Genomic DNA, 285,850 nt, shown 5'->3' with positions numbered 1-285,850 from the left:
CGTATAATAATGCTACGGTTAAAGCAAGTGACTACTATCATATAAGGAAATGAATGAGGGAAAAGTACTGCCAATAGTTGAATATTTGGAAATAAAATATAACAGTCAGTGTCTTGCCACCAAGCACCAATCTATTTAGCGGGTGGATTTCACGTATGTGTCTGAAGACATTAGGAATGTCAAGATGTGATCGAATGAACCTGTCCGTGGCGCTGGTAGCTTGCGTTCTTTTAATGAAATCATCTTTTAAAGAAGCACGACGTAAATATTACGAATCCAACCCCGTGATCTCAGAGTTTGATTTAAGAGGCAGGCGAGCCTGTTTTGAGGGGGGGGGGAAGGGGGCAAACAAATCATTTCACAGGGTGGGAGGGGGGCAAAAAAAAGTTGGTGGGGAAATGTAAAAGAAGAAAGCGAGAGGTAGAATCTAGCGAACGGAGGGAGTTGGTGCCAGTTTATAATTAAAGAGCATTGAAGTTTGACAACTGAACTCTTGGAGATTTTCGACTGGCAGCGGCAATCGGGTAAGTAAAACATTTATTAAGAGTGTGGTGGAGCCGAAGTGAAGGTTGTTTTTGTTTTAAGATCGCCAGGGGAGTCCTTGTGTTAACAGCTTTTTCCTCAGAAGTTGAGCCGCGTGGTGTTGGGGCAAAAGATTCGAGAAATACCCGATTAAACTTGGATGGAGGGAGCCGGCCGTGCCCTGACTGTCTCTTTATCTGACTTTAATCTGCTGCCTGAAAGTACACGGGGGATGCGACTTTCGGCCCCTCCATTCGGGGTTTGGTTGGATGCCAGTTAGTTTGGGACAGAATGGGAGCCTTTCCCTTTTGCGTTCAAGATTAACCCGTCCCAGAGCCGAAATGTTGCAGCGGGGTTCTATTTATTAATTTATTTTTTTACCTGTAGATGCTGTTCGCCGCCTTTCCTGCACTTTACCTGCTGCTAATTCCTGGCTGCGCCCAGCTCCTCCTCCATCACCAGCAGCACCCTCCCGTTTTTGGGCTGGCTTCGTCCTCCCCGATTCCCGAGCTGCTTGCGGCTCTTCCCAAGCCGTCCCCCGCAAGACGTTCGTTACCCAAACGTTCTCGCCTGTGCCTCTTTTCCCAATTTTTTCCAGTCTCTGGAATTGCCACCTCCTCCCGTTCGCCAGCGTCTCCCAAACTCTGCGAAATTGGCACCTGTTGCCCGCGGCTTCTCGAAGGTTCACACCCCCCACCCCCCCCCCCCCCAAAACAAGCTCTCGGTCTTAATATTTATTATTGGAAAATGTCTCGTCGCCGTTATTATACCCCCCATCCCATTGCAAAATTTTCAGGTGTAAGATTGCTACCGGCATCCCCCCCTTCAGCTTCTCCATCCTGCGGGCGGGCTGCAAACCGCCTATTTTCCAGTCGATGCCCTTCTTTCGCCGAGTTTTGTCCGCAGCATCGGTCACTCGACACACTTTCACCGCCTTTCTCTCGAGCGCTCAACTTTTGCCTCCCTATAAATCCCCAGGCCCCCCCCCCCCCCCCCCCCCCCCCCGCGTTGTTTCCTGTCATCCCGAAAGACGCTCGGGCAAATTTCCCTGCACGGATTATTTCCTCAATTCCTTGCCCCCCCCCCCCCCCCCCCCGTTCTCTGAAACGTTTTTCTGGATTTTTGCCCCCCCCCCCCCAATTGCAAACTGCTCTGAGGTGATTCTCGGTTATTCGGTTTTCAACCTTTTTCAAATTCACATTCCCGTATAAAAACGGCGATTACTTTTCCTATTTTCTCAAGTGATTCCCTGGATTATTTCTCCAATCCCTCTATTCCCCAGAGCGAATTTTAGGATCGTATTCCCTTACTCTCAGGTCTTTCCCTAATTCCCACCATTTCCAATTATTGTTCCCCATTGTTTTGTGTGTGACTTGGTGGGGTCCGCTCCTGGGCTGTTTCCCTCCCGTTATTGGCAGCGTTTCTGCCGTCGCCACATGGCCTCGAGCTTCCCCCCTTCGTCCCGCGCTGCCAACCGTCACGCTCGTCCCCGTCCCGCGCTGCCAACCGTCACGCTCGTCCCCGTCCCGCGCTGCCAACCGTCACGCTCGTCCCCGTCCCGCGCGCGTGGGGGGAATGCGGCGGCGCGCGGCCAACCGTTTCCCTCCTCAAACCCAAAATAAACCTTCCGTTTCTTCGCCTTCCACGCCCGCCTCACCCTCCCTCATGTGCACTAATGCCCCTCAAGTTATTACCTCAAAAACAGGCATTTTAAAAGGTGAAGTAATGGGACTAGATCAGGTTAAATTTCTGTTGGGTTTCTGGGTGGAAATGGAGCCTTTCTGATTGAACGGGGAATGTATTAATTTCTTGCAGTTTTTGAGGAGTTACTTGCGTTACTTCATCCAGTTAACAGAATTTTCTGAAAGTTGTGAGTTTAACTTTCCTGAATAAAATGTAATGAAACTTCTACTTGCAACACTTCTAAATTACCATTTGTGCTAAATATCATTTCTTTTACTACAACTGAGAAAATTGATCTCTCATTGATTTGTAAAATCCCCATTGTAAGCATCCAATCCCTACAGTGCAGAAAGAGGCAATTCGGCCCATCCAGGATCCTCTGAAAGAGCACCCTACCTAACCCCCCCCCCCCCCCCCCATCCCTGTAACCCCACCTAACCTGCACATCTTTGGACTGGGGTGAAACGCAAACACTGGGAGAACGTGCAAACCAGGCAGATAGTCATCCAAGACTGGAATTGGACTCCCTTGGTGTTGTGAGGTAGCAGTGCTAACCACTGTGCCACACCAATCCCAAGCTTATCAGTTAACTAAGTGACTATTGACCCCATGCAGTTTAGGGTTCGGGGCTTGCGCTTGTGAAAATGAAAATCGCTTATTGTCACAAGTAGGCTTCAATGAAGTTACTGTGAAAAGCCCCTAGTCGCCACATTCCGCCGCCTGTTCGGGGAGGCTGGTACGGGAATCGAACCGTGCTGCTGGCCTGCTTGGTCTGCTTTAAAAGCCAGTGATTTAGCCCAGTGAGCTAAACCAGCCCCTTGTGGGTGAGTAGTTAGTATTAGAAACCGCTATTGACAACACATTTGCCAGTAAATGTGCCCTTTACTTTGGATTCGGGTTCCTCTGTCTGAATGGGGTTTTTTCCACTTCTTCACCTGCCTTAAGTTTCAGGTTGAATAAATTATTTCAGTATTGTTGATGTAGAATGTGATGCAATTCAAGTTGTTATAGAACAACATGAAAAACATTTTAAACTATTTTAAAATGTGAGCAGTAATTTCACCTTTTTTTTATTGTGCCAAAATAATTTCTGATTTGCTTTTCCTTTTGTCTGCCACTATGTGTTTGACGATCATGAATGTTATGTCTGAGTTTGAGTTTGTTTGGATAGAAGGACTGAATCTTCAGTTACAAAGTAAATGTTTGGTCCAAATATATGTTCAGATGTCACCATAATTTTAAACAAAGCAAAATTTGTTATTTCCTCTTAGTATTATTTATACCAAAAAAAATCAAATTGGCTTAGGCTAATAATACCAGAGATAAAAGTTGTCATGTTTCATAATGACTACTTATTTGATCCTGTGATGAGGATGAAAGTTATCTTGAACCAGCTAGAAAACATTCTTTATCTACAACCTACAGCCAATAGATAAAAGTGCAAATTAAACATTTTTAATTCCACACATGGTGTGAAGATGGTTTTAGCCCTGAAAGTACAAGCTGCAAACGGTATGACCATGGTTTATGGGACCTTAGTTAACAACTGGAGCAATGGTGAATCTTCTTAGCTGATGAGATTTCAGTAGTGAGAAAGAAACAAACAAATAACCAAGAAGGGAGTAAATGTCAAAACAAGTTCAGAATGGAGAATTAAGCAAAACAAAGGTTGGATTAACAGAAAATAGGGAAAGAAAGAGACAGAAAACTTAAAACTGAAATGTCTTTTTTTTTAAATCGTATTCACTGCTTGAAGGAATGCAACACCACACTTATAAATTATTTTCTTCTTGGGTCAGAGATTTTGATTGGCTGCCGTTAACAATTACTGCATTGTTAACAGTCAGTATGATGAATGACTAAAATTAACTTTCAGTAATGAATTTAATGGTCAATTAATGTGTAAGTGTAGCAACATCATGAAATTAAGGGAAAGATGGAAGTTTTGTGGGTGGCAACGGCAGAATGGCACAAAACAGCCAACAACCTGGGCAATTTGTATTTTTTGAGTATCTCTTCCTTGCTACAAGTTGCTGGCAATTCACAAATTAACAATGGCATGCATTGTTCATGTGCTGTTATCTTAGCATTAAAGATTGTGTAGCCTTTAGGTGAAGCAAGTTTGCGAGCTGCAGATAATTGAACTGAGGAGATACACAATTTATATACATTCTGTCCTTATTCTTACATATTTCATTATAAAATCCTATGTCCACATTTATAATGGTAATTCCAAACTATAAATGTTGTGATAACATTGTTCTGTCAATGATGATACTACAGTGCCTATGCTGGGGCAGATTATTACAGCATAACAATTTCACTGTGGGCTGAAGATGTTACAATGGGAAAAGTTGACAGTGTGGACTGTTCATGGTTTTTAGTGGCTCATATTTTGGGATCAGCAGAAAGCCCCATTACATTTAAACTTGCTCATGGACTTTTTCCACTGGAACTTACAATGATTAGAAATCCAAAATAGCATGGTACCCTCTACAGCAGTGTTTTTCAAACATTTTTGCCCAGGACCCATTTCTACCAACCAGCCATCTTTTGCGTCCCATGCTGGCCGAACTTCACGACCCACGCTGGCTGACCTTCGTGACCCACGCCGGTCGACATTAGCGATCTACACCTGCTGACCTTGGTGACCCACGCTGGCCGACCTTTGCGACACACCATTTGCATTTACCTTTAATGTTACCTGCTTGGTCCTCATGATCTCACTTGCTTTGTTATTCAATGTTACATTTCTGATAATGACTTCAGCTGATGATTTAAGATCTCATTGCATCGGTTGAAAAAAATAGAGGTTTGTCCTCAAGCTCACCATGTTTATCCTTCAAATGTCCGAAGATTTTAGGGTTTTAATCTTTCATTTGCCTGTGCTTCCCTGCATATAACACAGATGAACTTTGAATCATGATTTGCAGTAACCCACACCTCAAGTAATCATCTTTATGCTGCATTGTTCCTGTTTTCAGTTTCTTCTTTATGGGTTGCTCACCAGAGGCCCTGGATTTCACACCAGCACTGCTGGCAGTTGCAAAATGGAGGACTCTCTCTTGCGCGCCCAGCACACGCGACCTCAGTGTAAGGAGCACGTGACCTGCTCTCTGCCGCCACTCCAGACATTTTTTTAAAAATCCGCTACTGGGTCAGCGGAGGAGGCCTTCTTCCCCGTTGGGCTCAGATCCTGCGCATTGCTGAGGGGGCACATATATGCAGAATGGCCAGCATTCTGAAAGCCGGTCGTGGCGGGCAATTTTAAAAGCCAGCCGTGCCGTTGGGCACTTCTTCCCATGATCGGGAACGCAGCGACACATGACCCCGTGACCCACCCACCGGTTGCCACCCAGGGTTTGACAATGACTGCTTTACAGGGAATCTGGGTTAGGAAAGGCCATAAGAGGTAAGGGCAAAAGTAAGCCACTTAGTCCATCAAGTCTGCTCCGCCATTCAATGAGACCATGATCTGATATAATCCTCAACTCCACTTTCCAGCTTTATCCTCATAACCCTGATTCCCTTACTGATTAAAAATTTGTCTACCTCAGTCGTAATTACATAATTAACAACCCAGCCTTTACAGCTCTCTCCATGAGTTCACGATCCTCTGAGAGAAGAAAAGCACTCTTCTTTGTCTTAAATGGGTGATCCCTTACTCTTTGATTATCCCCTCTGCTCCTAGACTCTCCTACAAGAAGGTTCTGGGGAAACTGAAAGATCTGAAGGTGGATATGTCACCTGGTTAGAGATGGCCATTGCCTGGCACTGGTGTGGCAACAGTTATTTGCCACTTATCAGCCTAAGCCTGAATTTGTCTACATTCCTGAGGAGTACCTGAGGAGTTGCGAATGGTACTGAACGTAGTGCAATTATCAGTGACCATCCCCACTTCTGACCTTATGATGGAGGGAAGGCCATTGATGAAGCAGCTGAAGATGGTTCAGCCTAGGATGCTACCCTGAGGAATTCCTGCAGCAATGTTCTGAGATCTAGATGATTGGCCTCAACAACCACAATAAACACAACATTCTGTTTGTTCATTCTTTCACATGGAGATCAGTTCAAGAGATGAATGTCCAAATACATTTACTATCCTTGTTTCCGTATCCCTTTATTCTCTTTCCTGTGTTCTAATTAAATAGTAAGATTATGGGTATGGTAGCATAATTATGCTTTATTAGTGACTATCATAGTTTATTCAGTTTACAATTTGTATAAATAATTTTTCACTTAACTAAAATCATATGCTTATTAATCTTTGATCCCCTTGCAGGTGTCTATAATAATTATTTAAGTCATCAGCATTAACACCCACATACCTTCATAAGGTTAATGTAATTTTGAAAAGTAAAAATACACTTGCATCTGTACAATACATTATTGCGTCTCTCACAAATACCACAAAAGTACTTCTCATGCAGTGAACTAGTTTGAAGCGCACTGAATATTATATAGGCAAACTAAGCAGTCATTTTGTGCACATCAAAATCTCAGCAATAGATGAATGATTGATTAATTTACATTTGCTGTTATTGTTTGAAAAATAGATGTTCACCAGAATTCAAAATTGATTTTGTTTTTTGTGTAACTAAGATCTAAGCAAGTGACCACGAGGAAGCGATGTTGGATTGGAGCAAAAAGGTTTAATAAGACTTACTTAACTACACACATTATTCCCTGAATGGTCTCCCGCACCCGGCCCACAGTCAGGCCGGCGTTTTTAAGTCCAGGGCTCCTGTGGTTAAGACAGAGATAGATAGGTTCTTGATTAATAAGGAGATCAGGGGTTATAGAGAGAAGGCAGGAGAATGGGGATGAGAAAAATATCAGCCATGATTGAATGGTGGACCAGACTCGATGGGCCCAGTGTCCTAACTGTTATGGGCCAGTGTTTAGAGAACCCGAAAGTGTATCATGGAGTTCACCTGACCCACAACCTTTCATAAGAACATAAGAACTAGGAACAGAAGTAGACCGTCCGGCCCTTCGAGCCTGCTCCGCCATTCTATAAGATCATGGCTGATCTATTCGTGATCTCAGAACCACTTACCCGCATTCTTGCCATATCCCGTAATTCCTTTATTTTTCAAAAAAACCTCTACCCTATCTTTAAATATATTCAATGAAGTAGCGTCTACTACTCCTTTCGGTAGGAAATTCCATACTTTAACCACCCTCTGAGTGAAGAAGTTCCTCCTTGATTCAGTCCTAAATCTGCTCCCCCTAATCTTGAGGCTATGCCCTCTTGTCCTACTTTCACCTACCCGTGGAAACATCCTTTCTACTTCTATCTTATCCATTCCCTTCAAAATTTTATATGTTTCTATTAGATCCCCCCTCAACCTTCTGAATTCCAGTGAATATAATCCCAATGTACTCAGCCTCTCCTCATACGATAACCCCCTCAACTCCGGAATCAGCCTAGTGAACCTCCTCTGCACCCCCTTTAGTGCTAGCACATCCTTTCTCAAGTGTGGAGACCAAAACTGCACACAGTACTCCAGGTGCGGCCTCACCAGCACCTTGTAAAACTGCAACATTACCTCTCTACTTTTAAACTCAATCCCCTTCGCAATGAAGGACAAAATTCCATTTGCCTTCCTAATTACTTGTTGCACCTGCAGACCAACCTTCTGTGACTCATGCACAAGTACACCCAGGTCCCTCTGCAAAGCAGCATGCTGCAGCTTTTTACCATTTAAGTAATAATCCGTTCTATTGTTACTCCTACCAAAATGCATGACTTCACACTTATTGACATTATACTCCATCTGCCAGACCTTTGCCCACTCACTCAATGTGTCAATGTTCCTCTGTAAGGTTTTACAGTCCTCAGTACACTTTGCTCTGCCACACACCTTCGTGTCATCTGCAAACTTGGATACCTTACACGTAGTTCGCAACTCCAAATCGTCTATATAAATTGTAAATAATTGTGGTCCCAACACCGATCCCTGAGACACACCACTCGTCACTGATTGCCAGCCAGAATAGCACTCATTTATTCCCACTCTTTGTTTCCTGTTAGACAACCAATCCTCTATCCATGCTAGTACTCTGCCCTTAACACCATGCATCCTTATCTTACGCAGCAGATTGTGGTGTGGGGAGCACACAGCCCACTCTACAGGTGTGGTACAGCAGAAATGGAAAAGTATTTTTTAAAGCAAAACAATGTTTATTCTATGAACTCAAGTTAACCTTTTTAAAACATACAGTGAACATCTTAGCAACCATCAATTCAAATACAACCGCCAAAGAATACAATACTAAGTAATCCTTAATAACTTCCCAAACAACATCCAGACAAAAGAAACACCTTTTAACAGAAGCACATTATGTTTATATTCACTACTGAGAACATTTATAATTCTGAATTCACCAAATGATCAAGAGATAGTCTTTTGATGCCAGAGAGAACAGCAGAACACCTGCTTGGTCTGGCTTCAGCTCCAACACTGAAAACGAAACTAAAACACACCCTGCAGCAAACAGCCTAAAACAAAAGTAAAAAGCTAACAGACAGCCCAGTCCCACCCACACTCTGACATCACTAATAAACACCCATTTCTTAAAGGTACATTTCTTAAACACCCATTTCGTAAAGCTACTCTCACATGACATAACTCTGTTCCTATATCTAATGGTTAAGGGTTTTGCCCCCCCCCCCCCTTTTCAGGGAATATTGGATTCAGGTGATGCCATGGGGAACCTAATTATTCAGACCCCATGGCCTCCAGTCAGATTACAACAGAAACAAAATAAAATAAACTGACAGTAACACATTAAGAACTGGGAATTAAACAAATAGTTGAGAACAAAAGGTGCAAGATTGAAAGCATATTCTTCCCCTTACCTCTGCACCAACCTCATTCTGCCTCCCTTCTTCTAGTTTGATTTTCTCTTCATCTGGACATTCACTTATTCTCAGGTTTAATTTTATGGATGCATTCCTGCACATTACAATGTTTTAAAGCAAAGTACTGTGAATGCTGGAAATCTGAACTACAAACAGGAGCTTCTTGGATACAATTAGGTCTGACACTATCTGCGTGGAGAGAAACAGAGTTAATGGATGGAATCTTGTTGAGGCCTCGGGGATCTCGCAAGCCAGCTGGAAAGCTGGTGAGTGGCCCGTGCTGCCTTTTTTTTTGGGAAGGCCTGCTGAACCACAGCAAATCAGGCAGTGATGAAGTCTGCAGCGAATAAGGACCCCAGGGCTGGAAATCTTGCCTACTGTGAGTTGCCGGCCAATCAGAGGCTGGCAGCTCTTGCGCTCAGCTGCGCAGCACACAGGGGGCCATGGCTGCTGCCAGAACAACAGGTATTGGAGTCCTGTGGTGAATCACTGTAGCATAATTCACACTGTATTACTATGTCTCTGTAAGCTCGGCACACGAGCAGATGCGCTGCTCTGCCACTAGGGGGAGATGCACTGGGAGTGTACGGGAGTTTGTACTGGGCTCCACCCACGGCTCCTCCCCCCTAACCAGAAGTATAAAGGTTGATGCTGAGATGGTCTCATCAATTTAATCGTCTTAAGAAACAGTAAGGAATGACCATGGAATCCGCCCTCAAGCCTAACCGACTGGATCTCGACCCGCAGGATGCAGAGGCGAAATAAATCTTTTTGCATTGGCTCCGATGTTTTTAAGGCCTACCTGGCTGAAGGAAGCACCCCAGAAACGACGGAGGAGCAGAAACTCAGTCTTCTGCACGCGAGGGTGAGCCATCGTATATCTACTCAGCTAAACTGTACCGGCTCATATACAGAGGCCCTAGCCCTACTCGATAGAATGTATGTGAGGCCTACCAATGAGGTCTACGTGCGCCACGTTTTTACTACTCGCCGCCAGCGCCCTACAGAATCGCTAGAAGAATTCCTCAGAGACTTAAAAGCCTTATCCCGGGACTGTAATTATCAGGCTGTAACTTCTACAGAGCATAGAGAACTTGCTGTCCGCGATGTCTTTGTTGCAGGCCTTAGATCGAATTACGTGCGCCAGCGACTGCTGGAGAAGGGGGTCCTAAATTTAGAAGATACTGTTGAACTCGCTACAACTATGGTGGTCTCATTTCGTAGCCTCACCTCATTTCCTGCCGACTGCGCGACCCCGTCATGGGCCCCCAACCAGCGACTCCCCCAGGCCTGCGCCATGCGGCCACCCAGCCACCATGCTGCCCCAGCCTGCCACTTTTGTGGCCAGCCCCAGCACCCGCGGCAGCAACTGCCCGGCCCGCAACGCGACCTGCAGCAGCTGCGTGCGAAAAAGCCACTACGCCAGAGTATGCCTGGCAAGGAAGGCCCCAGCCCCTAAAACTCCAGTGGCACAAAGTAATCGCTCTCCGCACTCACAGGCCCGCAGGCCCCGGAACGCAGCGGCCTATGCCCCGACTCCGCCCCCACCCGCCACGTGCGATCCATGGGGGCCACCATCTTGGCGGACTCCCACCACGCGGTCCACCACGGGTGACTCATGAGGGCCGCCATCTTGGACGCCATCTTCCTCGCCGCCCGCCAAGTGCGATCCACGAGGGCAGCCATCTTGGGCCCCATCCTCTCCACACTCAGAAAACTCAATTGAAGACTGCGACCTCAGCGGGCACTCATCACGGGGCCATCCCAGCGCAGCCGACCGAGCCGCCGACTATCCGCAACTCACACTGCACCAATCGCGCCCAAAGCATCTCAACAACTCTATGACGACGGTCCAAATCAACGGTACAGTACATCGTGCCTTTTCGACTCTGGGAGCACTGAGAGCTTCGTACACCCAGATCTGGCAAGACGCTGTTCGCTCCCCGTTTTCCCTGCACGGCAAACTATCTCCCTCGCTTCGGGTTCCCACTCTGTCCGTATCCAAGGGCGCACCGTCGCAACTCTAACAATCCAAGGCGCTAGCTATTCTAAATTCCAACTATACGTCCTGCCCGAACTCTGCGCCCCACTCTTATTGGGACTCGACTTTCAATGCAATCTCAAGAGTCTCACCCTCACCTTCGGCGGACCCCTACCCCCACTCACTATCTGCAGCCTAGTCACGCTGCAAATCTCGCCCCCTCCTCTCTTTGCCAACCTCACTCCGGACTGTAAACCCATAGCCACTCGCAGCAGGCGGTACAGCCTACAGGACAGGGTGTTCATTCGATCCGAGGTTCGGAGGCTTTTACGTGAGGGGATCATAGAGGCCAGTGACAGTCGCTGGAGAGCTCAGGTGGTGGTCGTCAAGACCGGGGAAAAATTCCGCATGGTCATAGACTATAGTCAGACTATTAATCGGTTTACGCTCCTCGACGCGTACCCCCTCCCCAGGATTGCGGACATGGTGAATCAGATCGGCCAGTGTCGGATTTTTTCCACGGTGGATCTGAAGTCTGCATACCACCAACTCCCAATCCGCCCGGAGGATCGCCACTTCACGGCGTTTGAGGCCGATGGCCGCCTCTTCCACTTCCTCCGGGTCCCCTTTGGCGTCACGAATGGGGTTTCGGTGTTCCAACGAGCAATGGACCAAATGGTGGACCAGTACGGGCTGCAGGCCACGTTTCCGTACTTGGATAACGTCACCATCTGCGGCTATGACCAGCAGGACCACGATGCCAACCTCAACCGATTTCTCCAGATGGCCCAGAAGCTTAACCTCACATACAACAAAGAGAAATGCGTTTTCCGCACGACCAGACTAGTCATCCTCGGCTATGTCGTCGAAAACGGAGTCCTGGGTCCCGACCCGGACCGTCTCCCTCATTGTCCCAAGGCCCTCAAACAGTGCTTGGGATTCTTCTCGTATTATGCCCAGTGGGTCCCTCAATATGCGGACAAAGCCCGCACACTCTTTAAGGCCACACTTTTTCCCCTGTCAGCTGAGGCTCGCCAGGCCTTCAACTGCATCAAGGAGGACATCTCCAAGGCTGCCATGCGGGCGGTGGATGAATCCGTCCCTTTCCAGGTTGAGAGCGATGCCTCAGAGGTAGCTCTTGCAGCCACACTAAATCAGGCAGGGAGACCAGTCGCATTTTTCTCCCGAACCCTCTCCGCTTCGGAACTTCGACACTCCTCAGTCGAAGAGGAAGCACAAGCCATTGTGGAAGCTATTCGTCACTGGAGGCACTACCTCGCAGGTAGAAGGTCGGTTGCCTTCATGTTTGACAACTCGCAAAGGGGCAAAATTAAAAATGACAAAATTCTGAGGTGGAGGATCGAACTCTCCACCTACAATTACGACATTATGTATCGACCGGGGAAGCTCAACGAGCCCCCAGATGCCCTGTCCCGCGGGACGTGTGCCAGAGCACAGAGCGACCGCTTAAAAACCATCCACAATGACCTCTGCCACCCGGGGGTCACCCGGCTCGCCCACTACATTAAAGCCCAAAATCTGCCTTTCTCCACCGAGGAGGTAAAAGCCATCACCAGGGATTGCCCGATCTGCGCGGAGTGCAAACCTCACTTCTACAGACCAGACAGGGCCCACCTGGTCAAGGCTTCTAGGCCCTTTGAACGCCTCGCTATCAATTTCAAAGGGCCACTCGCCTCGACTAACAGGAATGTGTACTTCCTGAACGTCATAGACGAGTTCTCCCATTTTCCCTTTGCTATCCCGTGCCAGCCCACACAGTCATTAGGGCCCTGCATAGTATCTTCACCCTGTTTGGTTTCCCCAGCTATGTACACAGCGACCGGGGTTCGTCCTTTATGAGGGACGAGCTGCGTCAGTACCTGCTCGGCAAGGGCATCGCCTCGAGCAGGACTACCAGCTATAACCCCAGGGGGAACGGGCAGGTGGAGAGGGAGAATGCGACCGTCTGGAAGACCGCCCTACTGATCCTCCGGTCCAGGAATCTCCCATTGGCAAGAAGTCCTCCCCGACGCGCTCCACGCTATTAAGTCTTATGTACCGCTACCAACCAGACCCCTCACGAGCGGCTCTTTATTTTTTCCTGGGGCACTACCACGGAGGTTTCGCTCCCAGCATGGTTGAAGACACCGGGCCCAGTACTCCTCCGGAAGCACGTCAGGGCGCACAAAACTGACCCACTCGTAGAGAAAGTGCTCCTACTGCATTCAAATCCCCAGTACGCCTTCGTAGAGTTCCCTGATGGCCATCAGGACACTGTATCCCTCCGGGACCTAGCACCTGCAGGATCCAACCCCCCCACTACCACCGCCGAGGTACCCCTCATACTACATCCCACCCAACCCGCCCCCACGCCCCCGCTCCTACCAGTTTGCTAGATTTCTTTCGCGCACCCGCGCCAGCTAGCTCCCTGCGCCCCCAGTCGAACCAGACGGGTACGAAGTTCGGGCAGAATCGCCCCCGGAATCAACCATCGTACCCCAACCGACGGTGCTCATCCAGCCACCAGAAGGGGCTGCAACCCCGGTGCTCCGCCGATCACAGCGGACAGCTGGGCCACCGGACAGACTCAATCTGTAAGCCACCACCCCCGCCGGACTTGATTTTTTTACAGGGGGTGAATGTGGTGAATCACAGTAGCGTAATTCACACTGTATTACTATGTCTCTGTAAGCTCGGCACACGAGCAGTTGTGCTGCTCTGCCACTAGGGGGAGATGCACTGGGAGTGTACGGGAGTTTGTACTGGGCTCCACCCTTGGCTCCACCCACGGCTCCTCCCCCCTAACCGTTAGTATAAAGGTTGATGCTGAGAGCCTGCCTGCCAGATCATCTGGAGTTCATCATGTCACAGGCAGGCTCTGTTGTAAGACGATTAAAACCACTGTTCTCTTCTAACCACGTGTAGCGTGAATTGATGGTCTCATCAAGTCCCAGTATCACGGATGGCCAAAGCCACAAGCAAATCATGTGGTGGGGGATTGCAACAAGAAGGGTGCAGAGGGGATCCGCAGCGAGATAAGGGGGTGACTATCAGTGGGGACTATCAGTTCTTGATATTTTGGCACTTGATCAGACAGTGAATGCCTTTGCTCGAGACCCCCCCCCCCCCCCCCCCAGGTGGTGACACGCTGGTCGCATGTTTTAGCTGCTGTGCACACTGCATCATGACAGGCCAGCTGCCACTGGGTTAACAGCAGAGGCAGCCGGATGCTGACTTTTAAGTGGTCATTTATTGCGAGAATGTAATTCTGACACAGGCAGGAAGGTGACAGGGTTCCGGGATGTCATCATCACACCTAATAACTTGCCATTTCTCCCTCTAAGCTCACCACCAGCAAGAGCACAAGATTTTGCCCTATGTTTTGGGTCTGTGACCTTGTATCAAACTGAGAAAAATTAGAAATGTAATAGGATTTGTCAAGTGAAAGGGAGATGGTGAGAGGGAAGAAGAACAATAGGGAAGGTCTGTGATAGGTTGGAGGGCAGGACAGATTACATTTAAAATCTTTTCATTGAGAAAACCAAGAGGATTGGTAATAGATCAAGTAAGGAAACAAATGTGTATGGACGAGGTGTAACTGACAGAAGAGCAGCCATCCAACGGGCGCGATTCTCCGCACTCACGATGGGTCGGAGAATAGCGGGCGTCGCAAATTTTTACGGCGACGCTGGTCCGACGCCCTCCCGCTATTCTCCGAACCCCGCACAAACTCCGAGTCGCTATTCCCGCCAAACGCCTCCATTACGTCCCCGACACAACCAGAATCGCTACAAATTGCCCCCCCCCCGCTATTCACCGGCCCGGATGGGCCGAAGTCCCGACTTAATCGCGCACTGTTTACACAGCGTGAAACACGCCTGCTTTTTAAGTTCGTCAATCAGTCGTGCTGGCTGCTTCCAGGAGGTTAGCGCACTGCTCAGCGCACCGCTCGAGTCTGGCCACAACGGGGAAGGCATCCCTGAGAACGGGAGGGGGGGTCCAGAGCGGGGGGGAGTGGGGGAGATGGAGGGGGGAGTGGGGGAGACGGAGAGGGCAGTGGGGGAGACGGAGAGGGCAGTGGGGGAGACGGAGGGGGGTGGAGTGGGGGAGACGGAGGGGGGGAGTGGGGGAGACGGAGTGGGGGAGACGGAGGGGGTGGAGTGGGGGAGACGGAGGGGGGGAGTGGGGAGACGGAGGGGGGAGTGGGGGAGACGGAGGGGGGGAGTGGGGGAGACGGAGGGGGGGAGATGGAGAGGGCAGTGGGGGAGGCGGAGGGGGGGAGTGGGGGAGACGGAGGGGGGGGGAGTGGGGGAGATGGAGAGGGCAGTGGGGAGATGGAGGGGGGGAGTGGGGGAGATGGAGAGGGCAGTGGGGGAGATGGAGGGGGGGAGTGGGGTCGAACCCCGTAACAAAATGTCTGCCGCCATGCCATGACGTGCCGGTCACGAGGACACTGGTTCCCCTGTGGCTTACGGCCACAGGCCACTGACACACCGGTGAGGAGGACATAGTTTACTGGCCGTTGGATGCAGAAAGTGACCAGGGGTTAGGCTGCCCGCGTGTCAGCAGCGCGACCAGGCCACCGGGACACACAGGTATCCCGTGGCTGGCGGCTGCCGAGTTGTCGACTAACCTCCATCTAACATGTCCCGTTTCTCTGCCCCCCACCACCCTTCTGTAGGTTAGCACAATGTATGTGAACAGAACGGCTATGTTCTGCGAAGTGGTTGGGGCCGCTGCACTGCATTTGGCGATGCAGCAGCATCCACACCCACAACCCGCAGTGGATGCAGGGCCAGCTGCAGCAGCAGAGGGAAGGGCCGAGGAGTTGCCAGTCGTCGAGCAGCATGGGGAGGAGGAGGAGGAAGAGGAAGAGGAGAGAGTGAGGGTGCAGCCACGGTGCCAGAGGCGACGACCAAGGCCGAGGGTGTACCGTGTCCGGGTCTCTTTCCTAACAATTACGGACGTCATCTGCAGGGGGAGACTCCGGCTGAGTAGGCAGACGGTGATACATATCTGTCACCTCGTGGCGCACCTCGCCCCACGTGGAACGGGGGGAGGACATGCGATCCCGGTTGCCATCAAGGTGACGGTCGCTCTTAACTTCTATGCTACCGGCTCCTTCCAGTCTCCGAGCGGGGACGTCTCCGGGATCTCCCAGTCATCGGTGCACAGGTGCATCCGGGTTTTGACCGACGCCCTCGATGCCATCGCGGACCGCTACATCACCTTTCCCGAGGACCAAGCAAGTCAAGACTCACGAGCTCGTGGATTTGCCAGCGTGGCCGGGATACCGAGGGTGCAGGGGGCAATCGATTGTGTTCACGTCCCCATGCGCCCGCCTGCAGGGGACAGGGATGTGTTCACAAACAGAAGGGAGACATACTCCATGAATATCCAGGTGGTATGCGACCCCCACATGAGGATCATGAATGTCTGTGCAAGGTTCCCAGGGAGTGTGCATGACTCCTACATACTGGCGCAGTCGTTCATCCCTGCGATGTTTGAGGGACATCCCCCCCGGCTGAGGGGCTGGTTGCTAGGCGACAGGGGTTTTCCGCTGAGGTCTTGGCTGATGACGCCTATACGGAGGCCTCAGACCAATGCGGAAACACGATACAACGAGGCCCATGCAGCAACCAGGGGTGTGGTGGAGCGCTGCCTTGGCCTCCTGAAGATGAGATTCAGGTGCCTGGACCGCTCCGGAGGGGCCCTGCAGTACCAGGCCGACAGGGTCGCTCACATTGTTGTGGTCTGCTGTGCGCTGCACAACATCGCGATGCAGAGGGGAGATGACCTGCTGCAGGAGGCGGAGGGAGAAGCCAGTGGCAGTGGTGCCAGCACAGAGGAGGAGGAGGAGGAGAGGGAGGAGGAGGAGGAGGAGGCTGGCGGAGCGGCAGGCGCAGCACGCAGACACGACCCAGGTGCTGGTGATGTCCAGGAGGCGGCACGACAGACCCGGCGAGGACGGCGGGCACGCGACGCCTTGGTGGCAACACGGTTCACGCATCGCATGTGACGTCCCCGCTGAACACCAAACCACCACCTACATCGCTAGTCGTGCAGAGGGTCAACACACAACTTCCACCACCACAACCCCCCCCCCCCCCCCCCCCCCCCCCCCCAACCCCCTCTCAGTGTACACTGCTCCACTTAGACATCACCCTTACCACTGGGTCCAGACGGTATGGCACAACATTGATGGCTGTGTCAGCGGGTGTGATCAGTGCCATGTGGAATGATGACAGCCCGCTCTGCGAAGAGCTGTGAGCTCAGAATCGTTAGAGAGAGTCTGACCCATGGCAATAGCTGAACCATCCACCTTGGTGGCCGCTGAGATCGTCACGGACACTCTATCACGTGCCCGCGTGGGCTAGCTGTGGGTGAGGGGAGGGGCAGGGACTGCACACCCGGCACCAAAGTTTCACCGCTCGTCAACCCCAGCGACACTCGGTCACCATCACGATTCCTGTGGCTGTGGAACAATCACACGGTATTACAAGTAAGGTGGAACAGTGCGTTTAATGTTAACAATTATTTACAGGTGCCCTAGCCCCTACAACTAAACTGTGCCCTTCACCCGTGCCAACTTACTCAGTGTCTATCTTAGTTGCCTTACGGGCCCTAACACTACGTCTACGTGAGTCCCCAGATGATACAGCAGGAGTGGAGGAGGATTGCTGCGAATCGCCCCCCTCGACTCGTTTCTCCTTGGCCAAGCGTTTCCTGGGGCGACCCGGCCTTGATGGGCCAGGCTGTTCTGCGGGCGTCTCGGGTGACATTGTGCCACCCTGCTCTGCCTGCTGCCCACCCGATGCACCAGGGATGGGACGGGGGGAGGCCGAGAATTCCGGGACGTCCCGTGATGGACTTAATGGGACGGGCCCCGAAACCTCCTCCTCCCTCGGGGAGCCCGGTGGCCCCAAGGCCTCACTTTAGGACAGAGGTGCGAGCGGGGAGGTGCCCCGTCGCACCACCGACACCTGGCGCTGCCAGTCCTGGAGGCCTGCAACGGTATCGACCAGGATCCGAAGGTTTGCAGACACGGAGTCCAGGGAGTTAGACATTCCCGCCAGGGACTGTGCGACCTCAACCTGTGTGTGCACGACGCCATCCAGCACATGTGTCAGGCGGTTGATGCTCTCGGCGACTGACTGCTGCGACTGGGCAATGACCTGGTGAGACTGGGCCAAGGCCTGCAGGGCGCCGGCAATATCGTTTTGCCTCTGGCACATTGCTGCCTGTGAGAGGGCAACCCTGTCCAGCGCCGAGGATGACGCGTGCACAATAACCCCAACGCCTTGCATAACCTGACCCATTGCCTCCACCGCGGATGCCATCCGTGCGGTGTCGGATTGGGTCTCTGCCAAGAGCGGCACCACTCCCTGCTCGTGGACGCGGTTCAACTCCTCTAACAGCGTCTGCAGAGTCTGGAAGACAGCCCTCATCCCGTCATTGTCTCCCTGGGTTTCTTGAGGCATCGGCTGTGCGGGTGGGTTGAGAAACTCCAGGAACTCCGAAAACGTCTGGGAGCCAGCTGCATGCTGGGCCTGGTCTGGCCTCCGCGAGTCCGGGCCCTCGGTTGCTCCGACCTCCACCTGCTGTACCTGCTCAGCTGTGATGTGCGAACCAGACTGTGACCCAGGAGACTCATCACTAAATAGGCCCGCCGGGGTGAGTGTCTCTGGGATGATGGATGTTGTGGGAGATAGCAGTGCCGCAAGCCCGATGTTGTCGCAATTTAGCGCCTCCTCAATGGTGTCGGGCCGCTCAGAGTCTGGAGGGTTATCGCTGGCCATTTCCGTGGCTTGTGGTCTCGCCACCTTCTGGGCGTCCTGATCCGCAGATTGGGTTGAGGAGGATGGGACTCCCCGCTGATCGGGCACCCTCTGTCGTGCGGCCCCGGGTGAGGTGGGGGCAGATGCCTGTGTCCATCTGCAGCCAGACGGCCCTGGTCGTTCGGCATCACGTCCTAGGGAAGAGAATGAGACGGGTTATTTAGATTTGCTCGGCAGGCCGCTGGACGGTCCCAGTGGGCAACGTGTGAAGGGACGGAGGATGGGGGAGGTATCCCAGTGGGCAGCGTGTGACGGGACAGAGGATGGGGGAGGTATCCCAGTGGGCAGGGTGTGTGAAGGGACAGAGGATGGGGGAGGTATTCCAGTGGGCAGGGTGTGTGAAGGGACAGAGGATGGGGGAGGTATCCCAGTGGGCAGGGTGTGTGAAGGGACAGAGGATGGGGGAGGTATCCCAGTGGGCAGGGTGTGTGAAGGGACAGAGGATGGGGGAGGGGTGGGTGTTTGTCAAGGAGGGTTGTCTCACTTGTTGCAGCTCCGCCAACCTCACATAGCGCGACATCCCGGGTGGCAGACCCCCCAACAAGGTCCAGTGCCCTCTGCTCAAAGGTGGTGAGGGGGTGCAGGTTGGGCGAACCCCCTCCAATCTGGTGCCGCTCACGGGTGTTGTGAGCGGACTTGGCCTGTTGGGGGAGGGTACATAGGTAGATCATTACAATACGGCAGGTATCAGCAGTCCGTTCAGACACTGGCACAGTTTGAGGGTCAAGTTGTCATAAGACGATTGCATCTCTCCACGAGGCCAGAGCGCTGGGTCTGTGACAACTTTGTGAACCACCCTCAAATAACTCTGCCCCAATCCCCCTCCACCCCCCCGTGCCAGGGGGGGAGGTGGGTGATTAAGTAAAGGGGGGGAGGGAATGGGTGTGACCAGGGGGCACCTTCTTGGCACTTACCCTGGCAGCCCTGGTGAGGTCGTGAAGCTTTTTTCGGCACTGCTCTGCTGAGCGAGGGGTCTGCCCCACAGCACTGACGGCAGCAGCCACTTCACGCCAGGCCTGGCGTACCGCGCTGGCAGGTTGGCGATGCCCTCTCCGCGGGCGGATGATGCCCCTCTGCTCGACAGCATCGAGCAGCATCTCGACATCGGCCTCCACAAAACGAGGTGCAGCTCTCCTGGGCTCCGACATCATGGCCTACAGATTCTGTGCTCGCCCGTGCCTTTTTACGGCGTCGGGCGGCGTCATGTGGGCGTGATCGTGTCGTCGCCGCGTTCCGTCGTCATCGCGCACGTGATTGACGCGGCCGCGTTCCTAGCCCATTTCCCGGTCGTGAATACGTCGGGAAATGGACCCTTCCCGACCGTCGTAAAACGCGCCCGTTTTTTACGACAATTTCGCGATTTTTCGCGGGTGCGGAGAATCGCACCCAGAGTAAATGGATTAAGAAAGAAACAACAATAGGTCCTAACAAAACAAAATGGGGTCTGAGTTTATGGATCTAAAATTGAACTCAGTGTTTCATTCAGAAGGTTGTAAAAGTGCTCAGTCAGAAGAAGAGATGCTGTTTCTCCAGCTTCCATTGAGCTTCACTGGAACGTAGTAGCGGCGGTCAAAGGCAAAAAGATGAGGGTGGGCGCAAGATAGAAATTGAAATGACAGGTAGCATGAAGCTCAGGGTACTGCTTGCAGACTGAAAGGTTTTGAAGAACATAAGGACATGGGTAGGAGCGGAAGTAGGCCATTCAAGTCTGCTCCATCATTCAATAAGACCACAGCTGATCTGATTGTGGTCTTCACTCTGCTTTCCTGTCTGCCCCTCCCCCCCCTCCCCATAAATGTTGACTCACTTACAGGTAAAAATTCTGTCTAACTCCGCCTTGAATATATTCAATGATCCAGCTTCCACTGCTCTGGGTTGGAGAGTTCCTAAGAATAACAATCCTCTGAAACAAGAAATTCCTTCTCATCTCTGTTTTATATGGGAACTGTGCCCCTTCAAGATTTCCCCCACAAGGGGAATCATCCTCTCAGTACTTAACCTGAAAAGCCCCTTCAGAATCTGCAACATCTGCATCCTATTGAACTTTCTCCAAATTGTCTCCAAAGGAAGTACATCTTTCCTTCAAAGAACAATACTGCACAGGAACATGTCCATTGGCTCTCCAAGCCTGCACCGACTATGGTACCTGCCTAACTAAAACCGTATGCACTTACGGAGAAGTGGGCTGGATTCTCCGATTTGCAGACTAAGTGCTGACGCCAACATGGGAACAGTGGATTTTTATGCCAGGAAAAACGCGCAAAATCTGCACCGATCCTCCGTCCGGGGGGGGGGGGGGGGGGGGGGGGTGGCAGCAGCCGTGCAGTGTAAATTCCTTGGCTTTACATGCGGATACGGCCAGAGAATTATCGTGCCATGCAAAATGGCGTGGGCCGCGCGCGGACCCGGCCTGCCAAAAGCTGCGCCCGTAACCAGTCTCACCACCCCCCAGCAGTGCCCCCAGCCCCTGACGATGTCCTCCCTGCCAGTGGGAACCCTCTCCCCCCAACCGACTGTCGCGGCACTGGACTCAGTCCGCAGCTGCCAAGCGAGGTTCCTGGGGGAAAAAACCATAAGCTTTCCACGCCATCGGGAATTCAGACCATCAGGGGCTGAGCATCGGAGGAGGGCCTCAGGTGACGTCTTGAGGCCGTTCCGACGGCATGCAGACTATGCCGTTTTGGAGGGGGCGGAGCATCGCAAAAGTGTCACCGCCCTCGTTTTTGGCATAAACGGGGTTTCTTTGGCCGATCGCCGAATGCGATTTTGGCGTTGCCGACCGGAGAATCCTGCCCTGTATTCTTCCATCCCCACCCTATTCATATATTTTTCTAGATGCCTCTTAAATGCCACTATCTTACCTGCTCCCACCACCTCCATAGGCAGTGTGTTCCATATATTTACCACCCTCTGTGTAAAAACTTGCCTCGCACATCTGTTCTAAACTTTTCCCCATGCACTTTAAACCTATGTCCCTCGTACCTGACTCTCCGACCCTAGGAAAGAGCATCTGACTATCCACTCTATCCATGCCACTCATAATCTTGTAGACCTCAACCTCAGTCAGGAGGCCAAACCTATCCACAGTACACGAGGTTTGGTCTTGCCATATCCTATACATTCGTCGAAAGACTTCCCTACTTTTTTAAAAATATAAATTTAGAGTACCCAATTATTTTTTTTCCAATTAAGGGGCAATTTAGCGTGGCCAATCCACCTAACCTGCACATCTTTGGTTTGTGAGGGTGAATCCCACGCAGACATGGGGAGAATGTGCAAACTCCACACGGACAGTGACCCAGGGCCGGGATTCGAACCTGGGTCCTCAGCGCTGCAGTCCCAGTGCTAACCACTGCGCCACATGCCGCCATTCCCTACTTTTAAACTCCATCCTAAGGCCAATTTTCCATTTGCCTTCCTAATCATTTGCTGTACTTGCATGATAACGTTTAGTGATTCATCTACGAGGACTGCAGCTACCTTTATACCACTGCTTTCTGCAGTTCCTCACTATTTAAATAAAATTCTGTTTTCCTACTCTTCCCACCAAAGTGAACAATGTCACAGTTTTCCATACATCAGCCAATTTTTTTCACAGATTTGCTTTTTAATGGCAGGTGGAGGTTCCACCACTTACAAAGCAGGTCAACGACTCTTGGAAACAATAAGACTCAGAATATTGTACAATTTTCAACCCAAAACCTTTAACTCCCTGAACCTTTCGAACTGTTTAATTATAAACATCAAACATTCATGTGATTTTTTCTTTTGGCCTCAAACACATTCTTCAAACTGTTAATCAGGACACACTCAACTCCCAATTTAAGAATAGTCGCATTATAATAAAATACAATGCAAGCTATCATTCAATTAAATATTGAATATTCAGTTTTTTTATACATTAACATACAGTTAAGGGACTGAGTGAAGTAGGAAATTAGCCCCAGTATTTGAACTAGAAAATTTTGAGAATAAGACGTTTTCACTGGTTTATTTCCCACAAAAATGTCTTAAATTTTATTTCCTTTGGTGCTAAATTTTGTAGTTTCCAAAATACTGCATGTGTTTTATAATTCCTTTGTTAAAATTGATTTTTGTAAACAAAAAATATATTTTCTGTAAAGCAGAATTGAGGCAATCAATCATCAGGGACCAGAGAGACTTATTTAATTGGGACCAAAACTGCAATGTGGCATGCTTTGGTGAAGTACAAGATGAAGCCATAATTTCTCTCACTTGGTTGCCAGTTTTTATTGCGCTGCTATGGGGACACAATAAGATTTTTCAAAGGAAAAAAAATCAACAGATGATTTTTATTTGCTTCGTGTTGGGAATCCATCCTAATTAATAAGCTCCAAACTAAACAAATGATAAGTAAACACAGAAATATATACCACTTAATGTATCATGACTTAGCATAAGCAAAGCATTAGGAAATCAATATATATATTAAAAATTTTGTATCTGCAAATTTCCTGCAGAATCACATATTTTGTCATTGAAGTTTGTTAATTAGCTCTAAATAAGACAGCAGCAAATTAGCATGGAAGAGGTAGATAATGTGTAAATTCGAAGTGAGAAAAAACGATGAACTTGTGACAGAAATCAATTCTGATTTTAAGATCCTGGACTAGACAAAAAACATTTATAAAAAAAAGATCCTGGACTAGACTCCAACAGTTGCTAGGATACTGGACAGAAACCCCAATATTTTATTTTCATTTTGTAAGACTGTGAGGGAAGGAACCTCGCTCCAGGAGTAATTTCACAAAAAATAAGGAGATAGTAGATTAAAACAAACTTTGTTACTAACACAGTATTGAAATACCCTTAACATCACACAAGAAAAATAACAATCACTCCTTAAACAATGTTAATCAGTGCAGTGGTACAGTAACCTTAACTACTATCTTTATTCCAACACAAACAACAACAAAAAAAATCTCAGCTCTCAATCCACTTTAAATGCCATTAGCACTCAGGAATACCTGTCAGAGATGTCCTCTGAGACTGTTTTGAAGAAAATACCTGAATCCTGTCAGAACCATGCAGAAACTCTGGCTGTAACTAAGAAGAACCAAATTTTGAAATATGAGAAGTATCATTGAGGGCATCTGCTGCAGTCAAAACCTCTAGATTTTAAGAAGTTTCTGTGGAGGTTCGATTGGGAGATGAGAGCAAAAAGTGACTGGGCCCGAAGGACCCTGAGAAACCACCAAAGAGGGTGAGGTAGACCACCTCAACTCACTCATAATTGGCAACACTGCTGAAAGTGATTTAATGATCTGAAATTGGACAGGTGTAGTGACAATACCCATGCACATCTTGAATAAATACTGAAACCATGACTGGATCCATTCCTATTGTAATGTTAGCAAAGAGATGCATGTAACATACTGTTCACAAGGAAACTCAATTTTCCTCTCATTTCCTCCCTCCCCCACACATGGCTGAGTTCAATAATGGACAAAAATAGAATAAACAACTTCAAGGGCAGCACAGTAGCACAAGTGGCTAGCACTGTGACTTCACAGCGCCAGGGTACCAGGTTCAATTCCCCGCTGGGTCACTGTCTGCGTGGGTTTCCTCCGGGTGCTCCGGTTTCCTCCCACAGTCCAAAGACGTGCAGGTTCGGTGGATTGACCATGCAAAAATTGCCCTTAGTGTCCAAAAAGGTTAAGTTCTTTTAAAGAAGTGAATTCTTCAAAAATATCAGCGGGCGAGATTCTCCGTTTGGGAGATTGGGCGGTATTCTCCATCCAGCGATGCGGGAATCACAAAGCACAATCGGGCAGAGAATCGCGCATCAGCTAAAAATCGAGGCCGCGCCAGGCGCCCAACGGAATGCCATGCGTAGTGCCTTGACAGCGACGTGAATGCATTCTACACCGCGCGTACAGCAAACGCCGTTGGCATATCATTACTGGACCCGCCCTGGTATTTTCCGGGCCTCCCACGATGCTCCTCTGCCAGGAGGAATTACGGAGTGAGAGGTTCATTTGTGGTTTTTAAAATTGGGAAACAGGTGCCGTGGCTGCTGAGGGAGAGAGCAGGTAGGACGTGTTCCCAAACCAAAGGTGCACTGGTAGGCATCTGCCGGGGCCACGGGGGAATAGCAGGAGTTGATCAAGGAATGGGCCATGGGGTTGGGGTGTCCCCACCGGGACCCCGTTGTCCAGGCACGGACCACCATTGCCGCGGCCTGCAAGGCAACCATCATGCTGCGCACCCCACTGACGACCCACTGTGGCCCATGGTTAAGCAAAGCAACACACGGCCATATGGTGGCACCCCCCCAACCCACCGCCACCAACAACTGGCACCACCCTGCCATCACACCGCCCATCCAAGGGGACACCCACGGTAGCTCCTAAAGGAGGACGTCCAACGGGGGCCATAGAGGGTACCACTGATATGGGTAGCACCAGCCACCGATACCCTTGCTGGCAGGAACGGATGCAGAGACCCCCACGATGCCGGGAAACGACGGGGCCAGGGGTACAGCGCAGAGTGCTGGGGGAATGGCCAATGCTGGGTGTGGGGACGGGAGAGGGGGGAGGGAGATATGGAGGGGCTGCAGTGCAGGACAGGTCCACCGTGTAGCCCGTTAGACCTGGTTGGGCACAGGGGTATGCACCATGCTAACATGTCTGCCTTTCACCCTCTGCGGGCAATGGATTTCGGAATCTAACCTGGAATGATTGGCATCTGCCTTGCCGTGACAGACCTGTGGCATGCATTGATGCTGTACGAGCAAGGGCTGCTCGGGGAGGGCCACACAGCAGTGGAGCAAGCCTCACAGGAACAGGAACCAGCCAGTGAGGATGGAGAGCTGACTGCTCAACAAGAGGTGGGAAGGAGGCATCGCATTAGGCCTCGTGTATACCGCCAGCACCTGTTATTCCAGGACCTGCCAGACCGAGTGTGTTGTCAAAGACTCCAGCTGTGCAGGGGAGCTCTATGGCATATCTGCCACACCATGGTGCACCTAGAACTGCGGGGGTAAGGGGGAGGATACCCATTCCAGTGGCCGTCAAGGTGATAGTCGTCCTCAACATTTTCGCAATGGGGTCCTTCCGAGCTGTCTGCAATTCCCGCCCTGTGACCTGGTCCTCTTTGGCGACCATCCTTAGGAGTCACTCGGGTGTCCCATTCAGTTTCACATAGCAATACATTTCACTAGCCAGTGATTGAGTTTTATTTGTCCTGCCACAGCTTCTTAGGGAGTTTGTTTATTTAATAATAATAATGAGCAGATTCTACACAGACAGTGACCCAAGCTAGGAATGGAACCTGGGACCCTGGCTAATCACTGTGCTGCATCTTTCCCACACTTGAATGCATCTCAATTACCCTGCTTTGATGCTAACCACAATATTTATAAACACCCTCGCTGTGATTGACAACTCCTTACAACATCAGAAAGAGCAAATTACTTTCCGCTGAGAAAACCAAGAGTGATAACTCTGACCAATTGGTATCTTTGATGTTAAAACAAACTCTAATTTAAACACAGAACTAACCACATTAACATAAAAGAAAATAGCTTTACAGTTCCTATTTAAACAGTTCTTAAACACAAGCAAAAATGTACTATCTGTACCTGCTACTAACTCCAATTAAGCAACCCCAATACAGTTCAAATGCCACTTATACATCAAGTTGATAGAACAGGTTTGCTTGCTTATCTGTGCAGACCTTTGGAGACAGAGACACTTTCAGGAACAACCTGAAAATCCTTCTGTCTTGTCAGACTCTTCTGTTCAATCTGACAATATTTGGCAAAACCACTGTTCAACTTAAAAACTTCTAGCAGGCTGCAAAACTACCAAACGATATGGCTCCTCCCATTAATTACATCATCCATATCCCACTGTGATGTTCCATCTGCTGCTTAGCTAGGACTACATCCAATCCCTCATAAATTATCTACTCTCCAGAAATCATAACAATGTTCCATTAGGTACCACTCAGTAAACAAATAAATGGCCAAAATTAATAATTACCTCACCTTTTATGACCTCTTAATGCAGCTTTAGCAGACACACAGTCTGGATACCTTAAACTAGGTTCTTCAATAATATGACTGCAACAATAATATACCTGAACTCAGGTCTGTGCTTAAACCGCTCAGATACTTTAGAAGCAAGCCATTCATTAATTTCTCTTAGTGGGCTGTGATTGACAGCTTCCAAAAACACAGCTGTTAGCCTTGCATCATTCATCTCCCTTCATGGATGAGTAACTCTGAAGTCCTGTAACCACAATGTTTACAAACACCAACCACTTCAAAGAGAGTGCATTCCAATCACCACCCCACCCCTTCAAGCTTGAGTGACTTTGCAGTGCTGAGCTGGAGACTGATAGCACTTACTCTTGGGGGTCCCATATTCAGGGGGGTTCTGGGGGTGGGTCAGGTCACCTCTGTACTTGGTAGAAGGGGGCCAGAAATTCCAGGGGTAAGGTTCTGAATCAGGATGTGGGGAGGGTCTGGGGGCTGTTCTGAAGTGCGGGAGGTGTGGGGGGCAGATCAGCGATACAGGGGGGTTGGTGGGGGCTGCTTTGCAATGAGTTGGCCAGCCATGGGACCTCGCTAGAGGGCCATCTGTTGGGATCATGGCTGTTGTGTGCCATGGGTGCTCTGTGTGATGCATGGGATGTGCCTACTTGTCCAGGAGAAGGATGGATGGAAGCAGGAGGGCATTAGGTAGGCAGGGCTTGGTGAAGCTAGTGTTCCTGATGCTTGGGCTGGCTGATGGTGCCAGGGTGAGTGGCAAAGGCCACGCTGCCTGTGTTCAATGTTTGGGATGCAATCTGCAATAAAGGCACCGGAGTTTGGCTTTCATAGGATTGAATCCCTACAGTGCAGAAGGAGGCAATTCGGCCCATCGAGTCTGCACCGACCCTATGAAATAGCACCCTTCCAAGGCGTTGCGGTCGTGGCTGATGCCGCCTATACGGAGGCCACAGACCGACACGGAGACCCGGTACATCGACACCTATACAGCAACCAGGGATGTGATCGAGAGGGGCACTGAAGAGGCACTTCAGGTGCCTGGACCGCTCTGGAGGGGCCCTCAAGTACGAGGCCAGGAAGGTCGCCCGCATAAGGGGCTGGTTTAGCTCACTCAGCTAAATCGCTGGCTTTTAAAGCAGGCCAGCAGCACGGTTCGATTCCCATACCAGCCTCCCCGGACAGGCACCGGAATGTGGCGACTAGGGGCTTTTCACAGTAACTTCATTGAAGCCTACTCGTGACAATAAGCGATTTTCATTTCATTTTTCATCGTGGTGGTCTGCTGCATCCTCCACAATATCGCACAGCAGAGGAGCGATGCACTGGAGGAGGATGAGGAGAAAGTGTAGGCCTCGTCAGACAAGGAGGATGAGGGGGAGGGGGGCAATGAGCGTGACATGTGGCCTGGCCAGGCATGGGAGACTGCACAACGATACCGCCACGGCCAGCGCACACGGGACGCACTCGTCGCGACACGGTTCACCGACTAGGGGAGCGGGGGGGTTACTGGCCAGGGACACAGACACCACCATACCACACCCCTTCACCTCCCACACGACCGAACACCCTCACTTCCCACACCACCATACCACCCGCATGCACACTCCGTAATACATACCTGCGGCCCTATGATCTGGGAGCATTAGGTTGCTAGTGACAGCGGGTCTGGTCCATGGGATGGAGGGTGATGACAACCCGCTCAGCGATGAGCTCTGTGCTCCATATTGTATGAGAATGTCTGACTCATGCCCACAGTAGCGCCTTCCACCTGGGTGATCCCTGCATGTGAGCTGGCCAGTCCATCACACGGGCCCGTTGAATCCCTAGGGAGGGGGTGCTGGGGATGGTTGGGGCAGGGTGGGGGGGGGGGGTAACACAGTCCACCCACTGGGCCTTCACTCATCCTCCACTCGCACTGGCTTCAGTCCTGGTCCCGGGTCACTGTCAGTGTGGAGTTGGCACATTCTCCCCGTGTCTGCATGGGTCTCACCCCCACAAGCAAGGATGTACAGGGTAGGTGGATTGGTAACACTAAATTTCCTCTTAATAGGAAAATATTTATAATTAAGCACAAGAAAAAAGTCATTCAACACATCAGCACAGGCCATGTATAATCCAGTCTGTGATAAATCTCAGAAAACACCCACAAAAACGTAATTTTTTGAAGTTGCAACTGTACTTTTCTTTGGATCAGATGGTACTTTAATACTCCCTTCTCTGATAAGAGTATTGCTGCATGATCCCTCGCATTCTTTCTTTTTATTCTTTAAGGGGTATTTGCTGTTGAAACACTTTTTACTTTGGTAATGGTAAGTTTTTTATCCAAGTGGACATAAATGCCAGACAAATGGTAAAGATTCTGCAATTTACCACAGGCCCCTGTAGGTGGAGTTCCGAAAGGTGCAAGTAAATTGTTTACAAACCATCAATCTTCTATTTAACCATTAGGAAAATAGCTGTTGTTCCAGAGTTGCTACTGATCTGAATTACTTCTTTTGTGTTTTTGAAATAGGATAAAATGATGTCTTTGACGAAGCTTGTGCTGCTGTTAACTGTATGTTGCGCCGCAAGAACCACCTTTGGCTACAGAGTGTACAAAATAAACAAAAGCTATTCTTGCAACAACGAGCTGCTTTCTGAAGTAATGAAGGATGATCCTCCAGAAAACTCACTGAAGGAGAGAAGCCTCACCTACCTGCCAACTGACACATCTTCATTTGCTGAAGAAAAAGAGAAAAGGACATTGCCGTTTGCACGATATAAATATCTCAACCGGACACAATTAAAAAGGAAAATGTACCAGAATAATGCAAGGAACAATCGGCGAACCAAGTTCACCCTGTCCCTGGATGTGCCCACGAACATTCTCAGTATTCTCTTAAACATTGCAAAAGCTAAAAGCATGAGAGCAAAAGCAGCAGCAAATGCTCGCCTGATGGCACAAATTGGCAGAAGAAAGTAGATTTGTAATTATTGAAATTTTAAGGCTATTTTCACATCAGCATGAAATTGCAGCTGCATGCTTCTGGCTAAAATCTGTTTGCATTAAAAGAAAATCCATTTGGTAGGTGACATAAAATGTTAGGTTCCAATCAACAGAAAATGAAAATTTAGAGCAGCAGTAATGAATTTGTTTAGTACAGGAGGACTGATATTATTTGCACCAGAAAATCCTTGTTATAGATCATATCATAAAACTTGGATAAAATGCATTATAGGAGAGAAAGGTCAGGAAATCAGGAGCTTTCCACAGTGGTTTTACTTTGTGGAGGCAGTCGATCTTATTTTATGATTTCTTGTATAGCTGATTGTACAGCTGAAAACACATTAATTACACAGTGACGAGTTGGAGAATGCCAAAAATTATAAAATTCCAGAAGTTTTGCACCTTTCAGTCAACAACTGAGCAACTTTGTGATGTACAATGGGCTTACTTGTGAACAGAAATATTTTTCTTCAGAGTTCCATTATTCCTGGGGTTTTTTTCAGGAAATGTAATTTTGTAAGGCCATTTTAATTGATAGATAGGAAATAACCAACATCCACTTAATTCAATTTCTACCACCCTGCCAATTGCATGGTAGACATATAATGGAGTTTTTGACTAATTGTATGTAGCAGCCGATCTCTATCAATTACTCTCCAACAAATACAGTCATGGCCAGTATGCATGAAAGTAAGGTCTACCAGCAACAAACTGTGATTTCCAATTCCTAATTGAGACAGGTAAGGACAGAGAATTGCACCTCTTTTTGCATTCACTCATCCCATTCCCTGCTGCCTGGGCCCGTGAAATGACACAAATGAGAGAAATGCATCCATTGACATATTTCCTTCAATTTGCAGCTTTGAAATACTGAACATAATGGATGCCTGTGAAACCCTGGATCCAGTCTTTTTATGGCAGCAAAACATATCTTTCATTAGCAAAAGGATACATTTTATCAGTGGCAAACAGTGGTAGATAAAACTTTGTTTAATTGACTACAGCTTAAGAGATTTCCAGCAGCACTATGTTCCATCTACTAGTGTGTCAGTCCATTAAATACTTACAAAGAGGTACATGGAACATAAAGCACAGAAGCAGGCTATTCAACCCAAAAAGCCTCTTCCCATTCTTCCTCATCTCACGCTATCAGCAGACTTTCCATTCGTATCTCCCTCATCTACTTATTTAGCTTCGCTTAAATGCATCAATGCTCTAAGGTGGCAGTGACCAGAAAGTTAGTACTGTCACTCCACATCCAACACCAGCAAGAAAACAAACATAAAATATCATGTTTGGTTAGATCTTGTCCAATGTTTAGACTTCCTCTCCCTCCAAATGTCAGCTTTTGCTTAGTTGGTATCAGTCGCACCCAAGCGGCAGATGGTTGTTGGGTTCAAATGGAGTTAAATACTTCAACACATAACATCACCAAGTATTTTTTTCACCTTATTTTCCTTCTCTAACTCATCCCTCCTGGTTCAAGAGCCCTTTTAAATTAGATTAGTAATCACAGATTTCCCATCAAAGTTATATATTTTTTTTCTTTTTATAAATTTAGAGTACCCAATTATCTTTTTCCAACTAAGGGGCAATTTAGCGTGATCAATCCACCTAACCTGCACATCTCTGGGTTGTGGGGAGTAAAACCCATGCAGACACGGGGAGAATGTGCAAACTCCACAAGGACAGTGACCCAGAGCCAGGTTTCGAACGCGGGTCCTGAACGCCGTAGTCCTAGTGCTAACCACTGTGCTACGTGCCGCTCTCAAAGTTATATATTTAATACCCACAATATAAAGTGCTGCATGTAAAGAGCACTTCAATACTGCTTTTAAGAAAACAGGCATTTATTTACAGATATCAGTGAGATATGGCATAAATACTTTTTTAAAAAGTAATTGTTATTAAGATTTTCACAAAATCTAAACAACAAAACAATATTAACCAAACAACCATAATAAAAACCAAAGAACAAAAACCAACCCCTCCCCCCACCCCCACCCCCAGCAACTACAAAAACAAAAACAAAAAAAAAGAAAACAACAAAAAGGAAAGAGATAACACCTGCCCCATCGAACAAACCCATGTACACAATTCTCCCTCCCACCGAACCAGCCCCCCCCCCCCCCCCCCCCCCGGTTGCTGCTGCTGCCGGCCTAAATACTTGACTGACAAATAACTGATAAATTTAATAATCTATCTATACTTTGCTCATTGGCACTTTAAACCAGTTCAGTGAATTCTGTTCCAGTGTTGAACACAAAGTCAGCAGAAATCAGGAGATCACCAGATGGTTATTTACATCCCAAACCTTTGCGCCATACTCAGTGTTCCTCCATGTGTGCTCCCTTCCTCTCCTGACCTGCCAGTAACACTCTACCATCTCGCACCAAGCCTGCATCTGGGATTGCTCTTTCACATATATTCATTGACAATCTATGAATATAAAAAAGTGAGCTGATTCCCTTGCTACACTTAATTTATTTGTTAAGTTATATTCTCTCAAGGTATTTGAATCTTGATCTTCAGATTGTTTTGTGGACTTTCTATAAAATGTCTATGAACCCCGAAGAGGTCCACAGACCCCAGTTTGAGAATCATTGATCAAGCTAACATGCCATTCAGGTAACTCCTTCAAGGCCTCTGCCAGTACTACTTCATCACTTGCTGAAAAGTGGATAAAAAGAGGAAAGGTAGATAGATACACTTTGTTTTCTCTTCCTTCTATGCAAAGTATCCATTCCCCCCTGAGTACCTCCATTAATTAGTCTTGTCACACAGGGAATCTAAGGTGCTAACTTGCACCTAACCACTTAATCATCCGATCATTTGATTACATTTCTATGGATAAGATAGATGCTTCTTAAGTGTTCGTCACTTACAGCATTTACAGCTTCTGTTTGCTCCTATGTTCTTACTATGTTCTTTCATTCATATCCTAAGTTTAATCAGTTTATGGTTAGGTGTAGAAGTCAGGTTCAGAAGATAATTCCTGTGATTCTTTGAAGAAAATCAAATTGTCTACATTAGGTTACTAATTTTTATTTAACCTGCTCTCATTGTATGGCTAACCCTGGTTAAATTATATTTATTCCCTAATGCAATGTAACAATTTACTATGATGTAATTTGAACTCAATGGTTCTGATATATACGTGGAGGGTTTGGGACAAAGCTGTCAAATTGGAGACTCGGAGATTATTGGGCCTTATATCTTTTTCTCATTTTCTGTCAATAAAGCTGTCATCAGGAAGATCAGTGCAAGGAGGCAATGGATCCTTGGGGATTATGCTCAGAAATGATCACAAGGTAGACTGCAGACCAAGGCTTGCAGGCAGGGTCATATTGGAGGTTAGGCTGCAGATCCGTGCTTGGATGCAGGGAATTGGATAGTGAGTTGGCTGCAATGAGATGGGTAGAGATTGGATCATGAGGCAGATTACAGATTTGGGTTTAGGGAAGGTGGAAGCTCACCAATTGTGACAATGGGGAAAGAGTGCAATCAGTATAACGGAGGCTCTAGGATTATATGAGATCAGAAACTGCAGTCCTGCTAAACTTGCCAACAAGAAGTGTTAGAAAGTACTCCAGCCTGGACTTCACTGCCCCTAGGGAACCCAGCCTGCAGCATTTAAATTGAGCTCCAAAATTGCACTAAGTGCCTGATTTATATATGTTTACAAAGTATTCTGCTTTTTTAGAGTTTAACCTCCCCCATTTCTTCTCATCCATCATCAGAGAGTTAATATTGAGACCAATATCTCTAGGTTAGTAGTCCAGTTAAATAATTACTGATCTACCATACATCTTGAAGCAGCATAGCCTTCTAAGCCAGCCTTACTGCTGTCCACCATTCCTAGAGCTAGCTACTCACACAATACCCATTGGGAAAGAACATAAACTTAAATCGATTTGGGTATCTTTTCACTGCAGACACCTGAGATCGAAATCCTTCTAAGACAAATGGAATAAAAATTATTTTCCCTTGGGTCACAATCCAATTTGTAAGGGTCATGAGTCTAACCCACAGAGCTTTGGATTGCAATGAAAATGAATTGCTGGTATTTGAACAAGTGATGAATTAAAATAACTTTGTTGTGAGTGAGAACACCTATATCACTAGCAAGGTAGTTTATTCTTCTTTGAACCTGAGACACTGGGGCAAACATTTGTTAACAGATTCTAGTACATTGCATACTGCTGCTGTTGCTTATTATTAAGTATTATTCCACATGATGAAAGGTAAAGGAGAAAATATTAAGCAAAACGTGTACCTGCTGATTCTAGACTTAACATTCTAGTTCCTAAATTGTTAAAGTGAGATCTGTAACTGATTGTCAATTCATCTGTTACTTCTGAGCTGTAAATTAGCAAGTTTATTGTATGCATCTAATTATAGAAGTTGTCTATGTAAAATGTTAATGAGCTGTTTCCTTGCAGTGCTACAAAGCAATTTCCTTTGACATTTCCAGCTTTCTTTCTAGATGTTATAGAAAAAAGCAATTGTAAATATAAAGTCAAATAAATTTGGAATTAGGCACAGCAATAACTATGTTGCAGACAAAAATGGTCTAATTTCACATTTCTTTTTTGCACATAGGATGCATTTTTATTCCTTAGAATGTAGTAAAATTCAAACAATGTGGGATTTTGTATTCATATCTAAACATAATTCATTGTCAAGTCTTCTCCCTAAATCAAAGAGGAATTTGTTTATGTTGTGTATTCATAGTGTTTCCTCGTAAGCAGCCTTATAGCTGAACAGGGGCACTTTAGGAGAACGATTGTGTGATGTCATTGGAGATGATGCCACCGGCTGTTTGTACAGGCTATTGGACAGTCTAACATCACGACCCGTAGTGTTAACATCTTTCAATTAAGGCTCGACGATTCAGTTGACCTCAAGGCCTGCAGATTCAACCTTGAATCCACCACATAAAAACTGGCGACAAGATAGATGTAAAACATTTGTAGGCACCCAAAAAGAGTTGGACAGCACATATTGGCCCCAAAGAAATAATAACTAATTGAAATTGACACTACATGAAAGCTGGCAATGGAGGAGCCAAACAACGGTTACAGACACTGGAGGAACAAAAAAAATCACCGAAAAATCCGAAGGAAACAACCTTGGAGAGAAGGCTGCCACATGATCCACCTGAAACGAGCTTGATAATCGTGAGTAGCAAGTACTCTGCAACAACAAATTTACAGCTGGGGGTGTCACACAACACAAAGGAAAACAGACTGAGATTGAGTTATGCCTTGCTTTGGGCGGAAAATAAGCAAGGTAGTGCTTGATATTTGTGGCACATTGTGCAAATGCAGGTCCTTCCTTCGAGACAAATGGCAGAAGTTTTTGGTTACATGGGGCCTTTTGATGAGAATACAGAGTGATGGAGCTGGTATACAGAATTCAACTATTTTGTTCAAGCTAACAAGATCTCAGCACATATAAAACTCTCAACATTCCTGAGCATAATTAGGAGGGAGGGAGGGGGGGGGGCACATTTAACCTCCTTAGGAGTCTTACAGCCAAACAAAGTCAGGCACAAAAGCATATGAAGAAATAGTGGAAGTTTTGCAGGGTCACTATTCACCAAAACCTTCAGTCATCGCAGAAAAGTTTAGGTTTCATAAGCGCAACCAAGAAGAAGGTGAATCAATTACACAGTTTGTAGGAATACTGCTAATTCGGGGATATGTTAAACAATATCATCAGAGATAGATTAGGCTGTGGTTTAAGGAGGAAAGCTATTCAAAAGCGGTTGAATAACTGAAAGCAACTTGACCTGAAAGAAAGCTTTGGAATTTGCTGTATCCATGGAATTAGCAGCCAAAGCTCAACAGTTGAGTACAGGCACAGGAATTCACAAAAGGTCGGCTGAAACTTGAATGCAAATACAGACTTGCACTTGGTGTAGGTGTGCAAAAACTGGGCACTTAGCAGATTGTGATGCAAAGATGTGATTATTAATCCTGCACTGTGTGCAGAGCGGTACGGATGACCTATTCGCTGGGTTGACTGGAGGCAAACACTTCAGTAAAGTTGATATCTGTCAAGCATATCTTCAAACGATCATGATTCACAAAAGTTCTTGGTGGTTGTGACACATGAAGGGTTATTTTGACACAAAAGATTACTATTGGGCATCACCTCAGCACAGACATTGGGCGCGACTCTCCGCACCCCACAACGGGTGGGAGAATCGCGGGAGGGCTGGGCGAATCACGCCACGTCGCCCTGGCACCCCCCTCGATTCTCCCAACCCCCCAAAAATGGCGTGTCGCGTTTTTCGACAGGCCGCTCAGAGAATTGCCACTCGCCGTTTCTCACAGCGACCGGCGATTCTCCGGCCCGGATGGGCCGAGCAGCCTGCCGAACCCGACCGGTTCACGCCGGCGCCAACCACACCTGGTCGCTGCCGGCGTGAACAGCGCGCGACAGGCGAGTGTGGGGCCTGTGGGGGGCGGAGGGAGGATCGAGCACCACGGGCGTGCTCAGCAGATGTCTGGCCCGCGATCGGTGCCCACCCTTTTCCCTCTGCCGCCCCGCAAGATCAAGCCGCCATGTCTTGCGGGGCAGCGGAGGGGAAGATGGAAACCGCGCATGCGCGGGTTGGAGCTGGCCAACCTGCGCATGTGCGGCTTATGTCACTTCGGCGCCGCCGGCCACGTCATTCCCGGTGCGCCGCTTTGACGCAAGCGTCAATGCCGGGTGATCGGGATTCACGCGCCGCCGCTCCCAGACCCCCAGGGGAGGGAGAATAGAGGGTGAGGAGCGGCCTCCAACGCCGGAGTGAAACACTCCGGGTTTCACTCTGGCGTCGGCACTCAGTCTCCCGTTGGGAGAATCGCCCCATTGTTCCAACAAATCTTAAATGGGTTAGATTGTTGTGTATTCATTTTGTTCCTAGTTTGAACAAGGTCACTTTAAGAGCCCAATCATGTGATGTATTGATGACATCATAGACGATTTGCAAGCAATTGGGCAGTCTATCCTTACAGGCTGTTGAGTAAATACCTTTCCAAAAAAACTCTTGTTTACTTGTACCTTCGTGGTCTGCAAGCCTAGCCTTCAGAAATATCACAAAGAAAACGGGATGAGGAGGTCGGAACCACGCTGGCAAACTCTCAGTGAAAGAAATTATAGTAAAGTTGTTAACCCGAAAAGGATTAGCAAGCTAAAAACATTGCCACACCAAAGTTGGTGACAGAGGGGTGCAAAATATCGGTTGCAGTCATTAAAAGAGGTGAAATTTAAACATGCATTTCTGAGGAAAAACATTGAAAAGAAGCTCACCACGTGCTCTGTCCAGAAAGATCTGGAACAGTACAGGGTGTATTGTGAGTAGCGAGTACCCAGCAACAATAGTTTAGAGCTGCGGTGTTCCAAAACTTGAAAGGAAACAGGCTAAGCTCAGGAGGACTTTGTTTAGAAAAAAAAGCACGGTCATGTTAAAATATTTTGTGGCACATCATGCTTACACAAGCCCTCTCCACAGTAGAAATGGTGGGAACCTTTGGTGCCAATGGGACCATATGATGAGAACACCGAGCGATGGATCTCATATCCTGAAAGATTTGATTATTTTGTCCAAGCAAACAAAATTTGAGCTGATATTGTTGTCCCAACTTCCCTGAGTGCAGTGGGGAGGAAATCTTCCACCTCCAGTGAAGTCAGTTGCAGCCATAAAAATAAGGCTCAAAAAACCACGATGAGATTGTGGAGATTTTGCAGGGCCATTTCTTACCAAAATCTTTGATCATCGCCAAGAGGTTAAGGTTCTATAAGCACAAACAACAAGAAGGTGACTCAATCACACAGTCTGTAGCTGCTTTGAAGAAATTAACTGAATACTGTGAATTTGGAGATGTCTTGAACGATACCATTAGAGATAGACTAGTGTGTGGGTTAAGAAGCGAAGATATCCAAAAAAAAGGTTGTTAACAGAAAGCAGTTTAAACCTACAGGGGGCTTTCGAAGTCATGATCTCTCTGAAATTGGCAGCTATGGAAGTCCAACAATTAAATTCAAGCACTAGAATTCATAAAATATTGGCTGAGACCTGAACACAGACACAGGTTCGAAATTGTCACCAATGTGCAAAAACTGGTCATCCAGCAGCAGACTGCTGGTGCAAAAATGCAGGAATTGTGGTAAAAAGGGATACATCGAATGTACATGTTGTGGAAAGAAACAAGGTCCAAACAAGAACTATTAAGAACAAGAACGAAGGGCGAGATTCTCCATTGGCTGACGCCAAAATCAGAAAAGGCGATTGGGCAGAGAATCGATCGTGACGCCAAAATCGTGGCTGACACCAGGCACCCGCCAGAATGCCATGCTTTGGCGCCTTGACAGTGGCGTCCAAGTGTTCTACTCCGCATATACAGTAAATGCCATTCGCATATCATTAATGGGTCTGACTCGGTATTCTTTGCCTCTGCCGGAAGGAATTACCGATGGTGTGTTTCACTTGTGGTTTCAAAAATCGGGAAACAAGTCCTGTGGCTGCTGAGGGGGAGAGAGGGGGTATAGAGAGTGTCCAACATCGCCATAGCATGCTGGCAGTTGTGCCGCTGGCCAGGGAGCATCTGCCAGGGCTGGGGGTATTAGTGGGGGGCAGCCAGGAGATCGGCCATGGGATCGGGATGGACGGGTATGCAACACCATTGCTGCAGTCTGCAAGGCAGCCATGCGGCTGTGCATGCCACTGACTGCTCACAGTGAATTTAGTGCCACAAGTCAGATGTGTGTCCCCCCAGGCCATCCCCCTAGGTACCCTCTGGCTCCAGCTGACACATCAACGGGCATGCTCCAGCGAACCAGTGCCGGCTTGTTTGCTGGGATGAGTGCTTGTGTGAAGTGAAGTGCTCACATGCGGCTGCAACTTGTCAGCCTCTCGAATGCCAATCCCGACCACAGTGAATCTGACTCCGTTTTTCAGTGGAATCGATCGTGTTCCACGTAGTGCTGGTGCTAGGCCATTAACGGTTGATGAATTGCTCCAGGTCCGGTGCCAAATTTGCTGTCGCAGAAGTCCACTGATTCTGTCCCAGAGTCAACACATAGGGCTGGATTCACCACTTTTGAGCCTAAGTGCGGAGGATCTGTAGCGTTTTACATCAAAAAAATCGGCGGCGCCTCCTCACTGATCCTGTGACCGGTGAGGGGATGACAGCCGCGCCGCACGGTGCAGTGTAAAACTCCCAGCTCCCACAATAAAACAGCTGGAGAATGGTCGGCCCGTGGCATGCGCACGGGGATGACCTTGAGCAGTGGCGCCGTAAAACATGGCGCTGGCCGTGTGCGGACCCGACCTGCTAGATAGTGCCCCACTGGCCACCCTCTGGTCACCCCTCACCAGTCCCCCTACCCCTCAGAGAAGCCCCCCCCCCCCCCCCCCCCCCCCGGGCCAGCAGCACGGCTCCCACCCAATTGTAGCGGCTCCCACCCAATTGTACACAGTCCACAGCTGCCACGCTGGGTTCCCGACCGCTGAGACCACACTGAGACGTCAACTGCACGGTCAGGTACTCAGCACACCAGGGGCGGAGTGTGGATCGTTGTCAAAACTACTCAGGCAATTCCTGATGGCATACATGGATACAACACTTTCAAAAACCCAAAGTTCTCTATGGTAAAATGTCAGTTACACAGAGCATTTGATCTGCTGAAGCAGTGTTTGTTGAGAGAAATTGTTGAGAGGGAGCAGCAAAGTCAGGTTTTGGAACATGAGAACAGGGCTGAACACCATGTTTTACAGAAAGGTCAGGAGGTATTGGCAAAGAAGCATACCACTAGTGAGAAGTGGATATCTGTCATCGTCTTAGCACAGACAGGCCCGGTTTCCTTCACTGTTCAAACTCAGGTTGCTGTAGTGTGAAGAACTTGTTAATCAACTTTGAGCAACTAGAACTACTTTCCCAGAGCAAAGTCAACCGAGAGTCCGCAACGAACTGTGCCAAGTGAAGACCTATATATTCCTGACAACCTGACAATACCACAAACAACCGTGGAAGACGGTACCCAGTTGAGGACATTTCAACGCCAAGTCAACCTGCAAACACCATGTCAACTCCAGTTGAGACAAATACAGACGACATCCAAACTAAACTAAAAACACCAGAGGTTGCAGTCAACGTGAAAACGCAGATGCCTGAGGTTCTCTTACAACTTCACAGAAATCGACGTCCTCCGAAATGTCTAACTTATTGCCTGTTGTGTTTAGTAATTGTTCATATTGCAAATATTAATTGTAAACATTATACTGAATGCGATTCAGCGGCCGCGTTGTGCCTTACGCGAATCCAGGCACGCTGGGTGAATAGTATGAGAAGGCAAAGTCAAGATTTGCGATACACGCACCATTTTGCGATTCATCTAATGGTGAATTCTGGAACTCAGCCAATCATTAAATCTAATTTGCATTCATTTCAATCTCATTAACAAGATTGAGGTCGAATGCAGCGGCCTCCCAGGAGTACCTGATTCCCCAATGGCAAGTCACGTGGGCATCATTTAGTGCTCCATTTAAAAAACGTGAAGCCAGCGCAATGGCTGCAGAGGAGAAATGAGGAGGTGGGTAGCCCTTTCCATTTACCGCATGCAGCTCAAGGGCTCCTGAGCTGCTACCCCAGTGTTTGGGGTGGGCGGGGTTTGCTGGGGAGCCCTTTAGCGGATTTGGGTTGTTCATCAGGCTGGAGGTGTCCAGGTCGAGGGTTACCCTGGACCAGGAGGTTGAGGAGCCTTGAGTCTGTGAGTCCTTCAAGCCATTTTTAAATATTGTGGAAACCCATAACATGGAGCAACCACAGCTTCAGCCTGTCTGACCTTCCAAACTCTTCCAGGACAGAGCACTGCTGCGGCTTCTCTCTTGAAACTCAATTTCACCCCCTTTGACTGTGAGCAGCCTCTAGCTTCACAGCTGAGGCTATTTCAAATGGGCACCATGGCTCCTGAACTCTCAAGTGTCTCCTCAAAGGCACAGGTGCCGTGTTTCAGAGGGTGATTAGTGCACTGCATGTCCAGAAACCTTTGATTCCTGAACAGTGTGCTCTAGGAACTTAGTGTACTCTAGCAGCATCAGCACCACAGATGCAGCTGCCAACAATCACACACCACAGAGCAGGGCTTCACCACTGAGGATCCTCTCGCGGCCAAAGGGTAAGTGTCTGGATGAGCAGAGGAGAGCTGAGCACGGCTACCCTAATGTTCCCAGCAGAGTCCAGGGGTGAGTGTGCAGAGCAAGGTTTTCCAGCACCACTTGCTTGTTGGATAGCACTGTGACACCTTTCCAATAAAGCTTTTGTTTATTTGTACCTTCACGGTCTGCAAGTCTATCCTTTAAAAATACCACATAGACAGACTCCAGAGTTACCTGGATAATATCTTGGTGACTGGGAAGATTGAGGGAAAACACATCCACGGTCAAGTTGCCACACGCCAGAGATATGGATTAAGAGTCTGAAAAGATAAATGTGAATTTTCCCAATTTTCAATTGAATGTATGGGTCATGTCATCAATGCCAAGGGACTGCAAAGTTGCCTTTGAAAGTTAAAGCCATTACTGAGACAGCCATACCTCAAAATATCGACCAAATTCAATCTTTCTTAGGCTTACTAAATGACTACAGAAGGGTTTTCCCTAATCCGGCAATTATTCTAAAACCCTTGCACAATCTACTGTGTCAAAATAAAAAATTGGAAATGGAGGGATCGGTGTGAGAGATTATTCGTGCAAGCCAAAGAGGCGCTACTCAAGTCAGAGGTCCTGACGCATTTTGAGCCAAATTTACCCCTACAACTGGCATGTGACGCATCACCTTGTGGGGCCAGGGCAGTGGTTTCCCACATACTGCCCACAGGTGAAGAGACGCCGATAGCCATTGTATGGAGGATCTTGATTAAAGCTAAAAGCAAATATGCCTAGATAGAGAAAGAAGCTCTCTTTTTGAAATAAATCAGTTCTACCAATTCTTGTATGGGAGGAAATTCAGCTTATTGATGAACCATTATCCACTAATTACCATTTTTGGACCTCATATCAGGATTCCATCACTGGCAGCGAGCAGAAAGCAGAGGTGGGCATTTCTCTTGTCAGTACACACATACACGATCAAGTATTATCAGTCAAACCTTCATGGGAACGCAGGTGGACTGTACCGACTACCTTTATCAAATAGTTCAATGGATAAGCAGTTTGTGTGTGTAGTACCTTGAAAGATATCGACTACCAGGTAGATCAACAAATAAACGGTTTATTAAGGCAAGTAACTATTTACAGAGAGTGAGATAAAGGCTACCATACTCCATGACTCCAAACTACTGACTAACCGTAAAACCCACGCTCAGCCCCAGGAGTCACGCACTGCGGCCTGATTGGTCCCAGGTCATAAGACCCTCTGTGAACTCACCCTCTTAAAGGGGCATGCTACCACCGTGTGGAAACATTTTCTACTTAGAACAAGTAGATAACACTCCTGCAATTGCTGGGCAGGTGACGAAGAATATCAGAAGGGATCCAGCACGACGTTATGGACATGGTCAAGGCAAGACTTCAGGAGCAGAACCTGAGTTAAAGCCATATTCCACCCGAAGACTTGAGTTACATTACAGGCAGGTTGTCCCCTCTAGGGAATGGAAGTTATCATTCCACCATCATTAAGAATATGCATATTAAACCAATTACACAAAGGCCACTGTGGTGTTGTAAGGTTGAAGGAGATAGCCAGGAGCTATTTTTGGTGGCTGGGGCCCGATGCCAAAATCGAGCAGAAGGCGGGAATCTTGTGGAACCTGCTGCCATTAGCCCTGTTGCAACCATGAGAATGGTCAGAAGAGGCCGAGCGATGGGTACATGTTGATTGCGCCAGACAGTTGGAAGAGTGCATGTTTCTCATTCTAATCAATGCTCACTCGAAGTGGCCTGAAGTTACCATCGTGAAGTCAACGACAATTGAGAGATCAGGTGAAATATTCAGCAGACTCGGTTACCCTGAACAACTGGTGAGATATAATAGACTGCAGTTCATATCTCAAAAGTTCATAAACTACCTCAAGCGGGTTGGATACAGTGGGTGGGATCCTCCGCGCCGAGGGGGTGGAGAATGGGCATCAGACCTGAGATCGGGTCCGATGCTGCTCCCACGATTCTCCGGTCCCCGGAGAATCGCAGCCAATCGGGCGCGAGCGATCGCGCGGTGCCGGTCGGGGTCCATTGAAAGAGGCCCCCGCAGTGATTCTCCAAGTGCAGCCGGCTGAGTTCCCACCGGTGTGGTTCTCTCACGGTTGCACATGGCGGGCATTCAGTGCGGCGGCTGCGGACTCAGTCCACGGCCACCCTGGTGGGGGACGGTGGGGATCATTCATCGGGGGGGGGGGGGCCTCCAGGACGGCCAGGCTATCAATCGGGTGCCACCGATCCGCGGGCACACATGATCTGGGGGGGGCCAACTTCTTGGTGCCGGTCCGCAGTGTGGGTCAACCATGTTGCGTGGGGCGGCCGCCACAGGCCGCCGGCGTGCGCACCCCTGACCGGAAGTGCAGGGTCCCGTATCGGCAGCCAGATCTGCGAGGAGCACTCCAGGGCCCTTCTAGCCCCCTACAAATCTGAGGATCACCGTGGACTTAATCCAGGTAAATCCAGAGTGATTCTCGCCCATTTTTTCGCAGGCGTGGGGACATAGTCCCATTATTGGAGAATCCCGCCCAGTACGTTCAACCCTTCTGCAATGCTCCACCATTCTTAGGTGGAAGTCACGCAAGCGCAAAGTGGTGCAAGTATTTAAAAGCGGGGTCTGGGCGCCATGGCTGCTGAGGGGGAGTGAGAAGGTAAGAAAACTCTTAAAAACTATCCAAAATTGTTAGGCTTGCTCGAGGAAGGCTGCCTGGGCCGGGGTATTAGTGGGGAACGACTTGGTGCCAACTCCATGGATTCGGACTCTCCTCCTCAGGATTGCAGTGGCCTGGTTCAGATTGCCAATGCTGCTGTATGTGCTTTTAATGCACCCCTTTGGTGCTGCCTACAGGCCCCTGGCTGTTCATTGCTCACTGTGTCCTGTAAATGTTCACAGAGCCTCTGGTCATCTGGGAGCCCACCCAGGCTGCCTCTCTGGAGACCCTCAGGCCCCATTGGAATCATCAATGGGATGGGCATGGCTAAGCATAATCAGTAGGACACCAGGTGCTGCCGGCCCTCAGTTCACTCATCAGAAGTGCTGCCCCGCTGCACGGAAAGTGGGGCAAGCTCAGAGCTCACCCTAAACAAAGGACACATGCACCATGGACTTTGGCTCCCTCCCTGGCACACTGCCCCCTCTCAGGGCAGAGGCCTCACGAGTCACACTATCAGCTAGACCACCCCTCAGGACCACCAGCTGTCTCCAAGCCCTGCCTGTGCACCATGCCCCTGCTCCCATCCACCCTGCCCCCAATCAGGGTGTCACAACTTGTGTTTCACACCCTGGATGCACATCACACTGCAGCAACGCTACCAGCAGACACACGCTTTCCTCGCCCACCCCCATCTGTAGGACCTGCCCACACACAAGCCCCTAAGCACGAAGGCGATTATGGCACATGGTGACCCTCTCCACTGCACAGCTAACAGGATAACACACAACCCAACCAGTGAGCAAAACCACAGTAGACCCCACTGGGAAAACAGGACAAGGGCCAAAGAGACTATCGCTGACATGGGTTGCAGCAGCCACTGGTACGCCTGTTGACAGGGACGGCTGGTGAGGATAGAGGATCCCCACATCATAGGCCCGGTGCTACTCACTGATAGGGTCAGGGGTACAGTGCAGACAGGAAGATATTGAGGGGATCATGTGAGGGGTGGGAGGCGGTTGGGTTGCGGGGAACGTGTTGATGGTGGCACAGAAGTACAACTTAGGGTAACTATGTAATCTGTTTGCATTGGATGATCAAGGGAATACTTATCTTGCTAAAATATCTTCACTTTTCCTTCTTGCAGAGAATGAATTTCAGGCTAGCTACCTGGCTGCAGCTTGCTGCTGCAGATGTATGGAGGGTGGAGGCTCAGGCCCAGCTCTGGGAGGACCCTGCATAAGAGGAGCCGGTCCCATAACAGCAGAGACCAGTTGGTGAGGCTCGAGTGCCAGCTGTTCAACAGGCCGAGGAGGAGGAGCAAAGGAGGCACCCCATCAGGGCACGTGTATACCATCGCCGCCTGTCCTTCGAGGAGCTGCCGGACCGCCTGTGCCGTCGAAGACTTTAGCTGACCAGTGAGACCGTGCTCCACCTGTGTCAAGCGGTAGCACATCTGGCACTACGGGGGTTTGGAGGAGGATACCCACTCCCAGTGGCCATCAAGATGACGGTTGCCCCAAACATTTATGCTTCTGGATCTTCCCAGGGGCCTGGCGGGGATATGTGTGGGATTTTGAAAATATCCACATACATGTGCATCCGCAATGTAATGGATGCTCTGCGTACCTGGGCAGCGGACAATATAACCTTCAGTCTGGACCGGGCACAGGATGCCCCTGCAGCAGGATTCACTGCCATCGCTGGCATGATCCAGGTCTAGGGGATGATCGATGTCCCTTTACGAGCACCGGTTCATCAGGGGGTACTCTTCATCAAGAGGAAGGGGTTCCACTACCTGAATGTGCATTAGTGTGTGACCAGCAGCTGCACATCATGCACGTCTGTGCCCGTGTAACTCGCCTCAATGCGGGTTGTCTGTAGCTGGTGGCAAGTATGTGTAAGGCACCTGGCCAAAGAGGACAATACAGATGTTGAGTTTGGTGGGGGGGTGGGATGTGAGGGAAATGCAGGCAAGTGAGCTTTGGTTGGCCTTTAGGGGAGTGGTTGGTGATGTGAGGAGTGAGGGACAGGGGTGATGCCAGGGAACAGAGATGGTGACTCACCCGAGCTAAGGAGGTTATTTGTCTCCTTCCTGCGCTGGGTTCCACTTTTCCTGGTCAGGCTTGTAATGATATGTATATAGACAAGTTAGTGAAGGGTTAATTATTACATCTCAGTGTAAATCAAACATTAGAGGGTGCCACCACTTCTCTATATTTAAGTCAGACCCTGAGGGAATTCTGGGTGTAGCATTGGAGAAAGCATGGTGACAGCATTAGGAGAAGATTAGTGTTAGCACAAGGTTAGATCACAGTGTAGTTAGTGACTATTTCATTTATTGAGTGCTGCTAGACAGATTCAATATTACTTAATTATTAACTGAAGCTCAGTAGAGTGTGCAAATTTCATTTACTTAATAGTTTTTATAATAAATTCGTTTTGTTTCATTAATTGGATTGGTGGATTCTTTGTCAACAACACAATGGACCATTCTGGATCTAAAGACAACGATCACAACATATTACCACGCATGGTAATATTACAAGGCTGGCAGCACTGACCGCCTCTGCCACCTCCTCCCAGGCCTTAGTCTCCACTCCATGCTGGGAAGAGGGTATCCCTCCTCTCCTCCGCAGCTTCCAGCATTCTCTCCAGCTCACTGTCTGCGAGTCTGGGGGCAGATCTCCATGGGTTGGGGGTCGCTTCGGGGGCCTTGGAGATCAGGAAGCCCACTGGGGAGTTCCGGCGAATGGAGCTCCCAATGTATAAAACGGGGCTACGTGCAGCCTCAACTGCGTGTTCCCCGCTGAGGCCCCTTAAATAACGCGCGTCGCGTTATATAGCCATGTATTTCTCGGCATTGCGAACGCAGGGAAACACGTGACTAAACTCACTTGATATGGGATTTTGTTCCCAATTAGTTGAATCGCGCCCTCAATTTTGCATCCATCACAATGTAATCCCAAAACATGCCACATCTAATAATCTGCATACAAATTATATTTAACTGTACCAAATACTCATAACTCTTTCCAATTTGCATTCTTGAAGCAAATAGCTTCACTTGAGTTATTTTTATTGTTCATAAAATATTTAATAAAATGGGAGTGACACACCATGACAGGTACATTGTATCAAAATGTAATTAATCAAATTGGGTGAAAATAGAGAGCAACGAGGGATGTGAAAAGCTGCATCACAGACATTTGAGTTCTTGCTCATTCATTTATGCAGAGTACTGATTCAAGCCATATTTTCTTGGAACAAAACAATAGACACAGTTGGAAAGAGACCTGTATATTTAGAGCAACGTAGAAGGGAAATTAAAAATTTTGAACTCAGTGTGGGTTCAGTATCCATTACATCTGCCTGCACCAGTGGACTTCATACCTGTGCGATTTTGGACTCATACTTTGTTTCCATAATGAGTAGAGTTGTCAGTGCTACTTGCTCTTATAATTGGCAGCTTGTCCACTGAAAGGATAGGCAATTGGTCAGGACTCACATGTTTTAAAGGCAGCTTACACCCCTTAAAAGGAAATGGCTTTAATGAATGGAGAATATCAGAAGGATAGTGTTCCCGCAGACAGGACAGAATGGCCCAACACACCACCAAGCAACAGTGGATTGGACAGAGATAGTAGAGCAGAAGAATACCAGGAGTCTTGACACCACAGGCCAGGCAGTGGCGGAGGAAGAAATTCAGTGACCTGGTCAGAGCTGTTAAGGTAGGACACCCATTTGCAATATGCATAGCTCTGGCCAATTGCACTCTGGGCCCAGCATGAGCAAGCCTAACTATCCCAATTTCCCATCTCCTGTGATCACAGCAAGACATCAATGCACCTGCTTCTGCATCCATATGCACACTCTACACTGGCTAAAGATGTCACAATTACAGGGCCCTTTTCTCCACACCTGCTAATACTTCCTCTTGCCTTGAAAGTTATGCAAAAATGTCAGAAAGATATTTGCATCACATTGATAGGCAACACACTAACATGCTCCTAGGCTTGTTGCTGGAAAGGGTGATACACAACAGGAGGGAGTTTTGCAGATATGGAGCAGGGTCATCATCAATCCAAGAGCTTGCATCAATAGAAAAGTGGAAATCAATGTTGAAAGCAATGTTCAACGTATGGCAAAAGGCAAAGCTGGAAGAAGAATCCTACTGGATGTTAAGCCATCTTTTCCTGAACTCTGAAAATGTGCTGAACGACAACCTGGTGATCCACATAGTATCGGCCGTATGCTGCAGCTTTCTATATTCGTTTATTCATTCAAGGGTTGTGAGTGTCACTGGCTAGGGCAGCATTTCTTCCCATCCCTAATTTCCCTTGAGAAGGTGGTGGTAAGTTGCCTTCTTGAATCACTGCAGTCCATGTAGTGTAGATAAACCCACAGTGCCGTTAGGGAGGCAGTTGCAGGATTTTGAAGGAATGGTGATCTTTTCCAAGTCACAATGGTGTGCATCTTGGAGGAGAAATTCCAGGTGGTGATGTTCCAATGTGCCTGCGGCCTTTGTCCTTCTGGATGGTAGCGGTTGTGTGTTTAGAACGTGCTGTCTCAGAACCCGTGATGAGTTCCTGCAGTGCATCTTGTAGATTGTACACACTGCTGCTACTGTGCGGCACTGGAGGAGGAACTGAATGTTTGTGGTGATTGTAGAGATGTGTAGATGCAATACAACTGAGCAAGCACTAGAGGGAGCACGGGAGAGCTATAAATACAGAGGGACTGGAAGTGAGGGCACACTTCACAGAAGGGGGACTTGGCAGCAGGACAGGCAGGCAGCATTTGAGGTAGCTGTAAGTTAAGCTCTGAAGACAGAACAAATTCACAATAAAGCATCTTCACCAACTTTGAGACTACGAGCTTTATTAAGACACAAGGAACAACATAGTAATGCCAGTGAATATCATGGGGTGGATTAGATTCTCTCTTGTTGGAGATGATCATTGCCTGGCACTCATGTGGTGCAAATATTATTTGCCACTTGTCAACACAAGTCCAGATATTGTCCAAGTCTTTCCGCATTTTGACATGGACTGCTTCAGGACATGGAGCATCGGGAATGGTGCTGAACATTCTGCAATAATCAGCCAACATCCCTGCTTCTTACCTTATAATGGAAGGAAGGTCATTGATGAAGTAGTTGAAGATGATTGGGCCTAGAACACTACCCTGAGGAACTCCTACACTGATGTCCTGGAACTGAGACTTACATAAAACAAAACCATCTTCCTTTATACTAGGCATGGCTCGAACCAGTGGAGAGTTTTCTCTCTGATTCCCATTGATACTTGATGGTCAAGTCTATGGAGCTTGAAGTGTCGGAGCAACTGGTTAGCATAGAATCATAGAATTGTTGCAGGACAGAAGGATGCCATTGTGTCTGTGCTTAGGTTTTGATGGAAGGTCAGACAATTTGCCATTCAAAATCGGCTCTACCATCATCATAGGCTTCAGCAGTTTGTGTGAAAGCATAGATAGGGCTTCAGTGCTGTCGTAACCTTCCTACATCTGCTCTCCCACTGTCCACATATAAATGCAACATCAGAAGGGCAGGGCACAACTTAATTTTCGTAGTTGCAGGATTTTCAGATGAGGTAGAGAGGAGGATAAAATGCTATGAGAAGGATCATCAAATAAGACCATATGGGTTGAACTGAAGAAGAAAAAAAAGGCAATCACATTTTTGAGAGGTTCTGTAGACCTCCAACTGTCATACGGAGATAGAAGGGCAAATATCCTGTCATGTTTCTGAGAAGTTTAAAAACAATAAGGCCGTAATAGTGGAGGATTTCAAGTACCATATTATTAAACGCGATATATTAAAGTAAAAGCTGGAGAGGTCGCAGGTATCTAAAAATTGTGGTGACTTTCCAGAGGCTGTGCTGTGAGGTGCTACAGGCAAGGATGAGTTTGACCTTGTGCTGTGCCACAATGGGTGCTGTACAGATAATATAGTTCTTGATCTGGTATTTGGTAAAGAGACGCTTCGTATTGCTCCTAACTGGATTGCAGTCATGGAGTTCTTGTCCAGTACACAGCAGTGAAAGTAAGGCCTCTTGCAAGGTTTTCCTTCTTCGGCCTCTTCTCTCTGAAGCTGTACGTCCCTGAACTCCTACATGGTGCTTCTCTACATCCAGCCATGATGTCATCCCAATCACCAAACCCATAATGCCAACCTGGATTGCCTAAAAACCATTGTCAAAAGTAAAATGTATTCTCAGCCAGATAGATTTTATAGAATCCCCAGAGTGCAGAAGGAGGCCATTTGGTCCATTGAGTCTTCACCGACCCTCCAAAAGAGCACCCTACCAATGACCACTTCCCGTCCTATCCCTGTAACCCCATAACCGCACCTCACCTACACATCTTTGGACACTAGGGGGCAATTTTAGCATGGTCAATCCACCTCAGCTACACATCTTTGGACACTAGAGGGCAATTTTAGCATGGTCAATCCACCTAACCTGCACGTCTTTGGACTGTGGGGTGGAAACCGGAGCACCCGGGGGAAACCCACGCAGACATTGGGAGAATGTGCAAACTCTACACAGACAGGCACCCAAAGCCGGAATTGAACCTGGATCCCTAACATTGTGAGGCAGTAGTGCTAACCACTATTCCTCAGTGCTACCCCTAGCTTTTATTTTAATGTTAATTCCAAAGGCCAAAATGAACAAATAATGTTTTACCTAAGATCAATTGATGACCCCTTTAAATAATGCTGGATAAAGCAACTTCCTGACTGTTTCCACCCATGAGTTCTGGCTCAACTGATGAACTAATGAATATTGTTGTTGAAAATGGCATTTGGATTCTTAAACAAGCACACAACTCTTTATTTGCTTTATGCCAAAGAGGAGGCCTGATTCAATATGCCATCTGGTGCACTTTTGGTGTGGAACAGGCAGACAATGCTGTCATATAATTCCAAGCGTTCTATTGCAATTAAATCTATTTTAAAGGGGCAGTTACCTATTAAACATCACCCCCATAGAGACAACCATTGGAAAACATTTGAACTTGATGTGGGAGGTCACAAAACAATAAAAGACTGAATCTAGAAGAAACTTCCTGAGAGGGTGGTGGAGGCAGGTTCAATCAAAGTATTCAAAAGGGAATTGAATTGCTATCTCCAAAGAAGGAAGGTGCATGGTTACAGGGATAAGGCAGAGAGTGGGACTAGATAGAATGCTCTTTCAAAGAGTCAGTGCAGACTCGATGGGCCGAATGGCACTGTAAAGATTCTGGGCGCGATTCAACAAAAACATTTCCAAGTGTCATTTTGTGTGTTCTTGCCAGGGTGTTTCCGATTGCCCCGTTGGCGAGACGCGGCCCGTATTCAATGGCCCTTAGTGCCAAAATTGAGCCCAACACCCGGCCCTGATATTGTCAGTTAACGGCTCCCTCACCATATGATTTGCCGGACTCACGCCTCAGCTTCTCACCGCTAACAAGAGGGAGCTGGGTTTAAACGTTCCCTCACCACTCACTCCCAGTCAACACACAAGCATGGCAGCGCACAGATCTGCTCCTCGCATTGGCGATGCCGACCTGGCCAGGCTTCTTAACGCCATTGATGAGAGACGGGCCACCCTGTTTCCCCAAGGGGGTTGGAGGACCACAGCAGCATCAGTAATGCTCTCCGGGAGGAGTGGCAACGGCTGTCAGTGTGGGCAGCAAGACCAGGAGGACTGCCTTCCAATGTTGGAAGAAGATCAACAACCTCCACTGAGTTGCAGGGGTAAGTTACCACCTCTCTCCTGGCATCACTTCTGCCTGCCTCAAATTCCCAAAGCTCCCCCCGCCCAATAAACCATCGGCTGACACCTCACACCCTCCCCACATTCGATTTTTGTGTTTGTTCCTCAGGACCCCCTGACACCCACCGGCACAACCCCTTCATGTCCATGTGCGGCACCAACACATGCCACCTACTATAGACCCCCCCGACTCATCAAATGTACCATGCCCTCTCTTTGTCCCCACAAAATATAGCCCATAATAGGCAGGAAAGCACAAAGACCGTGGGTGGGATGCCAGAGATCTGAGTCCTCACCCCCATGAGGAACAGGCCCTGGAAACCGCAGGGCTGTTTGAGGAGAGCAGTTACTAAGAGTGAGGTGGCCTGTGTCACAGAGGTGAGGATCCACTGCCCCTTCACCCAGATGACCTGTCTCAAGTGAGTTTCATTTCAGACAAAATGATCCCTCCCCCTCACTGGCCACATGTCCATTATCTCACTGGATCTCCATCTGATGAGGCCGAGCCATCCGAAGTCGTTTCTCCCCATTCCTAGCAACGGATAAACGACCTCGGAGAAGGACTCCGAGCAGACCACCATCGAGACATTACAGCTATCATCTCACCTTCCACCACACACACCTCGGTGGGCAATGATGTGTTGGGTATGCTGGGTCTGCGAGGACTGCGTTTACCAGAGCAGTGGAAGAGACAGGCTACCAACACTTGTAGAAGTACAACTCTATTTTATTTAACTATGGGCTGTTAAACATACTTGCACTGTGGGTTGACACTATGTTAGGTTGACTGAAGACCTATGGCTAACCTGACCAGACTATACTGCTAACACATGGTAGATGTTTGTGCTACTAATTACGGGCTCTGGCTGTCTCAGAGGCTGCATCCCGAATGAGCGGGAAAACTAGTGCCCTCTGGCTTTATAGTGGCCGTGCCCTGTCTAGTGATTGGCTGCTGTGTTCTGTGTGTTGATTGGTCTTTCAGTGTGTCAGTCAATGTGTGTCTATGCACCATCGTATACTTGTGTGTATATTATGACAGACAACATCTGTGGACAGGCTTCTGGGGCACATTCTGGTGAGCACCACACAGTTGCTGATGCACATCAGGTGGATGCAGGAACATCCAAGGGGAGTCAGCAGTTGGAGGTCTGCTGGATCCCAGACTCACCTGGATCGCAGTCCGATGCCGAGTCTCTGGACAAAGTTCTCCTTGAGCTAATGCAAATGATAGGCCAGAGCCGTGACATTCAGGAGGGGATGTCAGCGACATTCCAGTGACTGCATAGCCGGTTGGAGGAGTCTCTTAGGCTTCGGATGCAGTAGATGGTGCTGACAATGCGTGGCACTGAGGCCAACACTGCCACGGTGGCAGCCACAGTGGAAAACCTGGAGCACGGGATCAGCGTCATGAGTGGTGATGTCCAATGCATGGCTCAGTCTGCGATGACCATGGCTGAGGCCTTCGGCATCATGTCCCAGTCGAGGAGGCACATGTCGCACACAGAAGTGAACATTGCAGAGGCACTGCAGAGTATGGCCCAGTCACTGAGGACCATCACTCAGGGTGTCGACACCACGGTGGAGACAATGGGGAGCCTCCAGGAGACAGAGCCAGATGACTCAGAGGCCTCTGGAGTTCACTCCAGTTGCCCCTCTGTCAAGTGGAGTCCCCCAGGACCCTATGGGCACCGTCAGGGAGGAGGAAATGCTGGATTGCAACCCAGGGCCTACCACCAAGGAGAGCATGGATGACCTCCCGGATGCACCTGTGGACTGATGACTGCGATATGCCATACAGGTCCCCACTCGAGCCCTGGAATGAACTGGTGGCAGAGAAGGTGAGGGCTGCAGTGACCTTCATATACACTGGGAATGGGTGACCTCTTATTCCAGAAAGTGCCAAGTCCACGAGGACATGATACAGATGTTGCTCTCTCTCTTGAGATGCAGTCTTCAGCTCATCAAACGACGCCTGTACACCTTGGGCCATTGCTGGCCTCCTTCTGGGTCCCTCCTCAGCCTGATGGGTGGCCGGGTCTCCAAGGTGTGCCACAGCCTCCTGCACATGGGGTGCTGCCTCCAACCTGTGTGGTCACTGCTGCCTTCTGCGGCATCTGGCCACCTCGGCTGCCACCAGCAACACGAGGGCAGTCACTGCAGGATCAGCACCAGCAACCATATCGGTAAGGAATTGGAGAAGGAGACAGACCAACAATCAGTTAAGGCTTTCATCCCAAATCCCTCAAATCCCCCAAACCTCCCCACCTTTATATGTCCCACCTTCTCTCAGAGTTCCATCCAATGAGCCAGTTGCTGGAGAACCTTGCTCTGCACACTCACCCCGGCCACATCAGGACCCCCAAAAACCCAGACCTGGTCATGAGAGGGTCCCCAGTGCTGAAGCCCAACTCTTTAGTATTTGATTGTGGGCAGCTGCCTCTACGGTCTGATGGTCCGAGAGTTCAGGCACACTGTTCAGGCATCATAGTTTGCTTGACATGCTCTGCACTAATCATCCTCTGAGACATGCATGTCTACCCTCGAGGTGGCACTTGAGAGTTGAGGAGAGTGAAGTGCTATCACAACTAACAAGGCTAATTCCTCATTTGAAATATCCTTCATCCATAAAGCTAGAGGTATAGAATTTACAGTGCAGAAGGAGGCCATTCGGCCCATTGAGTCTGCACCGGCTCTTGGAAAGAGCACCCTACCCAAGCCCACACCTCCACCCTATCCCCATAACCCAGTAATCCCACCCAACACTAAGGGCAATTTTGGACACTACGAGCAATTTATCATGGCCAATCCACCTAACCTGCACATCTTTGGACTGTGGGAGGAAACCGGAGCACCCGGAGGAAACCCACGCACAGACAGTGACCCAAGCCGGGAATCGAACCTAGGACCCTGGAGCTGTGAAGCAGTTGTGCTAACTACTGTGCTACCATGCTACCCGAATGCAGAGACAATGTTGTCTGGCAAGAAATCAGCACCCACCACGATTTTGGTATTGGAACTGATTCTCCGCCAAATCACATTTCCCGATTCCGGCGTCGGCTGACAGAGAATCCCGCCCATCATCTTTAAGATGAAACATCAAACAGACATCCCATCTTCCCTCTTGGGTGGATACAAGAGGGAGAAACACTGACAATCTTCCCTTGACATTCAGCAGCATTACTATTGATCAGAAAGTTATCTGGGCCAGCCATAAAATTATTATCACTACAAGAAGAGATCAGGCACTGGAAATTGTGCATTGAGTATCCTGATGCCCCAAAGCCTGTCCAGCATGTACACACACAAGTCAAGAGTGTGATGGAATATTCCTCACTTGCCTCGATAACACTTGCTCTGACAACACTCAAAAAGTTCAGCACCATCAAGGACAAAGCAGCTTGATTGATCAAGCCCCCTCTCTATTACCGACATACAGGGGCAACAGTATCAGCTGCAAGGTGCACTGCAGAAACTTGCCAAGGCTCCTTTGATAGTGCCTTCCAAACCCACAACCTCTAGCATCTGGAAAAACAAAGCAACAGACACATGGGAACACCACCATCTGCAAATTACTTCCAAGTCACACACCATCCTGACTTGGGACTGTATCATAATTCTTACACTGTTGCTGCGTCAAGATCCTAGAATTCCCTCTCAAACAGCACTGCGGATGTACTGACACCACGTGGACTGCGGTGGTCCTCAAAGTCAGCTCACCCCACCTTCTCAGGGATAATTAGGGATGGGCGATACGTACTGGCCCTGCCAACAATGCTCACATCCATGGGTGAATTAAAAAAGAGATCCCATCAACGCTAAACTATTGTTTAAAGTGTGTGTTTGATTTGTGTGCCTGAATGCCTGCTGCTTCTCCTTCTGCACTCATTCTCTGCTGCCCTCTTGTGTATTATTGAATTACCGTTGATGTTGATCAAATTCTCAGCCCTACATTTTCGACAAACCAAATGGCTTCACGTCTTTGCAAGTCCCAGTGTCATTTTTGCTTGCATGATAATCAGCTCCATTAGGGTTCTTGTTCTGGTGCTGGTTCTTTCATTTATCATTCTGCTCCAACTCTTCAACAAAAAAAAACCCTTCCAATCTTCTTCTTGCTTCGACGTTCCATTTGTTTTTGATCACTTTAGCCTTCAGAGTAACTATCAGTCAATCATGTAAAACCTTCTAAGAGCAAAGGAATACTGGGAACATTGGTCAGCATTCCCAAAGCGGCTGCATTCTCTGGCCGGGATTCTCTGATCCCGCGGCCAAGTTCTGACACCGGCGTCCAAAGCGGCGCGAGCCACTCCGGCGTCAAGGGGCCTCCAGGCCCAGGTATTCATCCCTTCCTAGGGGGCTGATATGGCGCCAGAGTGGTGTCTGCTGTTCCGGCGCTCAAAAGCCGGCGAGCCACAGCCGGCACGAGTCCACGCATGTGCGTAGGTTCCCGTCTCCGCGCCGGCCCCCGGGTAATATGGCGGAGCCCTACAGGGGCCCGGCAGAGGAACATAGGCCCCCCCACGGAACTAGCCCGCCCACCGATCGGTAGGTCCCGATCGCGAGCCTGGCCACCGTGGATGACCCCCCTGAGTCGGATCCCCCCCCCCCCTCAACCAAGGTGGCCCCCGCAGCCAGAACCCTGAGGTCCGTCCAGGTTGGACCATACGTAACCCACGCCGGCGAGACTCGGCCAAACTCGGCGGGCACTCAACCCATCGAAGCGCAGAGAATCGCTGGGGGGGGAGGGCCTTTTTCAATAGTCCCCTGCCGGCGCTGCGTTGATCCCGCGGGAGCTGAGAATCGGCGGGCCGGTGTTGGATCGGCGTGGCGTAATCCTCGCGCCCCACTCCCCCGCCGATACTCATAGAACATAGAACAGTACAGCACAGAACAGGCCCTTCGGCCCTCGATGTTGTGCCGAGCCATGATCACCCTACTCAAACCCACGTATCCACCCTATACCCGTAACCCAACAACCCCCCCCCCCTTAACCTTACTTTTTTAGGACACTACGGGCAATTTAGCATGGCCAATCCACCTAACCCACACATCTTTGGACTGTGGGAGGAAACCGGAGCACCCGGAGGAAACCCACGCACACACGGGGAGGGTGTGCATACTCCGCACAGACAGTGACCCAGCTCGGGAATCGAACCTGGGACCCTGGAGCTGTGAAGCATTTATGCTAACCACCATGCTACCCTGCTGCCCCGCCGCAGGACAGGAAAATCCCTGCCTATGTTCTCCCGACAGAGCGGAATAGCCTCTGGTTTGTGCTGGCACTGGGAGCATGCCAAGGAATGATTTAGTGCCCCTCGCCATTCAAATTTATGCGTGGTGGCAATCGCAAGGGATTGCATGAACCACTCTATCGGGCCGCTATTTTGAGCGGCCGGTTCTAAAGCGAGATCTGGCAACTGCCCCCACCCCCCCACCCACAATGCAAATCCTCTCCCCTCCTGCTGACTAGTAGGGGGATCCTCCCGCCCAGCTGTGTTAGCCCCCCCCCCCCAGAGTACGCATGCATGAGGGTGACCCACCCCCCCAACACTGGCCCCCCACCAAACAGCCCCACCAGAAATACCCACCAGAAGCCCCCACCAGAGGCCCCCCATATCAGAGAACCCCCATATGATAGAACACCAATAACAGAGAACCCCCATATCAGGGAACCCCATAAAAGAGGAACCCCCATAACAGAAACCAACCTTACAACATAGACCACCCCACATAACGGAGATCCCCCCCCCCCACCCCCGGCAATCAGTCACCCCGCTTGGAAACTAAAGAGCAATCCAGGCAGAAACAGTGAAAAAGAATCACAACTTTTTCACTCACCTGTTCCTTACACCTGTTGCCTCAGGCAGAAAGCATCACCACATTGCAAGGTGTTAAACCACCTGAGGTACTTAAATCCGCAAGACTTTTATTCACTTCAAAAAGAAATAGCTTTTAGTAGGTTGTAATTATAAGATCATAAGACATGAGCAGAATTAGGCCACTCGGCCCATCAAGTCTCCTCTGCCATTCAATCATGGTGATATTTTTCTCATCCCCATTCTCCTGCCTTCCTCCCATAACCCCTGATCCCCATATTAATCAAGAACATATCTATCCCTGTCTTAAGACACTCAGTGAGTTCCACAGACTCACCACCCTCTGGCTGAAGAAAGTCCTCCTCATCTCTGTTTTAAAGGATCGTCCCTTTAGTCTGAGATTGTGTCCTCTGCTTCTAGTTTTTCCTATAAGTAGAAACATCCTCTCCACATCCACTCTACCCAGGCTTTGCAGTATCCTGAAAGTTTCAATAAGGTTCCCCCCTCATCCTTTTAAACTCCGAGTACAGACCCAGAGTCCTCAACCATTCCTCATACAACAAGCTCTTCATTCCAGGGATCATTCTTGCGAACTTCTTCTGGGCCCTTTCAAACTTCCAAACAGCCAGATGTCTGGACTGATTATTTTCATTTCCCTACATGCTTGAATGGATCTCAAGTGACCTCCTGTGAAATTAATCGCTATATCTTGTTAAGATTTACAACTCATGACCATACCAAAAGCAGTTAAGTGCTTTCTGTTGAAAAAAGGAGGACGTGAAAGCACTTAACTCCCAGATGTTTCATTGTAGTTAGTCCCCCCAGTGGGGAAAGGAGCATCACAAACAGATCAGCGCCTGGCGATCTCGTTTTTACCCCACACGGGATTTTCCGCGGCATTAGGAACTCCGCGATCAGTGGCAGGTGACAGAGAGTCCAGTCCATCTTCCCAGGAAGAAAGGGATACTTTGAAATATTGGTAAACTCTCTTCAATCTCTCCCTACTCTGTTCCAAGGTCTCCACCTGTTTCAAGAAGACTACCATCATAACGGTGCCAAAGAAGAACCAGGCAACATATCTCAATGACTATCATCCGGTGGCCTTGACATCGATCATAATGAAGTGCTTCAAGAAGTTGGTCATGAGGCACATAAATTCCATACTCTCAGAATGCCTAGATCCACTGCAATTCGCATACCACCACAACCGGTCCACAGCAGATGCCATCTCCCTGGCCCTACACTCATCCCTGGAGCATCTCGACAACAGGGACTTCTATGTCAGACTCCTATTCATTGACCACAGCTCTGCTTTCAACCCCATAGACCACAATCAGTAAGAATAAATAATAACACCTCCTCCACGATAGTCTTCAATTGAGGACCCCGCAAGGCTGCGTATTTAGCCCCCTACTATACTCCATGCATACACAATTGTGGAAAATTTGGCTCCAACTCCATCTACAAATTTGCTGATGGCACAACCATAGTGGGTCAGATCTCAAACAACAATGAGTCATTATACAAGAGGGAGATAGAGAACGTAGTGGAGTGATGTAATGATAATAATCTCTCCCTCAATGTTAGTAAAACTAAAGAGCCGATCATTGACTTCAGGAAGCAAAGTATCGTACACACCCCTGTCTGCATCAATGGGGCTGAGTTGGAGATGGTTTGCAGCATCAACAGGGCAGAGGTGGAGATGGTTAGCAGTTTCAAATTCCTAGGGGTACACATCTCCAAAAATCTGTCCTAGTCCACCCACATCGACGCTACGGCCGAGAAAGCACAACAGCGCCTATACTTACGCAGGAGATTCGGCATGTCCACACTGACTCTTACCAACTTTTACAGATGCACCATAGAAAGCATCGTATCCGGCTGTATCACAGCCTGGTATGGCAACTGCCCAGCCCAAGACCGCAAGAAACTTCAGGGTCGTGAACACAGCCCAGTCCATCACATGAACCTGTTTCCCATCCATTGACTCCATCTGCACCTCCCGCTGCCTTGGGAAAGCGGGCAGCTTATTCACTCTTCCAACTTCTTCCATCGGGCAGGAGATTCAAGAGTCTGAGAACACGCACTAACAGATTCAAAAACAGCTTCGTCCCCGCTGTTACTAGACTCCTGAATGACCCTCTTATGGACTGACCTGGACTGATCTGATCTCTTCATACTTCTTCTCTACTGAGTAGTACTACACTCTGGTATGCTTCACCCGATGCCTGTGTCCATGTGTTTACATTGTGTATTTCTGTTTGTCCAATGTATTTTTCTCATGTATGGAATGATCTGTCTGAACTGAACACAGAACAATACTTTTCACTGTACCTCAGTACGCGTGACAAGAAATAAATCCAACATTTACATCCCTTTAGACATAATACAGAAAATTGTCACTCACCTTATTCAGATGTAGACAAAGGGGGGATTTTCCAAGTCTGTTCACCACGGGAGCAAATCACATTATGACCGCTAACTCTCCTGAAGGTCATGACGTGATTTGTGCTGGGGAGATCTCAAAATGAGATCTTCCCCGCTCCTGCCATGACGTAATCAGGTTCATGCCTCGCGAGGGCGTGAACCTGATTACTATCCATGTGAATTAATTTAAATATGCCTCAGCAGCTTAACGCCGTTTCTTCCGCGGCCGACATAGGATCCCCAGCCCACTGGTGTGGTCACACCAGGGGAAGTCACTATTGCTCTTCGGCAGTCGAGGTGACGACAACGGGGCAGCCCCCCCCCCCCCCCCCCAGGTGGTCAAGAACATGGCCTGGCACACTGAGTGCCAAGCTGGCACCCTGGCAATGCCAGGTTGGCAGGAGAATGGCAGGGCCTCCGGGGAACTCCATTGGGAGAGAGTCCCACTAAGCTCTGATTCAGGTGATTGGGGAGAGGGCACTGAAGGCCGATGATGGTGAGGGTGGTGGGAGGGGGCACTGGAGGCCGATGATGGTGATGATGTTGGGGGGGGGGGGGTGTGGGTGTCACTAAAGCCCCGATACCGCCTATAGTCAGGGAGGGACGGGGGGTGGAGCCTTTACTTGTCAAGCTGGGTTTGCTCTCTCTATGAGGCCGTGCCCCACCAGAGTAACGGCACAAAACACACCCCGTTGCTTTGTTTTGACAAAGTGACAGAAGATTTGGAGAGAAGACCTGGCTTTTTCTCTGGGGAGGAACACACCTGTTTTCAGTCAGAACCTGACAATTTGCCATTTTGGGGGGAAATTCCAACCAAAGTTAATCTCGTTAGAATCAGAGAGTTCTACAGAACAAAAAGAAGCCCTTTGACCCATCATGTCAGCACTGGCCATCAAGCACTTTCATAGAATGTACAGTGCAGAAGGAGGCCATTCGGCCCATCGAGTCTGCACCAAAAGAATACTTGGAAAGAGCACCCTACCCAAGGTCAACACCTCCACCCCATCCCCATAACCCAGTAACCCCATCCAACACTAAGGGCAATTTTGGACACTAAGGGCAATTTGTCATGGCCGATCCACCTAACCTGCACATCTTTGGACTGTGGGAGGAAACCGGAGCACCCGGAGGAAACCCACGCAGACACGGGGAGGATGTGCAACTCCGCACAGGCAGTGACCCAAGCCGGGAATCGAACCTGGGACCCTGGAGCTGTGAAGCAATTGTGCTATCCACAAAGCTACTATGCTGCCCCCATTCCAACTTATCCATTCCAATCCCATTTTCTGGCACTTGGTCTGTGGTTTTGTAAAAAATGGTGTGTCAAGTGCTCATCTGAATACTTCTTAAAAGTTGTGAGGGTTCTTGCCTCTCTCATCCTTCCAGGCAGTGAGTTCCAGATTCCCACACCCTCTGGGTGAAAAGGTTTTTCCTCGATTCACCTCTAAATCTCCTGCCCCTTGTATTGAATCTATGGCCCTGTACTTGGGAGGGGGAAAGTCCCGTCCTACCTACGTCCCTCATAATTTTGCACACCTTGATCAGGTCCCCTTCAGCCTGTTCTGCTCGAAAGAAACCCCAGCCTCAATTCATAGCTGAAACACTTCAGCCCAAGCAACATCCTGATGAATCTCTTCTGCACCTTCTCTAGTGCAATCACATCCTTTCTACAGTCTGGAAACCAGAATTGCATGCAGTATTCTAGCTGTGGCGTAACCAGCGTTCTGTAGAGCTCCACCATAACCTCGCTGCTCTTATATTCTATGCCTCGGTTAATAAAGGCAAGTATTCCATATGTCTTCTTAACCACCTTATCTACCTGTCCTGCTGCCTTCAGGGATCTACGGATATGCACCCAAGGTCCCTCTGGTCCTCTGTAGTTTCGAACAGCACACCATTCATTGAATATTCCTTTGCCTTGTTAGTCCCCCCAAAATGCATTACCTCACGCTTTTCATGGTTAAATTCCATTTGCCACTGTTCTACCCATCTGACCAGCCCTTCTACAAATCGTCCTCCATCCCCATCCCATCCTCACTTTCAATGCTCAATGTCTACTAACTATCCACTGTCCTGTAGCGGTGGTGGCACGGGCAAGGCCTGCCCGAGGACACTGCCAGAAATGATAAGTTGGTCTGACTGTCGGTTCGCCGGCGGGGGGGGGGGGGGGGGGGGGGGGGGGGGGGGGGGGGGGGGGGGGGGGACGCGCGAGTAGGGTGTGGGGGGGACTTTTTGTTAAGTAGGGGGGTTTGACTTTGTTTTGATATAATTTAAATTTAAATGTAGGGGGGGTTAAAATGTTTGTATTTTGAAAAATTTCTTCAATAAAAATTATTTAAAAAAAAAACTATCCACTGTCCTGTAATGCTGGATGTCTATCAAAATGTAAGCTAGTATTGTTATGTTGTGTTTTGGAGAAATCCAGATGACCAACCAAGGCCTGTACTGGGAGGACACTGCTAAGATTTGGACAAGATGAGGCAAATAAAGAAGTAGTGATTAGATGAGTCTGAGTTTAGGCTTTTGAAGTCTTTGGCTTATCGGAACTAATGGAGTGGCAGAAAATCTTATTACACTTCACGTTACCACATGCTTGTGTATAAATTACTTGTTCATTTTAAATGGGTTAATATCATTACTGAAGTAGTCTACAAAGGAGTGCTGTACAAATATGTTGATATTTTTATCTACCACTGTCCAATCCACTAATAGCAATTTCTGTGCTTTAATTCTTACTGGTGATGGCTTTCAAACAACAACTATTAAAATTCAAAGCACAATTCTACTTAATATTTAACAGTAATAAAAACTCAAAGCTTAGCTGTCACAGCCAAGCTTTGTAAAAGATATGCTTCTGCAGGCAAAACAGAGATCTCTTGCCATCCTGGACATCCCAATTATGAAAATTTAAATATAAAGTCCTATTTTCTGTTACAAACAGCTCATTATGCAGGTTTGATAGGCTCTAATTATGCTGTAATCCCAAAGCCTATTTGAAGTAATGGATCCTGATAATACACTGCTTGACGTAGTCAATCAGACAGTTGGGTAGGAAATGTCTTATAAAACCAATTCAATTTCTAATAATGTGGAGTAGTGCAGGATGCAGAAGTGGAAAAATTTGCGTAAGACTGACATACTGCAGAGGTTTAAATTTCAGGGTTGCTATACAATATAATTTACTAGCTGCGTTCCATTTCTGAATCTTGTGCCTTACCGAGGGAATTTCTTTCATAGAATCATAGAATTTACAGTGCAGAAGGAGGTCATTTGGCCCATCGGGTCCGCACCGGCCCTTGGAAAGATCATCCCACCTAAAGCCCACACCTCCACCCTGTCCCCGTAACCCAGTAACCCCACCTAACCTTTTTGGACACTCAGGGCAATTTAGCATGGCCAATCCACCTAACCTGCACATCTTTGGACTGTGGGAGGAAACCGCAGTACCCGGCGGAAACCCATGCAGACACGGGGAGAACGTACAATCCCCACACAGACAGTGACCCAAATCGGGAATCGAAACTGGGACCCTGGAGCTGTGAAGCAACTGTGCTAACCACTGTGCTACCGTGCCACCCTGAAGATTTACTCATCTACTTTCTCTTCCGAATTGGAGATGTGCGATTTATTAAGAGAGGAAAGACTGGCAAAGAACAAATAGATTTGATGGCCGTTGCAAAATTCAGGGAGAATTTCTCTTCTGGCCTGAGATCATGGCAAACATTTCCAAAGGTTTAAAAGCTGATTTTTCATCCACTGACTGAATAATATAACATATCTGTCGCTGTAGTTGTCCAAAGATCGCAGCATTGCAGCCGTATGTTGAATCGAGAACACAAACTGGCAAAGGGAAAAGGACAGAAATAACATTTGAATCCACGTCCATTGACCCTGTAGCCAGACTGGTGATGTCACCACATTTGGGGTTTTGGGCACAGATGAATTGCGATGGATCATTTCCTCCAACCATCTGGAGTTATTTTTTGCGAGGACTGCTCTTGCCAGGGCATTTTGCTTGATCAGCTCAAATTTCATTAATCACTGTATGATTCCTTTCAAAAGTCAATTGCTAAAAGAACTTTTAGCTGCAGTATTCATGACCATAATATTCATGTCCTCACGCAAGTCTCTGAACTTGTCATTGGCAAATTCCTCTCCATTATCAGCCAGAAACTTGGCTGATGCCCCAAGTTCAGTCCCTATCCATTTCTCCATCATTTGACATCCTGACAATGATTTTTTAATTCTTTCACTGGATGTGAGCGTTGCTGGCAAGGCCAGTATTTGTTGCTCATCCCTAATTGCCCTTGAGGGCAGCAAGGTAGCACAGTGGTTTGCATCGTTGCTTCACAGCACCAGAGGCCCGGGTTCGATTCCCGGCTGGGGTCACTGTTTGTGCGGAGTCTGAACGTTCTCCCCGTATTCTGCGTGGGTTTCCTCCGGGTGCTCCAGTTTCCTCCCACAAGTCCGGAAAGACGTGCTGTTAGGTGAATTGGATATTCTGAATTCTCCTCCTGTGTACCTGAACAGGCGCTGTAGTGTTGCGACTAGGGGATTTTCACAGTACCTTCATTGCAGTGTTAATGTAAGCCTACTTGTGACACTAATAAAAATTATTAGCAAGCTACCTTCTTGAACCACTGTATCTGGTGTAGGTACTCCCACAGTGCTATAGGAAGCAAATTCCAGGATTTTGACTCTGTGACAGTGATAGAATGGCAATATAGTTCAACGTCAAGAAGGTGCATGGCTCAGAAGGAAACTTGCAGGTTGTTGTTTGCATCTATGGCCATTGTCCTTCCCAGTGGTCAAGGTCATGGGCGTGGAAAGTGCTGTCAAAGGAACCACGGTGACTTGCTGTAGTGTGTCTTGTATATGGTACACGATACTGCCACTGTGCTTTGGTGTGTAGGTATCTGGGATGGCCACTTCCAGAACACAAAATGGACACTCACAAAGAATGTAGGGAAATGTGGACAATGCTAGACAGCAAGCAAGCACAGTGCCTGAATGTATATTTGGGAAGCAGTTACCAGACGGAATCAAAACCTTGGGTCTATTAGCATATTGATAGCCCATCTCCGGGAAACAAAGGACTAACACTCAGGTAGTTGATACTGTTGCAGACATCCCGGCGCCAGAAAGACACAAACAAAGACACCTAAGACACGCCCAGCCATCAGGGCACCCACCCCTTTATTGGACAAGATAGATAACAATGATCGAGAAGCAGCCCAATTAATTGGGACCAAGTTTAAGTCGCGCCTAAAAGTGCACAAAGCCCCTCCAAGTATAAGAAGGAACCCCCACGAAAGATTCGCTCTCTTGGACTTGGCTCTCAGGCGGAGAGACCCGTCCACCAGCATCACCAGAAGCAGTAAGTTCAAAATCAACGCTCGCTACCAGACGGACGACCTTAGCTGTTGTCCTGTTACCTTTTCGAACACAACAGCCTCAGATCCGAACAACGGCCATTGTTCCTCTGACTAAGTGGGCACCCGAAGCTAAGTATAGGCGTTAGCGTTAGAGATAGTTTAGTTTGTAATACTGTTGTGCACGAGTAGATCTTACTGTGTGTGTAAATAAATTGTATTGAATTTGAACTAACTAACTGGTGTATTGGCTCTTTGATCAGTATTCGGGTTTGAACCTTGTGACGGTATCGAAAGATACCTGGCGACTCTAATGTAAACATAATTAGGATTAAGGAAGGCGACCATATTGACCACCATATTTATAACCAGATAAATATTGCAAAAGGTGGTGGAGATGATGTATGTTCAAGGTGATGGATGGGGTGCCAATCTGGACGGTGCTGAGCTTCTTGAGTATTGTTGAAGTTGAATTCATCCAGGCATTCCAAACCACTCCTGCCTTGTGCCTTGCAGGCGGTGGACAGGCTTTGGGGAGTCAGGAGGTGAGTTACATGACACAGGATTCTAACTCTCTGACCTGCCGTTGTAGCCACAGTATTTACATGGCTGGTCTTGTTCACCTTCTGTTCAATGGTAACCCCCAGGATTTGACAGTAGGGGAGCAATTGGAATCCCATTGAATGTCAAAGGGAGATGGCTAGATTCTCTCTTTCCTTTGAAATAATTTTTATTGAAAAATTTTGAATTTATACAACAATAACGCACCATAGTAAAATACCAAAAATAACAATAATATTAGCAATCATAAACATTCGCCCCACCTCCATGAACAACACAGCATTTTAACAACACAAATTAACGGGCAGCATGGTGGCCTAGTGGTTAGCACAACCGCCTCACGGCGCTGAGGTCCCAGGTTCGATCCCGGCTCTGGGTCACTGTCTGTGTGGAGTTTGCACATTCTCCCCGTGTCTGTGTGGGTTTCGCCCCCAGAACCCAAAAATGTGCAGAGTAGGTGGATTGGCCACGCTAAATTGCCCCTTAATTGGAAAAAATAATTGGGTAATCTAAATTTAAAAAAAAACACAAATTAACACAATATAAAGTTACAGAATAGAAACTACAATAAGGAACCCCCCCCCCCCCCCCCCCCACCCCCCCCCCCCCCCCCCCCCCCCCCCCCCCCCCCCCCCCCCCCCCCCCCGCCCCCCGGGTTGCTGCTGTTATTGACCAAGATACTTATCTTTGAGCCAGGAAGTCAAGAAAAGGCTGCCATTGTTTATAGAACCCTTGTATTGATCCTCTCAGGGCAAATTTGACCCTTTCCAATTTTATAAATCCCGCCATGTCACTGATCCAGGTCTCCATACTTGGGGGCCTCGCATCCTTCCACTGTAGCAGGATCCTTCGTCGGGCTACTAGGGACGCAAAGGCCAGGACACTGGCCTCTTTCGCCTCCTGCACTCCCGGCTCTATCGCAACTCCAAAAATCGCGAGTCCCCACCCTGGTTTGACCCTGGATCCAACCACCCTCGACACCGTCCTCGCCACCCCCTTCCAGAATTCTTCCAGTGCTGGGCATGCCCAGAACATATGGGCGTGCACCTGTCCTCACCCCCAAAGAACCTACTCATCCTAGTCCCGGACATGTGGGCCCGGTGCAGCACCTTGAATTGGATGAGACTAAGCCTCGCACATGAGGAGGAAGAGTTGACTCTCTCCAGGGCATCTGCCCAAGTCCCGTCCTCTATCTGCTCCCTGAGTTCCTCCTCCCATTTAGCCTTCAGCTCCTCCACTGACGACTCCTCCACCTCCTGCATTACCTTATAGATGTCAGACACCTTCCCCTCTCCGACCCACACCCTCGAAAGCACTCTGTCCATCGTCCCCCGCGAGGGCAGCAGAGGGAATCCCTCTACCTGTCGCCTAGCAAACGTCTTTACCTGCAAGTATCTGAACATGTTCCCTTGGGGAAGGCCAAATTTATCTTCCAGTTCCCCCAGGCCCGCAAACCTCCCGCCAATAAACAGGTCCCTCAATTTACTAATGCCCGCCCTTTGCCACCCCCTAAATCCCCCATCTTTGTTCCCCGGGATGAACCGATGATTGCCACCCAGTGGAGCCTCCATCGAGCCCCCTGTTTCCCCCCGATGCCGTCTCCACTGTCCCCAGATTCTTAGGGTCGCCGCCACCACCGGGCTCGTGGTAAACCTCTTAGGGGAGAGCGGCAACGGCGCCGTTACATTGGCACCCAGGCTCGTACCTCTACATGACGCCATCTCCATTCTTTTCCACGCCGCCCCTCCCCCTTCCATCACCCATTTATGCACCATTGACACATTGGCCGCCCATTAGTACCCCAGAAGGTTGGGCAGCGCCAGCCCGCCTCTATCCCTCCCTCGCTCCAGGAACACCCTCTTCACTCTCGGAGTCCCATGTGCCCACACAAAGCTCAAAATACTGCTAGTCACTCTCCTAAAGAAGGCCCTGGGGATAAAGATGGGCAGGCACTGAAAGAGGAACAAGAACCTCGGAAGCACCGTCATTTTGACGGACTGTACCCTCCCCGCCAATGACAATGGCAGCATGTCCCACCTCTTGAACTCCTCCTCCATCTGATCTACAAGTCTGGTGAAATTATGTTTGTGAAGAGTCCCCCAGTCCCTGGCCACCTGCACCCCCAGGTACCTAAAGCTCTCCCCTGCTCGCCTAAGCGGGAGCCTACCAATTCCTTCCTCCTGGTCTCCAGGGTGCACCACAAACACCTCGCTCTTGCCTAAATTTAATTTATAACCTGAAAAGGTCACAAACTCAGCTAGCAGCTCCATCACCCCCGGCATCCCTCCCACCGGGTCCGCCACATACAGTAACAGGTCATCGGCATACAACGACACCCTATGTTCCTCCCCACCTCGCACCAAGCCTCTCCACCTCTCTGAATCCCTCAACGCCATCGCCAGCGGCTCGATTGCCAGTGCAAACAACAAGGGGGACAGGGGGCCACCCTGCCTGGTCCCTCGGTAAAGCCGGAAGTACTCCGACCTCCTCCCATTCGTGGCCACGCACGCCATCGGGGCATCATATAGCAGCCTTACCCATCTAATGAACCCTTCACCAAATCCAAACCTCCCCATCACCTCCCATAGGTACCCCCACTCCACTTTATCGAAGGCCTTCTCCGCATCCAGCGCCACCACTATCTCTGCCTCCGCCTCAATCGCCGGCATCATGATGACATTCAACAATCTCCGCACATTCGTGTTCAGCTGCCTTCCCTTCACAAAATCTGTCTGGTCCTCGTGTACAACCCCTGGCACACAGTCCTCTATCCTGATGGCCAGGATTTTTGCCAGCACCTTAGCATCCACGTTGAGGAGAGATATGGGCCTGTATGAACCACACTGCTGGGGGTCCTTGTTCCTCTTTAAAATTAACGAGATCAGCGCCCGCGACATCGTCGGGGGCAAAGCCCCCCCTTCCCACGCTTCATTGAGTGTCCGCACCAGCAAGGGGTCCACTAGGTCCACAAACTTTTTATAAAATTCCACCGGGAACCCATCCGGCCCCGGTGCCTTCCCTGACTGCATCTGCCCGATCCCCTTAACTAGCTCCTCCAGCTCAATCGGCGCACCCAACCCCTCCACCTTCTCCTCCTGCACCTTCGGGAAAGGAAGCCCGTCGAGGAACCTCTCCATTGCCCTCCACTCCCCTGTTGGCTCCGACTGGTACAGTTCCCCGTAAAAGTCCTTGAAGACCTCATTCACCTCTATCCCCTTCCGTACCACATTCCCGCTCTTGTCTCTCACTCCAGCAATTTCCGTAGCCGCATCCCGCTTGCGGAGCTGATGAGCCAGCATCCTACTCGCGGCTAGATTCTCTCTTGTCGGAGATGGTCATTGCCTGGTACTTCTGTGACATAAATGTTACTTGCCACTTATCAGCACAAGCCTAAATGTTGGCCTGGAAAAAAATTATTGACCTCCAACAACCATAACCAATTTCTTTGTCCTCAGTATGACTCCAGGCAGTGGAGAGTTTTCCCTCTGAAACCCATTGACTTCAATTAGGCAAGGGCACCTTGATGCCACACTCTCACCTCAACTTTTGAATTCAGCTTTGTCTATGTTTGGACTAAGGCTGTAATGAAGTCAGGAGCTGAATGGTCCTGCCGGAACCCAAAGTGGGCATGCTTATTGCTGAGTAAGTGCTGCTGATAGCACTGTTCAGGACATCTTCCATCACTTTGCTGATGATTGAGAGTAAAGTGATGGAGCAGTAATTTGCTGGGTTGGATTTGTCCTACTTCTTGTGGACAGGATGCATCTGGGCAGTTTTCCACATTACCAGGTAGATTATGAAACCATATACGCATATTATGAAAGTGCTAACTGTGGTGAATGCACATCATGTAATTCACACTGTATAGTATTGCGTCCACACAGTATAGCATTGTGTCCTTGTGGGATCTGTCTGTGAGCTCATTGCGCGGCTCTGCCCACAGGGGGAGATGAGGAGCTTGTACAGGGCTCCACCCTCGGCTCCGCCCATGGCTCTGCCCATGGCCCCTCCCACTACCGGAAGTATAAAGTGCTGCAGCCTTATGAGTCTGCCCTCAGTTCTTCTGGTCACAGGCAGGCTCAGTTGTAAGTCTATTAAAACCACAGTTTACTTCCTATCGTGTCTCGAGTAAATTGACGGTCACATCACTAACATAAAGATTTTTTAATAATCACACATTTGGGAGTCAGATTTAGCAAATCACTCAACTCCTCGGAACCAACCCAGGCTGCGTACAAATGGTGAGTGAGAAAAAAAACAAAGAGTGAAATCACAAGGAAACCATAAGTTCATTGGTTGGTGAGAAACTGGTGTTAGGGGCTGTCTTTGAATTACTGTAAATTAGAAAAGCTTATTATTTTTAAAGAAGTAGCTGTACCTGGATTAAATTGAGAAACACCAGGAATAAGGGAAAATCAGGGCTCGTATAATAAAGTAACATAGTAAACCAAAGTAAAATAAAGTTAACGTAAGGGAAGTAAAATCATGGCAGGACAACTCGGCTGAGTGGAATGCGTGGCCTGTAATATGTGGGAAGTAATGGACATTATCTGTGTCCTAGATGACCGCATGTACAGGAAATTCTGGCAGCTGCAGAAACTTGAACTCTGGGTTTCAAAGTTCGAGCGGAGCCTGGAGTCATGGTGGCACATCTGCGGGACTGAGAGCTACATGGATAGTATGTTCAGAGAGGTGGTCATACTGTAGCTTAGGAGGCTGGAGGCAGAAAGGGAATGGGTGAATGTCAGGTAGTCCAAGAGAACTAGGCAGGTAGTGTGGGAGCCCTTCTGGGGTCCAGCTCACAAATCAGTTTTTCATTTTGGAAGCTGGTGAAGGTGCTGGTTCCTCAGAGGGGTATGGTCAGACTGACGTTTATGGCACCCCGAGCGGCCCGACTCTACAGGAGGGGAAGAAGAAGAATGGAAGAGCAATAGTGATAGAGGGTTTGTTAGTTAGGAGAAATGGACAGGTATTTTTGTGGCTGTAGATTTTACTCCAGGATGGTATGCTTCTTCCCTCGTGCGAAAGTCAAGGATGTCACAGAGTGGCTGCAGAACATTCTTCTGACGGGAGGGTGAATAACCAGAGATTGTGATCTACATTGGTACAATGACTACATAGGAAGGGGGATTTGGTCCTCTGATCAGTATCTAGGAAGCTAGGTAGAAAATTAGCAAACAGGACCTTAAATGCAGTAATTCCCAGTACTCCCAGTAGCCATGTGCAAGTGTGTATGGAAATAGGAGGATAAGGCAGATAAGTGTGTGGTTGGAAAGATGGTGCAGGATAGAGGGTTTTAGATTTCTGGGACACTGGCTCCGGAGAAGATGGCACCTATACAAACCGGATGAGTTGCACCTGAACACAACCTGGTCTGAGTTCCTTGCGGGACATTTTGCTATGCTGTTTGGAGGCCTTTAAACTAACTCAGCAGGGGTGTGGGAACCAGGAGACAACATTAGAGAGGAATACCAGGGGTGGAAATAATGGGAAAGATCAATAGCACTGGTATAGAGAATATTAAGGTAAGAAGGGGAGTTGGAGTAAGGAAGAAAGTAATGAAGTTTAACACTGGGTTACTGTGCATGCATAATCAATAAGAGTTAAAGTCCCAGATTGCCATGTGGAAATATGATGTTGTGGCAATAACAGAGACCTGGCTCAATAAAGGGCAGGATTAGGTGTTAAATATTCCTGGGCATTAGGAGTTCAGAAAAGATAGGAAAGGAAGTAAAAGAGAAAGATGGTGGTGGTATCGGTTAAGCAGAAAATTGCAGTGCTGGACAAAGAATGTATCCCAGAGGGTTCAAGGATAAAATGAATTTGGGTAGAGCTATGGAATAAAAAGGGTGCAATAACATTACAATGGGGGACTTTAATTACGTGAATCCAGACTGAGATATTGGTGGTGTAAAGGGTGGAGAGTGGCAAATGTTCCTAGATTATGTTCCGGAGAATTTTCTATTGCAGTAGGTGTCCATTCCAACAAAAAAGGATGCACTGTTGGACCTGGTTCTTGGAAATGAGGTGGGCCAAGTGTTGTGTTCTGTGTTATGACCGTGCTAATGATGTACACAGAACATCTTGTTCTTTAACTAGAAAGATGATTTATTAACAAACACCTGGAAAGACAACTAACAAACTATGAGACTGATGATGGCTACTAAATGAATTCAGTGAAATCTCCTGGAGCTACTCCAAGTGCGACCCTTCTCTTGTATGACTTACAACCAACTGCCGGGCGCCTCAATCACATCGTGGATCTCTATCGTCACCTGCTGGTCGGAGGTCGTACCAATAACTATATACATTAATAAACAACTATATACATTCATCTGTACGTGCATGTCACCACACCGAGTAGATCAAGTGTCAGCTGGGAACCATTTAGGGGACAGTGATCATTGTATTGTAAGGATTGGGATGGCTGTAGAAAAGGACAATGGACAATCCAAAGTAAAAATAATGAACTGGTGTTATAGGTCAGCCTCAACTTAGCTGGCACACTATGCCGAACCGCACAATGCTATTATACAGTGCTGTCTTCACTCGGCTGAAGGCCGCCCGCCTCCTCGCCAACTCCACAGTAAAGTCCTGGTATATACGTATACCAGCTGCAGGCCACTGCACCTCCCACTTCTGCTTCGCCCAACTCAGGACCTTCTCCTTAACGCGGTACCTAGGGAAACAAATAATCACTGCTCTTGGCAGCTCATTTGCCTTTGGTTTAGGCTTCCACACCCTATCAGCCCAATCCAGTTCATACCGAGAGGGATCACCCCCCTCCCCCAACAGCTCCGCCAACATCTTGGCAAAATACTCAGTCGGCCTCGAGCTCTCCACCCTTCGGCAGGCCCACAATCCTCAGATTTTGCCGCCAAGATCTATGTTTCAGGTCCTCGACTTTGGCTCGTAGACCCTTGTTGGCTTCCACCACCCTCTGCAGGTCTTCACCCATCGATGGTCGGCACAACATCGAGGGCCGAAGGGCCTGTTCTGTGTTGTACTGTTCTATGTTCTATGAACAGTGCGGCCCCGCCCAGCAACCCAGCCTCCACCATCCTTCCTGTTGCCGAGCTGACCCATCGCCCCTTTCTCACGGCAGCTTTCCTTTGGGTTTTGGACATCTTTCTTCCTTATGTCTTCCTGCATTTATTTAACAAAAAATTGCCTCTGGGACCGGGCAATAAGTTCTAAAAAAATTAAGCCTCGAGCAGGAGCCATCCAACATGCGACCTCCTCCTACATGCCACCACTGGAAGTCTGAGCTGCCAGTCATTTGGAGGGAAGGGGAACCATGTGCATTGATCTGCCATTCTAGGGGCGGGCCACCATGTACATTAGGGGCTGGTTTAGCTCAGTGGGCTAAATCGCTGGCTTTTAAAGCAGACCAAGCAGGCCAGCAGCACGGTTCGATTCCCGTACCAGTCTCCCCGAACAGGCGCCGGAATGTGGCGACTGGGGGTTTTTCACAGTAACTTCATTTGAAGCCTACTCGTGACAATAAGCGATTTTCATTTTTCATTTTTTCATTTCATTGAGCTGCCAATCATTCTGAGGGGCAGGGCCACCATGTACATTGAGCTGTCAATCACTCTGAGGGGCGGAGCACCATGCTCATTGAGCTGCCAATCATTCTGAGGGGCGGGCCACCATGTACATTGAGCTGTCAATCACTCTGAGGGGCGGAGCACCATGCTCATTGAGCTGCCAATCATTCTGAGGGGCGGGCCACCATGTACATTGAGCTGCCAATCATTCTGGGGGCGGGCCACATGTACATTGAGCTACCAATCAGTTCGGGGGGGGGGCGTGTGTTGAGCTGTCAATCAGTGAGGGGCGTGGCCAGCTGCTGTGTCCCTGACGACAGGCTGAGGTGCTGCGAAAATGATTAAGAAATTCGATAAAAAAGACGAGGAGTTGGGTCAGTGATGGCGCTTTTGACGCAAGAGTTACCGTCGGGTGTTAAACTTTGTTCTGATTCCCCGGGAAGGGCGGCAGAGGCCTCGCTCTCTCCCGGCGGTTCGACTCCGGGCCTGGGCACAAGCTGCGGCTGGCCGGCCTTTGCTGGGGTGGGGAAAGGCTGGGCCGCAGTCCCGGCTCGCCAGGCTGCTGGGGGGACACATTCCCCCACCTCGGACTATACAGGCCTGTGAGGGGGCGGGGCACTATGTACATTGCTTTGAATGTAAACAGCCTCAGATCAGGTTTAAAATGTCCAGGTCGGTGTGTATAATTTATAATGGATCAGTTCCGCAGCGCCCCGAGCGATGGCAGGTTGGCTGGGAACCGGTTTATTAATAGAACTTGTCAAGGTAGATCTGGAAGACTGGGACCATGACCACTTCATTTTAGATAGTGCAACAAGTCAGCACCGCATGGTCCTGGCTATCAGACACCTTTGGTGTCCTGGAACCCTGGCTCTCCCCCCCCCCCCCCCAATCCCTCGTCAACATGCAGCCCCTCAGTCCTAAACATCAGATTCCACTTGACTCGATCACTCTACTGTCTCTGATTTGTCAGGCTGCTTGTCCAACATCAAGTTTTGGATGGACAGAAATTTCTTCTCCACTCTGTCAGGCGCATAAATACTGTGGCTATAAGAGCAGTTCAAAGGTGTGCAGGTTAGGTGGGGTTACAGTCATAGGGTAAGGGAGTGGGCCTAGGTAGGGTGATGTTTTGGAGGGAGGGTGCAGACTCGATGAGCTGAATAGTTGGAGACTAAGTGTTCTGCAATACCTGGTTATCGAGCAACTCCCCTCCTGATTTTTTTGAAGCCTTTCTACCATCTAATACTCACACTTGCCTGGATGAGTGCAGCTCAAACAACACTCAAGAAACCTGACACCATCCTGGGTAAAGGCTGATTGGTCTACCTTCCATAGGGTACAATGCGGCAATTCACCACTCAAAGGCTTCTTCAACAGCACCTTGCAAACTTATGACCTCTACCATCTGGAAGAACAAGAACAGTAGATGCATGGGACCTTCCAAAGAACATAATTTCCTGACTTGGAATTATAGCACCCTTTATTTATTGTCGCTGGATCAAAATCCTGAAATTCCCTACTGATCAGCATGTGGTACTGCAGCAGTTGAAGAAGGATGTTCATCTCCACCTCAAGGACATTTAAGGATGGACAGCAATTGCTGGCCTTGCCAATGATAACAACCACATCAATTGAACAAATAAAACCTTTGGTTATGCCTTCAGATGTCTTGACCATAAACTAAACCTTATTACCCCTCTCTCTCTCCCTCCTTTAAACTTCTATGACCAAATTTTTGGACACCTGCCCTGATATTTCTTTTGGTGGTTCAATGTCAAGTTTCATCTGATAACACCCTGTAATGTATTTTGAGAGGTTCTTACTAAGTTAAACTGCAATATAATTGTGGTCATGGGTGACTTCAACTTCCCTAATATTGATTGGAACCTCCTTAGTGCAAATGGTTTGGATGGAGCAGATTTTGTCAGGTGTGTACAGTGACTCAATATGTAGATAGGCCGACTAGGTGGGGGGGGGGGGGATATTGGACTTGGTGCTCGCCAACGAACCAGGCCAGGTGTCCGATGTCTCGGTGGGAGAGCATTTCGGTGACAGTGACCACAACTCCTTGATCTTCACCATAGTCAAGGAGAGAGACAGGAACAGACAGTATGGGAAAGTATTTAATTGGGGGAGGGGAAATTATACTGCCATTAGACAGGAGCTGAGGAGCATAAAGTGGGAACAATTGTTCTTGGGGAAATACACAACAATAATGTGGGGGTTGTTTAAGGAGCACTTGCTGAGACGAGGAAGGAATGGTAAGGTGAAGGAGCCTTGGATGACAAGAGAAGTGGAGCATCTAGTCAAGAGGAAGAAGGAAACTTATGAAGAAGGCCCTAGAGCAGGGGTGGGCAAACTACGGCCCGCGGGCCGCATGCGGCCCGCCAAAGGTCTTTATGCGGCCCACCAAGTCATTTAAAAAAAAAAAAAATTTTTTAAATTTTTTTAATTTTTAAAAAATTTTTATTATTTTTTTAAGGTTAATGGGGGGGGCTCTTGGGTTACTTACTGGTATAGGGTGGATACGTTGACTTGAGTAGGGTGATCATTGCTCGGCACAACGTCGAGGGCCGAAGGGCCTGTTCTGTGCTGTTCTATGTCCTATATGAGGCGCCCAGAATCATAACCGGGTGAAGTAATTATTTTACTTAATATACTATGCGGCCCTTTAAAATTGTGAATTTCTGAATGTGGCCCTTGCACGGAAAAGTTTGCCCACCCCTGCTCTAGAGGGTTACAAGGTAGCCAGGAAGGACCTCAAAAATGGATTGAGGAGAGCTAGAAGGGGGCATGAAAAGGCCCTGGCGGGAAGGATTAGGGAAAACCTCAAGACGTTCTACACTTATGTGAGAAATAAGAGGATGATCAGAGTGAGAGTAGGGCCTATCAGGGATAGTGGAGGGAACTTGTGCCTAGAGTCTGAGAAGTAGGGGAGGCTGAGAGAGGGACCTGGTTGCTCATGAGAACAGTGTGAACCAGGTCAATAGACTCGGAACAGGTTGATATTAAGAAGGAGGATGTGCTGGAAATGGTGAAAAGCATCAGGATAGATAAGTCCCCTGGGCCTGACGGGATATACCCAAGGTTACTACGGAAGCGAGGGAGGAGATTGCTGCGCCGTTGGCGACGATCTTTGCGTCCTCACTCCCCTGGAGTGGTACCGGATGATTGGAGGGAGGCGAATGCTGTTCCCCTGTTCAAGAAAGGGAATAGAAAAATCCCTGTGAATTACAGACCCATCAGTCTTGCGTCTGTGGTGAGCAAAATATTGGAAAGGATTCTGAGGGAGAGGATTTATGATTATTTGGAAAAACATAGTTTGATTAAAGATAGTCAGCATGGCTTTGTGAGGGGCAGGTCATGCCTCACAAGCCTCATTGAATTCTTTGAGGATGTGACGAGACACATTACTGAAGGTCGGGCAGTGGATGTGGTGTATATGGATTTCAGTAAGGCATTTGATAAGATTCCTCATGGTAGTCTCATTCAGAAAGTTAGGGGCCATGAGTTACAGGGAAATTTGGCTGTCTGGATACAGAATTGGCTGGCCAAAAGAAGAGAGCGAATGGTAGTGGATGGAAAGTATTCCGCCTGGAGGTCGGTGACCAGTGGTGTCCCGCAAGGATCTGTTCTGGGACCTCTGCTCTTTGTGGTTTTTATAAATGACTTGGATGAGGAAGTGGAAGGGTTGGTTAGTAAGTTTGCCGATAACACGAAGTTTGTGGGCGTTCTAGATAGTGTTGAGGGTTGTTGCAGGTTACAACAGGACATTGACAGGATGCAGAGCTGGGCTGAGAAGTGGCAGATGGAGTTCAACCTAGATAAATGTGAAGTGATTCATTTTGGAAGGTCGAATTTGAATGCTGAATACAGGGCTAAAGGCAGGATTCTTGGAAGTGTGGAGGAACAGAGGGATCTTAGGATCCACGTGCATAGATCCCTCAAAGTTGCCACCCAGGTTGATAGGGTTGTTTAGAAGGCATATGGTGTGTTGGCTTTCATTAACGGGGGGATTGAGTTTAAGAGCCGTGAGGTTTTGCTACAGCTTTATAAAACCCTAGTTAGACCACATTTGGAATATTGTGTCCAGTTCTGGTCGCCTCATTATAGGAAGGATGTGGATGCTTTGGAGAGGGTACAGAGGAGATTTACCAGGATGCTGCCTGGACTGGAGAGCATGTCTTATGAAGAAAGGGTGAGGGAGCTAGGGCTTTTCTCACTAGAGCGAAGAAGGCAGAGAGGTGACTTGATAGAGGTGTATAAGGTGATGAGAGGCATGGATAGAGTGGATAGCCAGAGACTTTTCCCCAGAGTGGAAATGGCTGTCACGAGGAGACATAATTTTAAGGTGATTGGAGGAAGGTATAGGTATAGTCAGAGGTAGGTTCTTTACACAGAGAGTGATGGGTGTGTGGAATGCACTGCCAGCAGAGGCGGTGGAGTCAGAATCATTAGGGACATTTAAGCGACTCTCAGACAAGCACATGGGCAGCAGTAAATTGAAGGGGTGTAGGTTAGGTGATCTTAGATTAGGATAAGTGGTCGGCACAACATCGTGGGCTGAAGGGCCTGTTCTATGTTCTATAATTGCATGTTGCTTTTATTGATGTTTAGCTGTACAGTCAGTGAGAAACCTACTAGTCCTCTGCCCTTAGACTGCACTGATATGCCAGCAGTGGCTCTGCGGGCACTTGGGAGTTTCTGAGCCTTTTTTTATTACTTTAAATTGTATTTCTCAATCCACCGAGAAGGACAAACAGTATAATCGTGAGTATACCATCATTTTTGCACTCCACTCCAAACAATACATGATTGTGACTTAGGCATATATTACTATTCCTTCACTGTTGCTGGACCAATATCCTGGAGCACTGGCCAGCATCATTATGAGAGCTACTTTAGCACAAGGACTGCAGTAGTTAAAAGGGTAGGTCCATCACCAGCATCTTAGGGCAACTAATGATGGGGTTGGCTGCAGATGAATAGTAATGCACTACTCCAATATCCATATTAAAGGAAACAATTTGATTAGGGTGGCAGCATGCTCCCCACTCACCATCAAACAAAACTCTCATGCTCTATTTTGCTGAATAGGATTCCACAGGATCCATCAGCCCTCTGGTATCTGATCAAGTTTCTAAATTTACATAAGAAACTTAGAACATAGTTGTAATATAGACCTCTTTACACAGAGTTGTGAAGGTACAGAATTTACTTCCAGGGTTAGTGGTTGAGTCTAGAATTCTGTCAATGTTCAAGATTAATTTAGATAGGTGGATGAGGACTAGGTGGTGAACAGATACAGGAATAGTGTGGGTATATGCCGTCTAATCTCGACAAAAGTATTGGAAGAGTGCAGGTCTGATGAAATAATACTTTTGTTGGTATTTTAATCAGCCTGAGGGGATTGATGCAAATTCAATGGTATGGCTCAGGCAAATAACACAGGTGGAGCAATGCAAATCACATTCGAGAACACTGCAGTCATCAACGCCAGACATCTTTTGGTCACATTCCCTGTCATAAAGACAAATTGGACATTGAAGTTTGCGATTGAAATCAGGAAGGAACACTGAAATGCTCTTGATTGGTGTCATTGATGGGGCTGTCCTTGATTAATCTGATGATCGCATCAATAGAATCCTTTGCAAATCTTTGGGTTGTGGGGGTGAAACTCACGCAGGCACTGGGAGAATGTGCAACATCCACACGGACAGTGACCCGGGGCTGGGATCTCAGTATTTCCATCTTTATTAGGAAACATTACACTGTGATCAGAAATCTTGCTTGATCTTATCTTGTTATTTTTCCCCTCCAAATTGCAGCTAAACTTCTAATCTGTCTGAGATAATTAAGAGCACAGATCAGCACTGATTCTGAGACTTTTTTGGGACTGGAGGGGGTGGTGGGAAGTGAAGGTTGATGCTGCGGGAAAGTCTCTGTGATTCTATAGTACATGAAGCGATACCTTTACCTTGTCAGCCAGGCAATAGTGTTAAAATAAACCCTAATAAATTCTCAACGACAGTACTTGTAATTTACTTTTGCATTGCTAATTTGTTGAATTAGTTTGCCAGTCTGTCTGTTTGAAGTAAATTTTGAAAGGTTTTTGCTATCTGGGTTGTTTTGTGAATTGGTAAATCTTTGAAAAATGGTACTTTCCTTACATCAAATATTATTCATCGAGTTATGAGCTAAAGTCAATATGTAATTCAGCCATCAAATTGTTTTGATGACTTTGAAGTTTTGGACTTGTCCTATAATAATTATGTTCCACTGAACTTAGTCAGCATCATTGCTTATAGCTATCAAAATGTTTTACTTAGCTCCTGAAGCTATCCATCTGGTATTGCTTATCAGCTGATTTGAAAGGTATTTAATTACCATACAGTACAAAAATGCTCCTCATCTTGATCCTTATTGACTTATGTTCTAAACATCATAAACAAGAATTTGTATATTTATTGGTACCTCTCTCAATTACTTGAAGAAAGGTAATCTAGTTCTTGCTCAAGCTGCATCTCTGTGTATGTGTGTGTTAATATATAGTGGAATGAGTGCATTATTACTCTTTGATTGATTTGTTTTCAATGGGGGAAAAATAATTTTGCCCACAGAGGCAGGAACAGAAATGTCAAGATCTGCAAAATAAATTTGTAATTGATAATGATCTGAAGTTGCAACCACTGGCCTGTGAGGCTGGAAGAGGAAGCAATTCTGTTTTTTGAGGTAAATTGTTTGCATATCCTGGAGGAAATTGTATCTTTATTTTGGTGTAACTTTAAATAGAGTTGTTTTGCAGTACTTGCAGGAGACATAATGATTATCTTGGGAAAGTTTGTAGATCAATTTGCTTTTCAATGCCTTAATGTATTAGAACTAAAGTTAGTTGATTAAATTATGCCATTAGTTTGATCATGAGCTTTGGTGCTGGTGTTGTGACTGTTGTGTTCAATCTATAATTGCATTTCGTATATGGCCATAGTGCATACTTAACAGCCATTGTACTTATTCTTATTCTGAATGATAAAGGTATGATATACCAGCAACTGCACACTTATAATTCTTATTAGGTAGTGTAATGCTGTCTTTAAGATCAATATGGTACATTTGGCCCCTTGTTTGCCATATCACGAGAATAAAATAATTTTATGAACAGGTGGCTGTTAATAAAATTTGATGGACATGTTGGATGCTACCACCAAATCTTGTCAGTGTGAGAAAGCGAAGCTCCGATCTTCGCTATGGAGCCAAGTTAGTGCAATAATTCTCCAATGCAATCCAAAAGATAAACAAAGATGCAATATACTGGCTTCATCTGAGGCATCAACCCATTGTGCCATTGTATTGAAGTATTAAGTGTGGTTGAACTATAGCCCAAGGATGTTTGTTCTTTTTCTTTCCTCGTGAACAGTCTTTTGCTGTAGTATGATTGAACAGATGCTGGTAACCCTCTGGTACCTAATCCAAGTGACCATTCTTGTGTGAATTAGGCATGACTGCGAAGCTTGACGCTGGCCTTGACCAGAATTCATGCTTGTTAGCAGAGGTCACTGGACAGTAATTAGCAATAGATGCCTTGGCTGATTTTCTTTTCTCTCCTTACGTTAGACCATGATCGCTAAGGCCAGTTGTAACAGCCCAAATGACATTCTGGCTGCAATCAGCTAGCATAGCACAGACTAGGAAATTAAACGTAGAATCAGCTGCTTGTTCAGGATTTCATTGTGCTTTCACATAGTGATTAGAATATCCTTTACCTCTTTGGGATTAAATAATGGTCTGTAACTTCCAAACTCTGGGGTGTTGTAACTGGAGGATATTCCAAGGATGCATTGGCACCCACCCACCCAAATGCCCCCATGTGGGAATTGCAAGGCAAATGCCCGCAGTGTTCAGACCTCCGTTGGGTAACCATCTGCAAGTATGATAAAAATTGCGAACTTTGGATTTCGACACTCTTCCAGTAACTGTTCTCCAGAAAAAGTTGGAAGACTTAAAACCACTTCTAAGTAACTATAGTACTTAATCCACCCTGATTGCCCTACCCACACACCACCCTCCTGACTATCTGAGCCCCTCCACACTGACCAGCCCCCACTGACTATCTGACCCCTAGTGCCGTAAAAATGTGGCAAGGGTTCCTTACCTCCGCTGCCCTGGACAGAAGGCCTTGGGAAAGTGCTGTTCTACTCTTTTCTCGTCCAGCCTGAGTCAAAAGGTCGGGTGAGAAAGGAGCAGCTTAATTTCCAGATCAGTAAGTAGAAGCAGAGTGGCAATCCGACTGGGCGGCATGGTGGTTAGCACTGTTGCTTCACAGCACCAGGTTCCCAGGTTTGATTCCCGGCTTGGGTCACTGTCTGTGCAGAATCTGCACCTTCTCCCAGTGTCTGTGTGGGTTTCCTCGAAGTGCTCTGGTTTCTTCCCACAAGTCCCGAAAGACGTGCTTGTTAGATGAATTTGACATTCTGAATTCTCCCTCTGTGTACCCGAACAGGTGCTGGACTGGGGCTTTTCACAGTAACTTAATTGCAGTGTTAATGTAAGCCTACTTGTGACAATAAGAAAGATTATTATTATTATTATTATTATCAAATTGCCACTGCACAGAACTTACGGGCCAAGAACTTATGTTAGTAACTGAATTTGTAGAGTTTTCCAGTTACAAGCAAAATGTTGGTGGAAATGTGTTTCAAAATAGATAAGCTGTAAGTTAATTGTCATTTTATAAATTATAATTAAGTAATTTGTTATATGTTTTCCAGCAATAAGATAAAATGTAGGGAATGTTCGTCCAACCCATGGGAACATGCAGAGAGGTTCAGTAAATTTTTCAGGGACAGTTTCCCCACCACTTTCTCTGCAATAAAACTTATTTATCTTGACTAATAGAAAGCACAATGAAAGTACTGAAGTAAAGATTGAACCAATTTCATAAAGTTAGGGAGCCCATGAACATTGCATTTATGTTAATTTCAACAGCTATGCCTTTTTATTTGCACAATGAAAGTATTTCAATGTAGATGGAATGTAATTTTTCTACAGTGTATAATGAAACGGTCATCCTGTCCGTATCAGTTACGTGAATGCATGTGGAAGCGAGTTGAAATCTACCAATCATATAATCTTCCTGCTGGTTGTACAAATCAGTAGTATGGTACTTTTGATACCTATGAAACTGGTTAGACTGACAAGGATACACCAATGAGGGTGTGTATGGGGCAAAAGAATGATGTTTTTAAAAAAGTCCTGGAGTGAAATATGAGTACAAATATTTGTCAAGATAGCGTTAGGACCAGTTAATTTATAGTACAATATTGATCATCAATTACTATTGGTGCATCATATTCACCCTTGTTTTTTTGTATTCCTTTTAGGAAGTGGATCCAATCCTTACCAACAACTAGAGAAGAGTGCAGTACTGCAAGAGGCAAGTGTTCAATATCATCTCTGTTTCTTTAATTCCCAAGATAGAAGAATGTGGTTGCTGACATTGAGATTGTTTATGACTTCATTTAAAAACCACAACTTTAAAATGCACCGTTTCCCATTCTTTGATAAAGTGACACTGAGAAATTTGTGAAAACAACAATGCAGATATAGAAGGAGCAGTTGTGCTTAATCGTATATCCCTGTTTTTTGTCTGTAGCCTTGTACCTTTACAACTCCTTTTTAAATTATTTATGGAATGTGCTTCCAACACCGTTTGAGAAAGATTGTGACAGATCCTGACAACTCTGAGTGAAAATGTTTCTCACCAGCTCCTCTCTAGACCTTTTACCAATAATTTTATATCTATGACCTCATTGATGACCCCCTCGTCCAATAGAATAATTTGTCTGAATTTACTATCAAAACCTGTCAACTTTAAAACCTTCAAAAGCAGAACAGCAGTAACCATTAAAAAGACAAAGAGTGTCTCGCTTTTTTTAATGGGTGCACTGACTACAAAATCAAGGTCATGATGAAATTGGGCAGGATATTGGCAAAGCTACATTTAAAATACTCTGCAGTTTTGAAATGTGAAGGCATGGAAAAGAGACAGAGGATTATCTGGAATTTAATAGGGACGGGAAAATACAGTTCCGAAGTAAGAATTGTAAAAACTAGAAGCAGCAGAAAGGTAATAGAAACATTCAAACTTTTGAATGGAAAATTGTGAAAAGTAGCAAAATTTAGGATTAGTACTAGATACTGAAATGAAGAGTGGAGAGAAAGGCAAAATTTCAATAGAGAGCATGGAGAAAGGGAAGCAAAGCTTTAATAATGAGCACAGAGAAAGAGAGGCGAGACTTAAAGAAAGAACGTGGAGAGAAGCAAAATTTTAATAAAGAGCACAGAGAGGTGAGATTTCATAAAGAGCACGGTGAAAGAGAGGCAAGATTTCAATAAAGAGCGCAGAGCGAGAGAGAGGCGAGACATTTTTTTAAAAAAGTGACAGCGCTGGGAAACGCAGGAGCGTACAAGAAGAACAGTGGGCCATTAACTGCAAGAGAGTGAGAGAGGAGTAGCAGGGGCATTAACAGCGAGAGATTACATGAGGCGCAGTGGAGACCCACAGGCCAGTGTCACCCTCACGAGCTCATGAGGCCACCACTGCACTTTTTGAATCTCCGGGAGAAAGGTCCTGTGTGAAGGAGAATGGGGGACAGTAGGAGTACGTGCGTTTGTCTGTCCTCGGCCCATTACAGTGAAGCTGAATCTCCAGTCGTCTTGGACCCCCTTGCCACTGGATTAAGGCCTTTCTCCGTCAAGCCTGTGTGGTAGCTGGTGTGCGATGACCACTCCACATTAAAAGAACTCACACACAGGCATCTTCCGCTGCTTCTTTCCGGGATCTGGAACATCTGTACCCTCATGGACAGCCCCAACTAGAATGGCCTACTGCTATCATTGCCTTGGATTGTGTGTGTTTCAACATTGACATCGCTGCTTGATGTAGCACAGTAGCACAGTGGGTAGTACTGTTGCTTCACAGCTCCAGGATCCCAGGTTCGATTCCCGACTTGGGTCACTGTCTGTGTGAAATTTACACGTTCTCACTTCCTTTGTCTGCGTGGGTGCGTCTGGGTGCTCCGGTTTCCTTCCACAAGTCCAGAACGACGTGCTGTCAGGTGAATTGGATATTCTGAATTCTCCCTCTGTGTACCCGAACAGGCGACGGAATGTGGTGACTAGGGGCTTTTCACAGTAACTTCATTGTGACAATAAAGATTATTATTATAAGTGTGACCTGGCAGGGAAGGCAAGGCCCGCTCAGTGAACCTTGTGGAAAGGGGATTGCTGCCCCCATGGAATTTGTTTCGCCCCAACGCTAGAGGTGAGACGAAAATCCCCAAGGCCTCCAAAATCAGCAGCTTTGAAGGCACGCTTAGTCACTCGACCAAGAAATACCAAGACTGGTTCGCTGAGAACAACCTGGAGATCCAGGAGCTGATACGCCTCAACAACCTGAAACAGCAACCCAACACAAGAGCAAGAAAACAATAATAATAATCTTTATTAGTGTCACAAGTAGGCTCACATTAACATTGCAATGAAGTTACTGTGAAAATCCCCTAGTCGTCACAATCCTCGCCTGTTCGAGGGAGAATTCAGAATGTCCAATTCATCTAACGTACATGTCTTTCGGGACTTGTGGGAGGAAACCGGAGCACTCGGAGGAAACCCATGCAGACACGGGGAGAACGTGCAGACTCCACACAGACAGTGACCCAAACCGGGAATCGAACCAAGGTCCCTGGCACTGTGAAACAACAATGCTACCCACTGTGCTACCGTGCCACACATACAGCTCTACAGATGGCTGAAGTCCAGCAAAAATCGTGTGACCTAAAGAACAGATGGTGGGTGCAGAGAGCGCAGGAGATCCAGCAGTTGGCTGATAACCATGACATGAAGTTTCTTTAGTGTAGTCAAGACCACCGAGAGTCCAAGCACCCAATGCCCTATCCCACTGTTGGCCAAGAACAGAGGGGTGCTCATCAAGAACAGACAGGCAGTCCTCGAACACTTCCTTAACAGAGACTCTGGCTTCAACATGAATGTCCTCGACTCCATCTTGCAGCATGCTACCTGCCACCATCTCAGCACAGCAGAAGGTAGAAAAGGCCACCTGATAGCTAAATGACAACAAGGCATTAGGAGCAAATGGAATCCCCGCCAAAGCACTAAAACATGGTGGAGAAAGCCTATTGATGCAAATACCAGGAGATCTCCAGTGATGACATAATCGTGACCATCTTCAAGAAAGGTGACCATCATCAAGAAAGGTGACATGTCTAACTACAGATGAAATTCTCTGCTGTCGGCCACAAGGAAAGTCATCCCAAGAGACCTCCTTAACGTCGCAATGCAGAAGCCGCCCATGAAAGAGTACAACGGACATGATCTTCACCACACGGCAACTACAAGGGAAATGCAGGGAACAGCATCAACCCTTGTACATGGCCTTCCTTGACCTCACAAAGGCCTTCAACATTGTCAGCATCAAGGGATTATGGAGCATCTGCCTCCATTTCAGCTGCCCCCAAAGTTTGTCACCATCCTCTGCCAGCTCCATGTTAACATGTAAACCATGATCCTGACCAATGGATCCACCCAATTCATGCTCGAACTGGGATCGAGCAAGACTGTATCACCGCACCAGCGCTCTTCTCGATTTTCCTTGCTGCGATACTGCACCTCACCCTCAGCAAGCTCCCTACTAGAGTGGAGCTAAACAACGGAACAAATGGGAATCTGTTCAATCTCCGGAACCTGCAGGCCGGATCCAAGGTCGTCCCATCCTCTGTCATTGAACTACAATATCCAGATGATGCTTGCCCCTGCGCAGACTTGGAGGCAGAATGTGTCGTTGCACCTTCACTAAGGTGTTAGAGAGCATTGGCCTTACAGCAAACATCCATAAGACAAAGCTACAAAGCTCCCCAACCCCACCCCCTCGGTTATCAAAATCCATGGTGATTCCTTGGACAACGTGGAACACTTTGCATATCTTGGGAGCCTATTGCCAACCAGGACAGTCGTCAATGAGATTCAACACCACCTTCAGTGTGACAGCACAGCACAGCCTTCAGTCTCCTGAAGAAGAGAGTGTTTGAAGATCAGTACCTCAGATGTGGCACCAAACTTTATGGTCTCCAGTGCAGTAGTGATATCTGCCCTCCCGTATGGCTCAGAGACGTGGACTATGCACAGCTGGTACCTCAAAACCCTAAAGAAGCACCACTGGTGCTGCCTCAACAAGACCATATGAATCCATTGGCAGGATAGGTGCACCAATGTTGGTGTTCTTCCTCAGGCCAACACCCCCAGCATCGAAGCGTTGACCAATCAGCTCCACTGGGCAGGCCACACCATCTGAATGCCTGACATGAGACTTGAACAAGTACTCCACTTGGAACTTCAGCATGGCAAGCGAACCCCAGGAGGGCAGAGGCAAGGACACCCTCAAAGCCTTCTTGAAAAAGTGTAACATCCCACCAGTAACTGGGAATCCCTGGCCTAAGACCGACCGAAGTGAAGGAAAAGCATCCGGGAAGTAGCTGATCACCTCGCGCTTCATCACCAAGACCAAGCTGAAGCTAAGCGCCAACATAGAAGGAGTTCATGGCAAGCTGGGCACCCCACCCCACCCGCTCCTCCAACCACTGTCTGCCCCACCTATGGCTGAGGCTGTAGACCGCTCATTGGACTCCTGAATCACCTGAAAACTAATTTTTAGTGTAGTCATCAAGTCATCCTCAACTCTGAGGGACTGCCTGAGAACAATAAGTACTGGAAAGGTAAAATAATAAGCTCATGTAAACTGTTATTAGATTGTGGGGTGCATTACCACAAGTGGGTATTGAACTTGAGGCAATTGTGATGTTGAAGAGGAGTTAATCTTGAGCATCTGAATACAAATATTAAAGAACAAGGAGACAGACAGCTTGAATGTGGCACAGACTAAATAGCCTCCACCGTGTGGAAATTTCAAGCCTTTTATATTCCTGCCGCATGTTTTATTACAGTGACTGAAAGACAAATAGTAGACTTTTCATTGATTGCTGAAGGATCTGTTAAGTAAAGTGACTGTTCAGGTACAGCTGGTATGTAAAGAAATGGTACTATTATCTAGCATTAAATACAATTTTTATTTCATTCTAGAATTAGTTAACAATATCATCAGAGAATCCCTACAGTGCAGAAGGAGGCCATTCAGCCCATCGAATCTGCATCAACCCTTCTATTGAGCACACTACCCATTTACACTCCCCCGTCCACCCCACCCTTTCCCCGTAACCTAACCTGCACATCCCTGGACATTAAGGGGAAATCTAGCATGGCCAGTCCAGCTAACCCTCACATCTTTGGATTGTGGGAGGAAACTAGAGCACCCTGAGGAGAACGTACAAACTCCACACAAACAGTCGCCCAAGGCTGGAATTGAACCCAGGTCCCTGGTGTTGTGTGCCACTGTGTTGCCTTTACTTTAAATGAATTAATTACTTTAAAATGGTGACCGAGGAATATGGTACAAACATCATATAGTAGATTTTTAGTCACCTGGTTAGAAGATCATAAAGGCTGTTGTATACTCATGGGAGACTTAAGCCCAGAGTGTGTCATGGTCTAGAGATGGAAAGCTTGTAGAGCTCAGAAAGAGGTGACCCTGAATTTTTTTTTTTCGTTCATGGGATGTGGGTGTTGCAGGCTGTGCCAACATTTATTGCCCATTCCTAATTGCCCTTGAGCTTGCATTAAGAGTCAACCACATTGATGTGGGTCTGGAGTCACATGTAGGCCAGACCAGGTAAGGATGTCAGCTTTCCTTCCCTAAAGGACATTAGAGAATCAAATGGGTTTTTACAACAATCAGCAATAGTGTTATGGTCTTCATTTTATTGAATTTAATTTAAATTGCACTGTAGGATGGTAGTATAGGAACAACTAATGTACTCAATTGAAATTTGTCCATTATTTTACACGAGCTTTTAACCCATTCATTTAAAATGTTTTAAGTCCTGAGTAATGGAAATCTCACGTGAGTGCAGAGACTGATGGTACTCTTCTGATTAGGTTAAGTACATAGGGGAAGATGCCCTAAGCACATAGGGCAAAATGTCCTATGTGTTGTGCAGTAAAATTGTAAATCCATTTATGAAAAACAGGCCTACAATTTCAATGCATCGAGTTCCGATGAAATCTTTTTCCTATGTTTGTGCAGAGTTCAGGAAACATATTCAATATGGAATGTAGTTGACCTGAACATAGTTGATTATGACATTGGATGCCATGTGTGTGAAATTATTCTGTTCCCCTGCCTTCTTGAATATAAAAACTATCTCCAACAGAATGTTTATCAAAAAACAGCAGCTTATTTTAATAATTTTTGTAGAAGATTTCTATGCAGTATTAACAATCCTTTTTATTATTAACAGGCCCGTTTATTCAATGAAACACCGCTAAATCCCAGAAAATGCTTACAGATCCTGACAAAGATCCTCTACCTGCTCAACCAGGTAAGAATCAGAATGGTTATAGCAGACAAGGAGGTTGTTTGCTAACCTTGTCGTGCCAGCTCTCCGGGAGTAACTCAGCTAGTCCTACTCACCCATCTATTCCCCCATAGCCCTGAAAATCTTTTCTCTTCAGATAATTGTTCAGTTCTCTTTTCAAAGCCTCGATTGAATCTGCTTCCACTACATTCTCAGGCATTGTAATTGTTATGTATTCTGTTATTAATGATCTAATCTGAGATCTTCTTGCACTAAAACAGATGTAACACTCCAATAAAATATTTGCTTCATAAAAGGTTTGCAAGAACTTGCAGCAATAGATATTTTTATAATTCCCCTTGTATTTCTTACGCATTGATGTTTAGTGGAAGATTACCAATTCATATAATGTTAGTCCATTAGCAGAAATGATTAAGTGTCCTGTGTATAATTTGTCTCTGGTTATGTGTTTTCTATGTATGCCTTAAAGACAGAATTGTCGAAAGGATCTGATTATTGCAGTTTTTACATTTTCAAATGTGAGTCTGAGGACTTTGAAGAAAAACATCTTAAATATAACTAATTTTAGTGCCATTTGTATTTGTGCATTTCTACAGGGGAGATTGTGTTTTCCATTTTCTTTATCTTGCTGAGAAACAACTTTAATAAAATGGAGCACCAGAGGAAATGAATCAGCCTGTTGTATCTGTGTTTGCTCTTACCTAATCCCACTGTCCTGTCCATTCCTCTAGGTTTGCATCTTCTCTGCTTCAAATATTTATCTTAAGATGTAATGGTGTCTTACTGATGGTAACTTGATTTGTGAGTTTAGTGTTGAGCAGTAGGATGAGTTACGAATGACTTGAACGTCTCTTCCCTTCATTTGTATTGATTGGCAATCACAGTGTGATGATGGGTATTGCATACCATGGATCACGGATCAGAGGCTGGGAATTCTGCAGTGAGTAACTCACCTGTTGTAGCTCCACCAGTTTGACACCTCATTTTTAGGAATGCCTGGTGTTGCTCCAGGCATGCTCTCCTGCACTCTTCATTGAACCAGAGTTGATCCCTGGTTTGGTGGTAATGGTAGAGTGAGGAATATGCCGGGCCTTCGGGTTGAGTACAATGTTGCTGCTGATGGCCCACATAGCCTCATGGATGCCTACTCTTGAGTTATGAGATCTGTTCGAAGTCTACCCCATTTAACACAGTGGTAGTGCCACACAACATGATGGAGGGTATCTTCAATGTGAAGGTGGGACTTTGTCTCCACAAATACTGTGCAGTGGGCACTCCTACCGATACTGTCATGGCCTAACCTTTTTAAAACCTTGGTTCACACATGAATAAAAGAGCCAAACTCCAGAGGTGAGGCGAGAGTGCCTGACATTGACCTCAAGGCAGTATTGGACTGACTATGGCATCAAGGAACCCGAGCAAAACTGGTGTCAATGAGAATCGGGGTGAAAACCCTCGGCTGGTTGGAGTCATACTTGACACAAAGGAAGATGGCCGTGGTGGTTGGAGGTCAATCATTTCAGTTCCAGAATATCACTGCAGGAGTTCCTCAGAATAGTGTCCTCGGCATGGCCATCTTCAGCTGCTTCATCAATGACCTTCCTTCCATCATAAGGTCAGAAGTGGGGATGTTCACTGATGATTGCACAATGTTCAACACCATTTGCAACTCCTCAGATACTGAAGCAGTCCATATCCAAATGTGGCAAGAACTGGACAATATCCAGGATTAGACAGACACGTAGCAAGAAATATTTGTGCCACACAAGTGCCTGTCCATGACCATTTTCAGCAAGAGGGAATCTAACATCCCCCCCCCACTTTGACATTCAAAAGCATTACCATCGCTGAATCCCTACTGTTGACATCCTGGGGTTATATTGACCAGAAACTTAACGGATTAGCCATGTAAATAATGTGGTTACAAGAGCAGGTCAGAGGCTAGGTATCCTGCAGCAAGTGACTCCAAAGCCTGTCCACCATCTACAATGCACATCGGGGTGTGATGGTGGGCAGGCTCTCTACTTGCTTGGATGAGTGCAACTCCGACAACGCTGAAGAATCTCAACACCATCCAGGACAAAGCAGCCCACTTGACTGGTACCCTTTCCACAAACATTCAATCCCTCCACCACCAGTGAACCATGCAGCAGTCCGTACCATCTACAAGATTCATTGCAGAAACTCACCAAGGTTCCTTCAATAGCACTCCTTCCCTAACAGCATTGTGGGTGTACCTGCACCTCCAAAACTGCAGCAGTTCAAGAAGGCAGGTCATCCCACCTTTTCAAGGGCAGCTGGGATGGGCAATAAATGCTGGTCTAGCCAGTGTTGCTCACATCCCGTAAATTAATTTTTTATAAAAGATCTGACAATTGGAATGAGCACACAATATATCTTTGAGCTATCCTGTATTGTCAAGTCATACCATACGAGCATATTGTCAATTTTTTCATTGAAAAGTTGAGCTGGCGAGCTATTATTCTAGCCCTAAAAGAAATTTTGATGCGAACTTGCAGACTGCAGTTGCAAAGAGTCTGAAATTCATAAAATAGGGCCTTAAATTTACTAATGGCATGTGCTACTTGAAAATTGAGGGAGGTGGTAGCAAAAATTTCAGCGACTTCATTATTTGCAGAGAAATTGCGATTGTTTGGGTATATATTAGTACACTTACCAAACCTAATCTCTGTTCTGTTTAGCAATTCCATTACTTTACTAGTTCACAGACCTGTTCATTTTTCTCCTTTCTCCTAAATCACAGTAACACTGTGGGCCGGGATCTCTAATTTTTTTTAATTCTCAACCACAGCATTCACAATTATCAGGTTCTAAGAAAGAACAAATAATAAATAACATATATTCGTGCTCACAACCTCGAGAGACATCCGAAAGTACTTTATAGTCAATTAAATACTTTACAGTGTAGTAATTCTTGTAAATGCAGCAAAACCAGCCAATTTTAGCACTGCATGCTCCACAGCCAGCAATGAGATAGTGACCACATGATCTGTTCTGATGTTGGTTGAGGGATAAATAATGGCCAGGACATCAAGGTAAGTGAAGAAGAGCAAGCTAGGGAACACAGCAGGATGATTTTCATGGGATGGCAAAATGTGATTTTCCAACTTGCACAATTTAAAAGAAGCTACAATTTTGAAAAGATCCAACGAATTGCTCATTTGTCAGCGCACTTGCTTTAAATTCCTATACATTAACAAGTCGAGATCCTACTTTTATTTTTCACTTCTCTTTTTAAGGGGGAACATTTTGGAACAACAGAAGCCACTGAAGCCTTCTTTGCAATGACTAAGCTGTTTCAGTGTAATGATGTAAGTATCTGCTGAATATGACTGTGACAATGACAAAAGTTCTTTGACTTTTTTGATTGGTGTTTAAGTAATAATGATGTTTGATAATTAACGTTTTTTGTCTATCGGCAGAATCAAGGGAGATTAATTAAGTTTTTAAAAAGACACAGCCTTCATTCAGTTTGTATATTTACTAATTGGCTTCTGGATTGCAGCTCACTACTAAACATTTTTAACCATTTGTTGCTTTATTTTGGACTGCAGTGTTATGATATCACACCTTTTGAACTCTTACTTGCTGTATTATAGTGTATTTTGGGTAGGTGATGACATGCCATAAATGTACTTGATTTGTTCTGCAGCATTCCAGATTTTGGTTTTAAAACAGTAATTATTATTAATGGATATTGCTTTCAAAACAATTCTAAATGTATAATCAATGTTAATAATGTATTTTTTGATTATTTTCTATTCATGTTATTCCTGATTGTTCCTGATTGCACTGTATCAATTGACTAGGGTTCATGGGATTGGTGTAGCATGTTAGAATGGATTGAGGATTGGTCAACAGACAGAAAACTGAGAGTATAAATAAATGGGCTATTTTTGGTTTGGTAGGGCATGACCAGTGGAGAGCCATAAGGATTAATGCTTGGGCCTGAGCTATTTACAATCTATGGCAATGACTTTGATGAAGGGACCAAATGTAAAGTTTGCTAATGTTGCAAAGCTAGGTGAGTAAATAAACATTGAGGATACCATAAAGGAGCAGCAAATGGCTGTAGACTGGCTAAGTGAGTGGCAGATGGACTATCACCTGAGAAATTGTGAAATTATCAAATTTGGAAGAATGGAAAAGCACAATATTTTAAAAAAGGTGAGAGGCCAGTAACTGTTGGCATTCAGAAGGATTTGGATGTCTTTCTACAAAAATCACAGAAATGAGCATATAGGTACTGCAAGGAGAGTGGAAGATAAATGAAGTCTTGTTGCAAATATATAGGGATTTGGTGGTGTGGTAACAAGCGAGGAGCAAGGCCTTGGACTACAGGATGATATGTATGGGCTAGTTAGATTGCCAGAAGAGTGGCAAATGGAATTTAACCATGAAAAGTATGAGACAATACATTTTGGAAGGACTAGCAAGGCAAAAGAATATTCAATGAATGGTCGGAACCTAGAAAGTACAGAGGATCCAAGGGACCTTGGTGTGCAGGTCTCTGAAAACAACAGGACAGGTAGATAAGTTAAGAAGGCCGATGGGATTCTTGCCTTTATTAGCAAGGCATTGAATATAAGAGCAGGGAGGTTATGCTGGAGCTGTATAAAACACTGATTAAGCCCCAGCTGGAGTACTGTGAACAGTTTTAGTCACCACACTATAGAAAGGAAATGAAATGAAAAAGAAAATGCTGGAAAACCTCAGCAGATCTGGCAGCATCTGTCGGGAGAGAAAAGCTAATGTTTCTAGTCCGATGACTCTTTGTCAAAGCTAACAGACAAAGTGGGAAATATTTGTACTGTGGAGTGAGGATGAAAGATGAGTCATAGCCACAGAAACCCAGTAAAACCGGGTGCTAATGGCCACAGAAACCAAGGGGAATGAGTGCTAAGGTGGGCAGAAGGCAGTAGTACACCTGCATGGGCGGGCGGCTAAAAAAGGTGCTCAGGTTCCAAAGTTTTTGTGTGCTAATCCAATCATGAATCCTGGAGAATGATGCAAAAACAAGGCCATGAGAAAAGATTTGAGTAGCAGTGCACTGGATAGCTCCATGCAGCTGGAGATCTGGAGCTCCGAGAAACTTGGGAACAGTGGTTGTTCAGCACCGCTAAAGAGCTGGGATTGTACCAGTGCAGGGATGCAACCTTGTAAATCCAGTTGGAAGCAGTCTCGGAAGAAAAGATTGAGCAGTTGTTGGAGCAATTTGAGATGGAGCCCTGTTGGCTCACGACTCATTGCAGGCAGGGGAAGGAAGAGGGTCTCCAGGCTGAGAAAATCAAAGGCCAAATCCTTGAAGGAGAGGAGCTAGTTTGAAAGATTTTTATGATTTACAGTGATCATTGACATCTGGTAGGCTACTGGAAAAAAATGTGGGGCTAGATTCCATATTGCTGAGCTAAGTGCCGGCTCGAATGGAGAATCTGCAGGAGGTTTACGTGAAAAAAAATCGGCACAAATCCCTCACCCATTCCGGTACCAGTGAGGGGCTAGCACCGGCACCGGCTGAACCTCCCGCACCGAAAACGGCTGGAGAATGGCCTGGTCCTGGGTCGCACATGGGCATGGCTGACGACCTGCAGTAGTCGTGCCGTACAATATGACGCCGGCCGTGCGCAGACCCAACCTGCCATCTGCGACCCCACAGCTCAACCTCTTGGCCACCCCTCCACCAGTCCCCCCAGCCCTGGGAGAGACTGGTTCTCCCCCCCCCCCCCCCCCCCCCCCCCCCCCCGGCAAGCGTCACGGACCCGGCCGAGTGTGGCAGTGCTGGACACACAGCCGCCACGCCGGGTTCACAATTGGTGTGACCACACGTGTTCTGTGCTGTCGGGACCTCGGCCCATTGGGGGTGGAGCTAGGAGGCGAGATAGAGGCGGGGCTATGGCGGAAGCCCTAAGCAGGGTTAATACCCCCTCATCATGCGCCAGGCTTTGCCTGATACAATTTAAGGTAGTCCACCGGGCACACATGACACAGCGGCTAGGATAAGTAAGTTCTTCGGGTTGAGGATGAAATGAAATGAAAATCGCTTATTGTCACAAGTAGGCTTCAAATGAAGTTACTGTGAAAAGCCCCTAGTCGCCACATTCCGGCGTTTGTTCGGGGAGGCTGGTACGGGAATTGAACCGTGCTGCTGGCCTGCCTTGGTCTGCTTTCAAAGCCAGCGATTTAGCCGTGTACGAGGTGCGCGGAAAGCCCAGCAAATCATGTCCACATGTTTTGGGCATGCCCGAAGCGTAGAAGGTTTTGGCAAGAGTTTGCTAAGGCGATGTCTACGGTACTAAAAACACGGGTGGTGCCGAGTCTGGAGGTAGTGATTTTTGGATCGCTGGAAGATCCGGGAGTTCAAGGGGCCAGAGAGGCCGACGTCCTGGCCTTTGCCTCCCTGGTAGCTCGGAGACGGATATTGTTAATGCGGAGGGACTTGAAGCCCCCGAGTGTAGCGACCTTGGTTAGTGACATGGCTGGGTTTCTCAGTCTCGAGAAAAGAAAGTTCGCCTTAAGAGGGTCAATGTTAGGGTTCTCCTGGAGGTGGCAGCCGTTCGTTGACTTTCTCGGGAAAATTAAAATGTCAGCAGATGCAGTATTCCAAGGGGGGGGTAGGGGATTGTTGTTGTATGGTTGAGGTGCGTGAAGATTGGGCTGGGGGGGGGGATTTTAATTTTACCATGTTGATGTCATTGTTTATGTTACTGTTACAAAAATTTTCAAATACCTTAATACAATATTATATTTTTAAAAACACTTGATACGAGTACAGGATATATAGAATTGGCTGTTGACTTTGTATAGTAAAACTTCAGTTGTTTAAAACTGCAATCTGTTGGCTTTATTCACTTATTAAATACCTGGGATTTCAAATTTTGTCTATTTTCACGAAAAAGTCACTGATTGGCATACCTCTCGGGTCCTGTTAGAGGATGTTTCCCTTGGCTAAAGAGCTTAGAGCTACAGTTTGTAGTCAGGATTATGGATTGGGCAGTTCGAAGTGAGTTGTGGCTAAATGTGTTCACTCAGGCTTGTGAATCTTTTGAATTCTCTAGCCAGAATATTGTGGATGCTTAGTTGCTGAGTATTTTCAAGACAGCCCAATAGATTTTGGGGGCAGCAAGGAAATTAAGGGATATGGGGTTGAGGTGAAAAAGTAGAAATACAGCCATGATCTTATTAAATAGAGGAGCAGGCTCAAGGGGTTATATTGCCTATTCCTATTTCCTGTTCTTAATTACTATTTCTTTTTTAATGTAATTCACTCTCTCATCTTCAACACATTATCTTGTGTTCCACTGCATAGTATTGTTTCTCTTTGTTACAATTTCAGTTGATTGGAGGTTGTGTTATATTTTGAGCGACTACACACTTTTTAAAAAAAAAATGATTTTATCCATTTATAGCAAACTCTCCGAAGAATGTGTTACTTGACAATTAAAGAGATGGCTAACATTTCAGAAGATGTGATAATAGTTACAAGCAGGTAAGAGTGAAAAAGGGCAATTAGCCGTTGCAATTTAATTTTATCTGCCTGGATTAAAGTATTAAAAGAATTGCATAATTAGGAGTAACAATAGTTTTCTGAATTATATTTTAGGACTCTATGGAGATCCTGGTGGTGTTTTACCCTGGGCTGGTTAATCATCTTCTGTAGGACTTAGATATATTCAAGCTGTGTGGAAACGGGTGCCAGAGTCATTATGCATTCATTGTTCACGATCTACTGTTTGGGAATGAAGCCAGGTCTTTAGTGTAATTTCTGAACCAAACAAGATTAATCTGAATTAACTTGCCAAACAAGTTGCAAGCAATTGTTTTACCTCCAAGTCCAGTGGTTTTAAAAAGCCTTTTGGATCTCCTTTTGAAAGTATGTCTTACAGCTTCAGAGGAACTATAATGTTACTCTCTTTTTTGAAGGGTGATGATCTTCAGTGTCTGGCTGCTACTTTAATTGAAGTGTCAGTTTAATCTCCAGCAGTAAGAACGCTGGTAATGATTGTGACATTAGTATTATCACATTTATGTCTATACATATTTTAATTTTTGTCATCTTTTTCACTGTGTAATGCCTTGTAAAGTTTCAAAATACTGTGATTTAAAATTTGCTTCAGTTGGCGAAAAATGAAGAGGGAGTCAGTAGTATGTAACCTTTCTATTTCTCATAGCTCTTAGTTTAGAAGCTTTATAAAATTAGCTCAGAATTGTAGTGCAATTAGTGCAGTCTTGGGGGGCGGGGGGATAAAGATGATTGTGATTTAGGACTGACAAAAGCAGGTTATGGTTCAACCTAGTGCAGTGCTTTCCTGAAACTTAAGTCCCCAGCATTAAGAAAAACAAGAAATATTCATCAAGATACTATATTAGCACCTCATACAACTTTAAAAATCTGTTTGTCCACCAGCCAGATGTCAATAACGAAGATTCTCCAGTTAATTAATGTTTTTTTGTTTTCTAATATGTTCCAGTTTGACCAAGGACATGACTGGGAAGGATGATGTGTACAGAGGTCCAGCTGTGAGGGCACTCTGCCGTATTACAGATGTAAGCATGCTCTATTGGGAAAGGACAGGTTATGCAGCTGCTGCAGAGGAATATAATGAAGCCAGTTCCATTATTGTAAATTTGGGAAATGTTTGGCAATAATTTTCCCTCAAAATGCAGGCATAGAACTTGAGGCCAGAGCTAGTGAAACGTAATCTTATCTATTTCTCATCATATCAAAATACATGTTACTATGTGGTGTACGAGTAGAGTTAAAGCAATGTCACCAACTCCCAATTTGAATCTAGTACAAGAGGGAGCTAAATGAATACATGCAGGTAGAAGATATCAAGTTATATTTGGTGATTTACTGAGACTGGTATCAGTATTACAATCCCCAACTGTTTGCTTGATTGCCTTTAGAGTGTCCTCTAATTTATAAATCATAAATAGGCTTGTGTTTTTGGTAAGAGAATGCCTGGCTGGAGTCTCGAGTACAAAATTCTTGTTCTTATTTGCAAATCTCTCCGTGGCTCACTCCTCTCTATCTCTATAAGCTTATCCAATCCTACAACCCTCCGAGATATCTGTGCTCCTCCACTTCTGGCCTTTTGCTCATTCCTTATTTTAAATTCTTTACCATTGCCTTCAGCTCACTTGGCGCTGAGCTCTGGAATTCTGACCCTAAACCTCTCCACCCTTCTATCTCTCTTTCCTTCTCTAAGGCATTGACCAAGCCTTTGGTTATTTGTCCCTATCATCCCTTTACGTGACTCAATATCAAATTTTATTTGATAATGTGTCTGTGAAGTGCCATGAGACGATTTACTCTAACATAAAGTTGCAATATAGATGCAAGTCAGTGGAAGAGTTGGGGAATACAAGTTGCACACTGTTTTGATGCAACAGCTTTGATGGGCCAGCCAGTCTTTTCTAATCTTATGTTATGAAATAGTTTTATATTTCAAATCAATCCCACTCCCCCTGTTGGAAAAGAAGGTCTTATGTTCCTTCTCTGGCACGTATTTAATCGAGCTCTAGTCTGGAGCAGAGTGTCAATCCACAGCCAACTGGATCAGAAGTGAGAATGCTACCAATTGAGCCAAACCACAACGCTGCAGCTTACTTCATTTAATCATTTACAGAGATTTAATGCAGCATTGGTGGCTTCTATAGTCCAGGGAATTGTAGAAGCAGTAGAGAATATGGTTTTAAAGTTGAAGTGTCTTACTGTCATTTCATTGGTAGACGACAATGCTGCAGGGGATAGAACGCTACATGAAGCAAGCTATTGTGGATAAAGTGGCCAGTGTATCCAGCTCTGCCTTGGTCTCCTCTCTGGTAAGGGTGTCTGAAACAATTATTTTTTATTCCTGTTTAAAGAAAATCAGAAATTTTGATCTTTTGTGAGATATAAATGATTATTAATTCAGTATTAACATTAAAATTCATTACCTGAAAGCAAAACCATTTACTATGATACTATTATTACCAGGTTTATTTTAAAACTAATCTTTCTTTTCGAAAAAAAGACTTATTTTAAAAAACTATTAAAGAAATATGCTTCCACTTATTCATAGAATTTACAGTGCAGTAGGAGGCCATTCGGCCCATCGAGTCTGCACCGGCTCCTGGAAAGAGCACCCCACCCAAGGTTAACACCTCCACCCTATCCCCATAACCCAGTAACCCCACCCAACACTAAGGGCAATTTGGACACTAAGGGCAATTTATCATGGCCAATCAATCCACCTTATATATTCATCGCTATAAACAAATATTAAAGACAATTTTACTTTGATAATCCAGGACTTCCTTGGTGCAGAAGCTAAGGGTTTGCAAGCAGGTATTAATTTTCAGTAACTCCAGCTGGCAATTGACACCTAATTGACCAAATTTCAATTTTCAAAAAGTCTTAGTGATGGTATGATGGAACCATCTCAGTTTAAAAACAGCCCTTCTAGCTGCAAATCAAAAGCGTACTTCAGAATCTTCAGACCCATAAACCATACCACAGGAGTTCAGCTTGATTTTGTAGATTAAAGTGAAATTTGCCATTTACTGACTCAGGAACCTATTGTGTTGTCGAGTATACCCAGGTCTGTAACAACTTAGTAAAACTCCCTCTTACTATGCCACATCCAATACCTCAGAAGAGCACAACAACAACACTACAACAATGTAATAATTTCCATTCCCACATCAGCTCTTCTATCACCACTCTGAATTCTATTTACTATTAGTGTGCGAACAGGGACAGTTTTAAACGTTAAGCCCACTCACACTAGGATCTTAATGAAGATTTTTTGGATCCTTTTTATATGAGAACCATCACAGAAGGGAACCTTTGTTCCAGTGTCTCAATGGAACTTGAGATTAGACTATAAGAGTTTGTTTAACCATTGTGTTTTCCCTCTCCTCTTTCTATTTCCTTATAACGCCTCAAGTCTTTCCCACTATTCGCCAAATAATAAGGTGAATAGTTGCCTTCCTACCAGGCCTCTGCCACTGTTGCTGTTGTATCTACAAGTTGCACAAGAGCATCCTGCTTTGAATCTTCTTTTTCCTAAGGACAAGCATGGGATCTTGGTTCCCTGTTTCCCCAATGGCAAGTTTGAGATCAGAATAACCCATGTCTTCCATTTTTGTTTGGTGCAATGAGGTACCACTGTACCATTATACTGTACCGTCCACACTCACTAAGGGGCAGCACGGTAGCATGGTGGTTAGCATAAATGCTTCACAGCTCCAGGGTCCCAGGTTCGGTTCCCGGCTGGGTCACTGTGTGGAGTCTGCACGTCCTCCCTGTGTGTGCGTGGGTTTCCTCCGGGTGCTCCGGTTTCCTCCCACAGTCCAAAGATGTGCGGGTTAGGTGGATTGGCCATGCTAAATTGCCCGTAGTGTCCTTAAAAGTAAGGTTAAGGGGGTGGGGGGGGTTGTTTGGTTACGGGTGTAGGGTGGATACGTGGGGTTGAGTAGGGTGATCATTGCTCGGCACAACATCGAGGGCCGAAGGGCCTGTTCTGTGCTGTACTGTTCTATGTTCTATTATATTGAGTTTCATGGAGCTGGTTTAGCACAGTGGGCTAAACAGCTGGCTTGTAATGCAGAACAAGGCAGCAGTACGGGTTCAATTCCCGTACCGGCCTCCCCGAACAGGTGCCGGAATGTGGCGACTAGGGGCTTTTCACAGTAACTTCATTGAAGCCTACTTGTGACAATAAGCTATTATTATTATTATTATTATTATTATTATTAATAATAAAAGATTCAAGTCTAAGAGCTAGGCCATCTGTTAGTTTGCCCGCATGTAAAAATTAAGCACAACATTTGAGGAATTATTATGTTGAAAACTATAGGTTTATTTTTAGTGAACCTAACATACGTTTTTTTGATTGAGAAACTTGGGTCAGCAATGTTTTGGAAATGCACTGCAACTAGGCCAACATTGGAATTAGAAGATAGGTTAATTGCTCATTTGTAACTTTTAATCTGGCACCATAATGTCTTGGTGATCAGAGAGCTTCCACTTTCTCATCAAGTGCAAGTAATCTTTCTGTTTGGTGCACAGATCAATGTTCATAGGTGACAGTTACATTGCAGTATTTTCCATTTTTATTTACAGTGTTCCCAATCTGCCTCTTCATCTCCATGAAAATTACTTTTGCTGTTTCCTAAGTAATATGGTTTTCTTAGCTAGAGACCAACATCATATTTAAAATTATTGTTTGGTATGCAAGGACATTTATTTATTTTTTCTTGTGGATCTTCAAAAAAAATCCTCAGCATCTTATGTCTACAAGCTACGATGTGGTGAAACGCTGGGTAAATGAGGCTCAAGAAGCTGCCTCCAGTGATAATATCATGGTGCAGGTAAGCTGATCGAAATTAAAATCTTACAGTTTAACAAAATGGATTGAGTTCAAGATCAGAACGAGCTATATTATTTTAAAATTAGACACTTGTCTGGATTCCGAGCTTTAAATACTTGTTTGTCGGAAGGCTGAGGAAGGTACAAAGTTCTCAGATTTGAGGTCCTGGGAAAGAATAAGCTACAATTGGAAAGCATGAACTTGGTCTTGAATTCAACTCGAGTTTGGCTGCAGGGAGGAAAAAGAGCAGCAAGACTTCATTTTTAGCCTGAGAGCTGGATGTAATGGTATGATAAATGGGTGTTTCAAGATGGATGAGCTTCTCATCTCTGTTTACCTTGGTATTTGTAGTTTAGGAATAAGAAGCGGAAAGTTCAAAGTTGCATAGCCCCTTATTCTCAGGATATCCCAAGGTATTTCACATCAATTAATTACTTTCTGAAGTGCAATCACTCTTGGTCGAATATGTTCCATATTTTATATATTTTACAATATAACTTTTAGCTTCAGGAAAATAATCTTTAAATTGGAAATTAAAATGTTAAATGTAAAATGCATGTAAACATCTGGTTAGAGAAACTTGTATACATCTTAAGTGAATGCAAATCAAGCAAGTGTTGGAAATATTAGTTAGAAGCTAACCTGTGTTTATATTACCAGGTCAGAGGTAGAGGTGTGAAAGCAACAAACAATCTGTTTCAGCTTTGTAATGGAGCCAGAAGGTCTACCCTTACTTCAATAAAAGATTTAAATTATTTATGTGGTGCCTAGATTTTAAAAAGTTGAAAGCCGGTGAGAACCAACAAGTCTAGAGAGATGGCAGTCATTTCCATTAGAGAGAAATTATTCATATTGATTTAAGAAAATTAAAGTGTTGTGTTGAAGGTAAATAATTAATTTATATTTCTGTTTGAGCCATCCCAAAACATACCATGTTGTCATGGTGATGGGTTGTGGGGATTAGAATGTTCCTTTGTTTAATGTATCCGTGTTTTTCTGACAGAAGGCAGTTGCAGTAAAAGGTGGAATTGAGTTTCTAGGATGAGTCTTTATAAACGATAGAGTTGAGTTAGTAGTGCTTGTTTTGTTTGATTTCTCTTTATATATAGTAACATTTCTTTTTGTTTAAAAATGTGAAGTTCTGTGGTATGGTTTTTTCAGTTAGTCACTGGTGTTTGGATTTCTCCTCAAGCGTTAACGTTTCCTAAAAGGATTGTAACAAATGTAACAATCAGTTTGCAGATAGCAAAGTCCACAATCCATAAATTAAATGACCAACAAATTAATATGGTTTTGGTCAAGTTGGCTTAATGGCACAATATTGATAAAGATGTTGGAAGCACTCCCTGGTCTTCAAATAGTTCCCCTGGAACTTTAACATCCACCTGGATTTAACATTGCAAAAGTGAAGGCTTCTAACACTGTGGGACTCCCTTGGTATTAAGGTGTTGTGTGGGTTCAACTTCAGAGAAATACAAAGGGCCATTTTACTGAATTATTACATTATCTTGGGTCTTAAACAACATGACCCTTGACTGCTGTCCCCAGCCTGGAACTGCCACTCATCGTATCACTGAAGTGGATTGTAATGGTGTCACATTTGGGTCACTTAAAACAAAATATTTTCTGTAGATAATTTAGGTAATACCGATAGATGATAAAGGTATCAGTACCTCACCACGTAATATTTAGGACTAAGTGACAATTCAATAGAAACTCTTTAGTAGAGCGAATAATAGATCTGACCACCATCAAATATTATTGGATCTTGTATTAATAATAGTATTGCTATTGCTCTTTCAAGTTTTTTTTATATCAATTTAGAGTACCCAATTCTTTTTTTTCCAATTAAGGGGCAATTTAGCGTGGCCAATCCACCTAACCTGCACATCTTTGGGTTGTGGCGGTGAAACCCACGCAAAGATGGGGAGGATATGCAAATTCCACACAGACAGTGACTCAGAGCAGGGATCGAACCCGGGTCCTCAACGCTGTGAGACAGCAGTGCTAACCACTACGCTACCGCGCCGCCCTCATTGCTCTTCCAAGTTTATCTTATTTCTCGCATACCCTAATATGTTTAACATATGTTCCCCGTCTTGAAATTACGGTTCATTGAGCTAATTAATCATCTTGTTCAGGGTTGTAAAACTCAAATGTTCCAAAGGGCCAACTTTATTTGTATGAAGGTAGTGGTGGGTCAGACCAATATTGTTTTATAAAAGAGATATCCTTAAAGATGAATGTGATTAGATCCAGATATTCCAGTTATAAGGGGCTGGATTCGCTGTTTTGGGGACTACGTCCACACGTCGTCGTAAAAACTGTGGATTTTCATAGCAGAAAAACTGGCGTGAAAGGGCCACATATTCTTAGCCCTTCAGGGGGCGAGCAGGGACCCGCCGTAAAACCAGCAGCTTTTGCTGCAGATTTGGGCCACTGCACTTCCGGGTCGGAGGCCACACATGCGCACAGCAGCGGACTCAGACCTCGGAGCTGGACATTAAAAATAGACCCCCAATCGGACGCATGCCCGACCCTGACCGCCCGCCCAAACATTGCCCGGCCGCATATATGCCCCCCCCCCCCCGCCCTCCAATTGGCCCGCCCCCGACCAAGGCGGCCGCAGACTGAGTTCGCAGCCGCCACGCTAGTTTCCTGACCGGCAGGACCATGAGTGGTCCACACCGTCGGGACTTCGGCCAGTCGGGAGCGGAGAATTGCGGAGCGGGCCTCCAGAGATGGCCACAGGTAGGTGATGTGTGGCGCAGCGTACTCTCCGAGAAGCTGCTTTTCGGGGCCCGTAGAATCGGGGAACCGGCGCTGGTCCGGTTTCTGTGCAGGGAATGGATTCTCCCCCCGGCGCCGGCCGCGATTTCGTCGTCGGGTGTGGAGAATCCAGCCTAAGAACTTTAAAACGCTGAGTATGTGCATTAGAATAGCAAATAAAATTAACAAAATATTTAATTATCGAAGAAAGAATGGATGATAAATGTAACATATTAACTGTTAAGTTGAGCTTCTCTTTTGCCTGTGTACTTTCCACATATATACCCACGTGGCATATGTCATACGTGTCTATTAATTTTGTATTCTTTGGCAATGCATACTGTTTGCAAACTTATTAAGCATAAAGCTTTCTACTTGCTTCGGTAGAACCTAGTTCATATTTTTGATGGAGCACAAACCATGAAAGTCCTTCTCCACTAAGTCTTGCCTAGTTCCTACAATTTATAGGCTTTTAAAGCCTGTGAACTGTACCCTAGCAAGAAATCGGGGCTTTCTCAGGAAGTTTAAAAAGAAATGGAAGAGTCATCGGGGAGAATATCAGTGCTGATGCTGAGGCTGTTGATGTTCCCATTATTGTTGCCTTGCTTGCTAATGTTTTCTTGTCATCCTTACTACCATGTTTTACTACAGTACCATGCTTTAGGCCTCTTGTATCACATTCGGAAGACTGACCGCTTAGCTGTTACTAAGATGGTAAATAAATTCACAAAGTCTGGTCTGAAATCCCCTTTTGCCTATTGCATGCTGATCCGGATTGCAAGTAAACTCCTGGAGGAAGCAGAGGGAGGGTAAGCTACTCCCTTTTTTTGTATTCCTCCTTCACATCCCCAACCATGTTGTGTAATGAGTTAAATTGACCATCTGGGAGTAGGAATTCAACAATCTCACGTATTATTCAAAATACTAAGTTGCACAATTAGATTTGTATCTGACTATCAGATCTAACCATGCAATCAGGCTGTCATCTGTTTTCATGTCTAACCAAGATAACGGGGATCTGGCAAAACTTTGGGAGCAAGATTCTTGCTATCAAAGATTTTCGTAAAAGAGTACAACTGAACATGAAGTGATTTTTTTATTTGGGACTACTTCCTCACTAAAGTAGTGAATTTATTAGAATTGTAGAATAGTTTAAAGCACAGAAGGAGGCCATTCGGTCCATCATCTGTGCAGGCTCACAGCAAGAACAATTCACCGAGTGCCCTTCCCCAACTTTCCCCAAAGACCTGCAAATCTTTCCTCGGATAATGGTCCAGTTATGTTTTGAAAGCCATGATCGCACCTGCCTCCACCACATTGTTAGGCAGTGCATTCCAGATCCTAACTACTCACTGCATTAAAAAATAATTTCCTCATGGTGCCATTTTTTTCAACACGTTTTTCTCTTTGACTTAAATTCTAATAGAAACATTGTTTTGTTCCTTTTCACCCTTCCCTCTGCTTTTGGAATGCTGTCCAGTGTCTGGCAAGAAGCTATTGCATTTCTAGGGTGTAGTACGTCTCAGCCTGGCAAGGTTGAGATTAGAAAACTGCAAACAATCCATTATCCCATAGTGCATCCGGAGAAATTACCCATTAGTGGTATCTCACGAGAAATGAAAGAAGATGAGGAGCCATGAGAGACTGCGATTTAAGCAGAGTTCTATGTGATCATTTGTCAGCTTTTCTGTTGTGAGCCTTTCCTACCAGGATTGCTTATCAGAAATTCAGATATATGCTGAGCATGGCTTTCCAACCATAATGATTGGAAGCTATGATGCATTTTCCCTAGATTTTTGACACAAGCTCAGTGGTTAAGATACCCATAGGAAATTAAAGTCAGAAAATTACCCTTAACAATAGTGTTTGAAGACTGTCAGTATGCTACAGAGCCAACATTTTGTAAGATGTCTCGGTGTAATTTGATTAGTAAACCTGCAAAATATTGTCACAATAAAAAGATGTAAATTGTCAATTTGGGGTAATGCGTTTTTGACTAATGATGCTTGCTGTGACTCTCCAAAAGCAATTTAATCTTGAGTAAAGCTCTGCCCACAAGTCAATATATATGTAGAGTGAAAACGATTACAGAGTACTAATCTCATCTCTGGACTTAGATGATGATTATAACCTGCCCAAGCCTTGTCCTCGTTGGTTAAAGTTATCTTATCTTTTCTGTTAGTTTATAACAGTCAAGTCACTTCCAGGGATCCAAATTTCCTGGCATCTGTTCGTACTGACCCTGCAATTCTCTAACCTAACAGGCAGGACAGCCCCTTGTTTGATTTCATTGAAGGCTGCTTACGCAATAAACATGAAATGGTTGTCTATGAAGCAGCATCAGCCATTGTCCATCTACCTAACTGCACAGCTAGAGAGCTGGCTCCAGCTGTCTCGGGTAAGTACTTTTTAAACTGATAGCACAGGCAGGTATATGTAACTTCCAATATTAAATGCAAGGTTAATATAATAAAGGTATTACACAAAATAGCCCCTTACAGAAGCCTGATTCATTGCCATAACTCCTGAAGAGCTGTAAAGAAAATCTATGAGAGACATGTTTGAAAATTGTGGTGGGTTCATTGTGTAAATGCATGGCATAGTATTCAAACACATACAACATATACAAAATTAATCAATGTTAACTGGGGCAGCAGTGGGGATTCTGCGATGGTTTCATTTTATTCCGTGGGCTAAGGACAGGGGAAAATGTCATCAGGAACGTCAGCTGAACGTTACCCCGTCAGGATATGTGTAGCAATGACCTCAGCGACAGAAAAGGAAGGAATTGGCCATCTTTGCCATTCTTCATGATCCTTGTGCAAAGCTGCAACTTTAGAGAAAGAACTGGATCTGACTTAGTTTTGATATCTTTCAATGATTGAGCGTTATGCCAGTGTTAACTTTTGAAGTTCACGCGAAGAATGGCCTAGGTTCTGGAGGGCTGTTGGCACACACACAACTGGACCCCAGACGTCACTCGAGGTGGGGATTAAAGCTTTGGTATTGCTTGAACTCAGTCTTTGGATTATTGGCATGTCACCTGTGGACCACTGGATAATAGTTGAATAACATTAGATAATGATACAGCATGCTTGCTCAGTTGCATTTGGAGTGGGAGGAATCTACGTTTTCTGGCGTTGGAAAATTTTCCAGTGATGAATTGCCTGCTTCAAGAAAGTAAATTACTACTGTATATGACAATATATTATTCTTTAGAGGGCAGGGTAGTTAGCTCAAATGTTATTTTCTTGTATGCATGTTCAGTTTTAAATTGATCATCTGAATTTTGACATATTATTTCTTACAATATGGCAAAGTTGAGTGAACTTTTTTATTCTACTTTTGAATAGTGCTCCAACTTTTCTGCAGTTCCTCCAAACCAGCCCTGAGATTTGCTGCTGTTAGAACCCTCAACAAAGTAAGTTTTATAATTTGTTGTTTTTCCAATATATAAATATTGTTTCTGAATTTTAAAAGTGCAATAGATTATTGAACTAATCTTTGTATAAATTCTTTGGGTTTTTTGATATAATTGCCGTTCTTTGAATATTTTATCCTCTTTTTTTTTTGATCTGCTTAGAAGACCCAGTGCCATATTTAAGTCGCCGAGCCAAGCCACTGAGAAACCCACATAGGTAGAGTTTTGCTTTGCCTGAAAGGATTGCACAGTCTCTCCTCAAAAGGATGCACCCTACTTAAGTACCGAAATCACAAGTCTTAAGTTGGAAGAGCGAACGGGAAACAATGCGGACTCTGTTGCTATATCTTAATTAGTTATAATGGACAATTTGCCAATAGAGTAATCATGAACTACCGCCTATTTGACCAGCTAGGACTTTGCCTACCCATTGTGGCATTAGCCTATAGGGTTGTTTAGAGTTCTCCAGAAAGCACATCAGCCTCCTGTGAAAGGTCTACCACACAAGGTTTCATGAGTGAGCTGGACACAATGATTTTATCCACAATGCTGTGCAATACTGAAGACCTATGGATGGAGATGTGGGCATTGCTGGCTAGGCATTCATAGCCCATCCCTAATTGCCCTTGAGACAGTGGTGGTGAGCTGCCTTCTTGAACTGCTGTGGTCCATGTGGCATAGGTTACTGAATTACTGAGGATTTTGCAAGTGGTTGACTTGGTTCTGAACTTCATTACCAAATGTGTTATCTTGAAGCCACCTTGACTCCATTAGAACCCCTATTAGGGCAGCACGGCAGCATAATGGTTAGCACTGTTGCTTCACAGCTCCAGGGTCCCAGGTTTTTTTTTAGAACAGTACAGCACAGAACAGGCCCTTCGGCCCTCGATGTTGTGCCGAGCAATGATCACCCTACTCAAACCCACGTATCCACCCTATACCCGTAACCCAACAACCCCCCCCCCCACCTTAACCTTACTTTTTTTTAGGACACTACGGGCAATTTAGCATGGCCAATCCACCTAACCCGCACATCTTTGGACTGTGGGAGGAAACCGGAGCACCCGGAGGAAACCCACGCACACACGGGGAGGACGTGCAGACTCCACACAGACAGTGACCCAGCCGGGAATCGAACCTGGGACCCTGGAGCTGTGAAGCATTTATGCTAACCACCATGCTACCATGCTGCCCTATTTTGATTCCCGGCTTGGGTCACTGTTTGGAGTCTGCGCGTTCTCCCCGTGTCTACATGGGTTTCCTGCGGGTGATCCGGTTTCCTCCCACAAGTCCCGAAAGAATTGCTGATGGTAATTTGGACATTCTGAATTCTCCCTCTGTGTACCTGAACAGGCGCCAGAGTCTGGCGACGAGGAGCTTTTCACAGTAACTTCATTGCAGTGTTAATGTAAACCTACTTGTGACAATAAAGATTATTATTATTATTACTACTTATTCTTGTGACATACTGGGTTTAGTAGAGTCGAACAGCCAGTAAATAAATTGATTGAAACATGACCCTCTATGTTCTGAGTTTCTGATCTGAGCCTTTGTAGCATCGCATTAAAGCTATGAATGTCCCCGCAAGAAAAGATGGATAATTGTCCTAACGCTTCCATACCTACAAGTAATCCATTGCAGAGCAGAATTGAAAAGGCCAAGGAGCCATGAAGTGCACCCATGGGAGCAAGAGAGAAAGAGTTTTTTAAAGTTTTTTTTCCAATTAAGGAGCAATTTAGTGTGGCCAATCCACAAACCCTGTACATCTTTGGGTTGTGGGGTGAGACCCATGCAGACACTGGGAGGGTGCAAACTCCACACAGACAGTGATCCGGGGCCGGGATCAAACCCGGGTCCTCGGCGCTGTGAGGCAGCAGCACTAACGACTATGCCACTGTGCCGCCCAGGGAGAAAGAATTTCGCTTAAAAAATACACCACTATATTGCAATGTTAGATTCTTGTTTCTTAAAGTATTATTGTTGAATAATGGCTTTGTGCTTCTTTATGGAAACTTATGTTAAGTCTTGGAATCTTTGTTTTTGTTGCCCGGAAGGTTGCAATGAAGCACCCGTCTGCTGTGACTGCCTGTAACCTGGACCTAGAAAACCTGATCACAGACTCGAACCGCAGCATCGCCACACTAGCCATCACTACACTGCTGAAAACCGGCAGCGAGAGTAGCGTGGATCGACTCATGAAACAGATCTCAACTTTCGTGTCTGAAATATCTGATGAATTTAAGGTGAAACTCTTTAGGAAATCCCATCCTCAGAGAACAGTTTCAAAATAATGAACAAATTTTATTTGTTTTATTTTTATTTTCCAGAAACTCTTCAACTTTCATTTTAAAGAATATAGTATTTTCCAATGAAAACTTTGGAGGAAATCGTTGTCCTTGAATTGTACTGTGGGATATTGATATATATGACTATTAAGCACATTTGTCTGAGGTTCCTGTCTTTGTTACTGTAGGCAGAGGTGCTCATCTGTTTGTTTAAATAGGTTAACAACACCACTGATTTGGAGAAACCAATTTCAGTGTGGGATATGAGTATTTCAACCAATTCAGTGTCAGATCAGGGACACTGTAGGAGCACGCTTAGAGTTCTTATGGCAATATAGCAGCCTAACTACTTCATTTAATCTGTGATATTTTGAAACATAAATGTTTAACGGTGGTCTGCTAATGGTCAGAAACAAAGAAAGAAAAGTATTCTCTTGTCAGAGTTCTGACCCACATCATGATTTGCATTTGTTCTTAAGAGGTTAGGTGAACATCAAGATCAAGGTAATGAATAGAGAAATATTTGTGAAATAGAGTACTGATCACAATTGTGTTTATATAATTGCTGTTTAGGTGGTTGTGGTGGAAGCAATCAGTGCACTTTGCCATAAATATCCTCGCAAACACAGTGTTATGATGAATTTCCTTTCCAACATGCTGAGGGATGAGGTGAGCTTTAATCCTGGTATTGTATATTATTCCCCCCTTTCTCTGTGTCTCTCGCTCTCTCTCTCTTCAGACACCATGCCCTAACAGGGTGTTGGCAACCTTGGCCTCCATGAAATTATTGCTGGTGTACATATTTGGGCATAATTTGGCAAATACCTGTAATGTATTGGACTGGAAATTATAAAATTTGATACTACTAAAAGATCAAATGCACTGCTAACAGAATTTTCTGTGTGTTATTGGTAAATGAAACTAAGTTTTGCCCATTGTATTGTATATTTGTCTGCCTAGGGTGGGTTTGAGTACAAACGAGCCATCGTTGATTGCATAATTAATATAATCGAGGAGAATCCAGAAAGTAAAGAAACCGGTCTGGCCCACTTGTGTGAGTTTATTGAAGACTGTGAGCACACTGTTCTGGCCACCCGTATACTCCACCTGTTGGGCAGAGAAGCACCCAAGACCCCAGTTCCTTCCAAGTACATTCGGTTTATATTCAACAGAGTGGTGTTGGAAAATGAAGCAGTGAGAGCTGGTATGTGTGATCTAATGCAAAGTAATATTTCAAACTGCCTGTTCAATTTTTTGCTGCTTCGATTTGTGTCGTCAAGAGATGAGAACATTCATATCTTCTTCTTTTTCTTGTGTTTTTTATGATAACTAGGCCATATTTTGTGCTTTGTCGTCTTCTCCCCACTATAATTTCCACGTTCTATGAATTTCCACATTTAATAACTGTGTAACCTAAAGGTTAGTGGCACTTCAGAGAGATAGGAATTAGAGAGCACACTTCTCTGTCCATCCCTTGCTCAAGAGGATCGAGTGCAGAAAATAAAATCCAAAAGAATGGAGAGGATGAGTAAAAACTTTTTGACCCTTTTATCCTGCACTCACTGTGCAGCTGGATGCACCATAAATGCTGCTCAACTGATTTAGCTTTCTGAAGCAGATGGTCGATACCACACAAAGTTTTCTGAAGCCTGAAGCTTGCTATGAATCCTGAATATAACCCAAGGTACAGGCGTCCTTGATGAACTATTGATTGGGGAGCGTTATGTTTCAGTCATAGAAGGTTATGGCACGGGCAAGGTCATTTGACCCATCGTGTCCATATCATCTCTCTGTGAGAGTAACTTGCCCAACCTCACTTGCCTGTCTTTCCCTATAGCCCTGCAAATCTTTTCTCCTGAGATAATTATTGAATTCCCATTTGAAAGCCACGATTGAATCTGTCTCCAGCACACTGACAAAGGTAGTGCGTGATCCTAACCCCTTGTTGGGTATAAAGGATTTTCCTGGTTATAAGAAGGAAAAGTTACCACTGCCAACAAATTGGCAAATGTTACATCCAAAAGGATGTGCAGAAGAAAGTAAAGATATTAAGTTTACAGCATATCACAGCTGTGATAATACCTACTATTTAAATTGCACCTCAGTATTTAGAAGATGTAATCATACAAAAACTTACACTTACGTAGTGTTTTTCATGACCACCGAGCATCTCAAAGGTCTTTACAGCCAATGAAGTACTTTCGAAGTGTAGTGAATGTAATGTGGGAAATCATGGAGAAGATGCAATGGACAGCGCTTTACAAAAGCCATAGAAAATCATCCTTGGGTATATTTCAATATGACAGGGATGGGCTTTTCACAATAACTTCATTGCAGTGTTAAATGGAAGCCTGCCTGTGACAAAGATTATTATTATTATAGTGTTTTATTATTTGATGTGCATGATCTTTTAACCAGCTTGTTATTGCATTTTCTGTCTGCAGCTGCTGTCAGCGCATTAGCTAAATTTGGAGCCCAAAATGAGGAGCTGCTTCCAAGTGTCTTGGTTCTTTTACAGAGGTGAGAATCACATTATCCACCCGTTGTTAGCTTCACCTTGTTTAAAAACTTAGCTGATCTGCAGAGTATAGAGATGAAATAAAAGCAGAAAATGCTAGAAATACTCAGCAGCTGTAGCAGCTTCTGTGGAGAGAGACACAGTTAACGTTTCAGGTCTGTAACCTTACACAGAAGCTGGCAATTCTGATGAGAGATCAGACCTAAAAGCATTAACTCTGCTTCTGTACAGATACTGGCAGACCTGTTGAGTATTTTCCACATTTTATGTTTTTATTTCAGATTTCCAGCATCCTCAGTATATTGCATTTGTATTAGAAAGAGCTCATTTTTGACATTTAAAGTCCTAGAGCATCATGATACTCTGGGATGAGCTATGGAATTTTTTTTATTTTTTTTTTAAATAATTTTTATTGGAATTTTTTACAGAAAATATAAAAATATAACAACAAGTATAGCAACAAGAAGTAATATGCAACTAACAGCCCCATAACACCCACAATCCCCCCCATACCGTAACATCACATGTATCACACTCCCCCCACCCCCCCCCCCCAACAAGAGAACTTAACCATAAATTAAAATTAAATAAATCAAATTTAAATAAAATAAGCAAACATAATCAACGTCCCCCCCCCACCCCCCCAGGTTGCTGCTGCTACTGTGGATGAGCTATGGAATTAGGTGAAGTGTGGAGATTTATTTATTTCCTCTTTATCACTCAACATGTTGGTTTCATGATGCACCAAGCAAGGGTCAGGTGCAAAAATGGGACGGCAGGGCACTAGAGAGGGACTTCGGTGACCTAAATTATTTTCTTCCATTGTTATTCTTAGAAGCCTACCCATTCTGGAGAATCGGGGGGAAAGATTTGTTTCAGGATAGTCTGCCAAATATACCCTCAAAAGATGTTGGGTCAGAGAAACCAGAGGAAATAATTGGGTTATAAGTGTCTACTAAGAACCTCATTTCTTCAGGAAGGTTGGGACTCAGAATTGAACTTTCCAGATGTTGGAAATGAGAATTTTCTGAGTAATTCCACATGTATATTTTCCTAAGGAGTCCAACGGTTGAAGTATTTTTGAAGTTACTCCGAACGACTGACAGATTCAGATCTGCCACAATTGTTTGCTGTGTTAATCCGCAGTTGCATATTGCGAAGTAGCTACATAGCACTTTGTCCATTCACGTTCAGGACCTTGGTTTGGATCCAGCCTAGTTAATTTCAATTATTGTAAGCTACTTATTTAATCTCCCATCTTTATGGGCTATTGACTGACAAAAGTGTAATGTGAATCTGAAACCTTCCACCTCACAGGTGTATGATGGACTGTGATGATGAAGTCCGAGATCGTGCGACTTTCTACGTGAATGTATTACAGCAACGGCAGAAAGTTCTCAACGCGAACTATATTTTTAATGGTGAGTAGGTTTTCTGGAAGTTTTGTGTATTGCCTTAACTCTGGATGTTTGGATGGGGACTGTGATGGACCATTCTGTATCTCTTCAGTATCAGCTAACTTTCAACCATTGACTGAAGTCTTACTTCAGTGACTGCTAAACATAAATTCAGACCCACTGCTGAGATAGATGTTTAGAGCCTCTGGCATTGCCTTCCTCCCCCCACATTGCTAAGAGAGACTTTCAGGGCTTCAGGACTGCCAACTAATGGGAGAGTGTAATTATTGTGAAAATTTTTACATTGGTAGTTTCTGTTATAAATTGAGGAAATTATAATAAAAAGAATTGCAGGGCAGCATGGTGGCCCAATGGTTAGCATTGCTGCCTCACGGTGCCGAGGTCCCAGGTTCGATCCCGGCTCTGGGTCACTGCCCGTATGGAGTTTGCACATTCTCCCCATTTTTGCGTGGGTTTCGCCCCACAACCCAAAGATATGCAGGGTAGGTGGATTGGCCATGCTAAATTGCCCCTTAACTGGAAAAAATGAATTGGGTACTCTAAATTTATAAAAGAAAAAAAACAATTGCATATTGAAGACCACCTCAAAGAGCTTTACAGCCAGTGAAATGTTTTTGAAGTGTAGCCACTGTTGATAATGGAATCAGGTGGATTCCATTCACCTGAAGAAGGAGCCGTGCTCCGAAAGCTCGTGTTTGAAACAAACCTGTTGGACTTTAACCTGGTGTTGTAAGACTTCTTACGATAATATAGGAAACACAGCAACTAATTTGTACACAATAAACTCCCACAGTGTGTTAACAACTAGATAATCTGTTTTGGGAATGTTGATTAATGGATAAATGTCAGCCTGCGGATAACCCCCTGCTCTTCCTCAAAATAATGCCACTGGATCTTTTACATCTCTCCAAGCAGACAGGTGGGACCTCAGTGTAATGTTGCATCAGAAAAACGGCACCTCTGACAATGAAATGAAAATCGCTTATTGTCACGAGTAGGCTTCAATTAAGTTCCTGTGAAAAGCCCCTAGTCGCCACATTCCGGCACCTGTCCGGGGAGGCTGGTACGGGAATCGAACCGTGCTGCTGGCCTGCTTGGTCTGCTTTAAAAGCCAGCGATTTAGCTGAGTGAGCTAAACCAGCCCCTCCAATGCAGCACTCCCTCAATATTGCACTGGAATACCAGCCTTGATTTTTGTGCTTTAGTCCTAGAATGGGACTTGAACCCAGATCTTTGTTACTCGGAGGCAAGAGTGCTACCAACTAAGCCACGGCTGACACTTAAAAGTGAAAATATTAACCTGAAAACAGAATATAAGACTAAAATAAGCTTGGAATTTTCCTGCACTGCAGAGTTGCCAACTCTCCAGCATTGTCCTGGGGTTTTCAAGAATTTTAACTATTATGAGCACCGCAGGAGAGAATCTGTTCACTTTCCACTGCGCTGCGAGGATGGACATGCTAGGTGACCAGTAGCAGGAGCGTGTAATCAACGTACTAGGAAGAGGCTCAAATAGTGATACCTCCAGGAATTTATCCAACCAGAGTTGGCAACCCTACTGCGTACTCTGGTCCAATTTATCCCCAAGATTCTCACATTTTCACCTAATGATTGCACTTGGCCTTTACTCCCAAAGGTTTGAGAAAAACCTCTTTCTCTGCTTGGGGACAGCTGAAAGATTTAATGAGAGATACCGCAGTGCTATCACATAAATATTTATTATGGTTCCAATGAAGATGGTTGTGCTCAACTGAATATGGACTAAAATTAATAAATTATTATATTTTAAGGTTTAATTTTAATATCCAGTATCTTGATGATTATATACTAAAGGGAAGTGATTACATTTTTGATTTTGTTTTCCCCCCTAGGTTTGTCGGTGTCTATTCCAGGACTGGAGCGCGCTTTACATCAGTACACCCTGGAGCCTTCAGATAAACCATTTGACATGAAGTCTGTGCCCCTGGCCACTGCTGTTAATGTTGAGCAGAAAAGTGGTAGGATGCTGAGCAGAGTAGCCTGCTATTTACTGTTATGGTAAAAGTGTGCATTTTACTTAGGGCAAATCACAAACCAACGGAAAGTTACCGTCAGCAGTTACCGAAGAGCCGACTGGCAGGAATTACCTGAAAATCCCACCCAGTGTGTTTATTGTAGACTCATTTGCAAATCTCAAATAAGTAGGGTTAATGTGAGATAATGGGGTGGCCTGGTAATACCTGTGGATGCACGTTTGCATTTTTAAATTGGTTTTGAAATTCTGAGAATAGGATAAACCTGCCTCTGCCTGTGTTCTCCCTGTAGAGCTTACACCTGTTGCCAGTAAACAGCTAGAGAAGATTGCACCATTGCGCCAAGACATATTCCAAGGTAAAAAAGTTTAATTCTTGACAAAAAGAAGTTCTAAAGTTTTATGCCATTCTGTTTTTTTTCATGTATTTACATTCACCCCATTTGAAAGATCTGAATCTGTACTTGCGAAGTCTCTAGCTTCTCGTTAAAACTTTCCTACCATAAAGTGCTGCTGGGTGAGATCTATGGCCATGAATCACTATCCTAACTGTTTGCTGTAATGTCTTTTATTAAACTATTGGGATGAGATGGGAGCTGTCTATAATGTACCTGGTTAGACCACACTTCGGAGTTCTGTGAACAGTTCCGATCCATGTTATAAAGATGACAAAGCCCCTGGAAAAGGTGTAAAAACTATTTACTAGAATGATACCAGAACTGAGAGGCTGGTGGCACAGTGGTTAGCACTGCTGCATCACCATGCCAGAGACCTGGGTTCAATTCCAGCCCTTGGGCAACTGTTGAGTTTGCACTTTCTCACCATGTCTGCGTGAATTTCCTTCGGGTGCTCCAGTTTCCTCCCACAGTCCAAAGAAGTGCAAGTTAGGTGGATGGGCCATGTTAAATTGCCCCTTCGTGTCCAGGGATGTGCAGGTTAGGTGGGGTTAGGGGAATAGGTTGGGGGAGTGGGCCTCGGTAGGATGCCCTTTCAGTGGGTTGGTGCAGACTCGGTGGACCGAATGGCCACCTCCTGCACTGTAGGAATTCCAGGTATAGAGTAAGACCTATGAGGAAAGATTGACAAACGTAGGACTCTTTTCTCTAGAAAAGATTGATAGTGGCCTGATAGAGAGCTTTAGGATTATGAAAGAATTTGATATGGTAGACGTAGTGATGTTTCAATTTGCAGAACCAGGGGCCGTAACTGTAAGATAGTAACTAAAAATTTAATGTAGAATTCCGGAGAAACTTTTTTAGCCAGAGAATGGCTAAAAAGTGGAACTCACGACCACAGGGAGTGGTTGTAGAAAATTGCATAGGTGCATTTCAGCAAAGATTTGGAAAGGAACAGAAGAATATATTGCTAGGATTAGATGAAGGGGGTTGGGAGGCTTGTGTGCCGTATAAAGATATTGGGCGGATTTCGCCGCAGGGGGCCGAATTCGTGAAGGCCGAGGTTCACGACGGCCTCGGAGCCTGCTCCCAACACCTAATTCACCCCCACCCGGGGTGCTAGGAGCGGGCCTCCGTCTGTCTCGGCAGCGGCCTCGTCACACCGAGAATGTGAAGTCATGCGCGGGTTGCCGGTTCCAACCCGCGCATGCGCGGATGACTTCATCGAGCAGACGGCACGAATCCACGCATGCGCGGTGGCCGTCTTTTTCCTCAGCCGCCCGGCAAGACGTGGCGGCTTGATCTTGCCGGGGTGCGGAGGGGAAAGAGTGCGTCCGTTTTGGACGCTGGCCCGACGATCGGTGGGCACCGATCGCGGGCCTGTTCCCCCCCCCCCCCCCCCCCGAGCACAGTTGTGGTGCTCCCGTCCCAATCGGGCCCCTAGATGCCCCAAACGGGCATCTGGCGCCCGTTTCACGAATGCAGCGACCAGGTGTGGTTGCTGCCTTGGTGAAACGGGCGTGAAGGGCCGGCCGCTCGGCCCATCGGGCGCGGAGAATCGCCGTTTGCCGTGGAAAAAAAAGCGAGCAGCGATTTCTCCGAGCCGGGGGGGGGGTGGGGTGGGGAGAGGAGAGAATCGCTGGGGGCGCCAGGGGGGCGTAAAAAATGTCGGGAGGCCCTCCCACGGTTCTCCCACGCCACGTGGGGAGCGGAGAATTCCGCCCGGCGTAGATTTGTTCGGCTAAACAGCCTGAAAATACTTTATCGTTGTTGACAGATATTTTGTAGTGTCAGGATGGAATATACCGAATGTTCTTTTAGTACTCTTGTTTTTTTCTATTGTAAATATGTACACAGAGCAACTGGCAGCCATTCCAGAATTCAAGCACCTTGGCTCACTCTTCAAGTCCTCAGCGCCTGTACAGCTGACAGAAGCAGAGACTGAATATGTGGTCCGTTGCATCAAGCACACATTTAAAAAATATATGGTCTTTCAGGTAATTATTGTCATTCGTTTTTGAATTCTGTATTGAAAATATCCACATAAACAATACCATTTGTGATAGATGACATGGAGCGATTGTATATGAAGGCGATGTAAAAGGTGAAGTATTGCTTGCTCAGACATCTGTAGCACCAGGTTGCTTTGCTCTGTGCAAAAGATAAAGTAAAAATGCCATTCCTAAAAATTAGATTCGGCACTTGTGACATTGCATCCAGTGAAACCGTACTAAAAATGTTAAATATTGCATTACTTGAAGTGCATTGGGATATTTTCTCTACAGTAAAGGCACTATGTAAATGCAACATGGTGTTGTGAAAATGGAGTGTTGGAGCATTGGCTCATGTTTGTGTTTCCCCACATGAAGATTGCCAGTTCAACCAGAAGCCAAAAGAGGCTCCAGTTGAAGCGAGACTCAAGAAAAATCAGCCATGTCCAAACTAATTGCTCTGATACTCCTTGTGGTTAATTCTTACCTACTTTGAATTCAGTGGTTTTACAAATAAATACCTACTCAGCCTTTAAGGATGATATTCTCAAACATGGTTTTGTCTTTTCAGTGACTTCCATTTGGAATCACTCTTAAATTTAAAGTATAGCATAAAGTTTCACTATGACCTCCTTTAAATTCCAATGCATTTGAATTATGGCAACCCGAGATTATTTGGTCAGTAATATTGTATTAGTTCAGAGTTTAAAAATTAATGTCCAGTGAAAGTGCAGATTAAACTGAAAGAAGGCTTATTTGAGTCTTGGATTAAAACAGTAAAGTTGTAATTTAGGACTGTGATTATGAAGACTGTGTTGGGTCTGTAAAATTTCAAGATGCTTCGACCAGTTTATTACTCAAAAGTTTTACCCAAGTGGCCTTATTTGCAAGATGAACAAAAGACAAAACAGGTTCACAGTTTAATGCAATTTTATTCACAATTCTCTCTCACACAATATGACTCGGACTCACGGCTGAGCTCTAGGTGTTACTCGGACTTAGTGAAGGAGACTGGCCAGGTTATGATCACTCAATGTGGATACCTTCTCTGGACTTTGAAACCCAGGTCCCTTCTTCTTATGATGGGTGCGCCTGGGGGACTCCCAACTCATGGGTATATGTCTCTCTTTCCCCCCCCCCCCCCCCCCCCCAACCAACTGACCTGAGTTCTATTGTCCCATCCAGAACCAAACTTGTTAGTGGGAATAAACAGGATACTCCTGTTCACTCTGGGTGATTGTCAAGATCCATTGTCCTCTGAAACACACTCATCTAACCAGCTAATAGCCCATTATGGAGTCTGATGGCTTCTATTGTCTGTCCTTCATCCTGCTGCAAAGTTGATTACCTGTGTCTGGAAATTGGTTATATATTCATAGCATGGTCTTGTTCTTTTGTGATGTGGAGATGCTGGTATTGGACTGGGGTATTCTTTTGTGTAAACATGAGTGGGCAGTCACAAAGCCCATATAGCAATAGCGAGTTTATCTGTTGACTTGAATGCTCTTGCAGACATCCAGGGCCTCATGTAGCAGTTTCCGTTCCTGGCCTGTGTGCCTTGTCAGCCTGGTTCCAGTACCACAACTGGATAATCTTTTATTTTCAGTTTTTAAAAATATATATATATATAATATATATATAGATGTGTGTTTATACCCATTTTCCTGAAGATAACTTTGTATGTTAATGTTAAAAAGTAAGTCCAGAAAGTACCCAGACGATAAGAGTCTGTCTGAAAGGTCCAATGGCTCTGTTATCTCCCAGGCCAATTTGAATGTGTAGGTCTCTTTTGAAGTAATTCTGGGTCCCTCTACACATTATTGCACCAGAGAAGTAGGAAAGGAGCCTGAAAAGTATCTCTAAGGTCACTATTTAATGGTTTGTTGACTGGTATATATTTTTGTCAATTTTTTTCAACAAAGGTAGGTGGATGCATATTGAGAAGAAAATATTCTTCCTGGGCTTCCCTTCCCCTTTAGGGATAACATGGTTATTTTGGTTTGTGCCCAATGGTTTGTTGTTGCTGATGCAGCTGGGATGAGGTTATGTCAGTGGATGAAAATCTTTATAATGCAATGTTCCACGTATGACTAATAAGAACAGAAGAACTAGGAGCAGGAGTAGGCCATCTGGCCCTTCGAGCCTACTCAGCCATTCAATGAGATCATGGCTGATCTTTTGTGAACTCAGCTCCACTTGCCCACCCGAACACAATAACCCTTTATTCCTCAAAAACGATCTATCTTTATCTTGAAAACATTTAATGAAGAAGCCTCAACTGCTTCACCGGGCAGGAAATTCCATAGATTCACAACCCTTTGGATGAAGAAGTTCCTCCTAAACTCAGTCCTAAATCTACTTCCCCTTATTTTGAGGCTATGCCCCCTAGTTCTGCTTTCACCCGCCGGTGGAAACAAGCTGCCCGCATCTATCCTATCTATTCCCTTCATAATTTTATATGTTTCTATATGATCCCCCTGCATCCTTCGAAATTCCAACGAGTACAGTCCCAGTCTACTCAACCTCTCCTCGTAATCCAACCCCCTCAACTCTGGGATTAACCTAGTGAATCTCCTCTGCACACCCTCCAGCGCCAGTACGTCCTTTCTCAGGTAAGGAGACCAAAACCGAACACAATACTCCAGGCGTGGCCTCACCTTATACAGTTTCAGCATAACCTCCCTAGTCTTAAACTCCATTCCTCTAGCAATGAAGGACAAAACTCCATTTGCCTTCTTAATCACATGTTGCACCTGTAAACCAACTTTTTGCGACTCATGCACTAGCACACCCAGATCCCTCTGCACAGCAGCATGTTTTAATATATCATTTAAATACTAATCCCTTTTGTTGTTATTACAACCAAAATGGATAACCTCACATTTGCCAACATTGTATTCCATCTGCCAGACCCTAGCCCATTCACTTAATCTATCCAAATCCCTCTGCAGACTTCCAGTATCCTCTGCACTTTTTGCTTTACCACTCATCTTCGTGTCATCTGCAAACCTGGACACATTGCACTAATGATTGCTCACAACCATTAATTTTACAATGTAGCCTATTACTGTATGAATGATGGAACTAGTGGCGACTAGATGAGGGTTTAGGGGCTGTTGCTTTTTATTTTATGTGTATTAACCAACTAGCAATGAAGCCTATTGCTTGATTGTCTTCACTCTTTCTGTGTCACACTTTTCTTTCATTCAGTTTGACTGTACCAACACTCTGAATGACCAGTTACTTGAGAAAGTCACTGTACAGATGGAGCCTTCGGACGCATACGAGATGGTTTGTTGCGTGGCAGCACCAGCCCTTCATTTTAACCAGCCCAGCTCGTGTTACACTCTGGTGATGCTGCCTGAGGATGATCCCATAGCAGGTAAATATTACCTGGAACAAAATATGGTATCAAGAAAATATAAATTTAGGGTTGGACAAATTAAGATAAATGTTACGGGCGCGATTCTCCCGACTTACGAAAAATCGGAGAATAGCGGGCGGTGTAAATTTTTACGGACACGCTGGTCCGGCGCCCTCCCTGCTATTTGCCCCCCACGCCCGCCTCCCGACACGAATCGCTGCCCGCCGTTTTTTTACGGCGAGCAGCGATTCACTCCTGGCCGATGGGCCGATTTCCAAGGCCTTTACGGCCGTTTTTACAAGCGTAAAACACACCTGCTCTGACCGTTCGTAAAAACGGCCGTAAAGTCCCGTTCTCGGGAATCATGGCACCGATTGGCACGGCCGTGGTGCCATGGGCCCGCGATCGGTGGGCACCGATCGCGGGCAGCGGGTACTTACCCCGCGCACTCTTTCTCCCTCCGCCGCCCCGCTGGATCCATTCGCGGGGCGGCTGAGGGGCATACCGGCCCGTGCATGCGCGTGTTTCACGCATATGCGTGATGACGTCATCCGCGCATACGCGGGTTGGAGTCGTCCAATCCGCGCATGCGCGGCTGACGTCATCTGACGCGTCAGCCGTCGCTAACTTTGGCTAGCGGGCTTAACGAAATTCGTTAAGCCCGCGATGCCGGAGTTCACGGCCGCGCGATGCTAGCCCCGACCAGGGAAATGAATCGGTTCCCGGTCGTGGGGGGGGGGGGGGGGGGGGGCGGAGGCTGGCGTCAAACGCGCCCGTTTTTGACGCCAGCTTCTCGATTTTTCGTAACTCGGGAGAATCGCGCCCTACATACCTGGGTTGCTTTACGGTGGTGGAGAAAGAGAAAAGATTGGGGGCTGGATTTCCCGCCGTGCCGTGCCACATTTCTGTTTCACCCCGCCGGCGGGATGCTCCATTACGCCAGCGGATCAATGGGGTTTTCCATTGTAGGGCAGCACCACGCCGTCGGGAAACCCCGGGCTGCCAGCAAAATGGAGCATCACGCCAGCGGAGAATCCAGCCCTGGGTTTTTGATAATGAAAGTAAAGGAATTTCTTTACTGAGCACTAACAGACTAACTGGTATATGATTGAATAAATGCAGGGGTATGGCTCCCTCTATACACTTCAATGCATCTTAATCCTACACCTTTGAAGGCCAGTCAAATTGAACAAAAGCAAGTGGGACACAGAGTGAAGACAACTAATCAATAGGCCTCGGCTCCAGTTGTTCAATGCACATCAAATAAAAACGCCAACTTGTAAATCGTCATCCAGTCGTATTTGTAGCCACTTAATGAGATTGTTAATTAGTGCCAGATCACTGACGGTTTTATGCTGTGCACTTGCTCCTGTTTGAGTTGAAGCTGTCTCAAATTATTTTTCCTTAGAACTCTTAATTAACCAGCATAGGCAAGACTTTCATCTCTTCACTCTGTTGGATTCAAATGCAGGTCCCATCATTGAAAGCAAACTCAGTTTGATACGTGTTAATTAATCTTAAACAGTCGTCCTCTTCTGAAGTCTTATTTGTTTGTTGTTTTTATTCCTTAGTTTCCTGCACATTTAGCTGTACAATGAAATTTGTAGTGAAAGACTGTGATCCCAACACTGGACTGCCAGAAGCTGAGGGCTATGATGATGAGTATGTGGTAAGTAGGTATGGTTCTGGGGATTTTTAAATCCAGAGATATAATCTCCATTAGGGAGCCTGACAAACCATGAGAAAAAATGAAGGTGATTTCAGATGAACACAACAGATTGGGCCTATTAAAAGCAAATTCAATTTAATGCAGAGGAATGGGAGTTAAAGTAAGTTGATAATTTGAAGACATTTTTGAGATAAATTAATCAATTGATTTGATCGAAACAATAGCTGATTTTAAGATTGAAATTATTAATCTATTAGACAGTTAAATTAAGTAGGGTAGACTCTAGTACACTTGGAGAGCAAAGAAAAGAAATATGCTCTTAAATATCAGGTTTTTTGAGCAGTGGGTGAGGTATATCTAGAGGTGTTGCCTGCCTTGGAGAAGCTGGTTCCAGGAGTCGGGGCTCTGCTTCAAAGTTCTTTAGCAGTTGCCACCAAGCAGATGAATTTACATTTTAAATGTACCTTTAAAAGCATTTCTGTGGAGCCAGGAGGGGCTGAAGTGCTCCCTGCACCACAACCTTGAAAATTTCTTGCATGTAAATTTAAGGGCTTAACGTTAAAGGGTAAATATTTCCAAGAAATCCAACTTCAGCATCTCACAAGAACACACTTGACTACCTCTTTAGTATAATGTTTGCTTTCGATACCAGATATTTTCTTTCATGGCCACTATTTTCTCCACCTCATCCTTCACTTTTCAAAACAGCTGTCATCATCATTCCCCATCTTAAAACTTATTTTCAACCACTTTATTCTTTCCAACTATCTTTCATCTCTAAGCACACCTTCCAATCAAAAATTCTTGAATGCATTATCTTCATCCACTTGTTTCATCATTCTTTTGGACTCTTAAATCTGCTTTCTATCCCACCAAAGACACTAAGATCACTGGCAAGAATCGCTAACACTATCCTAAATGTTGAATGCTAATGTATCCTCTCCACAACTTCCAACATGGTCATCCATTCTTCTTCCACCACCTCTCCTCTGTGACAATATTCTCTTTCATAGTTTCATTGTTGTCTCCAGCATGTTTATGATCCTGCCTTTGGACCTCTTTTCATAATCTAGTATCGTTCAACAGCATTATTTCAAGAGTGGGGTCAGCTAATATGCTTATATACTGGTTATACCTGGCTCTATACCTCTGATACTAGCCACAGTTATTGATCTGTTTTTGACATTAAATGGTGGATAAGCCAGATCTTCCTCCAGCTCAAGACCACTGCCATCTTTTTTGGTTCCGCCAGAAACACTTTGTACTTTAAGATGTAATTCACCTCTTTTCCCACCTGTTTGCTCAAGCCTCACTTAAATTGAGTCCTGTTTTGTCATAAAATCGGAGTTCAGCTGAAAATGCCACATCTAATTCATCAGAACTACACTACATCTGTGCCTGTAACATCTGTTGCCTCTATTGACTTCCTCACAGATCTCCCTACTCACGAGGAATCCAGACTTTGCCACATCTGTTTCCATCTTCGAAGGACAAATTAAGAAAAATATTAACTTCTCTACCATAATTTAATTCACCTCCTCTAATTATTCTTCTTTCCCTGCCCCCCCACTCCCCAAGCCAAGCTGATACCTAATGCTTCACTGGCCCCCACTCCGGTTTTGTGAAGTGCATCAGAACCTGTTAAGGTGCTATACAAAAGCAAATTATTATGCACTAGATTGTGAAGTGAATTGTGCATTTAATAGTTCCAATTAATTTAAGATGGAAACAATTATTGAGATGTGTTTAGCATTCAGATGGACTAACATGAGGCCACCTTCCTTCTCTGCCCGATAGTTAGAAGACTTGGAAGTGACTGTGTCTGATCATATACAGAAGGTCCTGAAGCCTAACTTTACGGCTGCTTGGGATAAAGTAGGCGATGAATTTCAAAAGGAAGAAACATTTGCGCTGTCTTCTGTGAAGACATTGGATGGTAAGGGAAACCTTCGGCCAACGTTATGACAGATCGGTAGCACCCCATGGAAAATCTTCCCCAGAATGTCTGAGGTGGACATGGAACCGAAGGGTAATTCATTGCCAGTCCTAAGATAGTGACATTAGTGTATCAAATGAGGGAAAAGAGGAAAAAATGATTCCATTAATAATGTGCTAATGTGCTCCCTTCATGGGTAAGTGTATAAAGTTTAAATCTACCATATATAACTTTTTTAAATCTTAACACATTACTTGAGGTTCGGATACCAATCGGTCATTTAATATGAAGGATAGAAGGAAAGAAAATGCAAATGAACTACTTTTGAAGTGTGGCATCCACCTTTATCCAACAAATTCCAATCGAACATTTAATCAGAGTAGAAGTCATTCCTATAACCATTGGGTTTGATTTATTTCCTAGTGCCTCAGTTTAGAATGTTGCTCCAAATAACTACATATTTACTTGTTTTTTTTCTGCAGAGGCTGTGAATAATATAATTAGTTTTCTCGGCATGCAGCCATGCGAGAGATCGGACAAGGTCCCGGAGAATAAAAATGCTCACACGCTCTACCTGGCAGGTAAGTTCCTTTAAGGGAGAGGAGAGCCCTTATTATACAGTCGCTGCTGTTGTAAACTGATGCATTACAAAAGTGTGTTGACTGGCGTCAGATTTTGCTAGTGTTCTTTGCAGCTACAAACTGCCTTTCCATCTGGCCAAGTAACTAAATTCATTTATTTTTCATTCTTGTGGTGTGTTTAATGTGGAGGACATGCCAAAGCACTTCATAAGAACAGTCAAAACTAAACACTAACCCAAAGAATAAATATTAAGAGGGCTGACTAAAAGCTTGAGCAAAGAGGTGGCTTTATGGTGGACCTTAAAGGAGGGGGTGGAGGAGAGGTTTGGTGAAGAAATTACAGAATTATGGTTGAGGGCCTGTACAGCTGAAGACCCAGTTGCCAATGTAGGGTGATGAGAGAGGTCAAAGTTAAATAAACAGAGAGTATTCAAAGGTTTGTGATGCTGGAGCAACTTGTAGAGATAGTATGTGGTGAGTGCAAGAAAGGATTTAAACACAACCATGGGAATTCTAAATTTGAAGCGAAGCATGAGAAAACCAGGAGTCAATGTCAGTCAGAAAGTTCAGGGATGATGGGTGACTGGGACTTCAGTGCAGTGCAGACTAGATTATAGGCAGCAGAGTTTGGATGTGGATATAATACAGATTAAGGCATGTGAAGGATGAGTCTGCCAGGAGGGCATTGGAATGATCAAGTGGAGGTGACAAGACAGGTGAGGAGTTTAGCAGCAGAAGGGCTGGAACAACTAAAAATTAAAGATACAAACTGTGATTCCTACTTTCTGAATCTTCCTTTCCTCCTATAATACTTTAAAATTCAGCTTTGTTTTCATATGCCTTGCTCTTCCCAGTCTGGATGATGTTCTGTCTCAATTAAAAAATTCATAACGGCTAGCTACATTTCTAAAGCTGCACTTATTTAATTTTTTTTTTAAATAAACATTTTATTGAGGTATTTCTGGTATAGTAACAACAAAATAAACAATATACATGAAACCATAAACATAGTGCAAAAGCCATTTATCTATTGTACAGGTCCCATCCTTATTGACCCCCTACTCTAATCGAAACAACTCCTCTCTTCACACACCCCCCCCCCCCCCCCCCCCCAATCTGCTGACGATTAATTTCCCGCAAAGAAGTCGACGAACGGTTGCCACCTCTGGGTGAACCCTAACAGTGACCCTCTTAAGGTGAACTTGATTTTCTCCAAACAGAGAAAGCTAGCCATGTCCGATAGCCAGATCTCCGACTTCGAGCTGCACTTATTTCATGACTCTCAGACTGCACCTGATAGAGCTATTTTCCTAAAGCGATAGGACATACATTATCCACTGTGGTAATTCTCCTTTTAATGACTGATCAATTTATCACATATGCCCAGAACTTCCAATCTCTGGGGGTCATACCCCAGGAAGTGCCCTTACAAGAACTGCACAGCAATTGCCTGGGAAGTTTACATTTCTGATGGGCAATTACCCTGCATTCAGGACCATCTAAAACACCAAATGAAACGACACTACAGGTGGTTCCAACTCTCTTAGCAGAATATTTACCCTGGGAAAATTGAAGGATTAAAACTGCTGACCACCACAAAATCTGCCCCCCCCCCCCCCCCCCCCCCCCCCCCCCGGGTCACACAACCACCCAAACCCCTTGCCAACTTATCGTGCATATATATATATATATATTTATGGTTTCTCAAAGAGCTGGGACTTATGACAGCTAATACCGTAAAATACCGTTTCTGGGACACTGCTGCCCTGCACATTTCTCATCAGGCCCAGGTTGGAAGTCTGGATGAGGAATGTGTAGCTCCAGACTATGGTAAGCCAAACAGGAGCCAAACTATGATTGCCACTCCATGGAGGTTCTGGCCCATAGTCACCTCATGCTGATCTGACATAATCAATTTGGTTGGGAAAGATTAAATTGAATGTATTTGTATTGTTTGTCCTTTTTCCTATGCATGGATTTATTTTTTGCTATATTGTACACCAAGATCAAGATTTGAGAATTGATTACCCGTGGAGGCTGAGTACTTACTATCAAGGCAGATAAAGACATTCCAATTGTTCTTTAGAACTTGTGTAACCTTGTATGTTTGCAATTATTTGATGTATACCCCAAAGTGAAACCACAGAAACTTTCTTTATTCGTTCATGGGATGTGGGCATCACTGGCTGGGTCAGCATTTATTGTCCATCCCTGAGGCATTTAAGAGTCAACCACATTGGGCGGCACAGTGTCGCAGTGGCTAGCACTGCTGCCTATGGTGCTGAGAGGACCCAGGTTCCATACCGGCCCTGGGTCACTGTCTGTGTAGAGCTTGCACATTCTCCCCGTGTCTGCGTGGGTTTCACCCCCACAACCCAAAGGTGTGAAGGTGAGGTGGATTGGCCCTTAATTGGAAAAAAAATATTTGGGTACTCTAAATTTTAAAAAAAGTCAACCACATTGCTGTGGGACTGGAGTCACATGTAGGCCAGGCCAGGTGAGGATGGCAGATTTCCTTCCCTAAAGGACATTAGTGAATCGGATGGGTTTTTCTGACAATTGAAAATGGTTTCATGATCGTCATTAGACTTTTTTTAATTCCAGATTTTTGTTGAATTCAAATTCCACCAACTATCCTGGTGGGATTCTAACCCAGATACCCACAGCATTATCCTGGGTCTCTGTATCACTAGTCCAGTGACAGTAGCACTACACCACTGCCTCCCCTTTGTCTATCTTATCTTACTTCCACTGATCTAACTTCCAACGAGAATGATCCTGCAGTGGGAAATACAAATTCTTCAATATCTCTATAATAACAGTTAGACAATTACATGGGCAAGGTGGGTATGGGTGTAGAGGGATATGGGCCAAATGCGGGTAAGTGGGACTAGCTTAGTGATAGAAACTGGGCCTCTTGGACAAGCTGGGCCGAAGGGCCTGTTTCCAAGCTGTAAACATCTATGACTCTATAACTTTTTGCTTATAAAAGCATGGCCCCCAGAATCTGCAGGAGGAAGAGACTCTGGCTTACCTCACTGATGCATGCGCTCATATTCATAGAATTTACTGTGCAGAATAGGCTATTCGGCCCATCAAGTCTGCACTGGCCCTTGGAAAGAGCACCCTACCCAAGCCCACACCTCCACCCTGTCCCAGTAACCCCACCCCACCTTTTTGGACATTAAGGGCAATGTAGAATGGCCAATCCACCTAACCTGCACATCTTTGGACTGTGGGAGGAAACCGGAGCATCCGGAAGAAACCCATACAGACACGGGGATAACATGCAGACTCCGCACAGACAGTGACGTGGGAATCGAACCTGGGACCCTGGAGCTGTGAAGCAACTATGCAAACCACTGTGCTACCGTGCTGCCCAATATGTAGGTTAACTATGCACATAATAGTCAGTTTGAGCAGGAAACAGAGTTTGACATAGGTACAGGAAAAGATTGAATTTTCTCTATTTTATTTTCAGAATGTAACAAAATCTTTTTTGTTCTTTAGTGTTTTATAATATGGAATAGGTCACCTTAAGCTCCACCTTGCATTCTCTCTTTTTATAGTGACGGGTTTTCTCGTGTTTACATTTTAAACTATCTTCTTTTCAACCATTGTATCCATCTTATTGCAGGGGTTTTCAGAGGTGGCTATGATATCCTTGTACGGGCCAGATTAGCTATGGCAGATGGAGTCACCATGCAGGTGACGGTCCGAAGTGAGGCAGAGATGGCCGTCGATGTCATCCTGGCTTCCGTTGGTTAAACTCGCATTATTTCAACTTATTTGTTTTCAACGTCAAGATGTTATGTACATTTTAAACTATTTGACTCTAATAGGGACCAATATAGGTAAGAAATTAAAAAAGAAAAGTCAATAATATAAAACATTTGTTTTTCTTGGTCAGTCTGGGTTTTCACCAGGTGTGACACTCCTCCATTGAAAGTTCATACTAACAGATGTTTACAGTTTGGGTGTCAAGTGGTAAGCCATGAAATGGAGGACAAAACTGTCCATATAAATTAAAAATACATTTTTTTTTGTGAAACTACCTTTATTTACTAAAATAAAGATAAACAATGATCTTTGCATTTATATCTGTGTGAAGTGTACCAAAATTTCTGCAAAATCAGTGAAATATTCATTGGAAACATTTCATTTGTTCAACTTAAATATTCTTGCAATGTAACTGTGCATAGCAGGAGCTTCATTCAGACAGCATAACAAACACCACATTGGTACTTTTGCAATGCCCAGTAAATATCTGCATACCTTTAACAGACTGGGAAGTGAAGTGCAACTGTAGTACAGACTGGGAAGATTAACTGGCACTGAACAGCAGTGCAAAATCTTCAATCGTTGCAGGGTGAGAACCGAATTGTCCAAATTCTTATACAAGTTAGCAGAAAGACTTAAAAGATCTTAAATACCAGAACCTTTTGACCAAATGAATGCTTTATTTCCCCTCCGTGAAGGGCCAAGGTCCATAGTGCAGAACACTATCCAAGGGTGAAAATGGTAGAGAAGAGGACAATGTAATTTAGTATAGGTGACAAATAAGAGACTCCCAAGAGAAAAGGAGGGGAGAGATTATGGGATGTAAGGAGTTCCAGTTTCTGGAAGAGTTTGAGTAGGGAAATGTGTATAGATAAATCAGAGATGCAACCATCAAGCTTGGAGCTTAAAGGGGAATTAGCATACAAAGTGCGTTCTGGCTATGGATGCTGTGTGCAAGTCTTAGATGTTCTAGTTTCTATGGATTTAACTAATCATATGCAGCAACTCTTTTTGAAATGGTACTCATTCTAAATACTTCTGTAGCGTGCATCCTGCAACATGTTTTCAAAATGTGCAAAATTACATCTGAAAATGAATGCTTATTTTAAAAGGCTCCCACCTAAAAACACTAACCTACGTTTTCAGTTCAGAGGCTGACTAATCGGCATTGCATTTTGAGAATTCACAATCTCTTTAATCCCAATTATTATTTGGATATTTGACGTTCAATTATTAAGAAAATAAGTAGGAAAAGTAATATCAGCCAGTGTGCACCACATATATACAAGTAAGACTTTGACCTGAGTTATTATAATTTGTCAATAAGGAAGGGCTTTTTTGAGCATGAAAAAGTGTATTGTTGTGGGCCCCAGGAGTTGTGAAAGCATTTATAACTAACAAAAATCATCTTTCCACCACCCAACAAAATGATAATACAAATCAGCGATTTTACTGCTGAACAAGCAGAAGCCTGAATTTTGGTGAATTATATATAGAAAAGGGAATTTTCCAATCTAGCCTATTACATCTTTCAATTAGATCATGGCCTGCATCTTAGTTCCACAACACTTGCCAAACAGAAATCAATCAATTGCAGCTTTAGCCTGAACAGATGACTACTACCGTTTGTGTGAAGTGTTTTCTGGTATTATGTCCAAATAGTCCTGCTGTAACTTTAAGGTTATATACTTGGAATATTGCGCACCATTCTGGTCGCCACACTACCAGGAGGATGTGCACAACTGATGGGCGTTACACGCAGTAATCATCACATTGAATTATCACACATACAGAAAGACAAAACATCAAAGCAGAAAATAACACATTCATAGTCGGTTGTTCAGTATCTGAAAGGTTAACATTTTGGGTGTGGTGATCTCTTGATGAAAGTGCCACCCAAAGCATTATCCATCTTTCTCTTAAGGTGCAGATGCATCTGATGTGCGTTTCTGGGGTTTTATTTCAGGTTTCCAGTGTGTATCGTTTTTGTTTGGCCTATACCGAATCTAGTTTGTTACCAAAATTCTCATTATGCAGAAGCAGCTGATGAACATTTACTAGTCCAGAATGGTCAAGATCCAGTGCTGTAACTGTCAATTCAGAAGGAGTTGATGAAGTTAATGTAGGCTTGTTCAAAACCCAAAGGATCCTCGAGTTGCGGGTAATGACTGATATGGTCATCAAGAACTGACACTGTTGACTTCGGTACCAACTTCCTGAAAGAAAACAATTGTCTAAAGTGGAGTTTTTCTACTTCGACCTGCCCAAATGAACAAACTAAATGTCTGCTTGTATGGTCAGCTGAGGCTTTCACCGTGTGTGGGAACATAAAGGAAAGACTGCATTTATCGGATGAATAGATGAAGTACAGTGGTTCAAGAAAGCAACTCACTACCTTCTCATCCCCTTAGAGAGAGGGGCAATAAAGGCTGTCACTGATGCTCACATCCCATGAAAGAATATTTTAAAATAATTTTGGCACCTTTCTCGACCACCAGATGTCCCAAAGCACGTCACAGCCAATAAAGTACTTTTGAAGTGTAGTTCACTGTTGTAATGTAGGAAATTAGGCTGCAAATTTCACACCAGCTCCCACAAACAGCAATGTGGTAATGACCAGAGGCTTTTCAGATGTTAATTGAGGAATAAATATTTGGCCAGAACACTGGGGATAATTCCCCTGCTCTTCGTTGAACTCATGCTAGTGGATCTTTTATGCTCTACTTGGGGGGGGGGGGGGGGGGGGGGGGGAAGCCTTGGTTCAACATCTCAATCGAAAGATGGTGCCCCTCACTACTGCACTCAAATGTCAGCCGTAATTTATTCTCAGGTTCTGAAGTGAGATTTGAATGCATCACTTGACTCAAAGGTAAGAGTGCTACCAATAGACGCTTTGTTAACATAGTGTGCTCCATATTCTCAAAGGATGATAATTGCTCAGGAAGTACTTTCACTGCAATATACTGAGGAGTACTAGGGACTGACTCATCATGGGAACAGGAATATAACTTTTCCAGTCAGGTTAATATTCTATGCACACTCATTTGGCATCCCCTTGAAGACAACAAACATCAATGAAGTGTGATTGTTATTCCTGACCCTATACTCTATTCTAAGATAACTACCCAACAAAGAATGAACAATTTGCATTTTATAATGGTTTTCATGATGTCCCAAATCTCTCTACATACTTTATAGGGAATAGAAAGGTTGGGAACAGCCAGATCCCACAGCAGCAATGAATTATCAACCAAATTAATTTAGTGATGTTGGGTAATGCCTGTGCTGCAACATCCTTCATTTCTAGCTATTCCAGAGCATCAAGTTTTTCTTTGTGGTTCATCTCTTTTATACACTGGATAAGACCCATTGTTCTATTCAATCAACATATTGCAAGTTATCTTTTTGGTCGCATGCTAACTAAAAAACGATCACAAAGTGTGATTGGATTAGACCAATACAGTTATAGCTTTAATGAAACTTCTTTAAACTTTTTATTCCATTCTTCAGGGTCCACTAAAAGCATGTTTGGACATTGAAAAAAGGGTACGGATGAGATAGACCTTCCAGCCCATCTTCCATATTCCCATAATTGAGTTATCCTCATTTTTCTAAGTCCCCTGAGTCAATCATATTGACTCTATTTTCCATCCATTGTCCACATTTCCTTGACCTTCCTGCAATAGTTAAGATAATGTTTAGTTTTTTTGCTAATTTCATTACAGATCTAAATCCACATTACAAAGCAAAGATCCAAAACCAGGGGTTGAAGACAATTCTTGCATGCTTCAATTGTTTAATAAGGGTTGAAGATGAAAACTACCGCCACTTACTGATAAAGGTCCAGAAACTCAGGATGAGGGTTCACACAATCCAGCGGCCCATAGATTAAATGCACTGCAACAAAAGTTGGATATTAGGCACTCTTTCATTTATTCAGTCTCTGCAGCTATCTGTATTAGTTACTAACAATCAGGTCTTATAAGGAACCACAAGACCATTCATATTAAATTAAAACAAGCCTGAAGCCTCTGGTTATGTTCAGGAAAGACTTAACATTTGTTTGGTACAAATTCCAATTAATTAGAGGTAACAAACTGCTACAATTGGAACTGTTGGAATAAAATTAACTCAACAGTATGCACTAATACTCAGAGCACCAATATCCAATTAACAATTTCTACAGTTGTACAAAGACACATTCTTCAAATATTACTCCAGCCAAAAGGAGTCACTAAAGAGTAATTTGGAGCAGGAACTCTGGATGAATCATTTATTGGTCTTTAACCGAGGGTGCAGAAGCCAATACTATATTGACCACTTCTGAAACTGAGATTAGCTGAATCAGCACAGACTGCAATTTAACCCACAATATCCTTGGTCTGCATGCTTCAGTAGTACACATTGCACTAACCCCACAAGTTGATAATCTCATAATGCAAGGACTATGCTGCCAGCAGAAAGACATGGCTTTACCCACTACAAGATTATTTGTAAACCGCTCTCGTGTATTTGAATAGTTTCTTACTTTCTGTTAATATAAAGCACAGTTTGTTCAACATACATGGAACAGAAGTCGAAGTCAAGGCGTTTACCCAACGATCTCTGTACTTCCATCTTTGATTAATAAACTGCAAAAGACTGAAAAATAATTACATCATAGGATGTTATACTGACAGTTTTAAGAGTTAGATTAATATGACCATGAAATATACTTTAATTAATTAAATGAACTGTTAGTCTACACAGGCACAATATGACTGCACACACCGTCGAGAATGTTTCACAGGAGGGGAAGTTTCTTTGTGACCACCTGCATGTTATTCTTCCTCGGAGCCTTCAATCTTTCCTTACCAACCCTCCAGAATCAAGTGCTGCCTTAGTGTTTCTTCATTTAAAATCAGGCTCTATCAGCATTACGTAATTGATCCAAGATGTAATTTATAATAATAATCTTTATTGTCACAAGTAGGTTGTTGAAGTTACTGTGAAAAGCCCCTAGTCGCCACATTCCGGCGCCTGTTCGGGTACACAGAGGAAGCATTCAGAATGTCCAAATTACCTAACCACTTCATTACCTAATTTATTTCCCATCTTGACCAAGCAATATCTGCACTTCAATTACATTTTCCAGAATTGGATGCACTGAATGAAGGTAGAGCAAAGGGTTCCTTGATGATGCATCTATTCAGCTCCACCATGTAGGATGAGAAAGGCCATTTGGCCATCAAGCCTACTCCATTCAAACTTCATTATTATTCCAGCAGAATTCTTGCTCGAACTCCTTGTTTATCTCCTACTTTAAGGAACATTAACCCTCTTATCTTACCCCTTGGTAAGAGCCCGATTAATCTTTGTCTAGGTCTCAGTCTCCATTCCGGGCAGGTACTGATCCAGCTCCCTTTTAAGTTTTCACCCTGAATCTCTTATTACTTCAGTCAGAAATATTAATAGCCCTCTCACAATTACAAGTAATGAGGCACTGTGGGTAGAGCTCAGAAACAGGAAGGGGGCAGTCACTATGATGGGGGTGTACTTACAGGCCTCCCAACAGCCCACGTGAAGTTGAAGAACAGATATGTAAGCAGATTCTCGATAGATGTAGAAATAATAGGGTTGCTGTAGTGGGAGACTTTAATTTTCCTCATATTGACTGGAAATCCCTTCGGGGTCTGGATGGTGAGGAATTTGTTAAGTGTGTCCAAGAAGGTTTTTTGGAACAATATGTGAATAGTCTGGCTAGAGAGGGGGCTATATTGGACCTAGTACTAAGGAACGAGCACAGCCAGGTCATCAAAGTTGCAGTGGGTGAACATGTGGCGAACAGTGACCACAATTCCTTAAGTTTTCGATACTCATGGAAAAGGACGAGTGTTGTTCTAGGATTAAGGTGCTAAATTGGGGGAAGGCTAACTACAAGCAGATTAGGCAGGATTTGGAATCTGTTTGAGGGTAAATCCACATTTGGCATGTGGGAGTCTTTTAAGGAGCAGTTGATTGGAGTGCAGGGCAGGCGTGTGCCAGTAAAAAGGAAAGGCAGGATTTGGGAACCATGGATGACCAGGGAAATTGAGAATCTTGTCAAAAAGACAAAAGATGCGTATGTGAGGTACAGGCAACTAAAAACAGATAAAGCACTTGAGGAATACAAGGAAAGTAGAAAAGAGCTCAAGCAGGGAGTTGGGAGGGCAAAAAGGGGTCATGAAATGTCCTTGGCAAACAGGATTAAGGAGAATTCCAAAGCATTTTATAAGTATATTGGGAACAAGAGGGTAGCTAGAGAAAGTGTTAGGTGTGTTAATAAGCATTCTGGTAGACAAATCTCCAGGGTCAGATGGCATCCCAGATTACTGAGGGAGACAAGAGATGAAATCGCTGGGCCTCTGACAGAAATTTTTGTGTCCTCATTGGCTACAGGTGAGATCCCAGATGATTGGAGGATCGCCAATGTTGTACCGTTATTTAAGAAGGGTTGCTGGGATAACCCGGGTAATTATAGGCCAGTGAGCTTGATGTCAGTGATAGTGATATTGTTGGAAAATATTCTCAGAGATAGGATCTATGCACATTTGGAAGTGAATGAGCTTATTAGTGACAGACAGCATGGTTTTGTACAAGGGAGGTCATGTCTCACTAATTTCATTGAGTTTTTTGAGGAGGTGGCAAAAATGATTAACGAGGAAAGGGCTGTGGATGTTGTCTATATGGACTTTAGTAAAACATTCGATAAGGTTCCTCATGGCAGGCTGGTGCAAAAGATTAGATCACATGGGGTCGGGGGTGAACCAGAACTGCTTGGCCATAGAAGATAGAGGGTAGCAATGGAAGGGTGTTTTTCCGAATGGAGGTCTGTAACTAGTGGTGTTCCGCAGGTATCAGTACTGGGACCTCTGCTCTTTGTAATATGTATAAATGACTTGAAAGAAAACGTAGTGGGTCAGATTAGCAAGTTTGCGGATGATACTAAGATTGCAGGAGTTGCAGATAGTGATGAAGATTGTCAGAGAATACAACAGGATATAGATAGGCTGCAAAATTGGGCAGATAAATGGCAGATGGAATTTAACCCAGATAAATGCGAGGCGATGCATTTTGGTAGATCCAATTCAGGCAAATAAATGGTAGAACTATCAGGAGCATAGAGATAGAGATCTGAGCGTGCAGGTCCACAGATCCTTTAAAGTGGCAGCACAGGTGGAAATGGTGGGAAAGAAAGCATACGGCATGCTTGCTTTCATAGGACAGGGTATCGAGTATAAAAGCTCGAAAATTATGTTAGTTATATAGAACGTTGGTTAGGCCATGTTTGGAATACTGTGTCCAATTCTGATCACCGCACTACCAGAAGGATGTGGAGGCTTTGCAGAGTACAGAAAGGGTTTACCAGGATGTTGCCTGGTATGGAAGGTATTAGCTACGAGGAGAGAATGAATAAACTGGGATTGTTCTCCCGAGAGCGATGGAGGCCGAGGGGCTACCTGATAGAAGTTTATAAAATTATTAGGGGTATAGATAAAGTGAACAGTTGGAGGTTTTTTCCCCCAGGGCGGAAATGACAATCACAAGGGGGCACAGATTCAAGGTGATTATTTGTCGATGTACTGTGTACTTTTTCACATTCACTGTTAAAAAAAAATTTGGTCTACTGTGTACGTACTGTGTACATTTTCTTGGCCACAGAAAAATACTTTTCACTGTACTTCAGTACATGTGACAATAAATAAATCAAACAAAAAGAAACCAAAAAGAAAAAGCATTTTGGCCCAACCTTCCACAGGCAGCGGACGATCTGCTCTATCATGAATTCTACCAACAACACTTCCAGTGGCGGCCATGAGGAATAGGCTCACGCTCTGGTTGGACCTTTGGACCTTTCCATATTTTTTCTTGGACTTTACTCAGAAAATTGATGGTGGGCGTAATTGTGAGAAGGAATCCTACATCAGTGCATGGAGAGGTGGACCAGAAGTGCTCGCAAAGGAAGAAATAGGCGAACAGAGAAGGCCTGGGTTAAAGCTGCAGCGGGAGAAAGCAGTCCTGGCTTGACGACCCATTGGTCGACAGAGCAGTTGATGCAGTTCATACGAGAGGGCTTCGCCAAGCAGAATCAGAAATGCTTGGACCCGATTAAGGAATCGATCGCTCGGCTGGAACATAGACTGGATGCTCAAGATCGGGCGATCCAGAAAGTGGAGAAGGCACTGACTGAGCAGGAGGAACACCAAACAGCAATGGACATGGAGGTGGGGATGCTGAGGGACCAACAGAAAAGGCACCAGGAAAGGTGGAAGATCTAGAGAATAGGTCCTACTGGCAGAATTTGAGAATCGTTGGTCTCCCAGAGGGGTCTGAAGGAGTGGACGTAGGGGCATATATAGCGGGCATGTTCGAGAAGCTAATGGGGGGAGGGGACGTTCACTTGACCCTTGGAGGTGGACAGGGGATCACAGAGCGTTCATGAGAAGCCGCGTGTAGGGGACCCCCCCCCCTGAAGGCGATGGTGGTGAGATTCCACAGGTACCTGGACAAGGAGTGTATTCTACGGTGGGCCAGGCAGACACTGGGAGAACAGCATCCTGCATATATACCAAGATTTGAGCGCGGACGTAGCCAGGAGAAGAGCAGGGTTCAACCAAATAAAGTCGACCCTTTTCAAGAAGAAGGTGAAGTTTGGACTGCTGTATCCCGCCCGTCTTTGGGTCACTTATCAGGAGCAACATTTCTACTTTGAGTCGCCTGAGGAGGCGATGGGCTTCGCCAGAAGAAAAGGGCTGGCAGTGGACTGAGGTGTTTGAACTTTGCTACAGCGTTCATGTTAAAAAAGTTTTTGTTTTTGGACTATGTCTCTATGTCTGTAATGCCTTCTGTATTGACCCTGAGGTTGCCGCATATTTGTGTGAGTTAAAGTTTGCATCTGTACTGATGGGGATTGAGGTGTGAATTTTCAAGGTGGGGTTTTTGCTTTTCTTTGTGTTTCTTTCAGTCAACTGAGTTGGGATTGTTTTCTTTTACATATGTATGGCCGAGCCCCGGGGGGGGGGGGCCATAGGCGGGGGATACCAAGCTAGCTGGGCAGGCGAGCAGATGTTATGCTTGGTGAAGGGGGCGGTTTGCATAATGCTGTTATTGGGGGGGGAAACTTCTGCTGAAGGGGGGGGGAACCTGTTCTGCTGAAGGGGGGGGGACTTCTGCTGGGGGACAAAAGGGAGGCCGTGGACGGAGGCTGCCTGGGGGCAGACCTGCGGATGTGCGGGGTGCAAGCTGAAGACTGGCTCAAGAAAGGAGATGGCTGATTGGTGGAGGAGGGGGGCGAGAAGCCCCCAACTAGGCTGATCACATGGAACATTAGAGGGCTAAATGGGCCTGTTAACAGGGCATGCGTGTTCACACATTTGAGGGGATTGAAGGCGGACGTGGCAATGTTACAGGAGACGCACCTTAGGGTAACCGATCAGATTAGATTAAGGAAGGGATGGGTCGGACAGGTATTCCACTCGGCAGGGCAGCACGGTGGCATAGTGGTTAGCATTGCTGCCTACGCCACCGAGGACCTGGGTTCGAATCCTGGCCCTGGGTCACTGTGTGGAATTTGCACATGCCTGCGTGAGTTTCACCCCCACAACCCAAAAGATGTGCAGGTTGGGTGGATTGGCAATGCGAAATTGCCCCTTAATTGGAAAAAAATAATTGGGTACGCGAAATTTATTTTTTTTAAAAAGGTATTCCACTCGGGGCTGGACTCGAAGACTAAAGGGGTCGCGATCTTGATTGATAAGCAAGCGTCATTCGAGGCGGGAAGAATAGCTGCGGATGTGGGAGGCTGTTACATTATGGTTAGTGGGAAGCTGGAAGGACTGCTGGTGGTACTCGTGAATGTGTACACGCCAAATTGGGAGTTCATAATGAAAATCGCCAACGATTTAGCCCTGTGCTAAACGAGCCCCAGACCTGGATTTGCATAAGTTGGTCACGGGGGGCCGTGGGGAGGACTTCAACACAGTCATTGACCCAAGGCCAGACCAGTCGAGCTCAAGGACAGGCAGGGTGCCAGCAATGGCAAAGGAGCTAAAGGGGTTTATGGAGCAGATGGGGGGGTGGACCCATGGAGGTTTGGGCGGCCAAGAGTGAAGGAGTTCTCCTTTTATTCACACGTGCGTAAAGTGTACTCCCGGATCGACTTTTTCATCTTGAATAGGGCTTTACTGACGGGGGTAGTGGACACTGAGTACTCAGCGATCACGGTCTTGGATCATGCCCCGCACTGGGTGGACCTAAAGGTGAGCAAGGAGAGTAGCCAGTGCCCACACTGGAGGAAATGTATCCAAAACTATCTGGAAGTTAATGATATGGGGAAAGTCTCGGCTGCAATGGTCTGGGAGGCACTGAAGGCAGTGGTAAGGGGAGGAGCTGATCTCGATACGGGCCCACAGTGAGAAAGTAGACAAGAGCAGAGACGGACCGACTGATAAGGGAAATACTTCAGGTCAACAGGATATCAGCAATCATATGCGGAGACCCCAGAGACAGGGCTTTTAAGGGAACGACGGAGGCTACAGGCGGAGTTTGGCCTATTAACTACAGGGAAGGCGGTGTAGCAGCTGAGGAAGGCGAGGGGTGCGATCTATGAATTATGGAGAGAAGGCCAGCAGAATGCTTGCGCAGCAGCTCAGAAAGAGGGAGGCAGCCAGGGAGATTGGGAAAGTAAGGGACAGGGATGGCAGAGATTTGGCAGGGGTCAATAGGGCGTTTGAGGAGTTTTATAGTAGGCTGTATGAGTCGGAACCCCCAGCTGGGTCGGAAGGGATGAGGCAATTCTTAGGCTGAGGTTCCCGAAGGTAGACAAAGGGTTGGTAGAAGGGCTGGGGGCCCCGATCGGGATGGAAGAAATAGCAGAAGGGCTGAAGGCCATGCAGTCAGGTAAAGCCCCGGGGCCGTACGGGTACCGAGTGGAGTTTTATAAAAAGTTCTCTGGGATGCTGGGGTTGCTGCTGATGAGGACATTTAATGAGGCAAGGGAGCGTGGGGTGCTTCCCCCGACGATGTCACAGGCCACAATGTCACTGATCTTGAAGCAGGATAAGGACCCGGAGCTATGTGGGTCCTACAGATCGATCTCCTTATTAAATGTGGATGCCAAACTGTTGGCCAAAGTCTTGTCCTCTAGGATCAAAGACTGTGTTCCGGACAGGATTCATTACGGGCAGGCAGTTGGCGGCCAACGTAAGAAGACTGCTGAATGTGATTATGATGCCCCCAGAGGGTAGGGACGTAGAGGTAGTGGTCACAATGGACGCAGAGAAGGCATTTGATCGGGTGGAATTTACCTATCTGTGGGAGGTGCTGGGGCGGTTTGCGTTTGGACGGGGCTTCATCGACTGGGTTACGCTGCTGTATCAGGCACCCATGGCGAGTGTACAGACGAACAGGTTGACATCGGGCTATTTTAGGCTGCACCAGGGGATGAGGCAGGGATGCCCCTCTCCCCACGGCTGTTTGTGTTGGCCATAGAACGCTGAGGGGGTTACAGGACAGGGTAGTTTCCAGAATGTGGGTGGGAGAATGGAGGGTTTTGGACATTTATAAAGAACTCATGGGGTCAGAGGAGACGCAGACCGAGGCGTTGAAACGCAAGTGGGAAGAGCAGTTAGGAGGAGAGATAGAGGATGGTCTCTGGGCGGACGTGTTGAGTAGAGTCAACGCGTCCACAACATGTGCCAGGCTCAGCCTGATACAGTTTAAGGTCGTTCACCGGGCTCACATGACAGTGGCCCGGATGAGCAGATTCTTTGGGGTAGAAGACGGGTGCGCAAGGTGTGTGGGAGGGTCAGCGAACCATGTCCATATGTTCTGGGCATGCCCGAAGCTTAGGGGATTTTGGCAGGGGTTTACGGATGTCATGTCCAAGGTGTTAAAAACAAGGATGGCACAGAGTCCAGAGGTGGCGATTTTCAGAGTGTCGGAAGATCCAGTAATCCAGGAAGAGAAAGAGGCAGACGTTCTGGCCTTTGCCTCTCTGGTAGCCCAGAGACAGATACTATTAGCATGGAGGGACTCTAAGCCCCTGAAGTCAGAGACCTGACTTACGGACATGGCTAGCTTTCTCTGTCTGGAGAAAATCAAGTTCACCCTGAGAGGGTCAATGTTAGGGTTCGTCCGGAGGTGGCAGCCGTTCGTCGACTTCTTTGGGGAAAACTAACTGTCAGCAGAGAGTGTGTGTGTGTGGGGGGGGTCGGGGTTTAGTTTATCTTAAATTAGTGTGTAGGAAAGGTGGGCCTGTGAGGGAGTAGACGGCTTTTGCACTATGTTTATATTTGTATGTACACTGTTTCTTCTGTTATTGTTATGAAACCATAAATACCTCAATAAAAAGTTTATTAAAAAAAAAATTCTACCAACTCAACTCCTCAGCTGATAGAAGGTTTAGTAATAACCTGCATTTCCCCTCTGAGTTAGTCAGCATTGTACAGCCTTGACCCAACAGCTTCCTTGACACATTTGCAAGGCCCTAGCAGCAGCTCAGGGAGAAAGCAGGTTTGCCTATATCCCTACATCATTGGATTATCTATATTTAACCTAGTAATCCTCAGTCCAGTTCCTAACCAGATACTCAGCGATACGTGTTTAGACATATTTACCTACATGGCACTACCCATTGCATGTTGGGCTCTTTTTCACACAGGTACAATTCTGCAAGAAACAAATCCTTACCTCTGTGACGCAATGCATAGTCTAAGATTAATACTGCATGCGAAGTAAAAACAATGCAAAAGCATTGCAGTAACATGCTTAAACTGCCAATAACATTAAAACCAATTGGCGGGGTGTAAACTGATCATTAGGATCCAGTACATATTTAGTTAGAGTACTAACAGAGCACAGAACATGCCAAACTGAAAGTTTTGATTTAGCCAATTATCAGGAGATGTATTGCACTTTAATTACTCTGACATTTTAAACCCATTAGGCGTTCAGCTCAATTAACGAGCTTATGCTACTACTGGACCATGTCCTATTCTGCCAGCCATTTACAAGATTTCTTTCCTTGCTGTAGCAGCAGCCAATAATCTGCTTCTCCTCTCTTTGAATGCCTATTCTAACCCATCCTTCCCCGTAACCTTGACAGTCCTTAAATTTATTCATTCATCCATCCAATTTTTACCATCTTCAGACTTTTAAAGCATTGCTGCAGCATAACTGTAATTCGGCCTACAAGTCCCCCTCAAGCTACACAATATCCTGACTTGGAACTGCATCATCGTTCTTTCACTGTCGTGGGATTACAATGCTAGAACTTCCTTCCTTCCTAGAAGCTGAGGGTGTACCTGCACCAGATGGATTTCAGCAGCTCACCACCACCTTCTCAAGGACAATTGAGAGTAGCCAACAAACACTGGCCATGTCAGCAACGCCCACATCCCATAAACAAATAGAAAGAAACTTTGGAGCGTGTCGAAACATGAAGAATGCTGGAGAAAGGACCACGACTCAGTCCAGATTCTCCATGCAGATTGAAAATGCTTCAAGTGACAGGATAGTGAGAGAAATACTTTTTCAGATGGTATTTTTCCAACTTAGTAATAATGAGTGGAAAGTTCTGACGACCTTTATCAATAGTAGTGTTGATGATGGAAGGAGACAAGTGGGAGGCTTCAAGTTAAGAGACAGATAACACATATAAAACAGCAATTAACAGCCGAGGTGTGCTTGGCACAGGCTATTCTCACACAAATTCTGGAACGTTTGCGCAATTAACACCAAATGATGCAGCCTACATCCTACAACATCCCACAAGCTTTTACATTTACCACCTGTAGTGCAATTACTTGCTTGGTTGCTACAATTTTAAGGAATTGGTGAAAGTGCCAAATTCTGAGCAACAGTAAATGCAACAAAGCAACACTTAGGTTGCCTGCAGTCAAAGACTAACTGGAACCTGAAGCATGCCTTGCTGTGAGCTGTGAACGGAACATGGAAGCTGAAAGGCTTTCGGTGCTTCACCCACCTGTCCATCACCAGATTCCCATCATTGACCCGGACCATGGTCCACATGTCCCAGTACTCTGCATTTGTGGGTTGTGTGTGGGGTCCAAACACTGCGCTGATTCTGGAAAAGCCCAAAGTAAATATTCCTTCACAGACCAAAGTTCCATTTTTGACAAAAAGAGCTAATAAATGTGACCATGAAAGTTTTTGGATTATCGTTAAAAACTACAACTAGATCGTTAATGTCCTTTCAGGAACGTAACTCCAATCTCACACCAATGTGGCTGACTCTTTCTGCCCTTTGAAGTGGCTGAGCAAGGCATATAACTCGGGATAGGCAATAAAATCCAGCTAATTTATGTTTTGGTGGTACTATCAAGAGTCTTTGAGAAGCGATGTGGACCTGGCCTCATATTAACATCAGGCAATGGCCAGGATATTTGGCAATACTGAACTGATAGCAGTTCATATTATGCTCTTAGAGCTTGCTACAAGCGAGTCCAATGAGCTAGACAATATGCATGCAGTATATCAAAATACACCATATTGACCTTCACTGAGATTAGTAAATCCAAAACAGTGCCCCACAAACTTGTGGGTTGTAAAGTTTGCAGCAATTTATCTCTCATTTGTAAAGCAATTCAGAAAGTTCAAATCAATACTGCTTTGTTTGTGCAAAGATATTAAACTGGGTGGGTTAAGAGAATGGAACTAACACCTTGCTCAAACCTTGTTCAGAGAGGTTCCCCACTGGCTTTAAGCCAGGTTATGCCAAATGCACACAGCTGCCGAGCTCACCCTTTTGTAAAGAAGTAGTAGTTCATGAGTCTGGTAAAGATTGGTGAAAAGCACCCGCTGTCTTTGAGCAGCTGTTGTAAAGAAAAGGAAAGAATTATGAATTTTATTTAGAAACCTAGTGCCCATATCTTAATTTTTAAAAAAAGCATGTACAGATTTTTGTATGCGTTCAGGTACAACTGCCCCATATGTTACTGGATGTTAAGAACTAAGAACTTCTATATATACTAAGAGAAATGTTGTGTTGAGTGTGCAGTCCATAACACCTCACTCCCTGTGGTATTAATTCTTGTTACACTTTTGTATATGTGCAAAAAAATAGCCATTTACCAAACAGCAATGCCACTGTACATTAACTAATAATAATTGAAGAGAACTGCAATAACTTCACTCCCAGTTTCAAATCTTACTAAACATGTTAGAGAAACAGGATTTTTTACTGTCCATATCAACTCTCAACTATTCATTTCAGACAATGAGGGTGTATTATATGTCAAAAATAATGTAAAGCCCAGATGAATAAAATAAGGATATACAGTATTAACATTTCTCCATAATACTAGTGACATAACATGTTAGAGAAAACAAACCCAGGAGGAAACCTTTAAGTCTTGAACTAGGTACAATCCTCCAGTTAGGTCATTTCTGATTGTGTCAGCAGCAAGATTCCAGATAGAATCTGTGCAGAGTTAGCTGATCTCAGTTGCTGTCAACATTAAGTTGCTACAACTCTCCTCTATTGAGCACAAGGGAAATAAATAGCCATGTCTCCTCTTTATAATAAGCAGCCAGCGATAGGACAGGTACAACCAAAATCTGGATCAAGCTTGAGTTTACCTGTTGACGCCCTCCCCCAATCATGGCATAAAAAGCGGTTGCAGATGGATATCGACAGGCTAAGGGATGGACAACAGATGGGAGTATAATGTGGGAAAATGTGAAGTTGTTCACTTTGACAGGAAGAATAAAAAAGCAGAGAATTAAATGGAGAATGATTGCAGAATTCCGAGGCGCAGAAGGATCTAAGTTTTTCAATGCAAGAGTCACAAAACGTTAGCATGCAGGTACAGCAAGTAATTAAGAAGATTAATGGCACACTATCCTTTTTTATGGGAAGAGTTGAACAAAAGTACGAATGATATGCTTCAGTTACACAGGGCGTTGGTAAGCTCACATCTGGAATCCAGTTTCGGTCTCCTTATTTAAGGAAGGGTGCAAATGCCAAATTGATACCTGGAATGAGTGGGTTGTCTGATGAGGGATGGTTGGACAGACTAGGTCTGTTTCCATTAGAGTTTAGAAGAGTGGGGAGTGACTTGATTAAAGTATAGAAGATCCTGAAAGGTCAGAGTGATGGGTGACCTGATTGAAGTATAAAAGATTCTGAATGATCCTGACAAGGTGGATATGGAAAGGATATTTCCTCTTGAGGTCGAGTACCTCAGGGCACTGTTTTACAATTCGGGATCGCCCTTTTAGACAGAGATAAAGGAAGTTTTTTTTCTCTGAGAGGGCTTTACGACTTTGGAGCTCCCTGTCTCAGAAGGCGGTGGAAGTTGGGTCACTGAATATTTTTAAGTCAGAGGTAGATGAATTCTTATTAGACAAAGGAATCAAAAGCTATTGGGGTAAATGGGAATATTAAACTTGCACCAACAGACCAGCCATGATCTTATTGAATGGCTGAGCAGGCTTGAGGGCCTCAAAGGCCTACTTCTGCTTCCATTTTGTGTTTGTATGGTTAAATAGTCTGCCAAGATCAATGTCAGGACTAACACAAAGAATAGACACTGGGGCTCCCAAGCCAAAAGAACCATACCCCAGCAATTGTGGCGCCTCAGGGAGAGGAAGGGATGTAGGGAAGGAGATCTGGAAGAACAAAGTGGATCAAATGTTAACATATTGCTGTGGTTTTATTACTTGCCGTTTATAGCACTGCTGACAGGAAACTGGTGCTTTACAGTTTAAAGACATCAGCACATTACAATGGCCTGTTTCTATGATGTCAATTCATTCTGCCCAACTGGTCAATGTCCCTGTGTTCATGCCCAATTTGAGCTTCTCCTGCTCTATTTACTGTGTCTCACCCTATCAACATATTTTTCTATTTCTTTCAGTTTCATGTATTTATATAGTTTCCACATAAAATGTATCTATGACATATTCAGCTCTTACTTGCAGCCAACACAATACAATGAATTAATTCAGATTTGTTTTAAATGGATAATATACAGACCTTCTGGATAAATCTTGGGTGGTTTGTCTCTGGAAAAATTCCTAAAATTATTACAAAGAATATAAAATAAGCTCTCATCCAGAGGAATTGAAAATTATATAAATGAGTTAACCAAATAGCTGAATACCTCCATTTGATAAACACAGGCTATTTATCGTCAGATGTCCAGGTTTACTCTGTTCAGACCTAACACACAGGAGAGATAATGCTCAATCATTTGAACTGTGAAATTTCCAATAGTGCAATTCCATTGCAGTCACGCTAGGCATTGGTTCTACTATAGATGCTGGCCTCACGCCAGGACTAGTACCAGTGGGGTCTGACAAACAGGATCACCTGGGCAGCTCAGCCAGATTCTCCATGCAGATTGGAACAGCGGTGCCCCATCCATCAGCAGGGGCAGTGATGTTGAGCTACAATCAGTGGCCCACTCAATCTTTGCCTGTCAGCTACACAATCTCATTCAGGTTTGATCCATGGTCCATGCCAAGATAGCTGATCTCAATAAGGCAGCGACATAGGTGCATCAATGCCTTACAACTGCCCCAGAAAAAAATGTGGAAAACAGACAGGTTTTCTGGTCACAATTCAAATGACTTGCTGAAAACCAGCTGAAGACTGGCTGGTTTAGCACACTGGGCTAAATAGCTGTATTTTAAAGCAGACCAAGGCAGGCCAGCAGCACGGTTTAATTCCCGTACCAGCCTCCCCAAACAGGTGACGGAATGTGGCGACTAGGGGCATTTCACAGTAACTTCATTTGAAGCCTACTAGTGACAATAAGCGATTTTCATTCATTTCATTTCACAGATTGTACTCAGCTTGGTTCCCTCAAAAGTGGATACCATGCCTGAAGAGAACAGCCAATAAAGCACAGAATGGGGACTGCTGACGCCAGTGAATCGTAACCTCACCAGGATCTCTGCATGTGCAAATTTTGAAAAAATACACTTAGCATTGTTGCTCAGTTCATGACTTCGCCATCCCCAAATATTTAAAGTGATAACCTGTACAACAATTCCAGTGCGACGGTGTCTCCGTAATCATGGGCCAGGATGTTGATCTTCTGCTGAGCAAGGCCCAGTTCCACCATTAGCCGCTGGACAATATCTGCCTGCTCAAAGATGGAGTATCTGTGCAGCCTCTAGTGAAGAGCAAATGCATTCCCAATAACGAACACCCTCAATCACTTGCCAAAATAGGTACAATTCAGGACAATACTTGCAACTATGTCAAGACATCATTAACTACATAAAGACATAATTAGGTTCAGCCATTTTGAAGAGTTTCGCCCATTGAATTACTTTTTTGAAGTGAAGTATATGTAGCATCGTTTAGTGCCAGTGAACAACAATGAAATGTATGATCCATGAATGAAAGAAAGATAGAGAGAAATCAAACTTGCATTTATGTTTCACCTTTCACAGCATTGGGATGTCCCAAAGTGTTTCAGTGTCAACAAGGCCATGTTGAAGGGTCTGAGAGCTGCAATGTTGGAAATGTGGCAGCCAATTTGTGCAAGAGCAGCAATAAAATAATGACCAGATATTCTGTTTTAGTAATGTTAAGGGATAAATATTAGCATGGGCATTTGCATAACCACAGAAGTAACATTTTCCATGAAGTAGCGCAAACTAGCACCACAGTAAAATGTAGTGTTTTCTTTTGTTATTTCCATTAAAAAGTGAGGCGGCACAGCGGTGCAGTGGTTAGCACTGCTGCCTCATGGCGTCGAGGACCCAGGTTTGATCCCGGACCCAGGTCACTGTCTGTGTAGAGTTTGCACATTCTCCCAGTGTCTGCGTGGGTCTCCCCCAGAACCCAAATATGTGCAGGGTAGGTGGATTGGACATGCTAAATTGCTCCTTAATTGGATAAAAATAACTGGGTACTCTAAATTTAAAATAATGTACTTAGAGTGGTAACCTGATGCAAATTGATAGCTGAAAATAGGTTTATCACCAAAAATAAGCATTTTTATTAAGGGTATCCTGTCCTCTATTGAGTTAACTGATTCAAAGTAACCGAAAATGCATTTAAATAACTATACTGAATTATTGACTACTTTGATTGCTGTACGCCAGCCAATGTTTTAGTAAATTTAAATAATTTTGTCTGAAAAACCTTTTAAAAACACACCAAATTTGAGGAGTTTCCCAAACCAATGGAATTTCATCAGCTTGAAAAATGTTGTGGCTTGAAGGGCCTGATTCTGGGAAATGGAATCCTGAACCAGCATAAACAAAAATCTAAAAAACACAAGTCTCATTTATGTTTTAAGTTCTCGGGTTTCTTGCTCGGATCCAGCTGATTTCACTTGAATTGCGCTGATCTAAGTAGAGGAAATGAGCAGGAACTCACTCCTTTAAGTTTAATGCAGATTTTAAAATCCTTACAGTTGCTAACCACTCAGCCATTTGCAGACTATGAATTGTGTCTGCTGCTTAAAGGATTGAACCTTCAGCAAACAAACTGAACATTCCCCAGTGACCAGGTACTCACAGGTTTATCGCTGAATCCAAAGCCAAGAAAATCTAGTGCGATAACTCGATTAAACCTCAACGTCAAGCCTTCCCAGATCTAAAACAAAATGCACATTACAATCCATTTTAACATTCAATATCGTGTGAGATGGTCTAGTGACACATTTTAGTTGTGATAGGGGAATCTGCTCAAATAAAAAGATCGCTTTGATTACTCCTGTTTATTTCAAAATTAAAACATTATTTTCAATAGTACTCCTGGACTGAGGATGCATTAAGTAAATTGGTTTCTTGAGCAATTAGAAGTAAAAATTCTGGTCAATTTCACCCTTCCTAGTTAAGCTCTGCAATAGCCAGCTAAGTGCCTGCTGCCATTCTACCAACTGGAATATCAAAGCTCGGAGTTCAATGCTCGAACATTTCAGATATTTTGACAATTAACATTGTGATCTTAAACCTCCACAGCATTCAATCTTGTTCTGTTCCTATGTCATTACAATATTTTATCCACAACACAGGGGCTCACTTTTCAAAATCACAACACCCCTGTCATGCCCCGCATTCAAATCAAATGAGGCAAAACAATTCTGACTAAGTCTTGGCATTCTTCTACCACCCCTGCCTTTACCTTGTGCCAGTCATAGCTCGATGTTGGGAAGCCATGCAACAGGATCACTATGTCGGAACTGCCAACAGCACCCATGGAATCTGAAATTCACACGCAGATCGCATTAAGACAGCTCAAGAGGAAATCCATCAATTCCAGTGGTTAAGGTATAGACTAGCGATCCCGTGGCAATAATTGAAGAAAAGCAGAGGTCTGGGCCAACATTCTTCTCTGAACTATCAAAAACAACAGATTCATTTAACTTATTGCTGTTTGTGAGATCCTGCTGTGCACACATCTTTGCCCCATTTATCAACATAAGTCATTAAACCCAATTGTGTTATAATTCAGTCATAAATTGTAATTGTAAATTGTAAATGCAAGCATTCTCTAAAACAAAAGCCAAAAAGTACTGAAAAGCTAATTAAAAACCCTTAATTAAAAGCTTTTTAAAAATTCTTTCATGGGATGTGGGTATCACAGGCAAGGCCAGCATTTGTTGCCCATCCCTAATTTCCCTTGAACTTGTTGCTATATTCACTCGCTATAAATGTGGCAGTCAATAAGGTTGCCCTTTTTTGTCGAGGTATTGATATTATATTTCAGAGTCGCCAGGTATCAAATGATACCACCACAAGGATATCGATCAAAGACCCAACAACCAGTTAGTTAGTTCAAGTTCAATAATACTTTATTTACACACAAGATTAACTTATACAGGCAACATGAACACTACGAGCTAACAACTATGACAACCTGTACTTAACTTCAGGCACCCGGCTTAGGTCAGAGGAACAGTGGCCTTTGTTCGAATCTGGATCTGCTGGGTCTGGAGAAGTAACTGATGTTCAGCTGGGCTCATCCGTCTGGTAGCGAGCACTGAACTTGGACTTGCTTCTGGTGGTGGTGCTGCAGTTGGAGATGGACGTTGCCGGAGTGCCAGGTCCAAAAGAGATCGAACACATGGCAGTGTCTCTCTTCATCCTCGGGGGGATTTCGCGCTCTTTTGGGTGGTCCTTAGGTTTGGACCCAATTAATTGGGCAGTTCTCGATCACTGCCTTCAATCTGAGCCAATAAAGGGGCGGGTGCCTTGATGGCGGACATTGACCTTGCTGTCTATGCTTCCTGAGTAAAGGGAGTGGCGCCGATGTGCCTGGAATTTTGGCGGTTACCTGAGTATCAGTCCTTTGTCTTACGGAGATGGGTCATTAAAATGCTAATCGGTTGGGGGTTTCGGTGCTGTCCGGATTTTCTGCTCACGAATATACATGCAGGCTCTGTGCCTGCCTGAATCTTACATTGTCCATATTTCCCTTTAGGCTTTGCGAACATCCATGTTTCTTGTTGTAAGTGGCAATCCCAGATGGCTACAAACTGAACATATCAGAGGGCAGTCACCCACATTGCTCGAGTTATATGTAGGACAGGCTGGGGGCCCCAATTTGGCTGGTTGAAGTGGTGGAGGAGCTGGAGGCGATGCAGTCAGGCAAAGCCCTGGGGCCAGACGGGGATCCAGTGGAGTTCTATAAAAGGTTCTTGGGAGTGCGGGGCTCTTGTTGGTAAGGGCGTTTAATGAGGCTAGGGAGCGAGGGGTGTTTCCCATGACGATGTCACAGGCCTCGATTTCTCTCATCCTGAAGCGGGAAAAGGACCAGGAACAATGGGGGTCGAACAGGCCAATCTCCCTGCTAAATGTACATGCCAAGCTATTGGCCAAGATATTGGCCTCGAGAATAGAGGATTGTGTGCCAGGGATGATAGGGGAGGACCAGACCGGGTTTGTGAAGGGAAGATATTTGGCGGCAAACATTAGAAGGCTGTTGAATGTGATAGATGCCATCCAAAGGAAGAGAGGTAGAGGTCGCCATGGATGCAGAGAAGGCCTTTGATCGGGTGGAGTGAGAATACTTATGGGAGGTCCTGGGGCGGTATGGGTTTGAACAGGGTTTTGTGGACTGGGTCCAGTTGCTCGGAGGTGGCAGCCGTTTATCGACTTTGGGGAAAATTAAGCTTTCAGCAATGGGGGTAAAAAGAAAGAGGGAGGCATGTGGGGTTGGATGTGGCGGGTAATAGTAGGAAAGGGGCAATGGGGAATTGTGTATGTAAGCCATGTTAGCTGGGTTGGTGGGTGTTATTTCCTTTGTTGATTTTTTTCTCTTGAAACTTGTTAGAATTATATATGCCTTAATAAAGATATTTTAAAAAATACAAGCTACCCCAGGACAAACATTCTTACTTATGACACATACAGAGCAATTGGCATGAACATTCACATATAGCACAACAGCAGATTCATTAAAGCCACATAATCAGAACATTGAGAACAGAACTACACCATTTTGTACCACAGGAGTGGTCTGTCATTTAATTAGATAATTGCAATACCATGCTAAGCCCTCACCTCTGTAAAATATGCGATGGTCTTTGAAGGTAAAGAAGGTTCCAACCATTCGCCATGAATAGAGTGATGGTGAAAGACTTGGAGGGGGAAGGTGAAGGTAGACAGCAATGAGCGGTGCAGCAAGAAGTGCAACCTGGATCCACCACTCTTTCATCCTTAAAACAAAAACAACCAGGTCAGGATTCTTCAACCAAAATCATATTTCAAACCTGAATCTTGCTTGCACGTAAAACTCGCCAATCTTTATTATTGTCACAAGTAGGTTTACATTAACACTGCAATGAAGTTACTATGAAAAGCCCTGGTCACCACATTCGGCACCTGTTCGGGTTCACTGAGGGAGAATTCAATATGTTCAATTCACCTAACAAGCACGTCTTTCGGGACTTGTGGGAGGAAACCAGAGCACCCGGAGGAATCCCACGCAGACACGGGAGAATGTGCAGACTCCGCACAGACAGTGACCCAAGCAGGGAATCGAACCTGGGACCCTGGTGGTGTGAAGCAACAGTGCTAATCACTGTGCTACCGTGCAACACTTAAGGCACCAGTGAGAGAAAAAAGTTATCATCAATTACGACAAAATTATACTCTAAACATATTGTGATCTTCACAAGCTCTATAGCCTCCTCCCCGCTAGAGGGACATAGTTTTCCAATGTTTTTGTAATGTTGTGGCTAATCTTTCAAACCACCACCGACAGGGACAAATGTCCATGGAACCATGTTAAACCACTAGCTAAATCTACACTTTCCCCATCTACAAAACAGAAAGAGCTGGCTCAGTCCTGAAGAAGCCCAGAGTTCAGCAGTTTGCCACATAATCTGTCAGAGAGAGAGACAAACAGACAGATAGAGAGAGACAGAGACAGAGAAATTATCTCGAGTTTCTGCTGCTGTAAGTAAGCCAGTGATGCCCACCCACCATGCACAAGAAGGTATGTGTTTTAAAAATGCTATATCCACTCTGGTTTTCAATTAGTCCAACAGTAACAACTTATACAATGCCTTTAATATTGCAGAATGTCCCAAGGCATAGAGTTTAAGAGCAAGAAGATTATACTGAAACGGTGTAAAACATTGGTTAGGCCACAGCTAGAGTATTGTGTGCTGTCTGGAATCCACATTAAAGAAGTGATGTGATTGCACTGAAAAGGGTACAGAGGAGATTTACCAGGATGTTGCCTGGAATGGAGAGTTTAGGGTTTGAGGAGAGATTTTTTTATAATCTTTATTGTCATAAGTAGGCTTACATTAACTCGGAATTAAGTTACTGTGGAAAGCCCTTTGTTGCCACATTCCGGCGCCTGTTTGGGTACACAGAGGGAGAATTCAGAATGCCAAATTACCTAACAGCATGTCTTTCGGGGCTTGTGGGTGGAAACTGGAGCATCGGAGGAAACCCATACAGACACAAGGAGAACGTGCAAACTCCGCACAGACAGTGACCCAAGCCGGGAATCAAATCTAGGACACTGGCGGAGATTCAACAGACGAGGGTCATTTTCCTTGGAGCAGAGAAGACTGAGGGGGTACATGATTGAGATATATAAAATTATGAGGGGCATAGATAGAGTAGACAGGAAGAAAGTTTTCCCCTGGTGGAGGGCATAGATTTAAGGTACAGGCAGGCGGTTTAGAGGGGATGTGAGGAAAACCTTTTGCACTCAGGGCAGCACGGTAGCATAGTGGTTAGCACAGTTGCTTCACAGTTCCAGGGTTCCAGGTTCGATTCCCATCTGTGCGGAGTCTGTATGTTCTCCCCGTGTGTGCACGGGTTTCCTCCCACAGTCCAAAGATGTGCAGGTTAGGTGGATTGGCCATGCTAAATTGCCCTTTAGTGTTCAAAAATGGTTGGGTGGGGTTACTGGGTTATGAGGATAGGGTGGAGGTATGTGCTTGGGTAGGGTGCTCTTTCCAAGGGCCAGTGCAGACTCGATGGACTGAATGGCCTCCTTCTGCACCTTAAATTCTATGATTTGGATGATGGGGTCTGGAACTCGCTGCCTGAAAGGGTGGTGGAGGCAGAGACCCTCACAGCATTTAGGAAGTATTTAGATGTGCAATTGCGATTCCATGCCATGCAACGGTATAAGCCATTTCTGGAAAATGAAATTTCAATACTGAGATGGCTGTTCTTGACCGGCACAGATGCAAAGGGCCCAAGGGACTTGTGCGTTGTCGACCTCTATGACTTCACAGAAGCGGTTCTAAACAAAATTTGACAGTGCAACACACTGCACACACCTCCAGCATGGGAGGTCAGGACAACTTCAGAAACACCCTGGACTCTTTAGGACTTAAGCATTAATCTCCTAAATATAAGCAAAGCAGCCCTGAAAAAATATCGTAGGACCTTTAAAAATCTGTGTTACTATTAATTATATTTGACTGTACTTCTTTATTACTTATAACAATATTGGAAATGAGGGGGGGGGGGGGGGGGGGGGAGCTGTTTGGGCAGGGCAATAAATGCAAGGAAAGTTACTTAGATCATAAGCTATTTAGATCATTATGGTCTGCTATTAACCACAAGTTCTTTCTTTTTTTTAAAACATTCTGAACACAAAATACACTTGACTTACAAACACAGATTTAATTTCTGGGTTGCTGAACAGATGCGGACTTTAATATTGTTCTTAAAAACTCGGGAATACATTGTAACATAATCTGCAATAACTTCGCTCTTCCTAAAAAAAAGACTGTCAACGCTTTGTTCTCGAGATTCTGTGCAAAACTTGTTCAAACAAGTTTTAACAACATTTGAACTAATTACTTATTTTCCAAATCTGAATTTGGATTTAAGTGTTAATATTTAAGACTAAAATATATGTTAATTGGGGTTATTTTTATTTAAGAAGGTGGAAAAATGTAGTAACATTTAGTTCCTGAGCGGCGGGCAGCACAGCGATCGCACTGCCAGCCAGGTGAGTGAGAGCCAGACGCCACTTACCTGCGCTCAGGTGAACTCTCATCTTCAAGACAGCTCGTCTCACCTGAGGCAACAATTGTTTCCGGTTCGATTCCGCTGACCTCTTCGCCCCGCCCCCTTTACTATCCCTAGGGCACTCAGCCAGCAGCATGTCTCCCACTGCTGGCCGGGAAGGTTCACTGCAGCACCAGATGCATATCACCTTCGTAGACCGGCTGCAGCCTATGTAGGACTCGATAGTAAAATAACACATAGGAAGGAGGTACTGGGTTGGCCCGGAATCGCCAACTCAAAAACTAATCAAAAATTTCTCGCTCTTTTTAAAAAAAAGAGGCATCGCCAATAAATGACGTAACCACAAGAACTTATAAAACGTAAAGAATAACGTAATCACTCGGATTTCCACTGTGTAAGCACCCTCTACATACATACTCACAGGTAGCAGAATACCTCAAGACATCAATAATTTGGTGGATATCTCTAGGGCTTCAATTTATATAGTGGTGATTGCAGTTATGTATCAGTGAGTTGACAATCCTATGGCTTGTTTTTTTGTTTTCAGCTGGGTGCAGAAACCTGCAAACGAAGGTACCAGATAATTTAAGATTCTAGAGTTTCTCCATGCACATCTCTCTGGGAAACACATCCAACTTCCACAAAAATGTCAACTGCACTCATCACTTGATTTGTGGCACTGTATGTCACGTGAACCAAACTCAACAAGGACCTGATGCAACCTTCTGCCAAGTATTGCTCCTGTCCTGAGTTGGTAACTGCTCACATTCCTGTTGTATTGGGCAGTACTACAAACTGGGTTATAATTCTGACAAGGTCTCACATATGTATATTTTTGTTAATTCTTAGCATGATGGCAATCAAGGTGATCATTTCTAGTTACTCTTTTAGAAGGTCCTGATGGGCTTTCCTCTTGAAAGCTATGTGATGAAGACACCACCACATTCAGTTAGAGAGGGAGTTCCAGGGTTTTGACAATTAAGCACCACTGATATATTTCCAAGTCAGGATGGTATGTAACTTGGAGGGGAACTTGGGATGATGGTGAGGAGGGCAATCTGGGCATTTTTAGATATTAGATATTACACTGCAACCAGTTTAAAAACTCTAGTTCCATTATTTGCTGGAGACGTTGAAATCTTCAGTTCTGACTGCCAATTGTAACATATACTACAAGGACACAATCTGTCAGTGAGCCTGAGAACAGTATGCAGTGAAAAATTAATTGGGGCTACAGTTAGGGAAGCTCAATCTAATGAGAAAAAGTAGAATGGAGGTGAATTGTTAAGTATGATAGCCTTCAAATTCAATAGAATAGATATTTGTAGTGTAAAAATTTGAAATTACATATGCTTGGACTCTTCTAAAAATGTACTAACGGGGGCGCATGGTGACGCAGTGGTTAGCACTGCTGCTTCACGGCGGCGAGAACCCAGTTTCAATCCCAGCCCGGGTCATTGTCTATGTGGAGTTTTCAGATTCTCCCTGTGTCTGCATGGGTTTCACCCCCACAACCCAACATTGTGCAGAGTAGGTGCATTGGCCACGCTAAATTGCCCCTTAATTGGGAAAAAGTGAATTGAGTACTTTAAATTTATAAAAAAATAAAAAATAAAACTGTACCGACAGTTGGGGCGGGGGGGGGGGGGGGGGGGGGGGGGGGCGGTGCGGTGGTGGTTGCTGTTGGTATTTACAAAATTGATTGCAAGTCTGAATTTGTCTTTCTAGTACTGAGAATGATTATGTGGTCAGTAAAACTAGATATAAATCATCTATTTGTTATTAGCAACTTCTTTAACGGAAATTATGCTTCAAACTTATCAGTGTTATCTTGTTATATTACTTGTAAAGAAATACTAACTAATTATTATGACAATGTACATCAGACAGCCACATTATACTGCTGCACAAGACCAAAAGACATAGGGGCAGAAGTAGGCCATTCAGTCCATCGGGTCTGCTCTCCCATTCAATGAGATCCTGCTGGTCTGATATAATCCTCAACTCCACTTTCCAGCCTTATCCCATAATCCTTGCTTCTCTTACTGATTAAAAATCTGTCGATCTCAGCCTTGAACATAAGAACATAAGAACTAGGAGCAGGAGTAGGCCATCTGGCCCCTCGAGCCTGCTCCGCCATTCAATGAGATCATGGCTGATCTTTTGTGGACTCAGCTCCACTTTCCGGCCAGAACACCATAACCCTTAATCCCTTTATTCTTCAAAAAACGATCTATCTTTACCTTAAAAACATGTAATGAAGGAGCCTCAACTGCTTCACTGGGCAAGGAATTCCATAGGTTCACAACCCTTTGGGTGAAGAAGTTCCTCCTAAACTCATTCCTAAATCTACTTCCCCTTATTTTGAGGCTATGTCCCCTAGTTCTGCTTTCACCCGCCAGTGGAAACAACCTGCCCGCATCTATCCTATCTATTCCCTTCATAATTTTAAATGTTTCTATAAGATCCCCCCTCATCCTTCTAAATTCCAACGAGTACAGTCCCAGTCTACTCAACCTCTCCTCATAATCCAACCCCTTCAGCTCTGGGATTAACCTAGTGAATCTCCTCTGTACACCCTCCAGTGCCAGTACGTCCTTTCTCAAGTAAGGAGACCAAAACTGAACACGATATTCCAGGTGTGGCCTCACTAACACCTTATACAATTGCAACATAACTTCCCTAGTCTTAAACTCCATCCCTCTAGCAATGAAGGACAAAATTCCATTTGCCTTCTTAATCACCTGTTGCACCTGTAAACCAACCTTCTGTGACTCATGCACTAGCACACCCAAGTCTCTCCGCACAGCGGCAAGCTTTAATATTTTATCGTTTAAATAATAATCCCGTTTGCTGTTATTCCTACCAAAATGGATAACCTCACATTTGTCAACATTGTATTCCATCTGCCAGACCCTAGCCCATTCACTTAACCTATCCAAATCCCTCTGCAGACTTCCAGTATCCTCTGCACTTTTCGCTTTACCACTCATTTTAGTGTCATCTGCAAACTTGGACACATTGCCCTTGGTCCCCAACTCCAAATCATCTATGTAAATTGTGAACAATTGTGGGCCCAACACGGATCCCTGAGGGACACCACAAGCAACTGATTGCCAACCAGAGAAACACCCATTAATCCCCACTCTTTGCTTTCTATTAATTAACTAATCCTCTATCCATGCTACTACTTTACCCTTAATGCCAAGCATCTCTATCTTATGCAGCAACCTTTTGTGTGGCACCTTGTCAAAGGCTTTCTGGAAATCCAGATATACCACATCCATCGGCTCCCCGTTTTCTACTGCACTGGTAATGTCCTCAAAAAATTCCACTAAATTAGTTAGGCATGACCTGCCCTTTATGAACCCATGCTGCATCTGCCCAATGGGACAATATCTATCCAGATGCCTCGCTATTTCTTCCTTGATGATAGATTCCAGCATCTTCCCTACTACCGAAGTTAAGCTCACTGGCCTATAATTTCCTGCTTTCTGCCTACCTCCTTTTTTAAACAGTGGTGTAACGTTTGCTCATTTCCAATCCACCGGGACCACCCCAGAGTCTAGTGAATTTCGGTAAATTATCACTAGTGCATCTGCAATTTCCCTAGCCATCTCTTTTAGCACTCTGGGATGCATTCCATCAGGGCCAGGAGACTTGTCTACCTTTAGCCCCATTAGCTTGCCCATCACTCCCTCCTTAGTGATAACAATCCTCTCAAGGTCCTCACCTGTCATAGCCTCATTTCTATCAGTCGCTGGCATGTTATTTGTGTCTTCCACTGTGAAGACCGACCCAAAAAACCTGTTCAGTTCCTCAGCCATTTCCTCATTTCCCATTATTAAAACTCCCTTCTCATCCTCTAAAGAACCAATATTTACCTCAGCCACTCTTTTTTGTTTTATATATTTGTTAAAATTTTTACTGTCTGTTTTTATATTCTGAGCAAGTTTACTCTCATACTCTATCTTACTCTTCTTTATTGCTTTTTTAGTAGCTTTCTGTTGCCCCCTAAAGATTTCCCAGTCCTCTAATCTCCCAGCAATCTTTGCCACTTTATATGCTTTTTCCTTCAATTTCATACTCTCCCTTATTTCCTTAGATATCCACGGTCGATTTTCCCTCTTTCTACCGTCCTTCCTTTTTGTTGGTATAAACCTTTGCTGAGCACTGTGAAAAATCGCTTGGAAGGTTCTCCACTGTTCCTCAACTGTTCCACCATAAAGTCTTAGCTCCCAGTCTACCTTAGCTAGTTCTTCTCTCATCCCCTTTAATCTCCTTTGTTTAAACACAAAACACTAGTATTTGATTTTACTTTCTCACCCTCCATCTGTATTTTAAATTCCACCATATTGTGATCGCTCCTTCCGAGAGGATCCCTAACTATGAGATCATGAATCAATCCTGTCTCATTACACAGGACAAGATCTAGGACCGCTTGTTCCCTCGTAGATTCCATTACATACTGTTCTAGGAAACTATCGTGGATACATTCTATAAACTCCTCCTCAAGGTTGCCTTGACCGACCTGGTTAAACCAATCGACATGTAGATTAAAATCCCCCATGATAACTGCTGTACCATTTCTACACGCATCAGTTATTTCTTTGTTTATTGCCTGCCCCACCATAACGTTACTATTTGGTGGCCGATAGACTACCCCTATCAGTGACTTTTTCGCCTTACTATTCCTGATTTCCACCCAAATGAATTCAACCTTATCCTCCATAGCACCGATGTCATCCCTTACTATTGCCCGGATGTCATCCTTAAATAACAGAGCAACACCCCCTCCCTTACCATCCACTCTGTCCTTCCGAATAGTTTGATACCCTCAGATATTTAACTCCCAGTCGTGACCATCCTTTAACCATGTTTCAGTAATGGCCACTAAATCATAGTCATTTACGATGATTTGTGCCATCAACTCATTTACTTTATTCTGAATACTACGAGCATTCAGGTAAAGTACACTTATGTTGGTTTTTTTTTACCTCTATTTTGAATCTTAACATCTCCAGTTTTATTCCTTTTGTTATTACTGGGCCTATTCACTGAGCTCCCCTCAGTCACTGTACCTTGTACTGTCGCCCTTTTAGATTTTTGACTATGTCTTCTCTGCCTTGCACTTTTCCCCTTACTTCCTTTTGCTTCTGTCCCTGTTTTACTACCTTCCAACTTCCTGCATCGGTTCCCATCCCCCTGCCACATTAGTTTAAACCCTCCCCAACAGCTCTAGAAAACACCCCCCCCTAGGACATCGGTTCCAGTCCTGCCCAGGTGCAGACCGTCCGGTTTGTACTGGTCCCACCTCCCCCAGAACCGGTCCCAATGCCCCAGGAATTTGAATCCCTCCCTCTTGCACCATCTCTCGAGCCACGCATTCATCCTATCTATCCTGACATTCCTACTCTGACTAGCTCGTGGCACTGGTAGCAATCCTGAGATTACTACCTTTGAGGTCCTACTTTTTAGTTTAATTCCTAACTCCCTGAATTCCGCTTGTAGGACCTCATCCCGTTTTTTACCTATATCGTTGGTGCCTATGTGCACCACGACAGCTGGCTGTTCACCCTCCCCCCCCCCCCCCCCCCCCCCCAGAATGTCCTGCAGCCGCTCCGAGACATCCTTGACCCTTGCACCAGGGAGGCGACATACCATCCTGGAGTCTCGATTGCGTCCACAGAACCGCCTATCTATTCCCCTTACGATTGAGTCCCCTGTCACTATAGCCCTGCCATTTTTCTTCCTGCCCTGCTGCGCAGCAGAGCCAGCCACGGTGCCATGAACCAGGCTTCTGCTGCCTTCCCCTGGTGAGCCATCTCCCTCAACAGTATCCAAAGCGGTATATCTGTTTTGCAGGGAGATGACCGCAGGGGACACCTGCACTGCCTTCCTACTCTTGCTCTTTCTTTTGGTCACCCATTTTCTATCTCCCTCATTAATTTTCACCTGCGGTGTGACCAACTCGCTAAACGTGCTATCCACGACCTTCTCAGCATCGCGGATGCTCCAAAGTGAGTCCATCCGCAGTTCCAGAGCCGTCAAGCGGTCTAACAAGAGCTGCAACTGAACACACTTCTTGCACGTGAAAGAGCCAAGGACAGTGAACGTGTCCCTGAGCTCCCACATCGCACACGAGGAGCATGACACGGGTCTGGGATCTCCTGCCATGTCTTAAACCTTAGGTAAACCTATACAACTACAATTTCAAAATAAAAAATAAATACATTAGACAATGAAAAGAAAAACTACTTACCAGTCACTTACCAGGGTTAAAAAGCACCTCTGAAAAAGCACCTCCTCACACTTTGCACCGATTTACCTCACTGCACCAAATTACCAAGTTGCAATCCCCACTCTGGATGTGTCTCACTCCGGATGTGTCTTCTGGAAAAGCGCTAGCTTACTGAGTGCGCTCTCTGTCTGCCTTTTATACAGACCTCAGCTAATCGATGACTCAAAAAATACCTTAACTTCAAAGAGAAGAATACAATGTGCCCCTAAACAGGCCTCAGTTGATTGACAGATAACTGCCTCTCAGCAATTAGGGTGGGGGCAGCTTCAACCAATCAGCCACTGAGCTACACACTGCACTTTTAACTGAAAAACAGCAGAATTAGATTTTCCTCACTGCACCAAATCACCAAGTTGCAATCCCCACTCTGGATACTTAGCATACTTAGCATCCCAGCCTCTTCAGCTCTATGCGGTAAAGAATTCACAGATTCCATAGCTCTGAGAGAAGAAATCCCTCCTCATCTCTGTCTTAAATGGGTGACCCTTTAGTCTGAGATTATGTCCTCTAATCATTTGCACTGCAGTCATATATGGAGTAACAAGGGGTGGCACTGTGGCACAGTGGCTGGTTCAATTCCGGCCTTGGGTGACTGCCTGTGTGGAGTTTGCACTTTCTCCCCGTGTCTGTGTGGGTTTCCTCCGGGTGCTCCAGTTTCTTCCCACCGTCCTAAAATGTGCAGGTTAGGTGGATTGGCCATGCTAAATTGCCCTGAGTGTCCAAAGATGTGCAAGTTAGGTGGGGTTATGAGGTTACAGTAATAGGGTGGGGGGAATGGGCCTAGGTAGGGTGCTCGTTCAGGGTGGCGGTGCCAACTCGATGGGCATTGTAGGGATTCTATGTACTAAGTATCAGTGCTGTAGGAATTACTCCCAATGAGTATTTTGAGACTAAAGGTGTGTTTATTTCGATGTTTCAGGAACAACAAAAAAAAACAATTTTCCAATTTTGAGAGTGAACCACAAAGTGGTAAAACATCAGGCAAACTGACCGCTAACGAGAAGAATTCGCAGAAAAGTAGCAGGTGATGTTAGACTATCTTTTACATGTGTAGGGAATGATAACAACGGAGAGGAGGACCATTCGGCCCATTGTGTCTGTGCAGGCTGGAGAAATTGTTGCCACCCTTCCCCCAACAGTCCTGCAATTTGTTTTTCCGAATATTGTTGCCTTTTGAAAGTTGTTGAATCTTCTTCCATTGATCTTCTCGGCAGTAGATTTCAAATCAAAGCAACTCGTTTCATTTAAAAAAATCTAATCTGTTCTGGGATTCTTTCGCCAATTGTCATAAATCGGTTTCCATCACCTCAACCTGTATTGACAACCATGCTTTATTTCGAATGGATAAATAAAGCGAACATCCAGTCGCCAGCTTCTTTTCACTCGTAGCTGCAGCAGAAAGTAAGTTTGCACTCAGTTCAATGGGTGACGGGATTGTTGTCCCCGGTCTGCCGGCCCCCCCGGAGCCGGCCGCGTCCCAGGCGTTGCCCCGGCAACCGCCGTCCGCTCGCCCTCCCCGGCAACGGCGACCTGCGCCACCCCGCAATAACCCGCGCTCCCATTGGCCGCTTTCAAAGTCACCAACCAATCGGGATAGCGTTTGAATGTGAGCGGCGGTTAATCGCGGTGGATCGTCCAGGGCTTTAAATTATTGATTGTTTGATTGAAGGAGCCGGAGCCGCGGGACAGATTGGTGAAGATGTCAGTGAAGAGCACCATCGGCAATCCTCAGGTAGAGTTAGAGTTAGTGTGGGACAGTCCAGCAGAGCCTGGGTCTGCCGGCCTCGGGCAGGGTTGCGCGGGGGGCCCCGGAGTCCCAGAGCTGCCATCCCGCTGGGGAGGCCGTGCTGCCCACTGCACTCACCCTCTGCCCCCAGCAGTGCCCTCAACCCCCGTGCCCTCAACCCCCGTGCCCTCTGCCATCTACCTGTGCTGTCCCTGCCCTCTGCCACATTGCCTGTAGTGCCCTTGCTCACTGCCACCCCCCGTGATGCCTTCGCCCTTTGCTGCCCCCCCCCCCCCGTGCTACCTTTGCCACCCACTGTGGTGCCTTTGCCCTCTGCCACCTACCCCATGGTGCCTTTGCCCTCTGCCACCTACCCCATGGTGCCTTTGCCCACTGCCACCCTCTGGTGCACTTGCCCTCTACCAACTCTACAGTGCCCTCACCCTCTGCCACCCCATGGTGCCTTCCCCTCTGATGCAGCTGCGATTCCATCACTCTCTACCACCCCTGTGGTTCCCTTACCTGCTGTGCGCACCCCTCCTCCCCCAGAGTGCCTTCCTTCCTCCCTCACAATGCTGCCCAATGGTGCCTCCACCACCTGGAGTGCGTACCTACCCCTACATTCTTCCTCCCTCCCTGCAGTACCCGCCCCCCCCCCCCCAACCCATGGTGTCTCCCTGTTCATAATGTGCCTTCCACCCCATGCAGTGCCCTCTGACCTGCAGCAGTGGGCTCCTCCTCACACACCCTGTGCTCACGCCTATGCCGTCAAATCTTCTTAACATCTTTTTTCCTCTCTCTCTCTCTCTCTCTCTCTCGCTCTCAACTCCTCCCTCTCACTGTAACTTGGTCTTTATATTATAATCATGTTTGTTATTTGATTTATTTCTCCATAGTTTCTGAAGAAAAGAGTCGTACCAAATCCGAAGTATCGATATGTTCGTGCACGAATTGATACCGGTTAGTGGGCTGAATTGTTGCGATTATTTACAATTTTAGGACTGATCGTGAAAATATTAAGGGGAAGATGAAAAACAGTTTCTCCACACAAAGCTTTATCAGGATATAGAATGTATTCTGAAAAATAGCTCATGAAACAGAGTTAATCCCAACATTTAAGAGGAAATTCGGGAAACCCTTCAAGAAAATTACTAAATGGCACTAAAGCAGAGAAATTGAATTGGAATACACAGCTCCTGTGATGATCCAGCACTGGCAGAGGGACAATGGACCAAATAGTCTCCTTTTATGTAGCAATTTCTATGCCAACAAAATGGAATGAAAAACCATGCTAAAAGCTGGTAATGCAATCTTCAAAGGACATTATAAATTTGTGAGATTAGATAGTGTATCAATGCCAGCCAGACTCTGAGAGCCACTGCATTCTTGGCATAACATACCTGCTTCCTGTCAATGTAAAGTTTGGTGGTGGTGGGGGGGGGGGGGGGGGGGGGGGGGAATGGTGGAGGGCTGATTTATTCTATTTCCATAAAGGTTTTCTCTCTTCCAACCATCATGATAGATTATTGATTGTAATCCTAAACTAAATATATAACATGAAAGTGGTGCGCCATCTGGTTTAAACTACATTACTACTGAATTTTAATTTAATGGCAATTACAAGGGAATAGCATATTCTATATCAGCTATAATGGAAAACATTGGTGTACCATCAGTTGGATTCATAACCATACAAGTCACCATTAATTTGACTCAATTGCAGCATTCTTGTTTTTGGGTCAGCCACATGCCGATAGGTGGGGAAAATATACTTTTATAAAGGTCTCAGCTAGAGGATTGTTTGAGCCTAGGGCACGGGAGGCCTAAACATTCCTTCTGAGACCCATAGAGCACCCCTGCTCCTACTGGCCCTACAAAGAAATTAAAATCTCGAGCCTTTCTTCCCTAGTTCAGCCAGCTAAGAAAGTCGCAGTGGCTTCCCCATTAAGGTCAGAGCTGAAATTGTGGACGGAGATCAATTGGACTCCAATCTCCATATTTAAGGAAGGGCTTCACTAAATTTGGGCAGGTAACCTTGTCACCCAGGTTTCTATTGGGTAAGTAGGATTTAAAGTTATATGTTGGATTTCATCACATACAATATATGCTTGAACTTTCAGCCAGGATGTAAAATGGTCACAATCCCATCAGTTGCTCATTAAATTCAGTGGAAAGGAGAATGGGGGGAGGTGTATAATGGGCATCCAATCTGATATTTCCCATTTTTCACCCTTAAGAGTATCACTGTAATGGGGCACTACTGTAATTGTAAAACTCCTGGTCAGGCCTTATTGTGTCCAGCTTTGGCAACTTCAGCTTACCTTGATACACTACTACCCTTGGAGGAATTTCAGTGATGGTTTATCGGGATGATACTGATAAAGAGATTCATTTATGAGATGCATTAAATTTAACTTGTGTTCCCAAAATATGAAAACGTTTATGGATGATCAGATTTAAATGTTTAAAGAAGAAAATTGATAGGGTGGTTAGCGAACAAGGCTTCCCTGCAGCATGGGAATCTAGCTACAAGGAGGCATAAAAGCTAATCTGATTGAAAATAATTTCGGGGAAAATTGTCGTCATACAAAGGATTGTAAGAATATGGAACACACTGTTCCTGAAGATGTTTTATGCAAAATCATTTGAGGCATTTAAAAGCCAGATAGAAACTTACCTGAAAATTGGGTATGAAAGGATATGTAATGGTGGCAGGAAATTCAATTAAATACATAGAGATATCAAAGTCTGTTGCCACATCTGCAACATCTTCTTTTCTGGTGAAGATAAATGCAAAGTACTAATTTCACACCTCAACCATGCTCTTTGCCTTCATAAGAAGGTTTTTTTGGCCCACAAATAGCCCCACCCTTTCTTTGGCTTCATCTTCTTCAGTTCTCTGCCCGAAGGCAAGGCAAACCAACAGCTCCAGGGCCAACCCAATGGGTAGGACAAGTAGGCAGATCCAAAATCCACCCCAGCTGGAACGGGCATCGAATCTCATGCTGTTGGCACCAATCTAATCCACATTGGCCGTCCAGCCAACTAAACCAACTGACCTCCAAGTAGTCCGCGTTGTGGTATCAGTATGTATTTTTACATGCATGTTGTAGTCCCGGAACTATGAATAATGATGGTAGGGGCTTCATCTTCTTTCCATTGCGTGGATGACCAGAAATCTCCCCCGTGTCTATGTTGGAAGTATTTACAGGTTGGTACTCAACCTGTTTGGCAACATTATGAACAGACCTTGGCCATCAGATACTGGAGTGGGATTGAATCCAGAGCTTCTAGTTGAGAGGCAGGGACAGTAACACTGTACCACAAGACCTTCTTCCTGTGACTACTGTTTTATTATTCATATGTTTATAAAATATTCTTGTGATGGTTAGTAGTCTTTGTGTACTTTCTGTACTTGTCTTGGTTCTCTACTGTATTGCAAACCTTACATTTGATGTGAGCCACATCTTACAATTTCATTTCACTTTCTTGCTATCTTTTGTCATCTTGGGAGATCAACCTTTGATGCTCTTTTTGTTCACCTCCCCACAATTCTGGGAATGTCTGTTCTGTACCTGAACACCTGAATCATCTCTTCTTTGAAAACTTCCCATTGTTCACTTGCTGTCTTGCTGACCAATTTTTGATTCTAAGCCTCCTGGACCAAATCCCCTTTCAACTCATTGATGTTATACACCTCCTCTAATTAAATAATTTATGCTCCATTGTTCCTTGTCCTTTTCTACAACTATTCCAAACGTGATACTTGACATTATAATCACTGTACCCCAAATGCTTCCCCACTAAAACATGCTCCATTTATTCCACTTAACTCCTTATACAGTTCTGCTTCCTTCCTCATTGAGTTATTAATAAAACTTTCCATATACACATTTCAGAAATGCCTTCCCCAATACTTTCTACACCATTATGACCCTAGTTACATTAGGATAATTGAAATACCCCATCATGAATGAGCAGCAGGAAAAATAACTTTCTCTGAAAAATAATAAAGTAAGTTCAGTTAACCCTATTTTTAATAAAGCACTTTAGTCTTGCAAAACAAGTGAGATTTCAAATATAACCTCACTATGAAATCAGTTCTTGTGCTACTTTTGCTTTCATCCAATGCAGCAAGAAATAATTTTTCCCTTTTAAAATAAACTTGAAAGTTGAATTCTCAAGCATTGTGATTTGGTATGGTATTAGTGCTGAAGAGGAGCAGGAGCTTGACAATTGCAGTACTCACTGATGCGAAAGGTCACTCAGCTGTTCCATGTGTGGGGAACGCTGAGGGAGCAGCGAGAGCACCCAGGACCTGACCTGGGCAAGGCTAAACTGTGGCGCCTACAAACAGCCTAGAAGGAGCAACGAGAGGAGAAGGAGGACCGAGAAAGTGGCGAGAACACAGAGGACCCAACCTGGGCGAGGCCAAGCAGCGCGGGGCCTACAATAGGCCCAGGAGGAACAGCGAGATGAGGGAAATAGCAGCAGGAGCATCGGGGACCCAACTTGGGCAAAGGCCAGATAACAAAGTGTACCCAAAAAAAGGAACCAGAAGGAGCACTTGAGAAGAGCGCTGAGGGAGTGGCGAGAGCATAGGAGAACACCACGCTGGCTGTGCCCAGAGAGTAACATCACACTTCAAAAATGACATCACTGAGAGGCAGGCTGATGACTGGTGGATGATGACTGTTTGTTAGACCCCGTTCTGGTCTCCAGTCGTCTCCGATTTCCCTGTCATTGGGTCCAGACCTTGCTCCGTTGGGACCATGTGGTGGTTGATGTGCAATGACCACCTCATGTTCCATGTACAGACATCTTCCACCCACCCAAATGAATTTTCGGACTTGGAATGTCAGGACCCTTATGGACAACCCCAATAGCAACAGACCCTAATGTTGAACCACCATCATAGCCTGGGAACTCCGGCGCTATAACATTGACATTGCCGTCCTGAGCGAGATACAACTGATAGGAGAAAGCCAGCTTAAAGAACAAGATGGTGGATACACCTTCTTCCAAAAAGCCAAACCAGAAGATGAACACCGTTTCTACGGGTTGGCTTTGCCATAAAAATCAAATTGGTCAGAAGTCTCAACAATTCCCTTGCAGGCTGCAAGCGCCTCATGACCCTACGGCTCACCCTGGCCCAGAAGCAGCACATCAAAGCCGTCAGTGCCTAGGCTCCAACCATAAATGCAAACGACGAGACAAAGAGGCCTTCTGCTCCAGCCTCAACCAAACGCTATCCCGCATCCCGTAGGGAGACAAGCTGATTCTCCTCAGTGGTGACTTCAGTGCCAGAGTCAGAAGGGACGCAAACCTTTGGAAAGGCGTGTTAAGCAGGAAAGACGAACCCTAACGGAAACCTCCTTCTGACAAAATGCCTAGAACATAACCTGAGAGCCATAGAAAAATTACAGCACAGAAGGAGGCCATTCAGTCCATCTTGCCCATGCAGCCCAAGGACACCCAGGTGCACCTTCCTGCACCCAGTCGATAGCCCTGTAGCTTACAGAACCTAAGGTGCAGGTCCAGATACTTTTTAAAAGAGTATGGGGTCTCTCCCAACTTGGGCAGCGATTTCCAGACTTCCACTACCCTCTGCGAAAAAGATTCTTCCTCATGTCCCCTCTGCACCTTCTGTCACTTACCTTGAATCTATGTCCCCGGTTCTAAAATTCTCTAATAAGGGAAACAATTTTATCCTGTCCACTCTATCTCTTCCCCACATAATTTTGTACACCTCAATTAAGTCACCCCTCAGCTTTCTTTGTTTCATGGAAAATAACCCCAACGTAGCCAATTACTCCTCGTATCTACACTTTTCTAACTCTGTCAACATTCTTGTAAACTTCTTATGCACTCTCTCTGAAGCAATTACGTCTTTCCTGTAATGTGATGACCAGAATTGCACACAATACTCCAGTTGTGGCCTCACCAGTGTGATAACGAACACCCTTTTCCACCTGCGAGACAAGCACAAGACCTCATGGCGATACCACCGCTCCAAGCACTGGCACCTAATCATCGTTTGAGCGGGAGATCACAAAGTTGTCTGCATCACCCATGCCATGACCGGAGCCAACAGTAATCATAGAATTTACATTGCTGAAGGAGGCCCTTCAGCCCATCGAGTTTTCAGCAGCCCTTGGAAAGAGCATCCTACCGAAGCCCACACCTCTACCCTATCCCAGTAACCCCACCTAACCTTTTTGGACACTAAGGGCAATATAGCATAGCCAATCCACCTAACCCGCACACCTTTGGACTGTGGGAGGAAACCGGAGCACCCGGAGAAAACCCACGCAGACACTGGGAGAACGTAGACTCCGCACAGACAGTTACCCAAGCCGGGAATCGAACCTGGGGCCCTGGAGCTGTGAAGCAATCTTGTCTACAATCTCCATCAACCTGACCCCAAACTGGCAGAGGCAGAACAAATTCTACCGTAGGAGACTCAAGGTCACTGGACTCAAAAGATCCTGAGAAGACCTATTCAGTCGCCGCTTTACAGCCAACCTGGCGGCAACCAATGAGCCAGAGCTGCAAAGTGCCCGATCCACCGTAAAAGCCATCATAGTCAGCACCTGTGAAGAGGCGTCTGGCCTTTTAACAAGCAAACGCCAGTGACTCCTGGTGGCGGCTATGAGGTGAGCAGTCACACACGAGATGGCTCTACCTGGGGGTTTTTTTTTTTTTGGCCCCTTCTGTCTGATTACCGAGTAATTGTAGGGAAGACATTGGTACAGTTCGACAGAAATAGATCCCATCTGGCGAGTGATGTCCGGTGGGTACAACACAAACCATAGATCGGGCTAGAGATGTTTGTCCGATTCAGAAGGGGAAACAATGGCCGTTGTTTCTGTGGCATTGTTGCCCCCTCAGTGGACGAGCCAGAAATTGGTGGTCTTCTTGTCGGGTGAATTTAGGAAACGGCGATTGAGAACGCTGTGACATCTAATTCGTGCACCCTTTGACAGATTGTATCAATGGGTGGAGGTACAGGGGATGATGATTAAGAAGATGGAGGAGGCACTCACTGGTCACAGCGATTGGATTGTCCCTTTGGAGGCAATTGTCACATTGCTGGCAGAGGAGCAAAAGGTGTTAATGGCCAAGGTCGATGACCTGGAGAATCTTTCCAGATTGCAGAATTTAAGAAATATTGAGCTACCTGAGGACCTGGAAGGAAAAAGTGCCACCGATTATGATTACGATTCTAAGATAGTTGGAAAGTTGATGGGGGAGGGAGTCCTCTCGACCCCTCCTGAGTTGGACCAGGCCCATTGGTGGCTGAGACAGAAGACCTATCGGGGGAAGCCACCACGGGCAATCATAGTCCGATTCCATCGGTACCTGGATAAGGACTGGGTGCTGAGATGGGCAAAGGACAATTGAGAAATTGATGGGAGAGCCATCACATCAGAATATACCAGGACATTGGGCAGAGTTGGCAAGGCGGCGTATGGCGTTTAATAAGGCCAAGGCAGCGCTCTACAAGAGCAATGTACATTTTGGGATAGTGTACCCAGCTCATCTCTGGGTTACCTTCAGAGACAGAGACCCTAACGCCAAGGAAACCAATACGCACCTCGATGCCTCATGTGCGAGACTGTGCGAAGGTCAGGATCACTTACCTTCGCGTGGTCTCTGAGGCATCGAGGTGCCTGGATGTTATTGGGATAAAAAAAATCACATTGAGGGAGGGTGATCTACAGTAAGTCGACTAAACACTACCTCTATCACTGATCTTTGTAGAGCACTACTATGTATTTAAAGAAAAGAAAGTGCTGGAAATACTCCGGTCAGGCAGCATCAATGGGGAAAGAAGTAGAGTTAACATTCCAGAATTGTTGAAAGGTAATTGATCTGAAATTTTAACTCTACTTCCCTCTTTCTATACTGATGGAGTGCAGCTGACAATACATTGCACATTATTAAGTTTCAGCAGGATTCAGTTCATAAATCCTTGTTTTTATGTGGAAACTGCGCTTTTTGCTGTGAGTTCGAAACAAAAATGCTGTAAAAGTAAACGTGAATCATCATGCATCTATTTAACCATACCTTCTGCTTTCTACTTCTTGTGCCATTCTTTTCTTTTACCTTTACTTTCATAAACCCTAATTTGAACATGAAATCTGTTAGTGCTACTTCATGAAAATATTTTTTGAAAGAAATAAATGCACTGGATTTCTTTTGCATCTGTACAGTTTCTTGTTATAATTCAATTCAGTTAATCAAGTGTTTCAGACAATTTTGAACTTCATGTAAAAAGGTGAATGTTTTGTTCACATTTTTCATTCTTGGATTTACTGAATGCTTGAAACGTAATTTGAAAACACCCACTCATGATGGTGTACATGTATGAAGCATTGGATTTGCATTTTTCATTTGTGTTTTAGATTTGTGCAGTAAAGATGTAAAGCTATACTTCAGATTGGTGGGCATTTATCCTTTGAAATGAAAATCCGGATTTTACTGCCAAAATACTGATTTTGGTACCTGGAGTACTGATTTCTGTTGGGAAAGGTTGGCAGCTCTATATTATAGTTAGTGGGATGTTGGCAAGCACGCTGGTGGTTTTGGTTAACATGTATGCAGCAAATTGGGATGACTCTGAATTCATTAAGAAGGTACTGGCTTCTATTCCGGATCTTGACTCGCATTTGTTAATCATTGTTGTTGGAGCCGGGCTGCTCTCAGCGACCCCCATGGAGGTTGGACACCATACTGCTTGCTAATAAGGGATTTTGCAAGGGAGTATGTGGAGTTCAATAAGAATAAGGCGGTCTCGCCCTCCACACCCTGGGAAGGATTGAAGGCAGTCATTAGGGGGCGATAATGCCTTGTAAGGCACGTAGGGATAAATCTGGGAGGGTGGAGAGACCGAGGCTGGTGAATTCCATTCTTGATTGCCCCAACGCCGGAGCTTTTGGCAGAGAGAAAGAAATTACAGATGGATTTCGAGCTGTTGTAAACAGGGAAGTGGTGGGCCAACTTTGTCACCCGAGGGGGACGTTTTATGAGTATGGGGAAAAGGCTAGAGGTCTGTTGGTTCACCAGCTGAGGCAGCAGGCTGCCTCCCGGGAGATAGTTCAGGTCACTGACTCGGGTGGCGGATTAGTTTCTGCTGCAAAGGTCACTGAGATGTTTGAAACCTTTTATCATGGGCTATGTAAGTCTGAGCCTCCAAAGGAGGATTCAACAATGTTTCAATTTTTGGATGGGTTGACCTTTCCGGAGGTGGAATGGAAAAGAAGGCAGGGGCTGGGGGCACCGATTGGACTGGAGGAGATCATGAACTGTTTTTGGTTAATGCAGACAGACAAAGTACCAGGTCTTGATGGATTCTCTATCAAATTTTATAAACAGTTTGCTGGTCTGCTGGTTCCACTTCTGCTGGATATGTTCAATGATTCTCTGTCCTGGAGCTGTTGCTGGCCATGCTGGTGCAGGCATCAATCTCCTTTTATCTTGAAAAAGGGTAAGGATCCCACAGAGAATGGGCCATACAGACCCACTTCTCTGTTAAACGCTGATGCTAAGGTGTTGGCAACTCGTTTGGAGCCCTACCTGCTGGGCGTCATTTTGGAGGAGCAGACAGGATGTGTGAAGTGCCAGCAGCTGTCAGCCAATATTTAGAGACTCTTGAATGTGGTGCTGTCGCTCTCCTCCGTGTCCGAGCCTGAGGTGATTATCTCGATGGATGCAGAAAAAGCATTTGATCAGGTTGAGTGGAGGTACCTTTTTGAGATTGTGGGGTGATTTGGGTTTGGACCAAAATTTTTATTTTGGGATAGGCTTTTGTACAGGGCCCCCACTGCAAGTGCCTGTACAAATGCCCTGAGTTCGGTGTACTTTCAACAGTACAAGGGTACGAGGCAGGGGGTGTCCACTGTCCCCATTGTTTTTTGCCTTAGCAATTGAGCCACTGGTCATTGCGCTGAGATCATCTTTTAAGTGGAGAGGGATAGAGTAGAGAGGGAGGGAGCATAGGGTGTTCCTGTATGGAGACGATTTGTTATTATACGTTACGGACCCTCTCTCCAATGAGGGGAAGATAATGGAGGTTCTCAGGAAGTTTGGTTCCTTTTTAGGGTATAAGTTAAACTTGGGTCAGAGTGAATTTTATGCTGATGTTTTCCCCGGCCAAGACGAGCTTCCCGTATCTGGGTGGTCCATGACTGGGTCACACTCCATAAACGTTTCTAGTCTGGGGGGTGGGGTGAAGGCTGATTTGAAGAGGTGGGATGCCCTTCCTTTGATCTTTGCGGGAAGAGTTTAGATGGTGAAGTTGAATATTCTCCCTTGTCCCAGTGACTCCCAGTCTTTCTTTCTAGGTTTTATTTTTTGATAGGGTCTATAGAAGAAGAATAGAACAGTACAGCACAGAACAGGCCCTTCGGCCCTCGATGTTGTGCCGAGCAATGATCACCCTACTCAAACCCACATATCCACCCTATACCCGTAACCCAACAACCCCCCCCTTAACCTTACTTTTTAAGGACACTACGGGCAATTTAGCATGGCCAATCCACCTAACCCGCACATCTTTGGACTGTGGGAGGAAACCGGAGCACCCGGAGGAAACCCACGCACACACGGGGAGGACGTGCAGACTCCACACAGACAGTGACCCAGCCGGGAATCGAACCTGGGACCCTGGAGCCGCGAAGCACCTATGCCAACCCGAAGCACCTATGCCAATAAGTTAATAAGTCAATAAGTTAATATCTTTTATTTGGGCTGGTCAGACCCTTGGGCTCATGGGGCATTTTTGCAAAGGGGTAGACAGTCAGGGTGGGGGATGGGGGTGTTGGTTGGCACTAACTAACCTGATGTGTTATTACTGGGTGGAAAATATTGATAAGGTGAGGGGGGGTGTTTTAAGGATCCCGACTCTATATGGGGGTGGATAGAGAAGGCTTCTTGTCTAGGATAGAGTCTTGAGGGCTCTCATTACTGATCCTCTTCAGTTCTCTCTGCTAAGATTCTCATCGAGCCCAGTGGTAATAGCTTCTTTGAGAATCAATTCAGGCAGCATTCTAAATTAGGCTCTATGTCGCTGTTGGCGACGATTTGCAGGAACTATAGGTTTGTTCTGTATAGTCTAGATTCACTGTTCAGGGCTTGGAAGAGGGAGGGTTGAAGGAGTTAGAGATATGTTTCTGGAGGGTAGGTTTGCTGAACTAGGAGAGATTTTAGAGAAGTTTCAGCCGGCACCTTCGCTTATGGATAAGGTCCCATCCTTGATCGAGTTAGGGAAGGGAAGGATCTCAGACATTTATGGGCAGATGTTGGCAACGGAGCAGGCTTTATTGGAAGAAGTAAAGGGGAAGTGGGAGGATAAGTGCGGTTTGGCCTTTGGGGGTGGGGTGTGGAGTGATGCTCTTCATAGAGTCAAATTCACCTCCTCATGTGCAAGGTTAAGTTTGATACAGTTCAAGGTGGTGCATTGGGTGCACTTGCCCAGGGTGCGTATGAGTCCAGGGGGAAGGCGGGATCAGGGTTATGAGCTTGATCAGCCATGATAAGAATGAATGGTGAAGCAGGCTCGAAGGGCCGAATGGCCTCCTCCTACTTCTATTTTCTATGCTTCTATGAATCAGTTCTTCTCGGGGATGGAATATGTGTGAGCAGTGTTCTCGGGGGCCAGAGAACCGCATGCACATGTTTTGGTCCTGCCCCAAGCTTGTTGATTTTTGGATCTCCTTTTTTGAAATAATATCAGTGATTCTAGGTGTTGGGTTGGAGCTGTGTCCGATGGTGGCAGTTTTTGGAGGATTGGACTTGCCAGGGCTGCAGGAGGGGAAGAAAGCAGGTGCCTTCTCTAATACCCCAGAAGCAAGTCTTGCTCGGATGGAGGTCCCAGTGCCGCCTAAGGCTTTGGCTTGGTTGGGGACCTCGTGGAATATCTGCACCTGGAGAAGATCGACATTGAGAGTGTCGGTGGATGGGTTTTATTCAAGGTGGCAGCTGTCCATTTAATTTCCTTTTTTATGGAGCTGGATACCGTCAGCTGTTTGGTCCTGCCCCAAGCTTGTTGATTTTTGGATCTCCAATTCCAGCACCAAGCTCATCGTCTACAGAGCAGCCATGTTCTCGCCCCCCTGTATGCATCAAAAACATGGATAATGTACAGCAGATACCTCAAATCCCTGCAGAGATATTACTAATGCTGCCTCTGTAAAACCACAGGCGGGATAGGCGTACCAGCCTGGGTTGGAATCTCAGCCTTGGGTCACTGTCCGTGTGGAGTTTGCCCATTCTCCTCGTGTCTGCAAGGGTTTCACCCCCACAACCCAAATATGTGCAAGTTAGGTGGATTGGCCATGCTAAATTGCCCCTTAATTGGAAAACAAATAATTGGGTACTCTAAATTTATTTTTAAAAACGGATAGGCATACCAATGTGAGCGTACTCTCCCAGGCCAATATTCCCAGTATTATTAGTCACGCTCGACTAGCTGTGATGAGTGGGACACATTGTCCACATGCCTGACACAAGACTCCCTAGACAAGTTCTCTACTCCGGTCTCCGCAATGGCAAACAATCCATAGGGGAACACAGGAAATGCTACAAGGACGCTCTAAAAGTCTCCCTAAATAAATGCCCCTTCCTGGAATGGGAGCAGGTCATCCTCCAGGACTGCCAAAGAAAAAGTGCTGAATTCTATATATTTTTAATTTAAAGTATCCAATTATTTTTTCCAATCAAGGGGCAATTTAGTGTGGCCAATCCACCGAACCTGCACATATTTGGGTTGTGGGGGTGAAACCCATGCAGACATTGGGAGAATGTGCATACTCCGCACGGACAGTGACACACAGCCGGGTCACTCAGCGCAGCAATCCTAGTGCTAACCACTGCATCACCCTAACCCTAACCCTTCTGAATTATATTTTGATGTTGGTGTCTCTAACATGTAGTTATTCTGACTGCTGTGAATTATTCTGATTTAAATACTTTTTTTTTTACACAGGGTACAGCCTTTCAAAGTATATGGAAAAGATTGATGAGTTAAGAAGAAGTAAGTGGTGATTTATTTTCCACTGAGAAATAATTGCATTAAGGTGACAAGTGGTGAATGGTCAAAAATGTTACATGACACAAGTGTTTGCAATGAATAGAGAGCTTAAATGAACCAATGTGGCTCTCCTGATTAGTTGTGACACTGACCCTTGGCAATATATCAGATTAAGTTTAATATAATTCTTGGGCTGCAAAGTGATGGATCTAGCACAGGAGAAACAACTGGGCATCTGAAAGCTCACCCATAAGACTCCAGATTTATAAAAAGACTATAACTCTTACTCTCATTTCTCCCAACATAGAAAATAGAAGCAGGAGGAGGCCATTCGGCCCTTCGAGCCTGCTTCACCATTCATTCTTATCATGGCTGATCAAGCTCAATACCCTGATCCCGCCTTCCCCCCGGACTCATACGCACCCTGGGCAAGTGCACCCACTGCACCACCTTGAACCGTATCAAACTTAACCTTGCGCATGATATGCACACCTGTGCAAAAAAAAGCTAATTAATTTAGGGAATTACCCTTACCATGTAGTCAAAATGTATAGTGGCTTCACAAAATATAAATGTAAATGTAAACATATGGAAATGCAATAAAAGTGGGGGGGGGGGGGGGGGGGAATAAACTTATTTCTGTCCTCCAAGCACCATTTTGCAACCTGGATGGGTTGACAAATTAACTACTTGCCTAGGCTTTTCTAATGTCATGCCATAACTGACTGAGAGGGGACAGACTAGAGCATGCCTGGGTGACAAATCCTGATTTCTCTATGACTTAGAAGAACTGTATATTGTACCTAGGACTGCTATTTTGCAATTGAAAATCATTTGTAAAGCTCTTCGCTAGAAGTATTGCACAGTGAGAAGAATGCCACTCTTTTCTGAGTGATTTGATGTCAGAAATTCACCAAGGTGGCAGCACGGTGGTGCAGTGATAACACTGCAGTCTCATGGCGGCGAGGTCTCGGGTTCGATCCTGGCTCTGGGTCACTGTCCGTGTGGAGTTTGCACATTCTCCCCGTGTTTGCGTGGGTTTCACCCCCACAACCCAAATATGTGCAAGGTAGGTGGATTGAACATGCTAAATTGCCCCTTAATTGGGAAAAATGAATTGGGTACTCTAAATTTAAAAAAAAGAAATTCACCATGGTAGCCAAATATCTGAGCAATAGGAATAGTTTTCCTTTTTTTTGTAAATTTTGTTTTCCAGAGAGAAATTTTAAATAACTTTTCCTGTTGCACTTCTCTGAAAGTTACCAGTGATTTTACAAAAGGCAATTTATCAAGAGTTGTAAACCTGTACAGGTACTTTCCCCTTGGTGAAAGGAATTGAAGACTGACTGAAAAGATGCCAGATTTTCTCATGGATAAGCAATACTGCCTCCTTTGTTAACAGCTAATTGCAATGGTCAGCACAGTAACTTCACTGTGTCCCAGGTAACCAGAGTGCTTAATGGATGGACTTCAATGAATGCCCCTTTAGTTGCAAAAGATAAAGTCATTCCACATAAGATGTGTAAACTTAGCAGAACGTTTTCAGTAAACTCTAGGAAGGCTCAAAACCAATGTCGTAAATAACACCTGTAAGTGTGGTGTTTACCAGCAGTTACTAAAGTACAAAAATACATTTTGGACATTGTTGTTCTGAAAGTAAATTCACATCATGTCAGCCATCAACCATGAGGGATCACCAAACAGTAAGCAAGATCAAGGTAAGAGAGCTCTTCATTATATTTTTGTGTGCTCAATGATACCGAATTTAAAGGGAGTGATCATATAATGAAAGTGAAGTGCAATGGTGAAGGTGGGCTGATTAGATGAAGAAATTCGCTGAAGAGAGGATTCCTAAAGAATAGTGAAATTGCAGGGGCAGAACACTTGTCGATAGGAAAAAGGTTCAAATCTAACATAGAATCAGAGTGAACTAAAAAGGGCAGATTAAGTCCTGTCAGATATTTGTCATATGCCAAATAAGTTACCAAAATATGTATTTTCCACAGCTTTCAGCTGTCATTCGAACCACCATGCAGGTGACCAACACTGTTGGCCTCATCCAAAACCCATTTTGAGCATTATTTACAGATAACACTTTTTTATAAAGCATTTTAAATTTTCTTTATCTTTTTAACAATTTTAAATTAACTTGCCAGTGTGGATAAATTAAATGGTTTCCAGTCTGGAGCATGATATAAAGCAGCCTAAAATGGACAGAAAGATGAGGGGAAACTAAATTCAAAATTGCAGTTTTTTACTTGAAATTTGATCTATTGGACAAAGCCAATTCAAAGAAAAGTAAGCCGCACTTGTCCTGACTGGACAGGGACAAATTCTGAAGAAGCTCTCAATTACAATTAAATAAAATCTATAATGTGTAAAACTATGTAAGAATTGACTGGTATTATAGCTGTCTCTCTCCGATCTGACAATTTAAATAGCTTGACTTTTCAATGCAAGTAAAGCACTGATAGTGCACTGGTATTATAGCTGTCTCTCTCCGAGGGTCTGACAATTTAAATAGTTTGACTTTTTAATTTAAATGAAGAACTGATATTTCAAGACATGTTCAATAACTGTCTAGCCATTGATTGACACAGAGGTAAAACCAACAAACTAGTGTTGAGCCTGACTTCTGTTAAATGCTGGTCTATTTTCATAGAATAATTATACATCTCTTCAAATTATATTGCATATTAAAATGCTGGCAGTTGTCCAACAGGAGTACAACACATCATTTGTTTTTCAAATGGCTCCCAGAGTTATTCCTTCCTTTACTTGTCTAGTGTCTTTACAAATGGAAATATTTGGTCAGACTACGTACTCAACAGGTTAACAAATTTTCAGTAGATGTAATATACTGTTGAAAGGAGTTAACAGGATCAGTGAGGTCACGGGCATTGGATAGTTCCTGAAGGTGACAGAAGCTGAAAACTACAGTGATGGTTTAGAAATCCACATCAATATTTAATTCATGATCACTGATTGATTGGTCCATTGTCAAGATCATCTAATTGTACTAAAACGTAATCAATAAAGCATGTTTTTTCATGTTTGAGTATTTAACGATTGAGTTGGGTGGTCCGCATTTCCATTCTGTCTAGTTACAACCTAATCATGTGACATCCATACAGTAGATGCATTCCTACGCTCTCCAAAGACTGCATTTGGTGCAAATTTAAGCTCTTGTATATTTTGCCCTGTTACGACTGTTGAAATGAGAATTTCAAATAATCATAATTCTGTTTATTTTTTACCTCTTAATAGATTATAGATATAAAAGAGATGAATTATTCAAAAGATTGAAAGTCACCACATTTTCCCAGCTGGTAAGTGCTCCCATTTATGGTTTGTTGCCCTGTGAGATATAGTCCATAATTGAAATATTGAGTCATTAAAAAATTCTCATAACATTAAAGTTTCAATACAGGTACATTTCTTTGTAATTGATATTTATATTATTTCCCTTTAATCAATGACAAGAGTAAATGCACTGTAAACTTGTAGTATTAACATTAGCTGCTCTGGCTCTCAATTTTTCAGTTTGAAAGATGTGGGGATGAGTGACACAACGTTTACAACATCAATTCAGCATTACAATCCCACTTTTATTTCTTTTAGATAAGACTTTGTTTTCAAGGTATATTCTCTTCTTCTGTTTTTTTTTCTGTTTTTTGCATTTTCTCCTGTGAACTAACTGGTGAGGTGTAACATATAAAAACAGAAGATACCTGATCTGCCGAGTATTTCCAGTGACATCTGTGGAGACAGAAATACAGTGAGCATTTCAGGTTGATAGCCTATCATCAGAACTGGAATAGATTCGAGATGGAACAGATTTTAAGCATATACAGAAGCAGAAAAATGGGAAAGGGGAGGGAAGAACAGATGGAAAGATCTGTGATGAGGGGAAGACAATCCAGCTTGGTGGGACTGCTCTCGCATGGTTCCATTCTATCTAACAGTAGCCAGAAAATCACTTGCAATGGCTTCTCTTCCAGCTCCCAGTTTTCTGCACTATACTATTCTATGACTCTGTACTAAATCTACACAAATCCCACTTTCCAGCACTTGACCCATAGCCTTGAATGTTATGACATTTCAAGTGCTCATTCATATACTTTTTAAAGGTTGTGAGGTTTCCCGCCTCTACTACCCTCCCAGTATGTACATTCCAGACTGCTACCACCCTCTGGGTGAAAAAGGTTTTCCTCAAAACCCCTCTAAACCTCCTGCTCCTCACCTTATAATTATGCCCCCTCATTATTGACCCTTCAGCTAAGAGGAACAGCTGCTTCCTGTCCACTCCTTTATAATCTTGTACATCTCAGTCAGGTCCCCCCTCGGCCTTCTCTGCTCGAAAGAAAACAACCTGAGCCTATCCACTTGGGATGGAGCTCAAATGCTCCATCCCAAGCAACATCCTAGTGTCTCTCCTTTGCACCCTCTCCAGTGTAATCACGTTCTACCTATAGTGAGGCGACCAGAACTGCACACACTACTCCAGCTGTAGTCTAACCAAAGTTTTGTACAGCTCCAATATAACCTCCCTGCTCTTATAATCTATGCCACGACTGATAAAGGCAAGTGACCTGTATGCCTCCCAAAGTACCCTATTAACCTGGCCTTCCGCCTTCAGAGATCTGTGGATGAGCAAGCCAAGATCCCTCTGTTCCTCTGAGCTTCCTAGTGCCCTGTCTTGAGTACTCCTTGCCTTGTTACTCCTTCCAAAGTGCATCACCTCGCACTTTTCAGCATTAAGTTCCATCTGCCACAAATCTGCCCATCTGACCAACCTGTCTATATCTTTCTGCAACCTAAGACCTTCTTCCTCACTGTTAACCTTCCTGCTAATCTTTGTGCCATCAGAAAACTTACCTTATCATCCCACCCCACCCATTCTCATATATATTGTTTATGTATATCATGAACAGTAAGACATATCAACCAGATGTCTTCCACATACTGCCAAGACTCCTGGTACTGCCCAATGTCCGGCTTGCATTTTATTGTTGATACATCGGTCGGATTCTTCACTATGTCAAAATAATCTGGAATCCCTAAAAGTGAAGAGTCCATAGCTTTCTGGAATGGCAATGATTCTGGGCCCTGACGGTACAGTGCTCCAGTGTGGGCATGAGAGCTTGCTATAGTTCTCTGGATCGAAAAGTTTTCTACATGACTGAGGTGGTGATGCCAATGACTGAGAAGAAGAATTAGTGCCAGTTTCCTTCTCTTTGGGCTCTTGCTTTGACTCAAGACTCTCATTACACTCTTCCTTCAATTGTGGACATGAAGGCACTTCATCATTTTCAATTACATCATTCTTACACATACTTTCAAACTCCTTTTGAACTTGTACCAACTTGTTTGGATTCCGTTTATATGGATGTTGCTTAATTGAAACAGAACTTCCTGCATCTAAATCATATATACCATATATACTCGCGTATCATGCGACTTTTGAAAACCTAAATTGTAACCTAAATTTGGGGGGTCGCATGATACGCGAGATACAAAATTTGCGGGTGTGAAGTGCTGGCCAAGATTAGGCTGTTAGGCTGTTAAGCAGACCGTATCCATTTACGGTAAGTCAAATAGTACCCAGTAGTTAATGAAACTATTATATTTATTTTTGGACATAATGAAATATAAAACAGGAATACATATGTAGGTTAATTAACATTTAATAAAATAAAAACACTATTAAAACAAACTATTACAGGTAAACTAAAATCTTTCAAATTCGCTTTCATTGTTATCAGTGTCATCATCAAATAAAGCTTCGAATTCTTCTTCATCGAGGCAGTCGTCATACTGATCATCTTCCAGGTCCTCAATATTTTCATCCTCTTCTCCTGCATCTTCGAATAAAGCATCATCTTCACTTCCATCCAAAGCATTTGCTAATCCACATTTTTAAAATGCTTTAACAATCAAATCTCCATCTATCTCAGCCCATGCTTCTTTTACCCACAAACACAGTAGAGGCAAATCTGGAGCCTTCATATTCCCTCCCTTCGTAAATGATTTCTCTCCTTCCATCATCCAGTCATTCCATTTCTTTCTTATATTGTCTTTAAATGGCTTATTAATGGATACGTCAAGCAAAACAGCTGTTTCTCATTCGGTTGTTTACGGCGAAAAGCCTAGCCTAGTGTCATCTGGTATCTCAAAAAAGTGACTCGCATGATACATAAGATATATGATAAAATCATGTTTTGGGGACGAAAATTTAGGGGTCGCATGATACGCGAGATCGCAGGATACGCGAGTATATACGGTAATTGCCCTTGTACTTTGTCCTCACATATAGCTCCATGTGATTGTAGTAGCTCTTTCAGATCATTCTGTCACTCTGATTTTCCTCTAGAAGGTAAATCAGTACTTTATCCTAATTTCTTATTACTTCCTCATTCTCCAAGCTAATTTGAGGAATGTCCAATTTGGAATCCTCTGGATTGATCTCTTTTCCCTGAGTTATAACCATTAACACATCCTCCTGCTTTCCTACCCTATCAAAATACCTTTTGAGCATATTAACATGACACATTCTGTGTCTTTTCCTTCTATTTGGCATTCTTATCACATAATATACCGCACTCAATTTCCGTCAATTTGGTAAGACTCACTAAATCTTGCTTTTAAAGGGTAACTTTCCTGGTAATAACACTAGTACTTTCTCCCACTAACAAAACTATGAGCTTTTGATTTCTTATATGCTTTTTTTCATCTCCTGCTGTGACACTTTTAAATGCTTTCTAGCCAAATCTCCCTAAAAGTTTGACCCATAGTCCAAAACTAGTCTCCGACCGCTGACCCGCCAATTTCTCCTTAATCAATTTAAGTTATCCTCTTACCTCGGGACCAAAAATCAACTCAAACAGACTGAATTTAGTTGATTTGTTAGGTGCATCCCTAATTGAAAATAGTAACAATGGAATTCCTTTATCCCAGTCCTTTGGATAATGTTGACTATAGGCCCTCAACGTGGTCTTTTAATGTTTGTGCCACTTTTCCAACGCTCCTTGCGATTCTGGATGATGCGCGGTTCATTTAAATTGCTTTACCCTGAAGCTATCCATAGCTTTCCTGAATAATATTGACATAAATTTTGATCCTGCTGATTGGATTTCCCCTGGGAGTTTGTATCTGGAAAAAAAAATGATGAACTCTTCTACAACCCTCTTAGATGTAATATTTCATAATGGAATAGCCTCCAGAAATCTAGTAAACACATTCATTATAGCCAATAAATACTGATTACCACTTTTTGTCTAGGAAGGGGTCCCACACAATCAATTAGGACCCTGGTAAAAGGTTCTTCAAATGCCAGAATGGGTACTAAGCATGCTGGTTTGATTACTGCTTGAGGTTTGATTACTGCTTGAGGTTTTCCTATCACTTGATACATGTGGCATGTACGACAAAAGTCAACATCCTCATGCAGTCTAGGTAATAAAAATATTTTTGTATTTTTGCCTGAGTTTTCCTTACCCCTAAATGCCGCCCCACTGGAACCTCAGGCATTGCCCGGAACACCTCCTTTCTATAACCTACTGGTGATATAACTTGATGAACCTCTGCCGATTTCTCAACTTCCTGAATATGTAATGGTCCCCACTTTCTCATTAATACATCATTTCTAATGTAATAACACTCTGGTATACACTCATTCAATTTCTTTATAGGCTTTATGATTCAACTTTTATCTCTGAATCTTTCAGTTGTAATTCTACCAACCTTCCTGAATTAAAGATACCGCTTCATCCTCTACCTGCTCTCTTTCTCAACAATCTGGTCAAATATTGTTTCTGGTAACTGAACTTCGGCCTCCCTATCTTTACTTCGCGATTTCTCCTCCTCTTGTCTCAAAATGTGGCTTTGTGATCTTGTTACCACACAATCTGGAAACACCCCAGGAAATGTTTCTTGTACCACCTTAGTTGTTCGACTTTCCATCGGCTTTTCAACCACAGTAGGCATTACTGCCACGTATGATCCAGCTATATCATTATTCAGGATAAACTGCACCTGAAAAAGGTAATTTTTCCATTACTCGTACCACCACTTAATCACTTTTCACCAACTCCCTTACCTTACATAATGGAATACTACTCACTTCACCATTAATTCCACATATTATCACCTTTTCTAGCAATACTCCATCTGAACTACATATCTACTTATCTTTCATGATTAAAGATTGCCTTGCTCCTGTATCCCTTAAACTTTTACCATCCTTACATACTCCACCTTGTACACATCAGTAAATCTTACCCTCACAAATAAAGTCTTTTAAAATATCTGACACCTGTTGATCAATCAACCTCTGAACAGGCTGCGCACACCTTTGAGAAAAAATTCTGGAAAATCGCAGCAGGTCTGGCAGCATCTGTAGGGAGAGAAAAGAGCTAATGTTTCGAGTCCAGATGACCCTGGAAAATAGCAAACGTGACACCACTGTTTAAAAAAGGAGGTAAGCAGAAAGCGGGTAATTATAGGCCAGTTAGCTTCACTTCGGTAGTAGAGAAGATGCTGGAATCTATCATCAAGGAAGAAATAGCGAGGCATCTGGATGGAAATTGTCCCATTGGACAGACGCAGCATGGGTTCATAAAGGGCAGGTCGTGCCTAACTAATTTAGTGGAATTTTTTGAGGACATTACCAGTGTGGTGGATAACGGGGAGCCAATGGATGTGGTATATCTGGATTTCCGGAAAGCTTTTGAGAAGGTGCCACACAAAAGGTTGCTGCATAAGGTAAGGATGCATGGCATTAAAGGTAAAGTAGTAGCATAGATCGAAGATTGGTTAATTAATAGAAAGCAAAGAGTGGGGATTAATGGGTGTTTCTCTGGTTGGCAATCAGTAGCTAGGAATAACAACAAAAGGGATTATTATCTAAATGATAAAATCTTAAAACATGCTGCTGTGCAGAGAGACCTGGGTGTGCTAGTAGAGAAGATGCTGGAATCTATCATCAAGGAAGAAATAGCAAAAAGTTGGTTTACAGGTGATTAACAAGGCAAATGGAGTTTTGTCCTTCATTGCTAGAGGGATGGAGCTTAAGACTATGGAGGTTATTCTGCAACTGTATAAGGTGTTAGTGAGACCACACCTGGAATATTGTGTTCAGTTTTGGTCTCTTTACCTGAGAGAGGATGTACTGGCGCTGGAGGATGTGGGGAGGAGATTCACTAGGTTAATCCCAGAGTTGAGGGGATTGGATTACGAGGAGGGGTTGAGTAGACTGGGACTGTACTCATTGGAATTTAGAAGGATGCAGGGGGGACCTTATAGAAGCATATAAAATTATGAAGGGAATAGATAGGATAGATGTGGGGAGGTTGTTTCCACTGGCTGGTGAAAACAGAACCAGGAGGCATAGCCTCAAAATAAGGGGAAGTAGATTTAGGACTGATCTCAGGAGAAACTTCAACACCCAAGGGTTGTGAATCTATGGAATTCCCTGCCTAGTGAAGTAGTTGAGGCTCCTTCATTGAATGTTTTCAAGATAAAGATAGACAGTTTTTTGAAGAATAAAGGATTATGGTGATCAGGTGGGAAAGTGGAGCTGAGTCCACAAAAGATCAGCCATGATCTAATTGAATGGCGGAGCAGGCTCGAAGGGCCAGATGGCCTACTCCTGCTCCTAGTTCTTATATTCTTTGACAAAGCTTTGACAAAGGGTCACCTGGAGTCGAAACATTAGCTCGTTTCTCTCCCTACAGATGCTGCCAGACGTGCTGAGATTTTCCAGCATTTTCCCTTTGGTTTCAGATTCCAGCCTCCGCAGTAATTTGCTTTTATCATTGTACACACCTTTGCACCTCTTCAACTACAACCATGGTTTCCTTTTGTCACATTAATAAACCCCCCTGGCTTATCCTGTTTTAAAAAGTCTGTCTTCCCAGTACTTTTCTTAAACCACCAACACTGCGACTTTGTCTGGCCAACTTTATCACAATCAAAACATCTTCTTATCTCTCTTTCTTATCTCTCATAATTTTGTTTTAATCTGAGGCAAAATCTTTTTACTATCCCCAACCGTACCTCCTTTAGCACAGGGCTAAATCGCTGGCTTTGAAGGCAGACCAAGCAGGCCAGCAGCACGGTTCGATTCCCGTAACAGCCTCCCCGAACAGGCGCCGGAATGTGGTGACTCGGGGCTTTTCACAGTAACTTCATTTGAAGCCTACTCGTGACAATAAGCAATTTCATTTCATTTCCTTTGCCTTGTCATCTGTGAATTTTTCATTACCCCAGTTTATGTACTTCACAGACTGAAAATTAAGTCGAAAACCAAACTTTATTTATGAACAAATTCAAAATCATCTCTGCTGCTTGTCTACAAATCTTTAACCCTTTGCTTTTCCACATGAGTTCTCACTATTGCAGTAAGTGAATCTTTAAATTCTCCAGAATAATAATTTCCCTAAGAGCTTCATACATTCGGTCTATTTTTAATGCTCTTATCCACCTATCAAAACTATTTTGTTTGATTATTTCAAATTCTATGTCTGACCTGGTTCTTTCCTTACATTTATAAACTTCTATCTATGGGCTTCTGGCACTAGTTCAAATGCACTTAAAATGGTTTTCCTCTCCTCCTCATAATCCCGAGGTACCTCTCTACACTTCACTCGCTCTACCTATTAAATATGATTGAACCAACAATACCCACATGGTTTTTGGCCAATTCAATGTTAACTACTTTCTCAAAAGAGATTTTTTAAAAAATGCTTCCACGTTAATCCTCAGCAGTGCTTGAACATTTAAATATATCCCCACTAGGATTTAGACTGGAAAGGGTTATTCATTCCTCTGGACTTTCCTCAACTTCTACCATTAACTCCAACTTTTTAAATTGATATTCTCTATGCCTTTCCAACCTCCTCTCTTTCAGCTCTATTTTCTGAATTTCAAATTCTCTCTCTATATTCTTTTCGCTTTTGCTTATAATTCAAGCAGTCTCATTTCTTTATTGTGTTGCAATTTTTCATTTGTAACTGGATCTTAGTTACTTCTAACAATTCTTCCCACAACACAGGCTGTGTTTCTGGCATTCTTTAAATGCTGAGCGATTGTTTCAATTGTCTCTACCTTCTTCGCCCCCTGCAGATAAATTCAACTTCAACTTGCCTGCCAATTCCAAGGTTTTGTTTTAACTACCTTTTGCAAACCACCCCCCAATTTATTTTTTCGACACCCGGGAAACATTGGGGCGCGATTCTCCGCTCCCCACGCGGCCTGGGAGAATAGCGGGAGAGCCTCCCGCCATTTTTCACGCCCCCCCCCGGCCGGGCAGCTGAGGGGAAAGACGGCACCGCGCATGCGCGGGTTCGTACCGTCTGAGTGATGACATCATGCGCGGGTTGGAGCCGTCCAACCTGCGCATGCACGGCTGACGTCATTAGGCACGTCAGCCGCGCGTCATTCCTGGCGCGTGGCCGAGACCCCCGGGGCCCTGATACTAGCCCCGCCCGGGGGGGGGGAGAGAATCGGGTCCCGGGAGGGGGTGCAAAGGCTGCCGTGAGAGACGGCCTCTTTCATTGCGGAGAATCGCGCCCTTCAAGCCTCTGAAAGAGCCATTTTGCAAATCACTCCCTGTTAAACTTGACAGAGCATCAACACCTGTTAGCAACAGTTCCTCACACTCACTGTCTTTAAATTCAGTAATCCCAACGTAAACAAGGAATTGTATTTTTTATTCCCAGATGAGCCCCCAATTGTAATGGGTCCAGACAAGAACCCCAATTTTGGTTACCATCCCAGATTAGAACCCAACTATTTGCATTTGGTAAAACTGTAATGAAATGTTACTGCACCACAGGAGTGATAACACTGACGAAGAGACAGCTTTTATACAAAAAAAAACTAATTTAAGCATAGAATTAAGCACATTAGTAACAAAGAAATAGCTTTATAGTCAACAGTAACAACATCTCAACTTGCTTCCTGAAATCTGCCTCTACATTCCAATTAACAAACCCAAATGGTAGATCTGTACTTGGTTAAGATATCTATGTATCGCCGAACTCGTATATCACTCGACAGAACATAAAACTGAGCTTTATGCGTGGAGTAAATTGTAGCTTTATTCAGTCAGTTTCAAAATGTCTCTTGATCAGGTCAGTTTGCTAGCAAATACAAAGTTTTTAGAAAGTTTGTATTGCCCAAGAAATACAGATAACTGAGTTGAATTCAATACAGATTACAGTTCTTGATAATTTCTTCAAATCAAAATACACAATACAGAGAAGTTGGAAATACACATAATGGCGGCTTTCAAAGCAAAACACAGAAAATAGTTTCAGAAATGAAGGAAGATGATCTTGGGATGAATTGTTCAAAACCGGCACCCAGCTTTAAGGTAATTGCTATCAACAATGTTCTGTCCCCTTTCTGGCTGTGATTGGGCCATGATAATTATAGTTCATTCAATTCGATTGATATGTCTGTCCATCAAATTTTGATATGGTGGGACTGAGATATTTCGTTCCCACCAAACTTTATTCGTTGTCATGAAAACTGGACTAGGAATGTTGCCCAGATTTTCATACTTACAAATGTGTCCTTGCTTCTGTCTGGTCTGTTTTAATCTGATCATTCTCATGCTATTCAGAAGGTCTCACTGTCATGTTTGAAATGTGTGACCTTAATAAACCATTTTAATTCTGAACCATTTCCAACTTCTCTATTGTGTATTTTGATTTGAATAAATTATCAAGAACTGTAATCTGTATTGAATTGAACTCAGTCATCTATATTGAAATGAAATTTGCTTATTGTTACAAGTAGGCTTCAAATGAAGTTACTGTGAAAAGCTCCTAGTCGCCACATTCCGGCGCCTGTTCGGGAAGGCTGGAACGGGAATTGAACCGTGCTGCTGGCCTGCCTTGGTCTGCTTGCAAAGCCAGCGATTTAGCCGTGTGCTGAACCAGCCCCTATTTGCTTGGACTATTTGCATTTGGTAAAACTGTAATGAAATGTTACTGCACCACAGGAGTGATAACACTGACCAAGAGACAGCTATTATACTAAAACAAACTTCAACTTGAACATAGAATTAAGCACATTAGCAATAAAGAAATCACTTTATAGTTAACAGTAACAACATCTCAACTTGCTTCCTAAAACCTGCCTCTACATTCCAATTAAACAAACCCATATATTTCAAATATCTTGTATATAACGTTAACAACCATATCTTTGTGCAGAGTCCATGGTGAACAAAACATTTTTTTAGGACCAAGTGAAAACCTGCTCAGCTTAGAGTCCTGGAAGCAATTCCTTTGTCCAGACAGACCTGTCCCCTCCCGTTTGCCACATCATATGCACTCAGTACACAGCATTCTTTTGTCTCTTTTTACAAGATGGGCCTTGATTTGGTTAGCCAGGTTCGAGCTGGTACAACATTACATTTGATTGCTATCTGTAAATAGGTAAAATGGCTTTTAACGTACTAGCAAAAAACTGCCCCTGCAAAAATCACTGATTACTTCACTTTTAATCACAGCTCCAGCAGACACGCTGTCTGTAAGCATTTTAACCTAGGCTTCAATCACATTACTTCAAAAATATAAACTATAAAATATGACCATTTCTTATATTCATTACATTATACTTTGATATGAAGGAAGGGCTAAGCAAAATAGCTAAGCATTGGACCAATTGCAGTTGCAGAAATGTTAAATTTTAAAACTCATTTATTCCTTCAAGTAATTTTAATTGACTTTGTACTATCCTTAGGTGCTACAGGTGGCCTCTGTGAATGAACAGGGTGATGAGATGTTAGAAGAACTACAGCGGGAGGAAGGTTGGTGTAGAGTATTAGTGGCTTATATTTTCTTAAGAATTATTAAGGATTAGAAGAATTAAGGTTTCAAGGTAAAGGAAATTTCCTAAGATACTTTTTTACAGATATATGATAATGAGCAACAGATCACATCAGTTAACTTTATTTTTCGTTTGCAATTTAATAAAAATGTAGCTAAAAATTTGCACTTTTATTTTGAATTGCTATGTAGAAATCTACTGTGAAATATCCTCTTTTGAATGGAATTTTTAGGTCAAGCTTCAACTTATTTCCCCAGGTTCGAATTCAGTGATTTCTGCACTAGACCCTGAGCTCCGTGCAATAAAGGTGAATGATGAACAAGATCCTGTGGAACTGCCACAGAAATCTCCAATAGAATTAATAAGTAAGGATGAGTCAAACGAGAAAGCACTTTCACCCCGCTCCACCCTCCAAAGGTAAGGATTGTTGCACTGAAAAAAGATAATTGTTTGATCTTTATCAATGTTTTTATTTTTATCATCACAACAGTAAGTTCCACTTGCCTGGAAATTAGGGAAGTACTTTGTGAAATGAATCTCTGTAGTTTTGGTTTCATATTTAGGAATGGATTCTGGGCAATATTTTTTTTTTTTTAAAGCAATAAATTCGGGATATCCACAACTGTTTAGTCAGTATATTTTTTGGGGTATTCTAAAAGACATAAAGGTGGACAAGTCCCCAGGATTGGATGGGATCTATCCCAGGTTACTCAGGGAAGCGAGGGTCGAAATAGCTGGGGCCTTAACAGATATCTTTGCAGCATCCTTGAGCACGGGTGAGGTCCCGGAGGACTGGAGAATTGCTAATGTTGTCCCTTTGTTTATGAAGGGTAGCAGGGAAAATCCAGGGAATTATAGACCTGTGAGCTTGATGTCAGTGGGAGGCAAACTGTTGGAGAAGATACTGAGGGATAGGATCTATTCTCATCTGGAAGAAAATAGACTTATCAGTGATAGGCAGCATGGTTTTGTGCAGAGAAGGTCATGTCTTATAAACCTAATAGAATTCTTTGAGGAAGTGACAAAGTTAATTGATGAGGGAAGGGCTGTAGATGTCATATACATGGACTTTAGTAAGGCGTTTGATAAGGTTTCCCATGGCAGGTTGATGGAAAAAGTGAAGTCTTATGAGGTTCAGGGTGTACTAGCTAGATGGATAAAGAACTGGCTGGGTAACAGGAGACAGAGTGTAGTGGTGGAAGGGAGTGTCTCAAAATGGAGAAGGGTGACTAGTGGTGTTCCACAGGGATCCGTGCTCGGACCACTGTTGTTTGTGATTTACATAAATGACCAGGAGGAAGGTATAGGTGGTCTGATTAGCAAGTTTGCAGATGATACTAAGATTGGTGGAGTTGCAGATAGCGAGGAGGACTGTCCGAGAATACAACAAAATATAGATAGATTGCAGAGTTGGGCAGAGAAATGGCAGATGGAGTTCAATCCAGGCAAATGCGAGGTGATGCATTTTGGAAGATCAAATTCAAGAGCGGACTATATGGTCAATGGAAGGGTCCTGGAGAAAATTTATGTCCAGAGAGATCTGGGAGTTCAGGTCCATTGTACCCTGAAGGTGGCAACGCAGGTTGATAGAGTGGTCAAGAAGTCATACAGCATGCTTGCCTTCATTGGATGGGGTATTGAGTACAAGAGTCGGCAGGTCATGTTACAGTTGTATAGGACTTTGGTTAGGCCACATTTGGAATACTGCGTGCAGTTCTGGTTGCCACATTACCAGAAGGATGTGGATGCTTTGGAGAGGGTGCAGAGGAGGTTCACCAGTATGTTGCCTGGAATGGAGGGTGCTAGCTATGAAGAAAGGTTGAGTAGATTAGGATTGTTTTCGTTGGAAAGACGGAGGTTTAGGGGGGACCTGATTGAGGTCTACAAAATTATGAGAGGTATGGACAGGGTGGATAGCAACAAGCTTTTTCCAAGAGTGGGGGTGTCAGTTACAAGGGGTCACGATTTCAAGGTGAGAGGGGGATAGTTTAAGGGAGATGTGCGTGGAAAGTTTTTTACGCAGAGAGTGGTGGGTGCCTGGAATGCTTTACCAGCGGAGGTGGTAGAGGCGGGCACGATAGCATCATTTAAGAGGCATCTAGACAGGTATATGAATGGGCGGGAACAGAGGGAAGTAGACCTTGGGAAATAGGAGGCAAGTTTTAGATAAAGGATCTGGATTGGCGCAGGCTGGGAGGGCCGAAGGGCCTGTTCCTGTGCTGTGATTTTCTTTGTTCTATATTACAGAATAATAAAGATTTCAACTAGAATTTTTCATTTTGGTCAGCCAAACGGTGACATTTCTTGTAGATAGTTGGCAGTGAGTCAAAACTTTCACTCTTAGTTTGGGGTATTTCCTTATCTTAACAAATGTCTTGACAACCTAAGCATAAAATCATGCTCCTGTATGATCAACATTATTTTCCTTGATTTGAGGTGTTATAAGAAGCATTTCCTGGGTGTTTCCAAATTGTGTGGTAACAAGATCACAAAGCCGCAGGTTGAGACAAGAGGAGGAGAAATCAAGGAGTAAAGGTAGGGAGGCTGAGGTTCAGTTACCAGAAACAATATTTGACCAGATTGTTGAGAAAGAAGAAGAGCAGGTGGAGGATGAAGCTGATATCTTTAGTTCAGGAAAGTTGGTAGAATTACAACCAAAAGATTCCGAGATAAAGCAGTTGTATCAGAAAGCCTATACAGAAATAGAATCAGTGTACACCTGAGTGTTATTACATTAGAAATAATGTATTAATGAGAAAGTGAGGACCGTTACATATTCAGGCAATTGAGAAATCGGCAGAGGTTCATCCAAGTTATATCACCACTGGGTTATGGAAAGGATGTGTTGCTGGCAATGACTGAGGTTCCAGTGGGGCGGCATTCAGGAGTAAAGAAAACTCGGGTAAAAATACTTTTTATTGCCTAGACTGCATGAGGATGTTGATTTTTGTCATACATGTCACATGTATCCAGTGACAGAAAGACTTCAAGCAGTAATCAACGTCAAGCAGTAATCAAACCGGTTACAATTTAGGACCAGACCAACCTATTGCAGAGAGCCCTCTACAATATTCCCAAAGTGGTTAAATAATACTTTGCAAAATGTATTTCTATAAGGTAAAAATGGAAAATTGCAGGCAGATTTTAAAGAAAAGGAAATCTTCTATTTTAAGACTGGGAAAATAAAGACTGGACTGTGTGTCCATAATTTATGACATCCTCACATTTTCCTTTTCAAGCTTGTTACTTTGACTGGGATAGGTTCCTCAGGTGGTGGGTGCTGTTTGTTGTCTCGCCACTCTTCATCTCTGACCCTAAACAGGATAACCAGAACCTCTATGACCATCTGCGGAGCCTGATCCTGTCTTCATCAGGTTCTGCACATGTAGGTTTTTGAAAAGGAGTTGCTGGATAGGTATCAGGAATGTGAACCCTGCTTGATTTTGTTAATTGTTTCTCCTTTCCCAAATTCAAGGCCCCTGATGTCAGTTGTAGTGTCCCTTTTGTTGCCCCTGCAGAGATAAGCTTAGACGTGTTATCAGAGTGGGAATATTCCTGACATTTTTGACTCATTGCCATACTGAACAATAGCCTTACCAAATAAACTACTGTGGAATCGGGTGTAGAATTTCTAAGCACCCCTTGTTCCTTTGCTCAAAATATAACCAGGAAATGTTTTTTAAATTTTGCTTTTCAAGCTAAATATTGGTGTTCTATATTAAGACTGACAGTATGTGATCATCAACAGTTTTTATTTTTCTCTGTAGTGTTATCAGTGGTGTTGGGGAAATAGATCTGGAGAAGGAGACTCAGAAATTGTCCCACCCTGAACTCTGCCCCTGTCCTGAAAAAACAGAAGGACCATATCCAGACTGCCCTTACTTACTGCTCGATGTACGAGACCGTGATGCCTATGATCAATGTCACATTATTGGAGGTAAAGCATAAAGATGTTATTAATTTAATCATAAGTGTAATTTATGAGAATGGGGTTTAAATGGTCATATATTTGATTAAGGGTGTAGTGACTATTGTAGCTAATGACCGATACAGCTTCCTACGGTAAGTTGACAGTATAGGGCAAGTTCTTGTCTTCATTGCATGGGTGATAATCTGGTTCTGTGGATTGCCCAACTGTTATAGAATCTGCCTGATTTTTTTTTTCTTATTCCAATGACCTAATTGGAACAGGTTTTATATTGACAGGCATTCTACTCTGCCCGCTTATTACCCATGTAGTAAAGGTGAAAATCTACTCCAATGTTTTTACGGATTATTCTGTAGAATCAACTCTTACTAAATCATAAATCACTTCCTTTATTTATTTCTTACAATTTTTTCTCCTCATGTTCTGACCAAAATACTAAAGAACAAGGTGTTCACATTATTTAGGGAAAACTGCTTCACCACTATATTGTCCTTTCCTCTGAACTGATATGAAAAACAGCCTGCGGTATGATCTGGATCTAACAAATCTGCGGTCCTAGCACAAGAGCTTTGTGTCTCATCAGTACATAGGGAACTCTGTATGATGGCCTGTACACCACATAGGACTAGTAGATCAAAGTCCAGTGGGGTGTGCTGGCCTTTATGCTCAAATTCCCAATACATGCTCCCAGCTTGTGAACCTCTGCATCAGAGAGCAAATTCATAATCCCTATAAAACCTCTTGCAATAACATCAATGATCTTTAGTTATTAAGCATGTGTATTTCTTAAACAAATAGAAGATATTAAACACCAGTAGTTCTTAGCATTCATTAAACATTATTTAAAAATATATTAATATCATATTTATATAGCACTTTATAATTAAATTGCTGAATAATGTAAGGATATTCTCAGTCAGCAGTGCTCTCTGAATGGAAAGTCACTGTATGAATTGCTGGAGAAACTAGCCTGAGGATGTTTTTTCTCTTTTAAGCACTGCTCAGATTCAGTTCTTTGCTGACTCTGAATTTGTACTGAATACTGTCTCCATTCATGGCAGTGTTCACTGTGAAGTCAATCAATATTGTTCAATGATTAGTTGCAATGAGCTTTGAATGACCTTTGAGTCAATTGAGTAAGTGTAACCGATAGTGATACCGGGGAGGCCTCAGGGGAAGACAATACAGTTCCAAAATCTAGTAGCAGGACGGAGTGTAAAGAAATAGTCAGAACCCAACTTCTGGAACTGCAGCGAATCGCAAAACTACGAGTATACTGGCTAAACCAAAAGGGAAAAATAATAAACAAGCAAATAAAGCATCAGTGCTGAGGGACAGTTTAGGTGGTATAGCCCAATTAAAAGTTATTATATACTAATGCACGGAGCGTAAGGAATAAACTAGGTGAGCTGCAGGCATTAATTCAAATTGAAGATTATGGTGTAGTGGCTATTATGGAGACATGGTGCTGGATGGCGGGGACTAGGAACTAAATATACCTGGTTATAAAGTTACATAAGGGTCATGGATGATGGCAGAGGAGATGGAGTAGCCTTATGATTAGAAAGCCTTTCGCTTCAATGGTGAGGGAGGATATAATGAGGGGAAAGCAACCAGTGGAGACCATATGGATGGAACTGAGGAACAAAAAAGTGTCTACAACTATAATGGATTGTGTATCAATCCACTGACAGCAGTTCTGAGGTATTAGGTTGTGTAGCAACAACAGAGTAGTATTACTGAGGGATTTTAACTTACACATAGATTGGGAGAGGCAGTCAAGCACCTGTCAGAAAGATAGTGAATTTCTGGAATGTGTCCGAGATAGATAGTTTCCTGCAGTAAAATATTCTAGATGCAACGAGGGATTGAGTTATGAGTAGTGAGCCAAATTTAACTAGTAGCCTAACTGTACATGAACATTAATCAAATAGTGATCACAACATGACTGAATTCAGTGTAGCGTTTGAAAGTGAAAAACATGCGGCGCGATTCTCCGCCCCCCACGCAGGTTGGGAGAATAGCGGGAGGGCCTCCCGACATTTTTTGCGCCCTCCCGCAATTCTCCCCCTCACCCGACCCACGACACAAATCTCCGCTCGCTGTTTTTTACGGCGAGCGGCGATTCTCCGCGGCCGATGGGCCGAGCGGCCGGGCCTTTACGCCTGTTTTTTCATGGCAGCAAACACACCTGCTTGCTGCCGTTGTAAAAATGGCCGCTGGATGCCCGTTTGGGGCATCCAGAGGCCCGTTTGGGGCGGGAGCACCACCGTTGTGCTCGGGAGGGGACAGGCCCGCGATCGGTGCCCACCAAAAAGGACGCACTATTTCCCCTCCGCCGCCCGACAAGATCAAGCCGCCACATCATCTTGTCGGGCGGCGGTGGAGAAATGCGGAACCGCGTCAGTGGCGTGATGACGTCATGCGCGGGTTGGAGCCGACGGTCGTTAAGGCCGCGACGCCGTGATTCCCGGGGTCCCGCTCCTAGCCCCGATTGGGGGGGGAGAATCGGGTCCCAGGAACGGGCGTGAAGGCTGCCGTGAAACACGGCCAGTTTCACGGCAGATTTACGACTCTCTGCATTTGCAGAGAATCTCACCCCGATTCAGATACTAGAATTTTAGACTTGGTAAGGCTGACTTTACCGGAATGAGACAGAGACTGGAGATGGTAAACTGGGAAGAACTGTCAATGGGTCAAATGACTGAAGATCAGTGGGGAATATTTCAAGAAACATTTAACGAGATACAGAGCGAATATATACCCCTGAGAGAAAAGGCTCCACTTCACAACACAAACTGCCATGGACAACTAAAGAGGTTAGGGGGCAGCATAAAACTAAAAGAAAGGGCTTACAAAAATGCAAAATATGCAAAACCGGATAAATGGAATAGATACAAAGATCAGCAAAGGGTCACAAAGCAGCGTATCAGAGCTACTAAAAGGAATTATGAAAGAAAACTTGCAAGGGACATCAAAGTGTCGAGAATATTGGACTGAAATCCCAATATTTTTGTTTATTTTGTAAGACTGTGCAGAAAGAAGGATCCGCTCCAGGAGTGATTGCATGAAAAAATAGGGATTTGATATTTTTTATGAGTTTATTATGGATACAATATTAAACTTTTTAACTTCACACCCAAAAAGAACAGCTTACAACTACCCCTTAAAAATTACTACTCAATTCTCCATTATACAACAAGAAACATATACAGCTCTCAATCCATCTTAAAATCAGCATCGCACAGAGCAATATGTGGTTCACAAAACAGATTTTTGGCTTCTATTAAAATCCCTTCAGACTCTGGCTGAATATCTTCAAATAGATTTTTCAACTGGGTTGTTTCAGCCTCTTCCTTCTCTTCAGACAAGGCTGCTCTGCTTTAACTATTATTACTCCTTTTTAACCTAAAACCTACCCTACTGGGAGAGAAAACTGTCTTATGGTCAAAACAAGGGTTTCCAGAACAGACTTCAACTCTTCTCCAAATTTCTCAAAAACCCTCTCTATGAATCTGTTGGTTCCACCCAGCAATTACATCATCATCTCGCCAAGCCGAAAAACAAATTAACTTTCCAGACTGAAAGCATATTATAATAAATAATAATTTATTATAATAATCTTTATTGTCAAACTCCCCAGGGACTCACCCCCCCCCCCCCCCCCCTTCCGTAAAACCACAATTTGTTAGCATAGACCGAAAAACACATTCCTCTGGTGAACTTTACCTCTGGCTCCTAAAACCTCCCAGACTCTGCAAAACAGAATTCTTTAAAAAAAATATGAGCATTGCAGTCTATTGCACTATAACCACAGTTTTTTAACCCTTAAATTGCCCAATTCGTATAATCCAATATTCCTAAAGTCCTCCATTCGTCACAATAATCAGGGGTGGGTAACTGAACATCTCAAAGGTTTGGTCGCTCAGGGAGACCCAGTATGGATTTGTGAAGGGAAGGCCGTGCCTGATTAATCTGCTGTGGACCGGTTGCAGGGATAGGCAAACTTCTAGAGGATTGTAGTACAAAGACACAGGAAATATGCTGCAGCTATACAGAACGATGGTTAGACCCCAGTTGGAGTACTGTGAGCAGTTCTGGGCACCACACCTTAGAAGGATATTTTGGCCTGGGAGGGAGTGCAACATAGGTTTACAAAATGATAACTGGACTACAGGGATCTAGTTATGAGGAGAGATTGCACAAATCAGGCCTGTTTTCGTTAGAATATAGAAGGTTAAGCGGTGATCTGATCGAAGTATTCAAGATATAAACAGGGATAATCAGAGTAGATAAAGATAAACTATTTCCACTGGTTGGAGATTCTAAAACGAGGGGGCACTGTCTAAAGGTTAGGGTTAGACCGTTCAGGACCGTTCAGAAAGCACTTCTTCACTCAATGGATAGTAGAGGTTTGGAACTATCTCAAACAAACAGTAGTTGAAACTAGAACAGTTGTTAATTTTAAATCTGAGCTAGATAAATTTTTGTTAAGCAAATATCTTGAGGGATATAGGTCAAAGGCAGGGATATGGGGCGGATTCTCCGACCCCGCGCCGGGTCGGAGAATCGCTGGGGGCCGCGGGAATCGCGCCATGTCGCCCCGATGCGAAGAATCGTGTCCCGGCAGAGTGGAGAATCGGCACCATTGGGGCCGGCGTGATCGGCACGGTTAGGGCCCCCCCCCCGCGATTCTCTGGCCCAAATGGTCCGAGCGGCTATAAAAAAAAAAAAGCCCAAGTCCCACCGGCGCCGTTCTAACATGCTCTGAGCCGGCGGGACCTCGGCATTGAAGGGTCCGGGGGCAGCCTGGTTTGGGGGGGGAGGGGGGGGCTGGCCCGCGATCGGGACCCACCGATCGGCTCTGTCTCTCAGCCTCCTTTCTTCCGCGCTGGCGCCTGTACTCCTTCGCCTTTTGGGTCGGGGCCGGCGCGGACAAGGGAGACACCGCACATGCGCAGAAATCACGCCGGTGGGACTGCGCATGCGCGCATCCCCCACCGCCCATTCCACTGCCGGACCAGCAGCTGGAGTGGCATGAACTGCTCCAGCGCCCTGCTGGCCCCCTGTAGGGGCCAGAATTGCTGTTCCTGGGGCCATGTTGACGCCGTCAAGAAACGCGACGGCATTCCCGATGGCGTCAACACAGCCTCAGGATCAGAGAATCCTGCCCATGGAGTTCGGCTACAGATTAGCCATGATCTCATTGAATGGCAGGACATGCTCGAGGAGCTGAATGGCCTGCTCCTGTATTACAAAGTGTATTACACTTTGAGATGTAATAGTCGCATGCTAGATATGAGACTTTTAATCATATGGGTAAACTCTTACTGTAGAACTTGTACCGTTATTTAAACCTGCTCAGCCCATTGTGACTGAAATTGTTTTCCTTTGTCTTGCAGCCAACAGTTATCCTATAGCAATGTTGTCTCGGACTATGAACCCTTATACAAAGGAGCTTCTAGACTATGTATCCTTTTAAGTCTTCAGATCTGTGTAATGAGCAGCCAGATTGTGAAATTAGGTTCCCATTCCGTAATTTACTTCTGAAACTGGCACTGATGGATTAGGTTTGATTTCAGCTCTTTTGTCTTTAGAGTCTGGTCTTGGATCCAGCCCAGGTCGATTTTATTGAGAATTTCCTCTTTTTATTTCCCCAGTAGGAAACATGGTGAAGTTACCTCGGTATTTTCTTTCAACCATCTGTTTTTAATGATGATCTATACATGGTTTGGCATAAGGGCAGCTGATATGGTAACTGTACTATTAAATGTTATGGTAACATTAGGTTAATTGTGTGATAATTAAGATTTGGGTTGTCACTTTTAGTCTTTATTCAAGAATGGGTATGTTCTTGAACCCTAACTTCAAACGATGACAATCTACTACACTAATATGAACTTTTGCACATTAGCCACCCCTATGGACACCAAAAACGTTTGCAAAGATGCATTTACATTATTATAATTAGTTTGAAACTGTCGAATCTTATTTCACTTTGAATTCTTGCAGCTAACCAATTTTCATTTAATCAGAATAGGTGTATTTGATGGGTGCTCAGATTAAGGGCATTGTGCTAACCCACTGCACAGCCCTACCTCCAGGAATATAACACTTCAGAACGCCCTTGTGAAGCTGAAGCTGGACTAGAAAGTGTTTTATCCTGTCTAACTTATGCACCTTTCCCTCCTTTCTATCCTGCCATCAGTCACTGTTGGTTTTCAATGTGTGTGTTTTTTTGAATGTTAGAAAACCCTCGTGTAACAAGCTTGGACAAGTTAAAGTGATCCAGGAGTTGGTTTGGAAGTTCGGCTTATCATAGGCAACGTTCTATGGGATTTTCTATTCTGCCGGCAGGATCAGTTAACAATTTAGACATAATTGAATCTTTATGTCATCAGAGTTTGAGCCACCATGATTTCATTCCAATGGAAATCAATGTTGTTGATATTTTTAAAATTTGGTAGTTTTGGGGTGAAAGATTAGATTCAGAATGTTCTTTTGATTTCAACCCTTACCTCACCCCCCACATTCTTCCCTCCCCACTGGCCTGGTTTATTTCACCTTTATGATTCTAATCTGCAATTAACCTATGACTTACCATTTCAAGATGATATTCAGTGCCTTAACAACTCGATGTAGAAAAACGCACCTGGGAAAATCATTCTGCTTTATGATGAAGATGAACGGATAGCTAGTCAGGCTGCCACAACGCTGTGCGAGAGAGGTTTTGAGAATCTTTTCATGCTGTCAGGGGGTGAGTGCTTTATTGCTGAAAACTCTTTTTTTTCTCTCCTGGTTGATACCTTAGAACAGTTGAACTACACAGGGTTGAAGGAGGATAGGATACTTGATGAATGGTAGCAAATAAACCAGGACAGTGTAAAATAGAAATATATTTTTGTACAGGAGCCAGCATTGCATTTTGATTAAAATTTGCCTATCTCTAATTCCCACTCAATTCCAAGATATTTAATAAATCAGTACTTGCCTACTTGCATTGGGTGACCTTGGTTGCATAAGCAGCAATGTCACTGAAATACTTGAAGATTTTGCTCCATGCCAGCCCTGCCTCTAAGTTCTTTAGTTTTAGAGGCATGTGTCCCTACAGGGAGAGAATCTCCATACCAAAGCAGGTAAACTAAACCAACTATGGATTTCTCCCTAGTTTTGTTTGGTACTTCTGAGCATAGTGATGGGTCCAGCTTGTGTCAAACGCACACTAAATCAAGGCATGTGCACTGCTCATTCAACATAAAGGCAGTGAAACTGGAAATATTCCCACATGTAGCAGATGAAACCAAACAACTCACAGATGTGGAGGTTCTTTCTTTTTGACACAATTCCCTTTTCAAGATACAAGTGAAAAATACTTTGTACTACAGTTACTGATCCCATATTTATGTACTTTTAAAGTAAACAGAGTCTGAAATTGTAATTTTATATATAACTTCCGGACCGTGTTCCAAACTCCTATTACATTTTTATGTGTATAATGGTCTTTGGTCTCATTCTGAAGGCTGACAGCTTGAAAATCTTACAACTGGAGATTCAACTTAAAAATTCATGTTTCAAGTACATGCTCAAAACTTACACTACAGCTGTTGTCTCTGTAGAACAATAGATATAGGAAAATGCTCCAGGGTAAAGCATTACATTGGGGTTACTGAAAGCAACTTGAAGGGGTTTTTCTCCTTAAACCGTATTTTAGCTGGTCAATGACCCAACAGAGGTCTGTGCCAAACAAATCTGGAACATGCTAGGCTTAATTCATCTATGCTCAGTTAGCTGATCCCAACTGGTGGTGGTGGGGGGGGGGGGGGGGGGGGGGGGGGGGCGCGATGACTGATTTTGGGGGTGGGGGGGGGATGACTGATTAAGGGTCTGATGGAGGGGATCGTGAGGGGCGGGGATGCTCAAATCACCCTTGTGTGCATGCTGTGTGTGGGATTGACCCGCTATTCCCATGGTGGCAGGGGGAGGATGCTCATTGCTGGCAGGGAGAGGAGGGCAGGTTTAGCTTTGTGGGGGGGGGGAGGGGGGGGGCTGCCACCGGATCTCTGGATTGGGCTACCCACTCAAAATGACCGGGATTCAAAATGGCGGAATCCAGCAAGCTCTCCACCATGCATATGTTTGCATGATTACGGAGAGAGACTCGCAATTGGGGCCCATTCACAGTGCCAGCCAAGATTAGTCCCAATTCGCCGCTGGTGGGAGGACTTAGATACCAGAGTGGAGAATCCTGGCCTGTGACTCTTGGTGTCAAGACTTTCAGATTCCTTTTAAGTGCTGTTTTCAGTAAAAACACTAGGGGGAAGACTTCCACAGGCTTTTAGTCAGGTGAGTGAGATTAATATGTGATGTCTGACTTGTCACAACAGTGGCAAACCACATGCAGGTCAACTTGCCCAAACTAGTCTTTAAATGCAGCACCTACCTGAGATGGGCACTATCCCTGCAGCTTGTCCACCCACAAGAAATTGTGTCCGAGTACAAAGTGGACAGAGTTATACCAGGGGCTCGACTCCCTGGCTGCCTAATCATCATCCCAAATTCAGCATAAAATCTGGGCAATTTACTCCAGGAAAGGGGATGACAAATTGGAAAGAAAAAGGTAAATTATAATTTTAATAATTAAATTTGGGCTATAATAAATGCTATTTTAAAATAAAGTACTTGAATTAATCTGTGCTTTCTCACTTTGAAAATAGTTAAAGACATCACATGAAACCCTGCTTATAAATAATGCTGATGTAAACCTGAACTATAATAATATTAATGTCTTATTAGGTCTGAAAGTAGTTGCCCAGATGTTCCCGGAAGGACTAACCACTGGTTCAATTCCACTGTCATGCCAACCTCCAGTTCTCTTGACATCTCGCCGAAGACATTCAACAGCTAAGGAACCAACACGCTCTGCAGAGGATAAACTCCGGTTCACTAAAGATGATTTGAATAAGATCCAGTGTTACTTGGACGAGATTCTATTACCATCGGACTCCCCCAGTAAGGAAATAATAGAAAATGAGCATAGCGTTAAAGGAACTCCAAAAGCCCACTGTGTACAAACATTATTTAAAAGAAGTTTAAGCTTGTCTCCACTTGTCGTACTATACGTTTAAGGTCAGAAGGTTGTGTTTGAGAGCACACACGCTAAGCTGACACATGAGCGCAGCTGTGAGGGAGTCAGCCCTTTTTTTAAAACTGAATATCCTTTATGTGAGACATCAAAGCAAAGACCATTTGGGAGGATGTTGAAGCTGTAATGGGCTGCTTTCTTGAAAGGATGAGATTAAATAGAGCAAAAAATCATTTGAACCAACCTTGTGTAAAAATAAGCTGATTTTAAAAATAAGAAAGGGGAACAGGTGAGATATCCAGCATAGCCTTGAGAGATGAGAATCTCGCACTTCCCACTCTAAAGACGGCATTTGTACATGAAATGTTAATTAAAAATAGTCCATTTAATCTTCTCAAGGGCTTTTTTTAAACTATCTGATTTTTTTATACTCTTATCTATTTAACCATAACCAGAGAATCACCTGTACAAGCTTATTTTGCTGTTTCTGCACTTTTGTTTGTGGTGTCCTCCCAGGATTTTTCTTCAGCCACTGTCTATGGGCATGATTTTCTGGCCGTTCCCGCTGTTGGGATCTTCCAGTCCCACCGACCACGACCTCCAACGGAGGGTGCGAACAACGGGAGACCCCATTGATGGCGGAAGATCCAGCCAAAGGCACGCTGCCTCTACCTCCACGTGGGGGTCCTACCCTACATCTTATCTACGTGCCGCTGCTTATCAACACCATCCAAAAACACAGCATCGGTTTTCACATGTACCCCAATAACACCAAGCCCAACCTCACCACCACCTCTTTCTACTCCTCCACTATCTCTAAACTGCTTGACTGACACTGGGTGAGCAGAAATTTTCTCCAGTTAAATATTGGGAGTACCAAAGCCATTGCGTTTTGTTTCCACCACCAACTCTGCTCCCTAACCATTATCTCCATCCCTCTCTTCCTGACAATTGTGTGAGGCTGAACATATGTTCGCAGCCTTGGTGTCATTTTTGACCCCAAGATCAGTTTCTGGCTAGATATCCACTGAGATCACCTATTCCACCTCGGTAATCCTTATCAGCTCATCTGCTGTTGAAATCCTCATCCATGTCTTTTTATTATCTTGACTATTCCAACGCACCCCTGTTTGGACTTTCACATTCTACTCTCCGTAAACTTGAGCTCAATAAAAACTCTGCTGTCCTAACTCATGGCAAGTCCAGTTCATCCATCACTATCTTACATTGGTGCCTGGTTAAGCACCGATAAACGTTCTCACACTTGTTTTCAAATTCTTACCTAAATCTGTAATCTCCTTCCTACTCCACAACCCTTGAAAATATCTTTGCTCCTTTAATTCTGCCTTCTTGACCATCATTAGTTTTATGTGCTCCGCCATTGAGGCTGTGCCTTCAGCTGCAAAATCCCTAAGCTCTGGAATTCCCTCCCCTTGTCTGAAGGTGTTGTATCCTCTTTTTAAGCCTCCATTGAAATTTTGGAGTCTGGTCTGTCTATCGAAGGTTTTGACCAGATGCAGTTGAGCTGATTATCTTCAAGCTTCAGTGCAGGGATGCCGTCAATAAAGCCTCCAAACTCGTCCCCTTACAGGATGTCGCCTCTACTCGCTCCCAAACCGACCCCTCCCCCACTACCCACTTCCTGACCATCGATATGTTGTCCGCCCAGTGATAATTAATAAAACTCAGGAGGGCCAAGCTCCCTCCCCACGGCCCCGTTCCAGGAGTTCCTTCTTCACCCTTGTGGTTTTACCAACCCACACAAAACCCAAGATCGCCACATTCATTTTCCTAAAAAAGGCCTTTGGGACAAAAATCGGGAGACATTGAAAAAAAACAGCAGTCTCGGGAGGACTGTCATCTTCACCGCCAGCACCCTCCCCGCCAGTGTCAGTGGGAGCATGTCCCATCTGCGGAAATCCCTTTTCATCTGATCGACCGCTTTACCCAGATTTAACTTGTGGAGCTGTCCCCAGTCCTTAGCCACCTGGATCCCCAAATATCTAAAACTCCTCCCACCACCTTAAAAGATAACTCCCTCGGTCTCCTTTCCTGCCCCCGTGCCTGAATTGCAAACACCACGCTCTTTCCCATGTTTAACTTGTAGCCTGAAAACCACCCAAATTCTTCCAGTGTCTCCATAATTCCAGCCATTCCCCACAACGGGTCTGTGATATAAAGCAGTAAATCATCCGTGTAGAGCGAGACCCTGTGCTCAATGCCTCTCTCACAATCCCCCGCCAAACTTTCAATGACCTGAGGGCCATTGCTAAGGGCTCTATGATCAGGGCAAACAGTAGTAGGGAGAGCAGGCACCCGTGTCTTGTCCCCCTACAGAGACTAAAATATTCTGACTGGACACGGTTGGTTCTTACATTTGCCACTGGAGCCTGGTATAGCAACTGAACCCAATCCACAAATCCCCAAATGCCCAAACCTGAACCTGCCCAAAATATCCCATAGGTACTTCCACTCCACCCGGTCAAAGGCCTTTTCTGTATCCATAGCTACCAGCACCTCAACCTCGCGCCTCTTCGCTGGGATCATTATAACATTCAGGAGCCATCTAATGTTAAACGTCAGGTGCCTGCCCTTCACAAATCCCGATTTCCCGATTACCTCCGGGACACAACCATCTATGCGTGTAGCCAAAGAACTTTGCCAGCAATTTAGCATCTACTAAAAGGGAAATCGGCCTGTACGATCCACAGCTCTCCGGGTCTTTGTCCCGTTTCAAGATGAGAGCGATCGATGCCTGAGACAGCATTGCGGGGAGCACTCCCTGCTCCTTAGACTCATTAAAGACCTTAACCAGGAGCGGCTCCAGTAACCTAGGAAACTTTTTATAGAACTCCACTGAGTGACCATCAGGTCCCAGGGCCTTCCCCGATTGCATCACCCCAACCCGTCTAAATCCCTGTCTTTTAATGTAACCATGCTCTATCTCTATATTCATGCCATCTTTTCCTGCTGTGTAATATTGTATTAGTATGCGTTTATCTGATAAACCATTAGCAATTTTTCCCCAGCTATTTTAACATTAATTCCAATTATTTCTACACTGTTTGACTTTGCCTGTTATATTTGGTCCAGGGCTCTCTATTTCAAGAATGTGTTCAGCGTCATACCATTTTCTGAGCAATTAGATGTATTCTAATATTTCCTAATTTAATGTATTTTAGGCAACTTCAGTCGTCTTTCATCATCCAGAACACAGTTGAAGTCATCCAGCAGCTCTGTTGGTGGCTCCATCAGTGCCCGATCACAGACTGGCTGCTTCCAAAATAAACCGTGGAAATAAGAAACAGAATGTCATTCCTTCACCTTTCTTAAACCTTGTGTCCATTGTTTTTTCTATGTTTCTTATCTTCAGCTGTTATAGTGCTAAAGATTTGTAGGAAACCGTTATCACTGACATTCCGGAAAAAAAGACTTGAACAATATCTACAATCATAAGTTGTGGGGTAAAACATAGTGACACTATCTAAATAAGGGTTTGAAATATCCATTTTAATCTTATTTATAGCTTTGAACTACATCCAAAAGCAGAGGAAAATATTAAAACAGAAGAACAAGGGAAGACTGTTCAGCACCATATTAATTTATTACAGAATCCTGTGTTGCAAAGCACCAAGGCTTTGAATACACAATAGATTTCAGCACAGATTTTGACGTGGAAAGCCTGAAACAATACGTTTTGCACCACTAGCACACACTCCTTCACCTTCTGTTCTGTATTTTTTCCTTTGACTCCAAAAGATAGTATTAAAGAAAAATAACCTACTGTTCCCTGCATTATTACAGATCCCTGGGCTTTTTTGAATCATTGGTTTTTATGGTTTTGCTTTCTTCCTTCCCCAACAACCACTCCAAGAATGAAACTGTTAATAAATATCTTTCTACCTGATGGCATCCTAAAGAAAGCTTAACAATTTGATGATCCAACAGGTGAACAGATTCTTAATGTTCCAACAGCATGTTAATGAGTTAAAAATATAGATCTCGTAGCATGCTAACATATACCAGAATACGCTCAAATGCACAATGGATTTATAAGCCTTGGAGCTGTTTTTCAGATATTTTAATCTCCCTACTCTCCCTAAAATGCTAAATCAACTCTGAATACTTCAAGTAGCACATAATGATTGGTTCTGCCTTGAGATGATATGAAAGGCTTCTTGGTCAATAATTTATAACTTGCTTCAGTTTGCAACTGGGTCTCTGGGAACAAGTGTACAGCCTGAATGATGTCTTAGTAAATACATGATGAATATGTATGTCATGGGCTTTGAAGTGGGATCTTTGCAAGTATTGAACTGGACTCTGATGTGCTAAATGCCACCATTACCATGCATTGTTGCCATTGTGTTGTAGCTATCTGCACTTGCTGCAAATGTGTTTTTTTGTTAAACGCATTTGTTGTTGCTGCCTCTGCTATTCTCAACTTCACAGCAGCTGCTCTGATAGTATTAAAAATGATGGGGTTTTCAAATCATTAGGCTTTCTTCCTGCTCACAAGAACCAGTGGCATTGCTTTTATGGTCAAATTCTGTTCTTTAAAAAGCGATTCTAGGGCTTACAGAAACACTTTAAGAATCCATCTGAATTTTGTGTAAATCCAGAACCAGTGACTTGCCTGTGATCCGATACTGATTTTTTAAACTTGATCAGCTCATTCATATCTATCAGAGCTGAGAGATTATTGTGCCAGTATCTCCAAATATTTTTTTAATTGTGAGACCTGGGTGAATGTTGTTCCCTTCACATTTCTCCAGAGCTGGTTAAAATCAATCCAAATGTGAAAATTGGCTGAATATGCAAATCTTTAAAAGATTATTTTGATGGTCTTTGTTTCCTTGAGAGAATGAAATGAAAGTATATGGCAGATCAGCACACATCCTGTTGATGCACATATTGGTTGTATTTTTTAAATAGAATATTCTAGTTTGGGGGGGAACAATCTTCCTGAACTAATTACTTTTTCTTGTGGTGCTTCCAATTTTGGATGTTTTTTTCACAACTAAATATTTATTCATAAATACGATGCATTAATGCTCACATCAGTGTTTTTCATCCTGGTACCCCAGCCTATCTCTTTCTCTCAAGACACACATTTGAGAAAAACTGAAGTTGTTGCATTTTATATTTCTTTAAGAATTTAGTGCCTGAGTTTGGGGTTGGAACGGCTGGGAGAAATTTAAGTGATTTTTTTTTTCCCTCTACTACAAGCTTGTTTTCAGAACAACAGGCACCTATTCTTTTATTGATTATTGGCTGAATTTGTTGACCATGTAGATGAGCACAGAAATGTGGAAGTGTTCCATTACTGTTGGGTATTAGGTTATGCGTCGATCAGTACTTTTCCAGCTCGAGTCATCTTTCCTAACTATAGTCACAAGATGTGATGCATTGCCATGCCTACCCTGTTAGAAGGTGCTATTGTTCTTTTGTGTTTCAAATACAATCGCACAATTGTTATCCTTCCCAGCAACAATAGTCCGAGTGAGATAAATAGCTAGGAAACAAAGTTAGGAATGTGAGTGCTCATCGATTGCTAAAATCAGAGAAAAGAATTTAAAATTAATAAGTTCTGTAATAGCTGCAGAGCTCTATGACATTATCATTTTGATCTAAATGAGCAACACCAGGAGATATTCTCCTCCCTAGCCCAGGGATGCTGAATACAACCTTAAGTGGCCTTACCACATCACCCTGAGAGTTGCTGACTTTTTGCGCAGATCAGACGTTAAACTTGGAACCATCCTAGCCTGAATTTAAATATATATATATAAAACTTCCTTCAGTTTCTGTTATGGAAATGTGAAGTTGTCCTTTTTTAAAGTGAAGTATTGTCAATGGATAAGATGGTGTGCATGTCAGTGGCGTTTGAGTTATCCTTTGTCAAGGGATTTTCCTGTTTGAATATCAGGCATCCAGTTCAGAGCCTGGAACAGATCAGATGGTTTTCTAATGGGCATACTGCTATTGAAAACTGCATGCCAGACGGACATGGCCTTTTTCACATTTTGTTACTTCTAGTTGGTTTGCATATTTTGTGAATGCCAGCCAGATGATTATGACTTGTGGCAGTTGGTCAAGTGATGCATTTTTTGTGGTTTTAAATAAAACTTCTGTACATTTTCTATTTTTTAAATAAAGTGTATATGTTTTTAATTTTAAACAGTGCATGGCAATTAACAATCTTATATTGTGCTTCATGGTTGGAGGTTTATTTTTAAAGAAACAAGCAACTTAATTCCAGAGGTATTTTTGTGGGATTTTGCAACCCTTCCTGACAACAGATCTTCCAGTCTCACTGAATGCAGCCCCCATGGCGGGTTATCTGACCACCGGACAGGCAAGCCTGTAGGCATCAGTTAGATCATGGAACATAGAATATACAGTGCAGAAGGAGGCCATTCGGCCATCGAGTCTGCACCGACCCACTTAAGCCCTCACTTCCACCCTATCCCCCTAACCCAATGAGCCCTCCTAACATTTTTTGGTCACAAAGGGCAATTTATCATGGTCAATCCACCGAACCTGCACGTCTTTGAACTGGGAGGAAACCGGAGCACCCGGAGGAAACCCACGTAGACACGGGGAGAACATGCAGACTCCACACAGACAGTGACCCTGCAGGGAATCGAACCTGGGACCCTGGAGCTGTAAAGCAGTAGTGCTAATCACTTGTGCTACCGTGCTGCCCTAAAGTTGGACCAGAAGATCCTGCTGATGGCCCATGGCAAGCCACCTCCACATCTGGGAAACACATACCGGGGGGGGGGTCCCCGATTCTCCCAAAATGGAAGTCCCGAGAAAGCGCGTTTAGCTGCGTGTTTCCTGGCGCCCACAATGCCGAGAAATGCATGGCTATTCAATGCGACAAGTGTTGAAAAAAAGGGCCTGAATAGGGAACGCATAGCCCTGGCTTGTACAGTGGGAAGGCCGCTGAAACAATCTCCCGACCTCCACACACACACCCCCCCCCCCCCCACCAAAAACGCAATATGGGAGGGTTCCCGGCCTGATCGTACACACAAAGAAAATGCCAGCTGGCAGTGCCACCTGGGTATCTTGACAGTGCCAGGCTGGCACCCAGGTGGCACCAGCAGTGCCAGGACGTGCCGCTGGGGTCCTCCGATTCCCAAGAGTGCTGTTCTGTCTGGTCCCCATTTGTGGGGACCAGTACTGAACAGCACTCAACTGAGGTCTCGAAGGCAAAGAGGATGAATCCCACAGCCTAAGGTACCTCGGAAATCTGCACATTGGAATCAGACTAGCTGTCTCACTCTAACATGTAGATGTGCCAAAAAGTGCCCCTGCCCATTGTGGGCGGGATTCACATCGCAACCTCTCGCGAGATCGCGTTGGATCTCATGAGGCGTGGCGAGCCAGGTAGATCCCGGGAGCAGGGTCACCTGGCTTTCATCGGCCACGTTGCACAGCAGCAAGCTGCTTTTTGGCGCAGCATTGTCGTTGGATCACATCCATTGGTGAGAACCAAGTTGTCCCTTTTAATCTTGCTCAAACAGCCCAGTGAGGACATGCAAATGCTGAGCCCAGCAGATCAGTTAGCTGATCTCTGCTGTGGTGTGATGTTGATGCAATACTTGACATTCATTTCTCACCTTGGTGCCAATTGAAATTATGGCTCCCTTACAGCTCCCTTAGGATGGAGGCACACCAGCCACCAAACATGGATATTTTAAAAATATTTGAACCAAATCTCCAAACTTGTCAGGCTTGTGGAACAATTTGAATCCTACACCGTCTGATTTGGACAAGAATGCTACCACTAAGCCCATTTTACAAAGAATATTATTTGCTGATGTAAAATATTTGTGAGTTATAACAAATGCATACAAATTGAATCTCCATTACCTCTTCTTACAAACTCTTCAGATTATAACAGGATGGCCAGACAATCCATCTTAGTTGGGTTAGTGTTATTCTAAATGTTATTCGGGTGGCACAGTGGTTAGCACTGCTGCCTCACTGCACCATGAACCCGAGTTTGATTCTAGCCTTGGGTGACTGTGAGCAGTCTGCACATTCTCCCCGTCTTCATGAATTTCCTCCAAGTGCTCTGGTTTCCTCCCACAGTCCAAATATGTGCATTAGCCATGCTAAATTGCCCATGTGTCCAAAAAGGTTTGGTGGGGTTACAGGGATGGGTCAGAAGAGTGGGCCTGGGTGGGGTGCTCTTTCAGAGGGTTGGTGCAGAACTGATAGGCCAAATGGCATCCTGCACCGTAAGTATCCTATGAATGGGTGAACTTATGAATGGCAGTTCCTCAGAGGGAGAAAGACATTCACCATAGAATAGGGCGACACGGCCGCACAGTGGTTAGCACTGCTGCCTCAGCTCCAGGGCCCCGGTTCAATTCCAGCCTCGGGTGATTGTGTAGAGTTTGCACTTACCGTGTCTGCGTGGATTTCCTCCCATAGGTCTCGAAAGACTTGCTTGTAAGGTGAATTGGACATTCTGAATTCTCCCTCAGTGTACCCTAACAGACGCCGGAGTGTGGCAGCTAGGAGATTTTCACAGTAACTTTGTTGCAGTGTTAATGTAAGCCTATTTGTGACACTAATAAAGATTATTATTATTAAATAGGGTACTCTTTCCAAGGGCCGGTGCAAACACGATGGGCAAATGGCCTCCTTCTGCACTGTAGATTCTATGGAAAAGAGGGAGAGAGAAAACAAAAGCTAGAGAGAGGCTATAAGTGATGAGATGAAGTCAGTGCAAAGTAAAGGAGATGGAACCGGATAGCAAAAGACAATGGGGGAAATAGCATTTTTTTTAAAAGTCCTACTCTATAATTTTCTGGTCTGACTCCACATTTTAATACCTGCAAATCTGTCACCCATCTTGGTTTTGAGCTGCGTCATTGATATAATAAGTTAGACATTAGTGTTCCAACATCAATCACTAGGTCGCTCTATTCAATGCTTCTGTCTTCACCCCCACAACGACTTCAGTGAATTATTTTTCTGCCCTTCGATTAATTTCGGATTCATACCCAAGATTTGCCTCGATTCACCACAGTTTTGAGATTAACTAAGAGCCTTTCATGTGCAACTGTACTTACCCATATCCAAGTTGAAGCTTCCTCAAAGGAGCCAATCAATTTTCTGCATGAGATTGCCAGCCTCAAATTAGGCGGTTTTGTTCTGACTACCATGCTCATCAGTTAGATTAAAATCCTCCAAAGTCATTTCACATCATGTGCCTAATGGCAGAGAAAGGCCCATTCCAAGAAGTCTAAACTACATCCAATATAAGATCCTAGAGGCAAGTGGCAACAAAAATACCCAATGTGACATCAAAGTCCCCAATTTGACTTCAATTCATGAAGGAAATATGCACAAGACATCCGCATGGCTGATGATCTAATTTTTAGAAATAAAATGACTTTGAAATTAGAAATCTTTATTTGATTATACAGTATCAGCCATAATTCATGATTAGATGCATTGTGGTGGCCTTAATGGGAAAAACACAAGAATACATTCTGGACCTTTTATTCAAGAGAAACTGTACTTTTAACAAAATAAATGTGAGTTCTGATGAGAGACAGCTTTAGACCAGAATTGCAGCGTGCTTTAAATTGATTTTAATAGGGGTTCAGTCTGACATGGTCTAAAATTTCCATCAAACCCAGGTAGGTCTCCTCAGCTGTTGGAATAATCTGATCAGCTGGTAGAATGAAGCCATAGCGACCAGTGTCACGCAGTTCAAAGCAGAAAGCATACTTGATACCTTGGTCATAAGCCCAGTCAATGGATGAACCACTGCTTTGATCTAATGTGGAAAGAAAGAAATATAGGCAATTCAATATTGCATGATTGTCCTGTTCTAACATACAACTCCTCTTTTACACTGTGATGTGCCAGACCTTGGGATTTGGATTTGTATGGTTGAGTATTCAATGCTGAATTGGTGATCACACATGCTTCTTGGTGTGGAGAAATGCCAAGTACAGGCTCAATGTTTCCCCAAAGGTAAGTGGGGGTGGGTGGGGGAGAACCAGGGTGAGTGGGGGAATGGGGAAGAGCAGGGTGGGGCAAGGGGTGTGGAATCAGAGGGATAGTGCAGCCCTAGCTGGTCTTGTATTTTTCCTTCTTTAACATCACTGGATACAGGTGGCTAACCCCATCGTCTTGGCTGATGACTAAGTTGTAAGGAAGAAAAAACTTTTGAAAGGAGGGGGACAGTCTTGCCCTCACAATCTTTTTCCTCTAGGGTCTAATGTCTGTAATTTGGCCCAACTAGTTGCAAGGAGAGTATTATTGCCTTCGAAAAGGTCTTGAGGTCAGCAAAATAAATGCTCAAGTACTCCGGTATTTTACTTGAGGCAGTTGAATTATTTTAGTAATAAAGGGGTTGTTTCTGATGCTTTCAATTTATTAAAGGAATTTAAAAAAAAAAGATTTTTCCATCAGCATGGTGGCAGTGTTAAGTTTTCTGATGGTCTATTTTTGTTCACCTGCCCAATGTCCATCAGTATCAAAAACTATTTCTTCAGACATGGGCAATTAGACGTTTTCTTCCACCACCCCCAAAGTAGGATTGATCAGTGCCAATCACTTCCATTGATTGAGGGCAGCACAGTGGCACTGTGGTTAGCTGCCTCACAGCACCAGGAACCTAGGTTCAATTTCTGCCTTGGGTAACTGTCCGTGTGGAATTTGCACATTTTCCCCATGTCTGCATGGGTTTCCTCCAGTTTCCTCCCACAATCCAAAACTGTGCAGGTTAGGTGGTTTGGTCATGCTGAATTCCTCCATAGTGTCCAGGGATGTGCAAGTTAGGTTGTGGGTAGAGGGCAGAGTGGATCGGTGATGGGCCAAATGGCCACCTTCTGCACTGTAGGGATTCTATGATTCCTTTGGTGGATTTGTAAAACATTCCAATTACTCAGTTGGGAGGATTATTGCCTCTGCTGAGCCTGGCGATAATCCATTTCAATTATAATACAGCCAAATCTGAGAGTTCTGTCCACCTACCCTTTGGGCTATGTAAGGCTGGTGGTCCTGCTGGAATTTTAAGGGGAAAAGTACAGAGGATTTTGATGGCCTCAAAGAAAAAACACACATACAGCTATCACTTGAATACTGCCTTTAATTCAAGTTCAGGTGATACTTATACCTGCCTGGAATTCTAAAAAGAATCGCAAAGCATATACCATCATCAAGAAGAGTATTTAGTGCTAAATGTTGAATTGGAATTTTTAAGTATAAAAAGCAGAAATGATAAAATGGATTGTGTCATTTTAACAACTTGGGAAACCAAATAAGGGTAATGACTTGATAGTGTCACCTCTTGGGTCTGCTGCCTATTTTTAAACTTTCATTAAGCTATGTTGGAGAATTGACTGTCACGTTTCTGGCAGTGATAGGACCTGGAAATATTTTTTAAAAGTTTGTTTACAAAATACACTGAAAGCATAACTTGTATATCTATAAAGCTGTTTACATTCAAAGCAACACTTCAGAGCATTAGGCTCATTTAACTATGTCTGCGCCGTATTCTCCCGGGGCACGGAAACTAATGCCCTCCCCTGGTTGATCATTCCAAACATTTATCATCCTTCTGAATAATTAATATATTTATTAGGGTCTGTTTATCATCTGTGGCCTGACTTACCCTGAAGGCATTTTCTGAGTTCATATTATCTGCCATTTTTATAAACTTGAGACCACCCTTTAACTCCAGCTTGAAGACCTTAACCTTCTTTGATCTTTCCTCGGTCTTGTTGCTCCCCAATCCTTTGGTGTACCTTTAAACCTTTAAATTGTGCCAACTAGAATCTTACATGAATGAATTAATGTTTATCTTTTCCCACCATAAACAACTTGTGATTTTATTACAGAAACTTAGGATTTGCCAGACAACAAAAACAAATCCAAGGTCCACCTCATTTGCCTTTACCATCCTGGTATCACAATCTCTAATCAATTATTTTACAACAGACCGGCACATGATGAAAGGAAAATCCCAGTGGTGGACAATATTGGGAATCATAGGTTCAAAGTTCAGACAGGATCTTGCAAAATTTACCCAAGCATCAAAAGTCAACCTGGTCAAAGAGGCAACAGGATCAGTGAATCTTTAGGTTTCTAATCACCTTCCTTCAGGGTTGAGTGATTTTAAGCTGGTCAGCCAGAAACTCTCAGCACTTAGCCCTGTTTGAAGTGGTCCAGGAGCTGTCAATCAGAGCTTGATGTTTACAAACATCCCGGTTAGACCACCGTCAGATTTACTCAACTGTGAAGGAAGGTGAATGGAGCAATGCTGACAGCTAGGGTATGTGGAAGTTCCCAATCACAGCCTAGTAAAGTCTTCAATGGCTTGCATATAAAATCTGAGGTGTTTTAAACTCAGCGGACTGGTTTTCTTTTTCCAGGAATTAATGGGGGGGTGCTTCCTATGTCTGAGCCAGCAGGAGTATTGCCCAGGAGAGTGTTAAAGCTGTGATTTTTTTTTGTCTCCAGCTTCCAGACAGAGGTCTCTTCTGGGGCTTGTCGTCTATCTCTTTATTCAGGGGTCTCTGGTGAGGCTTACATATTTAGGGGGTCTCTTTATTTAGGGGGTTCCTGAGGGTTTTCCATATTTAGGGGGTCTCTGTGAGGTGTCTTTATTTTGGAGATCTTTGTTGGGGGTAGTGGAGGCACCAGGTGGGGTGGGCAGGTCTTGCATTGCGAGGGAGGGTGGTTATCGGATGGGCATTGGGGGCAACTCCCCTAAAAAGTTAACCCCTTGGCTCACCAAGAGGTCCACCATGTCAGGGGACACACTTGTCAGGACCAGTAGTAATTCTCGCCCACGTGATTCCCGGCACAGAAGACCATAGAATCTCGCGGGCCCGGAGAATATGGTGACCTGCCTGTTCGCTAAGGACACAGACCTCAATCCCAATGCAAGCCGCAGGCTGGAGCATCGGAAACAGATTGGCATCCGCCACTGATCCTGTTTTCTTCGCACACTGGATTCTCCACCTCATCGGTAACTCCACTACAGCGGCATGAGGCTATACTGTTTCAGTATAGTGTGCAGGGGTAGAAAGGACCAAGATGGCTGACTCCAGCATCAAATAATTAGTATTCTTCATATCTCCTCAACATAGCTATCTAACCTTAAACCAGGTACTTACCCAAGCCTTCAGAATCATAGCAATGTGCAGGATCAGAATCAAACATTAGTAGGAAGTTCAGTACAAGATTTATGTGGGTTCAAAATAATTTTGAATGTAATTGCATTGTTCTTCACTGTGTGCAAAGACTTACAGATGGTGGTGAGGATGGGTCCATATCTGTACTTGGTTCCATGTACTGATGCCAAAGTAGTAATGGATTTCTTGCTGAGATCCATCTGCAGGAAAAGGACATTTTTAAGATCAACTAGATAAAGCCGTAAGAACACAGTGATTTTTAAGAGCGGGGCAAGTCAATAATCATGTTCCTCATTTAGAGGCCAATCACAGTTAGCCACCTTCTCACCATGGTCATGAAACCCATTTTCCATTTGGATTGGAAAGGCTTCATCTAACTTCCTAATTTCTGCCCCCTGATGCCTTTAACATAGTTTATATAACTGAAAACTTAATTTGAAATCTCTTTTCCAAAGAAAATAAGCCAAATATTCCCCAAACTTAATACCTGAAAGGTTTGTTGATTGCCTCTGTACCCTTTCAATGGCAATAATATCCCTGTGGTTAATGTGATTTCTCCTGCTCTCTGTGCATTAAGGGGTAGCCCATTTAAAATGGAGATGTGACAAAAACATTTCTCTCTGAGGGTCGGGTGTCTTTGTAACTCACTTCCTGAAAAGACGGTGGAAGCAGTGTCTTTGAATATATATACCACCATCCACATCTTTGGGTTGTGGGGGTGAAACCCACCCAGACACGGGGAGAATGTGCAAACTCCACTCGGACAGTGACCCGGAGCCGGGATCAAACCTTGGACCTCGGCGCTGTGAGGCACCAGTGCTAGCCACTGCGCCATCATGTCGCCCTATCTTTGAATATTTTTAAGGAAGAGGTGGATAGATTTTTGGTAAGCAAGATGGTGGATAGGTGGTTTCGAAGAAATGCAGATTTGAGGTTACCATCAGATCTGCCATGATCTTATTAAATGGTGAAGCAGGATCAAAGGGCCGAATGGTCTGCTCCTTGTCTGTATGTTCCTATTGTAAAATTATTGGAAGCTATACTTTAATCACCATTTTTAAAAAAATTCTGATTATAAAATTAACAACAACCAATGAATCTCTCTCCTGACCAGAATACAATTACACATCCCTTATTTTGTTAATTCCTCTCGCTTACCCACATTGAAATCTATCTGCCACCTGTTAGCCCCATGATTTAATAGCCTAAGGGCACGATCTTCCTAAACGGGAACAAAAGCAAAAAGTGCAGAGGATACTGGAAGTCTGCAGAGGGATTTGGATAGGTTAAGTGAATGGGCTAGGGTCTGGCAGATGGAATACAATGTTGACAAATGTGCGGTTATCCATTTTGGTAGGAATAACAGCAAAAGGGATTATTATTTAAATGATAAAATATTAAAACATGCTACTGTGCAGAGAGACCTGGGTGTGCTAGTGCATGTGTCGCAAAAAGTTGGTTTACAGGTGCAACAGGTGATTAAGAAGGCAAATGGAATTTTGTCCTTCATTGCTAGAGGGATGGAGTTTAAGACTAGGGAGGTTATGCTGCAATTGCATAAGGTATTAATGAGGCCACACCTGGAGTATTGTGTTCAGTTTTGGTATCCTTACCTGTGCAGAGGAGATTCACGAGGTTAATCCCAGAATTGAAGGGGCTGGATTACGAGGAGAGGTTGAGTAGACTGGGACTGTACTCATTGGAATTTAGAAGGATGAGGGGGGGATCTCATAGAAGGGAATAGATAGGATTGATGCGGGCAGGTTGTTTCCACTGGCGGGTGAAAGCAGAACTAGGGGGCATAGCCTCAAAATAAGAGGAAGCAGATTTAGGACTGAGTTTAGGAGGAACTTCTTCACCCAAAGAGTTGTGAATCTATGGAATTCCTTGCCCAGTGAAGCAGTTGAGGCTCCTTCATTAAATGTTTTTAAGATAGAGATAGATAGTTTTTTGAAGAATAAAGGGATTAAGGGTTATGGTGTTCGGGCCAGAAAGTGCAGCTGAGTCCACAAAAGATGAGCCATGATCTCATTGAATGGCGGTGCAGGCTCAAGGGGCCAGATGGCCTACTCCTGTTCCTAGTTCTTATGTTCTAAAGACCCCTAGCGAGCACATTTAGCCGCTGGTTTCCTGGCACTCACCGTGCCAAGAACCATGTGGCTATTCAACGCTACACATGTTGAATAAAGGGCCTGAATGGGGAACGTGTGGCTGAGGCCACACATAGCCTGTTTTTTACATCGGGGAACTCCACTCGCTGGAACTACCCGTTGTAGTGAGAGGTCGGGATGCCATTTTTAAATAATCTCCGAGGCCCACAAATAAAATCACCAACCTCCCCCCAGCCCGAAAGTAACATGGGAGGGTCCTCTGTCCCTCACCTCCCCCCCCCCCCCCCCCAACTCCCCGCATCCTCTAACACCCATAGTCGGCAACACGGGTCCAAGCGTGCGCGTGCAAAAAATGCTGGCTTGGCAGTGCCAACCTGACACCATGGCAGTGCCCCTGCCAGCATCACCTGGAAACCTCGACAGTGCCAGGATGGCAAACAGGTGACACTGCCAAGGTGCCCGGCTGGCACAGCCAGTGTACCGAGATGGTACCAGCAGTGCCAGGGCATCACCCTGCTCAAAAGTCATGCAGCTGGGGGCATCCAATCCCCTTGGAGACCCAAAGAGTGCCTTTCCATCTGGTTACCATTTGTGGGGAGCAGTGCTGAATGGCGCTCGCCCAAGGTCTCCGAGGAGAAAGGATTGAATCCCAAAGTCTCCGGTACCTTGGAAATCTGCGCATTAGAGTAAGGCTTACTGCCTCGCTGTAATGTGCAGATTTGGCAAAAAGTGACACCATGGCCCATTGTGAGATTGCGTTGAATCTCAAGAGGCGATGCGAACCTGGAGGATCCTGGGAGCGGGGTCTCGCAGCTTTCACCAGTCACACGGCACCACAGCGAGATGCTTTTCCAGCACAGCGTGGCCGGAAGTTTGAACCCTAAATGTTTTTTTGAATCCGATTACTTTAGTTTTCATGATTTGCCCTTTTTATTTTGCAAACTTGGAGAATTTGCTGACAATTATTCTCTAAAGCTTCACTCTAAAGAAAGATTTAAATAAATATGCGACACAATATATAATTGTTTCTCAGCCCATTACTTCCCAGCTTCCATCATTCACATTGTTGAGACATCTTCGGTAGAAACAGGCAGAGAGATCACATGCGATTCCACCACATAGAGCACATGGAGCACACCAGAATGACAGGGAGTGAGATAGCTTGATCTTGGTTTCGGACAATGCTCGGCACAACATCGAGGGCCAAAGGGCCTGTCCTGTGCTGTACTGTTCTATGTTCTATGACTACCCATGCTTCCTTCTTTTAAGCCAATCTTCTATTCAGCACGATGTTTTTTTAAATATAAATTTAGAGTACCCAATTCATTTTTTCCAATTAAGGGGCAATTTAGCGTGGCCAATCCACCTAGCCTGCACATCTTTGGGTTGTGGGGGCGAAACCCAAGCAAACACGGGGAGAACGTGCAAACTCCACACGGACAGTGATCCAGAGCTGGGATCGAACCTGAGACCCCGGCGCCGTGAGGCTGCAGGGCTAACCCACTGCGCCACCGTGCTGCCCTCTTCACGATATTTACTTCCTTATATCCGTTTCTGTACATTAATCATTAATTCATAATGTGCAGCTTTGTCAAAAGCTTTCTGAGTAACAGAGTACCCACGTGCGCTCCTTACTATAGTGTTTTAAAAGACTCCGAGTGTGTCAACCATCACCTCCCTACTCTGAATTTGTGTTCATAGAATCAGATAACCATAAAATCCCTACAGTGCAGAAGGAGGCAATTCATCCCATTGCATCAGCACCGACCCTCTGAAAGAGTACCCCACCCAGGCCCACTTCCTGTAACCCCGCCTAACCTTTGGACACTAAGGGGCAATTTAGCACGGCCAATCCACCTAACCTGCACATCTTTGGCCTCTGAGAGGAAACCAGAGCACCTGGAGGAAACCCACGCAGACATGGGGAGAATGTGCAAACTCTACACAGTCACCCAAGGCTGGAATTGAACCTGGGTCCCCAGCACTGTGAGGCAGCTGTGCTAACCACGGTAAAACATGTAACTCTTGTCTGTCCATCTGATATCAGTAGTTCTGTGAATTACCTGTTGTATGGGAATGATGACAATTCTATCGTCCATCTTGTCTTTCAATGGAAAATTAGAAAGGGACTGAATAGCCCAACCCAGAGGCATATAGAGCAACAAGTTGATGGAGGACTAGAGTTAAATGTGTAGTTGATAACCCAGAAGAAAAACAGCAGTAAAGCGGCACAATATACTGGTCTTGTATATCCTAAAATAGGACACCAGTAACTACATTTCAATTACATTGGGCAGCACAATGGCAAAGTGATTTTTCATCCTGGGAGCAAGTGGCCCTAGAGCCCTGTCACAACTCATGTTGATGTGGAACAAAGTCTGACTTACCAGCTCATTATAGTCCTTTGGCTTAGTTGAGGTGTAACCATAAGGAAACATTAAGAGCTGGGAATAGCTATGAACATCAATGAAGGATTTGAAATTTCCATGATTTGTGACAAAGTCAACTATGGCTTTGACTTCCTTCTCAGAATTGACGTAAGGTCCATAGTATGTTGATGAACAAGCATAGCCACTGGCTCCGGGTCCTGTTAATCAAAAGCAGCAAATAAGATTTGATGGCTTCATGCATTTTTATTTAAAGGGCACACGTGTGGAAATGGAGGTCGTCCTCATCACATTTAGACGCACATTCTACAATTCCAATTTATTTGTAAAGAAAATTAAATAGCAAATTAAATAGCAAAATAAATTAAATAGTCAATAATAATGGAAAGCTTGATGAGGAAAATGTTTCTCGTTCTGTGTGCAGGCGTGCTGGATTGCACGCTGCAGTGAATATCGGGAAATCAGGCAAGTGGGAAGCATATCTTTGAAAGAGCCCACCTGAATTTCATTCATTCATATGGAGGGAACCTGTGCCGGTTCCTCTGCAGAGGTACGTATTCGGACCTGCCTGGCTTCTCTCACCTCCTGCACCCGGGTAGTCCAGTACACTTGAGAGTCAGCTCCAGAAAATCCTCCCTCTGGACTATTGTCTTCAGTTTTGATCCTCAAGACACATTGGCCTTGATGAGGGACGAGAGGGTGCTACACCAGATTTGAGAGAATGACAGAGTTTAAAGGGTTAAATTATCAGGCCAGATTTGGATGAGCCTGCTTTGTATTCGGTTGCATTTAAAAGAATATGGGGTAAATAGAAGTCTTTAATATAATAGAATCATAAAATCCCTACAGTTTAGAAGGAAGCCATTCGGCCCATCAGTCTGCACTGACCCTCTGAAAGAGCACCTTAGGCCCATTCCCCCATCCTATCCCCATACCCCACCTAACATTTTGGACACTAAGGGCAATTTAGCATAGTCAATCCACCTAACCTGCACATCTTTGTACTGTGGGAGGAAACCGGAGCACCCGGAGGAAACCCACGCAGACACGGGGAGAACATGAAAACTCCACATAGACAGTCAGACAAGGCCATAATCGAACCCAGGTCCCTGATATCATGAAGAAATTTAATAAAGTGGATAGAGATGGTGGCGTTGTGGTAATATCATTGGCTTTATGATCCAGAGGCAAAGGCTAATGCTCTCAAAACTGCAGGTTCAAACCCCACCAGAGGAGATGATGTAATTCAAATGTAATTAATAAATCTGGAATACAAATCTAGTCTCAATAATGGTGACCATAAAGTTAACATCGATAGTCATAAAAATCCATCTGGCTCATATCAATATTCTTTAGGAAAGGAAATATGATCAGGGAAGATACCACATGACCCATTGAGCCTATTTTGCCACAGCTAATCTTGGACTTTAACTCCATTTTTCCCAAGAGGCCAAATATCTGCTGACCCAGCCTTAAATGTATTCAACAATGCAACATCCACAACCCTCTGGGATGGAGGCACAACCTAATTGGGGTACAGAAATCTGTCATCCTTCTCCAGTCTGGCCTACATATGACTCCATGACTCTTAGCTGCCCTCTTGCCGTTGTATTTATGGGGTGCTGTTTACTGCCGTTGTATGTTGCATTATGGGTTCTTTTAGATGTTTCTCACTGATGAAGGCCTGAGACTTGTATATTTAAACATGAACCATTTATTGCTAGTCTGCAACTATTCACAGATCAAACGTATGGCTATGCATTGGAGATGTTCTATGCGGATAGGCTGCTTACTTACAGTTCCGTTTTCAGATTCTCTCAGGGTCTCTTACCATGTGACTCATTACATTATGCTACATTAACCCTTGTTCTGCCAAGCACCTTTACATTAAAATGGCATGCAGGCACATATCACAACATCTACAAGCCATTCAATTCAAGGGCATTTGGGAATGGGCAACAGATGTTGGCCTGCCAGCGATGCCCACATGCCATGAAAGAATACACTTAAATAAGTATTTCCTCTGGTGGGGGAGTCCAGGTATAACCTTAAAATTCAAATATAGCCTTTCAGGAGTGAATTCAGGAATAATATTTTCACACAAGGGCTAATGGAAATGTTTTCCTAATTACTTTTCTGAAGAACCTTATGAACAGGACTTCTGCACCAGGCAATGCATGTCTGAGGTTAACTGGACTTGTACTTTGATAATACATATTCACTTCAGCACGTGGCGTATTCCTACCTCCAAAATTGGCATCAAAATTCCTGTTTGGGTCAACACCCATACATGACGTGCCAGCATGATTTGATCTGGTCTTGCGCCACATGCGGTTCTGAAAACAAAATATAACTGAAATCACTGTAGGGGCCAAGGAAAAGTTTTAAAATCCATCAAACTGCCCCAGACACATTAATCAATTCTCACTATGCTCGTTAATCTTTTTACCACCTGGAAATACAGTTAAACAACTTTTAAAACAACTTGCCACTTTCAATCTTTAACTATGTTTCAATCCTCACGCTTTAAGTGCTAAAATGGACTGTTAGATTTAATTTATTTCTCCTTTTCCATTCACTCTTGTTAGTGTCCTACAACATAGGCCAGAGGAGTTTCACCTTCAATCAATAAGTCAAAATTATCATGTGTAACCACACCGTTATCTTTGGGTTGAAAAGGCCCCGCCACTTTTCCCTTTTACTCTTTGTTTTTACTCTTTTTTAAGTTGTTTCCTTGGCTTTTTGTGCCTATTAACCATAGAACCATAAAATCCCTACAGTGCCTCTTATTTGCACTGCAATCATATGTGGAGTAACAAGGGGCGGCAGGGTGGCACAATGGTTAGCAATGCTGCCTCACATCGCCTGGTTCGATTCCAGCCTTGGATGACTGTCTGTGTGGAGTGTGCACTTTCTCCCTGTGTCTGCGTGGGTTTCCTCCGAGTGCTCCGGTTTCCTCCCACAATCCCAAGATGTGCAGGTTAGGTGGATTTGCCATGCCAATTTGAAGGCCGTTTGGCCCTCGGGTCTGCACCGACTCTCCGAAAGAGCTCCCTATCTCAGCCCACTCGCCCCACCCTATCCCCTTAATCCCACCTAATCTTTGGACACTAAGAGGCAATTTAGCATGGCCAATCCACTGAACCTGCACACCATTGGACTGTGAGAGGAAACCGGAGCACCCGGAGCAAACCTACGCAGACATGGGAAGGATATGCAGACTCCACGCCGTCACCCAAGCTCGGAATTGCACCTGGGTCCCTGGTGCTGTGAGGTAGTAGTGCTAAATACTCTGCCACTGTGCCACCCTAATCCGGTGTGAGCACCTACATGGCACGTCTCATGACCTCAGGGTGCCCTGAAGAACTTTCTGTCATGTAGACTATCTGGCAGACGATTTGCTACTAACAAACTCTCTCACACACAGCAATGTGACGATGACCAAAAGAAATAACTTCAAATGACTTGGTTTTCTTGAAATTGTATCTGTTCTCATACTCTTGAAAATGTCCTTTAAGTCATTGCCTCCTCCCTTACAAGAAAAGCAAACCCATCTTTTTCAATCTTCCAACAAATGGAAGTTGTGGGTTGATCCATCCCTGTTGTAACACCTACCTTCATTGCCTTCCTCTCTCCCCTATTCCCTGGCAATAACACCCTTTACATGCACAAGTTTCAACTGATGTGCAAACAATACTTTATATTACAACAGGGCAACCACTTGAGGTTTTTACTCATTTCCTCCTAATACAATTCAGGAACGTATTTGCTGTGCATTATAGTTGAACATTATCCAACAATCTATTAGATGACAATGCAGTGCAGGACTGAGGGAGTTGCTGTCTTTTCGGTATGTTTAAACCGAGGTCTGGTCTGCCATTCTAGATAAACATAAAAGATCCAATGGTGCTATTTCAAGGAAGATCAAGCGTCCTCCATGTCATTGCTAATATTTATTCCTCAACCAACATTAAAACAGATCATCAGGTCATTGCCACAGTGCTATTAGTGGGAGTTTCCTGTGTGAAAATTTGCTGATTTGTTTCCTGCATTATAACACTGACTACACTTCAAGAAGTAAATCACTTTGGGATATTAATGGTAAGCTCTATAGAAATGCAAGTTCTTTCTTTTTATTTAGGTACCATCATAGGATTCTGCTGATTTCTGGGAGTCAGGCTTGATTTCCCCCACCCTGCGTGTGTGCACATGTGGAGTATGCACAGGGAGTCTCCACAAAAGTCTGCACCTTTATTGAAACTTGATGGAGAGTCTTTCTGGCACAGCTAGGGATTGTAGGGGCTGGTTTAGCTCACTGGGCTACAGCAGTCCAAGGCAGGCCAGCAGCACGGTTCGATTCCCGTACCAGCCTCCCCGGACAGGCGCCGGAATGTGGCGACTAGGGGCTTTTCACAGTAACTTCATTGAAGCCTACTCGTGACAATAAGTGATTTTCATAATTACATCCAAAGAGGAGAGAGTGGAAAGTTACAAACAAGTGGTGGCACGGTGGTTAGCACTGCTGCCTCACAGGGACCTGGGCTTGGGTGACTGTCTGTGTGGAGTTTGCACATTCTCCCTGTGTCTGTGTGAGTTTCCTCCGGGTGCTCCGGTGGATTGGCAATCCTTAATTGCCCCTTAGTGTCCAAAGGTTAGGTAGGGTACGAGGTTGGGACGGGGGCGTGAGCCTAGGTAGGGTGCTCTTTTGGAGGGTCGGCGCAGACTCGATGGGCCAAATGTCTCCTTCTGCCCTGCAGGGAGAGAAGACATCCCTCCTCAACTCTGTCTTAAATGGGTGACACCTTAGTCTGAGATTGTGCCCTCTAATTATTTGCACTGCAATCATATGTGGAGTAATAAGGGGCGGCAGGGTGGCACAATGGTCAGCACTGCTGCCTCACATCGCCTGGCTCAATTCCAGCCTTGAGTGACTGTCTGTGTGGAGTGTGCACTTTCTCCCTGTGTCTGCGTGGGTTTCCTGGGTTTCCTCCGGGTGCTCCAGTTTCATCCCACATTCCCAAGATGTGCAGGTTAGGTGGATTGGCCATGCCAAAGGTTAGGTGGGATTACGGGGATTGGGAGGGGGCCTCTTTTGGCGGTCAGCGTAGATTCGATGGGCCAAATGTCCTCCTGCACAGTAGGGATTCTATGATTCTGTGAAGTTGCTGACCCGAGCAACACCATACAAGAACTCGAGCTGAGTTCTGCCTATTGACCTTTTTAACATTCATTTTACGGGATATGGGTACTGCTGGCTTGACCAGCATTTTTAGTGCCCATCCCTAGTTTCCCAGGAGAAGGTGGTGGTGAGCTGCCTTCCTGAACCGCTGCAGTCCCTGAGTGTAGGTGCATCCACAATGCTGTTAGGGAGGATGTTCTGGGATTTTGACCCAGCGACAGAGCCCATTGGGATTCTCCACAAGAAGAGTTCAGGACAACGTCTTTGCAATTCATCATGAGGATGGGGTCCAAAGCCGAAAACTGCCCTGATCTCGTTAGGTGTCTCTCAAAGGAATCTCTCAAAGGAATCCTGGAATAGTTAGTGTGGAAAGTGGAACTACACCTGTTGGTGCCATTCTGCGACCCGAGTAGAGTAAAGGAAACACTACCCTGCAGTTATCCACTTCGTAGCTAGCTTGGAAGCCTTTGTACTGACACAACAAGAACTTTAATTTATTTCATGCCTTTAAAGTAGAAAATCGTCCCATGGTGACTGACTGAGATAGGAAGGGAAAGGTCATGAAGGAATTTAAACAGAAGGATGAGAATCGTAAACTTGAGGTGCTGGGTGTCTGGGAGCGACTGTCGGCCGGGAGAATTTTGAATGAGCCGCGGCATATGGAAGATGAAGGCTGGCCTAGAAGGCTTTGCAGCAGTCAACTCCAAAGGTGACTAAGGACATGGATAAGGGGTCCAATGTCTGAGGGACAGTCAAAGATGGGAGATGTTACAGAGATGGTTGAAGATGGTCTTGGTGTTGGACAGAATATAGGGTTGAAAATAAGGTATGCACCATATAGAACGCCCAGATTGTAAATTCTCTTATGCAGTTTGAGGCAGGAACATTTTTAAAAAAATTTAGATTCCCCAATTATTTTTATCAGTTAAGGGGCAATTTAGAGTGGCCAATCCACCTACCCTGCATATCTTTGAATTGCAGGGGTGATACCGTCGCAGACACGGGGAGAATGTGCAAACTCCACACAGACAGTGACCTCGGAGTGAAGCAGGAACATAGAGGGTAACAGTAGTTGAAGAAGTATTGAACTGTCTAACAGTGACATTGTTGCCGTTGAAGAATGTGAATGACAATCCCAAGCTCTTTCTGTTGAGAAAATAGGATTGTTCCGACCTAAAATGTTAATTCTGTTTTTCTCTCCACAGATGTTTGCTGACTTGATCAGTGTTTCCAGCATTTTGTAATAATAATAATAATCATCATCGCTTATTGTCACAAGTAGGCTTCAATGAAGTTACTGTGAAAAGCCCCTAGTCGCCACATTCGGGCGCCTGTTTGGGGAGGCCGGTATGGAAATTGAACCCGCGCTGCTGGCATTGTTCTGCACTACAAGCCAGCTATTTACCCCACTGTGCTAAACCAGCCCCTTTGTATTTTTATTTCAGGTTTCTAACATCCTCAGTTTTTGATATTGTATTTCTTGCACTTACATTTGTGTGGGTAAAACTGTAACCATCGGGGTTTGTAACAATCTCCAGGTAGAGGTCCATTGTGTTCAGCAGTGAAGTCACAGAAGTATCTTTGCCATATTCACTGACAAGCTGGGGGAAGAGGCAAAATAATCCATTGTGTTATTGAGTATTGGGTGATTTCCACATGCACAATCCTTTCCTCGTTTGACATACCTTACCTTTTCTACTCTTTCCTCCTTAAACCATTCTTCCTGTACCTTTCCCAAATTGCCATTCTTCAAACGTAAATATCAACAAGGAATCCAGCTGTGGGGATATCAAACTCAAGTCCTGCCCTGACCTGAAAACGTACATCAGCATCTCCCAGCAGAGTCCCACTGGCACATAGTCAACAGCAGGAACCTTGACTGATTTGTTTCCCCACAGCCCCCATCCTGAGCCCTTCATTGTTCAGCAACATGACCCTCCTCCCACCCAAAATTGTCACCCCAATCAGAATGGCTAAGGTACACAGTTCAAATTCACACTTTTGTCGTTGGGATGTTCTTCTGATGTTAGGCTAATGGCTTGCCAACTCTGGTTGAATGTATTCCTAGAGCTTGGAATTGCTCCAACCAGTCAAATTTCACCTATGTTTTTATAACTAAGACATAAAAGTATTTCAAAGAAAATGCAAACTTTTTTTTTATTACTCTTAAAAAAGTTTTATTACTTTTATTACCAGCTGCAATCGGGAGATTAATCTTTAATTCCAGGAGAATCCAGGACAAACTGGAAGGCTTTTTAATGTTCGATCATGGCTGGGGTGGCATTTGCTGCCCACCCCTAATTGCCCTTGAGCTGAACTAGGTTAGGGCCACTTCAGAGTCAACCACACTGCTGTGGATATGGAGCTATATGTGAGGCATTTCCTTCCCCAAAGGACATTAGTGAACCTGGTGGCTTTTTACAACAATCGTTTTCATGATCATCGTTAGGGTTAAGGTTTAATTCCAGATTTTTTATTGCATCCAAATTTCACCATCTGCTGTGGTGGGATTCAAACCCGGGTCCCCAATGCATTACTAGTCCACACGACTGCGTTCCCTCGGAATTCCCAATTATGTGGCTGAGTAAAGGAGGTTTGAAAGTGTTTGAAATGTGGCCTCTGTTGGCTGGGTTCTGACATTAGGTGTTACAGTTACCAAAAACCAGCACAGACACCATGGGCCGAAGGGCCTTTTCTGTGCTGTACACCTCTATGACTCTGGGCTGGATCGCTGGCTTTGAAAGCAGACCAAGCAGGCCAGCAGCACGGTTTGATTCCCGTACCAGCCTCCCCGGACAGGCGCCGGAATGTGGCGACTAGGGGCTTTTCACAGTAACTTCATTGAAGCCTACTTGTGACAATAAGTGATTTTCATTTTCATTTCACTTTTCATGACTCTGAGGACACAGCGGATAGTGGAGTTGGGGGGGGGGGGTGGTATGTAAGATTCCATACTGATGCACTGGAACTAGTACAATGGTCACCCTATCAATGTGGGGGGGGAGGGGCAGGGGGATCTTCTAGGAGATACAAATATGTGATGCTCCCATCTCAGGAGTGATGAGGAACTGACACAGGAGTGATGGTGGATGAGTGAGCTCAGAATTCTACTTGCCGCCGAACAGTGGACTGGATTTTGCAGTCACTGGTGAAGCAATGTTGCTATTAGATATGCGAGTACTGAGCCCTTTGCCATGATTCCTGCAAACCCATTCCTTACCTTATTCGCAAACCAGAGGGAAGTAGCAGGACTAATCCATTCACGGGCATGGATGCCAAAATTAATCCAGTTGGCCGGTCGGTTAACCCCACCAGTGCTGAACTGTAGGAGGACAGGTTAGTGAAATGATCAGAAACAGTTTGCTACCTCAGGATAAATTGTATTACTGTAAAAGAGCCAGCATTGCTAAATATTAGCAAAGCATCAGATCATCATGAAATAGCACTGCACGTCTGAAACAATATATCAGAACAAAAATAGTTAATGATCATTAGCAAATGTGTGGAGACTGAAGCTGAATACAGCGTTCCACACAAGGTCTGATCAGGTCTTTGTCCAGGGGTCACGTGATGTGTTTTTGCGAGCTCTGGCTCGGCTCATCTTTTAATCCTTTATTTTATCCTGGTGCACATTTCGATTTTGCTTTCTCTTGGGTTACACGGCTTATGGCATGTCCCTGTAGGTTCCTGAATCGGTGGTTCTGCAAGAAAGGCTGAGATAAATGTTAAAATCCTCGTTTTGTTCATGGCGGTTGGAGTGAGCTGGGGTGGGGCCAGGCTTGTAGTGGCGCAGTTGCTTGTGAACGGACTCTCACTCCGGTGGTGCTGTGTGTGTCTGGATGATGGCCGCCATTGAGAACGTCGTCTTGGATGAAGACCTCAGCTCCGCGATGCAGGTCGCCAGAGCTCACTTGGAGGAATTGCGGAGTACCTTCGGGAGAGTGGTGGAGGTTCATGAGAGTTCTTGCACTCAATAGGCCACTTTCCCTTGTGAGGACTCGCCTTTGTGTCATTCAGATCCCATTGCATGGTTTGTCGTTTATCCCGGCGGGTTCGAGAGTTAGGGGTCGGGCAAGGCGTGTTCGAGAGCCCGGCTCCTGTTGAGAGGTGCAAGGCGAGTCCCCAATTGAGTTTGAAGATTGATTGCCATGTTTTGATAATCTTGATTTGGAGGCTGGGTGTATCAGATTCGATGGAGTACAGCAAATCCATTCTTTGAGGCCAGGGGTCGGGTGAGCACACCAATAGCTGGTCCTGTATCCACCTATTCTTGATTCTAGCCAGGAAGGGTTGGAAGTGGCTGAGCTGGTTGAGCCGTTCCACACCCCCCCCCCCCCCCCCCCCCCCCCCCCCCCGCCCCCCTCCATCCAGGGCCTAGGCTGTGAACCGCCTAGGCATTGGAGTGATGGTATGGTGGAAGTGATAGTGCCTCATGCTTTGATTGTTGCAATCCTTGAGAGATCCTGAATAACCTCTTGCTGATCCTGGCTTATCCTTTATCTTCCCGTACAATGTGGATGGTGTCTTTATTTTGCAATTTACTCTGAAATTCTTCTGTGCTCCCTTTTGGTTATGTTGTTGATTATTGACTATTTAATGTTGCCTTTCCTCCTGCGAGGGAGTGCAGGATGTGAGGGTGAGGACACGAGTTTGTCAACTATCCTGTTCTAGCAAAATCATGTTGAGTCGATTATGTGAAATATGATCTGTGCAGATTTACTCCTTATTTGTTATTCTGTCTTATAATCCTTGTGTCCGTGGTAGGGGAGTGTTCTGTTTTTATCACCATTTTGTTGGTAAGAAGGATGAGTGGAGCTGGGGTTAGTTCAGTCACACTGAGATTGGGGAGAGCTCCCCAGTTAGAGCTAATCCGTGTCAGGTTTTCTTTGGATTCATATATTATTTATTTTCTTAATTTTGGGATATTTGAATTTAAAAATCCGTGTCTTTATCCTTTGATGGCCTGGGCAGATTTTGTAACCTGGAGGGGACTGGGTTCCTTCTGACTCCTGAGATCGGGCTTTCCTTTGTATGGGTCTCTCTCTCTCTGTCCACTTTTGAGCTAATAAAACGGGAAGATTTAATACTGGGGCACGCTGAGGTGATTAATTGTAGTTGCTTTGTTGAGGAGAGTGATCGCTCATCGTATTCTTTTTGTGATGGAAATACGGAGCCTCGGGTGGGCCCTGATCCCTTGTGATCCTGCGGGTTAGTTCTGGTAGTTCTAGCCTTTCCTGCCTTTTTCTTCTTCTTCCTTTCTTGGGAGGCTTTGAAGATTTTATCGTAATCCAAACACGTTGCTGCTGGTCCTCTCTGCATTATAGTAAGGAACAATGTTGGTTCTGCACTGGGCCTATTTTGGGGTTAAGTTGCCAAAAAGGAGTTAATTTAGATGCAAGCCGCTCTGAAACTAAATGGCAGATTACTCAAAATGCTTAACCGGCTGAGAAAATCACTTTCTTTCCAAAATGAACGTTTGCCAAAAAATAGTTCATTTTGATGCAAGACACTCTGAAAAGCAACGACAAACTACTCAAAATGCTAAATTCGCTGAGAAAATCACTTTTTCTCCAAAATCAATGTTGGCAAAAAAAGTAAATTTGGATGCATTGGTGCCTTTGCCATTGCTGGAGATGGGGGCGGGGGGTAGATATATGTTCGTGCGAACCCGAACGTGGTGTGGAAAATGTACCCTGATTTCTCGAAGTAATGGCGGGCTGACGCAGTGTGGGAGGGTCGGCACCATTTTACCATGATTTTCGTGGCCATACCCTCTTTGTCCCTCCGTCTCTGTGGGGCTGTATAGGTATCTAGTTATGTCTAATGATTGTAGCCAGACAGTTATATTATTCTCCTGTCTCTCTCTCTCTGTACTCATGTATGCAAAGCCCTTTTGTTCTCTTGATCCTTGCTTATGGCTATGTATTATTCTGTAACTTTGTTGCATTATTCATTAAAATGTACTTATTCATTAATCAGTACACTTAAAAAAAATACTTTGTCCAACTGAAGTATAACAAATGTATTTGGAGAACACAGTAATTTTTTTTACACAGTAGTTATTGTGATCTGGAATGAACTTCTTGAATGGGTGGTGGAAACAGACTGAATAGTAACTTTCGAAAGGGAATTGGGTCAATATTTGAAAATGAAACATTTGTACGGTAATCGTGAAAAAGTGTGGAACTAAGAACCAACACAGTTAGAATGGGCCAAATGGCCTCCTTCTGTACTGCATCACTCAGTAACATACGCAAGGGAATGATTTTGAGGCTGGAACCTGACAGTTTGTGTGATTCACAGAAAATGAGGCACATGGGAGTGAATCACAGGCTTGAAAATATTTGGGATGCTCACATGGTTTATATTTTAAGAATAATGGATGCTTAAGAGCATGTTACTTCTGGAACCTAATTGATTGATTCACATAATTTATGCACATCATGAGCAATAATCGGGAATAAAACTATTTCATGGAAGTTGTACTATTTTAAACACTGGCCTAATGGTCATTGTGTGCACAATCTCCCTTTATAACATTTTGGGGTCTGTCCTCATTCTAATAGCTGTCCACTTTAAAGTGAAAATGTCAATAGTTTCTCACTGATATCACAGATAAAATTGAACTGCAATATTTCCTCTCTTACAGTCACATCATCACATATCTCAGATTAATAAGAATTTCAGGGGTGGGTATTTCTTTTTCCCCATTTTCAGGCCTGAAATGGCCCCCTATATAGACACAAAGTTCAAGGTGGGCCTTAAATTGGAGCTGGGGCTCCATTACTTTTATTCAAGCGAGATGCCTGTAGAATCTGACGGGCGTGAAACACTTATAGGATGCACGGGTACAAAAGAAAGGAAGAGATTTATTAAGATACACTACTAAACTCTCACACCCCAAAGAGACCCCTTCCCCAAACTGCACTCAGGCTGAGGTTTTTATACTGTGGAACCTTCCCTGTTAAGGGGAAGTTCCGCCCCAATTACCAGGGGAGTTCGTACTCGTTACGAGTTAATGGGAGTTAATGGGAACCAGATAGTGCACAATCCCCTACTTCCCAGTGGGTCATAACACCCCTCCCTTACCCCACCCATCCTCTGGCCGATCTACAGGAACTTTAGAACATAGAACAGTACAGCACAGAACAGGCCCTTCGGCCCTCGATGTTGTGCCGAGCCATGATCACCCTACTCAAACCCACGTATCCACCCTATACCCGTAACCCAACAACCCCCCCCTTAACCTTACTTTTTAGGACACTACGGGCAATTTAGCATGGCCAATCCACCTAACCCGCACATCTTTGGACTGTGGGAGGAAACCGGAGCACCCGGAGGAAACCCACGCACACACAGGGAGGACGTGCAGACTCCGCACAGACAGTGACCCAGCCGGGAATCGAACCTGGGACCCTGGAGCTGTGAAGCATTTATGCTAACCACTATGCTACCGCGCTGCCCCAAGCTTTGTCCATGTTGCCTGGCGTTGGCGTTCTGGTGTTCAAGGGGTTGGCCCAGGAGGCGTATACCTGATTGGAGAGCAGTGCTTCCACACCGAGCGTCGAGGCTGTAGGGGCAGGGCTAGTGTCGGAGGAGGAGTGGGCACGGGTATCGGCGTGGGTGTTGATGGCCGCAGTTCTGCCTCTTCCTGTGGCTCGACTTCCATGTCAGAGTCCGGGAAAACGGCTGTGGGCATTTCGACCTACTGGCCGCCGAGGGTCGGAGGGGGGGCCGGTGGAGGGTCTGGGCTTTGGTGGCGGGCGCTGGCAATTCCTGCAGGTAACCACAGATGTGGTCCACATGGCGGTTAGATTCTTGGCCCATGCCCGTACAGAGTACGATACCAGCCCTATTGGCGTAGCACGATCCCCGGGATCCACATGGCTCCATCGCCAAAGGTCCGGATGTAGATTGTGTCCCCAGGAGTGAAATTCCAGAGCAGCCTCTGACATCCCATGTCGGCTTCGGACCATTCCTGACCCTGCTGGACCTTCTTCCCGATGTCCAGAATGACCAAGCTTAACCGCATCTGGAGGCGTCAACCCATGAGTAGCTCAGCCGGAGCCACTCCCATGGTCGCATGCTGTTTTACTGTGTCAAATGTCTGCTGCTGAGACTGTCCAGTCCCACGGTTGACTTTTTAAAAAAATTGAGAGTACCCAATTTTTTTTTTTTCAATTAAGGGGAAATCCACGCAAACACGAGGAGAATGTGCAATCTCCACACGGATAGTGACCCAGAGCCAGGATCAAACCTGGGACCTTGGCGCTATGAGGCAGCAGTGCTACCCACTGCGCCACCGTGCTGCACCAGGTTGGCTTTTCTTTAGCTTTTCTTTAGGTGGATGGGACTGAGGAGGGTTGCCAGGTTCGGGATGAATTTCCCGTAATAATTCAGAAATCAGAGGAAAGAACGTTGTTCTGTCTGGCTGCCAGGAATGGGAGCCTGTTTTACCGCCCACACCTTGTCCTCTAGGATGAAACCTGTTTTGGTCCATTTGGTACCCTAAATAAGTGACCTCGGGGGCATGTAAAACACATTTTTTCCGCCGGGGGTGGATGCCTGCCTGCTCAAAATGCTGGAGGACCTCAGTCAGGTTCACCAGATGTTCCTGGTTGAACGTCCTGGTGATGAAGACATTGTCCAAGTAGGCGGCCACCCTGGATAATCCCCGCAGGATGTTCTCCATCACACGCTGGAAAATAGCACATGCCAAACGGCAACCGGGTATATTGCTATAAACCCCTGTGGGTGTTCACGGTGACGAACCGGCGGGAGTCCGGGTCCAGTATTAACTGTAGATATGCATGACTCATGTCCAGTTTTGTGAACGTTCATCCTCCATAAAGCTTTGCATAGAGGTCCTCGATGTGGGAGACCAGGTATCGGTCCAAACAGGAAACGTGGTTCACTGCCATCTGATAATCCCCACAGCGATGCACAGAACTATCTGGTTTGAGTACTGGCATGACCAGGGCGACCCAATTGCCGAATTGCCCAGGTAGATGACTGTAAATGATCGAGCCGGTCCAATTCGGCATCGACTTTTGGCTGCAATGCGTAAGGGATCGGGCGGGAACGGAAATAGCGAGGCTGTGCCTGCGCGTCTGTGCTGACTCGAGCCACAGCCCCTTTGATGGTCCCCAGTCCGTCTGCAAAGACCTCAGGGAATCTGGCCAGGACCCCCTGGGGACTATGCGGGTTGTTGCGGCATACCCTCAGCCGGGCAAGTTTCAAATGGCGCAGCCAGTCCTTACCCAGCAAACTGGCTCCCCCACCACGGACTACCACCAATGACATGTCACCAGTACCTGGCGGTAATCTCAATAGCCAACAGCTCTCTGGTGTAGATGGCCAACATGGCCTCGGTGTCACAGAGAGTCAATGTATGGAGGCTGGTGCGGATACCCTCAACTGTACACCGCTGATCACGGATACAGCTGCTCCAGTATCCAGCTCCATGTCGATGGGGTGCCCATTTACCAAAAGGGACACAATAATTGGGGTAACCCGGGGTACCATAACACTGTGGAGTTATTGGTAAGGGTCCTCCTTGAGGTTGTCGACATAGTACACATTGTCACGGAGGGGGGGGGGGGGGGGGGGGGCGGAACCGTCTGGAGGGGCGGCAGGTGACAGGTCGTCATTGTGTCTTGTGCCTGGACGTCTGTCTACAAACCGCTACTCCGCAGATTTGTTCCTGTGCTCCACGGTTACTCTGTGGCGGAGGCTGCCATCTTTTAGGTTTCCCGGTCCTCCAGTTGGGATGGATCTTGGCGAAGTGCCCCAGATTCAATACCGCCATCCCTTGCAGCTCCTGGACTCCCAGCTACACACTCTCGCTGGAGACGACAATCTCAATTGGCCACTGAAAAGTCAGCTGGGTTTCAGTCAGCAGCATTCTCTGCTTGGCAGTGTCACGGATCCCGCAGACAAAACAGTCGCAAAGGGATTCGCTCAGGGTGGACCCGAATTCTTAAGTCTCAGCCAGCTTTCTCAAACGTGCCAAAAAATTGCTGTTCGATTCATCTTGGACTTGAGTGGCCGTATGGAAGCAGAATCGGCAAATGATGAGTGGCTGTTTTCGATTTAAGTGGTATTCTACCAAAGCTGCAAAAACCGGGAGTCAGGTGCGTCTGGGTGTGTCAATCTTTTGATAAGTGCATACGTCAGCCCGGCAACCGTTGTTGGCAGAGTTGAGGTCTGCCGTCATCTCCAATTATGGTGTTGGTCCAAAATCAAATTGCATATGCTCCATATACTGAGCCCAATCATTATTACTCACATCGAAGGCCACTGACTTTCCTATGTAAGGTTTAGGTAAGGCCTCTGCAGCCTTGATTAAGTGGTCTGGGTGTGGAACACACAGTGCCGGCGGCAACTCCACTTCAGCCTCGTCGCCAGTGTAGAATCCGACGTGCGAGAAACACTCATAGGCCGCATGGTAAGATACAAAGAAAGAGAATTATTAAGATACACTACTAACCTCCCACGCCCCCTAAGGGTCATACTCCCTGACCTGCACCTAGGCCGGGGTTTTTATACTGTGGAGCCTTCCGTGTTAAGGGGAGGCTCCGCTCCCAATTCCCGGGGGCGTTCATACTCGTTTTGAGTTCATGGGAACCGGATGGTGCACACGCCCCCTACTTCCCATGGGGTCATAACAGTGCCTGTGGTGGGGCAACGCTTCTCTACCTCGTTGACAGTAGCTCTTCAGTAAGTCCTGGGGCAGAGTTGTGGGGAGTGCAAAGTTAGTGATCGTGAGCACTGTGGAGTTGGATGAGCACTGCTGTTCTTTCTGGCCACACAACAATGATGTTTGATCTAATATTGCTTTCTTTTTGTGGCAGTTGCAGTCTCCGCTGAAGAAACCTGAGCAGAACAGGCCCCACTTCTCCACTCACCACACTCCAGTTTTGATGAGGAGGCCTAAATCAGAAGTGAAGCTCCTCAATTCCACCGTAACCTGGACGTCTAACAAATGGCCCAACTCACTACAGGTTGGGTGTACCTGAGTGCACTTTGGACGAATTTTGTTGATCCCCAGAATAATTCCTTGTGGCACCCACTTTACACAAGAAAAGGGTCTGGATTTTACCCCTCAGTACATCAGTGGATGCAGGTCAGGCTGCCCGGGCATCCTCGCTGCCAACCTCTGTTTTGTCGGATGGTGCGACTCCTTGGGGCAGCCCCTTACAATTTGGCAGTTGACTGACTGAAAAGCATGAAAGATGTGGAGCTGCATCAGCTCCCAGTTTATACCCACCCTGAGGACGTAGATCGGACGGTTCTCAAAGGTGGTACCAATCTGCAACTTGCTGACCAGACCTGAGCTTGAAGCTACAAATGTATCCATCCAAGTGTAGATCTGGAAAAGAGACAGTGAAAATTACCGTTGGTTTGATTTGTGTTTGAACAATGAGATTCCCTTGTGTTGTCCTGGGAGCTGGAGGGGGGTGAAATTATGCAACGTCAACTGAATTGGAAAAAACACCAGGAGCTGCTGATTGAGTCAATTTCATGCTTCTGCTACAAACCAATTTTACCCCCATTGGTAATCAAGCCTGGTACCATGGAAACATGGGAACAGGAGAAGGCCATCCAACCCCTCCTTTCTGTACTACCAAACAATTGAATCATGATTGATCTGAGAATTCCAGAGTTCCACCTTCCTAGGTGAGCTTTCATTTTAAGATTATGTCCCTTTCTTCTTGACTTCTCTACCTGGGGAAATAGTTTCTCCTTTTTTCACCCAAAAAAGTTTTAAATGCCCTGATCGCACCATGCATCAGTCTTCCATTGAATCCCTACAGTGCAGAAGGAGGCCATTCAGCCTATAGTGTCTGACAGACCCGCTGAAAGAGCACTCAACCTAGGCACACTCCCCTGCCTGATCCCTGTAATCCCACCTAACCTGCACATCTTTGGATACTAAGGGGCAATTTAGTATGGCCAATCCACCTAACCTGCACATCTTTGGACTGTAGGAGGAAACTGGAGCACCCGGCGGAAACCCACACAGACATGGGGAGAAAATGCAAACTCCGCACAGACAGTTTCCCCCAAGGCTAGAATTGAACCCGGGTCCCTGGCGCTGTGAGGCTGCAGAGCTGACCCCTGTGCCACCGTGTGCACAAAGGAACATATGCCACGTTTATGAAACCTGTCATCATAACTGCACCTTAGAAACCTCAATGTCATCCTGGTAAATATGTACTTTACCCTGTCCAACGTCACTATAGGTTTCTAAGATGTGGAGGCCAAAACTGAGTGTACTACTCCACACAGGGTCCGATGAAGTCTTTGTACAACTGAAGTATAACAAATGTCATTGGAGCTGAGGAGGATAAAGGGAGGAAATATCAGAGCAGTACTGTTGACAGGCCTATTAATAAAACAGGGAAGCCAGAAATAGGAAAATTTGAGAACACTGGGCTGAGAGAAGGATCACCTGCAACTCAAAATCTTTTGTATCCTGCCCAAGAGTGAGATGTAGGATCTCCAAGACTTTCCCAAAGCCAAAGTTTTCTACCTGCAGCTGTTATATTTGCTTTCAGGATATTTATTCGTTGCTTGATTTTACCTCGTCCAATGTGTGGTAAGAAGCATAGTTGAATGTTTGGCTGTTGCGTTCCATATGTCGAGAAAGCACCATTTCCTTCTCCTCTTCATCCATCAGTGCCTGAAAGGTTAGCATCCAGTCATTAGCAATTTGGCTTTAATATTAACTGGCAGTGATGATTGGGGCAATGCAATACAAAATAAGGGGTCAGTTAAAGGAAAGTACCTGTAGATCTTCAATCAGGATGGAGTAACCAACGCCATTGAACTCAAGTAAGGCTTTCACTGATTGGACATGTTCTCTTGGTACTTGGATGTCAATGGGCAGCAAGGGTTTGCTTGGCTCCAACCAGAAATCAATCTAATGACAAGAAATATACAATTAATTGTTAGGATAGAGGTCAGTGGCAAAAACAGGAAACATCAACAAAAGAGCAATTGAATGTTTCTGTGGTTTTATAACTGGAGAATAGAAAATAAAAGCAAAGTGTAATGTTGAGCTTGCACAAGACATTGCACAATCCAGGCCGATGTACCCAGTACAGAACCGAGGGAGTGCCGCACTGCCGTAAGTGCAACTTTCAGATTAAACCAAAGCTCCAGCTGTACTCTCAGATGGACATAAAAGATTGTTCGCCTGCATTTATCCCTCGGCCCAACATCACTAAAGCGGATATCTGGCCCTTATCGCTGTGTCTTTCATGGGAGCTAGCTGCTGCATTTCTAACTTACCACAAGTGCTTCATTAGCGACAGGCTAAGGTTGTGAAAGGTGCTACATAAATGCTACATAAGAAAACCTATTTCTTGGAATAGGTTGCAGTTCAATATTGTGTGGGTTTAGGGAGACTGCAGGAAGAGCAGACAAGGTAATGGGGGAATTGCGATGGCAGCCACGAACTGAGCAGTCACACGAAAGGTGACTCTCTCTTGGCAACTTTGTACCAGGCCCTTTTAACCCATTAAACGGAGCAAAAACCTCCACATCATCAGCCCCAACTAACAACCAGCCGACTGAAATGCCATCGAATCAGCCACAGAGCCAGCAAAGGAAGACCCCAACATCAAAATGCGGGGTGAAGCAGAGAAGAAGCATGGCAGACCGAGCAGGGTCACCAACACAAACACAGGTCCATTCTTCAATGGAGCAGTTAATGGAGCTTCTTTCGATAGAGCTCCAGAAACACAGGGACTCAATAAAAGAGGACTTTATGTCGGGGATGAAACCGTTTCTTGATAGGCTGGACATACCGGTTGTGAGGGAGGAAAAGAAACAAGGACTGGATGCACCACTAGGACTGGGGGAGATCATGGAGAGCATCAACTCCATGCTGTCGGGGAAGGCACCGGGCCTAGGAGGATTCCTGGTGGACTTCAATTAAAAGTTTGTGGCAGCACTGGCCCCACACTTGTGGGAGATGTTCAGTGACTCTCTGTCGAGTGGAACCCTGCCGTCCACGCTGGTACAGGCTTCGATATTGTTGATCCCGAAAAAAGACAAAGATCCAACAGATCATATAGATCCATCTCACTCCTGAAGACTGACATTAAAGTCCTTGGGGAAGGTCCTGGCAAAGCAACTGGAGAGTTGCATGTCAGAGGTATTTGCAGAAGATCAGACCGGGTTTGTCAAGGGCAGACAGCTAATGGCAAACATCAGACACCTGCTGAACGTGGTTATGACCCCCAATCGGGAAGGAGACCCCAGAAGTGATCATCTCCCTGGACGCAGAGAAGGCCTCTGACAGAGTTGAATGGAGAAACCTCATGGACGTACTGGAACAGTTTGGGTTTGGGCCAGGGTTCACCTCGTGGGTGAAACTACTGTACAGCGGTCCCATGGTGAGCATACAGACAAACACCACCGGCTCTGAATACTTTCAGGTGCACAGAGGCACGAGGCAGGGATAAGCATTGTCCCCGCTGCTATTTGCCCTGGCAATCGAGCCATGGCTATCGCTCTCAGATCAGCAAAGGGGTGGAGAGGCATCCACAGGGGAAAGAGAGAGCACAGAGTCTCACTATGTGCAGATTACCTACTCATCTGTGTCTCAAACCCTCCCTGGGCAGCATGGAAGGAATAATGGAACTCTTAACGGAGCCTTCTCAGGTTACAAACTTAACCTGAGCAGGAGAGAAATCTTCCCTGTGAACTCCCAGGGAGAGGAATCAGAGCTGGGAACGCTGCGTCAAACTGGCTCAAACATAGTTCCGATACCTGGGGATCCCGATGGTCGACGACTGGACTAGGATCCATAAGTGGAACCTGTCCAGCCTTGTGGAGGAGGTAAAGAGAGGCTTGCGGAGGTGGAATTCGCTCCCTCTCTCACTGGTGGGAAGAGTGCAGACAATAAAAATGAACATGCTGCGAGGATTCCTTTTCCTATCCAGATCCCTCCCAATATTCATGTCCAAGGCTGCCTTCACCATGGTAGATAAACAAATTATGGTGACTGTGTGGTCAGGAAAAATACTCCAGGAATGGTAGAAGAGTCTTGCTTCCTCTTGGAGGAATAGGGGGGGGCCTGTCTCTGCAGAATCTCCTATTCTACAACAGGGGAACACAGAAAGGGTGAGAAGGTGGCTAAAAGAGCTGGAGAGGGAATGGGCGAATGGAGGAACCCTCCTGTATGCAGACATCCCTCTGAGTGCTGGCCACGGTCCCACTCCCAGCTTCCCCGGCCAAGTACTCAAGAAACCCAGTGGTGGTAGCCACTCTGAAGACCTGGAACCAGCTCAGGTGCCCTTTAATCTTGGGGCAATGTCCGCTAGGGACAGGGAAGGGAGAAGGGAAGGCAACACTCAGAGGGCAGGGAAAAACAAGTACAGAGGGACCAAAGGGCACTGAGAGGGTAAACTAACCCATTGAACCTGCCACGGCAACTAACAGGCTACACCTTTGTGGCCTCAAACACACCCCTGTATGTTTTAATAACGTGCGGCAACATGTATATAGTTAATAATACGGCTTTTTAACCAACCACTCAAGAGTTCACTTATTATGCCTCATCTTTATGTTTTTGTTTCCTGTGTGTTCTTACCTTTTCTGTTTTGTCATAAATACAAAGGAAAATCAATGAAAGATATTTCGAATGGAAAGGTAATGGGAAAGATGCTGTGTAAATTCACTCTGATGTTACCAGGGCTGAAGGGTCAAAGAGAAACTTGCAAAGTTGAGGCTTTTTCCACTGGAGCTGAGGAGGTGACAGGGGAACAGAAGGACATCTCCGAGATTATTGGGAATTCTGATATGACAAATAGAGATACAGGGCGGGTTTCTCCGTCCCGTCGCACCGGATTTCTGGTTCAGCACGCCGTCAGGATTCTGTTTCGCCGGCTGGTCATTGTGGGTCAGCCCCACGTCATTGGGAACCCCCCCCCCCAGGCTGCCGGCAAAATGGAGAATTCAGCCCATATTGTTTTCAATGGTTGGAGGGGCAGTAAAAGAAGGGGGGAAAGTCTTAAGATAATCAAAGATAATAAGAAATATTAAATCTAGAGTGTCCAATTCATTTTTTCCAATTAAGGGGCAATTCAGCGAGGCCAATCCACCTCCCCTGCACATCTTTGGGTTGTGGGGGCGAAACCCTCGCAAACACGGGGAGAATGTGCAAACTCCACACGGACAGTGACCCAGAGCCGGGATCAAACCCGGGACCTCGGCTCCGTGAGACTGCAGTGCTAACCCACTGCGCCACCGTGCTGCCCTCTTTAAGATAATCATAGAAAACGGTCAATAGGTGTGAGGGAGCCAGTAGGAGAATGAAACGAGACTAGGTGACGCAAGGAGAGACTTGATGGGTGAAATGGCCTCTCGCTGTCAATGTATCAGCAACCACACCCTTTGGCAATGACATTGTAAAGACAATTGCATTGCTAAAGACAAGGTGATAAGCATTGGCTCACCTCTAAGCGGACACAACTGGACCAGTTGGTGTGAAGGAAACAGAAAGAGTCTCTGCTGAGCAGTTAATGAGAATAAACCAGCTTCAGGTAAAAGACAAGATTCAGACTAATTCTTTCACCATATATTACTAATGGATTTAACACATGCTGTCCTGTAACGTTCTATAATTCTACTGGTTTTATGTAACTTGCGGCAGGCCCAGAAAGGTTCTAAATACCAGTCTCTCATCTTTCCAGTTGCACCAACTTTCCAACTTTCCTGAAATTTTCCAGGCCTGAAAAAGTCAACTGTCACCCCCCACCCCTCACTTTCCACAACTGTCCCTGCCTCTCCCCGATTACTCAGGGTATATCAGGAATGTGCGGGTTCTAGTACTGAGAACAGGCTGAGAAGTTACAAATAGGCCAGGAACTCATGAGGCCCTGGCTGGAATTCATACTGACCATCTGCAAGAGCACTCTAGTCAATGCAGAAACTTGTTACCGCCATATGGACTTTGCGATTACCCACTCCAAAAAACAAGACCAAGCAAACTTCCAGACACAGGTGATCAACTTTGCAGCAGGAAAAATAACAAACAAAAGAAACCATCAGATTCCTTAATGAGCTGGTGGCTGGTCAGGCAAAGGGGAGTTTCAGAGGACAATGGGCCTTGATTGAATCACTATCGATAAACAGAAGTATCCTGTATTTCCCATTAACCAGTTGGGGTCTGGATGGGACAATGACCAGTTGTGAGTGTATACCTATGACCCAATGCTAGCATAAGAGTATAAAGAAAGGACCATTGAACACATCTTCAGCGATAATCTGGGCGTCCCCCAGGCACAACTATCACAAGAAGGGTGTCCTCTCTGGGTTTTGAACCCAGAGAGGACACCGACATCGAGTGATCGAAGCCTGCCATCCTCCTTCATTAAGTGTGGGTAAAACCTAAAGCTCAGCTGTGAATCTGAGTCATATTTTATTGAATAACAGAAATGTGAATAAAATTGCGTTAAACTGTGAACCTGTTTTGTCCTTTGTTCATCTCGCAAATCAGGGCACCTGGGTAAAACCTTTGAGTAAGTAAACTGACCGAATGCATCAGAGATTTTACAGGTACAACAGGGCCCACCTACCTACTGGAGGAGGAGGAAGATCGTAAGTGTCCCAGTTACTTAGCAACAGGAATTGACCATCCAGCCTATTCTGCCACTTAATTAAATCATGGCTGATTAATATCTTAACTTCATCTAACTGCCTTGGTTTTATAAAACTTAGCACCCACCAAAACCTCATCAATCTCAGTTTTGACATTTCTAATTGGGTCCCAACTTCTGCAGGTTGTGTGGGAAAGAGTTTCAAAGTTCCCTCTTCCACGGTGGAGCATCTCAATGCTTGGATATGATTGAAGAGATCTGTTAATTTCAATCTTCCTTTTATACTACAGGCCAAATTCAAATTCTACCAAATCTGACAAGAGAAAATTAGGAATTTTCCAGTAGAGAATGTGTTAGATGCTCTGAATTGATAATTTTGCCCTGATTTCTTCAGTCTGTGTATTTCAGGGATTCACTAAGGCATGTTGATCGCGATTCCTGTTCAGTGATTACTTGTATTTTTTTAACTATAATACAAGATTGTCTGATACATAAAGCATTTTTAATTTAGTGAGAAACCTACAGGTAGCATCAGATATCATAATGTAGACCACAACTAAGATTGCAGAAGATAATGTGGTCCGCTGATCGAATAAGAAGGTTGTGTGGGGGGGGGGGGGGGGGGGGGGGGGGGGGGGGGGGTGATAAAGCACAAAGAGATATTCATGAATTTATGTCCCTTGAATTCCATTTATTTACATTCACATGGACAAACTTACATTCAGGTGCTCTTGTTCTTGGAGGGAGTTCACCAAGGCAAGCTGCTCCTCATTGCTGACTGTGATACGTAGAACCTGGTCACTGTGGGAAGTGAAAATGAAAAGGAATTGAAAATCTTCATGCAATAACTAAAATCACAGGACATGAGGCATGTCAGCTCAACCCTTGAGAAAGAAACTGCTCACAACTTTTCCCAAGTGACATATAGTGGTAGCTGTGTGTCAAACATTAGATGATGAAGTTCTCTATCAATGAGGCCATGGAGAGCAACTCCCTGCAATCGGAGGTTGGTCTTGTGTCACACGCAGTGAAGGGGCCACCTTCTTGTTTCAGATCATAGTCCCATATGACCACTGACTGCCTTCCCCCCTTTGAGGGGATGAGCTGACTGGTAATGATTTAACCTGAGGGTCGCCTTTGTAAGACGAAAGGATGAGAAGACGGGGTCTTCATGAATAACCTCAGGAATTGAACCCACGCTGTTGGCCTGGCTCTGCATCACAAAGCAGCAGTCCAGCCAACTGAGCTAAACCAGCCCCAACTGTAACCCGATGGTTAAACAACCTCTGCCATCAGTTCAAACACTTGTTTCTCTTTATGCATTTTTATAGCAAGGGACGGTGAAAAGGAATAAAAGCTTCTCTCTTCTCTTCGCTTCCACTCCTGGATCAGGTTAAGCATGGGCTCAATGCAAAGATCATATCACTTTGCTCCATCAACGTGACTTAATCTTAGAGGATCACCCAACATGACATTTCTCTATTTCCCACATCAATCAATCTCCAGTGTCACTGAGTGAATCTGGGGGATCGTTTTAGGCTCAGAGTTAGGGTTAAGGTTCGTGTTGAATTTCAGGTGTGAGTAGAGTTCCCCCATCCGTCTCACACTGGGAATATATATTATCAAACTACACATTGGCAGCTCACAATTTTATATCTATTGACATTAGTGAATGAACACCATTGCATAGAGTTATGGAGGGTTGTGACCTTGACTTAGGACTGCCTTAAGCTACCCAAAATCATTGTGTCTATGTTTTTTCTGGGTGTCAGAGAAAAGTGCAACCTTAATCCTGTCTATCTGGATTGAAAAGCTGGTATTGTGAGCCCACAGACTGGTACTTTCTGAATTCACAGATCTCAGATATGGATTCTCCGTCAGCGAGACCCTCCGCTTCGCCGGCAGCGCACTCATGCCCGCGGGTTTCCTGATTGGGTGGGATAGTCACAATGGGAAACCCCATTGGCTGGCTGCTGGAACGGAAGATCCCACTGCTGGCGGGGGTGCGCGGGCGCCGGAAAACAGAGCTGGAAGAATCAGAAACTATTCATTGAAGAATTAAACTCAATTAAATTTACTCAAGAAATTGCACAATAGGGCTTCTGGTGTTGGCTATCTGGTGAGGAGTCGCACATGCTGCAAATCCTGCCCGGGTACTTTGTTGTAGCCTCAGCCATTGAAGTTTACATTGAGTTCAACAGGAACAAGGCAGGCGCATCTTCCATGCTCTGGGAATCCCTGAAGGTGGTTATTAGGGGGAGATAATCTCTTATACGGCACATGGGGATAGATGTGGGAAGGTGGAGAGGCAGATGCTGGTGGATTCCATTCTCAAGGTGGACCAGCAGCACTCGATTGCCCCAACACCAGAGTTATTGGCAGAAAGAAACTGCAAATGGATTTTGAGTTGTTGTCAACGGGCAAGGAGGTGAGCCAGCTGTGGTGCTCGAGGGGGTGGTTTTATGAGTATGGGGAGAAGGCCGGTCGTTTGTTGGCTCACCAGCTGAGATGGCAGGCTGCCTCCCGGGAGGTAGTGCAGGTTACAGACTTGGGTGGCAGGTTGGTCTTTTCCCCGGAGAAGGTTTATGAAGTATTTGAGGCATTCTACCGTGGGTTCTATGAGTCAGAGCCCCCAGAGGAGGGTTTATCAATGAAGCCATTTTTGGATGGGTTGACCTTTCTGGAGGTGGAGCAGGAAAGAAGGCAGAGTTGGAGACGCTGATGAGGCCGGAGGAGATCATGAGTTGTATTCGGTTAGTGCAGATGGGCAAAACGCTGGGTCTGGGTGGGTTCCCCATTGAATTTTACAAACAATTTGCTGGTCAGTTGATCCCAATTCTGCTGGACAGGTTTAATGATTCCATGTCCGGGGGGGGGGGGGGGGGGGGGGGGGGGTGTTGCCGGCTACGTTGGCGCATGCGTCGATTTCCTTTATCCTGAAGAAGGACAAGGATCCCACGGAATGTTGGTCGTCTCAGCCTATTTTGGTCTTAACTGTTGACTCTATTTGTTGGCCAAGATGTTGGCATTGCGTTTGGAGCCCTGCCTACCTGGGGTCATCTCGGAGGAGCAGACTGGATTTGTTAAAGGTCGGCGGTCGTCGGCCAATATTAAGAGATTGTTAAATGTTGTGTTGTCGCCTTCCTTAAGGACCGAGCCAGAGGTGATTATCTCACTGGACGTTTGATAGGGATGAGTGGGGGTACCTCTTTAAGAGACTTTGGATTCAGTCCAAAATGTTTTTAATGGATTGTGCTTTTGAATAGGGCTCCCACAGCGAGCTGAGCCCGGGTTATTTCCAACTGAACATGGCAGGAGTGTCCATTGTCTCCACTTTTGTTTGCCTTAGCAATTGAGCCACTGGCCATTGCATTGAGGCCATTTTAACAGCTGGAGGGGGATGGAGCATGATGGGAGGGAGCATAAGGTGTACTTAAATGCGGACAATTTGTTACTATATATCACGGACCCACTCTCCAATGTGTGGGAGATAATTGAGTTGCTCAGGAAGTTTGGCTCCTTTTCGGGGTACAAACTGATTCTGGGCAAGGGTAAGTATTTCCTGGTGAAGCTCTGGGGAGGGGATCTGATCTGGGAAGACTGCCGTTTCTTCCGGCCAGAACTAGCTTCCGGTATCTGGAAATCCAGCTGGCCCTTAACTGGTCCTCGCTCCGTAAACGTAACGTTTCTAGTTCAGTGGATGGGGTGAAGGCCGATTTGAAAAGGTGGGACACCCTCCCTCTGACCTTAGTGGGAGGGGTGCAGACGGCGAGGATGAATATTCTCCCGAGACTTTTATTTTTGTTCCGGTGTCTTCCAATCTTTCTCCCCAAGGCTTTATTTTGCAGGGTTAATGAATTGATATCTGCTTTTGTTTGGACTGGTGAACCCCTCGGATTGGTAGGATGTTTTTGCAAAGAGATAGGCATTACCTAATCTGTTATGTGACTACTGGGCAAATATTGATAAGGTGCAGGGGTGGTTCAAGGATCTGGACTCTATATAGGGGGGGGGGGGGGGGGGGGGGGTGGAGGAGGTTTTGTGCATAGGGTCGGGTCTGAGGGCCCTGGTTACTTCACCCCTCCTGTTTTCCCTGCTAGATTCTCTTCGAGTCTGGTGGTGATAGCCACTTTGAAGGTATGGAATCAGTTGATTTTTTTCCCCAATTATGGGGTAATTTAGTGTGACAACCCACCTACCCTGCACATTGTTGAGTCATGGGGGTGAGACCCACGCTGACATGGGGAGGATTGCAAACTCCACACGGATCCGGGATTCGGGATCAAACCCGGGTGCTCGGCGCTGTAAGGCAGTGGAATCAGTTCAGGCAGCACATTAAACTGGGTTGCATGTCACTGCTGGCTCTGATTTGCAGGAACCATAGGTTTGTGCCATTTGGCTTAGATTCATCGCTTAGGGCATGGAAAGATATATATCTTATAGACATGTTTCTGAAGGATAGGTTCGCAGGCCTAAACGAGTTGCCAGAGAGGTTTCAGTTCCTGAGAGGGAATGTATTGAAGTATTTTCAGGTGTGTGACTTTTTTACGCAAGGAGCTTCTTTCATCTCCCCGGTACCAATGCCTTTGCTTATAGACAGGGCCCTGTCCTTGGCCGAGTTAGGGGAGGGTAAGATTTCAGATGTCTATGGGCAGTTGTTGGAATTGGACAAGGCATTATTGGAGGAAGTAAAGAGGAAGTGGAAGGGTGAGCTGGTTTTAGTTTTTGGTGGGGGAGTGTGGAGTGAGGCACTTCACAGGGTCAACTTCACCTCCTCATGTGCGATGTTAAGCCTAATCGAGTTCAAGGTGGTGCACAGGGTGCACCTGACTAGGGCGCGTATGAGTGGGCTCTAGGGGGCCGGCAAATCACACGGGTAACCTTCTTGCAGGATTCTATGGGCAGGGGAAGGAGGCAAAGTGGAACGGCGGCACAGTGGTTAGCCCTGCTGCCTCACAGTGCTAGGAACCTGGGTTCAATTCCCGCCCCGGTTGACTATCTGTGTGGAGTTTGCACGTTCTCCTCGTGACTGCGTGGGCTTCCTCCGGGTGCTCCGGTTTCCTCCTACGGTCCCGAAAGATGTGCTGTTTAGATGGGGTTACTGGAATAGAGTGGGCCTAAGGGGTTTGCTCTTTAGGAGGGTCGGTGCAGACTTGATGGACCGAATGGCCTCATTCTGCACTGTAGGGATTCTATGATTCTGGTCAATTGACAGTGGTTCTTTCTCTCTGCTTTAGCCTCCAATTATCTTCCTCATTTTATTCTCTGTTGTTAATACAAAAGAAATTTTAGCCATGTGCTTGGTCACCCATTGCGCTCACTACTCAAGCCCTATTTATCAGGAAGGTCACTTATCAGCTCAGATCAGGATCCAAAGAGAGAAGGGGGTTGATTGTAGGTTTGTCAACTCTCCAGGACCACCTTGTGAGTCTGTAGGAATTGAAGGTTAGAGAGCTGCCAACAAAACCAGGCAGAAAAATCTAAAGGGCAATAAAAAAAAAAGTTGTGCTTTTAAAAATCCTTTCAAACACTTTTGTTTACTGGTTAGAAAAATATTGGAGGAGTCTGTTAGCTTTCTGTTTGACCTTGGGAAGGTGTTACACAACACGGGTGAACATGGCAAGCAGCCAGCGGCAGCTTTGTGTGGGTGGGGAGGGTTGGAAGTGGGAGATCATGTGATGAAATCTCCAGGAATGGGTCTAACCAGAGTTGGCAACCCTCAGGACTGGTGTGTGTTGATATCCGTTCACCATGACTTTGCATTTTGATGGCATTGCTTAACATGAGCCTTTGCAATAAACCACAAGGGGACTGGTGAGAGTGACCGAGATGCATTAATAAGAGCCACTAAATTTCAGAGTGCGTTATCGGTGTGGTTCCATAACAGCCTTAGCTGCATTTACAGTGCAGCCATCGGCCTCCGTATGGGGTCCCTGGCTCCAAATCGAGCCCTCAGGCTCACAGGGGGATCACCCACTACAGCCAACAGTGCAAAAGAAAAATAAGCTTAAGTTTGTAGCAAACTGGTTCCTTTTTCCTGGTTTGACTGCAGTGGGGCTACGGGCAATGCAAACTCAAACCAGATGATGTGGGAGGGCTGCCTCCCATCCCCACCCTTACTATTGTCCCTCACTAGACCACACAGCAGTCAGGGTGGCATGTGGTCCCATTCTTATACATTGGGTGCGTGGAGGGGAGGGGTGGGGTGAAATTGGTTGACATCACAAGCATAAAAGGAACGAATTGTCAGCCTATTTTACACTGTACTCAATTCTTGAAAAGAAAATGGTTAAAACCAACTTCTGATGCGCTCTCTGTTGTAGCATTGTACGCTATGCTTCACCCAATGTCTGCGTCCATGTATTTACATTGTGTATCTATCGTATGTCCTATGTTTTTTTTCATGTATGAAACAGCATGAAACAGTAATGAAAGGGCAGCACGGTAGCATTGTGGTTAGCACAATTCCTTCACAGCTCCAGGGTCCTAGGTTCGATTCCCGGCTTGGGTCACTGTCTGTGCGGAGTCTGCACGTTCTCCCTGTGTGTGCGTGGGTTTCCTCCGGGTGCTCCGGTTTCCTCCCACAGTCCAAAGAGGTACGGGTTAGGTGGATTGGCCATGCTAAATTGCCCTTAGTGTCCAAAATTGCCCTTAGTGTTGGCTGGGGTTACTGGGTAATGGGGATAGGGTGGAGGTGTTGACCTTGGGTAGGGTGCTCTTTCCAAGAGCTGGTGCAGACTCGATGGGCCAAAGGGCCTCCTTCTGCACTGTAAATTCTATGAAAGATCTGCCTGGACTGTATGCAGAACAATACTTTTCACTGTACCTCAGTACACATGACAATGAATCCAAATCTAAATCTCTGATCCACTATCTCATTATTGGCATCAACCAAACTCAAACAGCTGTTAATCTGTGAAGCGGGCAATACAGAGAAATCTCACTTGCCACCAACTGAGAATTTACCAGCCCTGTGGAGAAGAGCTGGGAGGTAAGGATGCCAACGCCTTCCTGCCGCCACGGGATATTATGGGATATCACCAGTGTTGAGAACCTCAGCAGGGGAGGCGGGTGTCCAATTAAACCAATTAATTTGGGCAATTATCGCCCACTTCCCCACCTCCCACAGCATGGAGGTGCTCTCTTCTCCTTGCAGCCTCGGAGGTGACCACCTCTATTGGGGGCACTGCTGAGCTGCCGCGCTGCTGACCCTGTGATTGGGCCAGCACCTCTGACAGGCGACAGAGATCCGGCAACAGCAGCTTAATCAGCTGCCACCAGTAACCTGCCACCCAGCATCCCATTGCCCAATGCATGGGGTCGGGTCCCGCATTTAGTCCCAGCTATGGGATTACTTACCTTTTTGAAAAATTCCAGTTCTTGGTTCAATGAGCCTGGCTTCACAGAGGGTGAAACCCCAACCTCCCAAATGGCCCTCATGGTGCGACATTTCCAAGCTGTCATTCTGACTGCACCTTTTGATTGGATTCCCACAATCCACACAAAAAGGGAAAAGGACATTTACTCACCCAATGAATGTCGTCTGGCTGTTAACAGCCACCAGAAAGGCACTGAGGAGCAACAGGACCCTCATTTTCAACAGGAAACGTGTTAGCTGAAAGAGCTGCATTTCACTGACCGTTTATAAAGATTTCTTATCCACAATAATCTTAGTAAAAGTGCCTTTATTAATTATTGCCTAAAGTAAATTAGCCACGTTTTCCTTGTGTCTTTGCCTCCCTGCTGCCTCATTCCCACAGTATAACAAACAGAATCCAACCCACCTCCAGTTCCTGCCAGTCACTGGTGGGAATTGGTAAAGCCTCATCACCTGGTCAGATGGACCATTACTCCATGAGTTCTCTCTGCATCCCTGAGATTCACAGGGCTTCAGGCTGATAACACATTTTTACAAGGACATGTCATTACATCTCATTTTGCTTTGAGGATTTGGAACCTTTTCAGTTAGTTTTGATCTCTCTGGTGGCTGAAGATCACGCACTGACCATAACTGAGGCCAACTTGGTGACATCCGCGCCTCCCCATCAAACCCTGGCCTACTCGCAAACCAGGATGCAAGTTAAAGACCTGTCACCCAATGGTTCTCTCATCTCTACTCTGTCTCTACCTCTATCAAACTTCCACTCGCCTCCAGCCCAGGTTTCAGGCTGTGAAATCGGGCTCCGATTTGCTGCTGGCGATGGTATTTACGGAAGCTCCAAAGAGGGAAAACGGTGGCCTCAACTCTTCCAGCCACCCTGGTGCCGCCCACATGGTATACCCTGACTGACAGACCATTGGTATGGGCATGTGCCGGAACATTTTCAGCTGATTTGATGCATGTTCTGCGAATTTAGATGATGTTCGACTAGTAAACCCAAGTCGTATCCAGTCAGCTGCTGAAGGGACCCACTCCCTGACTGGCATTACCTAAACGGCTAGACATCCAACTTCCAGGTGAGATGGTTTTCACTTCATTTTGTGGAAGGACTGTGGTGTCTTTTTAGAAGAGTTTTGATGACTTACAGATTAGCAGTGTTACAAACGCTTTCATCCTGAGGAAGAACCAGCAGGTTCCTGTTCCATGGAGTCAATGTCATTCCCCAGGGATAGTGCACCAAAAAGCCTAATAATCTGTTGAAAGACTGGTTGCTGTGTTGCAATGAGAGTTTGCAAAACGTTTTGAACACAGTGGCCCATCTTCAGTCATGAGATCAGCAGTCTGAGCTTCCGTGACAACGAGAATGGATTTCCTGATGTCAGTCTGAGCTTCCACCACAGCATTAAGATATTGGGCGGTTTGCCACCTACGCTGCATTGGAAACTAAGATCTCAGCCATTGGATGCTGCATCACAAATGGGTTCGCAAGTGTTGTCATGGAGTTGGCCACCATTGCAGAAAGGATGGGCTCCATGCTCCATGCAAATCCCTTTGGCAAGTTGGGAGTTGGACACATCCATGCTCATTGACAGGGACAACAGGCCCATCTGACAGACCTGCTAATGCCCAAGCATTGGCATCCGTATCCTCCTATATGCCACCCCTTGGAGGGCCTCACCTGAGTTCCCTGAAACTGAGTTTTCCTGTCTGTAACCTGCCCCTCCAGGGAAGGGGCATACAAACCTAAGTTTAAACACAAATGACCACGTAAAAATCATTAACATCCCTACCATCTTGTCCTGCCACCATCCCAAATTGGGGTATGCAAACCTCCCATCCGCATCCCCCAACCCAAGGCAACCCCCCCCCCCCAATCCCTGGGTCTCTCCTTTTAAAAACAGAATTCCATTCGAAGATCTAGAACTTGTTGCCGATGAGGCTTGTGGATGTGGAAATGATGGATCATTTCCCAATTAAACTGGGATGACATTTGAGAGAAATGAACTTGAGGGACTACAGGAATAGAGCAGGGGAATGGGATTGATTGATTACCCTACAGAGAGCCAGCATGGATTTAATGAGCCGAATGGTCTCCTTCTCTCATAACTCCATGATTGTGTGAAGTGTTCTCGCTCTCGGGCCTGGATACAGCCCACCAGTGCCAAGTGACTCCGCATGTACAGATTCCGACTCTATGTTACCCCATGAACAGTACCAATATCTGAGCTGTTGGCTGAGATTTTCAGATCAAATTATGGTGCTTCTACCTTTGAGATCCGTATCAGCTCTCAGTTTTTCTTACAAGGTTACAGTGACTGGCTATAGATGGGAGGCTTGGGTATCTGAAAGCAAGGGGAAGGTTAGAGTGAGGGAAGGGAGTGGGTCTAAAACAAGAGTCCATGTTCACATCATATGCTGCTTTCACTTCATGCCAGAGAACACAATGAGGGTGAATAGGTAGGAATTCTAAAGGGACATTGTGCAGAAACATGCCATTGTCCTGAAAGCTCTCTGTGATATTAGATGCAATGACCTCTGTCACACCCATCTTCATTGTTACGACTGGTCCCTTGGTGAGATTCCCCCAAATTTATTATGCCTCGGGTGAGGGGAAGATGAACTGGCTCCTTTCTTTATTCAATCTCTTTGGCCAGTTGCAACCAGCTTAATTTAAAGAAAATTACCTTCCCTTGCAGATACCTTTTTCCTGCCCAATATATTTATGTTTTAAAAGGAGTCAATGTGACCAGGCTGTCTTGAGTTAAAAATAGAGTGAGTTTATTAGCTACTAATTTTGAGAAAAATGACAAAGCACATGTGCATATACATTCACACAGATTAGAAATGAGAATTGAGTCCAAAAGTAAATATTGTTTTTTAAAATTAATGCCTTTGACTTGTCTTGAGACGTACATGGTTGTGGCCATTGAGATTTGTGATTGCAATCGGGCTGACTAGTCGGTTTCGAGATTCCAGTGTTCTGTGGTTTAGTTGTGAAGCTGCCTTTCTCCTTTTTCAGCTATGACTTTGCTGACTGGCTTGCTTCAGCAATCAGAGAGTTAGCTGCAAATCTTTTGCATGGGGGCTGTTGTGTCTATCCTCCTGTGTCACATACTGACACAGCCAGCACTTGTCAACACTGACCAAGTTTTCTAGCTGGCTTTTATCCCAGTCTTTGTCTTTTCCTGGACTGCAAGCATTCACAAACTGGTCTGGAACATTGCTCACAGGATATTATTTCTGCTGAGTAGATGATCAGCTCCCATTATCTCCACAGGAGATGGTATTTAGATTCTGTATGGCTTTTGTGCTTTTGATGTATCCATGTTTGGAAACAGGTTGTGATTCCATTGTCCCTCTCTTAGCATCACACACCAGCAATTCAGCCAGTGACTGAATTTGCATCCTCAGCCACCTTTGGCTTGTAGTGTTGTATTTTATATTTTCCCCGCGTCTTGACTGTGATAGAGAAATTCAAACAGCATTCATTAGATAAGCAAAACTGAACTTTATTCACTAATTAGAACTGCTAGCAGAAATGGCAGAAACTTGGAAAGTCGGAAGGCAGTCAATTACAAACTGCGGAGTCCGTCCCAAGTCTGCGATAGTACAGGAAAAGAAGGTGATTCTTATACATTATAGGATCAAGATAACATGAATACAACTCGGTTAGGAATTTGATCAAAAGTAAAACATAAGTAATAATCGTTACAATGGCGGCACCTTGCTGACCTCCAGGGGACTTGAGTTTCATATCATTATCTTGTCTTTGTTTTAAGAAAGGGACGAAGTTGTTTAGGAACAGGAAGAAATAGTTGTTCAGCTTGTTATGTATTAAGACTACTTCTAGCTCCAAGCCTTATCTAGACTCTCAGAGTCACCCGGTTCCCATGGACAGGCTGTCTCTGTGTATTCTGTGCCTTAGGTTAAATTCAATTGTACCAAGAAGACTAGACTAGTTTTCCCATCATGCCATTATTTGCTTCACACAATACCGCACTCCCCCCTTTTGTCATATCATGACAACTAGCTAAATAGGTACATCCATGATTCGTTTGAAAATGCATTTACACAAGCAGGAAAGCAATCCTATCCCTAATAGCATTAGTAGAAGTAGAATAAAGGCCTTAAAGATCCAGTCAAATAATCCATGACCCAACCACCCTAGCCAACCCGGCGGGTTATAGTCGTGAAATTCACTGCCAATTTCTTGAATTTGAGCAGCCTGTTTCTTAATATGGTCGGCCAGGTTAGTGATATTTTCAGAGCCATCTGGAATGTAAGTACAGCACTCTTGGCCTATGATAGCGCACGTTCCTCCCTGCGAGGCTAACAGATAATCCAAAGCCAGTCGATTTTGTAATGCCACGGTCCGGACAGCCACTAGCTCAGCTGAGACCTCGGCCAGTGCCTGTCTAGTGTCCCTGGCTTCTGTTGCCGTTACGTTTGCCAGATGTTCCAATGCTGAGGCCATGTAGATCAGTTCGTTCATGCCTTGCCAGTTCCGTTTTAGAAATTGTTCTTTTTGCTCGCGAGGGGGAGTGCTTAAGGGTGGGTCGATGATGCATTTGGGGTATGACATATCCCAAAAAGCAGGACCCTGTCCAATTAATGGGGAGCCACGGATATGCTTTAGTGCCGCATATGAAATAGGTTCCATTGTAGGCTGTAAAATCATCAGCTGATGTCATCCAGGGGATTATATTGGTAGGTTGCACCTACTTTGCCCCATTAACTTTCCTTTCCCTGATTTATTAAAACATACGGAACCTTGAACATTATACGAGTGGACAGTGAGGGAGGGTGGAGTTAAGGCATGATTATAGGTAGGTTGATACGAAACTGAAAATTTAGTCATGTCATAGCCAGCAGATCTCCATATTTTCATATTCCCCCTATCTCCCCTGATTCCTGTTTGATTTTGTCGTAAAATCCATTCAACTGTTTCTGTGGTGTGAAAGGGGAGAGATTGGAGAGGTATTCCTTCCCTTGAATGGACAGGGATGTGGGTACAAACCCAACACTTGCTAATATTCAATTTTTCGGCGTAAAGATATGACATATGTGAATAGGTATTGGAAGGCAGGTCTCGTTTAGTTCGTTTTTTTACTACTGGGTGGCCATTAAGGCTAAGTAGTCCAGAAAGTCCAAAAATTATACTGAAGATCTTGATCCTGTGTTCTCGTCTGGGTTGGAGACTATCTTCTTGCAATCGGATAGATGTATCCAACTTGAACGTCCTTCAAGTTTGACCGAAGTTGGCGTCGTCAGTAGTACGAGGAATGGTCCGCTCCAGCGTTGTCCTAGTTTCTTTCTGTCCCAGTTTTTCTACCAACACGAGGTCTCCGGGTTTGACCACTGGATATCGAGGGACGGCTGTCCCTGTCATTACTGGTAGATGTACCTGTTTTACCTGTGAGTGAAGAAACTTCAAAGAAAGTGTTAATTGATTCAAATAGTTCTGCATTTGTTCCCCCATCACATGGAGGTCTACTCCCTCTAGGGGTTTTTCATGGGCATCCCAGGGAGTCCTCATTGGCCGACCATAGACTATCTCTGCAGCTGACAGTCCGGTCCGCGAATGGGGAGTCACTCGCATGTGAAACAGTGCCAAGGGTTATACTTTTAGCCAATTTAACCCAGTTTCTTCAGTTAATTTAGATAATTTTTCTTTTAAAGTCCCGTTGGCTCTTTCCAGAATTCCTGCTACCTGTGGGTGATACGCGCAGTGCAGTTGCTGTTTAATTACAAGGGCTTTGCACAATTCAGTATTGATCCGAGCTACAAAATGTGGTCCATTGTCTGAGCTCACCATTTTGGGTAAAACAAGGAATGACTTCCGTTAACAACAACTTCACTACTGTATGTGCCGTACAATTAGTGGTGGGGAATGCTTCAATCCATTTACTAAACACATCGATTATTACTAAACAATATTTATAGCACTGTGCTTTTGGCAATTCGATAAAATCAAGCTGTATACAAGCAAAAGGATCATCTGGCAAGGGGGTGGTTCCCGGAGGACCTTTAATACCTTTACTCTTATTATGTTTCATGCAAATGACGCATCGATCCAGCCGCGTTTGTGCTGCTGTATTAAAATCTGGGTGCCACCAAGTTTTTAGGAGTAGCTGTACCACTCCCTCCTTGCCAAGATGGGTACAAGAATGCAAATAATCAACAAGTAACGGCAATAAAGAATTCGGAATACAAACTTGACCAACTGGAGTCAGCCAGAGGTCTCGTGTCAAGGAGTGCGAACACCTCATTGACTTCCATAGTGTTCGCTCAGAATCAGAGGCGTCCCTCTGTAAATTTTGAACTTCAGCTATCTCTGGCATGCCCTTCGTCCGTAATGCAGGTACCTGGTTTAGAGCCTGATTAGCCCCACTGGGAACAATTAAAGAGGTTGATGAAGCTGCAGTTTTAGCAGCTGAATCAGCACGGGCATTTCCTAATTGAACAGGAGTGTCACCCTTCGTGTGCGCAACACATTTAATAACTGCCAATTGACGGGGAAGCTGAATAGCATCGAGGAGATTTTTAACCCAAAGAGCATTTTGAATGGGAGTTCCCACAGAGGTGAGAAAACCTCGCTGTTGCCAGAGGCGGCCGAAATCATGGGGTCATGCCAAAGGCATATCTAGAATCAGTGTAAACATTAGTACTTTTATCTGTGGCTAAAATACATGCTTGAGTAAGGGCGACTAGCTCGGCTTTTTGTGCAGAGACAGGGGTCTGGAAGGCCGCTGCTTCCTGCACGTCAGTGTCGGTTACCACGGCATATTTCGACTGTGCGAAGGGAAATGAGGAAATGGAAGAACTGCCATCAACATAAAAAATTAGATCTGGATTATCACTAGGCCTGTCTGTTAAATCCGGGCGAGGTGTGGAAAGGAAGTGATTCCGAAGTAAACAATCGTGTGGTGGGTCCTCAAGGTTATCGGGGGGCTGTTCGAGGAACACAGCAGGATTTAAGGTTGAACAATAATGAAACGAGAGGTAGGGGTTTTGCAATAGTGAAACCTCATAGCTGCTCAATCGCGCTTGAGTCAGATGCTGGGTTTGCTGAGACGTTAGAAGAGCCACAATAGAGTGTGAAGTATGCACTTGTACTTGCTGGTGAAGGGTTAGATTAGAGGCTGCCTGGACTAACAAATGGACAGCAGTAAGAATTTGGGTGAAAAGGTCTGTCATACATAGGTCGTGTGCTGGGGCGGTAGCCAGGGCATTTTTCAGAGTAATGAAAGATTGCTTTGCTGAATCAGGTAGTTCAAACTTAAGTGGAGCATTTTGAAAGGAGTACGGAGTTAATTCTTTAGCATGTACAGTAACATTCGGAATCCATTGTCTGCAAAAGTTCACTAATCATAAAAAAGCTTGCACCTGCTTGGGCGATGTAGGAAATGGGGTCTGCAATATAGGAGAAATGCGTTCTTGAGTAAGGGAGCGATCAGTAGCACTAATTAGGACATCCAAAAATTTGACTTGTCGTTGGCCTTTATGAACTTTAGTGGGCGGGATCACATATCCCCATAAATGGAGACGGATGAGCAGGTAAAAGGGTGTCACGCTGGTTAGCGATGAAATCAGGGCTGGCAAGGAGTAAGTCATCAACATATTGAATGATGGTGGAGCCACCAGGAGGTGCTAATGTCGCTAACTGGGAGTGCAATGCCTGTGAGAAAAGGGTTGGAGAATGAATGAAGCCCTGTGGAAGACGAGTCCAAGTGTATTGCGTCTTCTTAAATGTAAAGGCAAACAAATACTGTGATTCAGGGGCGAGGGGTATCGCAAAAAAGGCATGTTGCAAATCAACAAGGGTAAAAATAGTCGCTTCCGGTGGGACATTGCTAAGGATTGTCGCTGGATTTGGGACAATAGGATGTAAGGGTTCAACTATCTGATTAATAAGCCGGAGGTCTTGGACTAAACGGCATTCGGATGGTCTTCCTATCTTAGGAACTGGAAGAATCGGGGTATTACAGGGCGATTGGCACGGTATCAGAATTCCCTGTTGAAGGAATGATTGAATCATGACCGAGACTCCTTCTTCAGCCTCGGGACGCAACTCTGTCTTTGGAACTCTTGTTGCTCTTTCTCTTTATCTGACTACCTCTCCATCTCTGCCTCTCCCTGACTCGCTCTCTTTCGCTATCTCTAACAGTTCCTGTCTCTGTCGCTGGCTCTCTCTCTCTCTCCTTCAATCTCTTCCTCTGTCTCTCTTTCTCTCTCTTGGATTCAGCCCTTGTCCTTGTGGACAAATTTTGAACAAACATTTTTCATTCTCCTTCGAAAACTTTATCTGTGTTATTCCATTTAAGTCAATTTGCACTGATTAATTTTAGAGGCATTAGCTATTCTTTGAGAAGTATTTTTTCTTTGTCAATTCAAAAAATACCAACTGTCTGCTGAAATGGTTAATGTTTCCTGCAGAATCTAAGAAATTGGCATGATGCCATTTACGTCTTTTCACGCAATCTAAAAACATATTCATATTTCAGTTACTCTTATTTGTAAAGTTACTTTCTTTTAAACTGATATAGTGTGAACTGAACAACTTTGAGAACATTTTGGGAAGCTTGGGAACATTTGCAAGAGGAAATATGAATGTTTTGCCAATAGTTTAAAAACAATTCAAGTACGCATTTTGTTGTCCTTCAGAAGAACCACTTGTTATCATAGTAAGGCCAGTACAACATTCCAAGCAGTAGTCAGTTAACATCATCTGATGTACTAAATTTTGTTCATAAACAATGTTAAAATCCAGTCATTATTGCCAGCATGCTTCTAAATTGATAACTTATTAACTTCACTTCTATAATTTCCTTATTGTGGATCTTTTAATCAATACCTTTTAGTCAATTATCATGTTTTCCGTAGAGAAGGGTTGTTCGATATTTACGGCTTGCGTCTGTGACCGAGTGCGTGTCGCTACGGGGGATACGTTAGCAGGAGTTTCATTGGTAATGGGATCAGAAGTGAGAGTCAGGACTTGGGAAAGTGGAATTGCAAGATCGGGGAGCGCAAAATGAGGGTGGGGTCCAGGGTTCAAATTCTCCTTGTCTTCCGTATCGCTTGAATATGGGAACATCGGCATGCCAGAGCAACTGGGAGGATCCTCCTTTCCTATAATCTTATGAGCTAGCCCTATTTGTCTGGTGAGAGGAGGTTTCTTATTGCCGAATTGCTTTTTTAGTGTTTTGACTGTTTTCTATCCCAAAGCTCACATTACAATTTTAAAGTCTCCCAATTTTTCGCTTTACCGTTCACACACTCATTAATATCTCTTTTGCGGGCTTTATCTCTCCAACTCATTAATAGTGATTGTTCGTTGCGTTAAGTGGACTGTTTTGTTTTCCACTGTAAAATTAAACAATTTGAAAGCGGCATTTTTTTTCCAGATTGCTTTTTTTCTGAATCAATGCTATTGTCAAAGTTCCAAGATCCCTGTGTTACCTACTGGCCAGATATCGTTACCTAATTTATTGTTTAAAGCAGCGCTGCAGCCAATCTTCGAATATTACGTTCTTGAGAAGGGGTTTCTAAACACATGAAAAATAGAGGGGAGTTGCCGCTAGTTTTGTCTAAAGTTTGTCGCATAATGTCAGTAAAATGTGCCCCAGGCAAAAAAACGCTCAAACAAAATTTCTGGTACCAAATCAAATTGGAGGGTCCTTGACCCCAAAAATTACTGACAGGGTCCCTGACCCGAAAACATTATTGACAGGGTCCCTGACCCCAAAAAATTACTGAGAGGGTCCCTGACCCCAAAACTTAATCAAAGGGTCCCGGACCCAAATTTATTGACAGCCTGTATAAATCTGATGCGGATGAAAAACGAGATCAACAAGGTCCCTGACCTGCTGCTAATTACACAAAAAAAATGTACTCACAGTCAAATTTAGATTCGAGAACCGTCACCTGTTTAGTTACTTCCGTCAGGGATGAGGGGTCGCAGCACAGATCCGAGAGAGAGAGAGACCTGCAGTTTTAAAAATGGTCCTACTGCGGTAGGACCATTTTTAAAACTGCAGGTCTTATTTAAAAGTTCAGTATGTGTGTCATTGAAGCCTGCTTGTGACAATAAGCGATTATTATTATTATTACATAATACAGGATTTTCCTCCATCATTGTAACATTATGATGTGGAGCAGATTCCCCCAGAGGGCTCAGCTGATGGGGTGTGCGTGTCACCCTCCAGTTCTGTTTGGCTTCCTCCTGTTATTTAATTCTTTCATGGATGTGGGTGCAACTGACGAGGCCATCATTTGTTGCACATCCCTGATTGCTCTTGAATTGAGTAGGTTGTCCCACCAGTTAAGAGTCAATCACATTGTTGTGGGTCTGGAATTACATGTTGACCAGACCAAGTTAAGGACAGCAGATTTCCTTCCAAAAAGACACTAGTGAGCCAAATGGATTTTTGTAGTGCAAGGGTCTGGTTCAGAAAGGGGTAATGTAGGTCTGGGTACAGTAACCCCCACATTGTGATGTAAAGGAACGCATGACCTGAGTCTAGAGGGCAGTCTTTTACTGATCAGAGACGTGTGTAGAGGCAAGCTTGTAGGCAGCTCCTAGATTAGACCTTATACTGTATAAATGCATGCAGTTATGAGTAGTTAATAAACCTTACTGTTAAACCATACAAGACGAGAACCACTTTGCAAGACCTAGTGAACTACACACATCTTATGGCATGGTGGCACATTGGTTAGCACTGGTGCCTCACAACGCCAGGGGCCCGGGTTCGATTCTGCCCTTGGGTGACTGTTTGAAGTTTGTATGTTCTTCCTGTGTCTGCGCGGGTTTACTCCGGGTGCTCCGGTTTCCTCCCACGGTATAAAGATGTGCAGGTTAGGTAAATTGGCCATGCTAAATTCCCCCTTAGTGTCCAAAGATGTACAGGTTAGGTGGATTAGCCACGATCAATGCATGGGGTTTTGGGTATGGGGCGGGGGAGTGGGCTTCGATAGAGTGCTCTTTCTGAGAGATGGTGAAGACTGAATGGGCCAAATGGCTCCTTCTGCACTGTAGGGATTCTGTGGATCCAACAGTTTTTACAACAATAGTTTCATGGTCATCATTGCTGGCACTAACTTTTGAATTCCAGATTGTTAATTGAATTTAAATCCTAACAGCTGCATGGAGTTTGAACCCTCATCTGGATTATTAGTCCAGTGGAATTACCACCAACTAGAAAGGAAGTCAGTGATCTTGCTGCAATGTTTCTGGGTGTTGTGCATGAAATAGCTAAATGGCCGGAGGTATGTGGAGGCAGTAAGAGGTGATGCTAGATTGGCATCATTGGAAGATGTATGAGGGTGAAGTGGACTGTCCAGATGTTAGGTATGAATCCTGATTGCTGATAAGTGAGTAATGATGTTGAGGTGCATTGAGCACTGTGAGAGGTTGATGGTGTGGTAGGTAAGAGAGGTTCAATGAAGATACTTTTACTGACCTTGACTGTCCATGTCAGGTTATTGAACTTCTTACAGTAGTGTTGCCAGGTCCTTGAAACCAGATGTAGGAAATTGACTTGTTCTGATTCCCTTCTCAGAGACTGCCTTGGGCTCTTCTGCACCCAATGCACCCCCCCCCCCCCCCCCTCCACCGCGGAGACACTTCTCCTTTGCAACTCCTGTTTTAATGCCTCCAGCACCACATTGAATATCCTCTTGACTACTGCTCCATTTGATCCATCGTCAATCAGCAGCAGTTTCTCTAAAGTGAGTGTGGCTCCTCTTTCAGATGTTCAAGTTAGCTGCAATAGAACTGCTGGAGACCCCCTTTCATCGTGAAGCCACTAATGGCCTGTATGGCGCTGGGCTTTACACTGAAATCACTCAAAGAAGCAGCATATTTACCGGCCCCAGCTCTCCATTTGTCCTGGCCACCTTGAAGGTGCAGTTCCTCTCATTTTTTTAGAATGATGCACAGGTGGCTGCCTCAGCAGTGGCTGCCAATCTGGGCGACTTCTTTGGTATCCTTGGTGGGACAGATCATGGGCGGGATTCTCCCCTACCCGGCGTGCCGGAGGGTCCCGGCGTAGGGGAGTGGCACCAACCACTCTGGGGTCGGGCCTCCCCAAAGGTGGGGAATTCTCCCCACCTTTGGGGGCCAGCCCCGCGCCGGAGCGGTTGGCACCAGAAGACTGGCGCAAAAAACCGGCGCCCCCGGCAGCGGGGCTGGCCGAAAGGCTTTCGCCAGCCGGCGCATGCGCGATGTGGGGTTCTCTTCCGCTTCCGCCATGGCGAAGGCCATGGCGGCCGCGGAGGAGAAATAGTGCACCCAGGGCACTGGCCCGGAGTCTGAGCGGGGGGCCCCGATCGCGGGCCAGGCCACCGTGGGGGCACCCCCCCCCCCCCCCCGGGGTTCGATCGGCCCCCGCCCCCCCCCCCCCAGGACCCCGGGGCCCAATCGGGCCGCTGATCCTGCCGTTCCAGAGGTGGTTCAAACCTCGGCGGCGGGAGAGGCCTCCCAACGGCGGGACTTCGGCCCATCCGGGCCGGAGAATCACCGCAGGGGCCTCTCAGATCGGAGTGGCGAGATTCCCGCCACCGCCACTTCCCGGGTGGTGGAGAATCTCTGCCACGGCGGGGGCGGGATTTTCGGCGGCCCCAGGCGATTCTCCGACCCTGCTGGGGGTCGGAGAATTTCACCCCCCATCACCAATCCCCACCCCATGTGGGAAAATCTAGCCTGTTGTGTCAAATACTAATTCACATTTATAAATCCTTTATTGACTTGGCACCAAATGTTGATCACAAGAAACTCATTAAGTAGCAAACACTGTTTGCAGAGGGAGAAATGCTTCAATGCATTAGAGTTCAAAAGCAAACAATTAACATTCAGCTGCAAATGTTTTGCAGCAGTCGAGAGAAAACAGTAACTTCAACCAAGCAATGGGTAGATGAAAGGCATTTCATTTATTTTAAAGGAACTTTTCTTCCTAATTCCAGGTAGTATATCCAGCAAGCTGGTGAAGTTTGTCACCTTTATCGTTTATTGTTCTCGGTCGACTTTCCTCTTACATCTCTCTTTCTCACTCTACGGCACTCAGTTACTGCAATTAGCTGTTAACGTTTTGCTAGGATGCTTTTGAATTATACTTTGTTGTTCCTAAACCAGTGTGTCTTTAACCTGTATACAATAGACAAATGACTACAAATTGTTTCATTCAATAATATAATTTATTTGCTAGCACACAATGTTAAGATTATTTCAATCACCCACACATAAGTTGAACTACAAAGCTATTACATGCAAGACCTTAACTTAACTTTCAAGTGACTGGCAACTACCAGGCAGATATGGCCGTTATCCAGAGTCCGCAGTCTGGCAGTGTTGATGGTTAGTGGCATGTTTGTTGTTGTCCTTGATTCTGGTCCTTCCATCAGAAGCATGGGTTGTCTTCCTTTTCTTCGACCATTGTCATCGTTGTTGGTTGCTGTCGAGGTTGCCCAGCACCTTTTATCCCTGGGGGTTTTGTGCTCTTTTGGGCAATCCCAGGTGAGCTTCCAATCTATCGATCAGGGCTTGATCACTATGATCAATTAGGTCCAATCAAGACCCACCACCTTGAAGGCGGGGCGTGTCCTTACCGGCTATGTTCATTGATGTCCCAGCCAAGCAGCTCTTTCCAAATAAGGAAACGTACGCCATTGAGTCTGCTATATTGTACTGATTTGCATGTTAAAGCCATTTTCCCAGCCATTTTCTGAAGTTACCCAGCCTTCAGAACAGCAACCACAACACCACAAAACCCTGCCAGGGTAATCTCTGCAAGACATGCCAGATCATCGACATGGACACCACCATTACACGTGGAAACACCACCCACCAGGTACGCGGCGCATACTCGTGCGACTCGACCAATGTAGTCTACCTCATACGCTGCAGGAAAGGATGTCCCAAAGCGTGGTACATTGGCGAGACCATGCAGACACTGCGACAACGAATAAACGGGCATCGTGCGACTATCAACAGGCAGGACTGTTCCCTTCCAGTTGGGGAACACTTCAGCAGTCAAGGACATTCAGCCTCTGATCTCCGGGTCAGCATTCTACAAGGAGGCCTTCAGGAGACGCGACAACGCAAAATTGCTGAGCAAAAACTTATAGCTAAGTTCCGCACGCATGAATGCGGACTCAACCGGGATCTGGGATTCATGTCGCATTACATTCGGCCCCCACCAACAAGCCTGGACTTGCAGAGGCCTACCGACTGAACTGGCTTGGGACAATTCACACCTCTTTAACCTGGAGTTACCTCTCTCTCTGCATCTTTGATGATTTGATTGCCTGCAGGTGCTCGCATTCCGGGGCATCTCTGACTGTGTCTATATAAACATTTCTGGAACAAGCCTTTCCATTCACCTGAAGAAGGAGCCGTGCTCCGAAAGCTCGTGTTTGAAACAAACCTGTTGGACTTTAACCTGGTGTTGTAAGACTTCTTACTGTGCTCACCCCAGTCCAACGCCGGCATCTCCACATCAAAGATAAAGATTGGCAGCGAAGCCTCCCAAAACCTAGGGCAGGATTCTCCGATTTTGAGGCTGTGTCCCCCATGCCGGCCTGGGCATGGTGGCGTTTTACAACAGAAAATATGATCCTCTGGCGCATGTAAACACAGAGTGGATGAATGATAACTCGCCATTATTTATAATAATAATAACCTTTATTGTCACAAGTAGGCTTACATTAACACTGCAATGAAGTTACTGCGAAAATCCCCATGTCGCCAAATTCTGGCGCCTGTTCAGGTACACAGAGGGAGAATTCAGAATGTCCAAATTACCGAATTGCACTTGCCAAGAACTCACTTGTATTCAGCTGAAACTTGTCATCGGATACCAGTAAAGTACTCACACGGTAATTCCTTTGCTCCTGTGTAATAGCTTCATAAAATGCTTTCCAATCTGAGTTAGAGGCATAATCTTAAAAGTAGAGTTTAGGCTGTGATATCAGAAAGCACTTCTTCAAACAATTGGGCGGATGAAGTTTGAAACTCTATCCTCAAAAACTTGTTAATTTTGGGCACCAATTCAACATTTCAAAACTGCATTTTTACTGAGGAAATGAAGGTTTCTGGCTCCGAGTAGGCGGAGCTAAGTTACAGATCAGCATGATCTCACTAAACAGTGGCAGGACCCGCTCAAGGGACTCGATGATCTCCACCTATCTTGTTTCTAGAGAGGATTTGACCACATATCAGGGAATGGGTGCACTCACTGGGCAATGAGTCCTGAATTAATTAGCTTAGAAATTGGCAGCAGTCACATCAACACTGGGCCAAACAGATAAGAATCTTTATTAGTGTCACAAGTAGGCTTACATTAACACTGCAATGAAGTTACTGTGAAAATCCTCTAGTCGCTATATTCCTACACCTGATCGGGTACACAGAGGGAGAATTCAGAATGTCCAATTCACCTAACAAGCACATCTTTCAGGACTTGTTGGAGGAAACCGGAGCACCCGGAGGAAACCTACCCAGACACGGGGAGAACGTTCAGACTCTGCACAGACAGTGACCCAAACCGGGAATCGAACTCAAGTCCCTGGCGCTGTGAAGCAACAGTGCTAACCACTGTGCTCCCGTGATTAACTATTGGCCCGATGATAGAACAGATATTCAAAGGATTAGGTTTTACCGATTCACCAAATGATGGTGGGGAGGGAAAGCTGTAGTTATCAGGATTGACTTGAGATGCTGGGACTATGATCGCCATGGCAGTCTGCATGGGTTTGTGGGGTGGTGGTGGGGCAGGGCATGGGGAAAGTTATGCATCCCAAAAACATTTCCCGGGCATTTCTCTGTCAAGTAGGTTGTCAGTGATATTAGAACATGTGAAGGAACCGGTTCAAAAAAATGTCTCTGGGAGCTTGTGATTGCTAACTGAGTCTGCTGCTCAGTAACTCCTCGTGTGCACTGGTCGGAGTTGTTGGAGAGGGCCGGGGGAGAGGGGGGGTTGCTGAAGCAATGTGCAGCAATGCGAATGAGGGACTTTGATGGGTGCTCCCCAGCACCGATAACGATGGCGTTAAGCAGCCGTGGCAATAAGGACCACCTCTGGGCCGGGCGCGCCAGGAGCATTCATCCACCCCTCACCTTGATGATCACACGCATTCTGCTGGCCCTTCAGATCAATCATCAATGCACCACCGCGCCCAGCTCAGTCATGTCCTACCGAGGTCACTGCACCCCACTGCTCACAAATTAAACACGTCCATCTGAACAAAAGCAGGGAATCAATGTCACCGTCCTTGTGGGAACAGGATCTGCTCCAGTCCTGGGCAGGCACACAGCTCCTGGAGGCAGCGGCTGCTTTCTCTCGTAAGGCAAGAACCCTTTTCTCATCTTCTGTCTTCAGCCCCTCTTTGGGTTCTCCTTGGGGGCGGTGGGGAATCCGAAGCAATCCCACCCAGCCGCGTGTGGAGGTCTGGGCTCGATTGCCGCTAGTAGGGGACTCAGGGACAGAGAGAGACATCCAGTGTTGTCCGGAGAGCCGGCCTCCCACCCTAGGCCAGGCCAGACCAGCCCAACCAGAAATTGGCGGGAAAAAGGATTTGTCATGAAAACTGGGGAGGGGGAGTTCTTTAAAATGACAATGAGATTCCATTTGGTGGAAACGGGGCGACTATTTCACCCCAAAGGGGGGTGGGGTGGAATCGAAAATGAGGACATCATTTCAAAACTGGAGCTAGATTTTTGTCCTTCTGTCTCGGGCGGGAAATCCGGCGGGAATGTGGAATTCTGCCCACCCACAGACATCAGAGGTCAGCTGGAGCCTTGGACACTGAGATTTTTGGTGGAGGTGGGTGTTGAGTTGTTTGGTGCCAAGGAGCATAATTGAGGCCGTGCTACAGATTAGCCACCATCCGATAATTGTTTGGAAGAACGGGTTTGAAGGGCCGAATGGCCTCTTCCCATTCCTATGTTGCTCCGGCTCTGCATGGGGGAGGGCATGTGTGTGTGCGTTTGCAACACTTTGCTGCTTTTTCCTGATCTGAAGTGTTATGTTCCCCTCCTGGTTCGGTCGGCAAGTCTTTTTCCTGCACTCCATCCATGTCCTGTGCACCCATGTTGCTGGAGGTGATGTCCTAATATCACCAAGATGCCTGGCCCTTGAGGAGTCCCCCCCCCCCCCCCCCCTATAATCTGCAACAGTTGCTAAATTGCCTGACTGTCAAAACAGGCCAGCTTGGGACACCAGATTGATGTGAACGTTTGAACAATATTTCCCCATATAAGTGATCACCGTTTAATAAGCAAAATATTCCCGTATAAGCTACACCCACAGCTCAATGCCCTGCTCAAAATGTGTGCCCACATACTGCCCTAATAGTTGGGCTGGCACTAATCTCTAATTCCGTAATAAGCAATTGTTTTTACACAGGTTCCCACAGCGTTTGTGCTTACCAGATACACTGGCTAATTTTTTTAAAAATCATAAAATCACTACAGTGCAGAAGGAGGCCAGTCAGCCTATCAGGTCTGCACCGACCCTCTGAAAGAGCACCCTAGATAGGCACCCCATCCCAGTAACCCCACACAACGTTTTGGACACTAATGGTCAATTTAGCGTGACCAATCCACCTAGCCCACACATCATTGGACTGTGGGAGGAATCCGGAGGAAGCCCACGCAGACACAGGGAGAAGGTACGAACTCCACAGAGTCACCCAAGGCTGGAATTGAACCCAGGTCGCTGCCGCTGTCAGGCAGTACCTTGTTTGCTGCTGACAAAAATTGAGTAAATGGTTTTGGGTCCCTTTGGCCCTCGTACACGCTCCTCCAATGGAACCTGTTGGATGAAGGTGAAGCCTTCTGGTGTCAGGAAGTATGGAGTCTTCATCTGTCTAAAGTTCTGAATTTTTTTCCTGTAAAATTTTATCAAATAAACCCCCCCCCCCCCCCCCCCCCCCCCCGAACTTGTAAAAAAAAATGAATAAAACCCCCTCGCAGACTCCCATCCATTGATTCCATCTACACCTCCCGCTGCCGGGGGAAAGCGGGCAGCATAATCAAGGATCCCTCCCACCCGGCTTACTCACTTTTCCAACTTCTTCCATCGGGCAGGAGATTCAGAAGTCTGAGAACACGCACGAACAGACTCAAAAACAGCTTCTTCCCCACTGTCACCAGACTCCTAAATGACCCTCTGATTGACTGACCTCATTAACACTACACCCTGTATGCTTCAAGCGATGCCAATGCTTATGTAGTTACATTGTATATCTTGTGTTGCCCTATTATGTATTCTCATGTATTTTCTTGAATTTTGTTTAATTCCCTTTTCTTCCATGTACCGAATGATCTGTTGAGCTGCTTGCAGAAAAATACTTTTCACTGTACCTCGGTACACGTGACAATAAACAAATCCAATCCAATCCAATCCAGTGCCAGGGTCCCAGGTTCGATTTCCTGCTGGCTCACTGTCTGTGTGGAGTGTGTACGTTCTACCTGTGTCTGCGTGGGTTTCCTCCGAGTGCTCCGGTTTCCTCCCACAGTCCAAAGATGTGCAGGTTAGGTGGATTGGCCATGCTAAATTGCCCTTAGTGTCCAAAAAAGTTAGGAAGGGTTGTTGGGTTATGGGGATGGGGTGGAAGTGGGTGCTTAAGTGGGTCGGTGCAGACTCGATTTGCCAAATGGCCTCCTTCTGCACTTTGTGTTCTATGTTCTAATTCAAGCTCTTGCCATTGAAATTGGCCCGCAGAAGCTTAGGGTGGATGTGAAACAGTGTAATTTTAATGTTACGCAATGGAACTCTAACTTTTATCACCAGAGAGCTGCAATATAAAGTGGAGGAGTTTTGCTATGGATGTGCAAAGCCCTGGTTACACCGTATCTGGAATACCACACGCAGTCTGAGCACTGCACCTTACTGACCTTCGATGGGGTCAGCACAGATTCTTTGAGAAACTCTGAGGGTTAGATTATATATACCCTGGGATTATAAATGGCTACGGGGTGATTTGATTGAGAGTTTAACATTTCGAAGGAATTGATAGGGCAGATAGAAACTGTTTTCTGCTGGCGCAGGCGTCTGGGACACAGACTGCAGCACAGTGGTTAGCACTGTTGCTTCACAGTGGCAGGGTGCCAGGTTCGATTCTGGCTTGGATCACTGTCTATGCAGAGTCTGCACGTTCTCCCTGTATCTTCGTGGGTTTCCTCTGGGTGTTCTGGTTTCCTCCTACAAGTCCCAAAAGACATGCTTTTAGATAATGTGGACATTCTGAATTCTCTCTCTGTACCCGAATAGGCGCCGGAATGTGGTGACTAGGTGCTTTTCACAGTAATTTCATTACAGTGTTAATGTAAGCCTACTTGTGACAATAAAGATTATTATTATCATGACCTTAAAACCAAGTTATTGAGGAGTTGGAAATATTTTTTCATGCAAAATAAATGGAGTTAAGATACAAATCAACCACCAGGGGCGGGGTGGAACATAGGGGGCGTGATTCTCCGCACCCGGGAGAAATCGTGAGGCTGGTGTCAAAAACGGGCGGGTTTGACGCCAGCCTCCGCCCCCCCCGACCGGGAACCGATTCTGGTCCCCCGGGGGAGATTAGAGTAGGGTAGGAGGGATAAATAGGCGGGTAGTATCGATAGGAGAGGAGCGGGCTTGTGCAGTATGGTTCGATTGAAGTATTAATTTTACGTTGATGTTTGCACATTTTTGCATTTTTTTGTTGTTGTTGTTATCTGTAACTGTTTACAATACCGAAAAATACCTCAATAAAATTGTTTGATGAAAAAAAAGATACAAATCAACCATGATCTTCCCAGATGGTGGAATAGGCTCATATTGTTGACTGTTCCCAAATCCAGAGCTGAGGCTCAAGCTGGCTCTCGTGGGAATCAGAGTCAGACTCCTTCCCCCAGGACACTCCCCCTTTCCCTGAAATCTAGTACCCCAGCAGGAAATTTAAATCTTGACTTTAATCTAACCTTTCTGGGGAGGAGCAAGTTTTGATCTGATAAGCACTTTGCCCCCCATTAGGAACGTGGGGCTGTAATCATAGGATCACCCCAGATAAATTCAGGGTGGTGTAAAGTGAAACCACTTCATGCCAACGTTGCAATTGCCCTGTGAGACCACTTTGATGTTTAACACTATGGACAGTTCAATGGCTGGTGATATGCTTTCCTGGGCTGTGTGTGAGAAAATAGCCTCTCAAGTATAGGGAAAGCTATCTGCAGACCCTGCGTGTATGGACAACTCATCTGCTTGAACATGATTCTTCAACAATAACAGTGATACAGAACTGACCTCACATTGTGATATATTTTATACATTCTTTGCTTGTATTTTTTTAGGACTCTGATGGAAGTTTAATTTGAGTTGGAGACACAGCAGAAGATTTTTTAAAATAAGTTTATGAAGATGACCAATTTGCTCAGTTTTTACATTGTTCCATTCAGTGGGAAGCAGCCATGCTTCCTGACATTGCTTCTCCTTTCAACCTTTTCATTTATCGCCATGTGCATATTTGGTTATGTGCTTTATCATGAAGAAAATTACAAGTTTAAATTATTTGGACAGAATACTTCCAAACATTTGGCAAACAACATCAGCAGGAAAACCACTGTTAACTTTTCAGAATGTCTCGGGGATGAAGATTTCAAGACTTTCAAAGCCATCAGGTCTTCCAAAAGCATATGGACTATATCCCCAAATGGGAGGTTTGGTAACCTGATGGGACAATATGCAACATTATTTGCTTTGGCCCGATTAAACAGGAAACAAGCCTATATTCTCCCAGGAATGGCTGAAAGCCTGTCTCAGAGCTTCAAACTTACGCTTCCCACCCTTAACAAAGAGGTTAAGGACAAGGTTCCTTGGCAAAACTATAATCTTGCTGACTGGATGGAAGAAAAGTATAAAAATATCTCAGGAGACCACATTCATTTCTTTGGTTTTCCATGTTCTTGGACATTTTATCATCATATTCGAGAAGAAATCCTTCGTGAATTCTCTTTTCACGCGTTCATCACAACGGAAGTCAACTCATGTTTAAGAAATATAACAGCACAACGTCAAAATATTACTTATGTTGGTGTTCATGTTCGAAGAGGAGATTATGTGTACGTCATGCCAGAGGTGTGGAAAGGTGTCATTGCAGATAGAAACTACTTGGAGCGAGCCATGTTCTACTTCAGGAGTAAGTACAAGGATGTTGTCTTCATAGTGACGAGTAATGGAATAGATTGGTGTCGGAAGAATATTGACGCATCCAAGGGGGACGTTTACTTCTTAGGAGATGGCAATGAATCCAAGCCACAGAGAGACTTTGCCATTCTTGCTCACTGCAATCATACCATAATGACCATTGGCACCTTTGGATTCTGGGTCGCCTACCTTGCTGGCGGGGAGGTCATCTACCTCACAAACTTCACTTTGCCTGGCTCACCATTCCTCAGAGAGTTTAAGTATGAAGCAGCCTTCCTGCCAGAGTGGATCGGGATTGCTGCTAATCTCTCATCTCTTCTGAACCAGAGCCCTTAGCACTTGAGCAATGGCATTTTGGATGACCTCTTGGTTTACATCCATAAAAAAGACAAGTAAAAAAAAAAAGAACATTCAATGCAACTCTCGTCTCTCCCACTGCAGCATCCAAGTGGATTCTATGTTCTTGGTTCCATGACCCGGAGTGACAAGTTATTCTAAATATGTACCATGATCACTCTATTTTTTAATTTGCATTTTTACTTATTTTTGTGTAGGCTATCCGCTCCCTTTTCCCACCTTTGCTTGAAGTAATTTATCTATGCCATTTAATAATACGTCTGCTTTGATGACATACTGATGTAACCATATCTTGGATAAAACCTTGAGTTAGAAACAACGAATTGTACTACACAGAAGGAGGCTATTCAGCCATTGTGTCTTTGCCAGCTCTTTAAAAGAGTTAGTCCCAATTAGAGTTAACCAATTAGTCCCAATCCTCTGCTTTTTACCTTTTTGAAAGTTAAATGTCTTTTTCCAATTACGGGGCAATTTATCGTGACCCATTCACCTGGCCTGCACATCTTTGGGCTGTGGGGTGAGACCCACACAGCCAAGGAGAAAATGTGCAAACTCCACACAGACAGTGACCCTGGGCCGGGATTGAACCCGGGTCACGGTGCCGTGAGGCAGCAGTGCTAAACACTGCGCCTCTGCCGCCCCAAGTTTTTGAAAGTTTTTACTGAATCTGCTTTCACCACCCTTTCAGGCAGAACATTCCGGACCACAACAACCCACCAAGTAAAAGAAATTCTCTTCCCTGATTCTTTTTCCAGTTATATTATGTTTCAACAAAGGGGCTCTCAGCTAAGCCTTATTTTATATGTTTGGCCCAGACATCCATGCTTCAGGTTGAAACATCTAAGCTCTAGAGAAAGCATTGCTTTCTTGACAGCTCTGATCTCAGCTGTCAATTTCATAATGTCTATTTACACAAGGTTAAGTGGTTGAATGGGCTTGCAGTTTTTGTTATTGACACTTTTAAGGATTAGGTGATTGACACTTTTATCATCCTGCAGTAAAATGACTTTTTGAACATTATGAAAAGTAACGAATTGAAGGCTTTTTAAAGCTTTTAAAAAAAAACATATCCTACTATCAGTATGGGGTAAATTGACCCACCATACACTGTATAGAGCCAATGGGCATGGAAATGCCATAAATTGGTACACGAAACATGAGAGGTGATGGAGGTGAGTCGAGGAGCATAGCTAAGCAAAAAGACCATGAAGAGGACCTCTTGAACTCACCTTTTTAAAAGTCCCTCATGCAGACTGCAGTTCAGGACTCCTCAGAGAGGCTGTGACCCATGGCTCATTAAAAACCTGAAGATTGCAGAGGGGTATGACATGCTGCCTCCACAGGATGGGAGTCCTGGGAGTGGCCTTTTAACCTGAACCATCCTGCAACCTTTAAAGGGACTCTCAGAAATCAGGCAGCCCTGTACTGGGCTCAGGAAGCGCTGAATCGGGACCCACTGCTATTTATAAAGTGCGCTTGAGTCATTCTGACTCAATGGAAGTCTGGCTGAGGTGCGAATGTAGAATTTGTCAGTGTCAGTGTAGGTGAAGAGTCGGCATTGAAGGCCAGTGCAGCAGTATCATCGCTGGAATACGGGCCTGAATCTTCCTCCTGACAAGCACAGTAAGAAGTCTTACAACACCAGGTTAAAGTCCAACAGGTTTGTTTCAAACACGAGCTTTCGGAGCACTGCTCCTTCCTCAGGCGAATGGAGAGGTATGTTCCAGAAACATATAGACAAATTCAAAGATGCCAGACAATGCTTAGAATGCGAGCATTTGCAGGTAATTAAATCTTAACAGATCCAGAGATTGGGGTAACCCCAAGTTAAAGAGGTGTGAATTGTCTCAAACCAGGACAGTTGGTAGGATTTCGCAAGCCCAGGCCAGATGGTGGGGGATGAATGTAATGCGACATGAATCCAAGATCCTGGTTGAGGCCGCACTCATGTGTGCGGAACTTGGCTATAAGTTTCTGCTCAGTGATTCTGCGTTGTTGCGGGTCCTGAAGGCCGCCTTGGAGAACGCTTAGCCGGAGATCGGAGGCTGAATGCCCTTGACTGCTGAAGTGTTGCCAGACTGCAAAGGAACATTCCTGGCTGGTGATTGTCGTGCAATGTCCGTTCATTCGTTGTCGCAGCGTCTACATGGTCTCGCCAATGTACCGCGCTTCGGGACATCCTTTCCTGCAGCGTATGAGGTAGACAACATTGGCCGAGTCGCACGAGTATGTACCGCGTACCTGGTGGGTGGTGTTCTGACGTGCAATGGTGGTATCCATGTCGATGATCTGGCATGTCTTGCAGAGGTTGCCATGGCAGGGTTGTGTAGTGTCGTGGTCTCTGTTCTGAAGGTTTGGTAGTTTGCTGCAAACAATGGTTTGTTTGAGGTTGCGCGGTTGTTTGAAGGCAAGTAGTGGGGGTGTGGGGATGACCTTGGCAAGATGTTCACCTTCATCGATGATATGTTGAAGGCTGCGAAGAAGATGTCGTAGTTTCTCCACTCCAGGAAAGTACTGGATGACGAAGGGTACTCTGTCGGTTGTGTCCCGTGTTTGTCTTCTGAGGAGGTTGGTACGGTTTTTTGCTGTGGCGCGTTGGAACTGTTGATCGATGAGTCGAGCGCCATATCCCGTTCGTACAAGGGCATCGTTCAGCATCTGTAGATGTCTGTTACGCTCCTCCTCATCTGAGCAGATCCTGTGTATACGGAGGGCTTGTCCATAGGGGATGGCTTCTTTCATGTGTTTAGGGTGGAAGCTGGAGAAGTGGAGCATCGTGAGGTTATCCGTGGGCTTGCGGTAAAGCACACACATATATGGCGGGCCTGGACATGGGTGTAGAACGTACTCCCTGCTGTGGTCGGCTGCGGAGCGCGATTTCATGCTGTCTAGCCAATTAACAACAGTCAGCATGAAACGTGCTGGGAAAGGCTGAGCGATGCTGGGAGGGTGGGAAGAGGGCAGGTGCTGAAAGAAATGAGGGTGCGCCTGTTGCTTCCAATGTGCTACCTGGGGGGCATAGCTACTGTGGAGCTGCCTCAGGAAACTGCTGACCCCTGAAAAATAAATGTCGATGTTAAAACTATGGCACGAGTATCTACTCAGCACAATCATACCCGGATATCAGTCCCTAGACACATTGGTTAATTTTATTTGATCCCTGATTTTTCAAGCCAGCCTGGATCGAGGTTGCAGCTTAAACATAAAGGCCGCCTGGCCAATAGACCTGCCCGCCCGCCAACCGTAAAGGCAGACGAGCCACGTAAAATCCCAGTCAGATGTTGCTAAATTCAAGTGAAACAACCGGGGGCGGTACACCTCAGAGCCCCCAGCAGGGGATTCAGGGATGAAACGGTTCCTCGACGGACTGGACATGCCAGTTGTGGGGGAGGACAGAAAACGGCTTGGAAGCACCACTAGAACTGGAAGAGATCATGGAGTGTATTAGTTCCATGTCTGGTCGGAGAATCCCGGCCATTGTCTTTCACTTGTGCACCACAAATGTGTGAGTGTCAATACTGGAGCACCATTGTTGGAGTTCCATAAAGCCTCCGCTTCAGTTCCATTTTCTCCATAAAAGCTTTGCTTCTTTTGTGAGATTAACCTGCCAAATGATTCTGACTATGAACACTTCCAGGAATGTTGCTGAAGTGTAATGGGCTCGCCTTGTTCAGTAACCTGAGGAATGCTCACCTGAGGAAGATAGACTCTATAAATAATTTACTATCTGATATCCTGTCAGTAATAAGACAAATCATTGACTAAAATAACTCATCTGTTGGCCGTAGTCTGGCATTCTGGTGTGAAAATCACACAATGCTGGCACCAAAAAAACTGATCTGCAAACATCATTTGGATCCAACTCAACTATTTAATTCACATGTATCACATTTTACAGATTGCACTTTGTGGCAAAACATCAGAGACATCAACCCCAGTGAGAAAAATACAGGAATGAACCTCCCTTTCTTTATCAACCTGACTCCTTTTGACTCTCAAAGGAGACATTGGGGAAATAAAACTTGATCTGGGAACCTCTAGGGCTGCCAAAATGAGTGTTGCTTTATCTGGCTTTCCGGTGACTCCTCCTCTCAACAGGATGACAGATCCAAATGAGTAGCATCCCTTAACTCCTAGGGATCTTTTAGGTCTCTCCCCCTTTCACCACCTGCACCCCACCTACCTGCAGCATGGCCTGATGTTGAGTTAGCTTGGAGCTTGTTTCTAACCTCAGACCTCATGCTAATCATTTGGGCTCTAAGAATGGACCCTGAGGCCTACCTGAGGGATGATTGACAGACCTCACTCTCTTTGCCCAATAGTTGAAATCTAGCCCAATGTCTCTGGAACCAGACGGTAGAGACAAACAACAACTTGCATTTATGTCAGAATGGGTGATAAAAACACCAACAACCTGTGTTCTGCAGCAAATGTGTGGGTTTTGAGAAGGTTTTAAAAGATGGGTAGAGTAAAGCGGATGGGGTCAAAGTACAAGTTATGTCTAATTGTAAAATAGTTTGGTGTCACTCACTGGGATTAAGAACAATATGGATCTTCTTATGAAACTGTCCTGATGCACCACTTTGGCTTTGACGCAATAAGTTAAAACTAAACAGAACTCACCCTGAAATCAACACTGAAATGCCTCCATGATCTCAACACTAGGATTACTTTTGGAATGTTGTGATTGATGTTCCGTGGGCCACTGTAGCCATTTGGCCCATTGAGTCCATGCTGGCTCTCCGAAAACGCTTTCAATTAATCCCACTCCCTTTCTCCACAGTTATCTATCTAAATTCAACTGAGCTAAATAGCTGGCTTTTAAAGCAGGCCAGCAGCACGGTTCGATACCCGTACCAGCCTCCCCGGACAGGCGCCGGAATGTGGCGACTAGGGGCTTTTCACAGTAACTTCATTGAAGCCTACTCGTGACAATGAGCGATTTTCATTTTTTTTTCAACTAGTGATCTGGATACAAGAACAGAGAATGCTGGGAAAACTCTGCAGGTCTGGCAGCACCTGTATGGAGAGAAAAGAGAGTTAACGTTTCGAGTCCGTTTGGCTCTTCATCAGAACTAAAGAGAGGGGAAAGACGTGTTATATGTTAAACTGTGTCATCAAGTGAGTAGGTTGAGGGAGGGATGTTGGTCAGAACAACAGGAAACTGCAGTTCTTCAATAAAGGCACAGGATCCTTAGCATCCACCTGATCCACTAGGAACAGCAAATAGGCCCTCAGCAGGGCCAAGGAGAGAAATACTGGGATTCAGTGCTTGCCCTGTTTCTGGGACCCTCATCCCTCCCTGCCCCTCCTTTAACCCCCGCCCCCAGTCATGTAGTAAATTGTGAGATAGGAACAAGAGGACGTTGGTATCAACTGAGATAAATATTGCTGAAGATACCCAGCAAAACAAAACCTGAGTAGTTTGTGGAATACTTTAGATGGGGGGGGGTTATTCTTAACAGCAATGTCGCAACTTATAGTATAAGTTACTCTGAATGCCCTTCCTTGTGAGTGCAGGGGGCAAAGAGTTTAATGTTGCATTCCCGGTTGGTAGCCTTGTCCACCTGAACATCACATTGAAAGTTCAGGCTGGGATGTGAGTGGTTGCCCCAGTGCTTAAACTAAGGGTCAGACACTCTGAGGACAGTGCACACCCCAGGTTTTTACACAGTATTCCACCAAACGAGGCTCTGCTCTCCTCCAGCAGACTTTCAGGAATGTTCCTTCCACACAGCTCACAGAGAAAATCTAGAAGTCAAACATAGAAGCAAATTGCAGTCGGTGAATACACTGACCTGAATCCAACTGAGCGGAACAAGCCAGGAAGATCGTATCATATCCCATGCTGCATTAGCTGACCATCACTAAATAGGTAGTTGGTGCTCGACAAAAGGGCCTTGCATCCTCCTCTCGCTCTGCCACACATACACGGATCAGGGAGGGCAGGTAGGCCTCAGCTCATAGTGAAGGTCACATAATGTATCAGAGACATTGCATCAGCAAACTGTGAGGCAGGATGTGGGGGTAAGGCCATGGGATGCCTCAGCGCAATCAAGGTATTGTACCCACAGATGCTTTTTAAAGTGGTCAATTTCTCTGGCCACTCCTTCTTCTCCCAAGTCCATAAGGTGTACCTCTTTATAGTGGATAAATCGGTGCTTCCAGGGGTAGTAGGAGTGGAATACTCTGCAATAGTAATCTCCGACTATGCTCTGTACCACGTGGATGTGAGGTTGGAGATGGGCCAGACCCAGTGCCCCCCTTGATGCCACCATCAGCACCCTTCTTGGTCATTATCACCACCACTTACATTCCCTTTGACTTTCTGTTCACAGCATCTTTGTCAGTCTCCGCCTAATGCTGGCCGTCTAAACAAACCCCCCCCCCCCCCCCCCCCCCAACAACAGTATAAATCTAATGCTATGGGAACCTAGGTTTCAATCCCATCAGGACAGATGGCGAAATTTGAATTCAATAAAAATCTGCATGATTGTGATGGAGGATTTTAGGACTATTGGCTCCTAAATATTGAGAAACATAAGAATAAAAAGCCTGGGGCTTACAGTGTGTTTGGCTACAATGGTCGTGTTTGTAAAAAGCAGCTCAAATTGGCCAGAAGAATGTGGATTGACTGGAGAGGTCCCTGGGAAGTTAATAGAGCCCTACAGTGATAATGTGCGTGATCTGACAGAAAAGTTTCTAAAATGTCTTTTGTGGCGGGTTTTGCTGAGAGTTGCTCCCTGGCTCTGTTAGCGAGTTCCCCGCCGCTATCTGACCACACTTAATCACTTTTCTGGGCCCCAGGGAGTTTGTCACTGGGCTAGCCCACACTTAGAATTATTTTCATCACTGGGGAGCTGAAGTCACTGGCCAGGCGGGCTCCTCAGAGATCAGACCGCCATTTTGAAGGGGTGCCCTGATCTCTAAGTGGGCTTGAGGATCACCCACACTTCCCACCCACGGGCAACATCACCACCCACACACATAATAATAATAATCTTTATTGTCACAAGTAGGCTTACATTAACACTGCAATGAAGTTACTGTGAAAAGCCCCCAGTCGCCACATTCCGGCACCTGTTCGGGTACACGGAGGGACAGCACGTCTTTTGGGACTTCTGGAAGGAAACCTATGCAGACACCCACACCCCACCGAAGATGGCACCCTGCTATGGGGTTGCTGAGGGGCCCCCTTTCAAGCCATTCCCATGATCCCTTTTGGCCCCCCCCCCTTCCATGTGGCCACCCTTAACCCTGCCCAATCTTCCGGAGGCCCCTTCATATCCGTCCTGCACACATCGCCCTTCATACCCCACTCCATCTTCATTCATGGGCATGGTCCCCCTAAGACCCTGACTCTTGGCTCTGCCATCCTGGCTCTGCCACCCTGGCGCTGCCACCCTGACAGTGCTCATGTCAGCTTGGTAGTGCCACCCGTGCAGTCGGGGTGGTGGTGCCAAGGTGCCAGCCTGGCAGTGCTAAGGTGCCTATGTTCCAGGGAGATGGCCACTTTGCCCTTCCTCTGATCACCCAGGGACCTCCAATAGCCTGGGAGACCCCTCGGGTGCTGCAATACCTGGTCCACTGGACCAGTTGTGGACCAGTACTGAACGGCACCCAGCTCGGGCCTCCCTGGAGAGGCTGGAAGATGCTGGGAGCCGGTAGATCCCAGGTTAGCATGCCTCAGCGAATTTTAAACCTACTTAGGCATCCGTGGCTTGGTTCCGTCCATTGTGAACAAGATCCTGATTGCGAAGCCTCACAAGACCTGCGTAGATCTCACGAGGAATATAGGTGTCGTGAATCCCAGGGGAAGTCTCTCCTGGGATCTACTGGTCACATCACACTTTGATTCCAATGGGACGCAGTCAATGGATCATGCCCAATGTGTTTTTGTTTTTTAAAAAATAAATTTACAGTACCCAAATCATTTTTTCCAATTAAGGGGCAATTTAGCGTGGCCAATCCACCTACCCTGCACATCTTTGGGTTGTGGGGGAAAAACCCACACAAACACGGTGAGAATGTGCAAACTCCACACGGACAGTGACCCAGAGTCGGGATCGAACCTGGGACCTCTGTGCCGTGAGGCAGCAGTGCTAACCACTGAGCCACCGTGCTGCCCAAATGTTGTTTTTCTTAGTGTTTTAATAAAGTTTGTTTATAAAATAACCAAGCCCTATTTCTTATGATATCACTTCTGGAACAAATCGATCTTTCTGCACTCCCTTAAAAGTTAAAAACTTTATGATTCTGGTCCAGTATCTTAACCACTGTTGAGAACTGACCAGGCATCTGTAACATGAGTCCACAATTCATTCCGAGTAGGATATTTAAACAAAAAATATTTTAAAGCAGAGCAGTCTTATCTGAAGACAAGAAAGAGGCTGAAACAACCCATTTGAAGCAGCTACTGGAAGATATTCAGCCAGAGTCTGAAGGGTTCCAACCAGAGCCAAAATCTGTTTTGTAATACAAGTATTACTCAATGCTCTGCTAATATTAAGCTGGATTAAGAGCTGTATGTTTTGTTTGTTGTTTAATGGGAAATTGCATAGTAGTGTTAAGGTGTAATTGTAAGCTGTTCTTTTTGGGTGTGAAGTTAAAAAGTTCAATATTGTATTTATAATAAAGTTTTGTTTTAGAAATACCAAAGCCCTATTTTTTCATGCAATCACTCCTGGAGCGAATCATTCTTTCTCCACAGTCTTAAATTAAACTAAAATATTGGGGTTTCGATCCGGTATCCTCACCACTGTTGGGTCTGGGATCGTAATAATGATGACCTTGTCAATTGTTGGAAAAAGCCATCTGGTTCAATAATGTCCTTTAGGGAAGGAAATCTGCCATCCTTACCTGATCTAACCTACATGTGACTCCAAACTCACAGCAATATAGTTGACTCTTAAATGCCCTCTGAAATGGCCCAGAAAGCCACTCAGTTCAATTGGGATGGGCAATAAATGCTGACCCACCAATGCCCACACTCCATGAATGAACAAAGAAAACAGTTTAATGACTCATTCGAGTGGCTGCACCTCTGACAGTGCAGCACTCTCTCAATACTGCACTGGAGTGTGAACCTAGACTGTTGTGCTGAACTCTGGAGTGGGTCTTGAACTCAACTTAATTAGTGAGTGACAGGGCGACACAGTGGCGCAGTGGTTAGTACTGGTGCCTATGGCGCTGAGGACCTCGGTTTGCTCCCAGCCCTGCATCACTGTCCATGTGGAGTTTGTACATTCTCCCCGTGTCTGCATGGGTTTCACCCCCACAACCCAAAGATTTGCATGGCAGGTGGGTTGGCAACGCTAAACAGCCCCTTGATTTGAAACAAAATAATTCGGCACTCAAAATTTATTTTTAAAAAATTAGTGAGTGGCAATGGTTCCACATTGAATTAAAGAGTAGATGTTCTGATGGGAACTAAGTTACCTCCAGCTACCCAATTAAGATCGGTAGGGAAAAGCAGCAAATGCCTGAAAAGACAAGTTGAGTGAGAATGAATGCAATGCTTGGGGTGACAGAGTGAGCTTTGGTCAGGGTAACCTCAGTGCCGGCACTCTGGGGAGCAGCAAAGCCTTGTTGTAACCGCACTGCAATGAAAGATCACATATTGCCACATTCCAATCCAATATCACCATGAATGCAGCTTTTGTGTATGTCCTTTCTACCGATAAGCTGAAACCATACCACACTCAGGCAATGCCTCATCACCCCTCGCTGCATCAATATACCTTGCTGGTGAAAATCAATCTGAACTTGCAATCAGAAAATTGAGAAGAAAATCTTCCCCCTCGCCAATAGTGTCGCGTATGCTATTTTAACACAATGATTAAATCATTTTGCCTGTTACGTATGCGGACATTAAAGCTAAAATTAACACTTTCAAGGTCTGCTGGATGATGGGGGGCTGGATTAAATGTTTATCAGGCACTATTGGGTCTTCCCAAGATTTAGGACTCTGGGGTGAAAATCTGCAACTCCCCACCCCACCCCAACCACTCCAAGAGACGTTAGCTAATCAGAGGCCCAGGTCAACGAGGGGTCTGAGGGCAAAGATGAGTGAAGCTGGAATGGAGTCATAGTGGGCGGGGGGGGGGGGGGTGTCATGGGAGCAGGGAGTGGAGTGGGAAGCAAGGGTATGGGATGGCTTTCAGAAAATCCCCCCTTCCCGATGCCGGCCTCTCACTCAGGCAGAGTACCTTTGAATGAGGAACACCTTTCCCTTCCTTGACAAGGCTTTGCTTTTTGAGTTTCCTGGCTTGACATCCAATTCTCTGATTCTGTTAAATAAATATTCTAAATTATCCATTTAATTCCTTTTGAAAGCCTGGGATTGTTCTGATGTGACCATCAATTCACTAGACACACGATTGAAAGTAAACTGTGGCTTTAATAGACTTGCAACTGAGCCAGCCTGCGACCAGAGGAACTGAGAGCAGGTTTATGGCTGCAGCACTTTATACTTCCGGTTAGTGGGAGGACCCATGGGCGGAGCCGAGGGAGCTCCTCATCTCCCCCTATGGGCAGAGCCGCGCAACGGCTCACACACAGAGCCCACAAGGACATAATACAACGTAATGCAATACAGTGTGAATTACAATGCAGTATAATTCACATGTTCACCACTTTCAGGTGGCTTCTTAACTTGATGCGGATTGTACTGTTCAGTCAGAAGCTCTAAGGTCTCAATATGGACAAATAGGGGGGGGCGATTCTCCAAAATGGAGACTGAGTGTTCACGCCGTCTCTGCACCTCGGAGAATCGCGCACCATCGTCATGGCGCGGTAGCACAGTTGCGGCGACTCTCCGGCGCGGGGCTCAGAGAATCGCGCCCATGGTCTTTCTTTGTACTTGTTTTGTGTTTTGCTGTCTAGTGACTGCTAAAGCAGGTTCAACATCAACATCAACACAAAGTGGTGGGAGGATTCTGATGAACAGAAGGAGCCCATTAAGCCCCAAGCTCCTTGAGATGTACCAAGATTTGCACACAAGAGGCCTGCACAGAATGAATTATCATTGTCATTTTGGCCTTAGGTAAATAGCTTCAATCGAGCAAAATGGATCAACCTGCCAGGTTGCAAATGTTCGTGTCCTCCAGCCTTCTTTGCCACATCAATCTGCTCTTCAGCAAAGACTTGGAATCGAGAGCCTGATCACTGCGGGAGTGGAAGAGAAATGGTTGGATTTTTTCATTCATGGAGGAACACTTTGACGGATGTAAACAAAATTGTAAACATTTAACTAAAATAAAAGCCAATTCCAGTTTTTGCCACGGACGTCATTGAGGCTTTCACAGAGATTTGATTGCAATTTTCATGGTCAAGGTTAACACCTTGGAGCTCACCAACCCCTGGAGACCATGTTTATCCACCTATTGTGGTGGACAGTCATTAGACAAGCACCGATGTCAACACTCACTGGGTGGTCTGCACATAATGGAAGGAAATGGTAGATTGAAAGAGAGTGGGAGGAGGCTCATATCGAGCTTCGACCAGTGGGGTGACTGACCTGTTTCTATGCTGTACATTCTATGTAATTCTATATACCAGGCATCTTCAGAACAAGAGTGATTGGCTGGTGACTTACTGTAATCCGTGCAGAGGTTAGGAAGTGAGCAATAATCAAATATCCATGTCAATTCTTTGCTTGTGTTGGAGCTTTTACAAATCTAGTGATACACAAAGAGAAACACACAGGTGCAAATTATGGAAGGATTATTTTATGGCCAGAGTAATGCGTTTGGCACGGATTTTATCTGTCATCTGCAGCAGCCTTCAGCACAGTCTGTGGTAGAACCCTTTAGAAAAAGAACGTTTTGTCAAGGACTTATCAGTAACATGTGTTAGCTATATGAAAAATTCCCACAAAAGTATCAAACCCTTAACCTTTAAAGGGCTTGTGTTGCTGCGCAGGTGACTGTCTGGCTGAAGGAACGACCAATTGCAAAAGCTCAGTCACATGATAAAACCGGGCACCCCACAGGATATGTCAAGTTTGAACAAGCTTGAGCCTTGTTGGAATGAACTAACGTCATCTTAATTTAGGATTTACTGATCTCGAAAGAGCTCTGTTTGCTTTCTCAAAAGCAATTTCACATTCCTTCTGAAGCCTTCGTGACTCTGACTGCTTCCAGTGAATGAAGTTTCTCCTGACCAGCCTCCAGTCAAACAAAACACTCAGGAACTACTTGAACAATACAATCTACATTAAATATACCAACCCAGGGTTAAAATACTTGTTTCGACTTTCAAATGCCCTTGAAATATTTCCAGAATAATTAATATTGGTGATAACAGATTAGATTGTGTGCTGTGAGAAGGTCCAAAGTGTATGTTCAATGCATTCATAATGTAATTTTAAAGATGTTCACGGATAGGGGGTGGTATCGGCAGTTTACGGGGCTATTTTAGAGGAAGAGAAGGCGCCGCTAGAAGGGATCAAGGCAAAGTGGGAGGAAGAGTTGGGAGAGGGTATGGAGGAGGGGTTCTGGTGTGAGGTGCTCCAGAGGGTGAACGCCTCCACCTCTTGTGTGAGGTTGGGCCTGATACAGCTGAAGGTGGCGTATAGAGCACACCTTACAAGGGCGAGGTTGAGCCGGCTCTTTGAGGGGATAGAAGATGTATGAGAGGGTGGTGGGGCGCAAACCACGTTCATATGTTTTGGTCCTGTCCAAAGCTGGAGGATTACTGGATGGAGGTGTTTAGGGTAATCTCTAAAGTGGTGCACGTGAAACTGGACCCGGGCCCTCGGGAGGCCATATTCCGGGTGTTGGACCAGCCAGGGTTGGAAACGGGCGCGGAGGCAGATGTTGTAGCCTTTGCCTCGTTGATCGCGGATCCTGTTAGGGTGTTAGAGGCTGGTTTAGCACACTGGGCTAAATCGCTGGCTTTTAAAGCAGACCAAGGCAGGCCAGCAGCACGGTTTAATTCCCGTACCAGCCTCCCCGAGCAGGCGCCGGAATGTAGCGACTAGGGGCTTTTCACAGTAACTTCATTGAAGCCTACTCGTGACAATAAGCGATTTTCATTTCATCAACCTCTCCACCCTGTGCCCTGGTGCGGTGGGGGGACCTGTTGAAATTGTGACGCTTGAAAAGGTCAAATTTGAACTGAGGGGAAGGATGGAGGGGTTCTACAATTCATGGCCGTTATTCATTATGTATTTTCAAGAATTGGATCACATCAAACATTAGGGGGGCTGCGGGCTGGGAGGGCTGGGGGGAGGGGGGACTGTATGTGTTAATGGTGACGATGGGTGATTCCTGATTCCTCTTTGTCATTTGTTTATGTTAACATGCGGGCTAATGATTGGGGGCAGGTGGGAGGATGGGATCGTTCTTATTGAAATGGGGATTGACATTGCATTCGTTACTGATTATTGTTTATTGTTGGGTGTAAATTTGGGAGAAAATGTGAAAAACGAGGAGAACTAAAAAAAATTAAAAAAAAAAGATGTTCACCGATTTTTACACCATTTGGCTTCCAAAGTGGCTTCAGTCTAGAGATTGCTTCTTGATGCTCACAAACACTGTGTCTTGGGTTTAGCTTTGTTACCCGGTGACTACAGTAAGATTGTGAAGGGACTCCACAACTAAACTAAAAACTCGAGGGAAACTAGTTGATTTCCCTGCTTCCCTTTCTAGTACAGCTGCAGCCCCAGTGGACCCTCAAAAAGAGAGGGAGGGAAGGGCAGCGCGGTGGCGCAGTGAGTAGCTATGCTGCCTCATGGCGCCGAGGTCCCAGGTTCGATCCTGGCTCTGGGTCACTGTCCGTATGGAGTTTGCAAATTTTCCCCATGTTTGCATGGGTTTCGCCCCCCCCCCAACCT

General features: G+C 45.2%; 6 protein-coding genes across 13 annotated transcripts; 4 read left to right on the top strand and 2 right to left on the bottom strand.

Annotated features, from left to right (window-relative positions):
- The first annotated feature begins 392 nt into the window (after window positions 1-392).
- On the top strand, window positions 393-29,981 carry ucn3l (urocortin 3, like). 2 transcript variants are annotated; one of them, XM_038811802.1, is made up of 2 exons: window positions 393-524; window positions 29,422-29,981. In XM_038811802.1, the coding sequence occupies exon 2, from the start codon at window positions 29,428-29,430 to the stop codon at window positions 29,869-29,871; it is 444 nt and encodes a 147-aa protein (XP_038667730.1). In that variant the 5' UTR covers window positions 393-524; window positions 29,422-29,427; the 3' UTR covers window positions 29,872-29,981. The 2 variants fall into 2 exon arrangements, with proteins under 2 accessions (XP_038667730.1, XP_038667731.1); XM_038811803.1 differs by lacking the exon at window positions 393-524 and adding an exon at window positions 2,170-2,239.
- Window positions 29,982-73,501: 43,520 nt separating this feature from the next.
- copg2 (COPI coat complex subunit gamma 2) lies at window positions 73,502-129,574 on the top strand. Its single transcript, XM_038811789.1, has 24 exons — window positions 73,502-73,609; window positions 82,616-82,668; window positions 88,664-88,744; window positions 92,002-92,073; window positions 96,169-96,248; window positions 97,231-97,306; window positions 98,495-98,587; window positions 101,033-101,119; window positions 104,539-104,696; window positions 106,152-106,285; window positions 107,241-107,308; window positions 109,363-109,551; window positions 110,167-110,262; window positions 110,554-110,797; window positions 112,038-112,113; window positions 113,429-113,532; window positions 115,401-115,526; window positions 115,834-115,899; window positions 117,793-117,932; window positions 121,137-121,308; window positions 122,862-122,959; window positions 124,757-124,895; window positions 125,378-125,476; window positions 129,114-129,574. Exons 1-24 carry the CDS (start codon window positions 73,573-73,575, stop codon window positions 129,242-129,244), a joined length of 2,619 nt encoding a protein of 872 aa, XP_038667717.1. The 5' UTR covers window positions 73,502-73,572; the 3' UTR covers window positions 129,245-129,574.
- mest lies at window positions 98,362-155,268 on the bottom strand. 7 transcript variants are annotated; one of them, XM_038811799.1, is made up of 12 exons: window positions 154,718-154,808; window positions 151,766-151,920; window positions 149,385-149,464; window positions 148,776-148,853; window positions 147,281-147,417; window positions 146,401-146,459; window positions 146,274-146,314; window positions 144,038-144,108; window positions 143,259-143,360; window positions 133,785-133,897; window positions 133,090-133,153; window positions 98,362-98,619 (listed from the first exon to the last, which is right to left on the bottom strand). In XM_038811799.1, the coding sequence occupies exons 2-12, from the start codon at window positions 151,917-151,919 to the stop codon at window positions 98,607-98,609; spliced, it is 912 nt and encodes a 303-aa protein (XP_038667727.1). In that variant the 5' UTR covers window position 151,920; window positions 154,718-154,808; the 3' UTR covers window positions 98,362-98,606. The 7 variants fall into 7 exon arrangements, with proteins under 7 accessions (XP_038667727.1, XP_038667729.1, XP_038667723.1 ...); XM_038811801.1 differs by having other exon boundaries at window positions 133,821-133,897; XM_038811795.1 differs by lacking the exons at window positions 98,362-98,619; window positions 154,718-154,808 and adding exons at window positions 129,513-131,490; window positions 155,133-155,268.
- Window positions 155,269-162,588: 7,320 nt separating this feature from the next.
- Window positions 162,589-208,781, top strand: cep41 (centrosomal protein 41). Its single transcript, XM_038811792.1, has 11 exons — window positions 162,589-162,744; window positions 163,635-163,698; window positions 175,727-175,774; window positions 179,039-179,100; window positions 189,527-189,593; window positions 189,871-190,030; window positions 193,381-193,550; window positions 198,944-199,011; window positions 200,184-200,298; window positions 202,335-202,550; window positions 205,806-208,781. The coding sequence occupies exons 1-11, from the start codon at window positions 162,712-162,714 to the stop codon at window positions 205,922-205,924; spliced, it is 1,122 nt and encodes a 373-aa protein (XP_038667720.1). The 5' UTR covers window positions 162,589-162,711; the 3' UTR covers window positions 205,925-208,781.
- A 3,260-nt stretch (window positions 208,782-212,041) lies between these two features.
- LOC119973526 (carboxypeptidase A1-like) lies at window positions 212,042-250,695 on the bottom strand. Its single transcript, XM_038811791.1, has 11 exons — window positions 250,620-250,695; window positions 243,810-243,891; window positions 238,269-238,403; window positions 238,065-238,163; window positions 236,748-236,849; window positions 228,699-228,800; window positions 226,969-227,079; window positions 222,545-222,635; window positions 220,300-220,499; window positions 215,917-216,001; window positions 212,042-212,431 (listed from the first exon to the last, which is right to left on the bottom strand). The coding sequence occupies exons 1-11, from the start codon at window positions 250,682-250,684 to the stop codon at window positions 212,244-212,246; spliced, it is 1,260 nt and encodes a 419-aa protein (XP_038667719.1). The 5' UTR covers window positions 250,685-250,695; the 3' UTR covers window positions 212,042-212,243.
- Window positions 250,696-270,870: 20,175 nt separating this feature from the next.
- Window positions 270,871-271,992, top strand: LOC119973811 (galactoside alpha-(1,2)-fucosyltransferase 2-like). Its single transcript, XM_038812235.1, has one exon. It carries the CDS (start codon window positions 270,871-270,873, stop codon window positions 271,990-271,992), a length of 1,122 nt encoding a protein of 373 aa, XP_038668163.1.
- Window positions 271,993-285,850: the final 13,858 nt, after the last annotated feature.

The sequence above is a fragment of the Scyliorhinus canicula genome, chromosome 11 (assembly GCF_902713615.1).
Source record: "Scyliorhinus canicula chromosome 11, sScyCan1.1, whole genome shotgun sequence".
NCBI classification, from domain to species: Eukaryota; Metazoa; Chordata; class Chondrichthyes; order Carcharhiniformes; family Scyliorhinidae; genus Scyliorhinus; species Scyliorhinus canicula.
Note: the sequence above shows the minus strand (reverse complement) of the source record. Positions and strands in the feature narration are given on the sequence as shown.

Bases quoted from the DNA above. Each gene is read 5' to 3' on its own strand.
- LOC119973811 (XM_038812235.1), top strand. From the start codon at position 270,871: ATGACCAATTTGCTCAGTTTTTACATTGTTCCATTCAGTGGGAAGCAG.
- copg2 (XM_038811789.1), top strand. From the start codon at position 73,573: ATGATTAAGAAATTCGATAAAAAAGACGAGGAGTTGG. The intron at 101,120-104,538 runs GTAAGCTGATCG...GTTTTACTACAG, and splicing joins GTGATAATATCATGGTGCAG to TACCATGCTTTAGGCCTCTT. The intron at 110,798-112,037 runs GTATGTGTGATC...TTCTGTCTGCAG, and splicing joins AAATGAAGCAGTGAGAGCTG to CTGCTGTCAGCGCATTAGCT.
- LOC119973526 (XM_038811791.1), bottom strand. From the start codon at position 250,684: ATGAGGGTCCTGTTGCTCCTCAGTGCCTTTCTGGTGGCTGTTAACAGC. The intron at 220,500-222,544 runs GTAGGAATACGC...TTTGATTAACAG, and splicing joins TTTTGATGCCAATTTTGGAG to GACCCGGAGCCAGTGGCTAT. The intron at 216,002-220,299 runs GTAAGTCAGACT...CTTTTCCTGCAG, and splicing joins CAAAGGACTATAATGAGCTG to ATGGATCTCAGCAAGAAATC.
- ucn3l (XM_038811802.1), top strand. From the start codon at position 29,428: ATGATGTCTTTGACGAAGCTTGTGCTGCTGTTAACTGTATGTTGCGCC.
- cep41 (XM_038811792.1), top strand. From the start codon at position 162,712: ATGTCAGTGAAGAGCACCATCGGCAATCCTCAG. The intron at 190,031-193,380 runs GTAAGGATTGTT...TTTTCTCTGTAG, and splicing joins CCCCGCTCCACCCTCCAAAG to TGTTATCAGTGGTGTTGGGG. The intron at 199,012-200,183 runs GTATCCTTTTAA...AACTCGATGTAG, and splicing joins CAAAGGAGCTTCTAGACTAT to AAAAACGCACCTGGGAAAAT.
- mest (XM_038811795.1), bottom strand. From the start codon at position 151,919: ATGAAAGAGTGGTGGATCCAGGTTGCACTTCTTGCTGCACCGCTCATT. The intron at 144,109-146,273 runs GTCTGTATATTA...TCTTTACAACAG, and splicing joins ACCCAAGATTTATCCAGAAG to CTGCTCAAAGACAGCGGGTG. The intron at 133,898-143,258 runs GTGGGTGAAGCA...ATTATTTTTCAG, and splicing joins GGGAATCTGGTGATGGACAG to TCTTTTGCAGTTTATTAATC.